At 40.1% G+C, this 214,016-nt stretch overlaps 20 protein-coding genes and 3 long non-coding RNA genes across 42 annotated transcripts; 12 read left to right on the top strand and 11 right to left on the bottom strand.

The window, feature by feature from the left end:
• Positions 1-22,295: 22,295 nt before the first annotated feature.
• Positions 22,296-36,038, bottom strand: pudp (pseudouridine 5'-phosphatase). The gene is made up of 4 exons (XM_049752723.1): positions 35,895-36,038; positions 34,635-34,853; positions 32,794-33,023; positions 22,296-23,756 (listed from the first exon to the last, which is right to left on the bottom strand). Exons 1-4 carry the CDS (start codon positions 35,962-35,964, stop codon positions 23,580-23,582), a joined length of 696 nt encoding a protein of 231 aa, XP_049608680.1. The 5' UTR covers positions 35,965-36,038; the 3' UTR covers positions 22,296-23,579.
• Positions 25,604-28,254, top strand: LOC137840067 (uncharacterized). The gene is made up of 2 exons (XR_011086485.1): positions 25,604-26,001; positions 28,147-28,254. It is a non-coding gene; the product is annotated as an uncharacterized lncRNA (long non-coding RNA).
• Positions 36,039-45,134: 9,096 nt separating the features above from the next.
• On the top strand, positions 45,135-47,452 carry LOC137840104 (uncharacterized). The gene is made up of 2 exons (XR_011086545.1): positions 45,135-45,728; positions 47,158-47,452. It is a non-coding gene; the product is annotated as an uncharacterized lncRNA (long non-coding RNA).
• Positions 47,453-52,667: 5,215 nt separating this feature from the next.
• On the top strand, positions 52,668-56,653 carry pnpla4 (patatin-like phospholipase domain containing 4). The gene is made up of 7 exons (XM_049752721.2): positions 52,668-52,760; positions 52,917-53,098; positions 54,104-54,198; positions 54,288-54,423; positions 55,092-55,157; positions 55,236-55,391; positions 55,839-56,653. The coding sequence occupies exons 2-7, from the start codon at positions 52,919-52,921 to the stop codon at positions 55,968-55,970; spliced, it is 765 nt and encodes a 254-aa protein (XP_049608678.1). The 5' UTR covers positions 52,668-52,760; positions 52,917-52,918; the 3' UTR covers positions 55,971-56,653.
• Positions 56,654-59,282: 2,629 nt separating this feature from the next.
• LOC125989043 (anosmin-1-like) lies at positions 59,283-68,010 on the bottom strand. Of its 2 annotated transcripts, XM_068649985.1 has the most exons (14): positions 67,641-68,010; positions 66,376-67,531; positions 65,438-65,485; positions 63,002-63,067; positions 62,688-62,910; positions 62,419-62,603; positions 62,199-62,328; positions 61,694-61,899; positions 61,490-61,616; positions 61,308-61,415; positions 60,786-60,874; positions 60,429-60,600; positions 60,157-60,350; positions 59,283-59,772 (listed from the first exon to the last, which is right to left on the bottom strand). In XM_068649985.1, the coding sequence occupies exons 2-14, from the start codon at positions 66,559-66,561 to the stop codon at positions 59,614-59,616; spliced, it is 1,893 nt and encodes a 630-aa protein (XP_068506086.1). In that variant the 5' UTR covers positions 66,562-67,531; positions 67,641-68,010; the 3' UTR covers positions 59,283-59,613. The 2 variants fall into 2 exon arrangements, with proteins under 2 accessions (XP_068506086.1, XP_068506085.1); XM_068649984.1 differs by having other exon boundaries at positions 66,376-68,010.
• Positions 68,011-68,458: 448 nt separating this feature from the next.
• LOC125988522 (uncharacterized) lies at positions 68,459-69,195 on the bottom strand. The gene is made up of 3 exons (XR_007488395.1): positions 69,145-69,195; positions 68,839-68,961; positions 68,459-68,640 (listed from the first exon to the last, which is right to left on the bottom strand). It is a non-coding gene; the product is annotated as an uncharacterized lncRNA (long non-coding RNA).
• Positions 69,196-72,532: 3,337 nt separating this feature from the next.
• arhgap1 (Rho GTPase activating protein 1) lies at positions 72,533-78,043 on the top strand. Of its 2 annotated transcripts, none has more exons than XM_049753821.1 (12): positions 72,533-72,676; positions 73,007-73,105; positions 73,187-73,274; positions 74,540-74,671; positions 74,790-74,876; positions 74,955-75,053; positions 75,135-75,242; positions 75,334-75,410; positions 75,489-75,566; positions 75,903-76,031; positions 76,115-76,218; positions 76,543-78,043. In XM_049753821.1, the coding sequence occupies exons 1-12, from the start codon at positions 72,562-72,564 to the stop codon at positions 76,708-76,710; spliced, it is 1,284 nt and encodes a 427-aa protein (XP_049609778.1). In that variant the 5' UTR covers positions 72,533-72,561; the 3' UTR covers positions 76,711-78,043. The 2 variants fall into 2 exon arrangements, with proteins under 2 accessions (XP_049609778.1, XP_049609777.1); XM_049753820.1 differs by having other exon boundaries at positions 72,542-72,685.
• LOC125988520 (cilia- and flagella-associated protein 100-like) lies at positions 76,910-80,735 on the bottom strand. The gene has a single exon (XM_049753819.2). The coding sequence runs from the start codon at positions 80,449-80,451 to the stop codon at positions 78,940-78,942; it is 1,512 nt and encodes a 503-aa protein (XP_049609776.1). The 5' UTR covers positions 80,452-80,735; the 3' UTR covers positions 76,910-78,939.
• A 3,098-nt stretch (positions 80,736-83,833) lies between these two features.
• arl6ip6 (ADP-ribosylation factor-like 6 interacting protein 6) lies at positions 83,834-85,531 on the top strand. Its single transcript, XM_049755551.2, has 4 exons — positions 83,834-84,111; positions 84,176-84,229; positions 84,357-84,483; positions 84,557-85,531. Exons 1-4 carry the CDS (start codon positions 83,949-83,951, stop codon positions 84,648-84,650), a joined length of 438 nt encoding a protein of 145 aa, XP_049611508.1. The 5' UTR covers positions 83,834-83,948; the 3' UTR covers positions 84,651-85,531.
• Positions 84,515-88,609, bottom strand: slc19a2 (solute carrier family 19 member 2). Its single transcript, XM_049755537.2, has 6 exons — positions 88,394-88,609; positions 86,926-87,477; positions 86,505-86,751; positions 86,231-86,423; positions 85,978-86,119; positions 84,515-85,729 (listed from the first exon to the last, which is right to left on the bottom strand). Exons 1-6 carry the CDS (start codon positions 88,514-88,516, stop codon positions 85,595-85,597), a joined length of 1,392 nt encoding a protein of 463 aa, XP_049611494.1. The 5' UTR covers positions 88,517-88,609; the 3' UTR covers positions 84,515-85,594.
• A 766-nt stretch (positions 88,610-89,375) lies between these two features.
• Positions 89,376-94,514, bottom strand: atg3 (autophagy related 3). The gene is made up of 12 exons (XM_049755548.2): positions 94,320-94,514; positions 93,949-93,990; positions 93,625-93,674; positions 92,738-92,808; positions 92,554-92,661; positions 92,403-92,455; positions 92,019-92,100; positions 91,896-91,930; positions 91,663-91,815; positions 91,312-91,439; positions 90,992-91,060; positions 89,376-90,878 (listed from the first exon to the last, which is right to left on the bottom strand). Exons 1-12 carry the CDS (start codon positions 94,389-94,391, stop codon positions 90,797-90,799), a joined length of 945 nt encoding a protein of 314 aa, XP_049611505.1. The 5' UTR covers positions 94,392-94,514; the 3' UTR covers positions 89,376-90,796.
• Positions 94,515-94,699: 185 nt separating this feature from the next.
• Positions 94,700-98,524, top strand: cars2 (cysteinyl-tRNA synthetase 2, mitochondrial). Of its 3 annotated transcripts, none has more exons than XM_049755535.2 (16): positions 94,700-94,829; positions 94,931-95,161; positions 95,674-95,724; positions 95,796-95,913; positions 95,997-96,068; positions 96,317-96,422; positions 96,484-96,564; positions 96,687-96,816; positions 96,894-97,027; positions 97,131-97,198; positions 97,311-97,377; positions 97,444-97,582; positions 97,663-97,786; positions 97,898-97,996; positions 98,115-98,324; positions 98,394-98,524. In XM_049755535.2, exons 2-16 carry the CDS (start codon positions 94,968-94,970, stop codon positions 98,487-98,489), a joined length of 1,689 nt encoding a protein of 562 aa, XP_049611492.1. In that variant the 5' UTR covers positions 94,700-94,829; positions 94,931-94,967; the 3' UTR covers positions 98,490-98,524. The 3 variants fall into 3 exon arrangements, with proteins under 3 accessions (XP_049611492.1, XP_049611491.1, XP_049611490.1); XM_049755534.2 differs by having other exon boundaries at positions 94,701-94,829; positions 94,928-95,161; XM_049755533.2 differs by having other exon boundaries at positions 94,764-95,161.
• On the bottom strand, positions 98,503-122,134 carry LOC125989318 (DDRGK domain-containing protein 1). Of its 2 annotated transcripts, XM_049755546.2 has the most exons (9): positions 121,978-122,134; positions 120,106-120,211; positions 100,081-100,230; positions 99,841-99,983; positions 99,650-99,751; positions 99,435-99,557; positions 99,311-99,349; positions 99,121-99,226; positions 98,503-98,975 (listed from the first exon to the last, which is right to left on the bottom strand). In XM_049755546.2, the coding sequence occupies exons 1-9, from the start codon at positions 122,017-122,019 to the stop codon at positions 98,815-98,817; spliced, it is 972 nt and encodes a 323-aa protein (XP_049611503.1). In that variant the 5' UTR covers positions 122,020-122,134; the 3' UTR covers positions 98,503-98,814. The 2 variants fall into 2 exon arrangements, with proteins under 2 accessions (XP_049611503.1, XP_049611504.1); XM_049755547.2 differs by lacking the exons at positions 120,106-120,211; positions 121,978-122,134 and adding an exon at positions 100,883-101,091.
• atp1b1b (ATPase Na+/K+ transporting subunit beta 1b) lies at positions 109,692-115,673 on the top strand. The gene is made up of 6 exons (XM_049755550.2): positions 109,692-109,918; positions 111,338-111,466; positions 112,557-112,712; positions 112,785-112,975; positions 113,278-113,361; positions 114,334-115,673. The coding sequence occupies exons 1-6, from the start codon at positions 109,828-109,830 to the stop codon at positions 114,592-114,594; spliced, it is 912 nt and encodes a 303-aa protein (XP_049611507.1). The 5' UTR covers positions 109,692-109,827; the 3' UTR covers positions 114,595-115,673.
• Positions 117,643-121,858, top strand: LOC125989309 (cyclic nucleotide-gated channel cone photoreceptor subunit alpha-like). Of its 2 annotated transcripts, none has more exons than XM_049755528.2 (8): positions 117,643-117,851; positions 117,951-118,175; positions 118,260-118,331; positions 119,097-119,153; positions 119,319-119,492; positions 119,825-119,926; positions 119,990-120,096; positions 120,171-121,858. In XM_049755528.2, the coding sequence occupies exons 3-8, from the start codon at positions 118,261-118,263 to the stop codon at positions 121,526-121,528; spliced, it is 1,869 nt and encodes a 622-aa protein (XP_049611485.1). In that variant the 5' UTR covers positions 117,643-117,851; positions 117,951-118,175; position 118,260; the 3' UTR covers positions 121,529-121,858. The 2 variants fall into 2 exon arrangements, with proteins under 2 accessions (XP_049611485.1, XP_049611484.1); XM_049755527.2 differs by having other exon boundaries at positions 118,123-118,175.
• A 580-nt stretch (positions 122,135-122,714) lies between the features above and the next one.
• On the bottom strand, positions 122,715-129,821 carry LOC125989308 (ubiquitin-protein ligase E3A). The gene is made up of 11 exons (XM_049755526.2): positions 129,531-129,821; positions 128,988-129,032; positions 128,445-128,734; positions 126,554-127,806; positions 126,335-126,479; positions 125,771-125,976; positions 125,528-125,692; positions 125,300-125,455; positions 124,996-125,069; positions 124,705-124,848; positions 122,715-124,077 (listed from the first exon to the last, which is right to left on the bottom strand). Exons 1-11 carry the CDS (start codon positions 129,605-129,607, stop codon positions 123,957-123,959), a joined length of 2,676 nt encoding a protein of 891 aa, XP_049611483.1. The 5' UTR covers positions 129,608-129,821; the 3' UTR covers positions 122,715-123,956.
• A 658-nt stretch (positions 129,822-130,479) lies between these two features.
• ddx4 (DEAD (Asp-Glu-Ala-Asp) box polypeptide 4) lies at positions 130,480-136,627 on the bottom strand. The gene is made up of 21 exons (XM_049755529.2): positions 136,500-136,627; positions 135,934-135,964; positions 135,805-135,835; positions 135,237-135,296; positions 134,681-134,740; positions 134,556-134,594; positions 134,456-134,482; positions 134,188-134,229; positions 134,088-134,102; positions 133,969-134,004; positions 133,843-133,887; positions 133,610-133,752; positions 133,376-133,528; positions 133,144-133,298; positions 132,658-132,787; positions 132,210-132,376; positions 131,692-131,837; positions 131,517-131,616; positions 131,164-131,434; positions 130,964-131,068; positions 130,480-130,869 (listed from the first exon to the last, which is right to left on the bottom strand). The coding sequence occupies exons 2-21, from the start codon at positions 135,952-135,954 to the stop codon at positions 130,804-130,806; spliced, it is 1,812 nt and encodes a 603-aa protein (XP_049611486.1). The 5' UTR covers positions 135,955-135,964; positions 136,500-136,627; the 3' UTR covers positions 130,480-130,803.
• Positions 136,628-137,576: 949 nt separating this feature from the next.
• On the top strand, positions 137,577-142,078 carry ccdc14 (coiled-coil domain containing 14). Of its 3 annotated transcripts, none has more exons than XM_049755530.1 (11): positions 137,577-137,738; positions 138,512-138,570; positions 138,674-138,737; positions 139,014-139,086; positions 139,194-139,313; positions 139,671-140,153; positions 140,385-140,517; positions 140,579-140,649; positions 140,911-141,054; positions 141,304-141,406; positions 141,469-142,078. In XM_049755530.1, the coding sequence occupies exons 1-11, from the start codon at positions 137,715-137,717 to the stop codon at positions 141,971-141,973; spliced, it is 1,779 nt and encodes a 592-aa protein (XP_049611487.1). In that variant the 5' UTR covers positions 137,577-137,714; the 3' UTR covers positions 141,974-142,078. The 3 variants fall into 3 exon arrangements, with proteins under 3 accessions (XP_049611487.1, XP_049611488.1, XP_049611489.1); XM_049755531.1 differs by having other exon boundaries at positions 138,512-138,550; positions 138,724-138,737; XM_049755532.2 differs by having other exon boundaries at positions 137,662-137,738; positions 138,724-138,737.
• On the bottom strand, positions 141,928-145,012 carry LOC125989315 (ankyrin repeat domain-containing protein 10). Of its 2 annotated transcripts, none has more exons than XM_049755539.1 (6): positions 144,830-145,012; positions 143,991-144,143; positions 143,779-143,870; positions 143,333-143,559; positions 143,186-143,245; positions 141,928-142,972 (listed from the first exon to the last, which is right to left on the bottom strand). In XM_049755539.1, the coding sequence occupies exons 1-6, from the start codon at positions 145,010-145,012 to the stop codon at positions 142,623-142,625; spliced, it is 1,065 nt and encodes a 354-aa protein (XP_049611496.1). In that variant the 3' UTR covers positions 141,928-142,622. The 2 variants fall into 2 exon arrangements, with proteins under 2 accessions (XP_049611496.1, XP_049611495.1); XM_049755538.1 differs by having other exon boundaries at positions 141,928-142,975.
• Positions 144,589-149,432, top strand: hsf2bp (heat shock transcription factor 2 binding protein). Of its 6 annotated transcripts, none has more exons than XM_049755541.1 (10): positions 144,589-144,658; positions 145,397-145,500; positions 145,732-145,867; positions 146,287-146,390; positions 146,885-147,034; positions 147,364-147,508; positions 147,604-147,721; positions 148,193-148,296; positions 148,815-149,014; positions 149,133-149,432. In XM_049755541.1, the coding sequence occupies exons 2-10, from the start codon at positions 145,453-145,455 to the stop codon at positions 149,160-149,162; spliced, it is 1,035 nt and encodes a 344-aa protein (XP_049611498.1). In that variant the 5' UTR covers positions 144,589-144,658; positions 145,397-145,452; the 3' UTR covers positions 149,163-149,432. The 6 variants fall into 6 exon arrangements, with proteins under 6 accessions (XP_049611498.1, XP_049611499.1, XP_049611501.1 ...); XM_049755542.2 differs by having other exon boundaries at positions 144,613-144,818; XM_049755544.1 differs by having other exon boundaries at positions 144,615-144,637.
• A 58-nt stretch (positions 149,433-149,490) lies between these two features.
• Positions 149,491-151,930, bottom strand: cryaa (crystallin, alpha A). Its single transcript, XM_049755136.2, has 4 exons — positions 151,816-151,930; positions 150,399-150,774; positions 150,198-150,320; positions 149,491-150,118 (listed from the first exon to the last, which is right to left on the bottom strand). Exons 2-4 carry the CDS (start codon positions 150,759-150,761, stop codon positions 149,909-149,911), a joined length of 696 nt encoding a protein of 231 aa, XP_049611093.1. The 5' UTR covers positions 150,762-150,774; positions 151,816-151,930; the 3' UTR covers positions 149,491-149,908.
• A 9,583-nt stretch (positions 151,931-161,513) lies between these two features.
• On the top strand, positions 161,514-203,184 carry LOC125989434 (diacylglycerol kinase zeta). Of its 5 annotated transcripts, XM_049755814.2 has the most exons (38): positions 164,373-164,607; positions 169,687-170,819; positions 171,841-171,940; positions 172,168-172,263; positions 172,654-172,731; positions 173,507-173,563; positions 173,713-173,781; positions 173,855-173,926; positions 174,015-174,131; positions 174,199-174,258; positions 174,684-174,755; positions 175,477-175,584; positions 175,707-175,789; positions 175,857-175,917; positions 176,086-176,199; positions 176,637-176,774; positions 177,429-177,507; positions 178,182-178,237; positions 179,659-179,721; positions 179,814-179,887; positions 180,443-180,554; positions 180,672-180,758; positions 181,444-181,556; positions 181,632-181,732; positions 184,568-184,647; positions 184,783-184,827; positions 189,790-189,856; positions 191,246-191,286; positions 191,366-191,508; positions 191,679-191,765; positions 196,480-196,542; positions 196,651-196,707; positions 197,425-197,477; positions 200,326-200,366; positions 200,487-200,607; positions 200,700-200,736; positions 201,097-201,196; positions 202,421-203,184. In XM_049755814.2, the coding sequence occupies exons 2-38, from the start codon at positions 169,852-169,854 to the stop codon at positions 202,535-202,537; spliced, it is 3,930 nt and encodes a 1,309-aa protein (XP_049611771.1). In that variant the 5' UTR covers positions 164,373-164,607; positions 169,687-169,851; the 3' UTR covers positions 202,538-203,184. The 5 variants fall into 5 exon arrangements, with proteins under 5 accessions (XP_049611775.1, XP_049611771.1, XP_049611773.1 ...); XM_049755816.2 differs by lacking the exon at positions 174,199-174,258 and having other exon boundaries at positions 164,375-164,607; XM_049755815.2 differs by lacking the exon at positions 184,783-184,827 and having other exon boundaries at positions 164,379-164,607.
• A 2,257-nt stretch (positions 203,185-205,441) lies between these two features.
• On the top strand, positions 205,442-212,094 carry LOC125989436 (midkine-A). 2 transcript variants are annotated; one of them, XM_049755821.2, is made up of 6 exons: positions 205,457-205,565; positions 208,999-209,108; positions 210,058-210,134; positions 210,941-211,108; positions 211,193-211,354; positions 211,692-212,094. In XM_049755821.2, exons 3-6 carry the CDS (start codon positions 210,059-210,061, stop codon positions 211,718-211,720), a joined length of 435 nt encoding a protein of 144 aa, XP_049611778.1. In that variant the 5' UTR covers positions 205,457-205,565; positions 208,999-209,108; position 210,058; the 3' UTR covers positions 211,721-212,094. The 2 variants fall into 2 exon arrangements, with proteins under 2 accessions (XP_049611777.1, XP_049611778.1); XM_049755820.1 differs by lacking the exon at positions 208,999-209,108 and having other exon boundaries at positions 205,442-205,565.
• Positions 212,095-214,016: the final 1,922 nt, after the last annotated feature.

Consider the following 214,016-nt stretch of genomic DNA (forward strand, 5'->3'; position numbering starts at 1 on the left):
GGATTCGCTCGTCTATTTATTATGCGCTGGGGCAGGATCGTTTTTTGCAAAACAAGAGAAATGCTTGGAGTTTACTGCACAGAGTCGTACTTCTATGCCAAGTCGGTATGCCCGGTGTTAACAGGGTGAGAATATCACCAGATTCAATACATAAAAGCACAACTACCTTTGCATCTGAACTATGCCAAGTACGTTTGAATGATAAAAAAAAAATTACTTCACATTGGCACTTCTGCATGTTTGATATTTTCATTGAAAAAAAATGAGAGAACCTCTCAAGTAATGAAGTCATGATTTTTTCTTAGCCCCCTCCACATATCGGTCAAGCCCCCCCCCCTTCCAGCCGCGGGAGAGACCAAAACCTGGCGCCGTGCCTGGGTAAAACAATTACATGCTTTTCTCTAGTACCTTTAGTAGGAACAAATAAAAAGCCTTGTATTTGGAGGGAATGAACCATTGGGCTGTTGTTGTAATTTTCATTCAAATTGACAATTGTGATGACTCGCGCTTGTTTGATTTGGGTCACCACCAGTTGGAAGGTACACCGGCTGTCACAACTGTGCCCTGCCAGCTGCCCTGCAGTAACATTCTCTGCCCATCTGCCCCAAGCAGCATCCTCTTTTTTTCCCCTAATTGTATCAAGCCATGCAATGATTGCAATTCAATAAAATTTGCATAGCTGGATAGATTCATTGTAATTTAGATGGAAACATGGTGTAGATGTTCTTCTCGTTGAAGGGTACTGCCAACAGAGTGACTAAGGTCACCAAAGGTTATTGAAGGATATGATCACGTTATGATGTTGAGACCCTCACTGAGGCTGGCTATCACCAGCTTATCTTATACAATGAAAGAAATGGCTAGATCGTCACCTTACTGAATGTTCACACTGCCATTGAAATGATTTCAGGCTCACCCTAGGCATTTTTCATGAGGACATAGAGCATAAATGTTGCCGGAGTGATTTTTATGTTAGCTGAAAGGAGAAGAAATAAAGGGATGAATATGTGAATTTAAAGTGTCGGTGGTAGAAAAAGAACTGGAGATGAGTCACCTTATCAATGCAAGTTTTCATTAGAAATTTAGACATTTTTGAGTCCCATAGAAATACTTTATTTCTCTCCTCTCTCCTTTGTATTTGGCGCTGATGATAGTGGATTAGGATTTAGGAGGATTTAGGATTGGCTATGATTTTATTCCCATCATTTCATGGTGTCTTTTTATTGGTTAATTCACTGTCAGCAATCATAGCAAACACGTATCTAAATTTCTCTCACTGATTGATAGGTATCTCTAATTCACCATTTCAGAGCTAGCTTGCTAGACTTTTCTTCCTCATTGACATCCTTTGTATGATTGGGCCAAAATCATAGTGTAGAATACGCTTATGGAACGCCCCGGCTAACATGATTAGCAAATCACTGAGACGGAGTTATTTCAGAAGCTGCTGAAGTACCGTATTTTCCGTACTATAATGCGCACCTAAAAACCTCCAATTCTCTCAACAGCCAACAGCGCCTTATAATCCGGTGCGCCTTATATATGGACCAATATTGAGCCACTACAGCAGGTGTGTCCAAATATATGGATTTATATATGGACAAAGTTAAAATGGGCCATTCATTGAAGGTGCGCCTTATAATCCGGTGCAATTTATATATGGACAAAGTTTTAAAATGGGCCATTCATTGAAGGTGCGCCTTATAAATACGGTAGGTTAACAAGGATCAATTATTAGTATTCCCAACTGTTTTGAGAAAGTTGGATTCATTTATGTGACTGCAGATGGAGTATCCAGTATGCTTTCAACTATGGGAACACTATTCTGTTCCTGAATAAGAGGTGAGCTTGAGTGAGCATGGCGTAAAATTAAAATGGCTGCCGAAGCCCTCCCTCAGGTCCACTAACAGTTACCTCTGACCGACACACTCCAAATCTTTTTCAAAAGTGATGCAAAGATGCAATTCAGGGGATCGACTCCATTATTTCGGTTGCTGTCGGTGGAGCCAAGTATCACAATAATTGTGCCCATTGAGTGGAAAATTTCATATCATTGATTAAGCCAATAAAGACCGTGACCTTTCCAGTGCTACATTTTTAAACAACAACACATTTTCCTTCACTTCACAAGTGTCAGAATAGCTATTACAAATGAATTGAGGCTATACAAGCATCATACCTTAGAAGCATTTGTAAGAGAAGAAAGTGTGGTTTCAGGTTTTTAATCACGTCTTTCATGTCTCCAGGTCTGCTTTTATTTTCTAGCAATTGAGCTGAAACCCTTAAGAAGCTTTACTCCTTGCACTGATCATTAGCACCCATTCGCTCATGTGTACATAGTCTGCGTATACCGCTTGTTCTTTGTCATGTCCTGACCAAGGCATTGTCATAAGAATGATTGTTTCATGTTACCAGGCTCAAGCTTTTGTTTCCAGAGCATACAGTTTTGCTTCCATCTTTGCGGAGAACATTTGTCACTACCGTTACCGTTAAAGTTCCTTGTTTTCCAGCTTTGTTGTGATTTATTTTCACTCCTGCTATAAACTACTCTTTGCTCCGTTGCAATCACGGTGGAATTTTTCAAAATATCTGCTGTTATTTTTGAAACCTGTGACTCATGCTTTTGACAATCTGTTCTCATTTGCCTTGAATAAATAAAGGTAAAGAAGAGTGATGGGTTAGGAAGGCTACTTTTTGAGAAAGAGGCTGTTTGAAATCATTCATTCATTCCCAACTCCCTAATCATTACATATATATTTTTATACACTGGAGAGCCAATTATTTTTTTGGGATTATACTTAGTTTAAAAAGGTTGGGAACCACTGACATAACGTGTACTTACTGCCCATTCAAAGAGCATTACAAAATAGGAAACTCACAAAAGAGGGTGCATTGTAGTGAATACGGAATGATGACAACCATAGCCGGTCTTCCTATCATGAGTGTCACAAGAGTGAGCAATTTGCTCAATAGGGGAGATAGTGCTCAAGGTGATCCAGTGGGTGTCACAACATAGTGTGAAATGCTGATATATTCGGCAAACTGCAGGAATACCCGTTTTCTTTTTTTTTTTTTTTACATCGAGAAGCTCATTGGGCAAACAGGGTAACAGCAAAAATGACAAACATGAACAAAAAGATCAGTCTGAAAGTCAAGTCATAATATCTTTAAGGGAAACAGACGAGACACAGCTGGGTTGAAATATATGCAGGCATGGAGTTTATTCCCTGATTTATGGAGATTAAGATAGTAAGCCTCATAAGAGTAATGGTGACTAAACTATACACAATATAACGAAACCACATGGGGGGTAGGGACTGATCTCTGCCGCCATGGGACCGACGGGGCAGTGGCCACAGGCATCCGCAGCCACCCCAACCCTTCATCGATGTAAATGTTATCACGTACGTCACTGATCAATAATAGACTAATGCACATGTCAAAGGGCCATTCTGCAGGGATAGAGGGGCCATATACTTGCAGAAAGGTCTGTCCTCACCCCACCTCTCTCCCCTCCCGTCAGTGAAAATATGTCAGGTCATGTATAATGGATACCAGCTTGAACTGCGTGGTTGGAAAAAACTATAGCGGTCAGCAATCTGCACTTCCAAAACAAAAATATATTGTATGCGTAGTTACCATGTGACGTATATTATCAGATTTTTTTTCATTTCAACAGGTTCAGGAGAGAATCATCATCCACATTTGGTGAGGCTCACAGCAGACCATCCAATGCCATGCAGTTATTCGACGCTTCCAACGTGAGTGACATGCAGCAGCCTGGCCCAATTCTCCTCACCAAGAGACCATTTATGGGCATTGTGACTGGGAGAGGACATGCATAAAACAAGGCTGCACTCCTGGGATTAGTGTGCGGACTGCAAGCAGACGGAATTCACTGACATAGAAAGCCTCTTATGAAACAAGGGAGGGCAAGGGGAGAGTAGGCTGGCCACACCGAGCATGACGCACATAAATAACAGTGGTCGACATGGTGAAACGTAACATTATGTTTGGGGACAACGTGTCAACATGCACATGAATGAAACAGCCTAAGCAAAGCCTGTTCTCGGATGTGTCGGATAGAAGTAGACTTTTTGCAGCCAATCTGCACCCTGTGGTCAACCCCAAAAAATTAATTGAAACAGCTACAGTGGACGATGTGGTCTTCACCTGACTGGTCCATAACACAACAAAAAATTATAGCAAACAATGGAATGCGGCAAGCAGGATAGTTCTCAATCAGACACGGTGAATAAAAACATTTAGCTGCGTCGCTACCGGGTTCCGCTGGCCCGGCGAAGCACATGGGCCAGCTGACTGGTAACGCATATCGGTACTGACAGGCTCGTCAGGGTGTAATCTATCACTCGCAGAATGGTGGAGTCACAATTTTAATCATGTCTGCTATCCAAACGTCAGATAGGTCACTGGCACCAGCTAACACAGAAGGTCTCTCTTATACGGTTCACAACTGGTAAATAAATAACGGGGTGAATGATTTCAGGTCTATGAATTTTATATTTATTAAGAAAAATACATTAGATTTATTCAATTTGAATATTCTTATGTTGCTGTATAATCAGTTTTATAGCCTGTGTTTGCACCTCCCTAACCCATAACAATCCAAGGTCATTTATTTCCTGTGAAACTGACATCAGCGATTGCTGAAGAATTTGATCGGACAAGGCCTTTCTGACCAACCATTCCGACCAACCTACCAGCAGACATCAGCACTAATTTCCAGTAATGGTTCAAAATCTTCCTTGAATTGCGCATGGTAGTCGCCAAATGTTGATTTCCAGTAATGGTCCTAAATCTTCCTTTGCGCATCTTAGAGGCCTTGCCTGACGTCGCCAAATGTTATTTTAATGAACATGAGTATAGCAGTAAATAACAGAAAAAGACAATGCATTATTGTTGGACTGTATCCCAGACGACTTAGCGTTAGTAGGAGAGTACAGGAACTGATTGCCAGTCAATCACAGACCCGACACACTGAGACAGAAATGATTCAAATCTATATTCACGCCTCCTATTTGCTTAGAGCAACAACTGTAATGAGATTACCACTATACAATTTACATAATTAAAATCCTAAAGGACAGCCAGGAAATTTCACATATTATAGTTTTCAGAATAACATTTGTACATTTTTATATTGATATTGAAATGCTGAATATGATTTTTTTTTGTGTGTGTGCAATTGTTATGTGACAAAATTGACAGCCTTAAAGCAAATGCCCAGACCTATGAGTGTATCAAACAGTTGCTTTCTTGCTTTTTGAAAAATATGGAAGATGCCCAAGTATTGAATAATCTGCCAGTTTGCACTTGAGCATCACACATTCACACCCGCACAAACACCAACGTTCACTCCTTTGATGTACAAACTAGTAAGTTTGTCAACTTTACTATGGCAATGATTCCGATTTGTCGCTAATGGTGTTTTGGGTTTGACGAAGCAGAGCGGCTTGCTGAAACAGATGATTTTGCTAAATAAAATGAGTCTCTCACCTTTAAATCATCTTCTAAAGGATGTCCCAAACGTGACTATACATTTGCCTTCTATTTCATTTCAGGTGTCATTACGGCAGACGTGTGGACATCAGCATTTGACAATTTACTCTTTGCACTTCTTGTAAGCATATTACTCACTTGGAGCAGTGTTGCATAATTGCTGCCTGAAAAGATTTTTTTGTTCTGTTGACAACTAAAGTTTAGCTCCAGTTTGAGATGTTTGTTTTTAGTCATACAATGTATGTACGCTCAAAACAGAATCTATTTTGACAAACCACACAGTGGAAGGCCTGTGAAAAACAATGAGGAACAAACTCCTAGAAAAGGCATTTGCACAGCGCTAGGGTAAGACTTTGAGGGATGCACTGCAACTCAGCATCAACAAAAGCTTGATTCAGCAGATAATTCAAGGAGTCATAAAACTTTACCCATTTTGACATGAGAACTGATGCCTTATTCTCTGATTCTTGCCCAAACCGCTTAAAGGGGAACTATCTTAGTGGAAAGCATTTTCTGACTGCCAAAGTATTTTATTTGGCACATGCTAGTACTCGGCTGGGATGTGCAGTTGGAGGTGCCAGCTGATCCTCCCTGATTGGTGACCCCCATCCGGGAATTGACCCACCAATCAGTTGTGAGGGAGACGATCAGGTGGATAATTGGATCCAGGAAACCCGCTCTACTCTTGCCTTTCGTTCTGGTGTAGTGCTATTTAATGTGAGCGGTCAGTTGTCGCACCTCTCGCTTGTATGTGTTTAAATGCATCTAGGTTGAATATTAAATTTGTCTTTGTGTTGCTTACAACAACAAACGAAATTTGTATGAGTAACGTCATGAGCCTGTGTGCCTTGGCCTGTCGGCATTTCTCCGCCACAAGTTTGGTTCCACAGACATTGGCTATGTTAACATGGACACATTTATTCCCATTAAAAGCCGGATCAGAATAAAACTGCTTCATGTACGCACATCATCAGGAATAGTCTGACCCAATCAAGGCCATTCCAATCAAGATTTTATTCCAAACGAGAGGGCTGGTTTATGTTGATTTATAATCTGATCGGTGCACACAAACACTGACATTTTAGAACAAAACGTCTTTACTGAGCATGTCTGTGACATCAGTGTATGCGTTTCTAAAAGTTAGTTGATCGAGTCTCCATTAGAAGGTGTTAATAATAATTTGCTCATTGATCATTCATCATAATTTACTCATTGATCAAGGTGAAATAATGTTAAAAGTAAAAATGGACTGGGCAGTGTTTTGTTGACGGTCTCTACGGCTTCTGCTACGACTATTTCCGTTATATTTGGTCAATCTGCGTATGACAAAACAATTTCGTCCGATCGTGAACAGCGCAAGTCTTCATATTTTTAGTTTCCCCAAAAATATTAGTGCATCCAATCGTAATTTCAATCTGAAATCTGATCGGATTAAAAAGGTTTTGTCCTTGTAAACGTAGGCAATGACACTAGGAAATTGAAGACTTCTAAATCTGAGTACTGACTGATCAGTGTTAATTAGCTGAATTATGTACTTTATCAATGAAAGGTATTATTTTAGTTGTTGATGAGGCACTGCAATGTTCCAGAATCATAAGCATGCTTGGTTGTGTATGGTGTAGAATTTGAGAGCCCTGAGCTCAAACCCTTTACGGTCACACACCACATATCTGATTCATGATATGTTCCAACATTTTTCTGCACAGGTAGACTTGATCCACACGTGGCTCAAGTCTGCCTTCAGATGAAAAGCATGAGCATCTTAGTCAGGAAAAAAATCATGCTAGTGACAAATGCCTGCCTAGTGCCTGTCTTATGGCTCGAAAGGATATAGCTGCAGATTTGTCATTAGCCACCCAGGGAATTATACGGGTCTCCTGGACGGGTTATTGGATGCATTGGACATTTTCTTGGAATGGTTAGATGAGTTTGGGGCGCGATCAATACACCCATCACTTGCTATCCATTGCAATATCTCCTCCGCATCATCATTTACTTAAGCTAAGGGCTTTACAAAGTATCCCTACGGTGACAATTTATCCAAATCAGTCAAGAAAAATAGGTTTGCCTTTCTAAAACTTTAATCTAGCATTTGTATTAAATGTACAGACAATTGCAACAGAGCACACAGGCTGTGTAATAATGCATTGGTAGCGTTTAAACACCATCTTTATATAACCTAAGATAAAAGAGAGTCTATCATCATTTGTCTCGAACAAGCAACTTAGGTGTCTGGATATGAAAACATTATAGCTGAGGCACAGGAAGTAAGGCGTGATAAGCAATCAAAGATAGATGCTGAGGAAAAGTCGTAAAAGCAAGTCGGGACATACTAACCATACAGCATCTCATTGCTTAAAGGTAACTTCTTTATTATGTCGTATCTTCCGCTCCAATGAGGAGATTACAGCAGGGTGATAAATAGAGTCTTACAGGAATAAGTATGTGGACAGTTCGGAGCAAAAAAAAAAAAAAGATTAATGGCTGGCTTCACAGAATCTTCCTTTGTATTGCGGGATGAAAGGAAAGTACTAGAAATACGGCCAAGTGTAGCTTCTTGCAGGTGCAATTAAATTGAAGTCTAGATGCAAAGGTGACTATTCTACTCTGGAGGCAGTCTCAGAATCTCCAATACCATCACAAAAACTTGATTTTGTTGGTTGTTGCCTTTAAAAAAAATAATAAAAATAAAGCATTTTAAGGGGGTCAGAAATGTTGTTCTGTAGAGTGACAAAATTGGCAACAAAATTGGCAACAATGAATAATCCTCGCACCATTGAAACGCCCTAGCTCCACGCCCCGGTCGTCAAGTTAAGAGAAGTGTATGCATTTCGATTTACGATCGCTCCGATCAAACATTTCAATTGTGAAAAATGCAGCATATTTTCTTTCATATACTATGTTAAAAAATGCCATTAGATCATGAGCTGTTTTGTTATGAGATCCAAGCTTGTTTTTAGGGCAAATCTACCTGACACAAATTAGGCCATGTGTCTGAGTGTGGGTTGTATAAATCTTTACTTCAGCATAAATTAACTTTTGCCGTCTTGTTGACGTTTTCTTTTTCCCTCTAACTGATAAATGAGTCATTTATTCATGACAACACTTGGTCAGAGTGATGTCATCAATAAATGCAACAGGACTAAACTGAATTTAGGTCATACTGTGATCAGTTTTACTTTTAAATGACTTGAATTATGCCTATTTGGTCTACCAGGAGAATTATTGGAGATTATTTGTATTAACAGTGCACTGGTAATACTCATAAGCTTTGATACGTTAGTGATGAGATTGTCGTGACCAAGTTTCATTTTAATGTTCAGTCATCTATACAAGAGCCGATGAATGATCTTCTGGACACTTTTAAACCAACCAACTCTGAGTGAGTCTATTCTCTTGAAATTTAAATCAAGTTAATGGCCTTGTTTGGCTGATCTATCATTTAAGACAGAAGAGCAGGAGGTTAAATCAGGAGGTATCCAATCAGCCTAAGGCAGATGCCATCCTTCTGGACTTTGCTTGGATACATATGAGATAAGAGAAATGCGATCAAGGGCAATTTAACAGGAATTAATCAACGTCACTAAAACAAGCTTAGGCAATCCAATGCAGCGGTGTGTGACGTCCATGTAATGTCCTGAGCTGTGTTAGGTAGCTAAAATGCTTAAAAAAAATAAATCTAACACTGGTTATTAGATTCACAGTATGTGAATGACTCTAGGCACGCAGTACACAGTTAACTTTCGGTCGAGAACATGTTAAAATTCAAAACCAAGTCTGAACATAACCTTCGATGCTGATTCAGGCTCGAAAACATGTATTGGAAGATACTTTTCATGACACCTCTATTTCTGCTCTATTTATTCACCACATTCAATTCCAGCTTCATAATTTCCCCTTCCCTATAATGTTGATGTTTAATTCATGGTTGTGTGCTGCTAATATTATATGCTAAGACCATATTGGATGATTTCACTCTGGCAGTTGCACCAGCACCTAATCTAGTAAATCAGAAATATATGTATATATAGTGAGTTGTTTCAAAGCCGCCAAGACGAATATTTGGCAGAGAAATGCTATCGACTGTATGTTTTGTGTGTATGGAGGTGGGAGGCAATGTCAAGCAGATCTTAGCAGTGGCGTGATGGTACAGAGGGATCGCAGCGCATTTGTGACGCCTGCCTGCATTAGCCCATGACTGGAATTAATATAAATAATTACAAATCAGACAGTAAGTCAAAACAATTCCAAGCTAAAAACAAACAAAGTGAATAATGATGTAAGCATTTCCTGTCTAGATGCAACTTGACAGAGCAGAATTTCATCAGAGTCATAATTAGAATGCGTTTGGCCTCGTTCAAACAACTGCTGCGGTATTTGAAGAAAAAATATGTATTCATCTTCAGAAGAACTGCTTTTGCTGCGTTATAATAAATGTTCTTTAGGTTTTTGTTACTTTATGTGCCTGCCAGCTCTCTGTGGGGTCGGGTGCAAGATAGAAATTATTTTTTGTAGCGGAGGGAAACCGTAATAGTAGTTAGATTGTTTTATTTATTTATTTATGAATAATAACTACAATGCTGTAACTGGCACCTTTTAAGTGTCCCTGTCTGTTGGCTTTAACCATGTTCATCATTTTTAAAGAAAGACATCTAGAAAATTGAACAGGTGACCTTAATACTTTGAGTCAATCTCAGTGAATGAAGTCTAACAAGTCAACAGCTCACATTGCTAATATTTGATCTTGCCATGTGAATTAACAAAGACACAATTATTGATTTCATTCCAAGCAGGGAAAATTAATTTGGCAGACACCCCATGTTAGGTCGTAACTCATTTCTGTTTAGATGTTTATAAAAAATATCAATTTTTTTTAATAACAGATCATATCTTTTATATCCTGTTTTTACTAAGGGTATGAAGCACGGGCTAATTAAACCACTACCATAGTCCTCTGCAAACTGTGTTGTTAAACTAAAAGGTTTTATTAAGGATGTGAATGTCAGAGAAAGCCAAGCAGACAAAGTTGATTACCTGATTTATCTAATGGTCATCATCCGATGTTATATTCTAATAAGTCCAATAAATCAAAAACAAATAAAATTGTACTTGATATCACTCCCCTTTGAGTCATCGATGACCTTATCACAGGGGCGGGATTGGAGTAATGATCCCAACAGCTCTGTTGTTGTGGCTTTATGCCCCTGGTAGGGTCACCCAGTGCAAACACATTCGAGGTGAGATAAGAGAAATGACGATCTGATGGCGATCAAATGGGAGACAAGACTTCCCTTGCACACCCTCCCATCCTCTAGAGCACAGATACGGCCAGCTTCATCATTTTAGGTGGCCCGAGAAGAAAAATTGTGCATTGAATTCCTATGTCAATTCCAAATTTTCAAATTGTTTTCACTTTTAAAAAATAGAGACATTGCCTGCAATTTTGATTGGTCTTTTTAAAATATTAGAACAGTTTTTAACTAGTCTCTGAATTCAAAACTGGTTATTCATCAGTTTGTTTAGCCTATATAATGGCCCTCCTAGGGAAACTATGCGGCCCGCGACAAAAATTAGTTTGACACCCCTGCTCTAGAGCTAGGTCTGGGGGGGGCTCGATGGAGAGAGCCTCTTGGCGAGCCTGCAGCAATGGGGTCCCGACCAGAACAGCTCAAAAAGAAAAAGTGGGCCTTTCTTTCCATGGGCTCCCCATCTGTGGGAGGGCCAAAAGGGGTCGGGTGCCGATCTTGGCAGTCTGATATCCAGCTCCAGGTGCTAATTCTAACACTCTGGCTGCGAAGAAGCCTAAGGTGGTGTGTAAGGTTGAGAGATTCCAGCAAGATATAATGCACAACATCTCACTAAAGTATATGCCTCATTATTTTGTAAATATTCTGTTACATGGTTTTATGGAATGACACTTTGCTACAAGTCAGTGCACAGTGATTGTTCCACAGACCATAAAAGTGAATACAGTATTCCCTCGACATAAAATTGCCTTGGGCAATATTTTGTCTTGAGAAACCTAGTGCTGAGAAACTTTTTAGCAACAGAAGGTTAATATTAGTAGTTGGTTGCAGTAATGGACCATTAAACATTTTTGCCAGCTGATCCTCTAGGAAGAACAAGAAATATAGTATAGTTGTTTTGTGTCATTTTTTTTTTTTAAGGGGATTAAGTCCATTCCGATCATTTCAATGGGGAAGGATCATTTGGATAACAGGTGTTTTAAGATAAAACGTGGTCATGGGAGAAATTCTAATCATCTCACTTCATACAACAAAATAAAAATTGGCCCATTTTGTCATTTTCTTTCAAGTGCCTTGTCAGTGTTACAAGTTCTCACGTGTTAATGTGGAGCAGGTGAGCAGTTTGGTGTTATCGCTCTCACACTCATACAAAAGTCCAATATGGCACTCCAGGGCAAAATCTGTAAAAACACTTACTGCTCCACATAAAGATTTAAATGTACAGTATATGTACGTCTCGATCTATTTTCAGCAAGCATCTCGCCGATACTTTTACAGCACCGGAGAACTTGGAAAATGTGGCCACGAAGAAAGTCAGCTGGTGAATGTTGATCAGCTGTTGTTAAACGCAAATAAAAATGTGTACGTTACATCACACCCACAGGGCCTGACCGACCTCTATTGCTTTCCAAACAGGTGGTTCACGTTTTATATTTTTGCAGTCATATGCTGTACAGTAAAGAGTACAACCGTAAGCGAGAATCAAATGCAATATATGGAAATATTCATCACACTTAGCTGTAACATAATCACTTCTTTTCCAGCTTCCAGGCGGCCTAGTTTGGTCGCTGGTTGACTTCAACTGAATTTGACCCACTTAAAAATATTCTCTTGCTTCCCATGTGAGGAAACCTCCACCAGCCAAATCCCTGAACCTTGGTGACAGGATGACCTGAAAATCTTGTCACCGACAAATTTAAATAATCCTGAAAAATAAAAACGACAACAACAATGGTTTTTTTCTTTAAAAATCTTTCAAGTAGTCTGGCTTACGTTCCACCAATACAAATGTGTCGACCTGTTTTGTTATCTGTTTTGTTTTTCAAACAAGCTCAGTCTAGTCTTATGGATTTGAAAGAGCTAAAAGGTAAGCAAAAGTATGAAAGTGGCAATGCAACTCACAGATTTAATTTTATCCTCGCAGCAATCAGCAGCTGGTTTCTGCATGTCTTTGACAAGTGTGTGTTCCACGTTAATGCTAAAACCATGTCAGCTTAATTGATGCAGGGAGAGCAACTCACTCGGATAGTTCTGTCATGATGGGCAGAAGTGAGCCTTCATGTGTAAGTCAGGAAAGATCTTTAGCAGCATCACGCATCACTGGGGCTTAATTAGAGTGATTATACTCCGCTTCAAGGAGTCTGAAGATGATGAGATGGAGGGTTTATAGGAATATCGGACTTCATTTCCCATGATCCTTCACTGCAGTCATGACTTCAGACCAATTTTTCCTTTTGGCACTGGAGATTACAGCGGTGCCTTGAGATACGAGTTTAATTCACTGCACGGCTATAATATATGCGTCAAATCACGCCCGTAATTTTTTTGTTTTAAATTTAGTTCAACATTTTGTTTACTTTTACTTTCCTAGAATGCTGCTTGTTGTGCGGAGCTCACTGCCACCATACAGCAGACATGTCTAAAATTTGTACTCGCAAGTATCCCAAGGCACCTCTGTATGAAATTACTTAGAGATGATGTAGACCCACGCTGATCCATCAATATTAAAGGCCACCCCAAAAAAAGAATGTAATGTCATTCTCCCGAATTTGAAGCTCTTATTCTGAGGTCAAGTCATTCCGAATAAATTAGGAGGGAGATGATTCTGAATTCATGAAGGAAAGCTGGCATTTGGGCAAACGCAAGCATCCACTCAGTTTAAGATGGTCATATCCGACAGATCATCCATAGCTTGCTAGATTTCTTTGCCTTTGTCAAATAGGAGCTAATGTTTCATGGGAAGAGCTGAAGTTGCTACACTCGCTGACAGAGCACAACAAGGGGAAGAATCTTCTGCATTGAAATTAGATGTAGATTGTGTTATAAAAAAAGACGCAAAACAAAAAAAAAAACCTTCATCACTGGAGCAGAAATATAGAGAGTTGCATTTTGCTTGGATTCAGCCCATTCCGAGTTATTCCCTAATTGAAAGTCTCTCCTTGGGTAAGCATTGCATTAATTCTTCCAGACAGAGGCTCTTATCAAAATTCAGCAGACCTACTTGGGTAAATAAAGGTCTGGCGGAGAGAAGGTTGGTGCGTGGGTAGGGAGGTTGTTGGCTACATATGGGCTAAAGTTATGAGTCTATATAAAAAATAATATGAGATCTCTTCTAATTTCACCCATGGGAACATGGCATCGCAGATTCTGGCTGTATAGAAGTGAGGTCAGGGAGAAGTAGAGCAGTGATTATGTGATCAATAAGACTGCAAGTGAATTGTCAGGTCATTCGCTGAGGCCAGTTATCACGACAGCTGGCTCAGCAAACGCACGCCGCACTCCTCGGTCTGCATGAGCAGCAGCCAGATTGCAAATGAACTGTTGATGGAAAGGAGCACAGAGCACACATATAAGAAGCAGTAAGGTACATTTCTGCTTATACGCTGCAGTGCGCCCCTCCCAGACTTGAAGTTCAGTACACTTGACATTGTGGGGAACAGATGAAATGAATGAAATAGAAATATCTTCTACAGAAGGAAAGCCAAGGTCAAGTTGTCCGTGTTTTGACATTATGCCTTGACGTGTCTGGTCGTTTTGTGGCAAGGTTTGCATAAAAATGTTAACTGCAATTCTTGCTAAGTCAACAACTAAATAGAAACTTTATGTTAATGTTTTAAGACAGGGTCATTGTGCGGGTAGCATCCTTCTTCTAATTCTCATTACTACTATTAGTAAAAAAATGAATTATCAATACATTTTCATCCATCAATCCATCGCTCATCCCAACACGAACCCCAAATCGCACATACTACGTTTTTCTTAACATTCTTACTTGTTAAATGGGTGTAATAATATAAGTTAATCATTGTTAACTGTCAGAAGTAAAAACAATAGTCAAACTAGTGTTTATGTGCAATCATAACTTCCAGTGTATTTTTCCACACACTTTTTAACACTTTTAATGAAGTACATCTTTTGAGACATGCAGTCAAAAGTCTCCAGAGAATGCAAAACTGTCATTGATTTGATTAGACTACACTCGAAAAAAAGGTCCGCCAAAGTCTCTTGCGATACGCAACACGGATTGATTAAATTCTGTCTTGCCACAAATCACATGTTCCCCACAGATTATATAGTAATATTTATTGTGTGTGTTTAAGTTTTGTGGCTTTTGGGCAGTCCCAGGGAAATGTCCAATTCGTGAAACCAGGGATTACTATTTTTTTTTATACTTTTGTTTCCACTAAAACTAGAGTAGTGGAAAGTGCTTCATAGAAGAAAAACGTCTTTCTCTAGTTTCAATTTCCGAGCCTTTGGGAACTAGCATTAATTCAAAGTTTGGTCTTTCAACAACAATTCTGTTTTGGAACCAAAGGAACGCAACACATTTATAATTTAAAATGTCCTGCTATTTCAAAGAACTGATGGCAAATATTCCTCGCAACAAATACATGCTGCAATGAATAAAATCTTTTCATCTATAATCACAACGAGACACAAGGACTAATTTAGGACCAGCACAGTTAATATCTATATCGTCTAAAGAATTAACCTCGCCTTACCAACATGTTAGAGTTAAATCGGGTTCTGCCCGTGGTTTGATTACTATTGGCGTCTCAATAGATTGACTTGAATGTAAACACTCCAGGCAGCACAGATGTGTGTGGTCAGACTGATAGAGAGCTCCATGGGGGCTCTTTTTTAGAGTGCTCAGCAGAGAGCTGATAGGGCCAGTTAAAAGCAAGGATAAGTGACTCTTTGGGAGATGGAAGTGTGTGTCCTGTCATTGCGTCTGAAAAGATATCTCTGTCAGAGCGAGACAGAGCGTGTCTTTTTTGAATGACACCCGACAAGGATGGTCAGAACAGCAGAAGTCAAATCAGTATATATTTCCAGTCTCCTCTCTTGTGGTCTGACAATTTTGTACTTCCCTGTTACGGATGTTAAGGAAATAATTCTCTTTCCCAGAGCAAGCGGCCTCAACATTTGAAATCAGATATAACTTTAGATGGCTGTGCTATCTAGGTCAAATGTCACAATATCCTCTCAAAACAAGCAAGAAAACCCTGCAGAGTATTGCTCCAATTGGAAAACACATAGCAGCATGCCACAAGCCCAGACTCCACTCCTTCATCCTTTGAGACAGTTGACTGACAAAGTCTGCTGTTGGCTCATCTTGAGCAGAGCTGTTCATTTTCTACTTTCCATGCAGCGAGAGCCATCGAGCTAGCATACAAACACGTTTACTAGCAATCGTGCGGCCTTCATTAGCAAGACACTGTGAGCGAGGGAATAATCCCCAAAAGATGCCGCCGCCAAAAGTTGGGAGACTAAAGTCTTACTCGTGCAGCAGATATACATGTTTAAGGTGCTGCTCCAACAATAAAAGGGCAACTTCTAAAGATTTGGAAAGTGATAATAAACTCGAGCTTCAGAATTGATGTATTAGAAAGGGCAATCTTAGATTATATTTGGTGGAATATTTAGAGGAACGATTCAGATGCAACAACCTAATGGCAGAGACCTGAGCTGCGGAGAAGTTTATAGCTGAGAAGCTGCAACAGGACATTGAGATGGAGAGGACCCATTGTTCAGAGAAATCGAGAGGAGAAAGACCCTCATTGATAATTTCCATAAAGGCCCTCACAGATGAGGAGTGAGGAACAGAGGAAAGAGCTACGAGATGAGGGAGATACTGATGATTTTCAACAAACTGATCCTCAATCCCTGCACAAGCACGCTAAAACCACCATAAACTCAAACTCCAGATAGGTTCTTAAACATTAAAAAACACAATGCCCACAATATCACAACAGAACACTTTAACTCAACGATTTTATGAATATGTGACATAAATTAATATCAGACACGATGCTGACATAAAATATATGAAAACAAGTTAACTAGTCTAGCGAGGATATGACAAAGTTGTTGTAAAATATTTGAAAATTATACAAATTATCTGAAAGTACAGATTAAATCGAGGAGTAAGGAATAGACAGGCCAGTTATCCTTTATTGGCAATGAAAGGAATATTTGTAGTATGAAAAATGTGATGAATAGATTATGTCTGACCTATTTTCTGCAAGCATTGGAGCAAATCTAGCAATAAAAATCACAGACATGTCTTACTCTTAGTGAAGAAATGCTAATTTAATGTTACTCAAACCTATCCAAGAAAAGGTAATTATTAATATTGTCAATAAAAGTAAAACCATTTATAGACTGGACTAACACTACTAAAATGATTAAAAGGGTAATTCGGGGGATTTCTAAACAACTCACTGGCTTTATTTTGATTAGACTTGTTATTTCAGGGCCTGGATGACTTGCTTTGATTGATGGAAGCATGATTTTTGTGTTTCATCAGAAAATCGATCCTGAAGGATAATGTTCGGCCAACAGTTTGTTACCTTAAGCACCAGTACACTTTAGTTCTGCAGCAGGACAATAACCCAGCAAGGCAACTTCTGAATGGCTTTAAATAATAGTGGGGCGGTTGAATCTTTTGTAGTGGCCTTGTCAAAGTCCAAACTTGAAACTGGTTTGAAGTGCTTTGACATGACCTTTTAAAAAGCCTCCAGTGTGGCTGTTTTTAAAACAATTCTGCATAACACAGTAGACTAAAATATCTCTAGTGAAGTGACCGAATCATCGCCAGTTATAGAAAATTCAAGATTACAGCTGTTGCTGCTGAGGGTGGCGGAGCCAATTTAGGTGCCAAGTTCTTTTTCACACAGTGCTAAGAAACAAAACAAAAGAGCAAAGCATAACAACGCATTTGTTTTCATTATAACTGAGTCCAAGGTGATTAAATGAATAATAGTCAAGTATTGCTGAAACCGCAAGGGTATATTTCCTTTTTAGTTATTTATCTTTCCCCCATTGCTTTTGTCATATGAACTCAATTGTCCAAAGCTAATTGTGTCATGAGTGGAAAGTAACAAAAACATTTATAGACATTAAAGATGAAATTTGGAATCAATGCCTAACATTACAAATTGAGCAGACCTGTACAGGCTGAAATTAAAAAGCACACTGTATCATTAATGTTTGGTGGGGTCATTTTAGCACACAGAAGCTCTTTTTTTAGAGCTTGAATGTCCATAGCTAAAGATGGCCACACTGTTAAATAACTTCTATCGTGTCATTTATATATCAAAAGTGCAATTCTTTTTTCATTTAAAAACACATTACAAGCATTTTTGTATTTTGTAACTCGATCACAATGATGGAGTCTTCTTGCCTCATTTAGACACATTATTCTTGTTTATTAAATGTGCTATATTTTATCTTGGCTTCTCTGTGTTTCATTGCTGTCTGTTGCATCAAATGTTCTGTTACTGCTTTTTCTGAGAACCTTTTGAATGTATCACTCGCTTTGTGGGTGCGGGAACATTAAGTAGCACGCTAAAGTGATGTACTTGATTTCAACTACGGCCATAAAGTGTCGGTGTTTTGAAGTAAATAAACATGAAGGTATTAACATCTACCATGATTCTTTGAAGACATGACAATGTAACTATTGTTTTCAAATTATGATTCAGTATAGCCAGGCAGCGAGCGAGCAAGCTTCAATGTAAGCTACATAAAGTTACCCCTCTCTCATAAAACACCAAATACTGTTTTTCTGTTGTGTTATTATTTTATATGTTTTTTTTAGTCTGGCGCTAGATGAGCGGCACGCTACCACAGCAACTCGGTTGTTTTCTAAATCCTATTGGCTGTTGTATATTTCTACCGACGTAAATCGTGCAGCATGGTATTGCCACGAATAAATGTTAATAGAACTGTGAGTCACTCATAGTTTTTGCTGCTGCTATTACCAATGATGCAGCTTATGATTACATCACCATGTCTTCATGTCCCCGAAAATATTTTTTATCACAGTGCTTTAATTATGCCACTAAGTAGGGTCATTTTCCATGATTTGCCAGTTGCCACACTACTTTAAATCAATTCCACCTCACATCTGTCTGGAGCAATAAAACGTATTGGTAAATGTCAATACAAAAAAGAAATGAGTTGAGAAAAAGACAGAAAATATGTTTCTCCGCTAAGAATTATTGCAAAGTTGAGATTTGATTCCAGAATTTTGGTAAACAGAACTCTCGTATAAGGGGAATCAAAATATGTTTCATTTTATATCACAATTGCAAAAGGCATAGCAGTGCAAAAAAAAGCATGGCAGCGTCTTATCTCAAAATATGAAACTGTGGTGCGGACATTGTTATCTCCATAAAATCCCTTCCTGGTTTAAGTACATTATCCAGCATAAACAGCATCCACTGCAACTTCTCACATCAAATTTGCTTTTCCACAAAAGCCTGTTCATGATATGCCCAACTTCAACTTTTCTTTCAGTTTTAAGAAGAGTGATATTTCTGGGAGTTTGCCCAAGTCATTCAAATAAGAAGTGACTGAGATGCAAACAGTTAAATCACAGTACTTTAGTCACCCATTGCTTTTCGGCTATAATAAAGTGATAAATATTTAATCCCTCATTCAGTCTGTAAGGCGATAACCTCCCTCCAAGTTTCTCAGTCCTTACAGATGAGGGCGGGTTAAAATACAAAAAGAGAATTTCCCTTTCATTAAAGGACTGTGTCTCACCAAAGACACAACTTATGGAAATGTAAAGAAAGAGACCTGTCTATGTTATCTGATCTTATCTTGTCCAATTCATTTAGATCCGGTAAACCCCCCCCCCCCCCCCCTCTTCTGGAAAAGAGGTCATGTACGCAATGTCTCGAGGTGACCGTGCTTTTTCCGACTTTACCTGTAAGAAGAGTGTCTGAGTGCTGATAAAAAGCGGATATAAAAACTTGACGTTGAAGATGAATGTGTCCCACAACCAATCCCGGCTATCAGTCCCAAGCACAGACAAGGACAAGGGCCTGGGAAACATGTCAGGGTGCTATCTCTGCAGCACCACAACCCTCAGCTGCCCTTCCTGCAGTCAGGCAGAATTAAGTTGGGGATAAAGGAGTTGAATAGTTGGCCCAGAATGCCAATTTTGTCTGGAAAAAGGAGGAGCACTTTTTAGCATGTAGCTTCAAGATGCCGTGCTGCGGGGGCATGCACTTGTGGCCACTTTCAAAAGAGCTGACACAAAGCAAAGCTTGTGCCCTCAGCTGGAAACCATTATACCATATACCCAGGCAAGCATCAATAGTAATTAAAATTGTCCTCCTCCAACTCACTGCCGTTAAACGGCCGTTTGAGGTTGTACTTTGTTTTACGATAGAAATTTGCGTTTTGGTTTAGTGGTTACCATAAAGCTTCATTTCTTATATAGGAAAAAACTGTCATTCAAAATTAAGACAGACAGATTGATTACGGGATTCATTCGTGGTATGCATTTTGCTTGGGTTCTTTTTTTTTCTCAGCATTCAAACCTGCTGCCTCTATCGAGAGATACTTCACAAGCTCAGTTGCAAGAGTAATAAAGGATTAACCCGCTTGTGATTTATGCTTTCTTTGGTTAATTGGCTTCCAGTTCAGCTCCTCCTTCGTCACAAAATACTGATACAGACCCGATATTAAGACGCAGGGATGAGATCCTCCCCCGAGTGAAGACCATAAAGGACAGTATTCATCATATTTTCAATACTTGGATGAAAATCATTTGCACCTTATGAGTGGAGAATCCACAGGCAACACCAAACTTTGTGTGATGAATGAAAATGCAATAATTGAGCAGAGTTGACAGGAAAGCAAACCAACGATTTATAGGAACCGTATTACTGGTACTCAAAGAATTGCAATTCACATCCCTAATGACATGACAATTAAGATGGATGAATATATAGAATAATTTCCTTGGCTAAAAATCCAAACCTTTCACAGTAACAGAAATCACGAATACTCTGGAGAAGGCAAAACTTATCATTATCAAATTCTATACTCAATAGCCTTCATGAATGTAAATAAGTAGATGTTCTGGAATTAAATTCTTACGGCAGACAAGGTCAACTTGTATCCAAATTAAAATAATGGCAGGGGAAATTTAACAAGTATACAACGGCATGTGGCAACAGGAGAGGTGGTATGCATACTCAAATTGTTCCGCTGTACTGAAGGCTGCAGAAGAGCCAGAAACAAGCAAAAACTGAAGGTGAACATTTAGAGGGAGGAATTTGGCGATCCCACTGCAATCCCGACATCCTTCAGCGCAAAGGATTTTCATTAAAGCATGTAAAAAAAAAAAATGACGATAACATTTAAATTTTATGTTGTGCCTCTCAAAAGGGGCTAAGTCAAACACATAAAGTGGATTTAACTCCGGCATATTTGGTGGATGGACCACTTAAAGCCAAAGTACACACTTAAATGACATCTAAATTGTCAATGTGCAAATACTTGCGGACAGCAATGTGTAAACCTTAGATATGATTCTTGGAATTTCTATTACGTCCTAAGGGAAACTTTAAAATCCCGTAATGGCATTTGTTCAACCTCAGAACTCTTACACATTTGTATTTGTAAGAAACAAAGGTGATAAACAAATATTCAAAAAATATATCAATGCCCTGTACTCATCCACTTACAGGGTCTATAAAATCACAGATGTTTACACTGTAAGATCAAAAGGCAGATCATGAAAATAAATGCAATGAAGATGCAATGAGGTCATGTCTACTAAAAGCTTCCAAAATTAGACCCCTTTTAACTGTGAAATCACTCACGCATACTCTGGCCAAGATGAGTTAGGCTGGCAGTAAAACGTAAATGATAAATATCATGGTTAAGAAAAAAAAATTGTATTGCTGTGTGTTATTGAGCAGGGAATGAGGTGAAAAAGCAGCTGAGACGATTAGCTCTCCTCGGGGATTAAAGGTTGAAAAGGGATAGAAGTGTAGAAAAATTCTATTTCGGCAGCCTGAAGGGCACCGCGGCCCCCAGAAGCTCCCGGAGCGGGCCGAGCTGTAAAAGCCTGCTTGGCGTGGGGCTGGCCAGACAAGCAGAGATGAAAGGCTGAGTACAAATTGCAGTCTCCTTACTGGATTACATTGAAGACAGGAGTTGTGTTTGGGGCATTTCAATAAGGCCACTTCAAGTCGGCGCCGAAGAGCAAGACAGACCGCATTACGGTCAGAGCCTAACGGTGTAGGCCTCTGCCAAGGTCAGTAGCTGTCATGCAAATAAGTTTGAAAAAAATAGCTTCAAGTTGATGGCAGAATAAAAGTAGATATTGCACTAACGCTAAGGTTATTGCATTTTGAGCTCCCGGTCCAAACAAGGAGCTGAACTGTGGAACGAGTGCAAGCACTTCATCACATAGCCGCCAATTTACACTTGCCAATTTCTTGAAGCATCCAATGCATACATCACAAAATACAAATAGCCCTTGAGAATTGACAATTTCATCACACAAGTAATGTACGTGCTACCTTAGAAGCTCTTAGCTATTAAGTGCATCCAACAAAATTCATTGCCGATCTGCTGAACTATGAATGAATGCTGGTCAACAGTTAGAATAGCCAGAATAAGTCGGTGTGGGTGGAATTATGTACAAATCGGCAATGCCATGACATCAATTAAGAACTGTTTGTTCACAGACACATTTTCTGAAATAAGCAGCACGCATGAGGTTGGCTTGGTTTAATTTGGCATTTCATAGGTGGGCACACTTGACAGAAACTTCAGAGTCCCAACTAGTTGTATACAAGCATTTCTTTTTAAAGACAGGAAACTTTCAACAATAATGTCTGATTCAAGGATTTGGCTTAGCTATCAGAGTAAAAGGTGACATTGCCGTGCTTGGCTATAACGGGGCTGTGGATTAGATTACCTTATTTTTCGCACCATAAAGTACACTGGATTATAAAGCGCACCCTCATTGAATTTTTTATTTTAGAAATGATTTCATATATAGGGCGCACTGGATTAAAAGGCGCATAAAATAGAATCTATAGTACAACAATCTGAGGTTGACAATGGTTGCGGTACGCATCCACTAGCCAATAACCAATGAGCCCTATGAAAACAATCGCGTTTCTCAAACTTTCTCCCATAAAAGCGATGGGAACTGACTAAAGTTCAATCTAACACATTCGTACCGATTATGTTTCCCTTCCATATCGATCTGTAAATTTACTCGAAACATTAACGGAGCAGCCTATTTTGAAATTAAATAGCATCGTGCGTATAGTAGCTATCATTATAGCATGAGCCGCGAGCAAACTCCCATGAGCCTCAGCTCGCATACTCCCATGAGCCTCAGCAAAGTGTCATGGCGGCCCCCTGTGAACAATCACGTTTGTCAAACGTTCTCCCATAAAAGTGATCTGAACCGACTAAAGACTGATTTAACACATTGGTGCTGCTTATTTATGATTCCGTTGCATATTGATCCGTAAACGTACTCGAAAACATTAACCGAACAGCCTATTTTGAAATTAAATAGCCTCGCGGGTACAACAGCTATTTAGTGACGCCCCCTGACCACGGTTGCCGTAATGCTGGGAAGCAATGCGACCTTGTAATTTACTAGTCGTCCTAAAACGTACCGAAACATTTTGGCAGACCGCTGTGTACAACCGGTATGGATCAACAAATTCATCAATTGATCCATATATAAGGCGCTCTGCATTATAAGGCGCACTGTGGTTTTTTGAGTGAATTTTAAGTTTTTAAGTGCGCCTAATAGTGCGGAAAATACGGTAGTTATGTCTAATGTTTTTATGACAAAAAAAAATTAGGAATGGATGCGTAAATAACTGACGACCTTGAGTCTGAGATGTTTGGGGCTAATGTCATTGGGAGTACAATATCTAGGTGTCATATTGTACTCCCAATGACATTAGAGCTTTGAAACATAAGAGCTAAAATAAAACCGATAGTGCCAAACCACCAAGCTTTGCAATAACATCAGATAAATGCCGGTAAGCCAAACAGCTGCGGTTCAAATTCCTCCATGCTCTTAAGCTTCAGTGTAGCCTCCTGAGTCAAAGCTGGGTCCAAGTTCTCATCGGGAACCATCACCACCTGCATCCCCGCAGCCAAGGCCGCCCTCACACCGTTGGGAGCATCCTCGAATACCAAGCACTGTGTGGGGTGACAAGATGGAGGGCAACAAAATGATACTATTCCACAAGTTTATTAGGCAGACGGCAGAGCTGAGAGCAAAAACAAATGCAGGCAAATGGGACACAGAGGCACCGTTTGCATTTCCAATCTGATGAGCTTGACATTTCTCGCAGGAGCGCGCTTGACCTAGGGGAGGCGGTCTAGCCATTAAAAGTGCAATTTGAAGGAAGGTGCCCCCACCAGCCCTACTCCGTTAGCTTTGTTTACATTTTTATACACTGCACGAAAACTCATCGGAGACATCGTGGGCATTTCGAGAGCCATGACTCAGACGCTAAAACGGTTGGCCACAACTCTCGGAAGCTTTTAAAATGAACTTTTAAACGTATGCTTTTTAAGAATTGAATGAGATTTACTGCATATTACTGGGAGCCTACCGGTGGAACGACACCGTCCGTGCCTGCAATAGGCATGTTGTCAAAAACACATCATTATTATTACCAACACTTTTTGCTCGTTATCAACCGGAACAAGGTGAGGCATGATCTTTGTCAATACTTGCGTTATCATTCATTGATTTTTGTAACTAAATACAATCTGCAAAAGTTTGTAGCTTTTTATTAACAGATTTTCCAACAGGTCGTAGGTGTTCCGGTTTTCATTTGCCAAATACATTGTTGGGCCAGCACCTCTCCGAAGGTGAAGGTTTCCAAGTATGAATGAGAGATATTTATTTATTTATTTATTTATTGTTGTGTTATTTATTCATTATTTATTCAGCACGCTTTTGTTATACTTGTTTACTTGTTTGTCTGTTGTGAGCCATGTCTTGTCACCGTGGGATAGGGGGGAACGAAATTTCGGTTTCTTTGTGTGTCTTTGGCATGTGGAGAAATTGACAATAAAGCTGACTTTGACTTTGACTTTGACTAAAGAATAACCTGCATCACCTTGACACATAGTGTGGTTCTGGAACAAAGCCCACAGATGTGACCAAATTTGGTTTGCTTGATCTTTGAATACACTTTTTCCAGGAACCAAGCCACTTGCTTTTAGGAATTATTGACATATTTTGGTCAGCACAATCATACATTTGATTGGAGATAGAGAATACATACGTACCTATTTCAGCTTTCAGTTTTTTTCTGCTATCGAACAGAACCACGGCCCATTTCATATAGATACTCGCGTAACGATCCTCCTGCATATATTACTCTTATGTTTATGCAAAACGGGTCTGTGTGAGCCTCCTCCAGGTGCTCGTCCTTCCCCCCACGGAAAAAATAAAGCGGGGCTTACCAATGTGGTGCTCACGGTAGCCCCAAAAAACACATCAGTAGCTGGTGGCGTGGGCCTGTTCTAAAAATAGCTCACCAGTGATAGAACAATTGTTATTTCCCAGGAATGTCATCGTAGTGATCATTTGAAAATGTGAACACTGCATATTGGTATTTACTTATCTGTTTCCTAAATATTATGAGGTAATTAATATGATCGGTGTCTTCAGATAAATGAATACCATTAGTTGCTTTTACTTTTTGGATATTTGGCTGAGTAAAATTCTGATGACCAATAAATTGTCTGATTATTCATTCATTCATTCATCCTCCGAATCACTTATCCTCACAACGGTAGCAGGGGTGCTGGAGTCCGCAAAAATGGAATGTGCCCATGAATGTCCCTGTCCAGGAAAGAATGTGAAGCCCTTGTCTGATGTTTGCCGCTGTACATTATAAATAAACTCAGAAGGCTTGGGAGAAAATGTTGTGATGAGGTGAGAGCAAAGTTGAACTATTTTGTCAATGATTTGACCCACCGCGTGTGGAAAATGAAAAAAAAACAGTATGAGCCAAAGAACAGCGTCTTCGTACTAAAGCATGGAGGACTGGAAACATTATGTTTTGGGCTTTTTTTGCTGCAAAGGGTACAGAGTGATATCATTGCATTGAGGACACAACAAATAGAGCAATGTACTGTCAATTCTTTGGGTCGGACATGTGATTTCCAGCATAACAATGATGCATGACATAACTCCAAGGGCAACAAAGCCATGGGTCAAGAAGGAGCACACTCTTGATGTGGAGCGGACAGTCTACAGAACAAAAGCCTGCACAAAAGGTGCGAAGCGAGCTGATGTTTCTAAGCGGCAGCTGAGAAACTTGAAGGATTTAGAGATTTCAGCAAAATGGGGTGAGCCAAAAGCTCTCTTGAGCTTCGTGCAAATTTGGTGGCCAACTCCAAGAAATGTCTCAGCAATGTGCAGGTGCGAATCCAATAACTGGCTGAAATTCTATTTTCTGGAGAACTGACAATGTTGGTTGAAATTTCTGTCATTCTTATGACAAATTATTTGTGTTAGCTTATGCTAGAGCTTTTCAACCGATAATATGCATTGATCCATCTTTTACCAAGAGTCTTACTGCCAGTCCAACGTTGTCGTGACCCGGATAGTCAAAGCAGTCACATGTGAAATGGCTGGCACAAATGACGCAATTTTGTGGACGGAAGCTGAATTGTTTTCATTATTAAGTAAATAACACAAATCCATTTTGCTCTGATGTCATCTGTGGCTTGGAATAGTTGCAGTGATTTGTGGATCTGGAGCTTGGATCTGTACATCCCACACCACTGCAGCTCTTTGACATGCAGATTCATGTGGTCGAAATTTTGCAAAAAGAGATCTTCACACAGAGAGACGCCAATTATTGGCAGAGCAACGCTGTATGTGGGCGATGTTATAAACAGAGGCTTGCAAAAGCATTCAAACTTCTTGAATTTTTCACCTATCAGTATGAAGTAAGTTCTGAATCTTACATAAATGATGTTGTACTGCTGTCAATATTCCAAACACAAATGCTGCTAAAACGGCCATGCTCATCGGTGCAGAAAATATCGCTATTATTGACTCCACGATCGCACGGCTGTCAAACTGTGAAATGTTAGTTAATAAGCCGACGCCTACATCTGCGTTAACGCACATAAATCACCGTTCTGTCGTTCTGTTTGAGACTGAAGAAAACATTACGTGCGTCAAGTGTGTACCTTGAGCAGCGGCGGGTGAGTAAGTGGCAGTGACAGATTGTCCGCAAAATTTCTTAAATGATCTTGAAGCCAAGGGGGTAGGCTTACGCAAGGGGTGTCTAACATTTCACCATCGCTGTTCTCTGTCGCTCTGCAGAGACCACAAATAGTAGCTAGTGTTAATGAAGGGCTCAATAAAAAGGGAGCAAATAGTTTCTAGCAGAGTCGGGACTATGTCATGATATGCAAATCACAAACAAGGCTCAAGTCTGCCAAGCTTCAAACAAACTAGGGGCAAGTGACAGACAAAAATCTGGCTGTTATTTTTGTTCACCTTTCTCCCTTCAACTGCATATCAAGAAAATTATGAAAACTGATTTTCCCCACTCTTGGTAACATCACAAAGCCAGCACATTGGTGACGCAGAGACTCTTCATTTGTTAAGTGATGTCTTGGCTATTATTGTCACAACCTGTCTCCGTTCATTTTTGTGTGTCTATGTTGCCATGGTTTCTGTCTACGTCTCTGTGTACGTGCCTTTCCCCTCCTGTGACTACTCACAATCTATGTAATCAGTCAACTGCCTCGATCAATCGATCAATCAATCAATCAATGAGCTTTTATTGGCCAAGTTTGTCCATGCCAAACGAGGAATTCGACTCGTTACCTGTCCCGTATTTAAGTCCTGTCTGTGTGTGACTCCCAGTCGGATTGTTCTCGTCTCCAGTCTCTAGTCTTGTCTCCTTCTTTTTCTGTTCAGTTATTCTCATCTCTTGTTCTTCTGTTCTTGTCTCTCGGTTTCAGTTAGTTTAGTCCCTGTGTCAGGATGTCATGTTAGGTTTGTCTGTTCCCCTTCATCCTCCCTTCCAAGTCCCTTTTCCCTCAATAAACCCTGGTGCAAGCTGCATTTGGTCGTCCCGGTTCCATTCCATCAGTGACGAGTCTTTCTGATCTTCCCATCTCTAGTTTGACGAGCTCGCAATTTGTACAAAATACAGCGGCAGCAGCAGCACTTTATAGAACAAAACTGTTTGATCAAATTACCCTTTTATTCGCTACCGATCAACTCCTGGTCAACCTGACTTGAAGTTTCTGCGAGCCATATAGTATTACCACATTTCTGTCATGTTGACTTAATCGTGCCTTATAGTCCATCCTGAGCATTACGTTCAGCATCTGTTGATCATTTAGTGACTCAGAGAGCTAAAAGAAAATTTGGCAGGGTCTACTGAATAAAGACTAACTTTATTCAGTATACTGCAATGGACTACCCACGGAAATTAGGGTATGTTCCTATGTACAAATGTTAAAATCTCAATACTAATTTCTACACTCTGAAATTTTGTTTTACGCCTAACATTTGGATTTTGGCCTCTCCCTCCCTAAGTGAGGCCATTGCAGTTGCTGTGGAGGATTCTGTCTCAAGGAGGACCACGTTCCCTCGAGGTGTCCACCGGCAACGCTGCTTCATCTCATCAAATTGACTTTCACCAACCATATATAAGAATTGTCAGTTCCAATTTATTACAATGGAGTTTGCTGTTCTTGGTTTTTACCATCTATGATATCTCATTTTTCATTCATTTTAGGGTTTTGTATTTTATGGAATGTACAGGCCATTGGTCCAACCTGTTATTTGTATGTTCTCAAAATAAATTCAATTAGATCAATGTAATTTGTAATGATATTTGCTAAACATGTTTCGTTTTACTTGTATAATATGGCCTACTTGCGTCAGACCTCTTCAAAATAGAAGAACACTAACTGGTGCCAGATGAGGGGAACGCTGGGAGTTTCACTTTTCCATTCACATATAATATTTTGTCTGAGCTTATTTCAAAGACACAATTCTTGAATATTTTAGGGCATTGCAGGAAAAAAATTGTGAGCCAGTCAGGCCCTTTTGATTATTTCCACGGAAGCTTTTCAAAACAACGTGGCAGCCTTTTAGGGCTGTGTTCATACGACTCTAAGTTCTGGGTTCATTACAACACTATTCGCTGTATTTCCAAAAGACACACTTCCATTCAATATTTACTGCACAATTCAAACCACTCACATGCACACAAGTCGCCCAGAGTCATTATCAGGCAGCATGTTATTTAATTTATGACTCAGTGTTAGCTATTACTTCTTTCAAAGAAATGCATTCTTTCAATGACTTATGCAGTAAATCTTGCCCAACATGTTGCTCCTTTTACATGGATTTTATTATTTTACCACAAACTCAACTCATTGCCTCCGAACCGTTTGCGTTACCCTAGTGCAGGTGAGTATTGGCGAATATGGTTTGTCTAGCAATAATGGGCCAATTTGTCATTCAGAAAGTAAAGTTCTTGTCCTAATTGTACGTGACTTGTACAGCTAGATTAGAACAGTGTTCCCAGTGGTAATGCCTTTTTGATTAATGACAGGACCAGAACCAGTTTGCTCCGCTCTGTGTCGGTCTAAGCGTGAACTTGCTATTATGTTTCATTAATCTTACTCAGACGTCCAAGTGCACCTATGGTAAAATCTCCTGGCTCATTATCAACGCTGCGTTTGAGTTCTGAGAGAAAGAGAGTGCACCTTTTTTCCTATTCTTTCTCTGAGGAAGCAGCGCTTACACAACGTTAGTCATCTGTGAGGCCATTGAGGTGCAGCACTCGATGAGAAATGTGGCATGGGGGTTGGGTGAGGTTCTTTGTCCTGCACCTGTTTCCTTTTTGCATACATGAAATCACAATCGGTGGCTTTCCATCCACCCATTTAAATTCAAATTTTCAAGAGTTGCAATTATAAACCTGCATGGAAATTCGACAAATTCAAAAAAGGACCTAAATTTGGCCTTTTTCCGCTTGAAGCAGATGCAATTTTGAAACCAATCAAAAAAAAAAAATTATGCACAAATGGAAAATGCGAGAATAAACAGAAAACGGGCGATTAGGACGTTTCATATACTTCACTTATTTTCATCTGCTGCTAGTTGAGTGAACCAAAAGGAAACCGGAAGATTGAGCAACAGAACAACGGAAGCCGCCCTGCATTTGCTCACTCACGCTTACTGACGCATCATCATTTATTATTCCAGTGAACACGCTGTCGAATCCCCCCTCTGAGCTGCGGTTTCATATCTCATCAAGAAAAATGCCAGCTCAAACCAAAGCTGGCTGTAGATAAAACAGCGCGGTGTCACAGGCAGACCTATTAGTTGGAAGGAATCCTTTAAAGTGACTGAAGAAGGGCTGTGAGTGTTGACCTGCCAAATTTACCTCCTTGATGAGACCACAAATGTCAGGATGATATGAGAAGAATGCCATCATCTTTTCCTTAACACGAGCTTAACACGATGTTGCCCTTGGCGATCAATCGAATAGAATTTGAGTTGTGCTCAATGTCACTCTTTCCCTATACAGTAATCAACAGTATGTCACTCTTTCCCCATACAGTATTCAATAGTATTTGATGACTAAAGAGAGATCACTGGAAGTCAAGTAGAATCCCCCGCTTCCCTCTTACTGAAGCCAGTTTCTGAAAATATATCTTAACCAGCCCATGAACTCAGGTCATGCATCTTCTAAGTGACCGATAGAGCTGAATCAGGTGTTTTACAGTCCATGCACTAAGAGTAGACACAAGGGGCACTGCTGGCCACTGATTAATTCAGCCTTTTGTTAGCGCAGACCAACACACACACTTGTGTCCTTTAGAATGGTCATTCACACCAGTTTTGCGTGAGGTTGGAATTTTACACCTTGCAAGTTCATTATCGGCACAATGCAGTCTTTTTTCTTTTGTGAACCATAAGTAATATAAGAAATAAAATAGACTGCAAATGGAACACATTTGTGGCGTCAGCTGAATTTCAATTTAAAGCTAAATAAGACTAGCTATTAAATAATTTCATATTGGGATGAACTACTGGAAATTCTATCAAATAATCGAATATTTGGATAAAAGTATATTTATAGAAGGGAAAATAGTGCCTGCCCTTAGCCCGAATACTGACTGCATGTAAACTGACGAAGACGGACAAGGATAGAGCAACAATTATTTTACGAATGAAGACGTAGGAACGATGACGGATGGGTGCCCAGGTCAAGGACGGAGAACGAGTCAGCAAAATAGGGTAGAAAGCTCATCTCTGACATGCTCACCACATTGGAGTCGAAATATTTTCAAGAACATGAGTTGTGGTGGCTGGCTTCACTGGTGTTATCAATGGAGCACACCAAATAAATGGGTACACAAGGCAGAAAAAAAAGCAACCTTCTTTTTTTTTTTAATTGAGGAACTCAAATTACTCAAGGACTCGTATCACCCTTAAAATAAAGGGGAAGCTCTAAAGGAAAACACCATCTATTTTGCAATACTGTCAGAATTTAAATTAATCCCAGTGTCAGATAAATATTCCCATTGAGATTAATTATTGTATGTGTGGAGTGTATGAATAATTCAACAATTGTTGTAATATCCAACCTTCAAGGTAATTAAGTGCAGGTAATTGTGCAAATGTTTTAAACATTTCTTAATTGACTTACAAGAGTAAGCAAATGTTTGCCGGTGAAACAAGAAAATACTTATCTATTAATTTGTACTCATTCATCAGCCTATCCCAGTTGACTGAATTAATTTTTATGAGTATAACATTTTTTAAGGGCATCAGATGCTTAGCATCAGGGGTCCCCAACAACTGAGCCGTCATCATTTTGAAAACCAATTTTAATCGTTTTATCTTTTCAAATTATTGGCAGTGTATCTTTTGTGCGCTTTTTCCCACCAGTTTAGGGTTATCAAATAAAAAAGGAGAGCAGCTCAAGTAGAATTCATAATAACACCTCAATGAACTGTATTTGCGTCTGCCTGTCTAACACATCAGAAGAGGCACCATTTATAATTGATGCAATGTGACACAAAACATTACTGATTTGAATTCTGTTTAATTACATCATTACTGTGTGTCTTTATAAAGTATTGTAAAACATTATAGAATGCAATTTTTCCCTTATTGAATTATTTATTATAATGTAATGCATGGAACAGATGAAAGCAATTTCATTTTCAGTTGGGAAAATGTGATCTGAGATACGAGTGTTTCGAGGAAAAACCATGGTTTGTCACGGAGAAAATTGAACTCGTATCTCACAGCACCGCTGTTTAACATGACTCTAATTTCCTTCCAGCAATAAATGTAGCACATTTATAAATGTAGTTAATGAGATGAGCGCCCCAGCATATGTCATTAACTACATTTTTAAATTACTATCAACATTATCAGTAATACCTAACAATCATGCTTAAAACTGAGTAGGTTAAAGTTGTTAACAGTCGATGTACCCTTCACCTTAGAAGGTTAATAATGGTGGAGGAGCTCAGCTGCTCGAATAGCAGTGTATTAAAACAAGATCTCTCAAGTCTGACAAAACGACCTGAGATTTGCATGGCTATATAGTATCATTGGGAGTACAACAGCAAGTCTCAAAATAGGAGTGAAGGGTTTATTCCTTTAATTTACAATTTTCATATTGTGCATCTTTTTTTGCCTGATATCAGTCTTTTTACTTTTGTAATGTACACTTAGGATAATAAATATCTTAGCTGTTCTTCAACTAACTCAATTTTTTTGTAGATTATGTATATGTAGGTCGTTTTGTGATTTAATTCTCATAGATTTTATTGCGTGCACGGTGACATAAGCGTTGCTGTCATTTGGCTCAGTGTTTGTAGGACATTCAGCTCTTTACAACCGAGCATAACGTTGCCTTCGGTATTTTTAAACTGTTATTGCTTTTATCCCTCACTGTGTACCAGTTAGCAAGTGGCCATCATAACCTACCTTGCCCCAGCAAGGCCATCACCACATTCGCTCTGACACATCCTTTTGTGTTTGAGAATTGTATACAAGAAAATAGTCATAGTATTCCGACATTGAACAGATCATTACTGCAATTTGTCACTCATTTCTCAAAATACAAAAAAGGCCTGTGACCTTACATGGGTTAAATTCCTAAAACATTATCATTTGATGAGTAAATATTGGAAGATATATGCTTACAGTATCTGGAGAAGCCGGGGGCTTGAATCTGCTGGCACAGACCAGGAAGGAGTCAGGCTGGGGTTTGGAATTCTTCACCTCAGGGTCATCTCCCCGGACAATGTGGTTGAACATGGCAAAGAAATCTTTGTGCTGGCTTGTCTTCAACTTGAACGTCGCACTTGCTGAGCTGGTGGCTACGGCGATGGGGATACCATGCTTCTTCAAATGGTTCACCAGCCTCTCCACACCTGAACAAGACAAAAGTCATTTCACTCAACCTCATCATTGCATGCAGTATTACTTTCCGAGTGAAGGAATGTATTAGTGACAATGATGAAACACCAGAAAAGTTTACCCAAAAATACGTATTTTAATGCAACATGCCAGTCAAAATGTATTTTCCTTCATTCTGCGTATGAACATGAATAATGCAAACATCAATGGCATCTGATCCCTGAAAAAAAGATTTAAGCGGATTAAGAAGAATAGGTAGAATTCAAATGATAAATGTTCGACTTATGAACATTCGTAGATACGAGAAGAGGCTGACTCGTGTCTATGAATGTCCCAAAATGCCGTATTGCTTTGCAAGTTCATATTATTAGGCGCGTATCACATCATACTGTACATATCAGTAGTTTCCGTTTTTTGCCACAACCCCACCGCTGTTTCATTTGCACATAGTTCATCTAGCGCTGGCCTTGTCTCGCTGACTCTCACGCTGCGCTCTCGTTTGTTCACATACTGTTCCACTCATTTTGGAGCTTGGCTCAGTAAGCACCCCAGTGTGTACAGTACATCTTGTATAAACTTAGACCTTTCATGCAAGGAAACTTTATTTAGCCTGGCTGGGAAAGTAAAGGCTAATGATAGCGGTGCTGGGGGTGGCAGAAAGCGCAAGACAAAAAACACCAGGCAATCTCCATAGAAACAAAGTCGTCATTATTGCACTATATAGTATATTTTTGTTTTATGTTAAGACCGTGTATCTATAAAGGATATTGAAAATATCGTGCTGGGATCAAAATGACGGCAGTCTTGCGTTTATAAAATGTTTTTTCTTCCTTTCATCATCTTAAAGAATTAGGTTTATGTTTTAGAATGGATACACCATAAATAGCCAGGGTTAGAAAAAAACAAACTAATTCAGAGCCAGGAGGGAAGTTTGCACAGTACATAGCCAGCCGCTACAATTACAAAGCAATTTCTCAGTACAATATATAATAGACAAGTTCTTAGGCAATATGCTCTTACCAAGACTAAACCCGCAGAGTTCACAAGACTGTACTTTGCATTTTTGACATTGACAAAAGCCTAATCCTCTCTCAGTGTTAGGGAAAACTAAGCATGAAATGTGTGTGTGTAGAGGGGAGGGGTTCTATGGTTTTGATACTCTTTAATTTTATTAACATACATTAGTGTTGCAACTAACAGTTTATTTCATTAATGTAATGGTTATTTTGTTGACAAATCGATTAATCAGATTTTAAACTACATATTTTAATTTACATTCCATTATTCGAAAAAATTAACATTTCTTCAAATAGACAGTACAGAAAATGCACTAAAAGATGTTTATGATTTGGTTACTGAATTGGTTAATAACATGTAAAAAGAAAATCGGCAAAAATGTTGATTGCCATTTCAAAAGAAAAAGCAGATGTTTTCTTTTTATTTTGTGCCTCTAAACAATAATTTGATCATGAAAAATAATTAGCAAATTATTTGATAATCCATTACTTGTCAATTAATCATTGCAACTATAAATTATATTGAAAATCTTTCCTACGGAAGTGACAAGTCAACATGTGTGATCACGCAAACAATGTGAAAAACTGAGGGGGGGAGACTATGCAAACCTGGCATGAGTTTGGCTGAAGGAAATATCCTCTCCTGTATTTCTCTGGTTTCAGTAAGGAGTTCCTCTGCCGTCATAGGAAGTTCTAGAGTGTCTCGGATTGTTTGAGCTGCATCCAAAGCTTTTGCACCCATTACTTTGGACTTCACTCCCCATGTGTATTCCTTTCCAAAGCGGTCACACACTGCCTGGAATGACACCGTGTACAGTCGCTCGGTGTCTGAAATGACCGCATGAACAGAAAATTACACACTTTGAACTAAATACATGAAAAATATAACTAAACAAGTACATTGCTTATGTCGGACTGAATACTTCACTTTTCAGGCGATCACGAAAACAGTTGTTTGTTCAATCATTAATAACATTGCATCATCAAAGAAGGATATTCATTTTTCAACATTTTGGATAGGTCAAAACTTTGTAAATAAATAAAAAATAAATATTACCCATACTATATGTGGACTGAACAAAAGCGTATACAATAAATTTGGATTTTTCCAAATCTACTGTATATGTATGAAATTTACCAAATTGTGATTAGGAGTTTCCAGCCCAATGCTATCAAATGCCAAATGTAAATCATAATGATAATCATAACACAATGCTAAGAACAATGATCACACAAACATTTTAACGGGTTCTCTAAAAATGCACATACACTTTTAGTACATATACATTCACAAAAGCTTGAACATCACAAAACAACCTGTGTTTACACAAGGGAAATGAAATTTTATATGCAGCTTTATAAAAACATTACTACTGAACTGAGCCATTATTTAGAGTAACGTCATTTGTTTTAAATCATCAAAAAGCTACAAAATGTTGTCACTCATATGGGATGGACATAGTACAGTGATCCCTCGCTACTTCGAGTTTCATTTATCGCAGCTTCACTACATCACAGATTTTTTTTCCAAATAAAAAAAACATTTAAAAGTCAAAATAAAATCTCTAAATTGAGGAAACATGTGTCTAACCTTTAGGACAATGCAGTATTGCTCCAAATGTTCGTTTACATTTCTTTAGAAGTCTGTTTTCGCGTTAGCACGATCGCGAATTAACATAGTACCAGTACTTCTAGTTAGTGACCATGCTCCGCGGATTTCACTTATCACGGGTGGTTTTAGGAACCCATTATCCCCGATAAACGAGGGATTACTGTACTTCCAATACTGCATTACCGTATTATCATAGCCTTCGCGTGAAGGCTAAAGTAACACAAATGCTTCGTGTGTGAACGGGTTTTGCAGGGTACCTAATAACAATCCATCCATGTCGAATATGACATGGCTCACACGTTTGTAGTCGCTGCCTGTCACCGACATGGTTGAACCACTGACTTCCGGGTTGAAGTACGGCACGAACTAAGCGTAAATACGGCAAGTCAGATGGGCCAAAATATATTCAGCGCTAACTACAATAACACACCTGTTTATGTATGAGAGGGTGTTAGGGACATAAATCAGAATTACCATTCACACACAATCAAAATACATTCACAACTATAGTATATACCTCACACACTTCCAAGTGAAATGCTTTTATACGCACACCTGAAATGTTTCTATTCACACTAGTGAAATATTCTCACACACACTAGTGAAATTTCGTGTTCTCTCACACACAACTGAAATGTTCTCACACACAAGTAAAATGCTTTCACACACGAGTTATGTTTTCACAGCAACTGAAATATATCTAATATATGCAGTGGAAATATCTTACCTGAACTATAAATGTAAGCGATGATACATTTATCAAAAGGAGGAACATCTATTTAATTTAATACTTGCTGAGGTCACATGAAACTATTTTTGTGGAAACAATATAAATAAAAGCTGTGCACAAATTGCTGATTTGTGGCCCTTCAACATAAATTGCCAACAGTTGGATAAGAAAAATCTCCTTTTATGTAAATAGTGAGGTACAGGAATAAGACGGTACTAAAGACAATGATCTGGACTGAGACGCATTAAAGACAATGATCTGGACTGAGACACATTAGTAAGCCTTATTTTGTTTTAGGCTAGTAATTACAATTGCAGACTCTGAAAGAGTTGGGATTGCAGGACTTAAATGGGAACAGACTTAATCATGCTATTTTAAGCATTCCACAGTAAATTATAGGCATGTACATGATTATATTACAAGGGTGATCTAATTTCTTTTTAAATATCAATTATGTTGATGGCAATGACTGTGTCTGAATGTGCACACTATTCCCTATAGACTGCACAATTGTGGGGTTATACCATTTTGTAGGGGTGTCCAAATGTTCAGGGAGCATAAAGGCACTTAGAATTCCCCACAATGTAGTGACCATCAATGTTCACTCAAAAGTTGAATATATATAGATCACAATGCATTGAAAGCAGGAAAACAACACGGCGCGAGTGCAAATGACACCACGGAAATAATCAATTCATTTTATTAAATTGAAAATTTGTCTCTCAAAGAAAATAGTTTCAAATAAATATATTTTTTATTCACAGATCTCCTTGGTGTGTGACTCTGAGTATCTTGCGACTACGTACTCCTGTTTTTTCGCATCACTAGCCGCACTTCAAAAACACACCGTCAGCAAGTTTCTTTCATCAAATACCATCATGTGAAAGTTTCGCCTACATTAAGGAAGTTTGATTCCATCTTGCAAGCAAGGAAGAAAATGATGCCGAAAAATTGACTCCATCCAATCATTTTGAATCATTCCCGAAGGGCAAATTTCAAATAGACATAGATCAAGTTCAATTCCAGGTGACCCACCATTTCAACAACATATCACTATTACATCCTGGACGCTTTTTTATTACTAAAGGATGTCAAGCAAGTGTTTTTAAACATTTCCCCTGAACTATTAACACTGAACAATTTGCAGGGTATGATGGAGTCCTGTGAAACACACGCAGCAAATGTGTAACATGACCACAAAATCAAACAATTTCTTCTTTATTGCTGCGCCTGCCTGGTGCCTGAAATAATGATTTCACAAATGCCATTTATAACATTATGATTGGAGTGTGGAAATGGGGGGGGGGGGGGGGGAATCACACCAGAGAATAATTGACCACTGTTTTCCTAGTGCCCACCATTTTTCCACGCAAAAACACCGTTGCATTTGAGAGCAATTCACCTTCATTTATCAGGCTAGCATTTCCACTGTGTGGGCAGGATGGAGATACAGTAGTTGCATCAGTTATAAAAATAGCTATCCGGCATGACACTGCGAGACGCCAATAAATTCAACAAAAAGTGGAACGCAACAGAGTAAACAAAGGTGCTAACTGTCCCTGATGATTCTGAGGATGAAAGCGGCTCAAACAGGGATTCGTCTGGCACTGTCGCAACACTCGCCTCAGCCACTGGAGTGGGCCTCATCATTTTCCCTGGACCATTTGCCAGAGGGCCTTTATCTTTTTGAGCATCTGCCTGTGGTCTCCGGGGGCCAGGTTTCCAAACGTCAGCTCACTCAAGCCGACCGCTGGAAGACTCAAGCGTGTCCTTGTTTGGTCCCCTGACTTCCCCTGACAATCATCTACTCCCAGTCTCCTTTTCCATGAAAGGCAGTCTCACCACCTCCAACTTGACTGCGGGCAACTCTGCGTTAGGTTATTTTAGTGTGCAGTTTAATTATGCAACTGTCCCGTCACAATCGGTTACCGCCCCGTCACATTCGTTTAGCGTATGGCTCATCTGTTTGTTGGCAATACTGTATGGACACAACTCAAACATCTGCCTGAGAGAATTACAGAGGTGCTCGGGGAACTGGCTTAAGCTACTGTATGCCAATACCTACAGTATTTTCTTTCACTTCGAATTATAAATCCTCTCACGTCCCAAAAGTGAAGGATTCCTGGTCTAATTAAAATACACTGAAGGAGAAATGGCAAGGGTACTTCAAGCCCAAGCAAGCAGGGAATTACGGTATTTGGATTGATCGTGAGTATACTAAGTAGGTACCAAAAAAATAACAGTGCAAAGATAATATGATACAAAATAACACAAAGCTGTCTGTTAGTGAAGCGATAGCGACAGATATCAACACGGAGCCAGCATTCACAATTTCTGATAGAGAGTCTGAACATATAAATAATGATGTGGTGATATCATCGACTCAGACACTGTTAGTTTTCATATCTCTCTCTGGAATGAAATTCTTCCAAAGTCAGACAAAGGGCGTTCTAACTCTAGGCCATTTGAACATGATGGGCTGGGCTCAAACTGCTCCATAAGCAAATTCATGTGGCATAATCCTCTTATGTATAGTAACACGCCACAAAAGCTTTACAGTATCTTTAATGACTTCCGAGATTATTTTTATTATTCCACTGTAGTTGAATACCGTTGATATTTTCGGTCCGACTTGGGCCATTTTGGACTTTGGTGCTTCGTCTGTTGTGTAAGTGACCTAAAAGCACGAATTAAATATTTGCATAATCCTAATAAACAAATGCCAATGAGCTCTCTGTTGCTTTCATCAAATCTAGATTTTATTTTCATTAATTCATCAGTGTATTTCATTCATATTTCCTTTGCATGAGTGCAGCACACAAGAACGAGACAACACGCACATGCATGCAAATAGAAATGTCAGAGTGATGCAATGCGAAAATAACGATCCACCGCCGTCTATAAAATATGCAGAAATGAATGGAATGCCAGTGAATTTCTGTCGAAAGGCAAGGCAGATATGCTTTTCCAGGTCTGCTTGGAGAATGCAACCCTTCGCCCTGGATATGTTCTTCAGCTGCTAAAAGGCTGCTTTAGTAACTGACTGCGGAATCTGTTGTCACAAGTCCAGTTGGCTCCTTCCACCCGAACGGTCTAAGATTTCGATTATAGAACAGCTGTGTCTATTTATCTGTCTGTAAATCAGGTCCGATGCACACAGTAAGTATACCCTGTCCACTAGACTAGAAGACTAGAACCGTAACAGTTTGCAAAGAAGTATTTTCATTGAATTTTTAGGATTAAAATTACATTCCAGCGGGAACTAATACAATGAAGATCAGCACCTTTTGCAAAGTTGCAACGCACAAATCTAGTATTTTCATGCACGGATGCCTGGCTATAATTCCAAGCATTTATTCACCCGCACACTCCATCAAACCTCTCGTTTCTCAGTTTATCCCTTCATTACACCACCTGCTTGTTGTAATCTCTTGTGGTTAGAGCATATTTATTTAACATGATGTTATTCAATTCATCTTCATATCACAGTCATGATGTGATGGAGATGTAGGTGTGAGTAACCATTACTCTCTCACTGAAGAAGGCTTCAAGGGCCTCTCATGATATGTGTGGTGACTTTTGGGCCTAGGCTTTCAGTGGCTTCTTAGTGACTTAATCCACCTCTAATAACACTAGTACATCATCAGTATATCCACATACAAAAGAAGCCATTGTGTAGCATTATAGAAGAACATTACACGTATTTGATGATGAACACCATCGTTGCAAAATGAAAAAAACACTTACAATTAGTAGAACCACTATAAGAAAATATGCAAAATAATTTGATAAATGATTTCAATAATGTATTAACATGCAACAGGATGTAATTCAATTTGTTCCAATTCTAGTGTCAACATTTGAAAGCATCTATTACAAGAGCTTTAATTATTAAAGCCGTGTATTTCGTTCCTCTCAGTTAAACCAAATGAACAGCAGAAATTTAAAATGATTTGATCTCTCTTTTCTGTCAATCAATACGTACTTTCCTTGTGGTGATCACTGAGCCCCGAGGACAAATTCCATGTTTTTTTTTCTAGTATGACAGACAGATAATAATGCTTTAGTGCAATCACTAGCTCTGACATCAAGAGACGTTACAGCCATTTGTAATTCTCCTCCAGATGATCCTTTGATAAATAACTGTGACACTTCCATGGGAAAGATAGGCCCTAAAGTCACACACACAAAACACACACACACAAACCGGCTGCTGTTTACATTGTGATGATAAGCTCGTTAAGGCTCCGCTGCTGATTGGTATCGCCCTCGGCTTCAATTCCCCAGTCGACCATTTGTCCTGGGTGAGAAATCAGCAATCACCATTTTAAATGAGGAACGCGGATATGAAATGCTAATTCAGCAACTTAGATCAATACTGTTCCCCTATAGGAATCAAGTAAAGAAGCGCTCATAGTGTTGGTGCTGTCCTTGAGCCGATGACATGAGAGAAAACTCTGAAACTAAAGGTGCTTCAGTCGTGGAATTCCATGCGCCAGACATTGTGCCACACTCACATTGTGGTTTGAATAAACAATATTGTTTGAGATTGGTCTTTTGAAAATTAATCTCCACGTAGAAATGACACCGTTAGATTTGAGACACACCTTTTTTTAAATGTATGTCTGTCATTGACACAATGTCAACGTTTACATGGACACATATATTCAGATTAAAAAACGGATTGAAATAAAAATCCATTCAGGATATTCCAATCGGTCTCAAGCCCATTCCGAGCAACATTTTATTCCGAATGAGATTTATACCGATTGATAATACGATCGGCGCCCATGAAAACGTTCATTCAAACATTTCAGAACAAATTGTACACGCGTTCGTACTTCCCGGGAAGCTGCCGTCTCCCTCAGCTCATCATCGCATACTGAGGAACGTACATCTGGCCTTGTGTCTTAATCACCACTGAAACAAAACTGACTAAACTGGAGTTTAATAGTTACAGGAGGGTTGTTCAGAATAGTAATTCGCAAAGTAGGTCTGGACTTATGGTCAGAAAGGTTTGTCAACTTGAATGCGAAACTGTTTATAACTTAGTCCCAAAACGGAGGATCGTCACAAGCGCAACTTTGGTCTTCCTGTGCTTTTTCCATCTGGTGGAAGCAGGCTGCCGCATCATGATCTGTATTCTGCACACATTTTCTACCTCCACCCCTTCTTGCTTTCCCCAAAGGGTTCTGCGTTACTGACAGACACAGCAACTAATCACAAGCTTATTTCAGACTGATATAGAAAATGATGCTCAAGATAATTGAGCCCATGATTTGGTAGTAATTAGACTGTAATCATGAATTTGTTATATTGGAGTGCGTAGGATTACATCTTAATAAACCAGAGCAAATTGGTAAACAGCAGAAAGGGGTTGGCGCTGAAAATGATGGTGATCACTTTATTTTGTAATGTACCCATATTCTGATTAAGAACATCCTCTTTCCAGCTCATGGGGTGGGCCCTGTTACTCGGAGGGAGGCTGTGAGCACTTGACGCTCAAGTGCTTTATGAAGTCTCACCCTCACTGATGGCTGTGGTAATTATGGCTCTTATTCAGTAACATCTCCATTTTCAATTACAAGGTTGATTAGCGGGAAAGAGTATTTATATTTTATAGAATTAAAAAGGTTGACATTCACCAATATAAAAATGATGTGTAGTGCAATCAATGGTGATGGTAAATATGAAACACGCCTTATACCATTTAAAAATAAGTCCTTCTCCTTGATCTTGTCAACAGGGGAATGGTGTCACTGCATATTGATATATAAGTGGTCATCCTTAGCACCTAAACTAGTCAGTCAATGCAGAATCCTCCACTTTAACGCCACCCGTGAAGTAGTCCTACTCAGCTCCTGTCATGGAAGGTCAATGAAGAACCCTTACAGGAATAACCTCACCTCGATCATAGCCGAGGATGGAAGGTGGATGAGAGGAGAAGTGGCGGTAAAACAGGCCTAGATGTCAAGGGGGCATGGCCAGCAATTAGTTGCCATACTTGGTATGATTAAAAAAAAAAAAAAAGTCTTAAGTTGAAATTCAAACATTTCTACAGTATCTGCTCTAATTTCTGTTTAAAGGGCATTTCAGAGTACTGGAGCGCAAATGGACATGGCATTTTCATTCGCTCAGCAAAATTGGAAGGATCAAAGTGTGTAACTAACAAAACATTAAAATCAGAGCTCGGGTGGACCAGAAGCAAGTACACGGTGGCCAGTACTATAGGAGGAACTATCAAGTTCTCGTCAAAAACGCTGCTTTTGTAATATTCTGAAACGACTGAATGTATCTTTGATTCAGAAGCAAAATACATGAAAGATTCCAGATTTTGGGGTATTTCTCTAAGAAAGAAAAAACTAAATACATGTACTATATTTGTTGCAAAAAATAAGGGCACGCCCCTTCAGTTTCTGTGAATTGTTCCGTTGCCAGCACAAAGGGACACGTTTTCGCTCTCATTAACAGTCTGGAGCACCTCAGGAGCATCTTCCTGCTTGATATGGTACTTGATTTATGCGGCTGTCACCGGCGCAATGCGCAATGACCCCCGCTTAAGCTATTCAAATATTAATATGCGTGGGCAAAGTCCTAAAAAAACCTCATCCTTCTCTGTAGCTTTCAAATGAATCATGCATTTTTATTTTATTTATTTATTTTTCCTTTATTTTTGTGTGAAAAAGTTTTGTCAGGGGTATGGTCAGAAATGACAACAGGTTCAGCTCTTCAATGAATTCCAACGTTTGTTGAAAATGAACCTGACACTGCGGCAACATTTTTGGGGGGTAGGTTTGTCTATCTGGCTCCTGCCTTATGGGTCCACTGAATAGTTCCCTATTGGAAAGAAACTTCAAATAATCAATCATGAGCAGAAAATGTCATGGTCATATTGACTGTTTTACATAAGCTACAGCACTTTGTTTTTCAAAGTGCTCTAGAAGTTAAAAATATTCCTTTTCAATACTCATCCTGCTCAGGGTCACTTGGGAATTCTATCCAAGATGACTGTGCAGGTAGGAAGATCTAGCTAGCTGTAGCAAAATAGTTAAGATTGCCCGTTGCCACGCTGGAGATTTCTGGCAAAAAATGCGGGCAAAAAAATGTCCGCTTTTTCAGGTATGGAAAGACAGAGGAGGAGATGAGGTAGTGATGGACCACCTCCCCAACAATTTCCTCAGTCCCAGGGCTGTGATGTCCTTGAGCAAAATCAATACTGATACCCTTTCTCAGTTTTTTTCCGATTAAAGGCATCATTGATGTCGTTAGTAATCCAAGGCTTGTTATTCGGGGAGTGGAGAACATTGCTCTTGAAGAAGTTCAAATTGTCACAGGGGGGTACAATGCTTTTCAATGTCCTCTGTCTTAATCAGTACAACACAGTCTGTGAAGTTGAAGCAGAATCTCAGAGCTTCCTCCACCGCCGGCGTCCACTTAATGAACAAGCGGGTTGCCTTTGTTATAATAATCACAATCATTTAGGCTAATCAGAAGACACAAGTACCGTATTTTCCGCACTATAAGTCGCACCTGAAAACCTCTCAAAAGCCGACAGTGCGCCTTATAATCCGGTGCGCCATATATATGGACCAATATGGATTCGTGGATGAGGACTAACTTATTAAAGTAAGCTTTACGTGTTTATTTTGTGTGTTGTGTGATATTAACGTTTGAGCAACGTTGAGTTATTGATATATTGTTATTGTTTTCACTATTTCCAGTGTTACTATATTGTGATTGCATTAACGTTTGAGCAACATTGAGTGATTTATTCTATGCGCCTTATAATCCGGTGCGCCTTATATATGAACAAAATGGGCCATTCATTGAAGGTTATAGTGCGGAAAATACGGTATGTATAAATCTATTCATACTGTCAGTCAAAAGTTAGAACTATGTGAATCTGCAGGTTCTCGAACACTCAGTGTGAGGTCCACTTTATTTCCATATTACGTTTGCTGAGCATCAACATCATATTGTAGCTGTTGCTTTACCTTGAAACTCTTACTATCTTACTCTTTTTGAGTTTTTTTGTTTTTTTTTTTAGTTTTTCCTTCCCCTTTTGGGAGCTTAAGATCAGGGGATGCTTTGAGAATAATTGTCAATTTTGGCTACGTGAAGCCCTTTGAGACTGTTTGTGATTTAGGGCTATACAAATAAACTTGACTTGACTTGACTTGACTTGACTTGACTTGACTTGACTTGACTTGACTTGACTTGACTTGACTTGACTTACACTACGTACTTAAAGATGCTTTAAGAACGTGTCCCTAATTCATGTGGTGTAGCCGGCATGCAGTCTGTGGCAGAAAAATATCAGTTTGATTCTGGAGCCAGATCATCAAAGAGACTCAGAAAGGGGTGTTATAATTTGTGAATCAAAGATTTGACTGGTAAAGTAGATGCAAAACCCATCATCAGCCCTCCCTCCCTCCCTCCACTGAAAGCACAGTTCTTTGAATTCACTTCATTCATGCACAAGACTCAAACGTGGTAAACTGATGTCTTTTTTTCATTGCATCAGTTTACCAACAACATTCCCATTTTATTCATGTGAAATCGATGTACATGTTTAAATTAGCGGTAAGTGAATTGAAAGGACTTTTTTTTTTTCAGGGTATTAACTTTTAACCAGGCTGGAAGCATAATGCTGCATTTTCCGTGGCCTGACTCTGATTCTGTCGTTAAACTGCATAATTTCTACCGTCGTCATGGGAGAAGGACAATATCAATGCAATGTGGAGAAATTGGAATGCATAAAGAGCTCAGAGGGATGCCCACTAGAGTGAGTGCCGAAAGCACTGTGATTACAGCACGTACCCCAGCAGGAATAATTTAGGGACATCGCAAGGTTTTTGTGTGGCGTGCACTTAAGATGCATCTATAACAAGCTTGGGTTGACATAAGCCATCACAACTAGGAGAAGTGGATTGTGGATAGCGAACAATGCAACCACTGGATGAATAATGACAGTTTGAGCTGGGAACCAAAGCCATGAACAAGAAAAATCCCAACATTGGACACTCCCATGGGGCGGTTTTGCTGAGAGTGAGTCAGAGTGAGCAGTCTCCTCCCTTGGCAAAGAGGAGCCTTGTCGTGTCACATTCCCCACAATGTAAGATGTCTACTTCACTGTAAAATCTGAGGATTAGAAGGAGGAAGATCAGGAGATTGGCAATGATGGTTTTGAAAATCAGGAGTCTCTCGCCTGAATCGTAAAAGTTTGGCAAGTATGGATATATGCCGTTTGTCATTACGCTAGCTGACTTAAAGGACAATGAACTTGAACTGGAAGTGACATTAAACAGCTTGGAGGTTCCTGGAAGAATTGTTCACATTCTGCCAAACTGCTACTTGGGAAGTGAGTTGAGACAGTGCCCTTGAGTAAAAAACTAAACAAACAAGCAAAAATAATGACTGTTCTACTCTCCTATGTTGAGTCACTCACATCTCAAGGAACACCTGTAAATTTGTTTTGGACATGTTATAAAACCAGTCACAAAAATGAAAGTCAGCCACTTGTCTTTTTTCATAACCTTTTGTTCTTAAATCACACTCTAAAAGGGAACGTAATTGCTTTTCAGTTCATTTTCCAACCCGACAAAAACTTCTTTATAATTCTCTATGATTTTGATTTTTCTTGATCGTTTTAAAACAAAGGTGTTTCAGAATCTGTCACAGATGTCTGTAGAATTGTAATCCTTAAACGTTGTTGTTGTTGTTGGGCGTAGCAGAGCAATTCACAAACAAAACGTGAACAGGATGACATGTTTACAGGACATGTTAAGAAAATAATAATTACAAAACAACTTATAATGCCTAAATTAATACAAAAATCTAAATACGTACCAATTGGCTACTAAATCAAGTGCTATTGTAAAAATGTAATAAGTGGCTGCTGAACAAGTGTCAATGAACATTTCGTGAGCTGACTTTTTTCCGATCAAAACGGATACGATCCTCAACTAGTTTCTATGAGGCTTGCAAATAAAAATCTGAACATTTTCAGTAAGAAGCCTTCAGTAATAATTGTGGAAGAGGGGGCAAACATTTAAAAAGGGGGCTTGCCTCTCTGCCAAAATTTTAAAAGCTTCAGTGGACAACAAATAGGCACTCTGGGCAGTGTTGATTTGTGCACTTGAATTGATCGCATGCCAGAGTGTGTGCGAGCAGCACAAATGACGAGGATTCACACTTTATCACAGCAGTTTGCCCCAAACCCCAGTTTTACCTTTACACTTTACACTACATGACAGCTTCTGTCGGCTAATGGAGACCTCTGAGAGTAGAAACCCCTCAAAAAGGTTTGGCCTTGAAGGCAGCCTTATTACTTGCTGAGTCGTGAATAATGGATCAGGTTGCTTCATAATCCCCATGCAATGAGTAGCTCCATCAGCTTGAAAGCGAAGGATGTAAACACAACTCATCTGGGTTTTAACTTGGTGTCTGCAAATAGACATTGTCAAATGGTTGTAACAAAAAGCAAAGTATGTTTAAGCACTGCTCAAGTATGAAAAGTAACATTAGCCTTTTACCTTAGTAATGCATAAACGGGTGCTTTGTGTCAGGTAGGACATCTGATGTTTAACAAAAAGAAACTCATGCACGTGACAACAAGCTGATGCTACAGTCCAATTGTGATCAATTATTATTATACATTCATTTTTTTAATGTCATTTCTTTTCCTGTGGAAAATCAGCTATTCAGTTCCTATATCAGGCCCTCAGTTATTCATGAAATAGTAATTTATTGCATATTTTTGTGTGTTGTTGAGGTTTTTTTTTTTTCAGAAGCGCCCTGAGATAAGCCCCTAAAGTGACATGAGGGGAAAAAAGAAATATGTTCCTCATTAGGACGAGAAACTTTGTTTCACATGGAAGACCTTCTTCTGCTGTTACCTCTTCTTTTGCTATGCTGCTGTGGCAGCAGACAAAGAGGAAAAAAAAGCCAAACAAGCTCGAGGGGAAACAAATTTCGGTTGTATTTTGCTTCCTGACTTTTGTCAAATAATTATACAATAAAATACCAAATGATGCCTTGTTTTCCTCTCTTCAATGCCCCATTTTTTTAATAAAAAAAGAACATGTGTTGAGTTGTGATGTCATTTGTGTCCAAAATAAAAGCCTGTCCGCTGATCCACAAATGAACATTCGACAAATCACGCCTTGGTAAAAAAAGCACTCACAACATACAAACCAAAAAGAAATACAGGTCTAAAAAGCACTCACAACATAAAAAATACAGGTCCAAATCACAAGTATAATTATTGACATAAAAAACATATTTTTGGAAATGATTTTGGGACAAATTTCTCCCAACAGACAATGGCAGCAGAAGAGGGAAAAAACTTTCCTCAAAACAAAGACGCAACAACACTAACCAAAATGTAGCTATCGGGTCTCTATGCGCGTATACTACGAGAAACTTTCTGATTAGAGGAAGTAAGTTTTCTCATTATTTTCTTGTCCTAATGAGAAGGATAATTTTTGTTTTTCTCACGTCACTTTAGGGGTTCTTTCATGATGCCACACTGATTAAATTAAAGATAATAATTGGCATCAAATTGAGCTAAGAGACAGTGTTTTGCGATTTAAAATCATAATTTGTAGTTTATATCCAGCACAACTTATTAATGGGGGCAGAAAAATTGGAAGTCACCTGGGAACACAAGCAATGGTCTCCAGCACAGCTCAGCACAACCCCGCTAATATTTTCACAATAGTAACAACAACAAAAAATAACAAGATTTTTTTTTTTTCAAGTGATTCTTCTAAATCCAAACAAATCAGAGGCCAATATGCATCTCAGTGTTTGACCTTGCAAGTTTCACAGTATAGTGAACCACTAAAGAGACTGATCCGGATCTCTGTAACAATGGCTGAAAGGCAATTATACATATTGATGCTTTCGTTCCAACATTCATGCTGACTCAAGAGGCGAAGCGGTCCGTGTTGGTCCATCAGTGCTGTAAGCCAATAAGGTAGGTGAACTAGAGGTCGCCCAGAACTACTTTTATCCTCTGAGAAGAGCATCCATTCAGCATCTTATGTTGATGCTGTCGTTTCAAGGGAAGCTGTTATTTTTCTTTTAGTGGCTTAGATATATGTAGCAATAGTTTTATTGAGCGAGCGCCTTACCAAATCATCGCCACCCCCTGCCTGCCCCACCCCAGTAGACCAGACAGCTAACTGCTTATGCACCATCATCCATCCTGACTCATAATATGACAGCTTAAGCATGTTTGGCTTCAAGTTGGGAACATTATTAAACAAACAGTGGTCTATTCATGTGAAAAGAACAGAATGCGGCACATACTGTAGATGGATATCAGTAACATCTCTTCAGGTAAGTGATTGTATTACAGCGGTTGATGGGAATAAAGCACATCTATTATGGAGCAGGATTGTGTCGGAGTGCTGCTGAATATCAAGCAGGTGGCTCCACAGCGGCGGCAGGGGTGGACCAGCTGCGACTCTGTACGACAGCTGACGGTACTGCATCTTTCTCACCTCCATTTGGAAAGCCTTTTGAGCATTTATTCAAGATTTCTAGTGCGCTAATTTGGAATAGTAGATTAAAGCTTGCACGAGTAATTAAAGAAATGTTCTTGTGCCACCTTTGGGGGGAAGAAAATCCTCATACTATAATTGAGCACAAGGGCTCATCGAGAGTGAATGCATCCTGATTTTCTTCAGACAGACAATGCTCATCTACAAATGCTACGGAATTATAGAATTCGATAAACTAATTGTAAGAGTGTAAATAGCCACTTTTTGGATTGGATGACGGCAATGACATTTCAAAGCTAATGTCAGTCTACATGCTGCCTCTCATGTCAGACATCTTTTCCTTTCGTTGCTCTTCACTCTCAGGAAGAAGACAATCAAAAGGGAAGATGCCTTTTTCGGGATGTGGGTATGCTAGCTGACTATAAACCGCAAGAGAACAAAGACGCTAAATATTTTAGTTATAGTTAAGCCACACCCCAAAATTCAGAAAGAATGAAAAGGTGAAAAAGATTCAATGCCTCAGCTCCACTCGAGTCTTACATAATGCTTAGTCCTTTACATATAGTTTCGGTAATCATCTTCAAATGTACAGTACAAATCTCTTAAATCACTTTACAGGGTCTTTATTGCTTGCCTGGGAGATGTAGTTACTTAGATATTCATTTTTGAAATGACACAGGGACACCATGTATTATGTGCTAATTGTTTTGGCGCAGTGTGAATACTGTCTTCCTGTTCAATTATTGACGATAAACTGTTTGCTTTTTAGTATCACAATAAAAATGAGGGCTGTGAATAAGGTCATTAAAAAAACAAATTAGCGCTTCCGTTAGAGTTTTGCCGTCTACCGTGAAATATGAACTGCTCCAAAAAAAAAGTAAACAATATAATCTATCATGCTTTCAATCAAGTGACCGAAATCGACGTGACATGCTTTAGTAAATTACCTTGAACTGAATGTACAGATTACCCAGAGGCACTTGAAAAAACAAGCAGTGTGGCAGTGGTAAGTGATGCATTCACTGCCCAGTATCAACATTTCAATGCGCTCTCTAAGCTATATGATGTGTTACTGCGCTGTATATGCACTTTAGCTTCAAGACCAATCCTAATGAATGCAGCGGCTAATTATTCACACCTCCCAGCTCAGCATATCCGGGTCGCCTGTGATCAATGGAATTAGCGGGAGAACATCTTACTCCGACCAGGGGCCTAAACAAGACGTCAGTGCGGTCGGCATGCCCACGGATGTGTCTCGTGCTATTGATCGTTCTTTCCATGCAGCATTCTGCAGGGACTGGCTCCGTGCTACCACACTTAAACTGAACACTAGAATTGAAAAGAGAGAGTGCCTAGGGACGTCTGTTTATAACCCCGGCGTATATTGTGTAAATTAGTAAAGGACATGACGTTTGTCTCTTTGGGGGTTTTCCTACAGCATGTAGCAATTTAACTACTGCGTGCAGCACACAGTACAGCTTACACAGCCAACACAAAAATATGGTGAGTTTGGCTTTGGTCCAAAATGGTGGGGCACCTCCGGTTTAAAAAAACAATGGCTGAGGTATGACAGCGCGCCATACCAACTTGACCAGTCTGTCAAATTCCCAAATAGACGAAAGGAGGCTTATACCAGCACAAAAATCAAGATACATCAGTTTTTAGGCTTGAATACAGCTATGCCGTCTACGAATATAGAGCCCTAAGAGAGAAATCAAGACTAATTTGATCGCTTATCTTAAAGTAACCTACCAAGAGTCAGTACTTGCTAATTTAGCTTCATGGTTTGACATCATTTTCTTGGGTTTGCAGGAAGAGTCTTTTGGGTGTACTTTAGTAGAACTATAGTAAGTCAAAACGAGATGTTACTGGGCTACTGGGACAAAATCAAATCAAGCAGTCTTATTTTTCTCTCAGTTCAAATATGATTATGGGACTATTTTTTAGAACAAAATATGAATACTTAATCATCATAAAACTCTACAGAGTGAGTTCACCAGTTCCAATGTTAGACAACAAGCAATTATTTTGACTCCCTTTTTTTATTGTTATTGTCGAAGAGGAATCTATCCTAGTTGAAAACAAAGCTTCAAGTTCAACCGCTTCAAGAATGATCTATTCGAATGTTAAAACAATAATGCACAATAAAATTATTCAAATGTGACCTTCTACATCAGTTTAATAGTTCAAGAGAGAATTAATTTAATTTCCATTGCCATGGTGTCCACAGCTCTGCTCAAAGATTAGAAACATTGACATGAAGTCAATATGAGTGATCAGTGCATGAAGCTCCCCGAGGCTGGATTTACACTGCATGGTTCATCTGACTCAATTCCATATTTTTGTTCTCAAGTGGCACTTTCTGGATAGGCATCGTGGCAGTAAAGAGAAAAAGCCACATGGACTTGTCAGCGTATACTAATTTGGATTCCTATCAGTGCGACCGTGGCATAAATAGGCAGCTTGGATAGATACACTGGTCGATACAATTGCATCTGCTCAAACAACACAAATAAGCACATTTTTAAATCTTTATATTTTCAGTCAGTATGACCCTGTGGTGACTTTCAAAGCTCTGAGCTGCAAAAATTGAAGCAAGATTTCCACACAAGCAGAAATCCTAAGCACCATATGTGGGTTGAATTATGTCCCCTGTATTACTTTTTGTCACGACAAACTTAATTAGAAGCCTGCTTCGGATAATTGGTCAGATATTTGAAATTGGACTTCTTCATTTCTTTTATCCATGAATTTCATGGATGTCTTCAGTGAGAGTATCACCCCTGCTCCCTTGCCTTTTCTTCCAACGAATAACCACTCCTCTCTTTATCTCGGGACTAATTAAATCACAGTGTGGCGCCTCAGCAGCAGTTTGACGTCTGTTAAACTGTTCAGATGACTCCAGAAGCTATATTTATCATTTTCCAACAATTCACAAAAATATTATTTTTTGTGTGATACAAAGTAGCTGCTCATGACAATCAGAGTGAAGTTGAACTTGAATGAGTTGAAATATGTGCTAAAACAAAGTAGAGTTTAAGGTTGTTTTTCCATTTCACACGTAAACATTGTTAATTACAAAAAAAAGATCTATGCATTTATGTGTTTATGATTAATGTGTGTCGTTATTACATGGCTTAACTAAGCAAGATTATTACTATATGCGATTAAGGTCACAAAAGCTAAAGGTCAAATACTTCCGAAGAATCCCTAATAAGAATTTATATAAAATTTGCTTATCTGTCCATTGCAAGTATGGCAAAATTACTTTTCATACATTGAATGAAGTGCCTTTGATACCTTAAAGTGACAAAATACGTACTGGCATTTAAATACTCCTCATCCAACTCGAAGAAGCACATAAGGGTTAGGTTGAATTGAATTCATATTGACCCGCTGAAGTCAGAACATCAATCGCTATCATTGGCTCATTTAGGTATATAATTAACTGGTTATATGGTTAGATTGCGCTGCACCGGGGCTAGGAGGACTAAATCTGTGTCGCCCCACTCAAACCACTCCAGAATTGATTTGATATTCTAAAATATTTATAAATGATTTCCTCAGCCCCCATATCAGTCAAGCCTTGATTTAGCTCATGAAGAGAAAAAAAAATACCTTGAGCCTTAAAAGTGATGTCAGTAAGTACTTCATATTTCAGTTAATTTAAGACTTTTACTCAAGTACTACAAAGTGACTTTTACTCCTGATATTTGTACATTAACCCTAGTGTCACTTTCTGGTAGTGCACTTAATAGAAGTATGGCCATCTTTTACTCATTAAACATCATCTGTAGCGACAAAACGTTTATTTTGAAAATATTAGCCGGAACTACAAATGTTTCCTGTTGCATTACTGCACTGAACAACACTTACAGTCTGTCGTACGTATGCATGATCTAAACATACTATTTAATTTTGACTAACTTTTCGTGGTCAAGCGTTCGCAGTCACTACGTTTGAATTCTAATTGCACTCAGACGTAATTACACTTGGAAACTAATAAAAAATAGTACCTCTGACATTATGCATTCTTTCAGGAATGACTGTGCTCAATCTGTCCTTCGCTGCGTGTGGTTTTTTGGGCATCTACCACCTGGGAGCCGTGGGAGCTGTTCTTCGCCATGGGGACAAGCTGCTCGCCTCGCTCAAGTCCTGTGCAGGGTCTTCAGCTGGGGCCCTTGTTGCTGCTGTCATGCTTACGGCTCCTGAAAAAGTCAAGGTAGGTATGTGTCAAACTCAAGGCCCGGGGGCCAGATACGGCCCGCCACATCATTTTATATGGCCCCCCGCAAAGACAAATTGTGCAACAAATTCGTGTGTCATTACTAGAATTGCAAATTGTCTTCACTTTTAATAATATTTTTTTATATATATATTTGACCAGTTTTTACTCGTCTGATTTGAAAACGATTTATTTGTCAGTTTGTTTTGTAGCTTTCACTGTATATAATATGAGGTGCTCATACATTTATTTGGGTTGACAGTCACAATGGCCCTCCCAAAGAAGCTATGACTACAATGCGGCCCGTGAATAAAATGAGTTTGACACCCTAATTTGTGTCAGGATAGTTCCAGCCACAGAAAACATCTGAGTTCTCATTGCACACCTTAGCCAAACTTGAAAAAACAAAAAGAACTTGGACCCATCGAAGCAGCGGCTTTTAGATGGTGGGGATTTCTGGTGTTTCCAAATAATTATAGGTTTCCATGTGCGCGGTCGAATACTTTCTCCACTTTCCTCCTACTTTGTTATTGTTGTGTTGTGTATTGGTTGCTTCAAGCTGAGGCAGGGCGTATTCCAGTGTACAACCGTTCATGCACAATGGCAGGTATTAACCCCCTCCCAGTTTGTGCTGTATTTCAATGTCAGGAGAGGCATAAGTGTCTTGTAGCCAGTAAAGTCAAGAAAATAAAACCATGGCAGTATAAGAACACAATTGCACAACAAAGTCTGTTGAATGAACACAAATGTTCCTTGCAGTTGAGCTAAAAGGCCAATTCAGTAAATGTTCCTTGTCAACCATCCATCACAATGGTCAACCACTTTCTAACATTCAAAACGCTGACACGAGATTGGAAAACAAATTAAAGTTCATTTTAAATTTGACCTCTGTGTATTTCTATTTGTCACAATGTGTTGAATTAAAAGCCCTCTAGAAAAACCTAAATGGTCTGTTATTAAATATTTCATAAGCATATTGCTGCTCTGTTCTTTCTCTTTCAGGACTGCAAAGAATTTACATACAATTTTGCTGAGGATGTAAGACAACAGAGATTTGGAGCACTCACACCTGGATATCAGTTCATGTCAAAGCTGCGGTAACTACTCACAGATATTGAGTAAAAACAACTGAAGTAGGGAAAATCAAAAAACTAGACATCTGACTCAAGTATCTGCCACTTTGCAGGGAAGGAATTGAGGAGATGCTGCCTGATAATGCGCACGTTCTGGCATCTGATCGCCTCCATGTCTCATTGACTCATTCCAGAAGTGGCAAGAACCTCATTGTGTCCCGGTTTAATTCCAGAGAAGACCTCATACAGGTGCAAATATTTACTGGTGGTTGTTTTTTTTTTCTATGAATATGTGCAGCCAACAGTAACACGCCGAAAAGGACACATTTTAATGACGACACTCACAATGTCTACTCTCAGGTAGCATCATTACAATCAAGCATTTTTCTGAGAATTCTCCCTTCCCAGCCCTGTAGGCAAGACGAATCAATCTTGAGTTCTCAAAGACTCAGCAGGTGCAAAATAGATCAATGGCAACAAGCTTTTATATTTCAACACATTCGAGCCATGTTTTTAAACATTCGAACCTCTTGTTACAATATGAAGGGTCTCGATTACACTGTCGCCATCGTGTGAACTTACTGGTAGAGTAGAGACAAAGCTTTCTTTTGTTACCCATTTGTCGCTGTGAGCTGCCTCCCAGCACTACTGTGGTCATCAGTTTTGCAACTCGTTTCTCACTGTGGTCTCAAGCGGGATCCTGCTAAAAAAAATAAAAAAAAATAGGATCAGTGTGTACGGCCTGAGCTATCAGAATCTTTAAATCAAATCATGACGAGGTAGATTTTGTATGTTGTCAAAAACATGATGGCTCAGTTAACTCAATCTCGCACACAATATTACTGGCACTATTTCAACCAGTGAAGTTTAAATCTTCAACGATTATTTGTCTTTGACGCGTTTTATGCTCCCCTAAGGCACTCCTGGCCAGCAGCTTTGTGCCAGTCTATGCTGGGCTCCAACCGGTCAAGTTCCAAGGAGAGGTATTTGACCTTGTCACCTATTTTTCTTATTTAAATATTCATCAGACCTGACTGTAAACCATTCACCTTTGTGAGTAGAAATGGATTGATGGAGGCTTCACTGACAGCCTACCAATCCTGCCTGTGGGCCGAACCATCACAGTGTCCCCATTCGCTGGACAGCAGGATGTGAGTCCATTGCACAAGGGCCATGCGTTCAAGTCCCAACTCAGACTGGCCAACATGAACATAATGGTATGTATGGTCATGTACTGTATCTACTGTACATAAGCCTTCCTACTTCCTAACCAGTAGTGCTGTGCACAATATTTGTTCACTCGTTTGATTGGGCATGGTATATCGAGTATCTTTTTATATATTTAGCAACTCGAATGAGAAGTTTAATGTCACTGGAACTGCCTTTTTTTTTTTTTTTTTTTTTAAACACAGCAGCTATTAGCAGAGCTAGTCATCAGTCTGATGCAAAAACCTGCTTCTTGCTAAGAAATCTTACTAATGTAGTGAGGAGGAAGATGAGAGGCGTTCATGACGTAATGACAGCCATCAAAGGGAATTAAAAAATACGCTCCTTTGGGGATCAACATAGTACTATGTCACATAACTCAAGATTCAGAAAAGTATAGAGGTTGTCCGGAAGGCTGGTGCATTGTTTTCAAATGGGCTACGGTGTGTTCTCCACAGTTCTCGATGGAAAACATCAAAAGACTGAACCAGGCTTTGTTCCCGCCACCTACCAACAGAATGCAGTTCCTTTGTCAGGAGGGTTTTGATGACGCCTTGAGGTTCCTGAAGACGAAGGGTTGGATGAGCTAGACTGACAGCTGGGAGTCAGGACAAATGGTGTGAAATTAATTTCATTAAAAATAACTGTGTAGGTTAACCTGGTTCTGTTTTTGGTGCAGTAAGTGAAAGCAACGACTTTTCCTCAGGGAAAGACTATATATGTGACATTGTTATTCCACACATTCTTATTTTACGAAGCACGCAAACAAATTAGGCATTGATCTGTGAGACTGGCAGGCATCCATTCTCAGATGTGCTTGGCTCTTCTTAGCAAGAAGTCCTACAGCACATTCGATTTTGGGGAATCAACATTTGTTTTTGTAAGATGTTGATTTGCAGTGATGGCTAGAATACTTGATTTCCCCCATTATGTGAGCTTACCTGCTGCTTGTGATAATGAGATTTAATTGTGACTTCTTTTAAATCAAGACATCAGAGGCAAAGTATTCCCCAGCTCACGTATTATTTTATCCCATCGTGCAGTAAAATTCACTCCGACTAATGAAACAGTCAAAGGGATTCCCAAAGAGGCAGGCCCACTTGAGAAGCTGACTTCAGTATTTGTTATAGATTTCATGATGAGTTTTTCCTCAGTCAAGGGACGCATATTCCATAAATGAAAATCATCTGTTCAGTGTGTGTCTGTATGCATTTGTGTGTGTATACTTATACATGTCTCCTTTTGCAAATAAAGAACAATCATTCGAAAATTAGACTTACTGTGAGCTCTTGAATGCCACTCCCAGTTAAAGATTCCTGTCAAAATGAAAAAAATACAACAAAGAGAACTGCACATTGTCCATTTAATTCAACCCCACAAATTTGTGTTAGTCTGCTAGTTTAATGCTAACACATAAGAGAAACGCCATAGATGAGCTAGTAAAACATCAGTGTCATAACTACTCAAACAATGATTAGTTAAACATACAAAGTGAAACAACACACGTAGAAAGATAACACTCAACAATTTCTTTATCCTCTGTCAAGAATGACCAGTATTACTGGAATTTACCGAGGAGTTAATCTGTTTTGTAGTGCCCACAGATGGCCTGGGTTCGTACATCAGAAGTCCCAGTACGAAGTCAATTGAATTGAAACAGAGAAATACCATACAATATTATAGATATAAAAAATGTTTGCGATTATTTTGGATTCAAAGGATGGTAACGCAATGAATTAAACACATATCGCAAGGCTTTTGTGTATTTCATGTGTCACTATGAGACAATGAAATGTGTACAAGTGTTTTTGTGAATTCCTATGCTAAAACTTTACAACACTTCTTTGAATGCTTAAATCTGGGTCTTAAATGTGCACATTTTCTCCTAAAAAGTAAAGTCAACATTGTTGTTGTTGCACTTAGATAAATGGATATTGATCATAAGGACAGAGGCACTTAATGATCTGCAGTTTGTCAAGTGGTTTGGCAGGCTAATTATCCAGCTTATTGTCCCTTAGGTATCCTTGCTGGGGTTCTGCTCATCTTATGTTATTGTGAAAGATCTCCCCTTAAATGCCTTCCCACCCTTTTTTGAGCTTCTTTCAGTTTTTAATTCATTCAATTTTCACTTGGACATTTCAAAACTTCAGTCAATGCTACAGATGATACAGCAGAGCCAAACTCAGCTGCCTTAACAACCAAAAAGTTTTTCTTTTTTGGTTTTCCACTTTATTTTACTAGCGATAGAATTTCATTTGATTATCTCCAGTTAAATATATCCATTAATAAAAACAGGAAAATAAAGCAAACCAAAAAGGCGTATGCATTTTCTAATTGTGACTCCGTCAAAACCTCTGCAGGTGACAATATGGCATGAAAAAAAAATAGTGAACTAAAGAGAGGCAAAATACATTTACCGTCAGCCCTTAGCCCAAGCAAAGTAAGATATTCAAAATATGAGATAACTCCAACAACAATGTCTGAATGTTTTGGGGATGAAGGTAAATGAGGTGGAGCGTTGAAAACGGGCAAATCTTCACCTCAGGCACCTACTGTCAGATATCATTTAAACTCACTGAAATAGCAAGTAATCCCCAGATATGAAGTGTATACACTGGAAATTGTGACTGGCATGGCCCTGAAAAGGAAGTACACTGTTTTTTTTTCTATTCAACCTAAACTACCTCTGCAATAATGTGTCACTCAAAAAGCCAGTTGGGATTATCCTCTGGCAGGTAGGCGACAAGGGCGTTAATTGCATTTTCAAGTTGAAGCTTCAATTCACTTAATTCAACATTGTAAGTATTTCATATTGTAACATAATTATAATACTATCAACATAGTTAAATATGTCATCAATGTAATGTGGATAGAAATGTGTAAATAAATAAATATGTTGTCTGCCTCGTGACTGCTCAAGACATTTCATAATGTCACCAGAATCAAGACACTAGAATAAGAAACAGTCAAAAGCATCAGGAACATCTAAACATCAACATATAGATGTGGACTACTGTGATTTCTCGAGTAGAATACGCACTCAAATGTACTGGAAGAAAGACAGAGACAGGGAAGACAAAATGTCTTTGTGTTTTTGAAGGTGTTAAGCAATTTGGCACAGCAGAAGTGAAACAATTAAATCGTATGTAATCATTTATTACCCCTTTTAATCAGGGGTGTCAAACAAATCCACGTCCAGAAAATAGAAAAAAAGGTTTGTTTTCCATTTTTCAATTGCCAATATTTAAATGAGAAACGTTTCAATTGAGACAGCAACACTGCCTCCCGGCGGATGAGAAAGAAGTGTGTGTGTGCGTGTGTGTGTCTGTGTGTGCATGTGTGTGTGTGTGTGTGTCGCCAATAGAACAAATTAGCAGTTAGGTGTCCACAACGCGATTTGGCTGCTGTGTTTTTGGGCCACATACACAGTTTAGTTGAGAGCCCCCAACTTTTAGGGCCGGGCCTGTCTGTGTAGTTTCATTAAACACATTTTAATCTGATTATTTTTCTTGACCCATGTGTGTTTTCCAGAAAAGCTTGTGGAGGTTCTGTTCCTTTAAAAGGCACTTTGACATGTGCTTTAAAATGATTGATTTCAGCATGAACCTCCTTTGTGGGTCATCTTTCTATTTTAGTGCTGGAGAGTTGAGACTGCACATCCCACAGGTGCAGGATCAGCCTTAGAATACAAATCACCAGAAAGAAGGAAAAATTAGGACCACTGACACTATTCATTGTCCGTATCATACAGTAGACCGAGCTGATGCAAGAGAATCAATGTTGCCCAAAACTGTGCACATGCAAGTCAATGAAGCATGTTGCAATCATTTCACTGCATTGAGTTGGTGCACCAAGGACACGGGCGGAACAATCCTCGGGGCAAAATAAGAAAAAGCGGCAAATCCTAGAATGCATGCACTAAACGTGGGCATAGGATTTATTTGGTTCTATACTGAATCTGTACAATAGCTATCCCAAGGTTTAGTGGACACATCTAGATGGAAAATATTATGTACATAATTTACACAACTTAGAAATAATTAACATGATTCACCGTTTTACAATATAAGCTATTCAACTTGGAAAAATGGAAGGAAGAAATTATTTGACTGTTGCATTTCTGGAGCTTATACTTAATGTCACCCTTAAAAGTAGGGAGAGTATGTCCTGCATTGCAATTGGTTGTCAGGTCAGTGACTGGCTAATTGTTGGCATGTTGCCCATCTTGCTGGATTACCACTCATATTTTCTATGCCTTAACACATGTTGGAATCCTGGAGTCTGGAAGGTTCTGCTGATGGCTGGACTTTCACCATCTGCAGTGAGGGCCTGGACATCCACCTTGTAGACACTGCCAGGGTGTAGGTCAGAAACTTCCAGAACATGAATGTCCTGTGTGTGGAAACAGTAAACACGGAAGGTGGATGAACAATAGCAAGCAAAGCAAAATTTTGCATGAGTCATTCCAGAATTCATTTTCCCCCCCCAAATTATTTATTTTAAATATTTTATTTGCTACGTCTTCAAGAAAAATATTTAATAAACCATCACATAATTTACATTACCCTAATTATGTAAACAGGGTTGTGAATTAATGCTAATTTTATTTTTTTTGCGCATGCGAGCTGTGTTAGTCGCTATGCTAACTGGTCTTAAATCAACAATAATCCACAAAAGAGCATGTTTCTGTATGTGTATGGATTATTTCAAGTTTCATCGAGGGTGCAAAAAAAAGTCATCCAATCTGGATTGACCCCTGTGTTTACAAGTACTAACCGGGGTTAAGATCTGGGATTGGTCATATTGGCTGGTTAACGTGATCTCCACCAGGGTCACCTGATAGCCAGTTAGGTGACGCCGAGATGGTCCAGCTGACACATCCCAGTTAAAGATGGCAGACAGGTTACCGCCATGTAGCTTGAAGGAAACAGTCAGGTTGGTCGGCTCAATCAAAGCCGTCTGAGGAGTCACTGCACGAACAGATTTATTTGATAAAAATCAAAATTAGAACTGATGCCTGCTATGCTTCATACAGAAAGTTCCCTCACGTCTTTCTCCATTACAGGCCATGGGTTTTGGACTCTTGGCTTGGATGGCAGAACAGGAAGGCGTACGGAAACAGATGCTCCTGGATAGCGGCCGACTGGTCCTGCTGACAGGCTGCAGTAAGACTTTGTATTTACAGGAGAAGAGCAAACCCTGCAGGCTGGCGAAGGTTTCCTGGGATCAAGCCAACAGGCAACATTCAGTTACAGCAGTTGGCTAAATGCATTTCCAAAGCCAACTGGACTCAAAGTTCCATGTAATGCTCAACCATCACTGGAGAGCCACATCGAAATGCCAACTGAAAACCAAATCATTTTATTCAACATAACATTTATCAAATGTGAAAAATGTTATGCAACCTGTGTGCTGGTCTTCTCTCTCACTGCGTTTTGTTTGTACTCGCAATACTCTGGCACCCACTGGATTTTGTAGTATTCAACTGAAGGGTCTAGGCAATGAATAAAATGGGAAATTCATGAAATGATTTAAAAAAAATATTGTTTAAATCATTTAAACTTTTTAAATAACATAAAATAAGTACAAACATTTTACACAAAAAAAATATGCAATCTACTAGTGGGCTTAATAGGTACTACAATGAACATTTTCATTGTATTCCTCACCTGCTGTCAATTTCAACTCCCACATTCTAAATGCAAATATTGGCATTTCAAACATCAATATGCAGAAAATCAAAATGCCAAAAGAGTCCAGAGTTTATTTCGGTCTCTTAATTTTATCCAAAGCTGTCAACGCGTCCGAGTGAATGACTGACTTTACTGTGAAATTTTTATCCCAAATATTTATTGCTACAAATTATTTTGGCTTTCTTTCAATGATAACGTTTGGCACACTGGTAAAATGAAGCATGCATTCCATACCTGTGCTGCTCTGCCAGTAAATGTGAACCTGAAGCTGTCCATTTTGAAAGAACGGTGTCCCCACATGAATGCTGTCAGCCGCGGAGGATTTTAGTGGGCCCTTTGCATCTTTAGAACAGATAAAAAGGTCAAATATTGACCCACACAATGATCCTAACAAATAAGACACACATGGTACATACTGAGCTGAGTGCTGAAGTGTACGATAGCTCGAGGTCCTTTCAGCTGGATTTGTTTCCAGTAGGATACAGCCTGTACTTTCACGGTATACGTCCGATTGGACCGCATGCCCTCTAGGATGGCCCACCTCTGTATAGAAGAGTTCGCAAGACCTTGTGATGTTATTTCTCCATTTTCAGAACCAAAGTGGTCTCAGCGGCCCTTACCTCACTGACTAGTTTCCTCCTCTTGGCTAAGGAGGAAACGGAGGGTTGACCAATAGCAGTCCAGCTCCAGCTGACCCTGTAGTGGTGAACAGGGACATCGAGGTCTTCAGGCATGCTCCAGTGTAGTGTGACCCTCACCGAGTCGAACGAAGCAAAGGTTATGTTGGTCGCTTTTAGCTCAGTTGGTGCGGGAGGACGAGACGGCTCTGAGGATGGAGATGTTGAGTCACAAGACACTCCGGAAAAGAATGCAGAGTTGCAAAGGATACATACCTCCAATGTTAGCTTTAGATTAGGGTGAGGGTTTTAAATTAGACTGGTCTTCAAATTAGGATTGGGTTTCAAATTGGGGTTTAAAACTAAGGTTAGGATTTCAAATGAGAGTTCAGGTTTTAAAGTAGATTTTCAAAAAAGGGTTAGAATTTTGAAGAGGCTTATCAAACTCAGGTTAGGGTTTTGAAGTAGGGTTTCAAACTAGCGTTATGATTTCAGGGCTGTTGCTGACCTCTGCTGGAATGAACGTGTCGACTAGGAGTGGTGAAACCTCTCGTTCCCTGAGTATTGACAGCTGCAACTCTGAACTGGTACCAGCGGCCAGGTCGGATGTCGTTCAAACGGGCTTTGTGCTCTGTGGTCTACCAAGTATCAAGAATGGTGTTGGGTTTTAACAACATGTCGTCGTTGGACACAACATGAAGCCTCACATGGATAAGCGGCCTACTAACCTGTGTAACCTCATGCCAGGAAACAGCAGCATCATCATTGGGTTGAATGCCAAAGCTCCACCTTGTCTGCAGGATGTAGACCACAGGCTCAGCTGAGATATTGAACCTGCAGTACCAGTGCACCTCCAGATGGCCAGGGAGAACCTCCTCAAAGTTCATTTCCTTTCTTGGTTTCAGAGGAGCCCCTGGCAGATTAATGGTAGCCGTCAAGCAACAGTAAAAGTACAGGGGTCTCCACTTGATGGTCCATCCAGGTTTGTCACACTCACCCTTGTAAAGGTCTTGTGGAGACTGGCATGTGTGACCACAGTCGTTGGAGCAGCACTTCTTCTGAGCTGGACATTGTGCATCGCGATCACAGCTGTCCACGCAGGCAGCCGCAAAGCCAGTGGCCCTGTTCGGAGGTGGACAGGCACCTTGCTTCACCTTCGTCAATGTCTGGAGGAACTCACAGCTGGCCACACATTCCCAGTGGCTCACGGGAAACAATTTCTTGAATAAATAACGGGACAAGCACTACATCATCTACCATTTCAATACTTTAGTGTCCCTAAAAGATAAAACATGATGAGAATGCAACTACCTCACATGACTCTTTGCAATTGCTCTTGCTGTTTGTGGACCAAGCGTCTTGACAGGGATTCAGGCACTGTTGAAGAGATGCGGGTGAAATATTAATTTTAGAGGCAGGTTGAATTAGTGTACATTTTGTTTTTCAGTGAATATCAATTTAAAAATCAGTGAATAGGTATGTCTGTGAATGTTGACTCACATATATGTTCATAATGCAGTTATTTATTGCATTGAAAAGAAATTCATTGCGACATATATATCTTGGTTTTAGTGAAGGGTAGTTTTTGTCTCTTTTTTTTCCCAGTCCAAGGCTAACACGCCGACGAATGGTAGTTATTTGAAAAGGTGGAAAACATTTTCAAGAAGACTTAATGAACTGAACTCCAATCATTTTGGAGGGTTTTGTTTCACATCTCAACTCTTTATTGGAGTAAAGTCAGTTTGATAACCTTGAATGAAGAGAAATCAAGAAACATTGTGTGGAGTTATGAACAGACTGAACGTTGACCACTTCTGAGCAAATACGATTTGTATGCTTAAATTTAGTCCATACAACAAATCAATAAATAATCACAAAAAGAAATTGCATTCTGCATGTTTATTGTTAAGTTTCATTATGATTAAAAAAATGCATTCTTTTTTTATTCTCATTTTTGCATAATGTGTATAATAAATGGATCTATTTTTAAGAAACATTGTTGGGTACAGATTTGCCATCAGGGGTGTGTAATTATGATAGAAAGTCGCCTCAGATTAGTTTTGGTGAACTTGCCTTTAAAGAGCGTAGTGAGAGAGCTTTTATTCATTTTTTTGTTCACTGCCATGTTCCCATGATTAGTTTCAACTAGATTCATTCCGAGCCACTTTATTCATCCCCATGGTGCAATTTAAAAGGCACCGGAACAATCGACAAAGCTGTTCCACAAAAGTATATATTTCAATTACAATCACAGATAAGTGCAAGACTGCCAGTTAGTGCTCACCACGGGGGAGTGGCAATAGAAAGTGCCAAGCTGGTATAAATATCACAAAATCAACACATTTGCATTTGAAAAGCTGACATTTTCAACAAAAACATTTACATTTCATTCAAACTGTGCATAACTTTTTTTTTTTGTTTATTTCAAATGAAAAGACAAGAAAATTAAATTAATTAATGAAATTAAGTAATATATATATATATATATATATATATATATATATATATATATATATATATATATATATATATATATATATATATATATATATAAACTAAAAGAGTAGCAAGCAAGATATAGACTTAGACTTAGACTTAGACTCAACTTTAACCAGAAAAGAAACCATAAATCATATTCACATGCCTGAAAAGGAGTGGGAAGAAGTATAACTTAAAAACGTTACCGTGCTTGACAATAATATTAAATTTCTTACCAATGAAACCTGCTGAATAATGAATAATTAGGCCTACCATGATATGGTATTTTAATGTTAATCATTTGTCTGGGAGAACTAAGTTTTTTTCTATGTGCTCCTTGTAAAATGCTTTTAAACACTAGTTTAGGTAACATCACAATTTGTTGTCTCATAGTTGCAGATATCGTCGGCTGACTATGTGCACATCAAGTACAGTGTTGACCAATTGACAAAGCGACGCTCGGCTCGCCATCTCTCATCTTCCCTTGTGGGCCTCGAAAAGAAATTGCCTCGCTAATATAGAGTGACATTGCCACTTCTTGTGCACTCCCTGCCTCTGCAAGTCTCAGCGATGCTTCCTTTTCTGCCCCATTCCCAGATGATATCAATCATCTTTCCCTCAAGTTAAAGGGGGAACTCTTGGGCTGAGTTTGAGGACTGCTCCCACTTGACGTTAGTCTATTGAACAGTGTTGAATAGGAGTCTACATTTGTATTCGCAAAGAGGAAATTGCACATTAGCTCTAGCCAGGGTAGACATGACTCATGTAGAGTACCCTTGGGCGGAAGACCAGAGTATGTACTTTTTTTTTTACATCAAATGAATTTTTTAGAAGATATTTGAGTCAGTCGGTGAGATCATTTTCCTTATCAAAGTGCAGAGTACTCTTTAATAGTAAGAATCGTGGTTTTAAAGAAGTGCCAGGTGTCCGAGTAGAAATTTAAAAAATTAAACAATCATAATTTTAAAAAAATGGAAATTTGGTAATCCCACCTCCATTTGGGGTGTGACATTCAAGACCACCCCCACAATCCATACACTCCCTTATAAAAATACCTTATTCAAATGCATTTTTTAACTTGAATTCATTCAATGTTTGTCCCTCTAATTCAAAATGAACATGAAAATAGATATTCTTAGAATAGTATATTTTTTTTTAATGTCTGTAACTAAATTGTTTTTCCGAATGAGCTCATATGCGTGAATCTCAAATGGCATAGACGGCCGACAAGTTGCATGAAATAAAATGTATTGCATAAAAATAACCTACCTTTGCGCACTCTTTATGACTACGACACCAGAATAATGATCCATTGTTCTGAAAGGAGACAAATAGAGAATTTATTGTAAGACTAAATTTCACACCCCTCACTGTATTGCAGAGCTAATCATTAACACAATAGCTAATCATTAACATAATAGAAGGGTTTAACTTTCTACAGTTCGTATGAATGTGTCACTTATTCGGAAAAATGGTAGGTCTGATTAAGAGGAAAATTAGGTTGTTCATATAAGTCACTAATGATGGTTCCCTGGAACTTTTTTTTTCGGGGGGGTTAAAGTTATCACCAGATTGTGATTTCAATCATATTTTGAGTGTTTTGTTACAAACTCGCTGAATTAATTGAATTAATAATAACAAAACTATGTCAATGAGCACATATAACAGAGCCTAAAGTCATGTTTGCCTAAATTACATTATATATCTTAATTTTGATAACTCGAACCCTTTGACATATTTTTTGCTGAATGAAACACAATAATAAAAAAGTTTAAAACATAATCATGGAACACTGGATGTCCCCATCCAATTTGGGAAGGTGATGAGCCACAGAGATGCAGATCATTCTCGAATGATCTGATTGGTTGAAAACTTGAAACATTGTTGATGATTGGAAAGAAGATTATATTACTATGCACCTGCCCTTCCTTGACCATCTTGAGATGGATACCATTAAAAATCAAGAGGGGTTTTGCATTGACATTGATTTTAAAAAAATCATGCATAAAAATCATTTTAAATATATATATATATATAACTTGACCAGGCGTTGCAGTTATCATCATTGTGTCCAAATAATATATACATAAAGGATAATAAAAATAAAAAAACTGCAAAAAGGCAATTTACAAATTCACACAACAAAAGGACTGAATGGAGATTGACAATCACTTTTTTTTTTTTTTTTATAGGAAAACTGAGTTTACCTGCAGTGTTGCCACGCTGTGCAAACTCAAGCAGCGGGACATGCACCTCGCCCTCGGGAAAGTCTCGAGCCAGGCCATCCCATCCTTGCTGTCATCATGGTTGGAACCTTGAAGGAGCTTTTTGGTACATACACCAGAGACAAAGAGGAGCATGAGCAGGTTCCTAAGTGACATCGCAGCCTGCATTCTTGTCCTGTTTGTGAGGGAGCAGCGACAGAGTCGTTTGATAGAAGCTCAGTTCGAGCAAAAATTTATAGCTGGGGGAGGAGTGCCATATATGCAGGAGGTGTGTACATTTCACCAAGGGATGCTGATCCAAGTATCTGAATCCATTTACACACAATTATGTGGACCACTTGCAATCTGTGGACCAAAATGATTTGCGGTCATATGTTGTTTTTTCAATTTCACCAGGTCCTGCGACTGCCACCACTGATGAAAATCACCAAACTTCTAGAGCAGGCATTTTTGCATAGCCGCCAGACGGGTTGCACGAGCGAGCGATAAAGATTCACGTGTATCAACTTCCGATATTCAAAGGCTACATGTGGAAGATTATGATGAGCACCCAAATCAACCCAATCTGCTGGATCAAAATAATGAACCAAAATAATGAATGAGGGTACAACATGAAACAAAACAAAACATGGAAAGTCTTATTGCTGTTGCGTGTTTTGTAAAAATTCTGCCATGTTGTTTGCAGCTGTAGCAGATTTGCTGTTGAGCTGTGAAAACCTTCTCACACCTCTTCTGCTAAATGGCAGGATGTTTTGGGTGGATTTACTGTTTAAAAACACACAGGTGGAACTTTTTTTTTTTCCACAATGCAGCCAAGTTTACATTCTGTGGCCATTTTGTAGGGAATCCCATCAGTGATGTTAACTGGAAGCTGCCAAATATTTTTATTAATGGATTTTACGGAATAATTGCAAACATATCAAGGTCGCACCAGTTTCCTCGCCCGGAGGCAAGAAGGAAAATGATGCACTGGAAAATCTGAGGAAATCCTCTGCAGGTCAGGGGCATAATATGAGGCTCGCTTGAGATGCCGAGCGTCCCGCTGTGCTTACGAGGAGCCAACGTTTCCTTGCCTCTTCAAACTTGCGCTCTCATGCTGGGATTCCACTAGCACGTGTTTTACAACACTTGTCTTTGGCTTAATGAGGGAGACATATGAACAGTATCATAAAATGCATTTGCTCATTAGAGGGCTGAGGCTGAAAATTAAAAATGTGTTATGACAAAAACATGGAATAATGTTTTACCCTTGACCCGAACTAGAAAGAATCAGATCTGCAATACATTCAGAGAGATTATCATAGATGGGCGACTCAAGTTGTATGAAGTGAATTTGTAGCATTGAGATGTCTTACAGTATGGCAGGACCGCCGTGCATGTAATATACAAATCGTAAATGTTGATGGGAATCCCAAGCTCCAGGCTCCAGATGGTTGTTTCCACCATGTTTCCTGGGGTCTCGCTATTAGGGGAAGCCCCAGTCAATGTGGTTCACCTCATAAAACAAGACGGTTGGTTCTCTCCATGCTGTTTATTGGAGTGCGTTGGACTAAGATTGCCGTCACCAAATGTCAAGTAAGGTTTCTTTGGGTTCTGGTCATTCACAAAAAAACATCACCTAATACTGAATTAATATTATTTCAAAATCCTTGAAGTAACTGAAAAAGGTCCATCCAACTATTTGCTGCATGGGGCAAATCGCATGGGGCTCATGAACTGATGCATGTGGTGAGTGATGACATGAAGTTGTTATTGTTAGAATTTCAGACCTAGTTGGTAAAGTTTGTGGGGTTGCCAATCTGGTGTGGGGTATATCCAACTAATGCAGTTGGCAATATGGTTCAGGAAATTTCTATCATTATTGCTTTGGATCTGCTTGTTTCAATGATCATTGTTTTTTTTTGTTTTTTTCTAATATGATAAATCTTAGTGTATTTTTTTTAAGGCACAAAAACCTGGCGGAGTGTAGAATTTATATATTTACTGCAAAAATCACATTAAGTTGTTTCTAACTAGTCTCTATCTAGGTGTGAGGTGGCAAATTACTTTAAATAATTGCTTCCACTCAGAGAAAATAGCCTTTATTTGCATGTGACATGAGCAAAAAGCAAACAGCGTTTTGCAAAGTGACTGCTAGTCAAGGCGTTTAGTTGCAGAGGTCTGTGCTGCAGCAATTAGCGAATGCACCGGGTGTTTTGATGTAGCCCTGACACACAGCCATGTTCATGCACTGACGGAAAGATTGGCCTGCAATGAAGTCAAGAGAAACTCTTTTAGATGACTATGAAATAATACATACAATTCATTCAGTGTTGGTCAATGAAATGAAAAAAGATCCAAAATTCATAATGGTGTGAGACCCCAATAGGGGTCGTCATAAATTACATATAGCCATAGTCACTGAAATTTCCTTTGGCATCTACAAATCTGAACTTAGAAGTTTACTTAGAGGTGCTTGAAGGATAACTGCACCGCAGGCATCAGCAAGTCTGGAACAAGTCTGGATGCTAGTCGGATCACATAGATCGCTGCCTTTTGAGAAACAGTAGTTGCACCTCAGTGCTTCAACTAGAAAAACAAAAAAATGTGACAACATCAAAATGTGGCCAGACACTGTACATTTGTATCGCCGTTACATCGGAGTTTTCATCCTTTCATTTATTCTCAATTTGAGAATGCTGCTGACTTTTTTTTTTATTATTGGCAAAGTATGGCCACTGTAGCATGTTGGAACACTCATACAATCAATACCTTGAGAAAAAGCCAGCAAGAGGAGAACGGCACACACCGCATCTCACAAACAGTAGTTGCCAATGTTATCTCACTGAAGCTTGTGCGTGCAAGTTTCTACAAGTGCTGATGTGACTTGCAGTAAATAAACACAACTTTGCATAAAAGGGTAAAAAGCCAGAAAAGAGACTTGCACAATTCAATGTAATGTGAAATGTAAATGTTATATTACCTTAGTGAGACACAAATGTTTCTTCCAGTTGCTTCTAAAGCCTGCTCCTCTTTTTAAACAGCTAACCAGTGTCGACCGTTTCGGTTACTCAATAGCAGCACAACTGAGAATGTCGAAAAATTGGAAATCATGCTCATGTGACTTTCCCCTTCTTCATGTCAGCTCTTGTCTTACCAAAACAAGTATTTTCCTGTGTTCTCAGTTGTTTTGTTACATTTCTCACATCAGAATTGAATTTTTCAAAACAGTGTGTGTGTGTTTCTCAAAACCATTCGTGCAAAGAGTAGAATATCAAGGTTCTCCTGCAAAAGGCATTTTCTTTCTCAAACTCATTGGTACATCTCTCACAAATAAGTATTTGTGTCACTTAACATATAATATTTTAATAACCAAATCAGTACTCTAAATGGAAAGTCACACCTTCATGTATGTGGACGATTGATTGCAAGCGACTGGGCATGAGTCACATTTCACTTTTTGCTGTCAAAATGTACCCCTCCTCCCAATTTATACTATCAGTCAATCCATATATGTGGGTATATTAATATTAATCAATATTAATAATATCAATATATTAATAGTATTTCTATTGTTGCTGTTATTTTACAAATAATCTAAAGTGTTGAAAATGGCATGCTTTCTCATGATGCAATGTTGTCACGTTTTGGATTGTAATTTCTCAGTCAGACCTCAAGGGGTCGCACCCACACTTATAAGATTACTTTTGTCTTGAAAATGTCCAACGGTAAGGAGCGGAAATCAACACTTTAATTTATTTTGAAAGTGTAAAAGCGGAAAAGGTGTAACGCTGTTTGTTTGCGTGTTCATAGTGCTGCGAGATAAATCATCACAAAGCTCTTCAGGTGAATAAAAACGCCATATAATTACCTATTATGATAAGTATCCTTTGTGTAATGGTTTGAATATGAACGTGACGAAGTCGTGTGCAATTTGACGCACTGTTCTTTGCGCGCTTTGTTATGTTTACATGGCAATTATATGCGACGATCATCTTTTTTTTTTTTTTTTTTTAAGCTTAATAATTTCCGATCTTAAGAAAACGTGACTTGGGAGGTTGCGAGTTAATGATGTATTAGTGTTTGTTTTCCGGACCGATGGTCATAGCATTTTGAGGATGATACTGTGGCTATGCTTGTGTTTACAAGATAGGGCTGCTAAAGTTAGCTTCATTAGCCTCTGCACTGGAAGTAGACGTCATTCCAATTGCGTGATATGATCATTTCTGCTCTTGCGTGACGCCGTTTCTCCGAGGCGTGACATTTGATTGTAATTTCGTTTTTTAAAAAATGCATTCTCAGAAATGTGACGTAATCAGGATGCAATGTTAACACGGGATGTTGATCCCGAGGTATCTACATCCGTGAACGCAGCCAACCAACTGTTTGTCCTTGTTGGGTGGCAGTTGAGTTGACTTTGGGCAAAGAACTAGTTACTTACCCCTTGGAGTGGCGTGGCAAACATCAATCTCACTCATCAATCTCTTATGGTCAATTTAGAGTCCTCATCGATGAAGTTTACGAAGATGTTTGTGCAATGTGGAATGCAAGCATGTCCAGTGTGTACTTTGCACTTCTTGCATTCAGCTTATTTGCATCCCTAATTAGGAGAAGCATACAAAACTGATGGACAAATGACTTGAAGCTATTCATTCAAATTTAAATGTGTCTTGACTGCAGCCAAGCAGAGGCTCTGTTTATGCACTCAATTTTATGCAATAAAGAATTGATTGACCTCAGTTTGGAAATGGGAATTTAGCCTTATTCTACTAATACAACTTGCATGGATGGACTCCTCCGATTCCATTAAAAATTAATCAATTGATAGTTATTTTCCCCACATATTCCATAAGCGCTCTCATAACCATCCTTTAACTGATCATATTTCCCCAAATATAACATTTTAATCTCAGTAAAATGATGTAAGAATGTTTTAAATTGGACAATGGGATCTAACAAGGTTTAGTTAAAAATACCCAGCAATTTCTCATACAGGCCCAAAATCTGAGACAATGGGTAATACAATGCTTCAAATGCCCTAAAAAAAAAAGCCCTATAAACTCGACTTAAGAAGACAAAATTATGTGCAGTAGAAAAAATCATGTGCCTTAATAATCATTTGAAATATTCTTTCCACTTTGTTGTTTTGAAACAACTATGTGAATAAATTACAGGCTGGAAAAACAGGAACATGCTGCACAGCATGAAAAAATGCAAATGTCCTGAATTGCATTGGTCATTGCGCGAACAGTTGTGATCACTCGCTATCTGTGTGTGTGTTTGGCTACACAAATGCGGTCGTTTGTGGTTGGCCAGCAGCGGTGACATGGCCAATGCCTGTTGGTTAGTAACAGCATTTATTTAAAGCAGCGCTCTGTCAACCAGCATTATGCCACACATTAGGGGCTGGGTACAGCGTGGGGGTTGGGGGATGTATGTGGATGCATGCGTTGCTAAAGAGTGTTTGAAGTTGATAAGTGACAAGAGTAAAATGCATTGGACAGTATCTTATCATCGGCCACTTCAGTCTGTACACCTGCACAATCGAATGATTCTAAATTTTACATTTACAAAAAATGTAGGAGAGTTCAGGTTAGTACTGAATGATTCAATATTGCCATAATAATTTAAGGCTTACACTAAAAGAAAGGCCAACAAAGCTTGAAGTCATGTGAAAGATTGTCTACTCCAGTTAGTTAACTTTTTAAACATTAACTTTCAGTCAAGCTTTCACGACGACAACTTCAAAAAAAATCTACCAAAATGTGGCAAAAACATGGCAAGTCAATAATGAAAAATAATCAGTGCCTTTATCATGTCAACTTATAACTAAGATACGCATACCAAGGTCTTTGCACTTGGAAAATTCCATTCTACTATCTTGTTCAGCCCTAGTTATTATTGGCAAGGTCAAAGAGGTGTTGATTTGACATTATGGGTTGTGTATTATTATGGTTGTAGTTTACAGCGGCATAAAACAACACTGCTCAAGATTACATCTCACATAAAGTAGGATAAATGAAAAGGTAAAATGAACTTGGCCGCTTGTGATTCATATGATTCATATTCGTATGTATCTCACAGACAACACTTGTCTCTTGCAGGACAGCGTGCGTTTTGAGTGTGTGTGTGTGTCTTAAACGTGCTGTCATCTGAGTGCTTGCGTGCTGCGCCATCCTGCGGTGTGCAATGTCTTCGGAGCTGCTTGTGGATTTGAGCGAGGACCCGACGACGGCACAACTGGGCCACCTCAAGCTGGCCACTTTAGAGGACCAGCAGTGGCCGACGGATGAATCGACTCTCAGTAAGTCAGGTGAGTGGGTCAGGTGACATTTCTAGAAAGTGAAGCTAGTCCTAAATCAGTTTTGTACCTGCTTTCATCGCTATTCATAATTGCTGTCAAATGAAAACACATTATCTGTATCGTTGGAACAGTGTGGCCAAGTCCATTAATGAGCCTTTTGTTCACTTGTAATTTTCAACAATTATTTAACAAGGTTGGAAAGATAAATATCAAACGAACGAAGATCATTTTAAAAAAACATGAATGCATATACGGCATTTACATTATGCAACTATTTACTCAACATTCACATATCGTTTTTTAAAAACTGTGCTCATGTGTGTTTGTCAGAGACTGACATCTCTCAGCAGTTTGATGCCAGTTCCCCCCACCTGCCCTGGGACCATCCCTACTATGACATCGCCCGGCATCAAATCATCGAAGTCGCCGGTCAGTGGTAGCGGCAGCCATCTTTTGCGGATCGCATCCTCTCATCGGTCCTCACTGTTTGTTTTCCCGTTGTTTTTGTAGGCGACGACAACTTTGGCAGAAAAGTGATTGTCTTTAACGCGTGCAGGATGCCCCCCCAGCACGAACTGGACCATCACAAGCTGCTGATGTGAGTCAGTCCCAGCTATGAATTTTGCTGCTAGGACTGTAAAAATAGTTGACAGTAAATTTAACTTAATTGTAAGGCAGAAGTTGGGCACATTGCTTGAGGATTAGTTTTGCTCTGTCCAGTAGACCAAAACCTTTCCTGTAGATTTTTCAGCCTAGCAACTGCCAAATCGAATGAGCTTTATTTCTTTGCACATTCCAAAACCCTGAGTTAATCCTGCATCAAGAATTTAAGAATAGTTTTTTTTTTGGGGGGGGGGAGGTTATAGAATGCAATTGAATGCTCAGTGCAGGAGCGTGAATATTTTAGTGGGACACAGGGCTGCAGCCACCTGAAAATCTATAAAATCCTTTTTGTTTGATCACCTACCTGTTTAAATAAGTTCATAGCGCCGCTGTCCAGCAGACACCCGCTTTGTCCAAATAGGGTCAATTTTTTTTTTTTTTTTTAAATAACGATACATCAGTACTTATGGTCCGCCCTGCAACATAAATCAATTTAGAGTAAAGAAAATAGCTTGAAAACAAATGCATTGCTGCTTTTGATTGACATGTTGCAAAATTCCTTCTTTTTCCTAGTTCAGTAGGAAATGTGTCGCATATTCTCACTTGTATTGCCTGGATATTTTTTAGACAATAAGGATGAAACATAGAATTAGCTCCATTTAAATTAGCTAGTTTTGTTGCAGAAGGACCCTCCGTCGCATATTAATATGGGCTTAATACACAAGGGTTAGTTGAGCCCGTGTTTTATTCATTGCATCGCTTGCATCTTAAACACCTTTTGAGTTTGTGAAGATGATGTAGTGTAGGAGGCGTTTGACTTTATGACATATTAAAAGGCATTTTTGCATCGTGGGCGCTCGGCATCACCGCAGACTATGAAATGCACGGCTGCTGCTGGCGTACCATTTTAATCAATGCCAGTGTAAATAATTAGCATTTTTTGTAACATATAAAAGAAGCGATTGAATGTGGTGTTGATTTAAGTGTACAAAGGTATGTGATAGCAATAGAAGGTATAGTACAATGTGAGTGAAGGGAACTCAAGCATGCTGTTTTTTTTATTTTCAGTTTGGACAACCATGTCGGAAGATGAATTTTTTGAACAATATTTAATGAGTTTGGGGGTGCCGGGGTCAAAATACAGATTACTGGTTGTTATTTAGATTTTAGGCTCAATTGTTTGTGTCAAGGCAAGAGCAGTATTCAGAATTTTTCTTTTTCATAGATCTGTTTTTGATTTGGTCAGGTTTTGTCTTACAGGTACCTGAAAGGAACATTGGACCAGTATGTTGAAAGTGACTACACCCTGATCTACTTCCACCACGGGCTGACCAGCGAGAACAAGCCGTCTCTCAGCTGGCTGCGAGATGCTTACAGGGAGTTTGACAGGAAGTGAGTTAGCGTGCGCGCACCAGTGATCTCAGCCGTGACTATCTGATTTTTATTTGAGTCATGTTTGTTCGGACGTCTTTTTTTTCCCCCCTTAGTAGTGTTTGTTTTTGTATGCCAGGTATAAGAAGAATATCAAAGCCTTGTATATTGTCCATCCCACCATGTTCATAAAGACCCTGTTGATCCTCTTCAAACCCATCATCAGGTACTTGGCTGAACTTTGTCGTGGAGGTTTGCTCTTTGTAGCAATTTTATTATTTGTCTCATCTCTTTTTGGGTGTAGTTTTAAGTTTGGGAGGAAAATCAACTACGTGAGCTATCTGAGTGAGCTGGAGGACGTGGTCAAGTGTGAGCAGCTCATCATTCCAGCCCGTGTCAAAGAGTAAGCGCTTGTTATTCCCATCTTGCCTTGAATGAAATCTGATAACCGCAAAAGCTGACTGGCGTGCGTGCATCCGTGCAGATACGACAACAAGTTGAGAGCCTCCCTGAAGCCAACCTCACTGCCTCCTATGTCCCCTCCTCGGAGTCCTCCTCTCCCCAACCAGGTCTTTGGGGTCCCCCTTGAATTGCAAGTCACCTTTTGTCTTTCGTGGCAAACGCCACTTGTGGGTGTCAAAGGCGTTGCAGTTAAAAGGAGTGTGCCTTTATGCGTCTCTCAGGTTACGAAAGAGAAATCCAGACGGAGACGCGGTTCCTGTGGTGATGAGAGACACGATCGGCTTCCTTTCAGACCAAGGTGAATTCAACACCACCCGAAACTACATGGTGGCTTGAATTGGTTTTGTTTCCGTCCAACATTTGTGTTTTTTCTCAGGTCTGGAGATTGAGGGAATCTTCCGACGTTCCGCCAATGTGACTTTGGTGAAGGAGGTTCAACTCCGATATAATTCAGGTAGCACGCTTGACATAATTGATTATATCCCATCAGTTTATAATTTCAAACACTTGTAAATGTTGTGTTTTATGTGTTGTATTAGCTACACATAATTTCCAGGTGGGTACCACCAGGTACTGCGTGCACTCATCAAACATTCTCTCTTCAAGAGCACTTGGCCTAATTCTAATTCTCAAAAAGCACATGTCATTAACAGATGCTGCCTTTCTAAGGTTTCTCACCAACTGCTCGACAGTTTACTCCACAGCACGCGCAGATGACACCTGGTGGAGGGTGCCGTGAAAACAAAACACATTCCATACGGTTTCTCGAACGCATTTGCCCTTTTTGCAGGTGAGACGGTCAACTTCAGAGAGATGGAAGATGTCCATTTGGCGGCCGTGATCTTGAAGACGTTTCTGCGAGAACTGCCCGAGCCACTGCTGACCTTCCAGCTCTATAATGACATAGTCAATTTTGCCTGTGGGTTCGCCATGCGTCATTCCAAAATGTCGTCGGGTAGATGTGTGGAGTTGTCACTAACTGCCGTGTTGGTTTATGTCAAGCTGTGCCCAGTGACAGTCAGGTGACCGTCATGAAGACGCTGGTGGAGTCACTGCCAGAGGAGAACTACGCCACACTCAGATACCTAATCACATTCCTGGCACAGGTATATTTGCTTCTTTTTTTATTTTTCAATACATTCTCCAAACTTTTAAATGTACGACTGTTGAATGTGTCCAACTTGCTGTTTGCTAACAAGGTGCTCAATAGCAAAATTGAAATGTATTCATCCCAAAAATAAAAATCTGCAATCAGGCAAATTTGCAAATGCCAAAACACATAACCGATATGAAGCTTAGGTAATATTTGACCAGCTATCGGTAAGCTAAACCAGTTTATACAGCTAACCTGCCTTGGTGCATTTTATAACGATGGATGAAATCATTATTATACTTTTGAGTTTCAAAACGTAATGCCGTGCTGTTAACAGGTAACAGTCAACAGCGAAGTGAATAAGATGACCAACAGCAACCTGGCTGTGGTTTTTGGACCCAACCTGCTCTGGGGGCGGGACAACGCCATGTCACTCAGCGCCATTGGACCAATCAACAACTTCACCCGATGCCTGTTGGACCAGCAGCACTTGATCTTTACCTAAATACGGTCCCCTTTTGTCTAACTCGCCACTGGAGGCTACTCAACCTTGATAGCGAGTGAGCCCAAATAGCTCTTGAAGCAACACAGCTTAGTTCTAAAATGCACATTAAAAACAAACATCTCTCAGATGATTTGTATCTTTTGTCCCCTGCAAATCAGATTGAGCCCATTGCAACCGTAAATTGAAATGTAGTGAGCACTTCATGAGAGAACAACCGTGCAAATGCAAAATTGAACAACAAAAGAGATTTTCTCAAAAGCGACATTCCGACTACAACTGCATGTGTACGATTATCGTCAAGTGGAATTGAAATCAGAAAATGTGTTTACTATTCAATGTGTTGCTGTTGTTGGTTTCTGACGTTTCTTTCATGCAAAAAAAAAAATTACAAAACCACCATGAAGAAATAAATGGGTTGTGTGAAAACCCTCAGGTTTGCCTAAAAAAATGGTACCAAATGTTGTGGACAATCTTGCTGTATTTAAAAAAAAAAAAAAAGTAACAGATTAGCTGTGCTGTTGTATTAACCCCCCCCAAACGTCTGTGCTTTGGGCTGTCATGCACGCGTCCGCTCTCTCCTCCTCTGAACCGTGTGATCCAATCGGGTTTTGTGCTTGTGGGTTTTGTTTGTACCTATGCCGCCTGGCCTTTTGTTTAATTTGAGTGTGTGCCATTTATGTGATGCTGTCTTTGTTCCCCAGGGATCAATAATAAAACTAGGGGAAGCTGCAGAATTAGATTTGGGAAAAATCTGCTGCCTTCTTACAGGGGCAAAAACCCTGTCTTAAAAACTACTTCCTCAACTTGAAACACTCTGATGAACCTTACAATTAATGTTCTAAAATCTTAACACTACAATTTTGAATTTAATGTTTTACTTGACCAATGTTAGGTGGAATCGTTGCCATGCTGTTTACTGTTTCATTTATGAGTGCTACCGTGTATGCTGTGCTCTATATACATACAGTATATATTATGTATGTGTGTGTTAATGCATTTAAAAAAAATCACAAAATATGCCTGGGCTCGATATTGTTTAAAGGTTTAACCAACAGGGTTCGTGTGAACGGAGGAGAGAATCTCAAACAAGTGCCATTGAAGTTTCACACTTGCCGATCAATCGCATCTGTGTATGATCTCGTGATCTTTGTACTGTAATTAGTTGCCCTGGTGACAGTAAGATATTTTCTCTCTGGGAGAAGTGACTTGGTTTCCAGGCTCAAATAAATTCAAGATTATTTTCTCAATTTTATTTTTCATCCTTTTGATATTCAGTTCTTGATGTGTATGACGATGATGTACTCTTGTGGCAGAATAAAGAAACCTGAACGAATGAGATTTTTGACATTTTTGTTAACATTTAAGTTACTTTTTTTTAATAGTCTCAACAATGGTGCATTCAAGTGCGCACAAAAGTGGCACAGTTTAAATAATGGTAAATGAATGTCCGACAGAACTTGCATATGTTGCATCAGAAAAAAATATATTTCAGGCCCAAAAACTACTACATTGTCCTTCCATGTTCAACTAAACAGGAATCAGCTAATGTGCGAGTAGAGATGAGTAAAGGCAGGCCAACTCGCTGTTCACTATTCCCTCAGCATCTGACAGTTCCTGCCAAGTATGGCACCTTATAAATTGAAGTGCTTCTCCATCAGGAACTGTATGATGCTTGGGCGTCGTGAAGCCGATAATGCAGCCGTTGTACTTGATTGCGATGGCCTGCTTGGAGGTTCTACCAGACACTGGTGGTTAGTCGTCCCAGCGTCATTGCAGCCTTGTTCGTGCGTTCGTTTATTTGAGCATCCAGACAGGTTGCCTGCCGGTGATGATGGAGCTGAGATTTGTAAACTTGTGCGCCACTTCCAGTTGGTAGTTCCCAATGGTGATGGCAGGTGGTCACATCCTGGCAGAGCACATTTGTCTTCTTCAAGGCTGATAGTTTTGTATAATAATGTGATTGATGGCGTGATGAGACATTCACAAGGTTTTCAGTCATAGCAGGGAAACCCCAAGTATGAGGCAACTCCAAAGTTTGGACACCCGTGGACGATGTCATGTTAGTATTGTAGCCAAAACTCACCACAAACTGCCGGGAGAGTAAAATTCAGCAAAGTCTGAGGGTTAAGCTGTTGCGAAAACTAATCACACAGGCCCAGAAAAAGGGTAACAACCCCCCGGTGTTCCCAATGGCCGTTCGGCCTCTTCTCTTTTCTCAAGGGTCTTTATTTATGTCCAAGTTGGACCTGTATTTCTCTGTCCCAGCTGGAGGAGCAAAGATTTGCTGATGCCTTGGGAACGGAAGAAGGGGGCGTCTCGCTTGATTGCCCGGAGGAGCTCGAGGGGGTCGGCGTAGGCGGGTGGTGAGATGGGGAAGGGCGGCGGCAGAAGGTCTTCCTCGGGTTTGTCCTTTGCCGAAATGGGCGGCAAGTGCGTCTGCTCCCTGGTGCTCTTTTTGCGCGGCTGCTTGACTTCAGCAGCCGGCACGTTTGGCTCCTTGGCCTTCTTGGCCGTCTTGGCCTTGTCTGTGTTGAGCCGCGGTAGGAGGACACATGCTCCGTCCCCAGCTTGCACCACATCTTCCCAGATCTCGTCCTCAAACGTTTTGCATTTCTTCTCGGCGGCTTGAGCCTTCTTGCTGGTTGCCTTGGGGCGAGCGGCAATCTTGTAGCGTACCATAACGCGCTTGGGACGAACCTCTTTTTGGTTGCTCTTAATTTTCTGCTCAGACCTCTGCTTGGACCGCTTTAAGCGTTTGTCCTCCCGTTCCTTCTGCAGCCGCTGTTCTTCTTCTTGCACTCTCTTCCGATAGAAGTTTGTTTGCATTTTCTTCAAGGCCTCCTTCGGGATGGTGTCAATCTTCCCCATGAGCATGAACACTTGTTCCTCCACATGTTTCATCTTCTTTAATGGGTTCAAAAAATGACTTGAGGTTGAACAAGAGCGATACACTTTTGTCACCTTGACGGTCAGCGAGTCCAACTCCTTTTCCAGCTCTACATTCCGGTTTTCCTTGTAAAGCTTTACCATCTGGGAAATTTTCAAGGATGTGTTTGTCTCCTCCTGAATTTTGGCCTTGACGCTACTGATCTCCGTTCGTAAATTCTCCAGGTTCTCTTCATTCTTCTTCCTGGTGTTTTCAAATTTTTGCTGTTGCCCGAGGAGTGCGTAATTGTTCTTAACAGCGTAAGGAAGCAGGAACTGGTTTTGCTCTCTCAGGTTTTCCATCCGTTCCAAGACCTGTTCGTGATCTGGTAGAACGGTCTGATTGGCTTGCTGGTCAGAGGCAGCCAATTTGAAAATATTCTGTTTGTAGCGCTCATATCTGCTCAGCGTGTCCTCAATCTCGGGTATTTCCTTTTTCATAGACTTGATTTGATCGCTAATCATATCAATTTCTGAATTTCTGATTAATTTGTGCCTCTTCATCTTTTCAAAACGGACTCCTTCCTCAGCCAGTTTCTTCTCTGCCATTTCCCGAAAGTTCTCATTGATGAGTTTCTGTCTTTCAAGGACCAATTCGAGACCTTTCACCTGATCTTCCTGGGCAGCAATGGCCTCCATCAACCTCAGATTAGCTTCCCTCGTCACCTCCATGGCTTCAGCACGTTGGACCTTCTTTTGTTCGAGGTACCGATCAAAATTTTCCGGTTCTGCCAGCTTGGAATGAGCATTGGGTTTGTGGCTGGTCTTGCTAATATGGTATTTGACTTTCTTCTGCATTTTTCCAATGCGATACATGATGAGAAAGAAACGGGTTGATCGTTCAATGTGTTATAGAATATTCCAATTTTCATATATGGGCATGTTGTAGACAAACCAACATAATTTGTTGTTGAAGCACCTTTGAAAGAAAGCAGACGTGTGACATCATTGACCACAACAGCCCAATCCTGACAATAATGAATGACTCAGGTATGTTTTTGAAAAGGTGACATCACGCAAATACTTGATGATGAAGGCCTTCATGATGACATCACACGAATCATAATCCCGCAATTAGAACAGCACGTGTTCACGTCTCACTGTCGTGCTGCAGATTTTTTAAGCGTGATTTGTAAAAATCTTTTCCCATTTTGCCACAAGATCACCAAATCATCATGTCCTTTTTAGCAGGATTTAATAGTGTCTTCCTTCCCAATACTGTTTTATTTTATTTTATTGTTTTGCTTTTGTTTTGTTTTAAAACATTTAACTAGAAGTGTGAAATAAAGTGATCAGAGAATGCAAGGGAAGCTCAGCGTCCTCTGAAAAATAAGGAATGAATTGAAATAAAGACAAATAAAATTTAAAAATGAAATATGTATTAATTAATTTATTCATTCGTTCATTCAGTTTTGGTCCTTCCATGCAGAAGGAAATGTTATTTAAATGAGATTCTAAAAGGCCAAGTTATGTTTTGTGGCTGCTCTGTTATGATGTCATGAGTTTGAAATTCTGGAAGTCTTCAACGCAAATTGAACCGAATGACCACTGTCACAAAGGTTGGTCTCATCTTGCTAAAGACCCAAAATACAGTAGAAATGACCAAGAATGGCAAAAAAACAAAGCCCAACTCTGAAGTTTACCTCTATTACCCGAGTTAAAATCCTGTTGGATCTGCAGAAGGTGCCGAAATGCAGTCTGTCATTATTTTTCATTCTTTTATTTTTTTTTTAAATAAATCTGTTGCTCCACAAAAATAAAGTAGTCTCATTCGTTCTCAGTTTTAGTTATATTTCTTTTCAATTAATCTGCCTTACTTTGACTTTGTATTTCAAACTGCTTACACGTTGCACTATCGAGACAAGAAAATATCTTTACCATTTATATCTATGCCAATTACATACAGTGACAGGGAGAACAATTGTTTTTCCACGACACGTTTTGTGACATTTTTGCTTGTATGATGTGAGATTACTTCCAACTTTAACATATGTGCCTTCGCTCACATTGACTTAGAGTAGCTGACTTCATTGACTTAGAGTAGCTGACTTAACACCGTGACACATTGATTTCTTTATGATGCCACCAAATACTTTATGATGTAGCAAAGGCATTTCTTGATTTTTGTGCAAGAGGGGATTTCTACCATGACAGTATTCATTTTTTTGAATGGGGGACAAAACAATATGGCGAACGCGTACAATTCTGGCCAGGACTATAATGTCATGTCTTATATTGATAAGCTTGTGGATGATGTCACCAAAGACCTCAACGCCAACAAAGTTCGACTATTATCATGTCACCCGAAGGAAAGGGTGCACATCAAATGCAAAATAAAGAACCAATTTGCCGTCCTGGAATACCTTCAGGGTAACCGAACGAAAAACGGCAAAATCCAGCTATGGGTTGAGATTCAGACTCTGAAAAGCAAGATCAAGATCTCTGAAAACCAAGAGAGGCAAAACACCGACAAACTGTGTGCCAACTGGAGGACAATCGACGACCTGAGGATGCAGCTTCGTCAAAGTCAGAGAAAGGAGAAAGAAAATGCAGAGGCCACAGAGAAGACTATTCAGGAGCTTAGGTGCCAGCTGAGGGAGCAATTTCACAAGGTTCAGATGATGAAGGAGCATCTTCTCAGACACGTCCCCATCATTCCTTCTATCGAGCCCCACGAAGAACACATGATTGCGCTTGAAATGGAAGAGAAGCTCCAAGTGGTGAAAGCGGCTTTACTCAGGATGCAAGATGCACACAAGGCCAAAAAGAGTATCCCTTGTGGCACACACAGTAACTGGACCTGCACACAAAGCCAGCCCAAATCTGAAAGACAGAGAACTGAGAGATCAGTTTCACAGCACTGCCCCTTGGGCTCCAGTTCAGCACAAGGGACAAGCGAGAACTGGTGCCGGCGACTTTGTACTTGTTCCTGCTCGATTTGGGGTTTTTAAATGCGTTTTTGATGCGTGTCGTTGAATTAATTTACCCCTTCCACACACACTTTAAAGCACTTAAAGCAGGGGTGTCCAAGTCCAGTCCTCGAGGGCCGCATTCCTCCATGTTTTCCAAGTTTCACTCGTTAAACGCACCTGATTCAATGATCAGGCTCCTGCACAGGTGTGTTCAACAAGGGCAACTTGGAAAACATGGAGGAATGCAGCCCTCGAGAACTGGACTTGGACACCCCTGAAAGTATAGAAACAAAGCATGCTTGCTTCAAACTGTTTGTCTCCATCCTTGTTGAAGTTGACTGTGAAGCTGATATGCATATCGTATATAATGCAAACAAAATTGTTCAGGCGAACCTGCTAGCGTACTACTAACTTAATGCAAAATGCCAAATGGGCTAAGGGATTTTGGCATAAATGGCACTCAAATTAACTGAGTTTTAGCAATCATTCACAACTGTCATGAAGTGAATGGAGCTGGCCGACCAAATGCAGCTTAGACCAGGGTTCATTTAAGGAACTCAAAAGACAGACTAAAGATGCGCGACTAGGGACCTGAATAACTGAACAGAAAGACAAAATTAGACAAGAACAGACAAGCAACTAGAAAAACAAGAAGACATGCGACGCAAACAACCCGACAGGAGTGAGGGGCGGACAGGACTTAAATACAAGACAGCTAACGAGAGAAAGGTGAGGGTGATCACACTGATGAGGGCACAGGAGGGGAGGGGCGAGCACAAAGACATCGATCCATCGATCCATCGATCCATCGATCCATCCATCCATCCATCCATCCATCCATCCATCCATCCATCCATCCATCCATCCATCCATCCATCCATCCATCCATCCATCCATCTGTACCGCTTGCCACCACGGGGGTCACGAGTAATCAATTTATAATAGTCATATTTTGGGAGGGACGGACATGAAAATAGAACAATTATTTTTAAGACTAAAGCTGTTGACTTACTATGGAAAAGTGTGTTTCTAATGGGTCTTCGAAGATGCGATTCATTTCGTATTTATTTTTATGAAAAATGTAATTTCTCAAATTAAATAATATTAATTCATTGTGAATAATAAAATATAAAATGAGTTACTATTACTTATTATTGTAATAAATATAAACGTTTTTAAAAGAAATAAGAAAATATACATAAACTGGTTTTGGTATGTTTGAAACTGAAACCTGTAATAACACTTACAAACACATGAGGGCGACAACTTGGCAAACAGTGCCCAGTATACCAAAGAATTGAGAAGAAGAAGAGACTCGCTTGTTTGCGGAAGTGTCATTATTATCGAAAAGCTCGTTGAATTTTAGTTATGAATCTTATTTTCTAGTCCTGTCGTAATAAAATGGAAAATCCATCACACACTGGGGCAGTGGTAGGAGGACGCTCCATGATACATCGTAATGGCGTTAAACCTTTCACAGTGGTGGCGATGTCTGGAGTTTTTTCTGCAGTAGTTGTAGTTGCTGCTGGTGTTTTCTGCGCCGTTCTGGATCCTATACTTCAAGGTAAACGCGAGTATCTCTATATCGTATATTGTATATCGCTAAAAGTAATGTTTAATTTTTTCAGAGCTGCGAGGATGCAGAGTCAAGGAAGAGAATGGTTCAGAAGTGAGGATGTTGGGTGAGTATTTATTGGAGACATTTCGATTGTGTCATTCCTTGGCTATTTAAATTGTGACCCTTGAATTCACTGTCACTCATTTGTTTAAATTGTCACCCCTGTTCACAAGGTGTGTTTTTGCTTGTAGGTTTCTGGAGTATCCTGGTTCTCTCGCTATTAGCAGGAATCGCTTGCTCCGCCTTCTCATGGACTCTGACCTATTTCAACTCTTACAAACCAGGCCTGCTGCCACCGACATTACTAACACTGTGCAGGTAGTTTTAAAATAATATTTTTAACCAAATGTAAATATACAAACTTCAGTGTCATTTTTTTATTTATTTCCAGAGATCAACACAACAGAGATTTCCTTTTGGATTACGGTGTTGCCCTCCTTAACGGCGCCATGGCAACGTTTACCGTCATCTGGAGCCTGACCTAACTTTGTCCCATATAGTTGTCCATCAGTTTTTCAGCAGTGAACTATACAGTTTTATGGAATTATTTTTTTTTTCATCCATGTCAAAATTTGAATACAATGATAAAACAAAGATTTTGTGGTTATCTCATTGCATCATTTTAGCAAGCAGTAAACATTTTTAGTAAAACCATGATGACAGCTTTGAGATAGTGAGTAACAGTGGTCCCAGTTTCACAAGTCTTGTGACGTTAACGAACGAGCCATTTTTTTTAATGGCACCTTTGAGGTAAATTCACAGCTGCAAAGAGGCTCCTTGAGTTTTTTGAGCCAATTTGATATGGTATTTCGTAACTTGAAGCAATCTGGTTACTTATACAAAATACAAATGTAGACGATAACTTCAACTTTCAGGGAAGGAATATCTTGTGATAACTTGACTCTTACTGTAACATTAAAATCTGCAAAAGTCCAGGAAAATCATTTCAATCAAAGTGTAATATATATGAAAATAACAACAAATATAATAATAATTAACAGAAAATCATAACCATTAGAATTGTGTGTTCTAATAACTGCACATACATATATGTTTGATTCACAGTTTACTAACAAATCAATGGTTTGTAACAGCTTTACCAAATATACAGTTGTACATTCTATAATATTTTGCTGGGTTGTGATTTTAGGCACACAAATATACATTAAATATAAAAAAAGGGGTATGGAAGAACAGACAGTGCACACATTATTGCTTTCAAGTCTAAGGCCACAAATTGATTCAAACTAAATGACATCGTACTTACAAACAGCATGTTTTTATGTATCAGTGCAGTCAGTTTAATACTGAAACTAATGATAGTGTTTTGTGAGTGGCAGAAGTGCTTAGTTGAATGTAAACCAACCCCCCAAAAAAAAAACGATAAGCTAGTCTGCTGTGTTTGTGAGTAGACATTTTGGAATCAACATTAAGTGCTGTCTGTGTCTGCTGGACTTGTGGAAAGGACCTCTTGGTCTGAGCGTCGCCTGGTGGCTAGTTTGCAAAGCCCGGCGAAGAAGAACACAGCAGAGATGAGAGCAAAGTAGCCACCGTAGACATAGAACTGTTGGAGGAAGGCATAATCAACCATTTTGTAAGCATGAACATTTGTGACTACAAACTTCGATCCACGACTATACATATGCAAGGAGAATACATTAGGTCCTGGAGAGGCTCACCAAGCTTGGAGTGCAGTTCTCCACGGCAAACTACAACGACCAAGACTTCTTCCCATTGGTATCGGAACTCATTACAAGTGTGCAAGATGTGCAAGTGCCTATCTTCTAGTGAGAGCGAATCACAACTTTTCACCTGGGTGAAGATGTCCAAGCCCAGGCCGACCGAGTCCACCACCACCAGAGTGAGCAGCGACTGCAGCAGCAGAGCCACAAAGGTGTTGACGCCGAACACCAAGGCATAGCGCTGCATGTCGAGACTGGAAGCTATTTCATATCTGAGAGAAGAAAGAAAATGCATAAGACGTATGCTAATTCAACAGGTCAAACAGTGGACAGTTTGCTGTCAGATTGCACTGCGAGGGAACAATAGCTCTTGAATTACTTACGTGGCAACGGTGATTAGCAGCATGTAGGTAGTTCTGAAAAAGACGTACGAGCCGTAACACAGCCAGATGCTCTTCAGCGTCACCATGACGAGTACGCATGCTGCCATGAAGAGCGAAAGGGCACACAAGGCCAGCTCTCCCCACACAGTCCAGCGCACAGGAAGGTGACCCACCAGGAGGGCAGCCACAGCCCCTTAAGACACGCCCCCAAGCGATCAGCTTAGTGACGACCGTTTCCGGTGTTTGCAATAACAGCATACGAAGCTCACGCTACCTAGCAGTGTGGACAAGGTCTCCACATAGCCGTTGTAGATGAGGTATTCGCTGGACGGGCGGATCTTCTCCCAAAGCGCTTGAGCATAGTTGACCACCTGGAAATGACCACATGTTGCCAGCGCCCACCAGAGTGACCACGCTAGTAGAGGACCTCGTCTGTAACAGTGCAGGAAGTCGGCCAGGAGCATCTTCAAGACCTCTGATAAATCACAGCTCCTGCTCGTTTCCTCAGATGACGGGGACACCTAATTGTCACAACAAATTGTTGGTTATTGTGGCATTTATGTTAAAGTCATGGTTTGTGTTATATTTATGGCTAAAGCACTTAACACAAGCAATTATGAAGCTTTACAGTGATTTTAGCGATTCACAGCAGGCTTGGTCACTATTCCCTGCTGCTACTATAATTTGAGACTCACAGTGGGGAGGTCCTTGTTGTCCTGCGGCACCTTGTGGTCGACCTTCTCGATGAGGGCGCCACTGTAGTCACACTGCCTTGCTGTCACCTTCACGGGTTTCTTGTGGAAAAACAAGCTCCTTTTGGGCATGGGCAGAAACCAAGGAGGGAAGAAGGCTACGACGGCCGATGCGAGCGTGACCCACACAAGGTGCACCAACTGGACTTGGGCTAGGGCGAGGAGGAGCTGTCCGGTCAGCGAGCCGGCGGCCGAGCCGAAAAGAGCCGCACTGCGGCAGTAAGCAGTCACCCTCCTGTAGTGCGCCGGCTCGACCACGCTGTAGATATACGAGAAGTAGGCCACCTCTGAAGCTGTGGCCAGCCCGAAAAAAAACTCCAGAAGTTGCATGGTGCGAAGGCCTTGTGCTTTGGCAAGTATTACATAAGTGACCACAAAACTGGTTGCCTGCAACAGCAACACAGGCTTATAACAGAGGAAGTCAGTGGCCAGGAAGACGGGGAACATCAACGCCAGATAGGAATATGTCCAGATTGGGTAGATTTCACTGACAACCTGCACAAAGCAAAAGACAGAAAGACATTTGACTGATTGCATGTTTTCAACTGAAGGAAAAAGAAAAAAACAATACTAATAGCTGGAGCTGAACAACTGATCGCTGTGTTGTGACCTAAAATAATTGGACATTAAATGCAATTGCAATTCTGTGGAGGGTGAGGGAATTTGAGATTAACCAAAAATTCCAAAGTATTTAGCATTTGTTTCCTGGAGAGATTACAGTCTAAAACCGCCTTTACAAACGTATTTGGGCCGGAAAAAAAAAAGGTTATCTATCCACAGTGAAAGGGATTTACAAAAGGTAATTAAAAACAAATCTACTCAAAGGTCTACAACACACAATGTTGTACTTAAATGTGCATTCCAAAGTTTAAGGAAAGTTAAATTAAGATCAGCCAGAAAGGCTGCAGTGCATATTAGGTTAATACTAATCTTTCACTCGAAAACCCAACAATAATGTTCAACTCAGCACTTTTACTTTGCTTTATAATAAAATAATTTAGTGAGATATTCACAATTTGTTAACGTTCTATTTAAAAATATAAAAGTTGAAACGAGGTGCTTTTGAATATAACTTCCCTTTGCAACCCTACTTGTGTGCAGAATGTTGAGGTCGAGTAATAAATGTAACCATTTTGGAATATGGTAGAATTTTCTTTTTCTTTTTTAAGTTTAGAACCACCTTTTCTGACAGTGATGGCGGAAGCTATAATTGGGCAATATGCTGCCAATTTTACAACATGCGCCGGCTAGACCTGATTCCTACCTACGTTTGTGAAATGAAGAAACATAAATATTTAGTAGATATACATAGATGAACTGGTTAAACTACAGGTAATCGAGATACAGAGTTTGGATACGGTAATCGTAGTGTCACGTGTACTGTATTCGCGAGATCATGCAGCTTCCTCACCTGCGCCTCGGTCAGATTCTTATCTGGTCCCATCAAGTAAGCGGTAAGGAAAGGTTCCGACGGCCTCAGGTTGGAAAATACGCCATAAACGCAAAGGTACAGCGTCGGGTACAACACAGACATGTTGTACGCAAGTTACATGACCTCCACATCAACATCAACTTTGACTCCAGCGCACACACCGGTGGCGACACTTGTTCGTTTTTTGTTTTGTTTTTAAGACGATTAAGAAGATCTTTGCTACACTACCGCCACGTAGTGGTCAAAGCATGCAACTGCACAGAGCAGACAATAAATAAATGAAATTAGTAAATTAAATACGTAAATTAATTAAATAAATAAATGCATTAAATAAATAAATAAATAAATAAATAAATAGGAAACTGAGAATGAAACTAATTACAAAGTGGCCCGCGGCAAACATTTGTTTGACGCCACCGTTTTACACGTACTAAACATTAAATGACATTTTCTAATGTTATTAATGATCTTGCGACCAGGAAAATATCGTAGGTGGCAAAAGTATTTGCATGCTGCACTTACAGATACTTGTGTAGTAAAAGACTGGTAGTGTTACTGATTACATTTTTGCACTCATGTAAAAGTTCATATGCACAGATGCAAAAAACATATTTTTTTTAATGAGGTTTTTACTGTCTCAACTGTTTTGATAAGTTGATACAACAAAAACTTATTTGCATACAAGTTTCCCTGTTTTATTGACTTACCGGGACATTTTACTAAGACAGTTCATGTCACATGTTTTTATTTTAACTAATTAGCTCAACTTTTATGCTATCAAAAAAAAAAAAAGTTCCCATAGCTTGGCAAATATTAACTGAGCAACAGTAAATTTATTTAAGCACAGTTTAGGTACTTTGATACTTCCCATCACTGGAAAATAGAGGCCAAAATGTGATCAAAGTGAGAGGTTACTGAAGCACAGACTGCAGTTCAACATTAATAATGTAACTCCGGTGAGTCAGGTACTGTATATATTATTTTATTTTACACAATGTGCCACAAAGATTTTGTTTGTTGCCAAGTTAACCACACAAGCTGCTGGGCAAGAAAATGCGCAATGATGTTATATAAACAAACAAACAATCAATCAAACAAACAAAAAAATACATATTTCAGCCAACTGCTAAAGGACCGTCAAACACATTCATAGTATTAAGACAAAATGGCAGTTGTTTTTTAATTGGGGCCACCTCTCGGTATAACTGTATCCTGTATAATAATCAACTCTGTCCCAGTGAAACATGATAGTGATGCTGTACAGAAAGCCAAAAATCTGCACAAGTTTAAATTTTTATGAACTCTTTAGTTCCCTCAGTTAGTTGAAAGTTATGTAATGTCAATCATTTGGACTAAATCCCGTTTCCTTTGAGTTCAAGTTTACGCCAAGGCCGGACAACAACAACAACAAGGTTATTTTGACATTCGTTCAATATGGCATTGAAAACAAAGTTGTGTACCATTAACAACCGTATGAAGGAAATAAAGCTTTTGTAAACCAGGCAATAGTACACCAAAAATGCTTTCTTTAGGAGCTTCACACATGGACAAAATTGTTGGCACCCTTGCATTAATTGAGAAAAAGAAAAACAGATCAACAACTAAAAATCCAGCCTTGCTTTATTTTCATGTTCAAGGAGAATTACTTTAAAAACAAACTTTAGTTTAAAATACTGTTGCACAAGCAGCCACAGGTTTTAGCTCCAAAGCATTGTTCTTGCGTCGTCTTTTGTCTAATTAATTGTCAGTCATTTTTGTATTGTTGGATCAGTTGCAAGATTTTCAGTGACAGTTTTAGCTAGTTGTTTGTTACACAAAAGGGTACCAACAATTTTGATACCGTGTTGGCTTTGATTTCAGGGTCCTTTTTTGGTTCCGCCTCAGTGCTAATGTAAACATGACATACTGAATACCGGTAGGCTAAACTGCTTTAGCATAAGTGGCAGACAGTTCCCAAAATACGGTGAACTGAAAGTAGCAGAGTATGGATCACATGAAATCAGAGGAACAATACAATGATGGAATGTGACTTTGTATGCGGTCGATCGATCAGGACAAGCGGCTCCGTAAAGCATTGAAGATGTAGTTAGCTTTGCCTTGCTTAGGACAGAGTGCCGGATAAGTGTTCAAAGTCTTTTCCCGCTGTTACGATATTGATTGAAAGTTACAGTTACGAATGTGCAAGGCTTCAATTGTTTCCGCCTTGAGACAAAACATCACATTTGAGAACTAGATGAGTTTTTCCTTTCGCACTGAAAACATATTTGTATTTAGGATGCACATTTTGTTGCCAAGTGTTTCAAAATGAGACAAACATCCCCTTGTTACCAAATCAGACCATATGACAGCGGCAGAATAAGTGATTTTGCGCAATCCGTATTTCTACATGGTGAAGTGTCTTGTGTAGTCGTATTCTATTGTGGGAATGACAGCCTGGACAAACTTGAGAAAAATGAGAAGGTACCTGTAAACCACGGTCAAGGGAAAAAAAAAAACATGCATTTCATTGTTCCTTCTCAGATCACAAAACATCTGCCCACTTGATTAGTTGTCCAAGAAAATAAACGGAAAGGATACATGTGCACTCCAAGTTCATTGCCTCCTTCGGCCACAGTCTCGATGATCTTTTTCATCACTTCCGCGTGTCTGAAAAAAGAAAAAGGATCAATTTCCTTCCGTAAAGAAAGGTATTGAAGACATATCCAATGACACAACATCACCCGAAGAATGTTCCAGAAGGTTTTCACTTGAATTAACTAGAGCTGATTAGTCCACAGTATGAAAATGTGAAGGAGTGAAAAATTCCAACCAGAGCCCTAAAGCCTTTGGAGATGCAGCTCAAGGTGCCTCATTAACTAACTGCCAAGAAGTTAAGGACAACAAAGTCAACTCATCACCTGCAGGGATGGACAGAGCACATGGCGGGCGGAGGAAGATGTGGATGGTTCTCAATGGTGACAGTCTTCTTCACGTGGTCCTGGCTGATGTCCTCATACATTTGTTCCACAGTCAGAGGCTGCCTGTCCTGGAAGAGGTCACGGCCACTTGATCAAAGTAGAAACTTCAAGTCTCCGGCAATGGCACAAGTTTGGACAGTTCAGTGGTTCTCAAACTATTTAGGTGGATTTCCAGGAGAGAGGGTTTTCAGAACTGTTACCAATTAAGCAAAACTGATGTGTAAATTGATAGGATGATGTAATAAGGTACACGACAATGAGGTGTAGACGGATAACAGCCAGATTACAAACCTCATCATATCCAAACAGCCAGAGTCTAGGCGTCTGGTAGTATTTATCGTACGTGATGTACAGGTCATATGTTCTCGTCTGAAGGATGGCGTCTTCACTCCCGGGTTCTGCTTTCACTTTGGCTTGCACCATTTTACTGGTGTCCAGGGTTGCCTGAAAAGGAAACAGTGAGAGAAGGGTGAACCATGACTTGCAGAAGCTCACAAATACTATGTTGAAATGGGCACGCTTACCTCATCCGTTTCCAGCAAGCCACTTTCCTCATATTCTGGAAAGGACAAAACAAGTCTAATAAGAGTGCAGCTAGCCATGAGACTAATAATAGGAAAAAAAATGTTTGTTACATTTTCACGTACCTTCCATATCTGCTGCCTCACCATCTTCGTCATCTTCACCATCATCACAACACTCTGCAGATGTGCTATTCATGTTCTTGTCCTAGATCAAGTCAATACGCAGCTGAAATACGGCTAGCACACGAGGACACTAAGGGAGTAGCACGCCAGGTAATGTGTGCCACGCTTGGGGCTGATTGACATCGCAAGTCATACAGAAGCACTTGTGGCACGCTATATGATCTACAGTGTCTTAACACCAAGTCCTTCAAGATCAATGTGAAAGCAGGCCATCGGTGGATAGGAGCAGGAAAGACCAAGCATGGTTCAAATTTGCCACGTGAATATGGCCAAAGTATTTAGTTCCATAGAAGTAATTATCGTCTCGACACAGAACCACAATACCTTGTTATTGTCCAGTGAAATTTCCTGTACAGCATCGATGACACCTAATACACCTGGAAATAGAGCATTGTTATAGATTTCATACTGTGCAGAGCAGTGATTCACAATATATGTTACCATCTTTTAAGTAAAAAGTAAACTAATGCCATACCTGCATTATGATAAGTGTCCACCCATCCCCCGTCTCCATCATCCTCCTCTATGATGGCCTCCAACTCGTCTGAGTATTCCATCTGTTTACAGCGCTTGTGACAGGGAACTGAAAAAACATACCCAGGGGGAGAAAGAAAACATTCACACACTGAGAAACAAAACAATTTTGAGAGGATTCTTACCATTGCGTGTCAAGAGAAACTGTTTATCCGAGGGCAAATACGGCTTTACTTTCACTTCTTCCCCAGTGGCCCTGAGTGAAGAATGAAAATAAAAAACATTACTTGACTATAAAATCATTACAATGTGCTTATTAGATTACAACTAGCGCTATCAGACGTCACACGATGTTGCCTTGACATATTTTTGCGTAGGGACCCCTGGAGGTCTGAACCGGCTCTGCGTGGAAGGCTTAAACACTTTAAAGACATTTCCATTCATTTTAAGGGACAAAGAAAGTTCGAGTCTTTTGCGATATGAACATCGATCGTCACAGAAAAAATTTAACTTGTATTTGGAGGCACAATTGTATTACCTAAATGCATTAAATTATTTACTGATTTAGTGTCAAAATATATCATAAGTACATAATCAAACAAATAGAAGTGTAGAGAAAAAAAAAGTTTCAGTTGGGTAAATTGGATTTCCCCAGCAAAGAATTGCACCATTCTGTGAAATCTAACAAGAGCAGCACAACAACATAATGGACATTCCTGAGCAACAAAGTATCACTGCCTTATTCCTGATTTTACACAGTCACAGGATAAACATTCCCCTGACGAGCCTGACGTAATCAAGTCAAGTCAAATCAAGTTTATTTGTATAGCCCTAAATCACAAACAGTCTCAAAGGGCTTCACATAGCCAAAATTGACAATTATTCTCAAAGCATCCCCTGATCTTAAGCTCCCAAAAGGGCAAGGAAAAACTCAAAAAAACCCTGCCAGGGGAAAATGAGAAACCTTGAGAAGGGACCACAGATGGAAGGATACCCCTTTCAGGATCACCAGGTTAATAACTTCATTACATACATTTCAAAGCACATTTTATTTGAAAGAAATGATACTGACCATTTCCAAGTGGGGCAGTGATGAACTAAGTGATCCCCAGCAGCTACAAACTGATAATAAAAAAAAACATTCATTATACATCCATTATTATGTAGCGTCGTATATTTTGAGTGATTTCCAAACCATTGTGCTATGAGAAATGATCACATTTCAAATAGTTTTACTTAAGAAGTATGTGTCTTTTACCTTTTGCAAGTAAACAGGTATATCAGCTTTGAGTTTGAATAAACAGTGTGTACATACCCTTTGTGACATTATTGGGAAACATTGGAGCATATGGAATACTAGCAAAAAGTTAGGACGTATAAAATAGCACAAGCTCACCTCTTCTGGTGTGATGACTCCAGTTTCTTTAAATTTTGATTCCTGTGGAATTTTAGCAACAACAAATAAGTTTACAACCTTAATTGGACATACACATTTCTGGGTCACTTCCTAATGAGTGTCCATTTTAATAAGTGAACAATTTATCATAATTGTTTGTGCGTGACTTGCATTCCAATTCTGGAATTTACTTCACATTACTTGTTCCAATTTCCCATGCAGTGCTGCACAGAATTTCCCCAAATATGTCTGTCGTTTATTTTTTTTAACGGTGACTATTATTGATTATTGTTCGGTTTTACGATGCGAATAAGGCATCTCATGCTAGCCAACTAGCAACGTGGTAGCTTGTAAATTGCAAGTAAGTTTACCTTGAGCACTGGCGTGAGAAACTCGGCCACTCCGAGAGCCGTTCCTTTTACCGTGTTAATAACGTTCTGCATCTTGCGGGATCAAATAAAGGGACTCTCCCTGGAAGCATACAGAAAAACAGGGAGCTAACTCAACATTGTTATTTCGAAAACAGAGGGTGTAGCAGCAACATTCGTATATCACATGACCACTCGGGCAATTCCGGTTATCACAGTCTCGCGAGATGATAGCGTTAGCATCATATTGGCTCTATCAGAGCTTTATTTACTTTACTTTTACTTGTTATGGGTGAATCAGTACTTAAAAACGATTTAAGTGTATGTACTTATGCTTAAGTACGAACATCTCAAAGTAGCGAATTTATTGGGCATCTTCATGCGCTACTTTTTCCACACACAATATGGCGGCTCAGTCAACGTACAATTTTGCGCTAAAGAAGGTATCTATGGAGATTTGTCGTACCCGAGTTTGACAAGGTTCACTTGATGTCTGGTGTATATTCCCAAAACGTGCGTATTTCATTTAATTCTATTCTTTGGTTATTAACGTATACATTGTATTGCCGGCCGGAATAACCTTCCGTGTCATATCGTGATTGCTACATTAGCAGCTCATACCAGGGCTGTGCAGAGTTCCGAGGTCATAGCATGTGGAGAAACCCAGTCAATTCGTTTCTACGGCGAGCCAAAAGACTTGTAAAAGAAAGAATCCGTGGAACATGCAGCAGAAGCGAGAAGAAGTGGTTCTTGCCCACGGGATATGACACTGGGTTAAAGACTTTCAACAGCCTCACCAAACAGAAAGAGCCGCTGATTCTGTCTCGAGAGGGAGTAGCCACTTGGTACTACACTTACGTTCAAATGAAACAGGGTTCTCGCTTTACGACGCCCCGAAATGCGCGGTTTTGACTTACAACGAAAATAATACGCAGCACAAGAAGTTACGTTTATTACTATAGATTAGAAGAAGATAGGTGTAAAAGTTGCTTGGGAATTGTAGTTTACTTTATTACACAACACTTCATATACCTTTTTATTTTTTGCACTCACTATTTATGCCATATACTGTATGAAAAATAAACTCCAAGCAATACAAAACCTAATAAAATAAAAGAACTAAACAAAGTTTTTTTTTCTCCAAATAATTAAATTTGATTAAAAGAAACTGACAAAAGCATAATTAAAACTCACTGGTGCAAAAAAAAAAAAACACTATACAATGGCAAATACATACAAGGAAAGACTATGACGCAATCCGAATTTTTCGATATTTCATGGTAAACCGAGGACCCTCTGTATTTAAAGCATCATGCTACTAAGCTCCCACAATATCATGCCTCCGTTTGTGCATCAGGTATAGCTGTGGGCCTACTGTATACGACCATGCCCATTTGGGCCATGCATGGTAATGATCGCACACAATGTATTGAATCCATTTTCCCTCTACTAGACATTTGACCATGTTTTCTCCACAAGTTCATATGTCAGGTTCGATGTGCTGCAGAGAATCTTGTCCAGGTTGTTTGGTATCACGATCATTCACGCCATGGTCATCACAGACATCGATGATAAAATCATCCAAAGAGGTTGGCAGGTGAGACACTGGTTGCTATGACGACTGGATATGCAAGCAGTGAGTATGATTTATTTAAAATATTTGTCTCTTTTTTTTCCTAGGAGAACGTCTCATCCACCATTATAGCCAGAATGTATGAAGAGGAATTTAAAAAGGATATGAGGTCATTGAAGGTGTGTGGCCATCTCAGCTAGGTGCAGAGTGTCAAAGGTTTTATGAAATCAGTGGAAATGCCATTACTGTACTCTATTCCAATACAAAAAGGATAACTTTTAACAAGAAATATAGAAAAAAAACATATACTGTACTAGTATATCATAAAACAAAATGTAAAGGAATAATGTAGCATGAGAAATTTGGATTATATCGAAAAGGTCTGATTTTTGTTTTTCATATGAACGTGGCTTTGAAAAAAATCTAGGTGATTCCTCCTGCAGCGTATTTAAGAGTCACCGAAAACGTGCCGCAAATTGTGGCCTTCATTCAAAGGATTATTGAGAATGGAAATGCCTATGCCACAAAAGAAGGTGAGCATTTTGATCCTCCCACACCAAATCATCAAAATCCACAAACTCATTTGACCCGCAGGTGACGTTTATTTCGATATCCAGTCCATTGGGGATCGATACGGCAAGTTTGGGGGAGGTGGAGAGTCTCAAGAAGGAGCAGGTAAAAAACAGATGCCATTTGGCGGTTTTAGCTTTCACCGCAAATTGTTCTTGCAGCCAACATCATTAAGAAAAAAAAGGAAAGTAGTAAAAATCATAGTAAGAGTACTTGTGTTTTTTCAGGTAGCGCCAGCAAAAAAGATGTGAGGGATTTTGCTCTATGGAAGCGATCAAAAGCACAAGAGCCCCATTGGGAGTCTCCTTGGGGCCCAGGAAGACCAGGCTGGCATATCGAGTGTTCCACCATCGCAAGGTTTGCATCCCCAACCCTCTGCAGCATTGGGTTGCCTGTGCATGTGATCTGTGATGTCACCTCCCTGCTGGGTCCAGCTCGGTGTTTGGCAGTCAGCTGGATATCCACTCGGGTGGCGTGGACCTGGCCTTCCCTCACCACGAGAACGAGGTGGCGCAGAGTGAAGCCTATCATCGGTGTGACCAATGGGCCAATTACTTCCTGCACTCAGGTGACAAATGCAAACAGATGGAAATAATCCAGAAAATAGGGATTGATTCTTCATGGCTGCTTAATATATATAGATTTTTTTTAAATCTAATTTATGTGTTTAGGACATTTACACCTCAAAGGCAGTGCAGAGAAAATGTCCAAATCTTTGAAGAACTACATCACTATTAAGGTAGTTCACCTTTAAAAAAAATAATTTGATATGTCCTCTTTTATTATGAGCGAATGCTGCGAGATGCTGTCACGATGCCAAAGTTGCTTAATTCATTTCCATACATCTTCAGGACTTCCTGCAGTCTCACTCTGCCGATGAGTTCCGTATGTTTTGCCTCTTGACCAAATACAGATCAGGTAGTTACTACGGTTTATCACAGGTAGTGACACCGCTGCTAAGTGACTGCTCTGTGATGTCTGCAGCTATAGACTACAGCGACAGCAGCATGTCGGACGCCCGGGTCGCCCTGGCAAGTGTCTCGACCTTCTATAACGATGCTCAGGCCTACATAAAGGGTCAGCTGCAGTGTTTGCCGGTGCAAGACGCATTACTCTGGGAGAGGTTTGATCCCACTTATTTTCAGCCTATGGAAATTCTAATGAACGCCACATCATTGCTGTATGACGGTTCCAATTCACCAGGTTGGCTCAGACCAAAGCGACTGTGTTGACAGCACTTGCTGATGACTTTGACACCCCGAGAGCCATGAATGCCATCATGGACTTGGTTTACCAGGCAAACTGCCAGCTGCAGCCCGTTTCCACGGTAACAAGCTCAGACTCTTCCTTTCCCCACAGTATAGTCATTTTCACCGTGACATGATGTCACAGCACGCAATCATATTTGTGTGGCGTATTGACTGTGTTGTCCACTCAGGCTGCAGGAGCAACTAGAAGTCCAGCTGTGTTTGGAGCCATGACAGCCTACATAAGAGACATATTGGAGACGTTTGGTATTGACCCGTTGCATAACAAGGTCGGGATGTACGCGGAATCTCCAACAAGCAATTTATTCACACGATCTTCTGTGCTGTAAAGTGATAGCTCTCAAACTTGGGTCCGGTATTTATCAAGCATGACTGTCTGACGTGCAGGAGGCGGAGGCAACGAGCCAGTCGGGAAGCTTCCGGGCTGTTGTCGAACAGCTGACTCAATTCCGAAGTGAAGTCAGAGCATTCGCTCTCACCCGTCAGTCAACCACTCCCGGGAAGCTCCAAGAAGCACTTTATCCAGACAGAATCCCACTTCTTAAAGCAAGTGATGAACTGAGGAAGAATCTGGCACCTCTTGGCGTGCTTATAAAAGTGAGCAACGCAGTATTTTAGGTTTATATCGCTAAACGCCAGGCTGACATTATGGTCTCGTGCTTTCAGGATCGAGGAGCCGCCTCCACGTGGGAGCTAACACAAAGGGCATCCGATATCGCTGACAGGATGAAACACAGCACTGAGAAAACAGTTCATGAATGAATTCAAATGGTGATTAAATTAATAAATCTTTTTAATATCTGTCACCTCTTTTGTGAGCAAAACAGTGTCATTGTTCTAGTATATGTCGCTGGCATGGATAGATGAATAAAAAGGTTATTTGTAGTCAATAACTTTCTGAAATCTCCCATACCACACCTGGTGATTTCTAAGAACAGTGGATAGGACTTACTCTTTTTAGAGAACTTGATTGGTTTGAAGAAGGTCCACCGTTCCGTGCCAACATTCAAAAGAAACGTTCCAATATTGGACAGTGTCTGAGAAAGTCCTGCATGAAGATGTGACCTCACTGTGGCCAATTGTGACATCATGCAGTGTTGCGGTTCTCTGGTTTCAAATTGATCAGAGTGTTGCTGGCCTGGGCCAACTCTGTGATAGAAACTCGACCTCTTTGATTGATGAACTGAGCCACTGCGTCCAATTCTGCTTGAGTGATGGAGATAAACTTTCCCCTGTCATCAATGACCCCTGGGAAACAATAAAAATATCCTAAATTATTTCCGAAACAAATTTGTCCATACAATAAATACTTCACATGGGCTTCAACCGTTCAGCTCTAATCAACACAGTTCATTTTGAGTTTCTGTATAATAATGACCTGCTTGACACAAACCTGTAAGGGAGCCTTCCGCTAGCAGGTCCTGCAGTCTGGCAATAGCATCCACTGTTCTCATTCCAAAATGAGAGGCCAAGTCCTCCAGTAGAACAACTTTAGAGCTCTGGTGGACAGAAAGCAGGGTGTCACACAAACACACTTGACTTTCGGTTTCTGAAACGAAAGAATTAATGGAGTGTGACATCACCTCTATGTAATCGATGAATTCTTGGAGTAAGTTACGTGACTGAAAGGCAGAACAAAATCACACGTTTATATTTTAATAGCAATCAAAGATGTTGCGTTTGAGGTCACATCTTAGGGGACCTGACCTGGTCTTCAGACAGCTGCTCCTCCTCACCCTGGTCTTCCACAACAAAGGAAGCTTTGAGCCTGAGGTACTCCTCCTCCTCCCGTTTCTCCTGCTCCTCTTTGGCTCGACGCTCATCCTCTTCCTGACGAAGAACAATGAATGAGTACAATACGTTATGTTACCTGCATGGATGAGAGAGGAATAGAAATTGTTTTCGTGGGGGGGAAAAAAGACCTGTTTCTTTTCCAGTAGCCGTTCTTTCTCCTCCTCCTGTCGTCTCTCTTCGTCTCTGAGTTCCTGCATCTTCTTTCTTTCTTCACGCTCCTCAAGTTCAGCCTGGAAGTAGAATCATGAAACAATAAGAGTAAAGGTGGACAACTTCGACTTTAAATTTGTACAATTTTGTCAAGTGGGATTTGTCTCACCTCTCGCTGGGCTTTCTTTGCCTGTTTTTCTTCCAGCTTCCTTTGCTTTTTGGCTCCAATTTTTACAGTTGGCTGGAAGCTCTGCTCTTCTGCCTCCTCCTCATCATCATCATCCTCCTGATACTGCTGCACTCGCTCCCCTTCTGAAATCAACAAGGCAATAAGGTTGTGTTTCTTATCCTCATTTGTTTTTTGGATGGCAGGATCAAGTTAAAAAAACAAAGCAAAAAGTCTGTTTACCAAGCTCTACTGGTTCTCGCTGTGATCTTCTGTTGGCCATAGCCCTTGCAAGATTCCTCCTACGTGGCATCCCTGCTCCTCGTTCCTCCACAGCAGCCCGTGGACGGACGCCTGGCGGTCTGACAACAGCTTGTTCATGTTCTCTGTCATCTGTGCACAGAGATGAGCCGTTAAGATTAACAAAAAAAGACTTCCTTGATTCTTAACCGTATACATTATAGGATGGTGGGTACATTTACATTACATATTAATAAAGATAAATTCAGGTAAATGTGTCAAATATAATATTCTCATGTATTAACACCTATTTGATGCAGTGTTGTTAAGTTTAACAACATTAATATTATGACAGATTACTAAAGGACTTCCACGTTGACGCTGTATCTTGTGCGAGCCCAAAAAAAAAAATACAACCTAATTATCTATCCACGGTGGAGCTGAGTAAATACATGTTTTGATTACATACAAGTCGCTCCAATTAATTAAAACAAGTATTGCATAATTGACAGTCATCATGGCTTTTAACACTTTTACTTGAGTAGATTTCAAAGTATTGCTTTCACTCAAATTACCTCGACATATGCCATTTACCATATTAAACAAGTGCCTGTTTATTTGCTGCTGACGTAGCCTTGCAAAACATGCATGGTTAATCGTACTTACAACATGAATTACCGATTAAAAGTGCGCAAGTCCCGGCCTCTACCGTTTGAGAGTGCCGGGGGTTTACTTGCATTAAATACCTATCAAATTTCATGTCAAGTTATGTACAGTTAGCTCGTCAGCTAGCTCCAACTTTTACCTTGCTGCGTCCTTTTCCGCAACTTCACAGCAAACAACAACAGAACAGCGAGGATAGCAGCAGCTATCAAGTACAATACGATAATCATGACCGTTTTACATACACGTTTGACGTTTTTTTTAACATTAATATGTGAGCGATACAGCTCTCGTGAGGCTTCTGATACGTCAACAGCTGGGAGCTTTCTTCTTCGCTGTCAGAATTCTTCTTCGCTGTCGTTTTTCTGTGGCTCCTTTGACATGTTGGAGCTCGCAACTACCTCCGATTGATTTGGAGGACCAACATGCATTGCCATGTCCCATGCGATCATTCATTCATTCATTCATTCATTCATTCATTCATTCATTCATTCATTCATTCATTCATTCGTTCATTCATTTATTCATTCATTCATTTTATTTTACTTTATTCTATTTTATTTATTTATTTATTTATTTATTTATTTATTTATTTATTTATTTATTTATTTATTTATGCGTTTGTTAATTTATTTATTTATTCATTAATGCTTAGCCTCACAAAGGTCACTCACCTTCAACTTATTTAGCGTTTGGGTAGAATCTGACTATGTTTTGACATATGACAAAAATAACAGTACGCTAAATGTCAACCTTTCACCAAGAAATAAAAAAAAATAATACTTTTCTTGAAGTGTACCAAATTGAAAAATTTCTACTCTTGCACGCAAGGGCCCAAAGAGTTCATGAGAAAACGTCTCATTAAAATTGATTATAGAGTTTTGGTGGAGTTAAGGAAATCGTTATTTATCAAGTATTAATTCACACACACACTCTTTTAGAATTTTACTCCAAACATTCTGGAAATACACTTGGAATTTTCCTCTCCTTTGCATCCTAGCACTGTATAAAAGATGTGCATTCGCCATACAGTAAACATGATATCTGCACACCTCTGATGCTCCTCGCCATATACACGTACTGTAACTAAACTTACTGTGGAAACATATGCAAGGACTTGCCCTTGAGATACCCAAGGGGCTAGCCCATTGTGCCCACATTTAAGGTCTAACACATCAAACAGCCACATACTGTAAATGTATTGTCCGAGTCAAGTCTTCCAATTTGGTATGCACTCCTGAAATAGCAAATCAAGTCACCATTAATTACATGTTAATTACATGTAGTACTTGGAGGTTACCTGGTGCCCGTAGGTGAACCCTGCTCTAGTGTAGCATAGTGGTCCACTGGTACCATAATCTGTTTAATTCGAATTGAGAAGCAATTGTGTAGCAATTTATGTCTACTATACTTGATTGTAATCATGTAGTCACAACACAAAATATCACAATAGCTATGCCTTTACGAAGGCAACATTGTGTAAAATGCAAACTGTATTACATTGTATCTATTGTACAACAAAGTTACAGAATGTAAAATACTGACATATTTTGTCAACATTTTTTAAATCAGAAGGCTTGCTCTGCGGAAGAGCGAAAGCAAAAAAAAGCCGCTTAATCCCCAACTGAAGGAGTTCTTTTGGGTGGGACAGTACTTTTCCATCATTGGTGACATTTGGAGGACAGTGTGCTTTTGCAGGAAGAACTCCCTGAAATCTGAGTCGCTATGCCCTCTCTTGCTCTCTCTTTCTTTCCCTATCTCTCTGTACATTCTGTCCCGTATGTGCAATTATTTTGTTGCCACTGATAACATACCGTGAGACATGCTGACAAAAGACTCTTGTGTGTGCGTGTGCATGTGTGTGTGCGCGTGCATGTGTGCGTGTGTGAGAGAGCGCTCGACATAAGATTCTAACAATCAACCTGCAAAAATGAGCCTGAGTTCAGTTGAAGGAGATCCCTTGAAGGACATTGCACTTGCCGCAATGCCTCTATTTCCTGGTTCACCACTCAGGTGATCCACAGAGAAGACGAGGAGGCGGAGTTTATTGCAGCTCCTCTTCGGGAGGGAGAGGATGTACCGTACAGTAATTGCATAGCGGAAGCTGCATTGTGCTGTAGTTATATGGGAACATGACCGATGTCTGCCGCAGAGGTTATTGAAAACCTCAGCCCGCATCAAACGACAAATGCAGGTGGGGCAATGAGGACAAGGTCGTGCAGATGAAAGCAGGAAATAGTCATAAGCAAGTGGGGCTGGACACAGAGGGAAGACAGGAAGTGGTGCAGAGCTCGCGCAAGGGCAAGGTGACTCCTCTTTTGGCCGCAACTCAAAAAACTTGCATCGTGGACGCAATCGCCTATGAAAAACTATTTGTTTGATTATTCATTGGGTATAAACACAAAAGGAAATGTTCACTTTTAACATACAAATATTACCCAACATTCTATTAACTGAGGTGTTAGTAGGGAATTTACTGGGCATATTTGGAATGTGTTTTCGTGAAGGCAAAGAAAAAAATGAAGGCTGGTTGAATGCTGATCTCTGTGCAATGGCCGCCGCCATGGTTTAGAGGTCAAGATGGTGAAAGGCAGGAAGTGAGATCTTTTTAAAGACAATGCACACTCTCGCACGCACACACATGTATACACAAGCTTTGTTGACACTGAATGCAATTGGGCCATGATCCATAGCCACGATACAAATCTTGATGTCACAACTGAACCGTTTGACCTCCATCCAATCTTTTTTTTTCAGACTCGGTAAGGAATGTCACGCTGCATGGCGACTTGGATTGCATTTTCATAATAGTGTATGAGACGCAAGCCTGATTTACAGCATAATATTCCCACAGCAGTAAAACTATCTGTTAATGGTTGTGTGACTTATATTGCGGCAGTCACAGAGGGCAAACCAAATGACCTTGAGTAACGAGGGCCTCCATTGTCCCTTGATCTTCTAACTCTTGATAGATTATGATGAATTATGATGTCACATTGGACCATAGAGCAGGAGATAAAATAAAGTAGGAACAAAATATTCTACTCACTCACATATCAGACAGAGAAAACATGTCTTGTAAATTTGACACACACATCACAGAGAAGATACCCTGCAGCTTTGAGCTCCAAAAATATATCTGCTTCCAGAGAATATGGTGGCTGGAATATATCCCACCGTGTCATCGCAGGGCTTTCCAAGCTGTGACGCAAGCCACCAGCTAGCTCACAAGCTAACTTACTGCAGGAGAACCTCTCAGCCTGCGGTCGGGCAGCTTGCTCATCCTCCTTGCTTTGAATTTCAAATAATGACACCAAGCTGTGCAGGAAAGATGCACTTTTGGACTGTAGGCATAGTTATAGTTAGAAATAGGCCTTACGTGGGGGAGTCAGGAAACCTGAACTGTTACAAAACAATTCAACCATATATCTCCACAATACTCAGTCTTTTCATACGTTTTCAGCAGTTATCATGTATTTAGGAACAAATCTCTGAATTCACTTTACAGGGTCTTTAACATGATTCAATGAGTCATATGAGTTGTGACAACACTGAAAACTGTCTGAGAATGTCCCAAAATGCTGAACCATTTCCTTGAGAAGGGTGTTTCCTCTTTGTTTTTAAGTTTCGTAACCTCTATTATGGAACTGTATAACACGCAATGTATCTCCATTTCAAAAGTGCTGGGGTATATTTCAGTGGCTTGGCTCATCTATCTCCCTCAAATATTAACCATCACATGAATTATTGGAAGGATTGAGGGCTAAACTTTGGACTGGTGTAAGTGGCGGCTAAATGTGAGTGAGATGTAGATTAATTTGTAACCAAATGTTTCGCAAGAGCGTCCGTTCCAACGCGAATAGGGTTAGCCAGTCAAGTTTCAAGGAGTTCTGCTAACTCACAAGCACCTCCAACACGCAGGGAGGAACAATGAATTTTTAATGGAGGCGGTGTTTATTACACTAAGGACACCAGGTCATTAACTTTTAATTATGATTCATTATTTGAAATCCAAAAGACCTATTTAGGGAAACTAAAACTAAATACAAACAGCCACTTGTTGTTTTGATTTTCTGCATTTATTTTTTTATCTATTTACTGTAAACATTCCATCCATTCATCCACATTTCCATTTTGTCTTGTTTGTCCTCAGCAGGTTGCACTGGACTTTCACCCCTATTGGGATTTAGAATCCTCAGTTTACCAAAGAAGCAGGTTGTGGTGATGCAGGTGGAAGCTGGAGTTAAATCCGCGCAAGAAAAAAAAACATACAGTACACTATTAAATCCGTCCGTCCGTCCGTCCGTCCGTCCATCCATCCATCCATCCATCCATCATCCATCCATCCATCCATCCATTTTTCATACAAGTTCCATGTAATTTTCATACAAGGTCTACTGGAGGCTAATTTTCCATGCATACAAACAAAGATGATGACATGCTGCCATTTTGTAGTAGTGCTATCAAACAGTAAATTGCATCTTTTGAACTTTCACCCTCAATTCATTATTATCACCTTTCTCCCCTGCTATGTGTCAATCACTGAAAACACCATCGCCACTCGTGTTTGTTCTAAACATTTGGCGCTTTTGTTGAAGAAGTGAAATGTAGCCAAACATTCTTTCAAAACTCTATACATTAACCAAGTTCCTTTGAGCTTGCCATTATGAACCTGTCAATAATTGACCTCTGGCATTATGTGGTGGCCTTGGTTTGCGAAGAGACAATGGACATTTCTATATAGTATGCTGTCCACATGGTTTAGCTGCAAACTGCGTTATAATCGTTGATATCTGCATGTAGCTTGGTAGTGTACCACCATAGGAGTTGTTGCATTTAGGTTCTGTGAAAAAGTGGAGTCATGTAAAAAATCTTATAAAAGACTCACAGTTAATTGCAAATGAGGCTCTTTGAGCACTTTGGACTTTGAATACATTTACATAGATGGCAAGAACTAGCTCCAAAGGCACTCATTAAAGTGCAGCTACCCGGTAAGATGAAACAATCAGCACATGATACACCGATATCATATACTCAAGATAGGAGACTATGATCCATGCAGTATTCACAAGTAATGCTCAGATAGGCACAACAATTTGATGGGCTTTTGCCGGATCATGTGGCCTCCGTTCTAAAAATATTTTGTGAAAGTAATCCTTCTCATAATGCTATACTTTATTTTTAACCATTAGACTTTAAACAGATATCTAAAGAGGTTAGCCAGCATGACATACTTTCCTTTCAGGATATGACTCCTCAAAGCACCTCCTCCTTTTTTCTTTCAGCTACAGATCACGTGCACTACCAAAAGCAGGTCTTCCAAACCGCTACGTTGCATAATGTGCTCCCACCTTGCCATTTTTTTACCTTAAGAAAATCTTCATCATAATGAGGTTCACACTCAGAACACAGTTCACAATTTGTTTTTGTAATAATGTGATCTTTCTAGCTGAAACACAGGGTTCTGTTCTGTCATTTTCAGTCGATAGCAAGTGGAAAATTGGCCCTGAGATAAAAAAAAACAGATGAATTTTGCTGCTTAAATAATATTCCATAAACACAATATTAATCAGAATGCCGTGTTTAGGCTGCTGGGGGCACATACAACATATTGTATAGAAATTTTGGGGGTTGACTTCCGCTTTAAGGATGCTTATTTATTTTTTTTTTTTTGTTTCATATTTTTTTTTAGGGTTCAACACACTTAACTATCTTTTTAATTTCATTTCCCATTGCTATTATGGTTCACAGTCACTCATATACACCCGCTGGCCACTTATATAACACATCTGCATAATTTAAGGAGATTCCATCCAAACATTCCAAGTTGAGACAGACAGAAATCCTCCATTTTGTGTGATATTGTCCAAAAGAGATTTGTTTTATATTGAGGCTGTATTGATGGAGGACTGTTTGGCGCATATTCAGAAATGTTTCTAAAATACTGGTTGCTTTATTTTTTTTCCTCATACTCGAGATGAAGTTTACCGTAAAACTGACACATCAAACAAAACAATTATCCATTACATAGTTAAACAACAACATTTTCAAGCAAACCATATGAGGATGAAAGTGTAAGCTGGCTAATAGACAATATAACGAGGAACGCCACGGATGAGCTAATGGAAACTTAATGTCTCTGAATTTTTAAAGCTTCAAGCAACTGCCACCAACGGCAGGAACATTAGTCATATGAATATTTTTTTTCTGCCTTGTGAGTACAATGACTATTACTGGAGTTTAGTTGAGGACTTTCTCTGCTGTGTCTTCTTCTATTACGCTGCATTGAGCTCCAGTAGAACTCAATGCTGCCTGCACAGAGTATGACATTAAATGTCACACCTCAAACTCACCAAATCACTAGCTGGAGATTCCATCCCCCACCCACACCACCCACACACCGCGCTTACACACAAACCCTGTTTATTATGTACACAAGCAGAGAAAAGCTGGTAGTTGGCAGGTTACCATTGCTGGTTCCACTGACTCTAGATTTGGCCAGGTTCTGCTCACAAAAACACCAGGAAAAGGTGGAAATTATGACATTTCTTGCCCTTGTTAGAATAACATGCCTAAGAAATGACTAGTTTCATCAATTTTGTGCATCCATCCAACAGGCCTCATTTTGAAGGGCAAAGGGATTTTGTAAAGCTGTCCCATTGGGTGGTTTCTTGTGGTCTCTACTGAGCAATCCAAAGTAGAGATATTCTTCCCATCCCCCTTTTACTAATTGTCTCATTGTTATCAGATAATGATAACGGTACAGTGTGTCCCATAAGTCAATAGAAATCATCTTAGGCTTTGTAGTTTTTCTAAGCGCACCATTCCCTTGCCTATGGTCGGCCAATTGACATTGGAGTGACGTTGCAAAAATGTCACCCTGCAGGAAGATTTTCTACCCTCGGCTGTAGCTCAGCACCAGTTAATGAAGCTTTATGGCTGTCGTCACACCCCTCTAATGCGTACCGAGAGCTGTTCTTGACAAACGAAGCAGCGGAGGGCACGCTACTATCAGGACTGATGATGAAACGCGGAAATTCTTGAGCAGGCATTCATGCAAAGCCAGGGAGAGTCTATGCGGAAGGTTCCACGGCAACTTAGCTTCAACAAAAGCTTGACTCAGCAACACTTTAAAGAGTAATAAATATATACCTATGTTATAAATTCCTATTGTGATACATAACACATGAGAAATACCAAGAATTGATGAGACACGTTGTCGTGTCCTTGATAGTTAAAGGTCAGTACAAGCAGCTAGGTCAAGCATGTCTTACGCATCCATGTTTACATTTAAACAAGCAGCCGACGCAAATTGCTGAGCGATTTCACACATGCGTGCACCAGCACACACAGCAGTGTGTGCTCTCCAGACAAGTGTGAAGATATCCCACTCGGAATGCACCCTGGGTTTGATTTCGCCAATTAATGGTGATTCTTCATACATGGTGTTACATTACTTATCTGAATTTTAAGGGACCGTAAGACACTTGAAATTTTAGATGAAATCATTCATACGAGTTTGTCGCTAGTCAAATTAAAGGTTCGTCTTAGTTAAAATGTCATCTTGTCTTGTTTGTAGGTGTTCGCAGTTGGAGTGCAATAGAGTATAAATGTTTCTTTATTGTACTTGGGTGGAATTTTCACTTATCTGTACATTACTTGGTTATTTAGATTACTGGCAACTTTTCATTCACTTCATTTCCAAAGTCAAATTGGCCATGTCGCTTGATGTGCAACAGGCATTCTGCAGTCAGACCAAACGTGAGTTAAGCACTTCTCCTGACATGGAAACAAATCCATCCTAGCAGCGCGCGGGGGTGAGCATAGTGTTTGAAAAGTTGAAATCAAAGCCACAATGCATCGCGACACCCAATCAGCATTGAGAATATACTTACTATGTAACACACACAGACGAACAAAGCACACACAGACCACACACACACACACACATAGTGTGATGAAATAAACAATGTAGGACGTAATAATCACTGCAGTTTGTGGGCACCGAGAGCTATATAACACAGCCAGCTTCCAATACTTGGCCCCAAGTCAAAAAGGAGCAGGCTTGGAGAATAGTGAGCAAGTAAGTTGGCCTTTCTGGCCATTTAATTGACCAGTTTACATTGACTGTTGAAATGTGACATAAGATAGCAATTAGCACCTTACTAACTAGCAATGTTCTAACATTACGCTCAAACATAGTCCAGTCAAAAATATTTACTCTACATTGGCAGTTCCACACTAATCTGGATACAATAAAATAAATACCAAACCAATTAAAAACAAAGAAAAAGAATTTTGTTTTGGAACTGGAACAAATTAATTATCCATACATACATTGGGGAAACATTGCTTTGAAATGGAGTCTAAAAATGACTTAAGTTTATGAAGGAAGGTTCTAATGTACTTTTGAATAATTTCATTAACTATTGAGTCATTTACAAAAATACTGTGGATGAACAAAAACACATTTCTTCAACTTTTTTAAAAAAAAAAAAAGATACTTATGTTGGGAAAGAATTTGGTCAAAACATGCTTTTAAATCTATAAAATGTTGGGAAACAAAAACGAAGGAAAATGGCCCAAATTAAAAGAATGAATTGATTTAGTAGGGATCTGAAGTAAACACACTTTAGCAGGCCCAATAAAATGATGTGCTGGGCCTGATCTGGACCCGGGGCCTTCCATTTATCACCCTGTCATGTAAAAGATGTCTCTTAGAAGCCAGGGATTAAATACTATACATATTATAAATTGTTTCTTTTTTTTTAATTTTTCCAGAAAATGCCATGAATCCATAGGCTGTCTGTGCATTCTGTGACGTCATTAATACGCACACTTTCACTCGCTTCCTGATTGGCCGACGCTGCTCCGCCTCTTCGAAATGCTAACCTGTGGGGCGTTTGAGGGGGCCGGGCACCTTCTCGACCCAACTCTTTATATTTGGGAGCCTTCCAACAAGACGGAGCTGGGTGTCTCTGCTTCGGCTAGTGTTTGCTCTTAATTCCGGGAGGGGCTACGCTGCACTACTACAAAAAGGAACCGGCTTAAAGGGAAGTCCAAAATATAAGAATACAGACAGGAAAAATGCCTCCAAAGTCCGACGATGGCGGGTGGAAGAAGTTTCTTTGGAATTCGGAAAAAGGAGAACTGCTCGGTCGCACAGGAGGCAGTTGGTGTAAGTATAAGCAGCCTCGTGCTTTTTTGCCACCTGTTTGATTTCCCCGTGTTGCGTTTACGTACAACCTGTCCCGTTATTCTTATTTTGATATTTTATATATTCGCAAATGTAAATGACAAAGCAACAGAGTGCGATGAAGAACGAAAGAATTCAAACAGCTGGACGTCGAGCGTCTTTTTTTTTGGAGGGGGGGGCTGACCACCGTAAGGGTTAAAAATGCATCACAATCCAAGGTGAGTCAAGGTGATATGGCCTTGCTTCAAAGTGGAGTGGATCGAAGGGAGGACTATCGATCTATATCGGGTTCCTCCGATCAGATGTCGGTGTAGTCTCAATGGACAATACCACTGATTAACGAAGGGTTCGACCTTCTCGAGTTTCTCGTGAGGCGCCAGTGCGCATGTCCTTGCAGCTCCTCTCAATGTCACAAGTCCTGTTCTGTGCAGCAGAGTACACTGGCAACGCTCGACGTATAGAACGAGGGAGGAGGCGTATGTGTCATGGTTGACCTTCTGGGCGCGTATTAAAAAAAAAAAAAAAATGCTGAAGCATCACAAACTGCTGTGGGAGGCTGTCGCGGCATTACAGGAAAGAAAACACAGTTTTGCATGTGAATGCGCATAATAATCCATCTGATAAGCACAATAGCTTATATTTAATACCACTGGCTGTTATTTATTAGATTGCCCACACGAGTGACTCACTATAGAAACATATGATGCAGTTTAGTTCTACATCACTGTAAACAAACAGTAAATATCGGATGTTGGCAAAATGCATGCTTTTCTGGTTACTGCAGCTCATTTGAGATAAGGCCACCAGAGGTATTGTGAGACAGTCATCTAAGAAGTAATATGTGATTTATTAATGGAGTCTGACTGCCTTGCCCTTTTTGACATTGCTTCCTGTAGCCTAATGTCGAAATCAGCTAGCAGCAGCAGCGTGACCTCTGGATTTACCTCATTTTAGATCCTCCAGGCTTGTTCACCTGCAGTACCTCACATGAAGGAGATGACCGACCGGGACTCACGTGCCTGCGTCAGCATAACCTGTTTTATATTATGCTCAGGATTCACAGTTGAATTCATTTGAATAACTATGCACGATAGCCACCTTATGATTAATGCTGAGGCATGGCTGTTTTTAAATTTCCTTGAGCGTTTTTACTAGTCAAGTTACGGATTGCAGAGAACAGAAGAGGGTTAAATTAATTCTTGCTCGACAAGCTTTTTGCCCTAAAGGGGGCTGCTGAAGGATAAGGAGTTTGCATATAAATAAAGTCTGTTGCAAATATTGAAACAGTGTGAGTATGTGATCATTCTTGTTTTTTTTGGGAGGTTATTTATTTTTTTAACTTTGCTGTGACCTTGAGGTTTTCTGCGCTGACCCCACCTACCCTCTTTTCTCCCACCTCAGTCAAAATTACGGTCTTTTACGTCATCTTCTATGGCTGCTTGGCCGGCATCTTCATCGGCACCATCCAAGCCATGCTGCTCACCTTGAGCAACTACAAGCCTACGTGGCAGGACCGAGTGGCACCCCCGGGTAAGTCTGTGCCCTGTTTATTCAGGGCTGCTAGCTTTTATGTTTTACAGTGGTACTTGACTTGGGTGCAAGTGAACGAAGCCTATTCTGTCAATCCCAGAGTGAAGATAATTCCATTGAACAAAACCACATAACTCTGGAAAGTCCAGTAGCGTAATGCAAGCACATAATGTTAAACACCATAGATGGACTAATGAAACTAGGATCGGTAGCCTGGTTGTTGTAAATCTGTAAACAACTGATATAGTCCAACAAAACCCTGGAGTTTATAACAATACTCATGGCAAATAACCTCACAGTAAAATGCGATACGGGGTTTACAATAGGATATGTATTGTGATACAGCAAGGAACAGCTTTCAATATTGAATCAGTTGGGCAGGTGACTTCCCCTTCTTATAAAAACTAGCATTGGTTTAGCCTCCAAAACATCACCATAGCAACTAGAATACATAGTGTAGTAGTACACACGGGATGCATCTCCATGGGCTGATAGTTTCCAAAACAAATGCAGCCTAGAGGCAGGGGGCCTCATCATGGAAGCTAATGATGCCAGATTAACACTTGGAGCGAATTTGGGAATTGAAAGCTTATCTGGAAGTTTTGTCCTCATCCCACAGCTTGTCAACAAGGAAGCTGCTAAATGATCCTGCAAAGCCGCACTAGACATTCACACGGTTGTATCTTTACTGTACAAACACAGCACCAAGATAAATGCACAACTGCTAACAACTGGTGCCGTAAGTGGAAAGTGTCTTGGGATGTTGTTAGTTGTTTTAATCAATAAATAACACCAAATAAACCAAATAGTTGTTTAATAATTGGGGAAACATTTGTAATAGATTTTAATGCAGATAAAATTAGATCCGCTTAATCGAGAGAATAAAATATTTCATTGTGACAGATTACCATACGAGAGCTAATGTCATTCAACAGCTGTAGATACGACACGCTCCTTTTGAGCCGAGTGCCTACCTTTGATGAGACCGCTCTAGTTTGTAGTTTATCAATTCAAAATGATGCAGCATCAAACGATAGGACAGGTCAATAATGATGTGAATAATCACATGACTGTGTGTCTGTACATGCAGGCCTCACGCACACCCCGCGTTCTGACAAATCCGAAGTGGTCTTTAACCCGAAAGACGTAGAGACCTATTTGCCTTACACCAAGGCCTTGAGGGACTTCTTGGCCAAGTATGATGACGACAAGCAACTTGACCAGATGAAATTTGAGGACTGTGGAGGTATGTCAACCCCCCCCCCCCCAACCAACTCGCCCCCGCAAATGCTGAATATGCGCTTCATGTCCTGTCCAGATGACCCAATGGGCTACAAGATGCGTGGTGACCTGGAGAGCGATACGGGCGTCAGAAGGGCATGCCGCTTCTCTAGGAGACTGCTGGGCCCCTGCTCCGGCTTGGAAGCTACAGACAAAGACTTTGGCTTTGACAAAGGCCAGCCCTGCATCATCGTCAAGCTCAATCGGATCGTTAACTTCCATCCTCGGGTGAGTCAAGTATTTTCATTAGGTCTCGTTCTAAAAATTGGGGCCCAATCCTGCCCCCCAATCCTTTTTTGCGATGCTCCTAAGTTATGAATATTTCAACTTCCTTTTTCGACATGAGCCTGACCTCAACGGCTTACAGATAATGTGCATGTAACCTACATGCATTTGGTAACTTTATCCAAAAGCCCAGGCTAAAGTTTTCTCCTCCACGACAACTCGTGTGGGTCCCAGAAATTATTATTTTTTTAACCTACATAGGTAGAAAACAATAGATGATGTTTTGTCTATCTTTCTGTCTTCAGCCTCCCACCTCAAATTCAACCATCCCTGAAGAAGCTCAGTCCAAAGTGCAGCCCAATTTGATCCCCATCCACTGCACCAATAAGGTAGTTCACACTCAAAGCCTCATTGTTCTCAACTTCATGTCATCTGTGTTTTAACATACAAACCATACACTGTTTATATTGTCCATACTCCTACTTCTCAATTTGCCCTCATTTACCGAATGTGACCGACCGCAGGATGTGAGTATGATCTGTGCATTTGTGTTCATGACTTTGAATTTCTTTCATGTTTCAACCTGAAAAAGGACTTTGAGCATACATATTATGCATATAAATTATTTTGGTTGTATTATTCTATATCACTGTTGTTACTTGTGTACTTTCTGATTTGCACTTTACCACGATTATACTATACGGCAGTGGTACCACATGTATAGCTCAAATCAACTTTCCCCATTGAAATGATTAGACGTGATTAATCTGTCACCCTAGAGGCGTTCAAATATCTCATTATAAGGTATGTAACTTTTGCAATATCTACGCTAGTTTCTTTAGTCCCTTTATGGTGTATTGCATCATACGTTAAGCTAGCGGACTTTCATAAGACAATGCTATTTCCAGTAGGTTAGATACACGACAATTTGTTTTATTTTTGTGACAATATTTTTAAATTGGGAGTGACAAACAGTTGGAAGGAAGTGCACTTGGCCTCATTTTTGTAGAACTGTTTGCTTGCTATGTGCCAAACTGTCTACAGCACGGTTGGGAAGGCAGAATAGATGTCATGGTTAGTAGGGAAAAAAATCTATCGCTCTTGTAAGTCCAATATTTGCTCGCAACACAAAGTAAAGTTGGGCGATGTGCAAATGAAAGTACCACTGTATTATTTAATTACCAACGGGCATCTTTTCTTCTTTAGGTTTCAATTTCTATAATTCTGTCTCAATTCTGCTCTCATTTGTTTGAACTTTGTTCGTCACTTCTATCGTCATCTATACGTGTGAATATTTCTGCCGTGACGATGTCGTTTTTCCACCCTCGATGATCTATATTCACCGCTCTTTTCCATTCCAGAGAGAGGAAGACGCCGGCAAAATCGGTGAGATCAAGTACCACGGCATCAGCGGTGGCTTCCCACTGCAGTACTACCCGTACTACGGCAAGCTGCTCCACCCACAATACCTGCAGCCGCTGGTGGCGCTACAATTCACCAACCTGACCAGGAACGAAGAGCTGCGCATCGAGTGCAAAGTTTACGGCGACAACATATCCTACAGTGACAAGGACCGCTACCAGGGACGCTTTGATATCAAGTTCACGGTCAACGGTTTATGACCGCCACCGGAGCAGTAGAGCACTTCGCCACCCCCGCCCCTCCCCGCCCCGCCCTACCCCGTCCCGCTCCTCCCTTCCCCATTTCAACCCACTGATATGAAGTAGACAAGTAGTCGGGGGCTAAGTCTTGCTTCCGGTTAGTGTTGGCGCACAATTTTAATGGGAAAAAGTAGCTGTTAGGCCACGCAAGCATATTTATTCTGCTGTAAGTGACATTTTCCCACCATTTGTTCATTCACATGTACAAGTGGACCACCATCTGTTCCATCCTTTCCCCACCCTGGCCATTAGCTCCTCCTTCATCTCCACCTTGTCATATCACTGCCTCGGTACCTCGCTTTTCCGTCATTTTCCCAGCGTGATGTTCCACGGCCCATAGTGATTGATTGGCTCGGACCACTCTTCTGATCTTAAATGAAAAAGGCAGCACTCCAAGGAACTTCTTTCCTCCTTCCTCTTTTTTTTTTTTTCTGTTGTCTTTTAATCATGGGAGCCTTGTTTTACTTTGCCTTCTTTTTGTGCTTAAATCACTTAAAGTGTGAAGGGGTTTTATGAAATGCCTTTTTAATTGATCTTTTTTGTGTGCTTTCCAGCCTGTGCGTTAGACAATGCTGACTCTGCTTTATGTTCTTCTCCTCTGGACTTTGTCCTCTGAATGTTTTTAGCCATCAAACATGGTGGATGAATTGTATATTTATACAGTTGTACATTTTGTTTCTGTGCGAAGATATTGTTAATGTATACATGCAATACCAAAGTGATGATCTGTAAAAGGGTCAACATTTGAATGCCTTGCAACCTTTAAGTGGCTCACACTTGAAACTTGAGAGGCGCTTTGGGCGATGAATGTAGGTGGAACCAGGGCGCTTAAATACTGCGACAATGTTCATGCATTTCAAATTTAGAAAGAAAAAAAAAAGGAGGGCAAATTAACCTCAAATGCTCTTAGGCAATGAACCATCTTGACAATGTAGTGTATAGGATCACATCTGGAACACTTGAACTTGTACAACCTACCATCATTTCATGCACCCTTTGCCATTTAATCGAAGATAGAAACTAATAAAATCTTAATCCTCCTCTTGCTTGTGCTTTTGTCTCATGCTAAACTGCACCTGTATAAGCACATCTACAGTATTCAAATGTTTTTGTGATAGAAAAATCATCCAATCTGAAATCGTTTTTTTTTTTTCCTTATGACCTGTTAAACTATTGATTTTATTTTTTCTTATTATAGAGGGACTGTACAAAAACCCAACGGATATGGTAGGACTGAATGGCCTGTGACTGGATTCCATAATTATGAGGATTAAATAGGAACATCTAAATAACTAAAGTAACTGAAACTGCAACAACCCAGACTATGGAAGCTAAATTTGCCCTAAGGTTTGTAATGAAATGGAAAAAAGTCTAGAAACAATAAACTTCAAATAACAATATGCTCTTTTTTTTTTATTTATTATTTTTTTTTTTTAAGGGTCCGGCCACCAAGGGGATTGTCCGGTAATATTCTGACCCTCTGACATTTTTACATTGTGTTCAATGTGAAAAAAGCAAAAAAGTAAACGGTGCATCTACATGAGGAACAAATATAAGAACGTATATTTTACGTTGTTTGAAAAAAGCCTGATATAGAACATTTAAAGATGACGGAGTTTACCATTGGGCAGGGTTGCTCTTATTACATTTGACCACAAGGGGGCAGCAGTATGACATGAATAACACTAACCGGCTGTTGTGATTAGTACAGGGTTCATTCATCCCTGCACACGACTACACCAACCCCTTATGAGGATAAGTGTTTTGGATAATGACTAGATGTAAAAAAAAAAAAAAAAAAAACTGCTAACATGCGATTCAGAACTGCGAATATGTAGGATCCACCGGAGTTTTTTAAATGTAATATCAACAATTGCCACTAGATGGCAGACTTTTAATTCAAGTCCAATATAAAATCAACACTGTTACTCGAAACAACTTTTCAGATTCACTAACTGTCAAAACAGTCACTCTTCCTTCCAAGCAATCGGTCTTCACCAAAATAAAACATGCCCCAAACCCCCCCCCCCCCCCCCCTGCACTCCACGAGTATGCTGATGAGGATAATGCTAACACCACCATGAAATTCTGCTGACAGCAATGTTAAACGCATAAGAGGCTATTAATGATCAGCATCACAGAGCGGGAAGACATGTTCCAACTCATCCACCTCCTGTGGGACATACAGGTGACACCAGACACGTGACAAGTGTAATGCATCCCTTTGGCATCAGTTTGTGGTAAAGATATAAGCTATTACGGGGAGGTATTTTAGTTTTTAGTTATGTAGGAGTGTAAAAAAAATTAAAAGATATGAGCAATAATTTGAAAAAGTGTAGAAACAAAAATCTAAAAGCACTATCTATCTATCTATCTATCTATCTATCTATCTATCTATCTATCTATCTATCTATCTATCTATCTATCTATCTATCTATCTATCTATCTATCTATCTATCCTCTTGCTTGGATACAGAACAGTGATTCTTGTGATCACTAAAATACACGGATGTGAATACATCACCAGGATTCATGCAGTAGCTCACATTTGTTGTCTGACCTCAGAGGGTCAGGGAAACTAAAGGGTGGGGGGTGTAAACTGCCTCCTCAGATTAGCTCAAGATGTCAGAGGGATTGTCGTCCAGCTGAGTCATTTTGGTCTACACACACAGTAAGAGGCTTTAGCCAGACTAGAAAGGATATAAATAACTAAATAGCAGGGAGCGCTGACAAAAGTCACTACTGTTGATTTTAATATTGAATACCAAAACTATGATATCTGTATAACAATAGTCCCAAAATAATAATTTAGGAATAATGGTGAGTGGTGCCCTAATGTGACAGCTCATGACCGTCTAATAGAAGTGAAACAACGTTTTTTTCTAAAAAAGAATCTTGATGTCATCCTTTGGGGTATTAAAAAATGGGCCAAACTATTCCAGAAAGATCAGTGTGGTCTCTCTTTGAGTCTCCTCCCTCTCGCACCTGCCTCCTCCCCACAGACTTGGCTTGGGAGTGACAGTAAGTAAATAAAGACATAGGAACTAATCAACAGCAGGACAAGCTGTACAATTTGGATGTGTTGCTTTTGTGTTTTTGCTTTCTTCATAAATATATAATAACATACTTGATGCGACTGGGGTCATTCAGAACTGAGAGCAAACATGGAATTACTGCAGAGTGCACACTGAGCCTTCACAATCATCGCTAAAATAAAGGTAAATGTATGCACATTTTTTATGGTCACTTGCAATATAGCTGTTAAAAAGTAGGAGTACCTTTTGAGTGATAAACAGGTCTACAAATTCTAATTTTAGATAATCCATAATCTGGGCAAGGAGATTTAAGTGGAGCACACAAGACTAAACATAAACAATTCAATGCCTAAAATTGTCAAAACGAGAAAAGGCACAACCACAGAAACACAACAGGTGAAATTAAGTCAATGTAACCCCGTCCCCCTTTTTATTGTTTTAAACTTGTCTGTAGGCTGATGGACACCTAAATCAGAACCCCTTTGCAGGCACAGGATCACTCTACAGGTAAGTCTCACTGAGGCGAGAAAGCAGAAAAACACTGCAAAACTAAAACGGCTTTATCGTCATCAATTTGTTCTCTTTCGCAAGGATGGCTCAAATGATGCACTCTGGTCCGAACAGAAGCATGAGCTACTCTAAAACAAAGAAAATGAGGAAGAGGTAAGTTGTCCAACCAGAAAATACACTGGCATTTAAAACAAAATTGCATTGACCGTAGGATTGCCACTGAAAATGTTGTAGAAACTAAAGTGGGCACTGGAACAAAGACATTTGCGGATAAGCGGAAGATGGATGGATGGATGGATGGATGGATGGATGGATGGATGGATGGATGGATGGATGGATGGATGGATGGATGGATGGATGGATGGATGGATGGATGGATGGATGGATGGATGGATGGATGGATGGATGGATGGATGGATGGATGGATGGATGGATGGATGGATGGATGGATAAAGACATTTGTTATGGGTTGAAAACAAACACATAGCTTTGTCTTATAAAGTAATTTTGCTAAATTCGAACAATGCAAAACACCACAGATTGGCCAAAAAATCATCATTCATGGTATATTTTTTTCAGATTTTGTCATTTTCAGTTTTAACATTAGTGTCTGGTGTGTTGAAAATTGTGAAGGAGTGAAACAATGTTAGTTTAGGCCTCTTAATAATTAGATAGATGTAATAATTATATGAAGTCCATCCAGTATTTACAAGCTAGCTATATTTCAGTACCGGTATTATAATCAATGTGTATTCCATAATAGGGTCAAGACCTATTTTTATGTTCATATCACAGGAACATGAAACGACCTTTAGTGACAGGAGGTGTCATAGAATGGGAAATTAAGGAGTATGTGAATGTCTAAATATGTTACAAAAGCTGCACAGTAATAAATTAATGTACGTGTTGTCCTTTTAGTCATTTTCAGTTGCCTTTGGCTGAACAGAACATGAACAACTGCAACAACAATGATGGGTAAGAAGACACTGTACTGTTCATTTGAAGCGTTCAAGTGGTTTTTCTTTAAACTGAACAGGGAGTGTACTATAATGTCACAGCGCCTCCTTGAGGACATCCGAGTTATTGTAAAAACATTACAATCTCACTGTGCAGCTGATTAAAGAGCATCTTGTGCTTCAGCAAAAAAGATGACAAGAAAGAAGAACCCAAAAATGAGAAGAAAGATGAGAAGAAGGCAGAACCTAAGAAAGATGACAAGAAAGACGACAAGAAAGATGACAAGAAAGATGATAAGAAAGATGACAAGAAAGATGATAAGAAAGACGACAAAAAAGATGATAAAAAGGAAGAACCGTAAGTTTTGCATTTGGTCTTACAAATGCTCTGGTGCTGAATTATGCTTTGTTAGAATTAATTTGGCTCAGTCAAGTGACCTTTCATCAAAAGCTACACTGACTTTGATTTGAATGACAATGCAATAAGCTTCATATTCAAATGAAAAGGCAATTACTCCATGAACTGAAGAGAGACTAAACGGACCAATATTTATTTTGATTCAAACTCTCAATGAGCTATTCATTCATTCATTCTTAAAAGATAATCAAATATCTTGTTTAAAATTAGTAAGTTACAAATTTTCAAATGGTCGAAATAAGTAATTGACCGCCATTAACTGTCTGGTTTAGAAAAGAGGTGTGGATCATGGACCCTGCCACAGATACATACTACTACTGGTTATGGACCATATCCGTCCCTGTCTTCTACAATCTGATGTTGCTGGTAGCCAGGTCTGTACATTTTCTTTTAGCTTCAGAACGTTTCGAAAGTCTGTGAATGTCGGTGCACTGCAGGGCTTGCTTCAATGAACTGCAGAATAACAACACCGTATTGTGGATCGTGTTGGACTACACTTCGGACGCCCTCTACCTCGTGGACACTTTTGTGAGAGCCAGAACGGGTTCGTTACCTCGGCCGATCTTCTGCGGGTGTAGTTTACTCTGTAGACAATGATCACGTTGATGTTTGTCACAGGTTTCCTTGAGCAAGGCCTGCTCGTAAGAGATGAGAAGATTCTGAAGAAAAAGTACATGAAAACGCGTCAGTTTCAACTGGACGTCATATCCATTATTCCTACTGATGTTGTATTCATTTATATTGGACTGGACAATCCCGAGTGGAGGTTCAATCGCCTCTTTAGGTTGGCTCGGCTCTTTGAGTTCTTCGACCGAACCGAGACTCGCACCAACTTCCCAAACATCTTTCGAATTGCTAATCTTGTGCTTTACATCATCATCATCATCCACTGGAACGCTTGCATCTATTTCGCAATTTCCAAGGTTCTCGGCTTTGGCACGGACACCTGGGTTTATCCGGCAACGAAGAATGAAGACTTTCAACGTCTCACCAGGCAGTACATATACTGCTTCTATTGGTCCACTCTGACTTTGACCACGATTGGGGAGACGCCACCGCCCGTCCGTGATATCGAGTACTTCTTTGTTGTGGCCGACTTCCTCACCGGGGTTTTGATCTTTGCTACAATCGTAGGCAATGTCGGTGCCATGATATCCAACATGAGTGTCGCTCGAGTGGAGTTTCAGGCCAAGATCGACTCCATCAAGCAGTACATGCAGTTTCGAAAGGTTTCTAAAGACCTTGAGGCCCGAGTGGTCAAGTGGTTCGATTACTTGTGGACAGAGGAGAAAACATGTGATGAAAAGCAGGTGCTCAAAAATCTCCCGGATAAACTCAAAGCTGAGATCGCCATCAACGTTCATCTGGAAACCTTGAGTAAAGTGCGAATTTTTCAAGATTGCGAGGCGGGTTTGCTTGTGGAGTTGGTCCTCAAACTTCAACCCCAAGTCTTTAGTCCTGGCGACTACATCTGTAAGAAGGGGGACATCGGGCGAGAAATGTACATTATCAAGGAAGGGAAGTTAGCAGTGGTGGCAGATGATGGGGTCACCCAGTTTGTGGTCCTCAGCGATGGAGCCTACTTTGGAGAAATTAGCATTTTGGGTATCAAGGGGAGTAAGGCAGGGAATCGAAGAACAGCCAACATCCGAAGCGTGGGTTACTCGGACCTGTTTGCCTTATCCAAGGATGACCTGATGGAGGCGCTAACAGAGTATCCCGACGCCAAGAATGCACTGGAAGACAAGGGACGAGCCATCCTGATGAAAGACAACCTCATTGACGAGTCGCTTGTGGCAGCTACCGACGCCAAAGACTTTGAAATGAAAGTGAACGTGGTCGAGTCGAGCCTGGAAATCATGTCACTAAAACTGAAGAAGCTGACGGAACATCATGAATCATCACAGCGCAAGCTCAAACAACGGCTCAGAAATTTGACTAACCAGGTCCGGCTCATCAATGTAGCTGATGAATAGGATGAGCTTAGGTGCTACGTCCACTTAGCAATTGCTCTTTGTATATTCTTAATATGCAACTTCATGAAATGTTTAGGAATAAAGGTTGGTTCGTTTGTTCTTTAACAATATGACACCAAACACAAACTATCAGAAATGGCAAATTCAGGTAACCATTCATGGACACAATAAGTACTGATGAAAACGTATATCAATAGCCTCCACTGGCAACAATAAGGTCGACCAAAAATGTTTTTGTCTGGAACGTCAAATCTGTTGTAATTTTGCTGGGTTTTTTTTTTTTGTTTTTTTTTACACTATTTCCTTCATCCCTAGTGTTCTCCAATTACACTTCTCACCGTACAAGATGGTATCGTGTCGAGCCGCCATTTTGCCCTTACGGATACAGTTACCCAATAACAAACTTGCTGGATCAAGTAGATCATGTGTCCCAAATACAATGCACTTACTTCGTTAGTTGAGGAAATACTAAAAGCCGTTTGTGTTGGCATATTGCTCTCGTCTTTACTGAAGTATTTGGTAGTAGGCTTGTCAAGTGTGGTCCACCTGAGGGACCGTAGTGCGCGTGCTTCAAAATGGACACGCTTCGAACTCAAGTCGTTGCATTCTATTATTCTACCACTAGACGGCAAACAAATCTACACTCAGTCTTTTTTTCACAGAAACACAAAAAGACAGGTTGCTAGCCATATTTGGAAATGCTTACGTCGCAGCCTACCAAGAAGTCAAATATTAGATCGCACCACAACTGCTCCTTTTTAAATAGGAAGAGGAGACAGCTCGGCGGGAACTTGCATAATCATGCAAGCACACCTATCAAACTTAAGGCCCGGGGGCCAGATACGGCCCGCCACATCATTTTATGTGGCCCGTGAAGACCAATTGTGCATAAAATTCGTGTTATTACGAGAATTGCAAATTGCCTTCACTTTTAATATCTTTTTTTTTTAATATTTTACCAGTTTTTATTGTCAGTTTGTTTTGTAGCTTTTACTGTATATAATATGAGGTGCTCATACATTTATTTGGGTTGACTGTCATAATGGCCCTCCGAAAGAAGCTATGACTACAATGCGGCCCGTGAAAAAAATGACTTTGACACCCCTGCCTTACAGTATAAATGAGTCTGCCGGGCGTGTCGACTATCCACTGCATGTATACTACACACACACAGACAAGACAAAAATATTGGGGCACACCATTTAATTCATCTATCAATCAGGCAATGGTTGGGTTAGACGCCTTAGTTTCAGCTGAATCATATTTCATTATGTTGATGTATTTTATATGCTTTCCAAGAACAATTTAGGTAAGGCCCCTTGGTTGGCTGGATCTGTCGTGGACGAAATTAAAATAATGACAAATCGGGCCCAAAATGGCACGGGAGTGGAAGCTATAACAGCAAGAGTCCATTTTCACTTCCGATGGGTGAAACGACCCCATTTTCTGAAACATTTGTTCACAAAATCTATTTATGGCACAAATGGCCAACATAAAGTGCCCTTTGGATTCCACCCAATCAGCAACTATTATATAGACCGGTCCAACATCATAGTGCCAAGCGTGCCGATATATAAATACGTTTTTTTGTTGTTTTTTTTATTTCATCAGTATTGTCAACATAGTAACTAAAAAATGCTTCAGACAATCGTGGTGACCTGTGGGCCCAAAACTAAAACCACAAACATTCTGGAAAAAAAGTCTAAGTGCACTTACACAGATCTGACAAGACCTCAGTGTGTTCAGCACCTCATCCCCACAAATGAATGACAACTGAGAGGGTAGGGGGCGGGGGGTGGGGGGGAGTTTAGAGTGCATTTTTCGATTTTTTTTATTTTTTTTAATTTTTTTTTAAGAAGAGCAAGAATACGAATGGGATAAACCTTTATTAATCCCGCAGTGGGAAAATTCACAATCCAGGAAAGGCTACTCTATTTTAATTTTTGTATCTTTTTTTATTTATTTTTTTTACTTTCTACAATGTTCTACTGGACAGTTTTTTGTTCAACAATCCTGGATGATGGTGACTTGTTTGTCCCATCTGCAAATATTAATAACCTTTGTTGCACCATTAAGATGGGGGGGGGGGCAGATTAAACGTAAAATAAATAGAAAAATCATCCTCTCTGTACATATAAAGGTAAGCGGGGAGGCAGCAGCACACCCACGTCAAGTGGATGTGGATACTTTGATCAGAAGATCTCTGTGCTTACACTGACAGATTATATTGTTTGATAATGCAGGCACAGTGGAATTTTCTCCTGCTGTCGCTTACATTGCTTCGGATTTTTATTCATTATTTTTATTTTATTTTTTTTAAAAAGGGCAGAGCTAAATGGGTTGGGGGGAAAAGTCTATTCGCAGTGCGTTGGGAGCGGGTAGTGTAAGAGTGGTACTATGCCGGGGAGGGGATGTCGGTGGGGTGGGCTCAGAGCATGCCAAACCCTTTGGCATAGGTTATGGCTTTCAGCAGTCGCTCCCTCAACTTCTCCTTGCTGCTGTATTCGGGCAGCAGTAGCACATTAAAACAAGTGTGAGATGTTGGTAGCCTGTTGAGGGGAAATGTATGAAATCATCAGGAGATATTTGCATATGCACGATGGTATACGGAAAGCCACTTGTGAATTTACTCAATTTCCTTGACATCCTTACACAAGTACGCTCCATAGATTAGGGTTTCTACAGACTTATTTGTATGGTGGTGCTTGAGATACAAGTTTAATTCTTTGCGCAGCGCGGAGAGTAACTCAAAACACTCGTGTCTCAACTCATCTTTCTGCATTGGAATGAATAGAAATAAAAAGGCCATTAACGTCTTTCAGCTGCCCTCACCCTGGCAAAAAGCAACATTTTTTTGTTTTTTATTACAAAATATAGCACTGTATAATATTTTACATTAATGAACCAAAACAATAATTCCACAAGGCTGAAAAGTATTTTATTTTGGAAAGTGACGGGATTCTCCATTACATCTGTCTATGACTGACTCTTAACTAATGTCAAGTTGTCTCGCTCACGTGATGCTAATTATTAAATCCGCATTTACGTTTACCACAACGTTGAAACTTCATTAGAATTGGGTTTGTACTCATGAGAACAAATAGAGTACCAGTAGATGGACCTGAATAAATGCACAAATGGCTTTCCATAGTAACAGAAACGTGGCTGGCGCTCACCGATCGGTATCCGGCCCGTTCTTGGCAATAATCATCTTCAGTTTACCAAGCCCACCCACGGGTGCTCTGTCAGTGCCTGTGGTGAACTGAAGGAAGAGGCGCTTCTGTTCCTCACCAAAAGAGTGCAACGTCTCCCAGAACTCCCTAAATAACCCAGCCACCACCGCAGAAAGAGGGAAAATTGCTGTTGGTCATCTCAAGATATTCACACCAGACACCACATACATTTTTACATAACAAAAAAAAAAAATGTATGCATGGAATTTGTTTCTGATGTTGATATAAACTTACTTGATGATTCGAGAATCTCTATTGTAGCCTCCATCATATTCCGTTGTGTCTTCTAGTGCCATGAAGTCTAAATTCTGGACAATTAAAAAAAAAAAAAAGGAACTTGAGCTGAATGACCAAGTCATTAATATGCACTGACCAGCCACTGCACAATTAAATGATTTCACACGCATATAGGCCCTCTGAGGGAAATCTTAACCATGATGTGGCCTGCAATAAAATAAAAAAGAGTTTGACACCTAAAGCCGCCACATTTGGACACACACACTAGAAACGCACTTGACCCGTGTCACCTTGCCCTTACCCTGCTCCCGCATATCAGTAGCTCAATTTCTTCAGGCCTGAAGAGGTACTTGAGCGGTGACTCGTTGGTGACCATGTGGAAACCTCTCCTGAACGCTTTGAACTGCTTCTCCACACTTTTGTTCAGCATGTACTCCGCATACTGAGCTACAAACTCCTGCATACATTGAGCGATGAAAAGAATTGTGTCTTGCGGTTCATCTGTAGCAAGACAGCGGGCGTGGCTCACCTTTCGGTTTTCATTCGTCACGGGAATTTTATCCCCGTTTTCCCTTAGGTCATACATGAGTGGGTTCCCAAAGAGGTCCGTCTGAGAAATCTGGAACGTAATCATCATGTCTTCCTCGACACTTCCGGTATACCCCAGAAGTTCCTTCAGGCTTTGGTGCAGAATCTGCTCAGCACAAGTGGGGAAAAAGTCCAGCCGTAAATAAAAGCAGTCAGCTTTAATCACTGACAACTGGACTCTTACAGGGTTGGCGTCGGCAAGGTCCCTGAAGGTTCCTTTCTTGCCCATCAGCTTCCTGTAGACCACCATTGGAAAGTGAACGTCCAGAATGCAGTTGTTGTAGATGGCAAGGCCGAGAACTATGCCGATCAGCGTGTACTGGCCCTCGTTTTCAAATGACGAAGGGTTGAACCAAAACAGCTTGGTGAGTTCATCATACGTGAACATGCCTGCCAGAGGAATACAACACTTGCCGCATTAATACCCAAGCCTTCTTTCCGCTCAGCAGCGCATTTCGCTGAAGGAAGGCTATTTCACAACATTGGTAGGAGGGTTTGAGGCTTGTTTTAGGAAATCAGAACAAAAAAATATTTTCCTGTTCTACTGACATTTTGCTTACATTTTTCCCAATATAGTAATGTATGTAAATGTTACTATTTTCTTTTTTTTCTTTTTTTAAAGCCCTGCTTTTACAGTGGAAAATACCCACCTACATAAAGTCCTGGTTGCAAATGTTCCCATGGCTTCCTTCAACAAATAGTTGCACTTGGGTTTTAGTGACGTGTCGCTAAGGCTGGGTTGTCTTACCGATATCTGGGTTGAAGATCTCCTCAACCACCAGCTGAAAGAACTCTTTGGAAACGCCTCCTTCATCGACACCTTGCTCCCCTTCAAACTCCACATACAGCTGCTTCTTCAAGTCTGCAGGATTCTCCATCGCGATCATTTCCAGCTGTTTAGAAGTACATTTCTTCAGTTATCAATATGATCTTCATCTTTGAAAGCACAGGACTGAGCCGCACATACCCTGACCAGAGCGTCATCAATGATGTGGTCCCGGCGGACCTTCAGCCTCAGGTACGGATTGAGCTGCTGGCCCTGCACTAAGCTGTACAGCACAGTAATGCGTCGCTCGCTGTACATGCGGATGCGGTTGTCATAGTAGAGGCCCAAATTCTTGGTGACAGCGTTCAGGATGAAGGGGCACGTCATGAAGGAGAACTTGTTTTCAGTTTCAACCTTGAAGAAAGTGTAGTCCTTGTCCATCTCAAGCACCTCGTTCAGAGGCTCGTTGACGAATTCTTCGAATGGGATGAGCGGCCGCCGACAGTCAGTGGTGCGAATGGACAATTCCGTCTCCAGCGGGTCCACCCGAGGACCTTTCTTGTTGCGCCTCTCCTCGCCGAACAGCTCCTGCAGGGTGAGCTCGCTCGACTCCGGGTTGGGCTCCTCCTCCTCGTCCTCGTTGTGCTCCCTATCGAGATCTCCGCCCAGCACGTTTGCATAATAGATGATCTTCAAGCACTTGGTGGCCGCCACCACCGAGTCGTCGTCATTCACCAAGTTGCGGCTGTTGAACTCGTTGCTGATCACCTTGTAGGTGATGAGCTGCTGGAAGGTCTCCACCATGCGCCGAATGTGCTCGGTGCTGTAGTGCGCCCACAGTCGCGACAGTTTGGCCTGAGCAGCAAGCGGGAGTTTGCTCATGGCCTTACAGAACTGCGGGAGGGCGATTTCTAAGTACTCCGGGCTGTGGAGGTTGCTGTTCTCCATCACTATAACAAACAGGTTCAGGTAATTTGGGTCACGGGAATACACATTATGGTACGTTAGGTCACACTCCACATTGGGTGAGAGGTAGACCAGTGCGTTCAAGAAAGCAGCCTCTATCTTCTCGTTGGAGAGCAGGCGCTCGTACACTCGGCGCACCGCTTCAATGTCTACCGTCACCTCGTCGGGGGCCAGCTTTTGGACAGCGTTGTCTCCAGATGACCCCTCCCCGAGCCGCGACGAAGAACAAGAGGTCGAGGAGTCCTCTTCCATGGCTGTGGTGGAGCAGGCCGCAGCCTCCTTTTCATCCTCATCTTTGTCCTCGTCCTTTTCCTGAAGAGACTTGAGCTCCTCCTTGGTGTGAGGATTCGACCGTCTGAAGCTCTGCACCAGGACCTCGGCGCTGGAGAACACTCGGCCGATTACTCTGATGAGAGGGGAGTAATCCTCGTTCTCACCGCAGATATCCAAAATCTCGTACACTTTCTCCTCTGTCAGGTAATTCACATCTGTGGAGTAGGATGTGACTGGATTAAGATGAAAAGACAACTCACAGAAAAAGGACAAGGCAGAATTTCAGATATTGGTGAACTACTCTTGGTGCAACACAGGACAAAGTGTTGAAGAAGAAAAAAAAAAATCACTGAGTTAACGCAGTTTTATTTTCTTTGTGTGGCGGCCTATAACCTCTGCTCACGTGTGCAATCCAATTTAAAGTGATCACAAAGATGGACAAACAAGAGACTAGCAGTACTTTTACATTCAGTCTTACTTACTTGATGCTTGTTGGAAAGTGTGAAGCACGTTGCGTTCCCTTGAGTAGGAAATGTGCTATACAACTAAAACTGCCTTGCTTGCAAAGCTGAGTCTGTTTGGATCCTTTTGTTCAACAGTCGTATTTTATATTAGAATATAGCCGTGTAATCGTTGTATGCGCCTTACGAAGTGAGTTGAATTCACGCTAATCACAACTAAAGCAAAAACAATCAAATGAGGGCTGGCATTTTAAAAATAATGAAAATAATGTGCGCCAAAATTTAATGGGGCCTTCAACGCTCTTCAAATCGTTTGGGTCATTGCTACAAACATGCATAAGGGAAAGGCAAAACATTTTCAAAGGCAGATGTAATTCTTAATTTGAACTGACCTTTGAAATTGTCCCGTACAGAGTGGACCACTTTATGGTTCATCTTGGTATTGCTACACGGCGAATTCTCCAGGTAGACCGAAGCCGTACCTTTCTTGGAGGGGTGGGGGTCGCAGAGTTTCGCATTAACCTTGTAGAGCTCGAGGGCTTTGACAGCTGCCGCATTGTTGTCCATGCGGCGGAAGCCGGAAGACGAGGCACACCATGAGTTGGAGCACAATTCATTCCCACAGCCCTCCGTTAACTGGTGGTAATAGCGCTCTATTAGATGCTTGGCAGCTGCTCGCTTCCTGGGTGTGCAGTAACGAAAGAGTGACGACGAATCAAGAGGGGCACAAGAAAAAGGGTCATACAAGAAAATAAAGCATGCTGAATGTCATGTTGTATGCAACTGCCTTTATGCCACACACTTGTTGTATGGACTCAACCAGTTCTTTTTTTTCCACCCTGACGTAGCCGCATCTGGATTATTGGCATTATATTGACTGACAACCACCTTGACATTATTGTATGACAGGACATTGTGTTTGGAAAACCACTTACATTCGGCTTGCTTCTGGGTTGTCTACTTCAGTCTCGTCGTGTTGTCTAATGGAAGAAAAAAAAAATGGCAACCAAATACAACCAGTATCAGTGAGTGCACATTACATTCAAAATAAAAGGTACTAGTATACGTCATAGCATTGCAGCTAATAAGCACCAGGGAGTGCAAGTCGAGAAAGATGCAAAGAGCTAGTAAGCCAGCCAACGTTAACATTTGGCAAATGAATATTGATAAGAACGGTCAGAATGACATTTCGCTGCCTATTTTAAAATACTCCGAACAGAAAAAGACTGTTATTAAGGAACACAGAAAGAAAAATGATATTGAAGTACCCCAGCAAGCTAATGTATCAAGCTAATACAGCAAAGACTGTACCGACTTAGAAGAATTCGCTTTTTCAATTACCTTAGTGGAACGAAAACTGAATAGATTCACAATGGTATTATATGGGACAACATTGTGCAAAGTGGCGCAAAAGGTCACAGCTGAGCCGCGAGCTAGCGCTCCCAGCATCCCCGACTCTTTCTTCATCGCGTACCCACCTGTCAGCTCCTCCTTCTGGGCTAATGTCGGCCTGTGGTGGCGCACACTCACAGTCCTCCTTCTCGTCGGGATTCATACGAGACTTTAACCTCACTTGTTTGTAATTCAGTTACGGCGAGGGAACGCGTTAAGTCATCCACAGCTGGATCGGAGCAACCGTTGCGACTGGCGAGAGGGATTTGCTGTTAAAAACTTCATTCATAAGCTTGCATTTGAAGGCTCTTTCCGCTGCCTGGGGTTAGCAGCCATATTTGGCTCGGCTTCACTGTCGGACTGCGACCCACAATGCACCGCGGCTCGGAGACAAAACCTGGTGGAATCAGTTCCGGAGTCAACCTGGAAGCGGGGCACCCGCTTTCAATAACAATAATAAATAATTATCGCCATCATAATTATAGACTGTGTATCGTATGTGATTTAATGGAGCCTGCTAAATAAAAACGATTGATTTCTTGGTCGCATGGTTCACAAATTGAGTGACAAAACCCACCCAGTGTTCAGAAACCGTGAACATCCTCAAGGGGGTGCCGTGCCACAGAATTTGACATTAGGATTATACAGGGTTCTGTATTCGTGACTATTCCCTTTCATACCGACATCTTTTACAGCTTTGGGTCAGTTGTTCAATCTCTGCAAAAAGCTTTCAATGTGGTGCAGCACAAACTTGTCTAGCTAAAACAAGTCCTTAATCCGAATAAAACTATTTTATTTCAAATTACCACTAGGGTCAGCAAGTTCACTTTTGAGGGAAATAAAATTGAGTTGGATCATCCTTTCTTGGTGATGCCCGCACTTTAAATCCCATAATGACATGGTAAAGAAACTCAAATTGCTTTGTTTCAAAATAAATAAAAATTATCTTTCAGATAATAGACGTATTTTGTGTGAAAACTTCAGGACATCCCCAAAAGAGGACACGGTTGACAATTATTTTGATACACAGAAAAATTCACAAGTATTTTTTTTTTTTTTACTTGCAACCTTTTATCTCCAAGTAGCAAAACAACTTAAATGACACATTCCCTCCTCCATATTGCCATAATTCCAGTTTAACTGGGCAATGCACTTCTAAAAAAACATATGCAATAGTTTACCATGCAGATTACAACACTACACAAACAAACTTCTAGATTAATATCTTAACATTATCTTTTAAACTGAGACAACCTTTACGTCTACTCTCAAAACAAAAATGTGGTGATAAAACAACACGCGAAACTATGGAACAGCTCACGCAACAAAAGCCAGGGCTTGCTGGGGGTGCCTTCACATCTACTCCCAGTCATCATCATCTGCAACTGCGACCTGAGGAACTGGCTGGCTCCTGTCACCTCCTCCCTGTTGGAACACAGAGAAAAAACAATGAGGATGCTTAAATTTGGGGAGGGTGTTGTGTATGGGGGGGAACAAAATACAAATATAGAAGACTTACCTTCCTAGAGTCGAAGGAGGCAAAACTATTTTTGGCCTGGTTAAAGCTAGTGGCCCCTCCACTGAAAGCAGATTCCTCCAACCATGATGGAACTTCTTGTTGTGCCTGTGATCAACAAAAAGTCACTGTGATATTAGCTATCTCATTTTATGTTTTACACCTTTTCCGCCCTACTCTACACATGGAATAATGATCCTCACCTTGGATAGGATCGTAACTAAGGAAGGAGCCAGCTGACTGTCGCTGTCCGGATCGTAGAAGGACACGGCCCTGCCAACATTACCGCATCGGCCGGTTCTGCCGATGCGGTGGACGTATTCATCGATGTTGTTGGGAAGATCAAAATTCACCACATGCTGCACATCTGGAATGTCCAGTCCGCGGGCAGCGACCGATGTCGCAACGAGGATGGGACATTTGCCGGTCCTGAAGTCAGCCAAGGCTTGCTCTCGTTCACGCTGTTCGCGATCTCTGCAATGTGACACGCATTCGCAATACATTACAAGTTGTACTGGAAGCAAGCAGACATTATGACAAAGACAGCAACACTTGCCCGTGAATACTGGTCGTGGGAAGTTGCTCTTGGCACAGAAAAGTAGCAATAAAATCAGCTTGTCTCTTTGTCTCCACAAACACCATTGTGCGTTCATTTCCTGCAAAAGCCAGTGATCATTACTACCGATACTGACTGATCAGTGAGAAATCAGACTAAAAACTGTTTTAATTACCAGTGGTCTTAAGCAGGTCAAGTAGCTGCTCTCTCTTTGAGAACTTAGTGACTTGGACGAATGTCTGCTCAACATCGCTGCAGGCCCCACCAACGATGCCAACAGCCAGGAACAAATAGTCTGTCTTGAGGAAGTCAGCAGCCAGTCTTTAAATCAATAACAACAAAAAAGTGAACCGGTGATGGTGAAATCCTGGTAAGGCACAGTTGATGAGCTCACATTTTGAGAAATCTTACCATTTTTGTCTGTTCAAAATTAGTCAGCCATGCTAATCAAGCTGCAAAAACATTACCGAAGAAGCATCTACACAAAATAAGCAATTATTTAGCTTTTTGTTCTGTTGCCAACCGTAACATGACCAGGAGCAGATCAGCAAAATACACGACCAACCATGTTCACGATTCCCCATTAAACATTTAATTGGCTTTACCATTGTAAATTGGCCTTGAGGGCAACCACAACTACTTTGAGGCCTGCAATGAATACAAGTGCGCAATGGCTGTTGTCAGGAGACAGACCTTTGGATGTCTTCAGGATAGGTGGCGCTAAAAAGCAGCGTCTGACGGTTCTCTTTGGGTGGCATCCCAGGTGAACCGACAAGGCGGCGCATGTCAGGCTCAAAGCCCATGTCCAACATCCTGTCAGCCTCATCCAGAACCAGATACCGCAGTTTGGTCAGCCCAATCTGATAATAAAAATGTCATTTCTTTAGGTATGTGTTGAATATTACAATGTCAATATCATTATGTTTAAGAACCTTATTGCATATCGTGTGTTTTTCCAATATTGCGGCCTTACTGTGAATAAAATGCATTCATTTGATCAAAGGCAAGCACATTCAGAATGTGTTTTTTTTTTTTAAACGAAAGCTTACGATTTGGTCCCACTATAGCAGGACTGCCAAAGTTTTGCTGATGTCCACGCAAAGTGGTTCTCTCAAGGTGAAATTTAATTTATTCAGCTTACCCTTCCACGCCCAATTACATCCAACAATCTTCCTGGTGTTCCACACACTATGTTGCAACCCTTGGAAATTTCTCTGAGCTGAAATCCAGTATTCACTCCACCGTACACAACCACAGGACGCACACAGGTTCTGCAACATGACAAATCAAATTTCCATCAAGGTGTTGAGTTCATTCAAGCTTTGGCAATGCAGTCTGGGATAAGAAATGCTGATTTGGCCAATGGTGTGACATTAGGCAAGTTAATTGCACCAATTGATTGAATAAGGCACCGATAATGGTATTGAAAGTGATGCCTGGCATTGGTACTAGCCCGTCCGTCCCTACCTAAGATTGTGTCTTGGCTAAATAAAGGTAGGCAACACTACAGTCATGGATGGAAATCTCCAAAGGTAAAAGTTAACCTTTGTGCTTGGTGAAACCTGAGACCAAGGGAACAAAGCTCCGGCAACATATTGCACAGGTTGAGAGTAAAACGTGATATTACCCGTAGGAAAACTTCCTGGCCTCCAGAAAAATCTGGTGGATGAGCTCCCTGGTTGGGGCAACAATGATTGCCTCAGGCTCTTGCTGCTCACTGAAGCTGCTGGCAGCCACACCGTCAGCCATTAGCTGCTGCAGAATTGGAAGTAGGAAAGCAGCCTAGAGGACCACAAGCGCAACAGTCAAACCATGTTGTACCAAACGAAGCACAAAGGCCACAATTAGCGTTTTCTTACCGTTTTTCCAGAACCGGTCTGGGCGCAGGCCATGAGATCTCGACCAGCAGAGATAATTGGAATGGCGTGCTTCTGAACTGGGGTGGGCTTTGAATAACCCGATTTGCTGATATTTTTTCGCAAGGAATCACACAAGGTTGCCTCCTGAAAAGTCTGCAAGGAAATGTGGTCATATGGTCACTGGTGTACAAAAGATTAAGGTTGGTTGATTACGAGATTCAGAAAAACCTTTACCATGATGGCAGGCAGTGGGTTGGTTCCACTCACATCCACAACGATGTCGTCATACTTATCAAAATTAATGCCTTGCTGATAGTGCGCAAACACAGAGTCCTCATCTTCAGGGAGGGCTGGAGGAACATAGGTGACTTTTGGTCCTAAGGGTTAAAGTAAAGCCATTTATTCATTACAAACTCTGTCACACTATTGTATTGATAACTTCTAAAAAACATAAGGGCTCAACTTACGGACACTACCATCAGAGTTCTCTGGCTCTGGCTCCTTAGTATCTGCTGTATTGGCATGGAAGAAAAATTAAAAAAAATAAAAATATCTCAGGATGTTTGAAGAATTACATTTTAAATCTCTACAACCTCGGGTGAGGATTTCCTCATTGTTTCCACGATATCCTGCCAAGATGCGAGACATGCACACAAATAAGCACATAAAGGCAAACAAACCAAAATTTTTTGGGGGATAAATAGAAATTTACCTCCTCCAAAGCCACCTTGAATTAAATAAACAAATAAATACATTAAAAAACAAAACAGGGTTAAGCCACATTCCAAATTAAACTTCACTCTATAAAATACCTTCACGGAAGCTTCCTCGGCCACGTCTTCCTCTACTGAAATCTGTTCAGGACACACAAAAAAGGCAAGGACTAGAAAATTACAAATAAAAATTGCATAAAATATGGAAGTTGATTCAATTCTGGAAGGTGACAGGCAAAAGAATGTTGATATTCACAAACTATTGAGATGTTATTCTAATAAATTGTTTTTTCAGTAGGACTGTCCAAAAGCTGTTTAATTTTTTTGTCATTATCCATTGATAAAAATTAGGGTTAAACCAGCCTACCGTTATCCTGGGTTGAACCATTTTCCTCTGTGAAATGCAGGACATTTTGATTAAATCACAAGCTGAATGTATAAAACAGAGAATGAAGTAATAAGAGTACCATTAAATTGGTTCTGACCATTTCCAACAAAGCTCCGACCTGATTGAACAAACATCAAGACAGCAGGGCTCAAGATTTGCAAAGTATTTCAAAAAACAAACATTCACTGTCTGAAAAGGTCTCACCTCTGCCTCTTCCTCTGAAAGCTTCTCTTTCTCCCCCAGGACTTTTCCAGCTGTCCGTTTCTAAAGGAGATCAAGAAAAATTAACAACAGTGACTATGAAACAAATTGTTGCTGTACCAAAAACATTACTGTTCCCGTTCTCACAACAGCAGCTTGTTGAGAAGGTTCCAACTATTGGCACCATTATTCAAAAGTGGCAAGGTGTTACCAAGCAGAGTGAAGATGATTGTGGGGGAAATGTGTAAGAAGAGCAGCCCTTAAAAGTGCACAGGACCTCAACCACTATCAAATTAGTCAAGCTGCACTTTCCTCAAAGTCCCTCTGCTTCTGATGGCACATTTCTGCAGCCACGTTAAGTTGGCAAGTGAACATGTGTGATCAGAGTAAACCAAAATGGAACGAATGATTGCAGAGAAAACAATAGCGTCCTTGCAGCGTTCTCTGCTCAGGCCTGAAATTTTATGAATCAGCTCGAGCTCAATAAATTCCAGTTGAACGCGTTCAGTTGAACAGTTGAACGCGCCAGAACAAGTAGAACAAAACAATGCAGCAGTACCGGAAGAAAAGGAGCTCGCAAATCCTCTTCCTCTCCCTCTTCCTCTTCTTCCACCACGACCTATAAAGTAAATAACGTCAATGTAGCAAGTCTCAAAATTATCGGGACTGCAGGTCAAACATTGGACTTTGCACTTCAAGAAAAGAGCACATTTTTAAGTTTGTCGGATAACACTGGTCAACAAACTGTTAAATCTGAGATGCAAAAAAATCCTTTTTGAATGACTCCAAATCTGCCCTCGTTTTTTCTTCTCTCACATGAAGTTCTCATAATACAAAAAGTAACATACGTCATGTAGTAATATTTAAGAATTAAGAGATGTAAGATGCGCAAGAGATGTCCTCCTGGAGGATCTATTGCATCGCCCTAACAGCGCACAGGTCAAGAACCTCTAGCCAGCCTATGCGTTGCAGTAGGGATCTAAATAGAAATCTCGAGGACTCATCATGAAAACACCGTCTCCAATGTGAATTCAAAGCATGCATGGAAGCTGAGCAGTGAGAACCAGCAACATAAAAATAACAAAATTTATAATGTCATTTTTTTTGACACTACCAAGTTTACATACTGCAATCCTGGGAGGTGCTGCTCTCAAATTCCTGCAAACAAATTCAGTAAAGACAAATGAAGTTTCAATAGGGACGTGAGAACAAAGATAGGACTTAATCTTGCAGCTGGTTGAGACCGGCAAGCTCACCTGTTCATTGAAAGAATCCATTTTGAGTCACCTGAAACAAAAAATACAACTTACATGACAAAATGTTGTAAAACCTACCTCCCGAGATATCTTGGAAAACGTGGCAAAATGGCTGACAGACCCCCAAGTAATTGCACATGCCTCGTGAGCTTCAAAGTTAACAGAGGAAATTTGCCGATAGAACTAAACTTAACTTACGTAAGTGCATTTAGGCAGCTTCAGCTAAGACGCAATTTTAGAAAGTTTGCTCTGCAAAAACTCGGCCTCCACTCACAGCGGTCGTTTACGAAAACATTAGGCCCTGCAAATTAAGACGCCTGCAGCGGTCTTCTTTAACGTCAATATTCACCAAAAACCAAAAGAGCAACCATGGTATGGGAAATTTTGCAAGGACGCGTAAGTTTATTTATCTTAAAAAAAAAAAAAAAGCCCAAGCAACCTTGTTCGTTTGCCCTTGACGACACCGCCTAACGCAATAACAATTACTCGACAAAACTCAATTGCCAACAAGCATTTGTTTTCACGGAAGTAAAAAAACAAGGTAATATAGGAATAAATATGCATACTGTACGGTCAAATATTTGTCCAAGAAGGTTGTAGTTTACTCAAGAGTCTTTTCGCGTTACTGCGTCACGAGATGCGTCTGCTCAACAGTGCACAATTAGCGCGCGGCAGAAAACTTAAGCGAAGCAAGCGCGGGTTGCCAGATCTGCGACCTTCCCGCCTATATGTTTCTTACTTGACTACGTATACCCAAATGTATATTTGACTAACTACGGGGTGATTCGCGTTTTTAAAACCGATCTGTTTTACCCATTTATTCTAGCGCGCGGTTTAACAATGTTCACGTATTTATTTCAAAATAGTGGCACGGGAAATCAGAAATCATTTTGCAGAGGTCTCATTTAATTCAATCATGAACATTCATAATTTTGATTTTACTGCCACAGACATAAAAAAAACTGTGACCACAATACAGGTATTAGTGGTCACTCATATTCCAATATTGCATATTACTTATGTTTGTAGCCACCAGTAAAGTATAGAAGGTGCACACAAATACACATTATTATCCTCTCTGCAAAGTTGGGTGATCAAATCGAGCGCACCTAGTGTAGAATGAATTATTTATTATGTTGTTTGTTTATTATTTATTCATCGCTCATATTTATTCATTGTTTGTGCCTTCTTGTTTTTACTTTTTGTGTTGTTTACTTGCATGTACATTGTGTGCTATGTCTTGTCACCGTGGGATAGTGGGAAACGTAATTTCGATCTCTTTGTATGTCTTGGCATGTGAAGAAATTGACAATAAAGCAGACTTTGACTTTGACTTTTGAAATGTAGATGTCATCTATGTATTTTGTATTTTTTGTAACCCAGGAAGGGTACTGACCTCCTCATTCCTTCAGTACTATTGTGGCAGAAGGGAGCAACGCGTCTTCATTCCATGACTGTCTGCCAACAACTGTGGCTTCGACTAGCTCGAGTCAATTAATCAAAGATATAAAGAGAAGATGATGTCACAAAGGACAAACATAAATATCACCCCACCCCGAAGTGTAGGCCTGCTGGGTGAGGCCTGGTACTGGGTTCGCCACACTATAGTTATCGCGATAGGGGGCGATAGTGCGCTTTGGTTGGTTGCAATTTGCCACCAGTCAAAACAAGAAGAAGAAAATTCGAATAAGAACTCTACGTTATAGTGCCATGATTGCAGAGTAACCACATTAAAGGAGCAGCACAAGTTGTTGGCTTCATATTGATGAAGTTTCTCAGCAATGAAAGGAAGTGTGAAACGAAAGGTCGGACTACGTTTACAAATTCGGTTACTTTCGCTGCACTTTTACCTTACTTCTCTATCCTGTGGTGGGTCTCACGTCTTTTTTACTTGGTTAAATCTATTCTTGGAGCAAACGCTCTCTGCCATTGCTATTGGTGACGATGTTCCTTCCAATTCATTTAACTGCGGACTTTTTAACATGTAATATAAGGAAGATACGCATCGAGACGGTTGGGTGGTTTGGCTGATGCCTGCGATACGTCATCGTGTCTGCCATCTTGGATGTGGCAGATATGTCCGAAGGATCTGAACATCAAAGAGTGATAAAGTACCAAGTATACCAAGTGAATGATTCTCTTTCAACCCATTCAATATACAGCAATTATATTAATGATAATATTAATAATATTTCTTGTTCGTTTTAACGTCTGGCCCCACTAAATACTATCAATTGAACTAAAATAAAAACATGGAATGTATAGAAGCACCATTTTAGGCAGTATGATGTTAAGGATCTAAGTCAGAAATGGTCAACTCCAGTCCACTCCTGTTCTAAGAACTTGCAAAGTGTTTCAAGAAAATCCTTGAAAAGTGTCTCTCAAATTTTATGTGCTTTTTTTTCTATCATTAATATATTGGTCCAAACAAATCTACAGTCAGTGCAGTGATTGAAATGTCAGTCTGGTCTGATGAGAAGTGGGATACGTCTCACCTAGCTGGGATAGATGCAAGTTTGCAGCGTATGTGCAATGAAGATCAGTGAATGAATTGAACCACCAGGCTTGTGTTTGACAGGTAGCAACTTCTGGAAGGGTAACAGGTGGCGGAGCCAAGGTACAGCAGGCCAGAAAACGGCAAGTTCATTCATTTTGTTATTGCACCTTTTACACTGTTCTTCCACAGACAGCATGCTCCTAATTCAGAAATGCATTGTAATTTTTTCTATTTTATGAACAGAGCCACATTTCCAGGACCAGAGGGACCAACATACTCTTTGTATTCCACAGAACCTCATGACCAGGTAAAAAAAAGTACATAAAAGTATTTCTATGTTGTTACTTCACACCACTTGTCTTGAAGAGGTTTTTGAGGGATTGGTGATGATTGCCGAGAGTTTCAGTCCTTTAGGAGAGAGGGATTGATTTTGGTAGAATTTTTTTAATTTTTTTATTCATAGTAGAATTGTTAATAAGCTCTTTAAAAGACCCATTGACAATTATCCACCCAGCATACCACTTTGAGTACTGTACATCAATTATTATTAATTCTTTTGAAAACATCCCACACCTTTGTTCAGATTGCCAGTCTGCACTCAGGGCTGGATCGCTGTGCTGTTTTGCTTTCTGGCATGCTCCAGGTGGACAAGGAAGGTCAGAGGGATTTCCTGTTTTCAAATTCACAAATGAAGAGCTTGTACTGTAGAAATGATGTGTGCTACGGTGTGACCGTGTCTGTTTTGTTTTGTGATTTTGCCCAGAGCCCTCGACAAAACCCAGCAAAGCAGTAAACGGTGGTGCTGCCAAACCAAAACCATCCGCAGGACTGGGTAAAAAGAGTGGCAAGAAATTTCCTCCAACGACAGGTGGTTCCCAAAAAGGTGCTCAGTTTTGGTTACTCATATTTAGTTTTGTTAGAGGTGTTTTACGTAGATAGACATGTAATGAGTAAAATGAAAAAAACGTAAACTGTAAGAGGGGAGTTCATAGTTTTAAAACTGCTAGTAAGAATTGAACGTCTATCCCAAATATGCAAACTGCTTACCATCACTGCTGAAAACACAGACCAATGGATTAGACAACATTGCAGAACATTGCTTTTTAATTTTCCATTGTATTTTTTCAACTCAAAAACTAACTGGCACTGGTTTTGCAGCATCAACCTTTGATAGATTCTCATTCATAGTTTGAATGAAGAGAAAGTACTTTTTCACACATTTGCTTTATTCCACCTTCAGAACACCGTTCTAAACAGGTCCCAAAAGCAAAATATCCTCCAGGTACACAAGTGGGAGCGAAGAAGGCGCACCCTCCCGCCCGACAGTCTCACTTGCTTCCATCACCGAAGGAGTCTCATCCACCTCGACGGTCTGCCCCTAACCAGCCCTTGAACTCCGTCCTCCTGTCTGTGACCCAGTCTGAGTCTGCGCCGCACTCCACCCCCCCTTCAAGCCAACGACCTCACACTCAGACTACCCACCAGCCAGGTGGCGGTGACCACAGGGCCTCCTTTAATGGCAAGGATATTGATTCTGTGCCTGTGAAGGACACAGACATCCAAAGTGAGACACACCAGAGTGTACACAACTCTGACAAAAAAATTGATGCTGGTCAGCCTTATGACACCCATGCACGTAGTGAGGAGGAGGACATTGGTCCGGGAAAACTAAGGACTGTTCAGTATCTTCTGGGAGAGCTCAAGACATTGATAGCTGGAAAAGGTATGTTTTTCCTGTCTTGACTTCTAAGAAAAGGACTGAAGGAAGACTTTCAAACTAGTAAGGGGCTAGCTGGAGCATGGTGGTCTGCTAAATATTTAGCAAAAAATTGAAAAGGTTTTTTTTTTTTTTTTTTTTTTTAAATCCACTAGTGGACATTAAAATACAGTATTTGCATAGTGCATCACATCACGCATGTTTCTGTCCCCATTCACTGGCACTTTGGTTGTGCAGGCAGTATTGCAGAGAAGCTGCTCAGTCATCTGGAGTTGACAGTGTCCTCACCGCAGTTGAACTCCAAAGGTTCGGACCCTGAGAAATCTGCAGACCTCCAGGCCCTGCACAACCTGAACGCTCAACTTCACAAGTAGGGCACAATGTTAGAAGTGGTTCCGGCCACTATGTTTACGTTCATGTCGTTATTCCAGACGAGTGGAGTTTCTGAACAAAGAATTAAAGGAGAGAACGAGACAACTAAATATTGAAAGCCTTTGTCAAGGTAAATGTTTTGCGTTTGTGTCCGTATTGTGTCTGCCCTTTTTAATTTATATCATGACCAATTGAAATAAATCTCTACTAGAGTCCTTTTGCAATACTGTCCTGCCACCTATCCACCTATCCACCACCTATCGTGGTTGGGATCTGGAACCTTAGCCCTACTCTATCCTTGACCTATTTTGATGACTCCTGAGAACGGTTTTAAATCGTGAAACTATGCATGTCTCTTTTAAATTACGAAAGTTAAACATTTTGTCTTTAGTGGTTAGTGTGCCGGAAGATCTTGCCGCCACTCAACGCCGACTGCAGGAGCTTCAAGTTGTTCTCGCTGAAGTGCGGAAATGTCTTCTGGACACGAAGAAACAGCTGCGCGACAGTGAGGCAGAGAATGCGCTGATGAAATCAGGTAGGGTCTTGACCTATTTGCTGATTTGCTTCTTTTAGAATTGTACAGCAACACAAGCAACTTTTTACTGCGTTAAGGCAGATGTGATTATTTATCAACAACTATGGGACAGTTTTGGGACTCCAGATAACGTTCATAACCCATTTACAATGCACTTGCTGTTCTCATTCCAAATGAACAACCCATGTTTGCATAAGCAACAACAGAACATTGACAGCATGCGGTTGTGTGTGTTTGTACTATATGCAGAGTTGGAGACCTTGAAAACCAAACTTGTCCAGAGTCAGCAGGAAAAGAACGAACTAGCCATACTTGCCCAGCAAAGATTGGAACGAATAGAAAACCTCAAGCAGTAGGTCTTGGTATATACCCAAGTTGCTATCAAAGCTTAATTTGCCTCCCTCTTTGTTTCAGGACTATCAGGAGTCGGAACATATCGGAGTTTGACACAGTTGTTGACCTTGCGGTGTCTGATGCAGCACTCAAGGACCAATATGATGATCCAAACGGCGCCACTGAACGCATCACTAAATACCTGATGACTCTGGGCCAACCAGAGGTCTCGTACGTCAGTGATAATGTACACATGGCTGCAGAAAGGGAAGAGAAAACGCCAGATGAAGTGAAAATGACCCAGCGAGAAACACCGCCATCTCGTCCAAATCATTGTGACCAGACACACAGTGAAGGTTTAGCGGTAGTACAATTATCAGAGCAGCAGACGGAAAAAGAGCGTCGGAAAACGTTTGATTCGTTCCTTTCTGAGGGCAAAGTGGATACTCTGACACCTGACTGCAGTATGAGATCAGTGTCGACCTTTGACACCAGAGATGAGGCGGCGTTTCGAGATGGATTGGCAGCTCTGGATGCCAGCATAGCCAGTCTGCAGAAAACAATCAAACGGGATTTATCGGGATGATTGTACCTCAATGGCGTGGTTTACAAGCCTGGTTTGAATTTGTTTTTATCCGTTTTAACGACATAAGATTATTAATAAAAATGTGTTTGACTCTGTCTATGAGAATCTGGTTTTACAATCATTGAACACTTGATACACATGTATTTTTTTGAAAAGTTTACTAATTGTATTTTTGATTGTCAGAAATGGTGTGAATATTGAGAAGCAAGTTACAAAAAGGTATACAGTACATCACAATTCAAAGGTAACTGAAGAATGCACAGCGGATCCCGGTCAAAGTCAGACAACCCAATATCTTGCCCCAACATCAAGCGAGGGGATGAAAAACAGAAATACAGGCGTCCCTGCTGCTTGCAGCAAAAACAGTTGCTGGGTTATGGACTTCAAGTAACATCAGGATGCCGCAGATTACAAAGATAACCCTGTATTTCTTCTCTCTCTGATGTAAATACTAACTAGATTTATAAATGATTAATACTCTGGCTCAATAAAGGTTTGGAAACTGTTATATACAACCCAGAGTCAGATGAAGCACCAAGAGGACATTCCCAAAATGTGTCCCAAAAAAGTGAGATCATCATGAACAAATTTCATGCGACAATTTGGGGAACCGAGACAGCCTGTGAGAAAATATAAAAATGCCTTTGATTTAGAATCTGTCGTGGGACAGATGCATGACACCTTCCATATTTTGAAAAGACTTCTGCTTATAGTGGTCTCTGTCAGACAACTCCTCCGCTGTGTCCCCAAAGCCATGATAATGTCCATAAAGTAGGAATTCGCCCCAGTCAGCTTTTAGTAGACTCTTCGATTCTGGTCGATGGGGCACGCAGCCGTTGGGACTTCCAGTCAGATGCAGTGAGCCGCACATATCAGGTGAGTTGCGCTGATCGGATGGCGAACTTCTCTGCTGCCAAGACAGCCGTGTGGAAGCTTCATCACAGTCGGGAATGCTTTTCATTGGTTCGTCGTCAACAGGAGAGGGTGGATGGACACTGCCTGCTGGAGAGGGGGGGAAAAAGTGTCAACCAATTCACATGAAGTACAAAACTTCACTACTTTGAACAACAGATATTTGAAGTCAAATGGAACAACGCGTTGACAAATTATGCTCATGGACATATTTTCTTTTGCCTATGTGAAAGTGACTAATTTTCCTGTGTGCAATCCTAGCTGCATTGTCACCACAACCTGCATTTGTGGTCAACTCACCTCCACAGTTGGATTCCATGCTGTCCTCAAGCTCAGAATGCTGCATCTGTGGTAACACTTCTGCAATGCAACAGACGCCATCCGAGTTTACGGGACAAATTCAAGTCCACCGATGCTGCTCTTGATCGCAAAGGGAGTCAATGTTACCTCTCCTTGCCTTCTTCATTTGACCATTCTCAAAAGCAGACTGCAGTCTTTTCCTACACAGCAGACCGGGATCACGGACAGGGCCGTTCCCATTCTTCTCCCCATTGCCATGGAGCTCACCGAGCTGCAACAGGTGCTCCTGCAAGTTGGCTATGAAGCGGAGGCAGTCATCAGAGCCGTGAGTGCGTGCGAGGTCAGCTGCGGTTTGGCCACTGGTGTTCCTTAAGCTGCACAGTGAGAAAAGGCAAGTGACTGCAAAGAAAAATTCCATACAGTCATCTGTACAGTATTGAGTGTGTAAAAAAACAACAACTTTACAGTCTAGTTTCATTTACATTAGGTTTCAATTATGAGCAACCTTTAGCGTCATAGAGCGAGTTCAACCTCCATTGTCTATGCAGACTCAAGCTGCGCTAGTCTTGAGTTCTGCTTAGAGTTATACTTACTGTAGTTTGGCACCTGCTATCAGCAGAACTTGGATACACTCCATGGAGGCTGCTCTGGCAGCTTTATGGATGGGAGCCTCACCTATCAAATCCTGAAAACACAGATGCAAGATGGAAATATTAATCCCCTGCATAAATTGCATGTGAACAAAGAAAAAACAATACTTAATGTGCTTAGTAATGAACATGTGAATTTTCTGTTCATAGCTCACCTGCCGGTTGACATCTGCACCAGCCTGCAACAGCCACAAAACACAGCGAGTATGCCCCCCAAGTGCAGCGGTGTGTATTGGGGTATGGTTGAAGCGAGTGGACACCATGTTCACGTTGCAACCCATTTGCACCAGGCGCATGACACACTCCAACTATATAAAACCAGGAAATCATTCAAATTAGATGCAGAGATTTTTTTTTGTTAGCAATAAAGGGGATTTCCTTATAATTATGTCAAATCTGTTTCTTATAGTCTTGCATATTTGTTGTTAAACTCAAAACCAAAATTGTCAAACTCATTTTTTTATGGGCCATATAGCTCAGAGGACCATTATGATTGTGTAGTCACCATAACCAGGTCATCATATTATTACATATGCACTACAAATTTATTTTTAGTGCATATTAATTTTTGCACAGTTTTAAAATCACAAGTCAAGTAATATAGGATGCCATTGTCCTGTTACTACATCAACATAAACAGACACCACACTTCCTGTACAGCTTGGCGCCTTAGCTACTATTGGCTCCGTGGGGTTCCTCCGCAACCAATCAAAGAGCTCTAAGCATTTTTTTCCTTCAAATTTTCCGTCTTACAACTTTATTGCACATACAAACTTGCTCGCTAGTCGCGGTCGACGCTCACGTAAGAAAACCGCTTAACTTAGTACGTATTCGACTTGTTCACCCTCAAACTACAAACACTTAGTAATAGACGAGGCACATAAAGTCGAGATTTAAATTTGAACCTAATACTTTTTACTATCGTGGCATGCATGAAAAAGCCGACAAAACACACGAATGTCCTCCTTCTACGGACTCTGAAGGTAATCCGCACCTGTCCACAGTGAGCAGCCCAGTGAATGGGGGTCCAACCGTAGCAGGAGTCCTCGGTTGTTAGACTGTGATGCTGGTTCAGTGACAGCAAAGCTCCAACATCTCCATCACGACAAGCGCGGTGGATGGGGAACATGCCCGTGAGCGCCTCATCGGCGCTCGAAAAGTCTCGTTCTATAGACATGAGTAAAGTCTGAAAGCTCTCCGAGGTTTTTCCTGGACTCACGGAGCTGTCTAAACACGTTTCAAATTAATTCAAACACAAAGGAAGTCGAGATAAGCTTTCGACTCTGTTGGAAATTAGCAAAACACGAACTGGAATTATTTACAGACTGGTTTAGTTAATGAGAGTCGGTTGGAAGGAAGACCCGGAAACGAAAAAACGACGACGTCAATTTATCAGGTGTATGGGATACAGATCTGTATTTAGTCTTTGTGGTAAGGTACGACGCTTTATTTATTTATTTATTTATTTATTTATTTATTTATTTATTGAGGGAGTGGACATGTATTAATCAGTTTTCAAACAATAAAAATAATTTACTCATGTGCCGCCTTTCCATTGCAGGAATCGTTATATTTGGATTAACGGAAGAATAACGTTGAAAGTAAAACTAGCATAGCATGTCATCATTTGGTGTGCCACCGCCTCTCTTGCCTGATGGCGCTAAGGTTTGTCATGAATCAGACTAAATATAATTGTATCAGTCAACTTTGTCAAAGTATAAATGCGAATAGTTTGGATGAGGAGAAAATTGGTAATTATATGCATGGTAAATTTGCTAATTCCTAATCCTAGTCCTGTAAGTATACCAAAAGTATTTTCCAGTGAGCTTTCTGTGTTTGACTGTGTCTGTACTTTTTTTTTTTGACACCCCCCTTTGTTTATTGTTTTCACCTCAGGATGGTTTTGTTCGAGTGCGGAAAAGAGACCTGGAAAGGTTACGCACACAGGTCATGCAGTTAAGGGAGTTCCTGCCCAGAGTAGTGAACAGTGATTTGATTGACATGCTATACAAAACTAGAGTAACAAAAGCAGGTAAGCCATGATGATTGTAAACCGTCTACCTTTTAGAATTATCCATCAGTGTACAGTGCATCCCCACAAGGATGAGATGTAAAAATAATTGACAAGGGGCAAGCTTTGTGATTGATAGGTTTTGCCCATGCTGATAGGCTCCTTCCATCCATATGATCCTGAACCCGAGAAGTAGTGCAAAACAGGGTTGAATTATTTCAATGTCAATACTTTTTGCCACATTTTTAATTGGTGGTGGGCCAAGAGATTCCTCTCATTTAAAATGAGTGACTTGGCTCAATAAAGGTTGGGAAACAGATGTGGCTGTGCTATATTTAATATGAGTATTTCTATCTTGATAACCCTACTGTTTCCTTGCTTCTTCATTTATTGTGTCAATTATACTTACTATTTTGGAATATGTGTGTGTCGGTGACTAGTGAAAGAGCAACAAGCACAGGAACGGGAGCTTTTACAGCAAGAGTGTCTTCATCTTCAGTCCAGGTTGGAGGCGCTACAAATTGAATGTCACAGGGAAAGAGAGGTGAGACCTAAAGGAATGGGCAATTTTTAAACAATAGTTTTAATAACAAAAACAATTTCAGCATCATGAGATCCAATAGCACTCACATGTCAACTATTTTGCTTTTACAAACGTAACAATGTTTGAATGTGTTTAACTGTTTCAGTAGGGTGTTCGTGTAATGATATTTTTATGGTGGTGTAATTTTTTCACAGGTTTGTTTTAGGCCTTGCACAGATGAAAGAGAATTTATTGTATTATTGTTAAAAAAATATTTTATATGTATTTGATTCCTAGAACCTAATTCATATATTCAACAGCATAAAGTTATGATTTTTTTTTCTTTTATAATACACACAAATTTTAACGCTACAGTTGACCCTTTCAGTATTTTGAATCATGTAATTATTTTAAAGCTGGAAGTACAGTAAGTGTCATTACATATAGGTCAACTGCTTCTATAATCTGTTTGATAACAGTGTGATTTGCTCTGCGTGTGTCTATTATACGTTCAGGAAAAATTGATGTTACGTGAGAAGCTCTGGCAGAATGGAACCGAGTTGCAGCAGCAGGCCGACTACTGCTTCAGTCTTGGTTCTGTAGTCTGCAGCCTGTTGTGGAACTGCTCTGCAACTGAAGACACAGTTAAACAGTGGCTAGCTGATGTGAGACTTGTCTTTGTGTTTTACTATGATGTTATGCGTTGAACCCCCGCTATTCACGGAGAATAGGGACAGGTCTTTAACTTTTGTTTCATTTTTGTTGCTAATCGAGTTCATTAGCCCATCCAAGAAAATTATCAGTGCAACAAAACGTGTGTGTGTGTGTGTCTTTCTTAAGACTGCAAACTTTGGCTTCAATCAAAGAAAAATGCTAAATTGAGTTGTTTGCTCAGGCCTGAAATCGGGTTAAAAAAAAATCTGCAAGTGTGTGGGAGCTCACTGAACTATATACCTTTTGTCTAACCGATGCGTGATTGATTCTTGTGGAGTAGGGAAGCCTGCCAGCTTTTCTAGCGGTGGCCACTCAGACTCTGGGGAGCTTCATGAAGACTCTGGATGAGAATGTGACGAGTCAATCTGAGGACTGTAACACCCAAGAGTATCAGTTTATTTTGGCGCTAACTGGAACCATTACCAGTAAGAAGCAGTCATACACAAGTGTTTTGAAGGGGAAAAAACTCAGTTCATGAAACTTAACATGCTGTATCTGCTCTTTTCTTCCTGCCAATCAGACATAGCGGCTGTAACCAGTGGGCGGGACTTCTTGTCCATCTCAGCACATGATCTGTTGGACATGCTGATGAAACTGTTAGAGCTGATGAAGCCTGATGTATTCCCTAAACTCAAAGTGTACGTATGCAAACTACTATTGTGTAATGTAATGGAAGAGGTGCAAATCATCCTGAACAGATACTGATCAGATTCCTGCTCATTATCAACATTTGCTGTAGGGAAGGGATATTCTGATTCATCAGTTTAATTGATTTCTTGACGGAGAATTATTTTGAGTGAGTTTTTGCAATAACAACATGGCTGCAAGGAGAGAGGAGCTAATTTGCAAATGGCGTCAGTTTTACCCTTCAGTTCCCACTAAGAAACAGATGACAAGGGTGGAATCATTTTCAAATTATGTCTATAATTTTATAACATGCCACCCGGGTTCATGACAATGTCACAATTAAGTGTACACTAGTTCCTTGAGTTAATTTACATAAATACAAACATAAGTAAATGTTTTTAAGGGGTAGCCTGCTTGATTCTCAGCATTTAACAAAGTGTGTTGTGCTTGTTTTTGTGCTTATTGCTGGTCTTTTGCCTCAGGTTGATGCTAATGGCTCTTTATAATGCCAGTATCAGTGTCAAGGGACTCAAGTACATGATTGAGAACCCAGCACTTCTGCCTCTTATTCGGACTCTGCTTGAAGGTATGCCCCTTAATATGATAACAAAATGATGTCAAATGCGCTAAATAAAACCATGGAATTTAAGTTTATAACTTGCAGCGCTAGCTCTTGTCCGATGTTTGATTCATTTCATCATTGGATGTGGTGTTTCATGTAACATGTAGAGCCACTAGATAGCGCTGTTGTCAATGTGAACTGAACGAATGGTTCATGTATATCGCATCCATCCATTTTGCTACTGCTTATCCTCAAGTGGAGTCTGTCAGCAGCAGACTTTGGCCAAAGGGTGGAATGATTTTTTTTTGTACGTACCGTTCGTACACACACATCCTCCCCTTTAGCCATGATAATAATCCATTATCCATGTTTTGGGAACGTGAGCCGATGCTGAAGAAAACTGAAGAAAAGGATGGTGATATGACACATAGTGATGTTCCCATGTTTTGTAATCTCATGGAATTTAAAGGAGTGATAGAAAATGGATGTGGAACCTTCATCTTCCACATCTTGTGCTTTACATATATTTGTCTCTGTAACAGACAAATCCTGGGAAGTGTGCTTTCACGGTCTGCGTCTGCTGCAGTCAGTGCTGTTGGAAAATATAGCGGAGTCTTGCCTAGGTGCCACTCTGCTTGATTCAGACCTCCAGGCCCAAGTTAACACTTTTACGTCTAGTGTTCAGCCTAGCTTGAGACTATTGGCTCAGCAAACCTTGGCGGACCTCCAGGTACTCATGCAGGTAACACAGAATTGGGTGCAATTTATGTCAGGTGATGACTGGCATAGTTTGGTCTGGTCATAGTTATTGACAACCTTACAGTAAATTCATGTGAACCAAAACATTTGTGTGTTTCTAGGTTCAAGGATGTAAACAGAACAAACGGTGACATGCCTTTCAGTGTTTTTGTCCTGTTTTCCTGTTTGCTTTTCCCTTGTTTTGTTCTTGTTGGGGAAGAGGCATGGTACAGAGGATTTACCACAGCAGTTAAATGAGCCTGTGTGTGTACGTATATTCACATTTACAAACTATGTGTAAAAAAACTATTTAAAAATTGAAACTGACATGTTTGGTTGTATGATGTTATTTTTTAAACATCTATGTATGTCATGTCAGAGTTGTGTGCAAGAAAATTAAAGAGGAAGTTTGCCTTTTCTTATTTCATTGCAATGCGTTTACGTAAATACTTGAGGGCAATCGATGACACAGGAGTAGCCTTCTGTTAATTTTGCAGCTTTATTATGTTTTTTCTTTCGCATGGACTTCTCAGTATCGAGGTATCCAATGAACAAGGCATAGACTAAAAGACAGGATATATTGGAGACATGAGTAGAAGGTTCCAAAGGTCTGAGCTGGACTGAAAGCAGTCGGGGCGTTAAGAACTTTGTAGAAATCTGTGACAAAATGTGTATGACATTACCTGTGAGCCAAACAATCACGAGGACCTCAATTTCAGCATCCTCATAGGGACCTTTTTCTTATCTTAGTGATGCTCTGAGAGTGTGCTAAGAATCATCTGGAGAGGAAAGACTGAAGCAAGAAGGACCCATGTGTCCTCTATTGGGGAAAAGAGGAAGAATAAGTGGAAGATTTGTGGCTGCCATCCCATTTGGTCGACGCCCACCACTCGAGCCTTTAGGAAGAGGCGGCGGCGTTGGGCTTGTCATCACGAGTGACAGGAATGTTGCGCTCGCTACGGCCGGATTCGTTCCCTCCGCTGACCTTTGGCCCGGTCAGTGTGAGCAGGCCGTCAGCAGAGAGGGTACAGGTGATGGCGGATTGGTCCACGCTGGATGGGAGGCGGTAGCGGCGGTGGAACTCACGGGAGATGTATCCATGGTCATCCTGGAAGACACTCCGGGTTACGACCAAGCCAATTTGCAGACTACTACTAAAAAAAAAAAAAAAGATGGTTGCGACTCACCTGTCTTTCTCCATGCTTGCCTTGGATCTCCACGTAGTCGTCACTGATCTTCACACTCAGCTCATCGGGAGAAAAGTGCTTGACGTCCAGGTAGACCGTGAACTTTTCCCTGTCAGACCTCACCTGGGCAATGTATTAGAGATAGTATAAATATAAATGCAGTCAAGCCTAACAAATGTACACTTCCAATTTGGTTTTTACCTCTGACATTCCAGAGTTGGAAGAATCCAAAAAGTTACGGAACAGTGACTGTCTGTAATAGGGGCTGATAGTGGAGGCAGCGTAGGGGAAGAGGTCGTAATCGAACATGCCCTCGCCAAAGAACTGGTCGAAGAGTCGAGCCGGGTAAATGGAGCCCAGGGCGCGTCTGAACCAGGGGTGCTGGATGGCAATATCCATAATGACTGCGGAGAGGTCTGGTACAGCTTGGCTTGACTCGGGTGATTGAATGTGGCAGCTCAGCTTAGGCTCCCGTAGGTGAAGTGAAGAGAGCGACCAAAGAATGATGTTGAAAACAGCGAGGAGATGAGAGTGACTCGGGTGTTTTCTGCCCAACGGCCGCATCCTCTTTATATACCTAAGAACCAGAAAGAGGGGCTTTAGCCACGATCCCTCTGGAATGGCATTATGTCATGTTGCATTTAGCACACTCAGCAGAATTTGAGTTGAGGATGGGCAGTCTAGGGGTGGGGATTGGTGGGTTTCAGGGTACGGGGACTGGCGTGACTCAGTACCACCTACACGCCAGACACCAGGGGCTGCCAATAAAAACTGTTCCCCGTGTGGAAGGCATGGCCAATACAATACAGCCAGGAAGCAATGTGCAGCGCCGTATTGTTCCGTACGGGTGCCTGGGCCAAGTGGAGATTTAGAGACATAGTTGGAGAGGGGAAGATGAGGTTACTTTTTTAAGTACTTCATTTAATATTTCGCGTTGGGTCCTCACATGTTCCTCATCCCAAATTTCCTATCGAACAAATTTGCCTTTCCATCACTCCTTTCATCTAATTGGTTGCTTGCTTTGTTTCTTTGCCCTGTGTTGCCTTGGTCCGATTTTTTTTTTTTTCAAATGCCATTGGTTAGACATTTCTGAAACTCTAATTGAGTAAAATATGTTTCTAATGCTGCTACTTAACAGTTGCAGCGCTTGTGCTTTAATGACAAGATAATAGCTTGCTGAAGTTATAGAAAGTCACTCACTAGTGTTACTATAAGTTTTATTTTCGATTCACCCGATCACAGTGTGAAAACCTTCGATCTCTGCAAACACTTTCACAATTGGTGTGGGGTGTTGTCTCGACCTGTACAAGACATTCAGGTTTGGTTGCTATGTAATATTCTCACAAATCAGTCTTGTGTTTCTTTTTTTTTTTATTTGCTTAATTACAGTTCAGCACTGAGTACATGACTAAACTTCTCAAAGGGAAATGAGAGTGTGACTTGATATAAAAGTCAACTGTCCCCATAGTCAAAACTTTACCATGCAGGAAACCTTTTTCATTTGTCTCCTGTGAGTTCGAGTATAAAATGATACGAACAAAAGCACGCAGGATGACAATAGACCAAGCAAACTGAAGTGAGATCTTGTTTGACATCAGAGTCAGTTATGCATGCTTACTCGCTTCAAGGAGATATCCAATGGACCGTCCTAATCTTTCTCAACTGGCATGAATGGACAACTTCCCATTTTGTCTCTGAAAACATAATTCATTGAAAATTTCCAAGCATCAAATGCAACACTGAATGCAATCCAACAGCAAACATATTTGCCTCAAGTGACTGAGTCAATGCTTTGATTTTTTTTTAAACCACCAGGTTAATTGGTAACTTACTGCTGAAATCATTTTATGTGTTTCTGCAATTGATAACATAGTGAATGTCATTCAACTGAAATGGTATTTTCAATTAAAATTTGAATGATGTGAAATTAAAATTAGCATTACTCTACGGAAAAAGAAGCGCCACTTGTTAAATTTTCAGCATTCTCAAATTCTGAGTATGAGAAGAGCAATTCAGTTAGCAAATGCCACATTCCTATTCAAAATGGTTAAATGTCAACATCTCTGTGCTATTAAATGAGTCCATACTAAAGCATCTTACCAAACTTAACTAAAAAAGACCACAAATCTTAACATTCAGTTTTGACAAAAAAAAAAGGAGAGGGGTGGGCATGTTATTTCCCATGCCTGCTTCACCACTAGTGGCATTAGGCTAATCCTGCAGGGGCTTTGGCCTCCTAACACTGGGGCTTAGTTGCTCCATATAGTCATGGGCCAAGAGCAACCGAGCCGCTCAGCCGCATCTGTTGTAGGCTAGGCTGCTAGAGGTTGTCCGAAGTTCGGGGTCGGCGAGCTGCTGCCGACCGGACACAGACGTCGATTAGACTGGCTCCAGATCACCAGAGTCAGCACTCTGGCTTTTTAATCAATGGCGCAGACAAAGACTGTCTGTGTGTTCAAACGAGCTGTTTTGGCCTTCTGGCCGCGTGAACATGCTCTTATTCAGTCATTATGAGTTTGATGCGGAGCCACATGGCACCGGGAAGGATCAGAGAGAGCACCTTTATAATAATATTGCATTTTTGTTTGAAGGTTCTTACAAAGGCTCCGAAGAAACACTGTACAATGAAACAGTAAAAGTAAAGTATAAAATCGATGTGAAAACAAGACTAGAGGGAGTATGAATGAAGATATTTGAAATTTGGCTTTAAAAAGGAAAATACTGGCTGTGTTGCACAGATCAGGTGTTATTCAAGTTCTACAGCAGGGGAGCTGAGTGACTGAATGCTGGAATCGAACTCTGCGCCTCTGAACTGTGAGGCAGACGTGCTAACCTAGTAGGTAGCCAGTGATGGAATATTATTTCCTTGATGACTGGAGCAGCATGGATTTTGGACTAATTGTAAGCAATCACAGCAAGGGAGATGTTGAGGAGTGAATTTAGTTTTTTTCTTAAGAAATGAAAATGTCCATGAAAAAGGAAAACAAATTTATTTTCTTGGATCATCGATGGTCTGTTTGTTTGATGATCTTAAACATTAAAGAGGGGAAATTGTCATGTGCTGTGTTTTTTGTTCATTTGGTTTTCTCTGGCTTCTTTGTTGTTGTCTGTTCATTGTTTATTGTGCTCTTTGCTCCTGTCAGTAGTCAGTCTTGTCTCAATGTTTGTTGTTTGAATCTTGTTTCCTGATTCTCACTGCTTTATATTGTGACTTGTTTGCTTACTTTTAAGAAAAAAATTAACCCATCTTGTGGCACTCCTTGCCGCCCCACTTCCTTGGGTTAACCATTTACTTAATTAATTGCAAATTTTGACAGAAATTAAGAAAATCTTAGCTATTGATTGGTTGCTAGTATAAACTAGTCCAAGCAGCTTGTCGTGATTATTATTGCTTTTTCCTTACCATTTTCTGTTTTTCTAATTTGGAACATTAAATGGGTCATTCATTAAACGAATGATATATTTTTGGGCCAATTACGATCAAGGCAGTTATGCGAACACTCTGCACTAATTATAACACACAAATACTTTTTTTTTTTTTTTTTTTTACTCTTTTTAGGTAAATGACTTTCATTTATGAGGTGTTGCTTTCTATTTTGGCGAAGACATGAATAATGTGAATGGGCAAGGTCCGGGTTTTTGTTTTGGATGAGCGGTCGCCATCTGCTGGAAAAATATCAATTTACAACGAGCGCGATTTTAATCGGTGTCAACTCATCTCAGAATTCACAATTATTCCGAGGTTTTTGAAAACTGCACTAAAAATCATGACTCAAATTGTTTGCTGGCTCTTGGCTGTGCATTGTATAATGAAATGACAGTAGATATATATTATCCATCCATTTTTTTTTTGCGTGTAATCTGTACTGTAGTTGTCATAATATGCCAAAATGGTCTCATTCCCCATTATTATGACGAACCTGGCTGGATATCAAATATCCAAGAAATGCTCAAATTGCTTTATAGAAAGCTGCATCAAGTGTACAACAGGACTAGTTGAGGCTATTGATGTTACCGGGGCAGCACAATGTGAAAAAAAGTAAAAAAGTAGTTGTCTATAGTGCTCTAATTTAAAACAAAATGAACCTAAAAGCTTCACATCCTTGAATATAGCTACTACTGCATCATGACAACTGCCTACGAGTTCGGCCTTGCTAGTACAGCACAGTTGTTTACTCGTAGTTAATTTGTAAAAAGCAATTTATTTGTCATAAGTGGAAATTGTGGGGGGTTGAAATCGAAATGTCGTAGGTAACCTGGAGAGAAAGAGAGAGAGGCAAATGGAGGGAGAGATAAGTGAGACTATTTCCTGCAACATTACGCGTGACGTCACAGTCGATACAGAGTAGAAGTAGACGCAAAACATCAGTGTATTGTCGTGCGCTTCACTGAACGCGTGTCCTTGGCTTGACACTTTGACCATGGCACTGTCGCTCGTGCACGATGTGAGGAAACAATTTTAAGACAAAACCAACAACTTGTAAAAACAAACTAAAAGAAAAACGCTAAAAAAAAGAACAAGAAGCTATTGAGAGGCAAGTGCGACTGTCTTGCGTCACCGCAGAGGAGCGAACAAGCGGCAGGCACCCTTGGCTTGGAAATGTTGAGGGGCTCACTGAGGGACTCCGCGTCCGCTGTGCCTCCCGTGGCGGAGCGGCCCGAGCTGGAAGACAAGTCTGCAGATGAGGACGACGTGTTCGACGACGAGGAATTCGGCAGCTGCCGCCGCTGTGTGAGTCTGTGTGTGCGTGCGCGCGTGTGTGAGGTGTTTTTTCTGTCTTTTATGGGCGTATGTGGTCACCCCCTTTTTTTTTTGTCCTGTTTATGTTTTGTTTCCCCCCCTCTCCCGATTTGTTTTTGTCCAAGCACTTTTTGAGTATGTTGTCATTGTTTTCATCCATCTATCTAGTTTCCGGATCGCTTCTTACGAGAGTCTCGCCCGAAAATTAGATTTCGGAGCTCTCTTTCTGCCAATAATATGGCATTAATACAGTATAAACATGTTGCAGCGCTTTTAGTGTACAACAGACCCAGGTCTAGGCAGGGGCAAGAGGGGGCCTGACCCCCTCAAATAAATGTGGTGCCCCCTCAAACTAAATCTCCCAAAATATATTATATTTCATATATTTTTATTAAATCAGGCCTCTCTCCTCAGCTCCACTTCTTAATGTCTTGCTTGCCCCCTTAAATATAAAACATATACAGTAATCCCTCGCTACATCGAGGTTTGATTATCGCGGATTTAAAAATAAATAAATAAATAAATCACAAATTCAAAATAAACCTTCTAAATTGAGGAATTATGGCACGAACGTTGTCCACACGCAAGCAGAAGGCAGGGTGTCCACGCAATTGCAGTACGTACACTTGTAAAAAAAATTAAATTACAGTACAATTGTAATGCAGTTTCACAAAACAAAGATTTTATGCTGCAGATTTTATTGCTTGATTTTGTTGTCATATTTTTTCAACTCAGACCATTTCTGCAGACAAATGTAGCAATAAGTTGGAGGAGTGAGGAAGTAAAATACCTATTTAGAATTATCACTTGAGAATAACCTATTACTGCTAAAAATGTTAAGTTAGCGTATAAAAAGAGAACTAGATTGTTCTGTTGCACTTCGTTTATGCTAGAATATTGAGAACTAGCTTGTTCTGATTTTAATGTTGTTGCTTTTGTACATTCTGAAATCAGTAAAGCTGAACTGGTTTTAAATTGAATCCAATGTAAAAAGATATATAGTTTATTTTGAGTTATTTTTTATCAGTATAGGTTTATTTCCAGAAAAGCCATTGTTATTAGTATATCAAAGTACCATGTCAAAATCACCTTTATCGTATTGAAGTGTATCATTAAAAAAACGATATTGTGTCAAAGTGCTTAGGCACTTTATCAATACGTGTCAAAAAATATATCATTAGACCCCTAATATTGAATGTGTGCGTGTTGCACAAATTACTGGTACGAGTATCTGTACCTTAATATATGTACCGGTTATGCCCACCTTTTACCTGAAGTCAGCTCCGGTAGGTTATGGCATCTAGGATAAGTGATACAGAAAATGAATGAGTGGATGGATCTGAAACCCACATCCCAACTGGAATCTTCTTACTGGAAGGCAGCTGGAGAGAAAATGACCGTGACACCATTTCCAAGATATGACACAGCGCACTATCACGATTCACCAGACTGGAACGGTCCATCAGAGGAAAAAAAAAAAAAGGAAGTTGTGACAAGTGAGCCCTACAAATCTACTGGCCTTCCTGCAATGGGAACTGGGTTTAAAGGTGTCACAGATTGTATATTGTACTTTATTAGTATTAATTTTATTAAAAGAACATGACACAACATAATTCCGAGGAAGAAGTGGGTTACCTCAAAGCGAGGAATAAATGAGTGTGTGTCTATTTTTAGAAGCTGCCTCGCCCATTTCACTGACGGTACTGAGTCTGATTTGCTTGTGTACATTTTGGCAACCGACACTGCATGCCATGCTTCACTATCTCCTCCACAGGTGCAGATGAATTTATTGATATACTTGTTGCAAAGCACGATACAGTATACTGTACTTATTGTATTTGTACAGCTAGGCGGTGACCCGATGTAACCCTTTTTGTGTCTTTATGAAAGGTCATGTGCATTTTTGATTGGCTGTTACATCTGTGTTGTTGCGACTCCGTGCGCCAGCAATACAAAATTTGAATCTCCACAAAACTCGTAACAGACCATCGACCTTTCATTAAAACCAATAGCTGAACGCCACCCACTGCACGAGAGTTCAGTCGAATGCATCGCTCAGTGTGTAGCGGCCAACAGAGCGTTTGGACCTTCTTTGTGGAATTCAGGAATTTCAAAACATTTATTGTTTTAGATGCCAGGACTGGAGGAAGAGGAGGAGAAGGGATCCTGGAGATCAGCCTCTCAGATGGAAAGCGAATTTATGCAGTTGAATTTCAAGAAGCAGGTGTCTTACAGGTAAGGAAGTGGTTTAAAGCAAAAGAGAAAGTGGAATGTGCTTATCTACTAACCTGTCAAACCTGAAAGTGATGACATGATTCCTCTCTGTGTCCTGCTTGTGTTTTTGTGTGGGCTGGGATTACCTCACGATAAACCTCCGCTGATAATATTCATTCGTTCAATATTCTAAATATATCTCAAGGTGTTTATATAACAGTCACAGTAATGAAAAGCAAAGGATGATTGCAGGAAATGGAAGAGGGAATTTGCCCCCAATAAAAAGGTCGCAAAACACTCCAGGGCCAATATCACGTTTATTTTTCCACTCGCGTTGATAAACTTAGCGATTCATCTTCAAAGGTTTCAAATCAGTAAATCCGTTATCAAAACAGTTTGTGCAGATAGCAAAACATAATTTGATGAAAAATGAAAAAAATCCCATGGAACTGATAAAAAAAAAAAACACTTGAATTTGCGGCTAGCTAACCACCAATCAGTGGGAGTTCACTGTATTACACCAGTGATGAACTAGGTCATATGTGTCAAGTGCAGTGACATGGATAGATCTATATTATGCAATATGCAGGCCATGTCCTCCATGAGGTCTTCAAAAGTAAATTGCAGCCCCCATTCGCCCCCTCTCTGGTGGTGGAGCGTGGTGCTTACACTCATCCCCATGTTAGAATAATCAGTAACACAGGCTATGTGTGAAAGCGAGGTGGTGCGGGGAGGGGGCGGGGTCATGGCTGGCCAGCCGGCTGCTGTTAAGACTGACACGACCGAGTTATGTAAGCGTCGGTGTTTTTCAGCATCTGTTTAATCTCTCGCCGCCGAGGTTTTATTCGTAATATATCCGTTGCAAAATTAGACATCTCGAAATAGAAACGTCAGCAGGGACTTTGAGAGAATAATCTGGGATGTTGTTTCGCTCTTTCTTGTCCTCCTGTGATATTTACCTCAGCTCATTATTTTTTACTAGCTAGCACCTTTCGTATTATATTGCCTCCAGTATTTTCTTCTTTGTGCGTCAAGCCGTGTGTCAGGAAAGGAAGTGTCTGCCATGTGTTGTTTTATTAGAGATAATAAAGACCAACAAGAAGCAGACATGAAGTTCTGCCTTCCTGGATTTAATGCATTTATTCTCTATAATTAGATCTGCGCTTTGAAGGATGCACTGCATCAAATGAAACAGACAAGATGAACGTCAAGCAGCACTGCAGATTTAGCACTTCTGCCTCCCAGTTCACGGAGGTGTTAGGTTCAGATCCCACCATTCCGTGGGGAGCTTGCGTGTGCTCCCCGTGATTGCGTGGGTTCACTCTGGCTACCGAGGTTCCACCTACATCCCAGAAGCATGCGGGTTAGTAGCTAGTTTTTCATTGCGTTGCTCTGAACTGATCCGATCCTCAGCGACTTTCTCTTTGACGAGTGTTTGATCAGTGTTTGGTGACTCTTCTGTCACGCCGCAGTTTCTTTTGCCAACAAGCCACGACACCTGCGCAGCTTCTCCCCACGTCACCGTCACTCACACTCACAGCCAGTCTAGGGAAGGCATTTATTTATAAGCGTCGGCTTCAGCCCACTCCTTTTGGGCTCTTATTACCGTGTACTAAATATTGTATGTAAACGCATTGTCCGGAATCCCAAATAAGCTCAACTAAAGTAAACTCAGCCGCACATCATGACAGATAATGTTGTCGACCGGATCATTTTCTTGAAAAAGAATGAAGGGTAGAATTTACGTATGAGCTGTAAATAAATGAACTCATTCATTATGTAGGGCGGAAAAACTTGAGCTTGCCTTCCATCAATGACCGACAGCCGCCACTGGTACCCGGTCTCAAACTCAGCTGGGATAATGTGCACAAGTGGTGCAGAAATTGGGTGGATGCATAAATAACACATTTTGCTATCTATAACTCTTGAATAACCAAATGGAAGCTTCTCCCTGACTTCAAAATGATTACAACAAACAGTATACACTCAGCCAATCAGTTTAATTACCTTCTCCGTGGTTCCTCTCTTATCATTCCGACTTCTTCATTGCCAATCAAGACAAAAAAAAAAAAATAGGACTGCGTCTGACGTCATAGTAATTATGCCAAAGTCATAAGTCCACTTGTAAATTTACTTTTTTATTTTGCACCAAACTAAAATGAACTGTACGGCTTCATAGAAACAAGACATCACATGACAAGCCAAAAGATTGTGATCAATATCACAATCGACTAAAATCAATGCAAGTGTATTAAAGATGAATACACCTGTAAAATAAATAACAATAACAAATAAAAATAAAAGTAACTAAAAAATATAAATAATAGTTATACAACAGTGTGTATAGACATTTGTATATATGCATGATATTAATTGCACAAATGTGATTTGTAAAAATGATTTTGCACAATGGCCACAAAGTATTGACATTTTTAACACAGTTATTAATTGCATTACCACGCCTAAAACAAAAGTACTGTTGGCAGCTCACCTCATTTATAATTTGTACGAGTTGATTACTTATTGAAGCTTTTTAAATGTTAAAACTTTGATGAGCCGCATTCAAGCTCAGAGGCTTCTGTTGCTCCCTCAGGCGTGATCAAACTCATGATTAATATTGACAAGCGTTGATATGTCAAGCAGCTGAGGGAGTGGGAGGGGAGGAACAATGCACTCCTCGCCTCGAGCCAGAAAGTTGTATAACGTAGCACCACAGCATGTACCAGAAGGATGGAGAACAACAAAACCGAGAAAAAAAAATCGTGGCAACTCATGGCCTCCTCGTCTGCCTCGAGACAAACTCATTGATTATTTTTTTAAATTCATCTTCAAACTTCCTGGATTAATACAGAATGAATTGAAACGGACGCATACGTATTGGAAAATAAATGTCCGAAAACAAAGCAGACTCATTGCTGCTGTTTCTAACTGCAGATTGATTGTTTTTTTTTTTTTTTAGTAGAATCTCACATTTCATTGTGGCCAACGATAGAATGTGGGTCAGTCTCCATGTATATCCAATCATACGTGTTGTGTTCCTTTTTCTCAACGATCTTCCGCCCCAGTAGCATTTCTAAATGTTTTGCACAGCTTGGCAGCTTGCTGCTGTGTTGGCATTTGAAATAACAACCAGTTGGGTGAGCTCCGTGATCAACACGTTTGTTTTATTTGTATTTCTTTTTTCTAACGAAACAGTTTTAGACAGTGTAAGGAATAAACCAATGTGATTAAAATCCAAAAGAAATAATATGACTGTGTTTACTGTTTTAGAGTAGCGCTATAAATATTGCGACAATAAGACAAACAAAATGCTAGCGGATCACGTTCAGGGTTAATGGTGACGAGTTTACAGTTAGAGTCCTTTGCTGGAGAGAAACCGAGAAAATGGGTCAGCGGTGGGTGGTGAAAGGATCTCTTGGAAAATTGTGTCAGGCTTCTGAGTGGCATTTTATTTGTCATGGAAATGCAAAGTGGGTGATGGTTGAAAGAGAAAGTGAGCAGGTGTGTACGTGCGTGTACATGCACCAATGTGTACACTGCAAATCCACCACTGATAAAAGGATGTAACATAACACACTCTTATGTTGTTAAAATAGGGTGCTACCTGGACGTGGTGTCTTGAAATTGAAACCACGTCCTTACATAATGATTCAAGTTGACTGGTTAGAGTTGAAATGATTTGTCTCTTATTTATCCATTTTTACATTTGGCACTTGTCATCATCAGAAAATAAAAATAAACTGTCAAAGTTCAGATATCTAAATAGTCTACCTAAGTATAAATAATAAATGTTTTATTTGTACTTTGTTATGTGTCACCACTGGTGCATGTTACAATAGAAGAGGGTAGACTACAATAGAATGCAATAGAGTAGAATAGAATAGAATAGAATAGAATAGAATAGAATAGAATAGAATAGAATAGAATAGAATAGAATGCAATGCAATGCAATGCAATGCAATGCACGGCACAACACTACACTACACTACACCACACTACACTACAGTAATATACAATACAATACAATACAATACAATACAATACAATACAATACAATACAATACAATACAATACAATACACCTTTTGGTAATATTTTACTTTTTCACTTTCACTTTATTTATTTTAGTGCAGGTAAAATTTTCATTTGGGGTATTTCACCTGTAACATAAACAACTCCATAGTATATTATATCTTTATCCATTTCAAGTCTAAGGGCTCCATAGTTTCGTTTCTTTTTTTTTTTAAATTCTTTTTATGTACGGGCAATACTTTTTTTTAAGAGGCGTGTGGAAGTTTATTGTTCAGGCATGTCACAGGGCAGCTAACAGTGAGGCCCTGAGCTGGGGGACTGTTGTCATTAGCCACTTCCGTGTTTTGAGCCGGGTGGGGATGAGAGAATCACTGCCTGCTTGTGTACGCGTTTGCCGTGTGTGTGCTCGCGTGCGTGCCGGTCGCTTGTCTTGCGTGAGCTTGGCAATCGTATTATGCGCACTCGTGCGTGTCAGCGTTTACGCTAATGGACTGTACTGATTAAATCAACAGCCAAAATGAGGAGGAAAACGGAAGGAGCTAAGTGTGAAGTTCGAGAAGAGAAATGGAGGAGGAAGAAGCCTCTGAGAAAAACTCAAGGACTGAGAAGTGAGATGTGACGTGACACGAGAGTGAGTCGCTGCAAAAACTACTGAGTTGGAGAGGAATGCAAGCAAGGATTAAGTCAACACTAATCTCTTTACATACACTCAACCCACCTTGTGTGCCTTGTTTAAAAGACCTTTGGCTTATGGATTATTGACTTTGTAGCCTTTGTAGGGTAGCCATATTTGAAGTCTTTAAAGAGTCCCTTAAACATTGTAATATATGTACCGTCGCGTTTGTTAATGGTTGGTGCTGGTGTTTACGCTGCAGATTTGTTTGCAAGTTGTATATTATACCTTGAAATAATCATCGCTATCAAACATTTTATACGTATATCGTGTGACACTGGAGACATTTAGAGCCCCCAGAGTGTTCTTCAATGATTTGGGGTCAGGATGCTTGAACAAGAACATTTTACAAGCTTTGATAGCGTCACCTGTCAAAATGAGGTAGGCCGAGACCTTTGAGCCCAGGACTATCGGAAATTATCTGTCATGGATAGCAACAACACCGACCAGGTGTTAGGTGCACAGATGAACCTCCACGATTGTTTTTGCAAGGAAAAAGCAGGCGATGAAGATGATTCATTAAAAGACGATCGAGATGGAGGACTTAGTTCCAGCTCATCTATTTCTTCACAACGTACCTGCTCCCCTATTCCCCATTCCTCCCCCAGCCTCCCTCCAAACTGTATGGAGGAAGAGAAGGAGATGCTTTTTGGCTGCTCCAAATCATTCACTGGACTAAAACTCTTCAAAAGAAGGTAAGAGCCAGGCAGGCTGCAAGTGTAATATCATGTGATGACGGAAGGTGGCGACATTGATTCACTGTTCTATTCAACAGAGTTCTAAACATTTATTTGCTGGAAGTGGTGACAAAACTCATTTGATGTCGGGTATATCTGGCCTAGAAAACCAAAGCATAATAGAAATAACAATAACAATAACGTTTGCCTCTCTGTTTGAATGCAAAACAGTACAAGTGTATTTTTTGCAAAACTTTGAGAGCAACCAAAAGTGTACTTTGCTTTCCCTATCGTCTTAAGATGTGCATTTTAGTTGATCACGGTAATTGTAAAGAGAGTAAATTAATGAATTTACAGGCATTGGGATTGTGCATAAACATGTAATGCATTTTTGGAGGTAAAAGAAATTATTTTACTCATCTGTGCATATTAAAACTAAAACTAAAGTTGACTCCTGAACTGTACAAGTAAGGAGAACTATGTTAAATAGGGTAATGGAAAAAAGTAATCACCAGTCCTGTAAATGTTTAAACTTTGGACAAACAAGGCACCTACTGTCCATAAGAAAAATCTGTAGGCGTGCCATCAGGCAAAAAATACTGGGAAAAAATGACTAATTGAACTAGCCATGACTTCATCTGCTTTATATGACTGGCAACCGGTTCATTGTATACGACCCCACCATCAAATGGACAAGCATTTCATTAGCATTTAATTTCACACCCAGTCATAAAGGGACATGATTCCCTTTCTCATTGTTGTCATGCCAATATGAGCTTTGTGATGAGGATCAATACTTTGAGTTTTCCTAATCAAGGTGGCACTGCTGTTGAGTTGTCGGCACTTCCACATCTCAGTTGTGAGTTTTGGGGTTCTAATAGTGTTGGGCGATATGAGGAAAAAAAATCTCTCAACAAAAAAACTGCAAATCGACTTGCTTGAGAGAACAATTATTGTAGTGATGGGAGAATGAAGCTTCAAATTTGCTTCTAAACCAGTTGTATTTTTTGCCTACTCAAGATGGCACAGTTAGTTTAAATAAAGAGTTTTAAAAATTGGCATGTCAGTGTGCTTTCAGCTCAATACTGCCATCTCGAGGAGTGAAAAATATACCACTGATTCATGAAGCAAATTTGATGCTTCATTTTCCCCATCACTACCCTACAGTAATTGGTCATCATCATAATAATTTGAATACTTGATATGTATGTACTATATGGACTGTACTTTGTGTAAGTTACCATAAATTATGGATGGTCAGGGCTTAGTTATATTTAAATTTTTTTCATACATCTCATTTCATACAATTTAAAATTGTGTCCGGGCTTTTTTGGATCTTTTCATTGATTTTTGTGAATCTTTCATACAGTTTAGTTCATTGAGTTTATCCTTAAGATGAGCCAAATAAGTACAATGCGTGTTTGTTCAACTTGGCAAAGGGTTTCATGGGTGTGCTGCTCAACCTTTCTTTAGCAGCAGTTGTGCTATGGTTTGTGGTGGGACTGAAGTGTCAGAGAATTGCTCTTCATTATGGCAACCGTTTTTAATCACATCTTATAATATTTTTTTGAACCATGTCTTGTGAAATCCCAAATCACTTCCAGGCTACGGACATGGACGGGACACTCCTCCATATTTGAATAAAAGTTGCATTCCATTGGCTGCTGCCACAGAGTCACTCTGATAATTACTGCGTATAACAATTGCAATTCATCTTTCTCATTACGGGAATTTCCAGTTGAATGTAATTTCCTTCACATGGTTAACTGTTTTTTGACACTTTATTGTGGCACGTTGCACTACCGTTCCTTTTTAGGACATTTACTCGTGCATTTCGAGTGTATTAGGAAAGTGTTGTTGCCCTCAGCGCATCGAGGAATTAAATGCTGGTTTATTTTTGTCAAGGCTCTCGTGCTCTTTGTCTCTTGGCCACACCTTCTCTCTCTCTCTCTCTCGCTCACTCTCTTTCTCTCTCGTTTGCTGAGCTTCTGGTTCCCTGTCACTATACAGGAAGCCTTAGTGAGAGCAAATAGGAGAGGAAGCATGGTTGGATAGTTTACTTCAGACTTTGCAGGTTCGTATCTTATTTATTCTATCTACTTTAGTTTGAAAAGAAAACTAAGCAGGACAACATGATATAATTGTTGCAACATTAGCTTGGTGCGGTTCGGTGATATTGGGCAGATGCAGTGCTGTGTGGTCTTCCTGTTACTCATTTTAAATTTTTATAAGTCACATCGTGTTGAGTCAATTTCTAAAGTCATCAGTTGTGCATCGCACTAGTATGATGAGTGAGTGCAAACAATTAATTTAAGGGTATTGCACTTGACACAGACTAAATTTTCAGACTAAATCAGAGGTTAAAATGGGGTTACAACAAGCTGTGGTTCAAGACCTCAGAAAATGTAGATCGAGGGAACCCAAGAGGTGTGGTGGATTATGGGATAAGAATATAACATTTGGCAAAAGATAAATGCAAGCAGCCATATTTCAACACTAGTTTGCAGCATCAATATTTCAAAACTCATATTGGGAAATCATAGTGGAGTGTTAGCTGAAATTTGGCAAACGCACTTTTTTAGTCCATACTACTGTACTGTGCGCTTTAGTGTTGATCATCACCCTAAAAGAAAACAAATATATAAACATACTTCAAGTGTTAATTATCTCTGAGAAGATATGCTCCAATTCAGGTTGCATGTCTAGGCAGGGCAAGGACCGTTCCATTTTTTGTGCATGAAGACACTTGTAATGCGCAGAGCAACAATTGCACTTTAGGCACTAAGGTTAGCCTTGAACACACGTTTTTGACCTATCAAACCATTGTTAAAAATTTCTCCTCCCCTCTCACTAGTGGATCTGTGAGAATGTCGGTTGGTTGTTATGGAACACTGTTCAGTGTATTTGCATCATGCGTCACTATTTTTCATGTAAATATTTAACCCGACAGCAGCTCTGGAAAGTAGTTTAAGTTCTTGTCCCGCTTCAACTCTTTCCGTGATGTACAGCAGTCCTGCCGCTGTTAGTTGTTGATCATTGGACAGACATGTTGCAAATGAGCAAACACAGAAAACGAATGAGCCGTGACCATTGTTACCGAAGCCCTTAGGCACTGTGACGTCATTTTCTGTCGACAGCAAGTGGCAGGAAAAACATACAGCAATAGTACTAATCAGAATAACATGTTTGGACTAGTGGGTGCGCATAAAGAAAATTTCAACTTGACTTGCTTACCTTATACTAATTAGGGGGAAAACACCCATCTGGCCAACGTGAAAAATGAAGGGGGGAAAAAAATTGAAGGCAGGAGCAATACTTCAGACTCCACTGTTCGTACGCCAGCTTTGTATCATTGAAGAATTTGATGAAAAAGGTCAACGTTGATCCAGACGGGAAAAATATTACCTTTTTGAGTAAACGGAAACAAACGTTTTGAACTTTCAAGTAGCTCATGTAGGTGGAATTTAACCAGGCCTTTTTTTTCCCATAACCATTTAACAACTCGGTTGACATTTTGCAAAACCAAAGTTCACATGACGCCAACTCACTACAACGCTCATATAAGCGTTCTTAAATGCGCATTCCTTTTCTCTTACTTTGAATGTGAATGCAATAATAATGTGTTAAAAATATTCATCTCACTATTTTTGCTCATATAAGGCGATGTTGAGGAAATTTCCACTTCTAGTGGATGAAAGCGTCTTTCCTTGCTTCCATTAGTGAGATGAACATTATGTTCGGGTACATGGATTCTACTTACATTCCGCCAGCTAAATACTATGAGCCTACTGCAGTCTGCTCTACTCACTGGCCATCAAATTCCAGGATGGCCAGTATAATAGAACCAACTTGACCACCAACTCAAGTATTATGCGGCTGCTTCTCTTTAGTGGAAGCTTAAGAAACGTGCTCACTGACTATCAGTCATTAACAAAATAAACAAAAAAAAAAAACCTCCAGGACCAATCTTAAAATAACATTGACATATGCAATATCATAGTGTTGATTCAACTCCAACGTGTTGATAATACAAACTCAGGTGGACAATGCGAGTAGTCGCATCTGGCTTCTCCCTCTTTCGTCTCCCACCATGGTAGGGGATTATAACTCTCCGGAAGCAGATGTTGCATAATAGCAAAACACACGCACCCTCACACACACATGATCCACACACACAAGATGCACACACCAGACTCAAATGAGAATGTACAGGGATCAGAAGATGAACAAGGCTGATCGTTTGCCAATATCAATATTTGAGATTGACACAAAAAAATTGTTGGTGGCCTTCCAGTGTTTATAAATGATGTGTTGCACCCACAGCTCCTTGTTTGGTATTCTATTGACATTACTAACACATAAACCATTGACTAGGTTTACATGTAGTCAATATTCGGGTTAAGGTCAAATTTCCGGTTTCTGAAACTTTCGGAATAACCCGTTTACTTGTCCTAACGGACAGTTACTACCCCCAATTATATACCCCAAATGAAATGGTGACACACACGGGCGTCATGACGCATATTGACGTCATTTCTGCTTGTTACTTTCTACCGCCAATAAAACACACAAGGAGTCTCTTTCCACCTCGCTCCAGAGGTGTGCTTTTCTGACACCCCTGCAAGCTCCGCCATGATTGTTTACATCTGCTTTTGTGACTTTTGAGCCGGACAAAAATGCTGGGGAGAGATCAATGTATTCCAGTTAGGCTTGCTATGGTGCAGATGCCGGACATACAAGGACTGCCTGTACTACAAAGGCTAAAATTCCTTGCTGATGGAGCAGGACCATGTCCACAACACATGTACAACTTGCATTTCATAGTGGTTCACAAACTTTTTTTTCCCCAAAAGTTTTCTAAAACTTTTTTTGTCTTGAGTACCCCCAGCAGGATCCTCTCATCATACCTTAAGGGGGTACTTATTATCATTATGGTTTGCTAATTCTCCGAAAGTAACACAGCTGATTATCGGATGAAAACCATTTGATTTCCATCCATCCATCTTCTTCCGCTTATCCGGGGTCGGGTTGCGGGGGCAGCAGCTTTAGGATGGACTCCCAGACTTCCCTCTCCCCAGCCACTTTATCCAGCTCATCCCGGGGGATCCCAAGGCATTCCCAGGCCAGCTGAGAGACATGATCTCTCCAGCGGGTTGTGGGTCGTCCACGGGGTCTCCTACCATTTGATTTCTTCCCCTTAATTTAAATGTTTAATTCTCAGGCATTATCTTCTTTTTAACTATAATTAAACCAAAAATAATATTGTCGTGAAAATAAACACATACAAACAAACAAACAAACAAACAAACAAACAAACAAATACATAAATAAATACAAATTATGAACTCAAAATAAGTAATAAACGTGCCTGGTGTATATAACTCCAAACATTTTCTACTAAAAGAAAAATGGATCTCATTTGTACTGTTTAAACTGGCATTTAGATTTTAATTATCTGGAACAAAACACGAGTCTTCCCCGGTAAACAATACCATTTTATGAACTGAGACTGAGATTGTTTACTTATCATCTTGTAAGTAAAATATTAAATGTATCTACTCTACCCCCTAAAATTTACAACTGCTGTTCAATCCTTAGATTGACCAATACATTTCCAAGGATGTCTACTTAAATTACTTTTTGGGACTTTCACTGCAACACTCTAAACTCAGTGGCCACTTGACTTGGAGAATATCTAGTTTGAAGCCGTTCCAAGGCAAGGTACTTTTGACTGTAGTTGTCGGGCATCATCTCGTTGTCATGTTGTCAAAATGTCAACATGATAAAGAGGACTGTTTAAATACCAATTCTATTTGAACCAGGAAATTTATCAGTCCCTTCATGGATTAAACACCTGTTGTGAAATGTTGTCAATCATTTCCTTGTTATGTAAAAAGTAGACACACTGAACAGTTTGACAGGTTCATTCAAAAGTTGTGAGAAGCTCAAATTTAAAGTTCACCTTTAAAGATTAAAGCATAGTTTTTTTTAGTTGCTACAAGCCCAAACATCTTTTGAGGAGTGTACTTGTTTGTACTCATGACCACACCATTAACTTAAGTGTTGACCATTTTAGATTATGAAAGTACCGTATTTTTCGGACTAAAAGTCGCTCCGGAGAACAAGTCGCATTCAGCCATAAAATGCACAAGAGGGAAAAAAACGTATATTTTGGGGTAAATTTATTTGACAAAATCCAACACCAAGAACAGACATGAACCAGCAACAACAGGTTAAACGATACGGTATGCTAACGTGACATAAACACAAACAAGGAGCTGAGAACCGGCATGACGTAACATTAACATTTATCCAAATAACTATAACATAAATAACACCCATATCAAACCATCTGTGTCATTCCAAATCATTAAATCCATCGATCGAATTCTTCGTCCTTTATGTAAACAACGCCACGTGTGCGCTGCACCGCTGACGTCGTCAGTTGCAGTTCAAATTAGCGAGTAATCCCTCGCTACATTGCGGTTCGTTTATCACAATTTCCGTACATCGCGGATTTTTGAATTTTGAAAATTTGTGAATAATTTCACATATAAGTCGCTCCTGAGTATAAGTTGCCCCGCCACCCAAACTATGAAAAAAAAAACGCGACTTATACTCCGAAAAATACGGTAATATTTTGACTACAGTCACTATCAAACTATGAATTACAAATTCAAACTGTAAATGTTACTGAAGTTATTAGCTTTTAGTTTAGCTAGCAAACAAACGATGATAAAAACATAAGCTCTTTTATGGAGGTAATTAATGTTCACCGGTACATGATTTTTTTAAACGCAGGCTGTTGCTGAATGTAAAGTAGTACTTGATTACTGTTTCCAGTTGCACAAAAGACACACGCTCTTATGTTGTCATGACACTGCTCATGTTCTTAAAAGCTGCATAAGGAAGGAACATACTTTGAACAACACAGCACTGCATCATAGACCCGCTGATTGCATTATTTTTTTAAATGGCTGCTTGCGCAATTTGTACATTTAAGAGATTGAATTCAAAAGGAAAATTGTAATATATATTTAGTATTCAGTGGTTAATTCAATGCATAAGCTGCAGCTTATGACTAATATTTGTAGACAAAGAGCCCGTTTGAAGTCATTGTCTACGTAAATTTACCGAGCTGTTTAATTTGCAGAGCAGCCTGTTTTCCCGGGAGGTGGACCAGTGGATGATCGTCTTCCTTCTTTGGATCCTGTCGTGCCATCTGCGCTGATATTTGACCTTTGAACTTAAAGCTCTCTCAAAGATGACTAGAGACAAGACACTACCATGATTGAGTGCCTCTTGTGTTCCAAACAGCATGGATTTCTTCTTCCAGCGTCATTTTCATCGATGGCACAAGAGACAGAAGTTTCCGTCGACTGTCTGTCAACCCGGACCCGCTGTCCTGGTCAGCAAAGCACGGAGGCGTTCAAGTATTGGCCTCCCCTCCGTAGCGCTACTAGAAAGCAGGCGTTCCTCTAGCGGTTTGCCACTGCTTCCTTATCAGAGGCGTCCCAGTGTTGGCGTTTTGGTGGCCAGCGGACAGAGGCGACAGTCCATTAAAGATGCGACTTGTACCAGTTCAAGCCAATCAGATGAAGAAACCGGACTCGAGAGGCCTAATACGCCAATTACGAGAGAATGGAGACCATCTCAATGCAAACGTACTGCTCGCCGTTCTTCCTCTGCCTTCTCTGGCGGGCGCCGAAGAATGGCGGTGCGATACTGTCCCCCCTCTAAAGAAAAATCCATTGAACCTCATTTGCTTGGTTCCTCCATGTTGCTTGCGAGTGTTGTCCAGATGGGCAGCAGTGTGAAAGAAAAATCCTCCGTCTCACTTTGTTCCTGTGCTGGGTCCGATGGGGAGCAAGCAGTCAGCCAGCAAGTGGGGGACCAAACAGTTAGCAGATCTCGAGTGCACGCAACCCAAGCCGCTATGAAGAAACGCATTAAACCTCGACCTTTCCTCCGACCTCCTCGCTGTCTAAGACGGAACTCCTCCCATCTCCTCCCAGCTGAGTCTGTCTATCACAACAGCGAATTGGTTTACGGACTTTATGGTCGCTATTATCTACGAAGATCGAGTCAAGGTCCTCACCCTCAAAATACAATCTTTCAGACTTCCACCAGCAGCCTCACTCTGAAGCAAATGGATTCAACCGATCTGAAGTCGGATCCTGAGGCACTGCCTAGTGAACTCCCTGAAAGCTACTCTTCACCTATCAATAGATCAGAGGGGTTGACATACTATGATCCATATCTGGAAACATGGGAGAACTTCCTATCGTATGTAATAAACTCTTTCACAAACACTCATTCAGTGATACATTCGCTTCTTGCCTAGAATTTGTATAGGCCGGACGTGGCGCATGTAAGATTGCGGGGGCTTAGTTCTCATTTGAGAACATTGAGGTGATTGTTTTGTGCGCACGCTTTTCTTAATACGCCCTCCCCCGCAAGCTCACAGAATAGACCGAGAGACATACATAATTAATTTCAATTAATTTGCCTGTGAATATTCTCATTCATCCAGGTCATTTAATTCTCGGCAGTGAATCACAATTGGACTATTCTGGTTGTCTTAGAAGGTTCTCATCCGAGCAGAACAGTAAAGTTGCAACTGATTCAATGCCTTGGGTTTCCTTTCTCAAACTTTAAGCATCCTACACGTTTTGGGAACGTAATCTAAAGATTTTGGGCATTATGACGTTGCAGCCATCCTGGTGTTCAAAAGCAAAATCATAATCACTTCAGGAGCATCGTGAAGGCTGTCTTATTATCAAAAGTGAAGATTGCAAGAACCATTAGGAGGAAAAAATCGGAATATGGTGATGTACGGCCGTATGTGACGAGAGTTCAGACCACTGAAGTTGAATCATTTGTCAAGTGGTTTTGTTGACTCCATCATGGGTAATGATTAAGGTGAATCATTCTAGTGGGTGGATGTTCCATTTAGGTCATATAGACACAAATGGTGAAAATAAATCTCAGCAAAATGTAATGACTTGTTTCTTGGTCGTCACGCCACCCCTCTATAAAGTTGCATTGAAGTTGCTTTTGTATTTTTGTGCAATTCTGTTAACTAGGGTTGATCTACTGTTTATTGCTTTACCAAGTCAAAATGACTACTGTAGGAAGGTCATTAAAACACCAAGGTAAACGTAAACTCTGGTACTTGTGCTTCACACTACTTCCTTCCACTAAAAAAATATGCAGTGTCCAATTTTATGCAGGATTTTGTATTGCCAAGTAGAATAGTATGGCATCAGGTTTGACTTCCCTCCTCTGTTTTTATTTTTCTTCCCAGAAAAGCAATAGCAAAATCCAGCCTACCCTGTCAGCCAAGTACTTCATCTTTCAGGCAAACAGAATCAGAAGCAATCATCAGCAGCACTGTTGACTGGACTGTAAGTACAAGTATACAGTAAGGACCAGCATCAGTGATCTGAATTCCTGTAGGCTGAAGTTGTATTCTAAATCTTGAACATGTCCATTCAAGACGTAGTTATAGGCTTCTAATTTATCGACCTTCAGAAAATGCTCGTTTTTTTTTTTAAAAAGGTAGTGACTAAGCGGTCGGTAAATATTGCCCCCCTCTTTTTCTGTATTAATGAATGTTTTTTTTTCTGACTAGGAGTCTGCTCAGTGTGGGGATCATATCTGGTTTGAGACGAATGTGTCTGGGGACTACTGTTATGTTGGAGAACAACACTGTATTGCCAGAACACTGGTTAGTATTGCATGTTAGAATTTTATTATATGGTATTTGTTTTTTGAGTGTTTATAAGGCCTATATTCTGGTTCGAAAAGTGTTACTGACCGCATTTAAACACAGTCACCCTAATGTAAGACATCGGTGGCAGCAAAAAGAACTCTAATATCTACAAAAAAATTTTTTCCAAACTGACTTCATCAGGTAGCAAGATTATGATCATATTTGCAAGACTAAGAAGTTGAAGGTATTAGACTGGCCAAGTAAAGACCCAGACTTAAGCCTTGTTTTACCCACTAAAGAGGCAATTGAAGCTAGCAACCCCCATAAACAAACAATAGCGGAAAGAGGGCGTGAATAAAAAGAAAAAGTACAACTTTTTTTTTTTTATATTCTTATTCTTCACAGCAAAAGTCAGTCACCCGGAGAAAGTGTGCTGCCTGCAAGATAGTTGCTCACACGATCTGTATTGAACAACTGGAGAAGGTAAGTTTGCTTATTTATGGTCTTAGGTTTTAGGCATTTTGAAATTTTTAATCTTGCCTGCGTATCCTGCCTGTGTATGTGTGAGCGTACTTGCATGCTCACACGTACGCACATGGGCAAAATTGTTGATACTGTGATAGGGACTGTGGTCGAGTTGTGTCATTTAAAAAAATGTGTACTTCCTTGATATGAATACGAATTATATGCGAGCGTACTTGCATGCTCAGCTCATGGGCAAACTTCTTGGTAGAGTGATAGGGACTGTGGTCGAGTTGTATCACTTTAAAAAATGTGTACTTCCTTGATATGAATTCCTTTTTAGATGTCCGTTTGTGGCAATTTATAGCATCCTAGAAAGATGAGGAGCTCTGAGTAGCATTATGTTTTACGCAGGCAGCGCATCACATTTAAGGGCAACCGGAACTAATCTACAAAATACAAATGTCATCATGTATAATTATTGATTATATTACAAGATTTTAGATCAGTAGTTTGGGAAGGTGTGCCAAGTTCTTACACTATCCCCGCATGTCTCACTGGGAACTGCATCTATCCATTTTTTCTACCGTTTGTCCCCATGGGGGGCTGGAGCAGTCATCCGGCAGTAGGCAGGGGACACCCTGAACCGGTTGCCAGCCAATCGCAGGGCACACAGAGACGAACAACCATCGGCACTCGCACTCACACTTCCGTGCTGTGACTGTTTATCTAAATGATTCCCTATGATACATTACATGACTGTTCATACCTGTACTCTTCCTGTACTCTCTTCTAGATTAATTTCAGATGCAAGCCATCTTTCAGGGACTCTAGTCTCAAAAACATTCGAGAGGTGAGTTGTGGGAATGTGCTTAGTGGTGATCAGGGTTAAAAGACAAACTGCTTGCTAACAGTCTTTTTGCCAGTAAGCATAAGTTAAAGATTCATTTTGTTGAAAATGTTTATTTTTTGAAAATGAACCCCGATCATTTTGCGTTCCAGCCCAACATTGTACGTCATCACTGGGTGCATCGAAGAAGACAAGAGGGAAAATGTAAACAATGTGGCAAGGTGGGTGGTGGTGGTGATTTTGTTTTTCTTAAATACTTCATTGTTAAGACCTAATAACTATTTTGATCTTCAGGGCTTCCAGCAGAAGTTTGCTTTCCACAGTAAAGAAATTGTTGCCATTAGCTGCTCTTGGTGCAAACAGGCGGTGAGCATGTCTTTAATGGTCTTAAATAACAATCTCACAGTTCAAAGAAATGGTTTCATAATGAGGAAATGTACTTCCCCCGCTTTAGTTTCACAACAAGGTGTCCTGTTTCATGTTACACCAAATTGAGGAGGTTTGTCCAATAGGAGCTCACGCTGCCCTCATAGTTCCGCCCTCGTGGATTGTTCGAGTCCGACGTTGCCAGGTAATAATTGCCGAAGGTTTGTTTATAGTTTTTGATCTCAATTTAAAAATAAAGGAATTCATTTCAGTGTCAGCAGTGTTGCCACACTCAAGCAGGAGAACACTTAAAACATGATCATCAGTCAGGAGTGAGTAACAATGTATGACCTTAATAACATTGATAACACCAACCTCACCCATAGATGGGTTTTTTTAATTTATATTTTTATCTCAACTTAATAATGACATTTTCTTGTGAAGATTTTTGTCTAACATTCCTAAAAAAATACTAATAATGATCTAATTACTCCACTGAAAATATCAGTCATATTAGACACAAAAATAACTTTTTTTCTCTCAAAAATATACTGTTTGGTTTTGTTATTTACCATTAGTTACTGTAGGGCTTCATCCTATTACAATTATTCATTTTCCACGCCACATGTCATTAGAGTCTCTGGGTGAGTTGGAATTTATCCCAGTTTACATTAGGTGGTGGGCAGTGTGTATAGTAGATATTCACCTGTTAAAAATTTTACACAGCATCCTTAACTTATGTTCTGTTTTCAAACAGGCATCAATGAAGTCCAGTAAAAAGAAAAAAAGGACATCATTCAAGAGAAAAAGCAGTAAAAAAGGAGCTGAGGTATATTAGCACCATTTATGATCCTTGATGATTCCATATTTAAAGACTTGCTGATTTACATTGATGGTTCCCTTCACAAGACTTTGCTCTATGAATCCACGTGGGACAACGTGTTGTTCTACTTATAAGCCCCAGGAACTTCATTTGTGTCATGTCTGAGCTGGTATTACATGAGCCATAATTTGTTGTGACAAAAAAGTATTTAATCATGTGGTTGAACATTTTGATCCTTTTTGGTTACAAAATGACAAAAATGATTACCTGGCAATTGGCTGAGTGAATAAATTGAGCTTTTTTTTTTTTTACTACAAAAGTACAGTAAATGAAATCTCTAAGATATGAAGTATCTAATTTTGAATCAGTGTGTACTGCTGCTGGTCTGAAAAGGAAGAGATAAATTATTATAATAAATTATTCGTCAATAAGTCATTCCCACGGATAGGGACTGAATCCAGTCATGCATAGCAAAGTTCTGGGAGTAATTCCCAGAGTTACCATGTCACACTTCCTGGAGGCACGTTGTCCTATATTCCCTATGTTTATCTGATTTATATTTTCATGAGTATTTGGAGTTTTCTCTGGCCCTGTTTTGTTAATTCACATTATTATACTTCAATTTTTTTGTATCATTGCATTAGACTGAGCGATTATTCCACCCCATCATTTGCATCCAGTTTTGGAGGGAATTGTTATTTTTAGCAACGTTGTTTTGTGTACTCAGTACTCAATGGATGTACGGCAGTGGAAGCCCTTCATCATCCGGCCTATTCCTTCCCCGTTGATGAAACCGCTGGTGGTGTTTGTTAACCCTAAAAGTGGAGGAAATCAGGTATTGTTAAAATAGATCCTGTCTTGGTCTTTGACTCTGATATTTATTTATTTTTTTGGGCGGGATATTTATTTTTTTTTTTTGGGCGGGGTGTTTATTTTATTTTTTTACACATCTGACAGGGCACAAAAATCCTTCAGTCCTTCATGTGGTATCTGAACCCAAGGCAGGTTTTTGACCTGAGCCAGGGAGGACCCAAAGAGGGGTAACTATTCACAGAAGCATTCAAATACTCTCTTATGATTTATCATTAATTAACCACTAACATCTAGATTGGAGTTATATCGCAAAGTTCACAACCTGAGGATTCTCGCCTGTGGAGGCGATGGAACTGTGAGTACCTAAAGGAAATGCACAAATAAAATAAATTGTACTGTGTCTTCATTCTATGTGTAGTTGTGTAGCACTGTAATCCATTTTACTGAGAGTGTGTTCTAATATGTTTGATTCTTTTGCATGTACGTGTGTGTGTTTGTGTGTTTGCGTGCGTGTGCGCAAAAGGTGGGGTGGATCCTGTCTTGCCTTGATGAACTTGGGTTGAATCCTCAACCTCCTGTTGCTGTGTTACCACTTGGGACAGGAAATGACCTTGCTCGGACTCTCAATTGGGGAGGGGTGAGTCCAAATAGCAAACGTGGCAATAGTATTAAAACTCTGTATTTATAGAGACGTACAGAGTTGGTGCAGGGAAGAAAAGTGTGGTTGCTAGAGAAGTTTTCATTTTTTGTGCTCATTCTTGCTTCTTCAGCTGTGCCTGTGAGGCACACAGCTAGAGCAACCGCTCCGTCTTGAAGCTTCTTAATACATTTTAGAAGGTTTTTTATGATATGCCAAAAAACAAAAACCCAATTTTAGTAACTCTTTGTGGAAAAAAAAAAAGAAGAAGCTATTTACAGCCTTTGACAGACGCCTGATTTTGTGAAAACTAAATACGAGTAAGGACAGAGTGGTGAGGAGGAAAGGTGTCCGACACAGGACCAGGAAAATTTGGTAAAGTGCCCACCTCTGTTGTTTATATGGGTTTGATTTTTTAAAATATTTTGTGCATCCAGGGCTATACAGACGAACCCCTGTCCAAGATCCTGTCTCATGTTGAGGATGGAAGTGTGGTCCAACTTGATAGGTGGAATCTACACGTTGAAGCCAACCACAGTGCGGGGGCTGAAGTGGATGAACAGCAAAGTGATAAGGTTTGCTGTAAAATATTGTGAACCTTAACTTTTAGCAGCATTATAGAACGAAACCCAATATTTTATTTCCGCTGATGACGTACAGTATATATACAAACGCGTATGTAAATGTCAGTGGCGCTGATTCATTCCCTCCTGTTAGTCACTGTGCAAATTGACATTCTCATGCACACATACAGACTCGTCATCTAACGGCTTCTGTTTCAACGCTTCAGTTTGACGCTATCCGTTTGGTTCATATGCATGCTCAATTATTTATCTCATTAAGCCGGCACAACAATGTGTGTCTTTGGTGCTCTTTTTGAAATATTCCGTTGCTTGTTTGTTTTCTGTAAACGTTCACTACGACCACCAGTAACTGAAAGAGACTGGCACCAAATCCTCGCTTGGAGTTCCGAAACTGACAACAAGACCAGAACATTGAATCTTTCTGGTGCATAGAGATCTTGAACTGCAGAGATTACAGCGCGCTTGAAATTCATACACATGTCAGTCTGTGTGCATTATATGTATAAAACCTATTTAATAACTTTTATTTACAAAATAAATATTAGATGGAAAAAAAAAGTGTTGGGCTAAGGTACATATTTTATCACCAAACAAAATTATAATAAAGTAGTGGTAATATGTTCTGTTCTGTTTCCGTTCCCTCAGCTTCCCCTGGACGTGTTCAACAATTACTTTAGCCTTGGCTTTGACGCACATGTGACCTTAGAGTTCCATGAGTCAAGAGGTATGTTGCCAAATGGAAAACAATTTTTTTTTTCTTGACCTAAAAGAACTCTGAACCTGATTGAGAGTTGTGTGCATCACCATTATCATGTGAACATTAGACACTAGCTATGTCCTTGTCTGATGCAAAACTGTGTTTCCACTGCAGAGTGTGTGAAAGGAATGGTGATACGTGGGTCAGTAAATAACTTGACATACTGGCTTTTAATGAGGCAGCACGATAACCCAGTGATTAGCATGTTAGTCTCAGTTCTGAACTTCAGAATTTAGACTTCTTTCCTTTTGATGAAGTTTGCATGATCTGCCCATGATTTTTTTTTTTTTTTTTTTTTTCAGTTACCAGCTCCCCTTTGGTATTTCACAAACGTGCTGTCATTGAGGACAGACTTGTCTGTAAATGTTTGATATTTTGATTCATGTACAATGGAAATTTAGAGAAACGCTAACAGTACTGCTGATGGTGTGATGGATTTTATGAGCCTGCAGCACCTAAAGCACGCCCCCTAGCTGCTGCAGTTGTCCCATTTGAGGCCCTCTATTCATTTATGCTTCTATTTGCATCGGGCTTAAAGTCCTCTAAGAAATATGTTTAATTTATTTTTTAAAAATGTCTTTCGGTAATCTTGTTTGTTTTTCTATGATTATTTCTAATATGATTGTATGTCATTGTTTTAGAAGCCAACCCAGAGAAGTTTAACAGCCGTTTCAGGAATAAGATGTTCTATGCTGGGGTGAGTGTATGCAATAAGTCAATTTGTCTAAAACTTTTTTTTTTTTTATAATCGTCATTTTAAATGAAGAATCTTCTAACCTGTCACTACTCTAAATGTGGTTGTTTTGTGCATTTTCTCACAGAATAATCTTTGCTATTTTTTCTAACTTCATTCAAGTACATTTGATTGTAACAATATGTATCTCATAGTCTTAAGAAAAATAATGCTTTTCTTGTCATTGTATCAGATTCATCAAAATTGTTGTATACGCTCCTGAGGTGCTGTTAAAAAAAAAATCACATGATAGCGATAAACATCAAAAGCTCACACAGTAAATAATAAGAGGATCTTGTTTGCTAATAGTGTCTTCAAATCAACTTGCTTGATATACTGGATATCTGTCATTGCTATGGCAACCACATATTGATTTTAGCTAAGAAAAGAAAAGAAAAACAGGGTCAAATCTTTTGAATGCTACACAGGCTTAATGAAGAGTGGAGCATCTCTGTTCCCTTGGTGACCCCCGACCATCTGCTTCAGTGGTCTCATATCAGTGGACTATAAGACCGAGTTCATCTATAAAAACATTCAGACCCAATTGTTTGTCCTGATTTTGCCCCTTCTCTACAGGATGCAAAACACCTTACTGTGGTTGGCCTATAAGATTATAAAATGATAAGATGTGTTAGAAGTGTTTTTGTCCCAATAAATGGGTTGGGCCGACAATGTTAAATTTTAAATGCTCAATATTTTCAACCAAAAATCTCGCCGAGTGTGGGGAAAACCACCAAGTCTCGCATCATTTACTCTGTGAACTGTGATGTGAACAAAATATAGTCAAACTGAAGCGACTTTGCTGACGAACAAGCAAGTTGCGTTAATAAAACAAGAAACCTATTATGTTTTTTGTTTTGTATTCAAGTTGCTTGCCCAGATGGCAAGTATTTTCCCAAGCAAGTCACTTTAAGGCATGTGTGTCCATTGTCTTGATATTTTTCTGTTCTTTACTCTTGAATTTACTTTCACAGCTTTAGTGCCATCTTGTGGCATCACAGTGCTTTACAGAAAGAGCACAAAAAAATGCAAATAGGTGAATTTGTCACGAGTGAGCCACAGATAAGAGTGTAGTGATTGTTGCGACACATCTTGGGGGGGGGGGGGATGCTATGTGACCTATAAGGCAACAATATATAGTAGATTTTTTGTGTGTTTAGTTTAAGGATTAGCTAGAGTAAAAACAGCTTGCCAGTATTGAAAACTACCTTAAAATAAATTCCAAAAAGGCTAATGAGCACATCTTGTGTCAGTGTGTTGATGCTTTGTCTGATACTTCGCTTGTAAATGCTGATGAATTATTTTTGTACCATCTGAGTGTGGCGCCTAAAGCATTGCAGAATGAACATTTATAGATGTATTGTATGTTTGTGACTCCCATACAGACAGCATTCTCGGATTTCCTTATGGGAAGCTCCAAAGACTTTTCGAAACACATCCGAGTTGTGGTGAGTAGCTGCCAGGCAAGTTGGTGCTTCTTGTGTGAACGCTCTAGCACTCATTTGTGTGTGTGTGTATGTTTCTGTGCATTTGTCTGCAGTGTGATGGGACCGATTTAACATCAAAGGTTCAAGATTTGAAGCTCCAATGTCTGGTCTTTCTCAACATTCCCAGGTTTGTCGCAATAGCTACCACGCTGAGTTTTGACAGAATATAATGACTACTGGGTCTCGTGGGCATGCTGGAGCCTATCCCAGCAGTCATAGGCGGGGAACACCCTGAACCAGTTGCCAGCCAATCGCAGGGCACACAGAGACGAACAACCATTCGCAATTTGGAGTGCTCAATCAGCCTACCGTGCATGTTTTTGGGATGCGGGAGGAAACCGAGGTGCCCGGAGAAAACCCACACAGGCACGGGAAGAACATGCAAACTCCACATAGGGAGGTTGAATCGAACCCGCACCTTCTGAACTGTGAGGCGGACGTGTTAACCAGTGCGCCGCTGTGGCAATACATTCCAACCAAAAGCTGAACAGCTTGCTGACAGCCATACGTAATTTCTGGCACAAAATGAGTGTAATTTTACTCTTGAAGGGTGGTCATGCACTTCAATACCAGGCAATTGTGTTTTTCATTACATGTCTCCCTCAAGTATATCCAAGTCAGATGATCATGGTTATTATGCCTGCGTGTAATGTGCACGTATATGTGTGCCCTTTATTTTTAGGTACTGTGCTGGTACCACACCTTGGGGAACCCCAAGTGATCATCACGACTTTGAACCTCAGCGCCATGACGATGGCTACATTGAGGTCATTGGATTCACCTTGACATCATTGGTATGGAAATAATGGGTTGTGAAATTATTCAATCTAGACGCACTTATTTGGGTCTCTTATTTGGTCATTGCTATCAAAATCAACAGGAACGTTTTAACAGTGCCCTTTTATGTGCAGGCTACTCTTCAGGTTGGTGGTCATGGCGAGCGGTTGAATCAGTGTCGTGAAGTAACCCTCACCACCACAAAGGCCCTCCCTGTCCAGGTACCCTCCAAATATGTAGATAAACACGAACTCGCTCACACATGGACGGACAGACGGACACTATTTAGAACATTGGTAAATCTTGCCTACACGTTACAGCTTTTTCTATGTTTAACCAATAAATTCACCCAATAATGCAGGCAAGATATAATTTAGTCAGTGATAATTTTGAGTGCGCATGTATACAACACCATTGCAGGCTTGAAATAAGAGGATAGTTCACACTTGGAATTCAAAACACTTTTATCTCAAGTCTTTCCACACTGAAATCAATACTAATGCTGTTTTTTGTTATTACAACACAACAGCTTTAAATATTGTAATGAGTTATCCCATCTATGGCGTTTAATAATTGGTCAGCATTTTGTTAAATGGATTGTCCTAACTCTGTAAGGCAAAGAGCTATCTTGTTGTGTTAAATACCCATCGTGTAATTGTTTTATTTAGACCCCAAATCTCAACCAGGAGTGACAAACAGCTTGAAGCTTCATTTCTCAAATTGTTGCTCTCGCCAGGAAAAAAAAGCACATTAACAATGTCATGACTGTATTTCTCATTAACAATGTCTCGACTGTATTTCTCATTAATTTCATAGCTTTTTCATTGGGGAAAATATTTACTATTGGTCAGTCACATATAGTTTTTGAGTATCTTTTATAGTCTCATCTGGATTATTCATATTCAGGTGGATGGGGAACCATGTAGACTCGCTCCCTCCATCATCAACATCAGCCTCAGAAACCAGGCCAACATGTTCCAGAAAACCAAACGGCGCACTTCGTTGCAACACCTCAATGAGTGAGTCACGCAATCTGTATTTTAAATTTTATTCCTGAACTATTCACAAAAATAATTGCTTTTATTGTATTTCAGCCAACAGCCAGTCCCAGAAAGGTTGAGGCTTCGAGTCAGCAGAATCAGCATGAGTGACTACGACGCTCTGCACTATGACAAGGACAAATTGCGACAAGCGTGTAAGGAAACACACACTATTTACACACCATCTAATCATGGACATTGCATGGATGGATATAAAAAATCTGGTTCAAATGTCAGGGTTTTGTGGTTTAGAAAAACGAGACCAAGTAGAACATTTTTCTGTCCTTTGTTCGCGCGTCTGTCGGTGACTTTTTGTCACTGGGACAGAATGCCCAACTCTGATCACAGGTTATCAAATAATTTTAATAAAATCCATCATTATATTTACTTTCTGCTCTAAGTGAGTGTATCTAATATCACTGTTTCCGTTTACTAAACAGCTGAAACGGCATTCACGCAAGCAAAATGCAGCTACACAACTACACTTGTTCAAATCAAGTAGTGATTTATATATGTAAAAAATTATAAATAAATTACATTGATTGGGATTGGGGTATTATTGAAAATTAGCTTTTATTTACTATTTTGCTTGTATACAAATTCTTTTGTCTCTCGAGTTGCTGCCTTGATTTTAATCCAGGCTCATAATGCAGTGAAGCAGTAGCAAGGCCTGATTTCTCAAGCACTGCACTGTTTCTGACTGTTTAAACAAGAATAGCACCTTGTTGCTATGTTGATCCTCTCAGGCTGACCAGCTAGTGATTGTAGTAGATTTTCATCTTCAGGTTAAAGCTGATTACTGAGAGCAGAGCTAGGACCTGAAAGTCAACAAGACCATTTTCATTTGCAAGCCACTCTTGCCTTCGTTAAGTGTGCCCAGGCCAAAGATAAATCGTGGCCTTTGCTTGTGTTGGTGTTGCTTCAAATACATACAAAGCTGCAAGTCCAGTCTATTTATTTGGTAATCTTTCCATTTTACTCCACATGCAGTTCTAAGTGCTGACACAAAGTGGTGCTATCGTGACACTACAAACATTTTGATGTTGGCAACATTGTGACTGATTTGCATACAATTTGTATGTGTAGCACACTGCCCTGAGACTAATCTATGGAGAAGAATATGCATATAAATTGAAGACCCATATAAATGTGATACTGCTGTAAAGAACCACAAGAGGGACGATATTGAAATTCTATGTTTTTTGTTCTCGGTTCCTGTGCATTATTCATTATACATTTTTTATTAATTTGTTCTGAATGCCTGAACTTAGTTTGCCTTTTTTCATCATGCAAATCAAGCGTTGCTCTTTATACACGGAACATTTTGTATTGTGGCTTTGTATCATCTTTGTATCACATCTACACTTAGAAGATAGATTGAGGTGGCTTTTTCAAGATGCACAATAAGGAGCTACTTGAAGAAAAATAGGCAGCATGGTCGAGTTACCAGAAAAAAGTTGTCGCTATGCTATGAACAATTTTCAATATGCCAAAACCTTTGGAGAAAAAGGCTTTCGAATTGATTAGACCTAAACGTAGCTTTATCTCAACTCAACTGAGCGTTTTTAAAAAAAAAAAAAAAAAAAAACACCACTGCATACAAAGTGCTGTGCATGGAGCAAAATAAATCATATGACAACAAAGCATAGTTAAAACAATACAATTAATGACAAAGACCGTAAAAAACAAAACAAAATACAATCAAATCTGTTTTTTTGATTGGCCGAAGCGTGGAGGATTTGTGCAAACACTGATTGGGATTTGAAATTTGAACTAGTATTTGGAACTGCTCATAATTCCCTCCAGCTTGACAGAGGCCACAATTCCAACAAAAGAAAATCAGCCACAAAGCATGACACCAAACTTCACTGTTGGTTTGGTGAGCTTTTGGTGGTGATTTAACCTTGATTTCATTGGACCATGGCATATTTTCCCATGTGTGTTTGTGACATTTCACGTGTTGTTTAAGATAAGGCCAGTTCTCCATAGCAGACACACATTTTAAAGAAGATGGGAGATTGTTGTCGCTTCAACTTGTACTAAACCACCGATATATGCCAGAAATTCCCAGTGCTCCTTCAGTGTTGCTTTTCAACCTCTTGGCAGCCTCTGTTTTATCAATTTTGGAGGGACATACAGTTCTTGGCATTGTCAGAATTGTGACATTTTTTTTATCTATTGGAGGAAGAGGAGCGTGAGGGTGATGATGAATGAAGGTGATGATGATAAGGGCCTCTGTCTCTATTATGCCTTGGAAATTGTTTTGTACCCTTCTCTTGATTGAGACCTTTTGAGCAGTGATATCGCTATGATGCAAGGAAAGCTCTGCGGACCACGGCTTTGACTGCAAGCTGAATTCTCACGGTATTTGTGTATTCACAAAAATGCCAGAATCCATCTTGTCCTTCGAGCTGGAACTGAATGACCGGACCATTCGCAAAGCAACAATATGTTTGGGGGCGGGATATGTGGCTGTGACAAAAAACAAGATGCTTCGTGCATTTTTAGCTGGAAAACAGATTTGTGCTTCTTTAACTTCTTGACTAGGATTTTCGTTGCCGTGATTGGTCAAACTAAAAGTTTAGGCTGCACAAGTTGCCACACCCCCCCAATCCAAGTATTACACTGTATGTCCCGCCTTTCCCGAACAATTCATGGTCCCAGATTGATACTGTGACAAATCCGTCGAATGATTTGCGTTAGGAAAATGTCCGGAAAAGCCTGAGAACATCTGAACTTTATTTGTGGGTAATCAGAGGCACTTTAAATGGCGGCAGATGTGTGCAGAACATGAATTTGAATGCGATTTAATTCATTTCCTCAATTGAAAACAGTTTGTAGTGATTGATTTTGGCCTGATTTATTGACAGCATATCACGAAATCCTGGCATTCAAACAGGAGTGTGTCAATTTGATTATTTTTCCTAATTCATTATACCAAGTTTCAACAAGCGCTGGTAAGTAATTGTTTTGTGTCCGTATGTCCCCAGCTATTCCACTGGGACTAATAGTGGTTCCCGGAGACAGCGATTTGGAGACATGCCGAGAACATATCCAGCGTTTACAAGAGGTAAGAACAAGTGGGGGAGTTGATCTAAGTTTTAGAGATCTCATTCCCGCGGAGGGATTGAATCGGCAGCGAGTTGAAGAAAAGGTTTTATTCAATCTGGGCTATTCTTTTCTTTTTACTCTTCTAATTCTCCAGGACTTCTCCTTTGTCCACTCCTCTTTAAGATGTGTGGGACTTCAGGTTGGTTGTGGGACGCTAGTGTGTGTCGTGCTTGCGATGTCTGTTGTACTGGCATTTTCATTTTGTGTTTTTTGATTTCTGTTGCGTACATTGTGGATGTTTTGTCGAGATGGTTAGCCAGTCTGACCCACCAAGTTGATATCAGCAAACTAGACATTTGCCCATATGGTCCTTCAAGGATGATGTTATGGAAGTTACAGTGTCACACTGCTTCTGAGTCGTGCAACCATCCTGTCATTATACATTTAACATGTGCTGCCTCTGGATCACCAGCTTTCCCTTTTCTTCTTTCTTCGTTTTCTTCCTCCTGGTCCTGAAGAGCATACTGACCCAGTCAAATATCTTAACGACTTCTAAAAAGCAGAAGTAATGGTCCCGACAGTTCTTTTAGTAGAATATGTGAAGGTTCAAAATCGGCTCAGTGGTGCTTTTGCGGAAGCCTGGAAGACCGGTGAGATGATGTTTGGCCGTCTCGCTCGACTGCGCAGCCAAGCACAAGCTTGGTTGCCAAGTCGTTGGCTGAGAAACACGGCATAGGGCTAAGTTATATTCTAAATTAGCCCCACTATTTTGTAACAGAAGGGTGAAAGCATACAAATCTCACTCACAGACAGTTTTCGAAATAGGCGGATGACCACAAGTGTTACTTGGTTGTTTAATTTCACGCTTCATGGGTGGGCAAACCAAACAAAAGTCAATTTTCCACAGTAATGTGCCCTTTATGAAAAAAAAAACCCCAAAAGTAAATTAAATTACTCATCTGTTGGGTACAAATGCTGTGATGAAAGGATTCCTGCCTGCGTCAGGGAAGTCAATCTTTTCAGATGATGATTTATTATTTTCTTCCCCATTATTCACAACAGACCCACAGAAAAGCAAAACAAAACAATGTTTGTGGAATTAATTCTTGCTATTCTTAGTGAGCAAACTTCTCAAGAGATATGCTAGCTTGTTAGAAGATTTGCTTGTGACTTCATGCGCAATTGCAGTTCAAACTACCAGGTTTTGATCATCTCCTATGCTACTCACAAGCCCTAGAGTGACTATCTGCTTGGTCTCAAGGTCAGTTAATTAATTTTTGCTTCTGGGCTTCCATCTCAGCCAAAGGAACAATATGTCTGCTCATTTGGAGAAAAAGAATTCCAATCCATAAACGAAACAGCAGCTATGGATCAAACCTGCTAATTAAGCTTGACTTGCCACATGTTCTCTGTACTGTAATTTCATTGATTTTCACGTTCAGCTTTGGGATGTGGCTCTCTGAGGTCAACTAACCAGTATCGCGCCAATTAAGAAAAACGTGCAGTTAGAAGACTCTTCCGCCAATAGTGCAAGCTTGTTCGGTTTCTACTTCTGATGATGAACATTTGCATTAATAAGAAGAAGAACCTCTCAACTCAGGGGTAAAAGTCTTGTGAAAAGGTTACATACGCTCACAGTTGTGATGGCCAGCGGGTAAGTGATTGACTGCTAAAGGTTTCCACCAAGAGATCAACATTTGTTTCCTTTCTAACATCCTGCTTGATATTCTTTAAAAGCACACATCAAATGCCAGTGCACACAACAAACGCCCACACATAAAATCTGAAAAGGTTCTGCTCTCAAGGGGCTGCATTGCACAACACGTATCCACAAAAATACGGCCCTAATATTTAAGCCTTGTTTCCACCGACGTTAGCCGCGCTACTTTACACGACATGACTCCAAGTTATGGTGAATTGCCTGTTAGGACTATCAGAAGCCTTGATGTCAATATACGCGGTATACAACAAATCACGTTCTGGTACGAAAGAGAAACCCTGGCATCTGCCACAAATCAACTTCTAGGAAGTCTATCACATTAGCAATTATTTTTCTGCTCATTTTCTTCTCAAAAAGTCTCTTCACTTCACCTGCAGTATGTCTCTTGCATTCTTCTTACTGCACCTGTAATACTTTAATGGCACTTAGTAGTAGAAGTGGCATAGCTCAAGGGATTGGAACTCAATCAATGCAAAAACTTGTCGCTTGTTAGGATGCGTATAATGACCCTCCCTGCGTATGAGAATGTGTGGCGACGATTTAAATTGGCCAATTAGATTGCTCAGATGTCATCCCAGTAACTGCACACAGGTCCGTGAGGGCGCATTTGCATCGCATCAGGGTTGCTGTGATTGACCACTCTTATTCGTCATTTCATTTGTCTCATTCAAATGTCTGGTATCATTCTAGCTGGCCAAGTCAAAAGAAAAGGTGAAATTACACACTTTAATCAGTAAGCACTTACATGTGCGATATTTAATTACAGTAGGTAACAATGCATATATCAAACGTGCAGTTATTTCAAATGCGAATTGACATTCTTACTGTTTTTAAAATAGTGTGGTGTGTGAGCGCGGCACATTTATTGGGTGAGCGAAGACGTGTGGCCAATTTAGCGATGTTATATTTAACAGGTATCCAGACACCTCTAGAAAATGTATTTAAAAAAAACTGACAAGCGACCTGTTATCGGTGACTTTTTTGCGCTGAATTTCAGATATTACAAGGATTGTAACTGACATTATAACCACATTCTGTGGGTAAAACAAAACAATTGTGAAGCTGAAAGAAGATGGAAAATGTATTGGGAAAATTGGGATTTCCCTAAAAAAATCTGGCAAAAGAATTTGTTTTATATTGATGATCTTAACCTTAGACATGAAGATTTCTGCCCGTGGTCCCTGTAGGAGCCATATTTCTTTGGTAATGGTTTTGACTAATTTTTTTATGTATTATTAATTCTTGTTTTCCAATTCAAGACAAGGATGTAAGCAAGGAATGTTAATTAAAATGTGTTTTGGAACGGCATCTCCGTTCGTCTCTATTTGACTTCCATTGGAGTGAGTCAGATCGCTTTATTACCTGGGAGCGCAAAGCCGAGGTGGGTCGCATCTCCGTCACAGATGCCGCCTTGTGATGCGTGAGTGTACGTACATTGGTAAAACCTCACTCCTCGAGAGACTGCACAACACCGAGTTAGCGGCCTGCTGGGCTTATAGCTCATGGGTCAGCGGTGGCCGTGTGGGTTCGCGGCCTGAGGAGGTGTGACTGGAAAGCTCAACGGTGGTTATCTCACAGCTAGAACTAGGATAATGATGCAACATGTGATGGCTACAGCAAAATGAAACTTTGTCTGTCTCTGTAAATAAAAAAATGCAGCTAAACGGATGATACTTCATCATGTAGCAAAATACTCAAAACATAAAAAGGGCTTATCATGGAAAAGAAGTAAATAGCAAATAGCATGCATTTCACCTGCCAAAGAGGAGACTGAAGTAAAAAAAAAAAAAAATGGGAGTGTTCAGAGCTGTGATGAAACCAATTTTTTAAAATCAATTCTCATCAATTATTCAAGCACAAGTTTGATTTTTGTCAATATACCTACAAACGTCATACAAGGAAAGATCTTTGTAACATTCCATGACGTTTGCTAACCGGCAAAATTGCTTTTGTGACAAATATATTCATGTTGTCTTCTAAATTGTGCATCAGATACAAACACATGGGAGAAAGCAGCACTATTGATCTTTTGTCCCATAATCCTCTTTTCTTTTCAAAGCCAAACAAATTGCCCTCACTGTTGTAATACAAAAGATACACATATACATATGTATATATAATATACAAAGAAGCCTGTCTGAGAACCTACTATAGAAGAAACGAGCACTTGGAGACAATAGCTACAGTATACACAAAGCTCTTCAATCTTTCTCCATTTGTGTCCCTCTCGCTGATGCCTGCCATTATGCCTTTTTATTTTTTGTCTGTCTTTCATCTTGGCGGCCAGGGGGGGGGATCTTGCCTTTGGGATTCTTGCGACGCTGTCATGCTCTGTCACCGTGACTCTTGTGAAGTCACAAACGCGATCACCGTGCTTTTGATGGCATGCTGGCCCAGCGCCACTTTAATTGTGTACAGGAATCAAACAGTGCTGCCGTCTATTGCTCTTTCCCTACCGCCCAACCACACAAAAAAAGTTATCTTTAAATAAATTCATGTGGTGTTTTGAACGTCAACTCTTTTTGACTCTAATTATGGACATTTAATTTTCAGTATGATCCTGTGCCGAAGTTTTATCACTGGTTCAACTTTGATGCTATATGAATAAAGCTCCAGGGTTCCGAAAATGGATAGATGGAGTCTTTGTGTTGCTTTGTTGCATAGCAACCAGAGGGATTCAGAACTGTTTGATCTCCTGCTCTCTGGTGACTGAAAATGCTCGTTGGTTCTGTTTACCGATGGCATGTCACTTTGTTAGAAGCACAACTCACCGTGACATGCAAACAGCAATGTTAAAGAATGGCCATGTAGATTTTGGAGGTGATAACAAAACGATTATTATAAAAATAATAATCCACTGATTTCTCGAGTCCTTCATGAAAGCAGACTGATTTATCCTTTTTGTTTAATCAGAATAAGACATTTGCAAACATCTGCTCTTACATTTTAGGGATGATCTGAAATCCTGATGTCTGTCTGGTTAGTCTTGGGTAAACAGAATGAATCAATGGAAGCCTTCAACGTGTTGTAGCCTTTCTGCAAGATGTTGGCTCAGGATCAGAGGAATAGTTGTAGTATGGAGGCAGGAGACTCTTACTGTAGTTGTCTCTGAATGTATCACTTAAGGTTTGTAACAAGTGGTCTAACACCAAATTGGTATGAGAGAAAATGGGAGAGAGCGTTCGGTGTCTTCTGACTTTTGGAGACAGCTAGAAACAGAAGGTTAATTGGATTTCAGATACGCTTTCTGTCTTTGTATTTTAGAACGAACAGTGTATAAGGAATTAAATACCACTGGGTGGGATGGCCAAGGCAAAATCTGTGATGCTCTGTTATATCTCTTGTTAAATGTTTAAGGATACAGTTTCATAGTGCATGTGTTTTTCATTCTCATTTGTCAGCCTCAGATCATTTTTTTTACACAAATGTATTTGTCTTCAGGAGGAAGCTGTCAAGACGAAGAATCTTTCCTCACAGCGGTTGTCACCAAAGTGGTGTTTCCTTGATTGTAAGTAGCATCACTCGTCAATCATTTCCATTGTTACTAGCAATTATAGCTTTAAGAATTTAAAGGCTCTCTGAAGATCAACACGTCCCCACACTGACTCGTGCGAAACGGCTGTCGGTAGAGTCCAATCCGACCCTAAAGACAAAATGATGATAAAAGAATTTGATTGTACAGCTTTTCAATGGCATTTTTGTTGTGTTGTTTTTGAAACTCGCCTGGAGCCTGAGAGAAGTTTGCAGCTGAACTTTGCTTAAATTAATATAAGTTTCATGCTTTCAATGCCTCAGATGGCTGCCCAAGAGACAGCCCACACAGTTCATTATTTTCACTTGTTAACAGCTTTTGCTTTATCTGCCAACTTGTGCTTCTGGGAAACTTGTGCCTTCTGATACTGATAAACACTGCTGCCATGCAGAGCACTGTCAACCATTTTGGACTTCTATCAAAGTGGACATTATTTGACTTACGGGTTACTTGTTTAAAACTTGCGGCATGAAGTTATTTGCATATTCTTATTTGAGTTTTCCCCCGGTACACCGGCTCCCTCCCACATTGAAAAAACATGAATGTTGTCCTCATGACAAAATCTAAATTGCCCTTCGGCATGAATGTGACTGTGAATGGCTGGCGACCATTCTGTGGTGTATCCCGTCTCGCGCTCACAGCCAGCTGGAATAGGCTCCAGCTCACCCGCAACCTTAATGAGGATAAGCTGGCTGTCAAAGATGGATGGTGTGAAACCTGGCATCTTGGTGGTATTCTCTGTGGAGTTTCGACCGTGTCCTTACGGTGGAAAAATTGAAAACTCTAAATGTGAGTGTACACATGACTCGAATCAGGACAAGTGCTATATAAAAAATGGGTTGGTGATTAAAAACTATTAGATAAAAAGTAATATACTCAACCATGACCATTTCATTTGTGAGAGGCTTTGCAAAAGGACCAAAAGATTTCGGCATCAATTATATTCGGGATGCAAAAAAAGCACAAGAAATCCTTGTGGAATTCGAACCAAAAAAAAGATGCGGTCGAGATTGAAACATAGCAAAAGACGTGAGCGAAACAGAAGAAATGAGATTCAGTGACATTGTTATCGAACGGGGGGAAATAAATTAATTTTAGGTTCCAACACCTGATTTCCGTGAAACTCGAGCGGGGAAAATACTGTCAACCAAGGAAAGATTATTTATCTCATTAAAAGAGAATGAGAGAGATGTGGGGTTTGCTGTTGGCACTTTCTCCCAGGCGAAGGTTATATTTAATTGCAGCACAGTTGCGGGAGAGAACAGCCTCTGACATCAGTGAAAGGACTATTCACTATAAAGAGTGTTTTACATTATGGGTCCTTGCAACAAGTTCTACTTTAAAACTCTCCCTTTACCTCCACAGCTACAACAGCTGACCGTTTTTACAGGATAGACAGAGCACAGGTGGGTTTTTCTCTTTTCAAAGCTTGCTTATTGTGGAGCCTTGAGCCCCCCTTGCATTAAAGGCCAATTGTTTCATCAGGAACATCTCAACTATGTGTCCGAAATTTCCCACGAGGAACTCTTTATCCTAGACCCGGAACTGATTGTCACAATGACAGTCGGCACGTCTCCAACTGCCATGCCTGACCTGGTTCATCCTTCTTCCAGCTTGGCTGACAACGGGTAGGTCAGAATGCCTCCACTTGTGTCAGCCTTTAACCTGCTGACTTGATCCACCCCATAATAATTTTAGAGGTGTTCTCTGCACCGCATAATACTGAGACTTGTTCCTAGTCTTTTTTTGCTATGGGAGCCAGCCAGGGTCTAACCATTTTTTCTTTTGTCATCTTTAGGGAAAACACTTTGAATGAGAACCCAGACGATGTGTTTGTCTTCCCTGTGGATTCGTGTCATTCTCCAACCTCACCCTCTTCTTACAAGTAAGGACGTTCTTTTCATCGCAAACTCAACTTTTCAAATTCATACAGTATACGCTTTTTTTAGGACTGTATTTCTAGAATGTTTTTCACAACTGTTACTACATTTTGCATTCAGTCGCCAAGTGTCCCACATGTTTCTGTCCAGACAGTGTAAAATACGTGCCGTTTTGCAAGCTTGAAAACGCGTGCATAAATAAAGTCACAGTGAACACTCTAGTAGGAGGCACATTGGAGGCTTAGTTACATGATGATACCCATACAGAGAACACAGTGTAGTAGGTGCTGTGGGATGGGATTGGCTGGCTCACTGTAAATAGGGGCTGTTGGGATTGTCGAGCCTGTTAGATGGCAAAGCCTGCGTGAAGTAGGCAGGAATAATTCTCAGCCCTTTTTGTCTCTGTGCTCGGGTATATGCATACGCTATTTCCGTGTAGGAGTTTACTGTACTCATGAATAATAGTGATGATTTACATTTTCTTCTTTGCTATGGAAGACACAGCTAAATGAAACTCGTGTGTGCGTGAGCGTGCATATACATTGATGGTTTTCAAATTGCCCTGCGCTCCACATAAAATGCAACTGTATTTAACTGCATGCATGCACCAAGGCAGCCACATTGTTTTCTTTACTGTACATCAAATATCTCTTTGAAAATGAAAATACTTTCAACATTTTAGAACTGATCAGCTTTTTCACTTCCAACTCCAACAATAGTAATGTTGTCAAAGTGGTCATTTGAAAATGTACATACCGACATAGATTTGTGGGACTAAAGTGTTGCATGTTAATATTTTTCAGTTCCCCAATTATATTGAGATATTGTTAACATGAACAGTTCCACCACATATTAATAGCAACATATAGTGTAATAAAAACATTTTCACTTTTTAAGCCAATTTGTAATTCCAAAAGTGTGTATGCAACTCGTAGCCGCTTTAACCAGCACCCACGAAGCAGTAAGATTAGTCCTTTAATTAATTGTCTGATTAATCAGTAATCAATATTTTTTTTCCTGCCAACTCAGCCTCTAAAAATCCAAATGGTCATCACCTACTCCATATAATATTTTTGTTTGGTGGTGTTTCTTAGTTTATTTCATTTTGTACATTGTCACACATTCATAAGAATTTTATTACATGCAGTGCAAACGCACTCTGGTTCAGCATATTTTCACAATCCCCTGGTAACAACCTGTTAGAATGCTCACTAAGCTCCGCAATGTGAGAAGTTGACATACATGGCAACACAATATTGTGATCCTAACAGCGGGATGAATATCTTGGCTAAATTGTCAGTGAGTGTGTACGCATGTTTGTGTTGGCAGTCTGATTTGCAATCCTGAGTGGATCAAGTGGGCGGATGAGGTGCAGGGATGAGTTGTCCGAGAGGCATTTGTGCACTTTGGAGAGAGCGAGAGAGAGCGAGAGAGCGAGAGGGAGAGAGCGGGAGAGAGAGATTCAAATGGTAATGTGCAAAAAAGTTGATGGGGAGGGAAATGAAATGCATGTCAGAGCTCTTGAGCACATAATTTTACTGTATTTCGATGTTTGCGCGCACGCACGCGCGCACACACACACACACACACGCACACACACACACACACACACGCACACACACACACACACACACACACACACACACACAGACAAGCAGCGTAGAGCTATTTGCCCACGCACGGCCAGAGGTGAACAATATCCCTCCCACGATAATTACATCCTTCTCTTAGCTTCTCTCCATCACCCGGTCTCTCTCCCCCTCTGACAAACACCTACACGCAAAAACATTGTTTTTGTTTTTTCGTTTTTGGTTTTTTTTTCTTTCAAATTTGCCACTGGTGTAGAAAGGTTAAAAAAAACAAAAACACAGGTCAGTAAATATGGACAGGTGATGTTCCTGGGGAAGAAGTCCCAGGATATTTGTTTTGACATTTTGACACGTACTGGGCATAGTGTGAGATAACTGATGCATTTTGAGGTTGTATCATTATTTTTACAAATGGCATTAGGGAAGGTTCCTCTCACTGTTGGACACATTGATAATTGAGCATCCCTCTATAGTGCCTGCTTAAGAGCCTTCAAAAGTAACTTTCTGCTTTCATTTAAATTTTCAGCAACCAAAAATGGCTCTTACCTCAAGACAGTGTACTCGAATGTTGGAATATACTAAGTGCCTGAAGAAATATACCTTTACTTATCCAATTTAAGTGATTAACGTATGTAATTGTTCTTTTCCCGCTTAATTAGAAGTAGGAAATGAAATATAATGTAATTGTGAGATGAAAAAAGAGAACATACCGGTAAGTGAATAATTATGGATCCACAATACTGTGTCTGCGGAGGCGTTCAACGTTTATGCTGCTTATGGCCTGTGGTGTTGTTAATGAGATGGCTAAGGTTTAATGTCTTTAAGAGGAGTTATAAATTCTTCCACATCAACTATTCCAATTACATTCATGAAATATTGTGCAGTATTTTTCAAGCTAATGTATTCTGTGATTTCATTTTTTTTTGTGTGTGTTTAAAAAGCTCACTTGAATTCATAAAACGCTCGTCAGGCCAAAACCTCATGAGTCACAATTTGTTTAGGAAAAAAAAAAAGAAAGATCCATGCTATTTGTCATGCCACGTGTGGGTGTTATTTTTTACCAATCGGTGTTCCGCTTTTTGAGGTTGGAATGTTAATGGTTGAACAAACATGCACCAATCTATGCATACACCACTGTTCAAATGGCAGCCTTTTGTCAGATAAATAAATGAGACCAATATAAATCATTTCAAAACGTTTTGCATCATTTATGTGACCTATAAACTGAACAACTCAATAGAAGAAAAAAGTATTTATAAAGGCAAAGTAAAATATGAGCAACTGCGATACTAAGTGTGCGGTTAGTATTAAAAAGTCACATCTGTATTCTAATGTCAGGATTTAGTGATAGAAATAAATGAGACAAAGACATAAATCATTGCGAAATGATTCGTTGCAAGCAATCTATACTAATTTGCAAAAAAAGTTTTTGTTTGAGGGAGTAGAATTCAACTGGTATGTGCCTTGTGTTCAAATTCAACCAATTACATTTCAACTTATATTAAATGACAGACCTGCTCATAATTCCCACCAGTTAAAGAAATTATATTCAGTTGTCATAGTCGGCTTGTCTGCACGATTTTTTCTACTTGTATCAGAGTGTTAAGTAGAATTTAAGTGTAAAACGTAATCTGTATATTTCAACGCTTCCCAATTAATCGGGGAATTATTCTTGTTTAATGGTCAGTTGCTAGTTGACACTTGTTATTGTAAAATGGGTTTCCTTTGAAATCAAATGTGGCGGTATAAAAATGTCAGAAGCTCAACATCATCTCTTGAGAGTTGTTACTGTCCAGCAAGTTCATACAGTTTGTAGAGAACCCTGACATAGATTTTATGAATCTTGGTCCTGCTCTACTGAACCGTACTATTTTATAGCCTCTGCAACCTAGTTCTATCAACGTGACACAGTACTTGGGCTTAATCCTTTTTTAAATTTAGAGTTAAAGCTTAACTTTTTTTTTGCCTCTCTGGTGTACAACTTTAAAACTTCTCTTCTGACATGTTCTTTGCCTTGCCCATAATGCATTTCAACAGTCGTTAGGCATTGAGGACATTTAGTGAATTCATGGTCTACCTGTTTCACAAAAAATAAAAAAAATGGTGTTGTGTAAAGCCTTTCCAAATTATTTTTTTCTTCTGTTGAGTTGTTCAGTTTATAGTTCGCTTAAATGATGCAAAAAGTTTTGAAATGATTTATACTTTCATTAGACTAAAATTTGCGTTGCGTTAAGCTGACTCATAAATTACCTTGGGGTAAGGTGTGAACCTTTGAAAAGGAGCAAGGAGATATCCACCGGACATTACTGGAGATTCATATTTCAGGCAGGGGACTTAGGTGGTCTCCAAGTAGTTTTGTCCAGCATTCGGTCTGTTAAGCCACGTTTTGTGCTGTTACTGCACATGTTTTATTTGGTTAATATCAGAGTTTGGTCCTCGGCAGTAAGTCGGCCTTATTCCAGGGGTTGGACTCAGTGTGAAGTGGTTGGGAGGAAAATCAGCACGTCCAAATGTGAGACCATGGTCCTCAGTCGGAAATGAGCGGAGCTAGATGAGCTTGATTGGGCATTTTCGGAGTGGAATTCTGGAATGTAGCCCCCGCCACACGATTTACGAGGGACAACTACTATGTCTGTGTTGTGGTCACAATTAGGGGAAAACAAATTCTCCCTGTGTCATGTGTGGTGATCAGATCCAGTTGATTGTGCGCACAAGAGAACATTTTGAGCCAAAGCCAGTTGCTGACATGCGGATGCACACAGCTAAACATGCACTGATCCACCACCAACATCATCATTATAGCAACATCCGTCATCACACAGTCAGGATGGAAGTAATGATGATGACTAGCAGCTATAATTTGATGTGCTTTCAAGAGCGGGCTGGAGGGGGCATGTTGGTAGTACGTCTGCGTCACAGTTGAAAAGCAGGATAAGCCATGGATGAATATTTAAAAAAAAAAAAAAAACGATATGAACTTAGAAAAGGGCAAGTCCTGGTTCTTCTTTGAAAGCCAAATCAGAAGTTCTATGAACTCTTTCTACCATTTCTCTGTAATGGCAGCGTGTCACAATACTTTAACGTGAATGTGGAGCTGGTACATTCAAGCACACCGTGCACTGTCTTTTAGGATGAACAGTGACAGCTCTGCCTCAGCACTGAGTTCAACACCTGAGGTTCGAAAACTTCGAAGGTTAGTCACCAGTTGCATAACATTACGTAAATGCTGGCTCCACAGCGACGTTGTTGTTTTTTTTTTATACCCTTTTATTTCATGCTCTTACTGCTTTGTGGTTTACAGAAAAGGTTGCATCCAGCGCTCTGTCACCACTAATGATGAGCTTAAGCCAGTAATGAGGTCAGTACTCTCACTGCTTGACTTTTCGAGAAAGTGATTTTAATTAATGGGATTCACTACAAAGCTACAATACCTGACGAAACAGCGTTTCAGTTGGCGGGGGGAACATGAACGCATACTTAATTCCACCTGCTTAACATTCAGCACCCTTCTCACTGCTAAAAGGTTTTTGTATGTTCAGGCACATGCTTAATCCACATCATTCAAATTCCAGAATGTAAACCCACCCTTTTTTAATGAATAGAAAAAAAAATACAGAATTTATTAGAAACGATCCACAATTATTCATTATTCACCAGCTTTGACAAATTATATGCATTTCCTTTACAAGTGCATAATTATTTTCATTAATTTCCTCAATGAACTCAGATTCACACATTGAGTGATGTAGTACAACAATTTAACATGCGCCAACAATATAAGAGATGGAGGTAGTGGCCACAGTTTAAATTCAGCTGAACCCATAGTAGCTGGCCCCATCATGATTAGCACGTGTTTAATAAATGCGATATGAACACGAGAATGTTCAACTGTCTGAAAATCATGCCGTGAATATGAGCATGTTCCATGTTATTGTTTGATACTCAGCTTTCAATTTGTTTCATCCAACCTCTTGGGGTTTTTCTTTGTGAGGATACTTATTGATTCCGATATTGTATATGTAGAGAAATCGTGATGAATCATGCGGTGTGTTTATTTGTGATGGTCTCTCTCCAGACATGAAATGGATCAAAGGTCAAGTGATGCAGGTGGAGGAGAAGACGAAAAAGGTACTGCACGCGTACTCATGCATGTACATGCATACACAAACACACAAATGGCCTTCATTTATGTTGCACAAGACACGCAACTTGGCAGTCTTGACAGCTTGTATGTCTCTGAGCGGATAAAAAAAACAAAACAGAAGCAAGACAGCTTTTGTGAAGAGTTTCTCCTCTCTTCCCTCCTGTTTTTTTCTCTCTCACTATGTTGCTGGTAGCTTTTTACCTGGAAAAGAGCCTGCATGATTACACATCCTAGACTGGCTCATTTCTGCAATCACCGAATGTTCTGTACATGAAATTCTTGCAAGCTAATCCCTCAATTTGGTATTCTGCCAATTAAGATCTTCCTCGTGTTTTATTTCAGGGTTCATTTTAAGTGACAAAAAAGAGACACTTATTAGGTCGACTCAAGTTTTTTATTTTTTTAATATGGTACATTTTCTACGAAACCAATTATGGGCAGAAACATAATGATGCAAAAATCATGTCAAGATATTGCAAGCAGACCTGGGCACATGCTGAGCGTCCAATCAGATAACAGTAGGGAACCTCTTTTTATGGTTTCAGGGGGTTTCTTTAAGCTTTTGTAAGCTTCTAAATTCCTTATTCATTATTCACTTATTCATTTTGGGTAAATTGAAACTTCAGGTACTGTAAACCTAATTGTGTTTATGAAAAAGCCCATTCACTGTTGCTATTCAACGCACATAGTCTTTTGGAACGGTCTCATGTTTGCAAGTTTTTGACACACACTGACAGATCCCATAAGGTCAGGTAGGTTGCATCAAACGGAATAGTTCAGTGGAGCATGTGACGTGTGAGTGTTAGTGCGTACGTGCCTGCGTGTGCATGCTTAGGCAAGGAACCTCGAGACAGTCAACAAGGCTGCTATGGGGAAGCTCACGTGAAATGTTGTTTGTACAAGCAATGCTCTTTTATTCTCTTCTCTGAACTTACCCAGCCTTTGATGCACTTAACTGGATAGTGTGTATGTTGTACAGTATACCTGTAAGCGCTTCAGAAAATCTTAGCGCACTTAGTCCCCGCTAGGCAAGTAAGCATGGTCAGTGTGCTCCACTTACCTTTGTTGCTTTACTTACATATGACGTAATCAAAAACATAAAGGTAGTTTAGGAAATAATGTTCCTGAAAGTAGAAAACTAAAGCTCCTAGGTGACTATACCAGACAGATGACAACGTTTCTTGCACTCGGCTACATCAAGTTGGAGTTAGGACTTCATTTAAGATTTTGGTGAATGTAGCCAAGGTGAAACTCTTTCTGGTATAGGCCTAAATTAAAATTATTTTCCTGCCCATCATTTAAATACGGTTTTTAAATAAGTTAGAAATCACAATGGGCGTCACGCTCTTTCTAAATCGCTTGAAATGTTTTTAATGACCAATTATATGAATTAAAAGAATGCAGATAGATGATGTTTTAATCATTTTTTTTTAACTGCTCTCTAATTTAATGGCAAATAAACCATTCTGTTTGGCTCATAAATTTGTAAATCTGACTCTCGTACGAGTGCCTCACCATGCCTCATGAACCTCACCATGCATCACCGCTAAGCTTGTAGTGCACTCTATTTATTTTATATTAGCCTCAGGCTCTATCAGTCTTATCTCACTCAAATCAATTCACACTTCCCTCACATCAATAACAAAGGGATTGTGAACTTCAGTTTAATGAGTCCACGCTCACAAAGCTGAGGCGCTTGCTCCTTGCTCTGTGATGCTGCATTAACTTCTGTAACAAGTAATGGTCCAAACCGGACTGTTGTGCAAGTCTGACCTGCAATCACACAAAACATTTGGTTGAGGTCATTGCTGCCAAACGAGGCTTAACCGCTAAATACAAAGACTCAACATGCCCTTTCCCCCCTGCACTGTGAATGTTAACTCGTATCCAATAAAACATGGAAATTTAGTGTGGTATTAGTTTTAACTTATGAAAATCAGATCAAATTTTTTGACCGGGCTGAATCGAGATTTTGTTCGCAAATGTCCACGTGTGTTATCTTGATGTGCCTTCCAGCCATGAAAGCTCTTAAATGTTTCTTTTTTTTTTTTTTTTTTTTTCAAGTTCACTTTCTGTCTCTCTCGCACAACCTCCCCCCCCAATGTGTGTCTCGCTTTCTCTGCCTCACATAACTGGATTAGGTCTGTGCTTTTTAGAGTGAGGGGCGGTGAGAGCAAGGATTGAGGTCAACCTAATGAACATTCATCTCAGTGCTTTGCTTCTGCTATACACAGACCTTTAACAAAACTGTGATGTTTTTATTTCCCACGTTGAACTCAATTAGATGGAGAATGTATTGTGTTTCCAGAAGGCTATTTTTGTGTTCTTACTCCACTAGTTCTCTTTTTACCAAGTGTTACCTGTACCAATATGGCAACAATTATGACCTCTTTTAAGAAGACAATGGTGCTTTTGGGATTTCTAATATTAGTAGAAACCCCACTCCACCCCCTTATTGTGTTTGCACTAGCGTCAGCACTGCTTAAACAAGGTCATCATGCCTAGACTTTATGCAGATCTCAACTGTATTGGATCGACAATTATTGTGCGTTTTATGCAAAATTGGTAATCTGTACAGTAAACTGGCCGCATTTTGGATCACTTTCTTTTTTTTTGTGAGCTGTTGGAAAAGGGTACACGCAAAGAAAGCCCCAGGAAAAACATCCCAATAATAACTTAATGATAACTTGCTTAAGCAAAACATTTCATTAAATTGTATTTTATTTTATACATGTAAAATAATTTATAACTCACACATTCAACATTGTTTTACTCAAGCTCTTGTCGATCAGGACCTTTTTTTAAAAATATAATTCTTTGGTGTCTTTTCAGAGCTGTTGATTCAGTGTGTAAAGAGCAACAATATGAAGAAGGTGAGTGTGTGTGTGTGTTATTCGATCCCCTTGATGCTCTTTGATTGAAGTCTCATTTTGACCCAGATTATTTTCTATCGTAAAGCTCGATTAAATGTATATTTCTGTGGGGGGGAATAGCTGCAGGAGCTTCATGAGAAAGGATGTGACCTCACATGTGTCGACCAATCAGGCTGCAGCCTGCTGCACCATGCTGTCAGTGTGGGAAGCAAAGAGATGGTCCGCTTCATCCTTGACAATGGTAACTGTGGTCCTTGTATTGTATTGTATAGCCTTTGTGGAGTCACATGACTGCTCAAAGTCCACTCATTTGCCACCTGTTTGATTTTGCAGCTCCAAATGACCTTATTGATTTGACGGAACACATACAGTGAGTTCATGTTTGCTTTTAATTGTATGAAATGTTTTAAATATATGACCTGTCAATATACACACATTACAAATATGTGTGCACTGCAAGCTAACAAGGAAGGGTGGTACTTTAAGGATTTAATTTACTTCGTGACCAAAGTGCATTGCAAATCACTTTCCCCCATTACTTTTTGTTTTTAATAAGGAAAAATAGTGGTGTATTGTAAAATATCCATGTAGAAGCATAAAATCGACCAGGGGACAGCGTAGCTAGAGAAAAGACGATAAGTCAAGTCATCACCGTACAGCCAGTTTGACAGGCATCAACAGACAAAAGCAATATTTGTGTGGGTCTCACGCTGCTTCTGGTCTTCAACAGCGGCGAAACAGTTCTTCATCGGGCCGCATCACTGTGTCACAGGACCATCTGTCATTACCTAGTAGAAGCGGGAGCCTCACTGATGAAAACTGACATGCAGGTTGGTGAAATAAAATAACATGATGAGTTATTCAAAATAGAAATAGAGGCATTTTTTCAGTCAAACCTTACAAAGTAAGGCTGCCAGGTTAATGCTAACTTAATGTGAAACACACCAGATGGGTCAATGTTAAGTTCATGACAAATCTTCAAACAAGTGCACATCCCAAAAGATCATAAAACGTTAGACATCTTGTGCTCAGTGGGAAAATCACTGGGGTTTAGTTGAGGACATCCTGTGCCTCTAAAATACGATATGTTTTCGGTTGGAACATGACGAAGGTTTAAAGATGCAAGGCGTATGAGTATAGCTGGACTTTTTAAAAGGTTTGAATATGGAAGATGTTGACTGGCTGCCAGTCTGCTTGTGGAATTGTCAAGGATCCTTAAAGCAAGACAGTGAATCCCCCAAACTCTCACGAGCATTCCAGCTTATGACATCGCTCGCTTACCTGCACAACAATGGGGCTTTGTTTCTTTGTAGTTCATTTAGTGACATGCAGTCACAGCTGGAGAGTAAAAGCAAGGCAATTTGTCTAGCGCCATTCATCCAGACAGATCCCCATAGTGCTTTACAAAGGCAAAAAATAGTTATTAAAAATCGAATTAACCAAAAAGGTGAAAACACAGTAAGTAATCAAATAAGACATAAAGATGACAACACACAGACAATCAATTTCAAATCACAAACCAAAGGTAGTGTCCCCCCACTGCCCCCCCAAAAAAATGGATGAAAAAGAAGTAGTGAGCTATACATTTTTCCAGCCAAATTTAAATGTAGTGAGAATTTGTTGTCAGTTGTTCAGGAAGTACGTTACGCACTTGAGAAGCATACAACAACATCACCCAATGTCCTGAGGGGTCCTCAAGTTTCATTGGAAATTGAACGGCTTTGAATATCTTCAGGTCCAGGACTGTTCAGAGCTTTGTTGACCAAATCTTTTTTTACTCTCAGGAATGTAAAGATTTTAGGACTGGCATGATCTATTTGAGTTTCCCGGTTTGGTTAAAGAAATGGAGCAGCGATGTTCTGAACACCATTTGCAGCCCATTGGATTTTTATTTAGCCTTGAAAGAAAGAAAACATTAAAAAAGTCCAATCTAAAGAGACTTCTTCTTCAGGAACATACTATATGTGTATTAAAGTTAAACAGTATTGAAGAGTTGGATGGAAATAAACACATTTACTGTATTAACAACTAGAACCATCTCTCGCTCTCCTAAGGGTGACACCCCAAAGAACCGGGCTGAGAAAGCTCAAGATGCCGAGCTGGCAGCTTACCTGGAGAACCGGCAGCACTACCAAATGATCCAGAGGGAAGACCAAGAAACGGCCGTATAGGCAGGCGTCTTCAGAACCAGAGTGCAAGGAGCAGCCAAGTGAGATGTGCCAAACGTTAGCATGATGAGGACAAGTAATAAACCTATTGATCAAGAAACAACTCAGGACATTTCCTGTAGTCTCAGTAGATCATAAACGGCGTGTGATGAGTCGAGGGTTACAGAAACATTTGAAATATCGAAGACTCCGTACTTATACTTTTACATTCTGAGTTACCAAAATTGACATTCCCATGAAGGGGTCATTCATGTCAAAATGTGTTTTTCTGTTCGGACCCAAGTTTCCCTCCACATGACTGACAAAGCATAAACAAAACTAGAAGCCTTTAGCAAGTGTGTTGCTATTCTCTTGCCTTTTTACATAGTAAATGTGTGCATAGTAAATTATTTTATAAGTTGCTTGCACAGCGGCTAGCCAAATATTCACATACCAAAAACAAAAAATAAGAATCACATTTATTTCTTGGAAACTTAAGCATTTGATGTTAGCATCTTTGACTTGCAAGATCTTTTACGATTATTTATACTTGCCAATTACTATATCCTACAAGTAAGTTGATACACTGGTTGTGAAATACTTTGTTGTTGTGTTTTGCCACATCTAACGTCGTTTGTGCATGTCTTGAGGTAATAAAACGTTTTCCAGTGGTTTCGGTTCCTGCTCCGCTGTTTTCATACTTTCAAAAAACCCTGGTACGACTGTTGCGAAATAGGCTGAATCAATTAAATACTTATTTGTCTTTCTGTACGACATGATTACATTGTCAGAACCCCAGAACCATTTGAACGATATCACAACAAAGGTGGCTGGCCGAGCTGAGTTCATGCATCATTTTAGACAACGATGGAGTTGTTTATGATTTTTCCCAATCACCGCAAAAGTATCGACTAAATTTAGATTGCTCAACAAGCAGGAGTTAATATCCTTTCATTTTGTGCTGAGTACTTTTCTTGTCTTAAAAGTGTTTTGACAGTTGATTCACTCGAAACCTTTTTGCCACTTGCAATACCATGCATTGTTACTTCAAGACAAGTTTGTCAGATAAAAGTCTGCAAAGAATACTTGGTATTGAGCTGGCATTTCGAAGCAGTTTGAATGGCAATTATAATATGAAGTGCAAGGCAAACACACCGTCATTATACATACTCTATGTAAATCTGTAAGGCTGCAGAGCCAAGAGATACTACAAAAGTCACATCTTTGTGAAAACTGTATGTTTTTATACGTGACCCCTAAGTAGAAATGTCCAAATTGTGCGTGACGTTGTGACTTAAGGGTTCATCAGACGTTCATAGGTTGCCATGGCGGCGGTGAGACTGCATCTAGGATTGGATCTGAACCCCTTCCTGTTTCCTCTACTGATGGACATATAGACAGATGAGGTCAGACAGCAGTGATCTCAAAGGGAGGACAGTGGATCGGTGACACAAAATTGTACAAGGGGGGAGTACAGATGGCATGGAGCATTGGGGATTTGCGGCATGTCAGGGGTGATCCAGGGCAGAAAAGCTAAAGTGAAAGGAATAGTTTAAAGGATGGTAACAATGCGCAAAAGTAAACAGAGCTGGATGTGGTCAAGTTGAAGATGCTGAGATTCGCCTTGTGAGTGATGAGGATGGGCAGGAATTTTGAAGGTCAATAGGTCAGATGAAGATTGTTTTGTTGTGCAGAAGAGAGACAGAGCAGAGCCGCAAAGAATTGTGGATGTGAGGGAATATGCATAGGGCAAAAAGAGATGGGAGACCATGACTTACTGTAGTGACCCCAGACGTGGGGAAGAAGAAGGGATTGAATCTCATGTCATTACCTGCTGAGGTATTTTGCCTTTCACGGCAGATCACCTAAACGCAAAGAAGCCTTCAGAGATTATGTAACTGCCTATCTTTATTTGAAAAGTTGACACCCCACCAGTTTGCTATGACGTGGCCACCATAAACCACCATATGAAGCAAGTATCATTCATAGAGGACACTCCAAGGATTATTTCATTTGGATTAAAGGATTATGTTTTTGATAGTATTGGGTAAAAAAAGGTTGCTCCACAAAAGATACAAAAAAACAACAACAACTGTTTACGACATCTCCCCCAGACCTCAGACTAAAGGGGGGCATATGGAATCCAGGACGAGGGAGGGGGGAGTTTAATAATACCCTGCTCCATAAATTTAATGCTACTGTCTAATCACACAGCACTGCTGCTCACAATAAATAGTCTTGAATGGTGCACTTTTCTCTACTTGAAAAAAAAATTAGTAATACTTCCTGACCAGTGTTACTTGTGGACGGCGGAATTAACTGATGATGTTGGTAGCAAATCTGTGATGGCATTAAATGCTCCATACTGCTGTGTGACTTACTCACACATCTGTGACGCACCCCCACCCATGTCATCACTAATACAATAAAACACCAAAGTGAGTGATCCGGGGTTGCCATGGTAACAACAGAGATGCTATTGACCTGATTGTACGCCGATGAAGCGGCCACAATATTTTCAACCTATTCATTTAAGAAACGGAAAATTGGGAAAATTTGACCACGTCCCCATTATGCCAAAGGGAAGTAAATCAGTTTTCATACAGTACACATCTGCTACTAACTGGAGACCATGCAATGTTCTTAAATGCATTTCTTCATCACCGTGAAGATAAAGCGGGCGTTTCAGGAGAGTTGTTCTCATTAGAGCTTTGCCGCCGGGAAGACGTGCACACACACTCATCTGCACTCACTCCTACTTATGCACAAAGCGGTTACACTTTATGGCCTCTTGTTGCTTGTGGTGATCTGCAGAGTAACACAGGTTGAGTGTGCTTGTGTGCAGGGTGGGGTGACAGGGGGTCTGAATGGAGCTAATGCAACCAGAATGAACTGGTTTGCTAGACAAAGGCAAGGGGGTTGCCTCAGGGGTAGGGGAGGCCAATCGTTTGAGGTGGGGTGCATTGGGGGTGATCTGATGCTCGCAGAGAGAAAGAACTTGACGAGAAAGTTGATGCCCACGACCTCCACTCGAGTCCGAGCTGCCCCACAAGTAAGTACTTCCTTGTCTTCTTAAGATCTGTCGATTGTCTTTTTTTAAGTGCGTGTGAAAGTGTGAGACACGACATGTAATGTCAAAATTGTGATTTCTTGCGGATTGCAAAAGTTTGTGTGGAAAGTTTTACTTTATTTATTTCTTCATTGTTCTTGGTTTGAATTTCTTTTGAAATAGCAAGGCTGGCAGAGACAAAGTTGAACCGAATTTTGTAGTTTTTTTGTTGTTGACAATTTGGGTCTTGAGGATCGTCAACACATTGCACGGACGAGGCCTGCGGGTGTGTGAATAATCAATTAAGTTCAATAAATGAAATTCAAATAGAAATACTATGGCTCCCAAAATGGGCATGTGTTTGTCTGAGCTGTTATCCTCTGCCCCCCACCCTCCTCGCATACACACATTTTACAACCCCCACATCGCTCCCCTTTGTTTAAATTTGTATATCTCAACTTGTTGTATACCATAATACCGGCAACATTTTAAAAATACTGCATGTGTCAAGTAGTTTTGACATAAAACAAAATAATAATAATGCTGTCTGGCCCTTGCCTGTAATTGTTCATTGACAGTGCTAAGGCTTGTCAAACTAATTTTGTCATAAGCCTCATTTTGCAGTTTCCCTCGGAGGGCCGTTAATTTTGTAAAACAATAAAAATACTTAATTTTTGTCTGTAGAATGAGCGTGAGTTTGGTTTGCCAGGCTACTAGATCTGGTCCCTGGGCCCTGAGTTTGACACCTGTGCTTTTCCAGGTACCCAGGATGTCTAAAAACATCCAAAGCATTCTCCGCATAATACATTAGGACGATTGTAGTGATGGGAAAATAAAGCGTCAAATTATGAACCAGTTTTACTTCTCTAGATGCCACTGTTGGTTTCAAGAAAGGGTTTTAAGAAATGGCAAATCCGGGTAATTTCAGCCCTAGGCTGAACAGGGAGTGTCTTAGTGAAAACATCAACTGGTTCATGAATCATATTGAAGCAAGGGTTAAATGATAACTGCAATAACAGAATGGCTCTACACTTTCCATGGCAGTATAACCATGGAAACTATTATACAATGTTCTGAAGATGCATTCAGTATCAACACAAAAGAAGGCTGCCTAAGAACTGTTCTTTTTCAGTCAAACCTAAATAAATGAAGATGTATGGGAAACATACAGAGAAATTTGTCTTTAGGCTACATTTAGCAAATTGACAAAAGAGCCAACAAATGTGTTTTGGAGTAATGTGGACTCTGTATTTTATGGCAGACGGCCCAGAAAAAAAATTGACTAGAGTATTTTACTTTAGAACTGAAGTAAACATTGAAAACCTTGGCTAGTTCATCCTCCGATTATTTGAATAATCAAAGTTTTCAGTGTGTGGCCCGAGCGAGATAGTAACCAGGCCTTGGTTACCAGGGACTACTTTCAACCTTCCTACCTTTAAATCAGTAGTTACTCTTTGTACAGTGACATTTTTAGGGTTTTAAATGATTGTACTTTTAAGAAACGAGAACAATTTGTTACTGAAATGAATGCCATAGTAAAGTAAGTACAGACCCACTGAGAGATAGTCACATGCAGTGCATACCAAAAAAAGTAATAAAAAAAAGCTTTAGGTACATAATAGTGGATTAGAGTTAAACCAGATATGCCTCCCAGCATCCCATAATAATCAAACTAAATCAAAGAGACGAGCACAAGAAGCACTGTAACAACTCTCTGGGGCGTCTGTGTTTCTAAATTTTTATCCATTATATTCGGTAGCCTTTCAGAGTGGGCTTTGTATTGTTTTCAGGTAGCTCCAACACTTATGAAAATGAATAAAATGGTAACAGGGGTTTGTAATGAGAGTAGAAGCTGTGTTGTTAACCCGCTAAGACTTTCAGGGCCAACTTGTGAAGAAATTATCATAGTTTGGGTCTTGTTTCTTTTTGCCTGACAAAAGTGAGCTGCTTTGAACATTTGCTTTGCATAAAAAAAGAGTCAATATTTCTAATAGTAGAGACTCAAAACAAGATGAAAACCACAACATATTTCACTTTTGTACAATTCATGGAAATGTATCTATCCAAAGAAAGGGGGGCAGCTGAAATTGAACCTTGAGGGACACTATCATTTATGTGGCCCGCAAAATCAAATCATGTGTCAACTTCCATGATCCTTACTAAAACCTGTACCAACATTTTAAGTAATCTTGTGTAAAAAGAATGTTGAGATTTTGCACATTTTTGCTACCCTTTTTACAGTAACTTGAACAATGATTTGAGAAACTATTATCCTTGACTTCTGACTCCAAAGAGGAGATAATAAAACATTTGTTTGGTTTCTCAGCCATAATGACCTAAAGTGGGCAGTCATAACTACAATGTGGACCGCAACAAAAATGAGTTGCTAGGAAAACCCTGGCTAATCATTCATTAGTAATTGGTGTCAAGTAAGTATTGTTGAAGTGATACATTTGGTGATCATGACAAGGCTTGTTTTTTGTTTTTCTACACAACCACCTTTTTCATCTGTTTCAGTTATTCGCAAGACTCCTCGCACGCCTGAGGCAATTTAGTGTGGTCGTCTATATCTGGGCAGTTGCTGCTCTTTTCCAACTTGTACTTATTGTGTTGCTACATGCTACATCCAGGTTTTGTATTTAGGTCACAGGTGAACTTAAAGGAGCTGCATCAAGCTTTCCACGTCATTTATATGATTATATATCACATTTGGCACAATGGCGAGCTAATTCTTGAGAAAAATTAGTTATTTTGGTGGCTCATTTTTCTAACCCGTAGGTAAGATGGTTGTTATACTAAAATCCCGTCTCTGCTGTACTATACTGTAATGACAATTCACATAGTAGGACATCTCGAAATTACACAAAAAAAAACGCTCATTCACTGCGTCCAACAGCAATAACTAGTAGTAATTGTGCACATTGCAGAGAGTATGTGGAAACATTTAGAATTTTATTGCTGCACCAAAATCAGAACACTCGCATGTCAACTCAAGTTGCAAGGACAGCTGTTCTGAGAAACTGGGTGTGTGTTTAGTCGGCAGGAGCGGTATGGCATGCACAAACTTGGCCAATGCAGCAGATTCTGATTCTGAACATACAATATTACTTATATACAACTGCAATTCCCTGCAACACACTCTCATGACACACGAATGTGCCGAGACTCAGTAGCAGGGAAATATTGGATCATACTAGAGCAAACATTTTCCATTATTGTAACTGTGTTTACCCACAACACTGGTCCTGGCATATAAGAAGTCAATTTGAAGCTTCAAATAAAGTACACTTGGACTCCCTGCTGACAGTGCTGCAAACCCGAGTCGTTCCAATTCCCACAACAGATGCTCCATTTGCAGCTAATGTTAGAATGATGTAAATAAAAGCTGTTTGTGGTTGGGAAACTAATGATGACACGAGTGTGGTTTGTTTTTCAGCCTCTGACCACATGCCCACTTTGACCTTTAACCCTAAAAGAGCCCTTGATCATTAGTCAGCACTGACTTAACGCAGACCCATTGACCTTCAACCCCTAACACATCTCCAGGTATTTCAGCTTCCAGACGCATTCCCAAAACAATAATGTCACTGATGCTTGTGGATGAATTCACGTTTGTCTATATGATTTCCGGCGATCGGTGCTTGTTTGGTCAACATCACTGGGGATGGGCTTCTGACACAGATAGAAAATGGATGCATTTTCATTTGTTTGCTGCACGTGGAGAAAGACAAGCTTGTTTCCTCGTGGGAGGCTCCTGAAATGCTTTGACCTCCTTCCATCGAAAGACCTGACCAAAAAAAGAAATGTAACACACTGACTATTTTCCTTTTACACGTATGTTCTGGGTCAATTTTGAACCAGGCTACAACTACCAGCATAACAATTGTATTTTTCAAACTATGAAGTACTTAACTTTTCAAAATACATGAATAGCTTGGCTAACATAAATAAATGGATGACGAATCCTTAAAGTCTCAGAAAAAAGGGAAAGGATATTCTTTTATGTAGTATCCACCTGGGTGCCTGGACCTCTTTCCAACCTGTTTTTGTTGAATATTTAACCCCTCCAAGAATACCAGGGATACAAGCAGCACCCCATCTCTGCTTTTCATGTTTTATATCACTTATTTTTGGATCAAACAACAACTTTCAAACATTGCAATGTCATAGTTAGTATGTGTGATCTTTCTTGTGCTATTTCACTGTTTTGAGATCTCCCGATGGGGCCTCACACATCAACTGTTTTTGTGAAAATGCGGTGTTAACAAAGTCACTTCTTGGGACTGGTTCAAACTGCCGTGTGAACACCTTCCCCACTGTTCCTGTAAAGACGTACATACACATGACTTGCACTTGACTGCATCAAGATTCTTCTGTGAGGATTGTCACTTTCAGAAAAGTCCTGAAATTTCATCGGGAAAGAATGAGCATTTTACAAGAAGGCAAATGGTGAACTTGCTAATGTGGACTTTTTGACTGCTGTATATTTGAACAGGATGAAGGCTACGCTGCTGCTGCTCTTTGTTGCTGTCCTCACAATCAAAGCTGTAGCTGGAGGGAAAAACAACAAAGGTATGAGTTTTCCTCCAGCGCTCTTACTTTTGATCATGTCTAAAAGAATGTAGCTCCAACAAAAATCTCTATCAAAGATGATCTACACACTATTTCTTGTCATTTGTGAGGGCGACATGAGCTGGTGACCGTATGCTGCCGAGCCGAGTGTAAGGACTTTGTTACCATGACAACAAGTCTTGGGGCAAGGAGATTGAACAAGGCATGATGAGTCCATATTGCAGAATGAAAAACGATAAAAGAATTTTCACTTGTGGAGGAAGCAGTTCATACACAACTACTGTGATGTAACAGTGGAGTCAAAGTGCACAATGTTATTTCAGAGATAGGCAAATAGCAAAATTTTGCAGATCGGCTTTGGACTGACCTTTTTACGGTTCATGACGTTACACGTCAGTTTGGGTGGCAAAAGACGAAGACGAGTTTTTTATTTTCCAAAGGTGGAATAATGGCTCGCAATGAGTGCACTCACAAGTGCACGGCAAATGATTGACACCTTAGTCACTTTTTGTCTTTGAATTGCTGTTTTTCCTCAGGCGTGGTGGTTTGCTAAACATAAAATTAGAGGCACAGACTTTTCTGATTTGGGCTGAATTATTATTATTATTATATTTTGCCCGCAAAATATTTTACTAATGAATGATTTTCAAGTCATTCTAACACTTTTAACAAAAAACAAAGTTGATCATTTATTTATTTATTCTTTTTTTTTTTTAAACTCCCCTTTATAGTTTATTGTATTTTTCTGTTTTATTCATTGACTTGCAAGAACATATTTGGTGTTAAACTATTTTTCCTCAACTCAGAGAAAATCAAACCTTCCCAGTCCGGGTCGGACTGCACCGACTGGCGCTATGGAAACTGTGTCCCTAGCAACGGAGACTGCGGTCCCGGGTTTAGGGAGGGAATATGTAATCTGCAAACCAAGAAAATGAAATGCAAAGTACCCTGCAACTGGAAAAAGAACTTTGGAGGTAACACTCTTTGAGAAGTTAAAAAAACATGAAGAAAATGTCCCCAATTTTGTTAATTAAATCCTTTGTGTTTGCAATGTCCAGCTGACTGCAAGTATAGGTTTGCAAGTTGGGGTGATTGTGACGCAGATGCTGGCATCCAGACACGAAGTGGGACCTTGAAGAAGGCACTGTACAACGCAGAGTGCCAGCAGACCATTTCTGTCACCAAACCCTGCCTTGGCAAAACCAAGACAAAAAGCAAAGGTGAGTGTAAAAAGTTATAGAAAATGTTCCCATACACACAATACATGACGGCAATATACTGTCATATGTAAACTAAATTTGGGTCGTACTCGGCTCGTCGAATAATGGATCATTTCTCAATTGTGTCACACACACACTGCTCCCCCCCCAAAAAAAAAAGAAAACAAGTTTTATCACAACTCAAGAATCCTTAATAATTGTGAATTTGGGCAGCAGCCCTCAGATTGTTATACAGCATTACCTTGACTTGTGAATATTTCGAGTTATCAACCGTCGATATAAGCTTTTGCGTTGTCTAAGTGATTCCCTTCACTTCCTGTACCCTTTGGGTTTTCAGGAAAGAAGAAAAAAGTCAACGGCCAATAGATGCAAGAGAGGAATTTCTGGGGACAGGCAAGACAAGAATCTTCACAAATAAATGGTCTGGCAACTCACCTCTGACATTTGAACAGTGGTACTGACATTTATAGCACTAAGCTAGTTTTGTTTGTAGACTTTCTCAAAAGCTGACTAATTCTGAAGTTGAACATAGAAAATACTTCTTATCGCCTGAGAATCTCATGCTGTCGATGTGGGCCACCATGCTATTACTAAATTCTAGCCATTTGTCATTAGCATTAGTGAATATGTGCATCGCAACAGCAGATTCCATGAAGCTACAGCGTGAACATATTTTCAAATAATGTTGTTATTTTTGAAAATCATTGATGATATTATTAGTAAAGATCGGTTTCGCCTCACCCACAATGTCTGCCAGTCTTTGTTGTTCGTCAGTTTATGTCTACCTTTCGGTCACTTAAAGACACAAAGTCGCCTTAAAGTTAACCTGTGTAGTTACCAACCAACCAACCAACCAACCAACCAACCAACCAACCAACCAACCAACCAACCAACCAACCAACCAACCAACCAACCAACCAACCAACCAACCAACCAACCAACCAACCAACCAACCGCATATCTTTGTACTGTAATCAACACACTAACTAAAGCCAGCAAGATAAAGACCTCAAACAAAGCTTTAATACCTGCATACCTGGGGGCTATTCTAAATGTAGTTTCATGAAAAAGTTGAGAATGCTTTGTGTTGCAGGAAGAGAAAATAAAAACTGGTGTGCATGACAGGCAGGATTCCCCAAAAGTAAACTGTGAAAAAAATGGATTTTTTTTCCAAGCTTTAACTTGATGACAAACTGGGAACAACAACAGAAGAAGGAAAGTGAGGCAGGGATGGACTACTATCTATCACACAGGATGCTTGGCAGAGTTTACAGAACCCACAACACATGTCATCTCACTACTAAACAATGGGACCTTGGCAATAACATTTAAAAACTTTCATTAAATTACCATCTTTAGCTTCACAAGAGGATCAAAATATTAGAAATAGTTTGTGTGTGTGCGCGCGCGTGCGTGCATGCATGTGTGAGTGTGCACTATATGTCTGCCTAATCCTATTTCCCCAAAGTTTTTTTTTTCCCCATGCAATCAGAATACAAAAATTAAGAGAGCATGTTTTTGTTTAAATCACTGCTGCGTGGATCCAGCAACAATTCCAGAGTGGCTCAAGTAACTTCACCAAAAGTCAGAATATTAGTGCTCTTACGTCAATTCCAAATTTACCAGTCTTCTTTTATGTTAGGCCACATGAGCATGCCCGATTTCTGCACCTAACGTAACGATTTCTTTCGAGATCGGTAGTGAAACTGAATCTTTTTTTTGTGCGTGTGTGGCATTTTGTGTTGTGAATATCGGAGCACTCTACATACAATGTGATCAAAAGTGCCTGATTTTTTTTTTTTTGTCTTCATGTGTATTTAAAGACAGAGAACCAATATTTTATGCTTTGAAAACCCTTACGTGTGGATCATATGATGTTTTAAGACGCTCAGCTGTCAGAGCAGAGAAAAAAAAAAAAGAAATCACTGTGTTTTATCTTAAGAACAGTACATTACAAAAAATAATGTAAACCATAGCATTTGTTTTACCTTTTGAGATGCAATTTAGATTTACAGTACAGCCTTTACACTACGTTCCAAATCAGGATGCAAAAGATGGATGTCAAGAAACCTTTTTAAGGATTTTTCTATTTTTTCTCTGTTCAGATCGGTCATATATGGTACACTAAATCTCTAACACGTTTAAACACTACCATCCCAGGGAGGCTAATTAAATGAAAATTTCTAAAGGAGGCAAATCTGCATCTTTAAGCAAATCAGTTTTGATGAGTAGTGGGGGAATAAGTAGCTGCTTTCTGTTGATGAAAAGCATAAGGTAATACACTAATTAGGAATTAAAAGACTGGACATATAAAGACAATTATCACACTGATAAATAAGAGCAAGCAAATGGTTTTGTCGCAATAACGCTTAAGGAATGTTTCTGTGAGGCAAATACATTGCATTAGGATAGCAGCATTTAAAAAGTAGTCGCCAAACCTCCACCCATTACAAGAAGAAACATTTGCATAGGGATCAGAAATACATGAAGAGATATTCTCATACAATGTTGTGCTACTTTGGATGGACAAAAAAAAATTGCATTTTCAATCATTCGTTGCAGGATATGAAAAGGATATTGTACTTTTTTTCCCCAGCAGTAAAAAAAATTAACATTTTGTCTCCTCACGTCACAACCAATCACCCACAGCTTATGTTCGTCA

Source organism: Syngnathus scovelli, chromosome 2, assembly GCF_024217435.2.
Source record: "Syngnathus scovelli strain Florida chromosome 2, RoL_Ssco_1.2, whole genome shotgun sequence".
Taxonomy (NCBI): domain Eukaryota; kingdom Metazoa; phylum Chordata; class Actinopteri; order Syngnathiformes; family Syngnathidae; genus Syngnathus; species Syngnathus scovelli.

Excerpts from the sequence above, each read along its gene's own strand:
- atp1b1b (XM_049755550.2), top strand. The coding sequence starts at position 109,828 with ATGCCTCCAAAGTCCGACGATGGCGGGTGGAAGAAGTTTCTTTGGAAT. Across the intron at positions 112,976-113,277 it reads TCGTTAACTTCCATCCTCGG|CCTCCCACCTCAAATTCAAC; the intron begins GTGAGTCAAGTA and ends TTCTGTCTTCAG. Across the intron at positions 113,362-114,333 it reads CCATCCACTGCACCAATAAG|AGAGAGGAAGACGCCGGCAA; the intron begins GTAGTTCACACT and ends TTTCCATTCCAG.
- LOC125989436 (XM_049755820.1), top strand. The coding sequence starts at position 210,059 with ATGAAGGCTACGCTGCTGCTGCTCTTTGTTGCTGTCCTCACAATCAAA. Across the intron at positions 210,135-210,940 it reads TGGAGGGAAAAACAACAAAG|AGAAAATCAAACCTTCCCAG; the intron begins GTATGAGTTTTC and ends TCCTCAACTCAG. Across the intron at positions 211,355-211,691 it reads AACCAAGACAAAAAGCAAAG|GAAAGAAGAAAAAAGTCAAC; the intron begins GTGAGTGTAAAA and ends TTGGGTTTTCAG.
- LOC125988520 (XM_049753819.2), bottom strand. The coding sequence starts at position 80,451 with ATGTATCGCATTGGAAAAATGCAGAAGAAAGTCAAATACCATATTAGC.
- ccdc14 (XM_049755530.1), top strand. The coding sequence starts at position 137,715 with ATGAAAGGAAGTGTGAAACGAAAG. Across the intron at positions 138,571-138,673 it reads GTACAGCAGGCCAGAAAACG|AGCCACATTTCCAGGACCAG; the intron begins GCAAGTTCATTC and ends TTTTATGAACAG. Across the intron at positions 139,314-139,670 it reads GACAGGTGGTTCCCAAAAAG|AACACCGTTCTAAACAGGTC; the intron begins GTGCTCAGTTTT and ends TTCCACCTTCAG.
- cars2 (XM_049755535.2), top strand. The coding sequence starts at position 94,968 with ATGTGGAGAAACCCAGTCAATTCGTTTCTACGGCGAGCCAAAAGACTT. Across the intron at positions 95,725-95,795 it reads GCCCATTTGGGCCATGCATG|TTCATATGTCAGGTTCGATG; the intron begins GTAATGATCGCA and ends TTTCTCCACAAG. Across the intron at positions 96,069-96,316 it reads AGGATATGAGGTCATTGAAG|GTGATTCCTCCTGCAGCGTA; the intron begins GTGTGTGGCCAT and ends AAAAAAATCTAG.
- LOC125989315 (XM_049755538.1), bottom strand. The coding sequence starts at position 145,012 with ATGTCTATAGAACGAGACTTTTCGAGCGCCGATGAGGCGCTCACGGGC. Across the intron at positions 144,144-144,829 it reads GGGCTGCTCACTGTGGACAG|TTGGAGTGTGTCATGCGCCT; the intron begins GTGCGGATTACC and ends GGTTTTATATAG. Across the intron at positions 142,976-143,185 it reads CATGGAATCCAACTGTGGAG|CAGGCAGTGTCCATCCACCC; the intron begins GTGAGTTGACCA and ends CCCCCTCTCCAG.
- arhgap1 (XM_049753820.1), top strand. The coding sequence starts at position 72,562 with ATGTCTTCGGAGCTGCTTGTGGATTTGAGCGAGGACCCGACGACGGCA. Across the intron at positions 73,106-73,186 it reads TCAAATCATCGAAGTCGCCG|GCGACGACAACTTTGGCAGA; the intron begins GTCAGTGGTAGC and ends TTGTTTTTGTAG. Across the intron at positions 74,672-74,789 it reads TACAGGGAGTTTGACAGGAA|GTATAAGAAGAATATCAAAG; the intron begins GTGAGTTAGCGT and ends TTTGTATGCCAG.
- atg3 (XM_049755548.2), bottom strand. The coding sequence starts at position 94,391 with ATGCAGAACGTTATTAACACGGTAAAAGGAACGGCTCTCGGAGTGGCC. Across the intron at positions 91,931-92,018 it reads TGAGGCAGCAGATATGGAAG|AATATGAGGAAAGTGGCTTG; the intron begins GTACGTGAAAAT and ends TGTCCTTTCCAG. Across the intron at positions 91,061-91,311 it reads TGCTCTGTCCATCCCTGCAG|ACACGCGGAAGTGATGAAAA; the intron begins GTGATGAGTTGA and ends TTCTTTTTTCAG.
- pudp (XM_049752723.1), bottom strand. The coding sequence starts at position 35,964 with ATGTCGGTGACAGGCAGCGACTACAAACGTGTGAGCCATGTCATATTC. Across the intron at positions 34,854-35,894 it reads CATGGATGGATTGTTATTAG|ACACCGAGCGACTGTACACG; the intron begins GTACCCTGCAAA and ends CGGTCATTTCAG. Across the intron at positions 23,757-32,793 it reads CCCCGGCTTCTCCAGATACT|TGCTTGGTATTCGAGGATGC; the intron begins GTAAGCATATAT and ends CACCCCACACAG.
- slc19a2 (XM_049755537.2), bottom strand. The coding sequence starts at position 88,516 with ATGTCTGTGTTGTACCCGACGCTGTACCTTTGCGTTTATGGCGTATTT. Across the intron at positions 87,478-88,393 it reads AGAATCTGACCGAGGCGCAG|GTTGTCAGTGAAATCTACCC; the intron begins GTGAGGAAGCTG and ends TGCTTTGTGCAG. Across the intron at positions 86,752-86,925 it reads ACAACAAGGACCTCCCCACT|GTGTCCCCGTCATCTGAGGA; the intron begins GTGAGTCTCAAA and ends TGTGACAATTAG.
- pnpla4 (XM_049752721.2), top strand. The coding sequence starts at position 52,919 with ATGACTGTGCTCAATCTGTCCTTCGCTGCGTGTGGTTTTTTGGGCATC. Across the intron at positions 53,099-54,103 it reads CGGCTCCTGAAAAAGTCAAG|GACTGCAAAGAATTTACATA; the intron begins GTAGGTATGTGT and ends TTTCTCTTTCAG. Across the intron at positions 54,199-54,287 it reads CAGTTCATGTCAAAGCTGCG|GGAAGGAATTGAGGAGATGC; the intron begins GTAACTACTCAC and ends GCCACTTTGCAG.
- hsf2bp (XM_049755541.1), top strand. The coding sequence starts at position 145,453 with ATGTCATCATTTGGTGTGCCACCGCCTCTCTTGCCTGATGGCGCTAAG. Across the intron at positions 147,509-147,603 it reads GCTAACTGGAACCATTACCA|ACATAGCGGCTGTAACCAGT; the intron begins GTAAGAAGCAGT and ends CCTGCCAATCAG. Across the intron at positions 149,015-149,132 it reads ACCTCCAGGTACTCATGCAG|GTTCAAGGATGTAAACAGAA; the intron begins GTAACACAGAAT and ends GTGTGTTTCTAG.
- LOC125989434 (XM_049755814.2), top strand. The coding sequence starts at position 169,852 with ATGGATTTCTTCTTCCAGCGTCATTTTCATCGATGGCACAAGAGACAG. Across the intron at positions 173,927-174,014 it reads GCTCTTGGTGCAAACAGGCG|TTTCACAACAAGGTGTCCTG; the intron begins GTGAGCATGTCT and ends CCCCCGCTTTAG. Across the intron at positions 180,759-181,443 it reads CAAAGGCCCTCCCTGTCCAG|GTGGATGGGGAACCATGTAG; the intron begins GTACCCTCCAAA and ends ATTCATATTCAG.
- LOC125989043 (XM_068649985.1), bottom strand. The coding sequence starts at position 66,561 with ATGCAGGCTGCGATGTCACTTAGGAACCTGCTCATGCTCCTCTTTGTC. Across the intron at positions 65,486-66,375 it reads ACAGCGTGGCAACACTGCAG|AACAATGGATCATTATTCTG; the intron begins GTAAACTCAGTT and ends GTCTCCTTTCAG. Across the intron at positions 60,351-60,428 it reads GGCCTGTAATGGAGAAAGAC|TGACTCCTCAGACGGCTTTG; the intron begins GTGAGGGAACTT and ends CTGTTCGTGCAG.
- arl6ip6 (XM_049755551.2), top strand. The coding sequence starts at position 83,949 with ATGGAAAATCCATCACACACTGGGGCAGTGGTAGGAGGACGCTCCATG. Across the intron at positions 84,112-84,175 it reads TCTGGATCCTATACTTCAAG|AGCTGCGAGGATGCAGAGTC; the intron begins GTAAACGCGAGT and ends TAATTTTTTCAG. Across the intron at positions 84,230-84,356 it reads TTCAGAAGTGAGGATGTTGG|GTTTCTGGAGTATCCTGGTT; the intron begins GTGAGTATTTAT and ends TTTTGCTTGTAG.
- ddx4 (XM_049755529.2), bottom strand. The coding sequence starts at position 135,954 with ATGGATTCTTTCAATGAACAG. Across the intron at positions 132,788-133,143 it reads GCCAGGAAGTTTTCCTACGG|AACCTGTGTGCGTCCTGTGG; the intron begins GTAATATCACGT and ends GTCATGTTGCAG. Across the intron at positions 131,617-131,691 it reads TGACCTGCTTAAGACCACTG|GAAATGAACGCACAATGGTG; the intron begins GTAATTAAAACA and ends TGGCTTTTGCAG.
- LOC125989308 (XM_049755526.2), bottom strand. The coding sequence starts at position 129,607 with ATGAATCCCGACGAGAAGGAGGACTGTGAGTGTGCGCCACCACAGGCC. Across the intron at positions 129,033-129,530 it reads CCAGAAGGAGGAGCTGACAG|ACAACACGACGAGACTGAAG; the intron begins GTGGGTACGCGA and ends TTCTTCCATTAG. Across the intron at positions 125,693-125,770 it reads ACCTTGCCGACGCCAACCCT|ATTCTGCACCAAAGCCTGAA; the intron begins GTAAGAGTCCAG and ends TGTGCTGAGCAG.
- LOC125989309 (XM_049755528.2), top strand. The coding sequence starts at position 118,261 with ATGGCTCAAATGATGCACTCTGGTCCGAACAGAAGCATGAGCTACTCT. Across the intron at positions 119,493-119,824 it reads GATGATAAAAAGGAAGAACC|AAAAGAGGTGTGGATCATGG; the intron begins GTAAGTTTTGCA and ends TGTCTGGTTTAG. Across the intron at positions 119,927-119,989 it reads CTGATGTTGCTGGTAGCCAG|GGCTTGCTTCAATGAACTGC; the intron begins GTCTGTACATTT and ends GGTGCACTGCAG.
- LOC125989318 (XM_049755546.2), bottom strand. The coding sequence starts at position 122,019 with ATGCCAACACAAACGGCTTTTAGTATTTCCTCAACTAACGAA. Across the intron at positions 99,558-99,649 it reads GGCTACTGGAAAAGAAACAG|GAAGAGGATGAGCGTCGAGC; the intron begins GTCTTTTTTCCC and ends GTTCTTCGTCAG. Across the intron at positions 99,350-99,434 it reads AGCAGCTGTCTGAAGACCAG|TCACGTAACTTACTCCAAGA; the intron begins GTCAGGTCCCCT and ends TCTGCCTTTCAG.
- cryaa (XM_049755136.2), bottom strand. The coding sequence starts at position 150,761 with ATGCGGCCGTTGGGCAGAAAACACCCGAGTCACTCTCATCTCCTCGCT. Across the intron at positions 150,321-150,398 it reads CCAACTCTGGAATGTCAGAG|GTGAGGTCTGACAGGGAAAA; the intron begins GTAAAAACCAAA and ends TACATTGCCCAG. Across the intron at positions 150,119-150,197 it reads GCAAGCATGGAGAAAGACAG|GATGACCATGGATACATCTC; the intron begins GTGAGTCGCAAC and ends AGTGTCTTCCAG.